At 42.4% G+C, this 246345-nt stretch overlaps 2 protein-coding genes and 1 long non-coding RNA gene across 4 annotated transcripts; 1 reads left to right on the top strand and 2 right to left on the bottom strand.

The window, feature by feature from the left end:
• Positions 1-65376: 65376 nt before the first annotated feature.
• On the bottom strand, positions 65377-103674 carry CENPH (centromere protein H). Its single transcript, XM_089658374.1, has 9 exons — positions 103494-103674; positions 99506-99561; positions 90417-90471; positions 87176-87247; positions 84638-84694; positions 83887-83950; positions 77640-77691; positions 74543-74700; positions 65377-68794 (listed from the first exon to the last, which is right to left on the bottom strand). Exons 1-9 carry the CDS (start codon positions 103514-103516, stop codon positions 68702-68704), a joined length of 630 nt encoding a protein of 209 aa, XP_089514500.1. The 5' UTR covers positions 103517-103674; the 3' UTR covers positions 65377-68701.
• A 127-nt stretch (positions 103675-103801) lies between these two features.
• On the top strand, positions 103802-110096 carry LOC149440634 (uncharacterized). Its single transcript, XR_016307550.1, has 3 exons — positions 103802-103973; positions 107090-107226; positions 107435-110096. It is a non-coding gene; the product is annotated as an uncharacterized LOC149440634 (long non-coding RNA).
• Positions 110097-111730: 1634 nt separating this feature from the next.
• On the bottom strand, positions 111731-221745 carry CMYA5 (cardiomyopathy associated 5). 2 transcript variants are annotated; one of them, XM_089658373.1, is made up of 14 exons: positions 221666-221745; positions 204590-205185; positions 196990-198845; positions 187395-187490; positions 186084-186317; positions 184634-184656; positions 173950-174071; positions 162669-162818; positions 158989-159135; positions 133317-133464; positions 129399-129532; positions 123819-123918; positions 118159-118335; positions 111731-116269 (listed from the first exon to the last, which is right to left on the bottom strand). In XM_089658373.1, the coding sequence occupies exons 2-14, from the start codon at positions 205131-205133 to the stop codon at positions 116017-116019; spliced, it is 3984 nt and encodes a 1327-aa protein (XP_089514499.1). In that variant the 5' UTR covers positions 205134-205185; positions 221666-221745; the 3' UTR covers positions 111731-116016. The 2 variants fall into 2 exon arrangements, with proteins under 2 accessions (XP_089514499.1, XP_089514498.1); XM_089658372.1 differs by lacking the exon at positions 221666-221745 and adding an exon at positions 208574-208813.
• Between the last annotated feature and the right edge of the window lie 24600 nt (positions 221746-246345).

The raw sequence follows: 246345 nt of genomic DNA, 5'->3' as shown, positions 1-246345 counted from the left end.
AACATGAAGAAAAATATATCAAATTTGTGTTGTTCCTCTAAAACAAAATTGAAGAAAAGTGATTATTAGACTGTTCAAAAAAATAGCAGTGTTTGTATTCTTCTTTACAAACTCAAACATTCACTATATAAACTGAAAAATGTTTGAAGATTTTGCTTTCCTTTGAATCACTTAATGAATATTTAGTTGTATAAGCACTGTTTCTGAGAACTGCTGTACATCTGTGTTGCATGGAGTCAACCAACTTCTGGCACCTGTGAACAGGTATTCCAGCCCAGGATGATTGGACTACATTCCACAGTTCTTCTCTATTTCTTGGTTTTGCCTCAGAAACTGCATTTTTGATGTCACCCCACAAGGTTTCTGTTGGATTAAGATCCGGGGATTGGGCTGGCCACTCCATAACGTCAATCTTGTTGGTCTGGAACCAAGATGTTGCACGTTTACTGGTGTGTTTGGGGTTGTTGTCTTGTTGGAACACCCATTTCAAGGGCATTTCCTCTTCAGCATAAGGCAGCATGACCTCTTCACGTATTCTGATGTATTCAAACTGATCCATGATCCCTGGTATGCGATAAATAGGCCCAACACCGTAGTATGAGAAACATCCCCATATCATGATGCTTGCGCAACCATGCTTCACTGTCTTCACAGTGTACTGTGGCTTGAATTCAGTGTTTGGGGGTCGTCTGAAACTGTCTCCGGCCACTAGACCCAAAAAGAACAATTTTACTTTCATCAGTCCACAAAATGTTGCGCCATTTCTCTTTAGGCCAGTCAATGTGCTCTTTGGCAAATTGTAACCTCTTCAGCACGTCTTTTTTTCAACAGTGGGACTTTGCGGGGGCTTCTTGCAAATAGCTTGGCTTCACATAGACGTCTTCTAATTGTAACAGTACTCACAGGTAACTTTAGACCTTCTTTGATCTTCCTGGAGCTGATTGTTGGCTGAGTCCTTGCCATTTTGGCTATTCTTCTATCCATTCGAATGGTAGTTTTTCGCTCTCTTCCACGTTTTTCAGGTTTTGGTTGCCATGTTAAAGCATTTACGATCATTTTAGCTGAGCAGCCTATCATTTTCCCCTCTCCAACTTTTTAATCAAGGCACGCTGTTCTTCTGAACAATGTCTGGAACCACCCATTTTCCTCAGAATTTCAGAGAGAAATGCACTGTAACCAGCATGTACAACATTTGCTGCCTTCCTTCCTTAAATAAGGGCAATAATTGCCACCTGTTTTTCAAAGAATAAATGACCTCACTAATAGAACTCCACACTGCTATTATTTTGAACATGCCCCTTTCAATTAGTGATTCAATTACAGAGAATCAGCAGCATGCATGTCATGACTGTTGGGTCTGTTGGATTTCTATTACTCTACTACACCTGCTAGTAAATTATTTGCCATGTAGAAATATCATTTCTACCAAAAGCAGTGATTGATCAGTGATGTCTGACTGCTATTATTTTGAACACAACTGTATGTCCATTGGCAAGGTGAATTGAGGTGCCATTCAGAATGAATTGTACTGCATTGTAGTTACTGCAACACCATTGTTTGATCGACCATTGTTTCCCCAATAAGAAGAATGGTATTTCATCTTAGATAGTTGAAATACAGATGATACTACTTTGTCACACATATGAGGATCCTATGCAGCCAGATCTACAGTCCCTGATCACTTCCTAGAAGCACAACTCTTTAGAAAACACTTCAGTGTTTTGAAATGTTCCTCTCACCTTTTTGCCATATATAAATGGAAGGGGAATTGCAGCCTACCTCTCATAATCTTCATCCAGCCTGCAAAAACTCCTGTTAGGATACTGTATCCAGTAGGACAATTCTGACATCAGAGTAGTAAGAGAGCTCTGGCCACCCTCGTGTGTTGCACTTTGCCTGCACTGATCGGAGGACGCTACTGCCTATGGTGAAGCTTATTTAAAGATAACCTGTGCACCATTTCAATGTTACTTGGGATACTTTACATAGATTTACCCTTGTGATTTGCAATACTTGCTTTTATCTCTCCCTTGGGGCAATACTTCATCCTCTTACACCATAATTCCCTCCCACTGACACGAATGAAGGGGCACAATTCCTCCAACATTGGGGCATAGTTCCTCCCAGTAACACCAACAATTGGGCACAATACCTCTCACTGATGCCAAAGGTGGGGCATTGTTTACTCCCACTGATGCCAGGACATTTTCTACTTACAATGGCAACAGTTTGGCCCCCCTAAAGTCTGAAGGACCGTAAACTGGCTCTTTGGAGACCCCTGCTTTATACCATTGTTCTCTATGCGCCTAGTACTTCTGAGGCAAGGCCTCTCTCAGGTTGCAAAGAGAAAGAACCTCCATTGTGCTCTGTTCATCTTGTGGATATACTGTATTTCTATTGTATTGCTACAATTATTTATTCTGCTTTTGCTTTGATAAAATTTCATTTATCTGTAGCAGCTGTTCCACTGTTAAAAAAATATATTTGCCATTGTTGTGTCGGTGTAAAGGGGAGGGGTGCATCACTGTAAAGCTCTGGAGTCCATTAGGCTGCATTCACACTTGAGCAATTTGTAGCTTGAAGCTCAAAACTCCAAAAACACTCAAACGTAAACAATCAATTGTTCTCTATGGTGTCTGATCACACTTGAACAGGCACCATAGAGAACAACTGATTTTTTACAATTGAGCGTTTTTGGAGCTTTGAGCTACAAATTGCTTAAGTGTGAATGCAGCCTTAAAATCCAGCAGCTTCTTCAGGGCCCATTGCTACACATATCAAATTATCTTGTTTGAAAACTATCTTGCTCCTAACAGCTAATCAGGTTGTTCCATTCATTCTCCCATACTGCCATGGCTGCTGTAAGGGGGTATCTCCGGGCCTCCTGTCGGGGGCCCGAGCCCCATCACCTAGCAGGGGGGCTTGGCTGGCAGCTTCAGACTTCAGGTAGGATCTGTCATGCCACTGTGTATTCAGTTATATTAAACATAACATATTGTTCCCCGCTGCCGCCAGAGTCTTGGGCAATCATTCCCCCTGCTGGGCTGAGGGGGGGATCCCATCTGTTCATTTCTGGACACAGTGGAGCCAGCCAGTCACTGCAGATCGCGGCAGACTCACACACACACTATCCTGCGCTGGGATAAGTAAGTCCCCTGCTGCTAGCCTGACAAAGTGGTAGGACTTGCCTTTCACACTGCCTGACTCCTTCAGCATGTAAGTCTGCCTGTCTGGTAACTCTGAACTGGTAACTTGTAAAGGCTTTTAAAGCGTCACCTATGGACAATTTAACAGATGTGCGCAATTTTTAATCTTGACATGTTTGGCATCCATTTACTCAACACAACGTTATATGCTGTAGTATTGCTGGGAAGACTACAAATGCTAAAAGGTCTGTGACGACGCCTTGTGGGAGGGCAAAACGCGCTGACGCAACTTCCAGGTCAAACCCTGTACATGTGACGTCACTTCCGGTGCGGTGTTTCGTGGCATTCTTTAGTGTGGGCGAAGAGGTCTGATTTTACAATTTTGACAGCTCTTCATTGCCAAAGCTGATCAATCGTGTCTGCCTAGCTGGAATTGTCAGAGGAGCTATTGGAACAAGTTTGATGAGTCCTGATTTATATACAAAAAGGTTTTTTATTCAGTTTGAAAGTGTGAGTGCATTTGGACCATCACATGAGTATTAAATAGTTTTTAACAGTATTACGCTATTTTGGTATTTTTTATTTTGCATTTTTCTCATTCATCCATCCATGAGAATGCATTCGGGGTAAATTAAGGAGGAATCATGTGTGATGGACGTGGCGTCAGACCCCAGACCTTCTCACCAAACTCGTGACAGAAGGATTAGCCAATCTAAACCGCGTAACAATGCCACACCCAGCTGCACCCTGCACAAAGATTTTCCAGCTAATGGACTACAATCTGTGTACCTGCAGCCTGGATGCGATTGTTACTGGGTCAGGTTAATTACGCAATTAACCCTTCACACTGCCACCACCTCCTTTTTGTACAGAGAGGAAACTCGGCAATATCAGCAATACACTAGGATGATTGGTTAATCGTTGGTATCCCGCTATCTTCACAGACAGGTTATACAGAGGGTTAAACACTCATAGTAGTGCTCTTCAGCGGCAGGGATTCATAAGTTACATTCAAGAGCTATAAAAACAGTTCAACACTTTCAGAAAGTAAAATTTATTACTAAAAGGTCAAAAGGGTGCAGTAGAAATATTTACAGAAAAAAGATGTAACCAATATATATATATATGTATATATATATATATATATATATATTTATATATATAAATATACAGAGCACAACAGCACAGCAAACAGATAACAGACAGAAGTTTAGGTAAATAAGTACTTGCCCACAAAGATGCCCGGGGTTAAGCAGTTTCAAGTCTGATGAGCTTAAAAGGGATTTCTGGTCTCGACTGCTAGTTTCGTTGGTTCATCGCAGGAGACTTAGCTTTTTCTCGGTCTGCTAGATGTTAAAACGCAGACGGTCCTCACTTCTCTGACCACACACAAAGCATAACAGCTTCTTTTTCTACACAAAATCAACTGGTATCTTCTTACAACAGATCCCAGTTACCTTGTTTGGCAAGAGGATTGTATAGACAGCCCCTTAACAAGGTACGCTGAACGCATTCCTGAGGGAGGGGGGAAATCGGAGAAGGGAGACTGATTTCTTTTGGGGAGAGATACCAAAATGTAGATGTTTGGAGCAGAATGGATGACCGCGCCCATCTCTGTGTTCATGATTGTTACACCATGAGCGAAGGCTTGAGAGTAACTAGCTGGTCAAAAATACCCCTATCCATCCATGCGTCCGTCCAGGAGTGAGAGTTTGGAGAAAGATAAGGGTGGATCACCATCTGTGATGTGGGAGATCAAATTACCCTATAGAAAATGGGGCTTACTTTATGTGAGTGTAAGGAAGGTTTTTTTTGCATTTTTTATAAAATATATTTTTTTATTGGTATATAGCAATATATTGTTGGCATCTTTTTCTTGTATGTTTTTCGCTATATGAGGAAATATCTAGGAAGGAGAGTCAATGTGAAATCGCATAAAGAGTTATATCATCTCTGAGGACACCACACCCCACCTGCAGGCTTGCCTTTTTTGCATCTTAAAGCCATACCTGTTTGGGAATTCACAGCATTTGGTGAGTGTGGATCTACAAAATGCTTTTCACAGAAGATGTGAGCAAGCTGGAAAATTTATAAAGTTTGAGTAAATAATAATTTTGTTTACATTTTTGGGACATTGGACTTTAATTTGGGACTTTTTCTTTGGACTTTCACATATAATTTTTCACAGTTTTGATTATTTGCATTAATTGCGCTGTATTATTTTTATTATTAATATATATAATACTTGAAACCAAGACATTGCCAAAAAAGAAAAAAATATTCTGCTACTCAAGGGGATTTAGGGAGAAAAGGCCTGGGGGTTTAAGTGGTTAAAGAAGCACCTCACCATTCTCCTCTTCCTCCTCATGGACATTTTTTAGAACCCCCCCCCCCATTACTTTGCTGACTTAGCCACAATTACCATAGATGCCCAGCAATTCCAGCATTGTTCTGACTGACTACTCCACTGCCACATGCTGGGTCCTGCATTGCCATCTTCTCTTCTATGTCATCAATAGCCAGCTGTCTCCTTCTGTTTTTATAACAATTTATAACAGGCTGGAGAAAGATAACTATCCCCTGAAGACAAACCTGCATTTTTTTTAGGCAGGTGCGTAGTCAGGCGTGGGCTTTTGGGGGCCCCATCATGTAGGCTGTATGGGGCCCCATGATTTCCAATAGCGGCCCTGCATACTGCCTGGAAAATGTGAAACGAAGGAAAGTTCTTCCTCCAGACTGTGTTATGCACGTGGCCCATTGCAACATTCTCAAAGCATATCTGACGAGAGGGTGCCCAAGTCCAGGTGCCTTAAACAAAAAATGTTCATCTTAATTTGCTGTCGAGACTAAACTGCAGAGATGAAAACCATGTTTGCTATCATTATTTTGTTCTTGTTGCTAAGATCTGCCGTGTGGATTTCAGATCATATGGCTTTTAAACCGGTGGACAGGAATTCTAAAGTTTCCAGGATCACATCAGAACTAATTAGTTTACCATTGTGACTGTGCTATTGCATGCCAGCACTAAAACTTCAGAACAGAGAACAGTGTACTGGGTCTGGACTTCTTCGGCAAGGCTCAGCCTGTATATTTTGTGGCAGGTTTTCTTCTCAGCAAACCTGGAAGAGATAAACTGTTGTGTCAGCTTTCAATAGACAAACACGCCATCATTTTGCTGCAACCGCTAAGTAATTGCATGAACAGGTGTCAAGGCTTCAGAAGATTGTTTGGAATGAATGCTAAACATACTGTCTGTCTGGTTATGTCATCAAGGTTCTGGAACAAAAATGGTCCTGTGATCTCCTAATTGGTTTGTTCACTGAAAATCAAGGCAACCTAATGTACTAAGTGAACATTTAAACCAAGGAATATAATGACCCGATGAATTGTGAAAGAAGAACTTTAAAGTAATACTAAACCCAGGACCCTGCATTTACTATATCTGGTCTCCCACAGTACACACAGCATGGAAGTGCAATTATTTTAGTAAATATAAACTGCTAAATACCTTTTCTCATCAGCAGGTAGAGCAGTCTTGTGGCTTCTATCAGTGTTCAGCAGAGCACTGGTTAAAGCTTGTAGGAGGAGTTTTATTTCTGCTCTAGGAGGATGCAGAACCCCTGACCTCTGTCTGGACAGTGCTGACTGGCCCTGTGCTGATCACATGCACTCTCCCAAGGAAAAAAAAACTCTCTAGCAATACACACTAAACTGAGCATGTGCAGAATGGCTACGATTTGGTCTTATCAGGAGTTAAGACATGGACATGAACAAGAGGAAGAGCAGAGAAGTCACTCAGGATCAAACAGCCTTTTTACACAGTGCTCTAACTATGGCAGATGGATTGGGGACAGGATCAGAGAGGGGAAGTTCAAACAGCCTTTTTGCACAATGCAGGGGATTAACCCCTTAGTATTCACAGTGAGTATAACAAGCATGCATTACTGCATATACAGACTGATTTTACTGTTGTGGGTTTAGTAACACTTTAAGTACCCCTGTCACATGAGATATATATGGGGCTACCACAGCTGACATCTCTTTCTAAAAAATTGAGTCATTGACCTGCAACAAGATTGCAGATAAAAAGGTGCTACTTTTTCTTTTATTTGGAAGAAATAGCAGATCTTTTTTTTCTCTCTTAACAATGATGTTCAATGCACTTTCTAGGAGCCCAGGCTGATAAGAACCCCCCACTGGTGGCATGTCATCAGGCTACCCAGCATTTAGGTCCTTCCTACTGCTTAAAGCAGTAATAAACCCTAACAAAAACAAAAAATGTAATATATTGCAGATTATCAACCATTAGATGTTGTGGCTGCATTAGTTTTCCTTTTTTTAGGCTTTTTTTCCCCTCTGTTTATCCCTGGTGGTCTGGCCAGTAGCACACCTCCTATATTAGAGTGCCTCCATTCTGGATGAAGGAGCACAGGGGACACATTTAGATAGCATCATTGTCAGTCTGGGGGGAGGTTTAGATGTACTAGCAGATTTAAATACACTAACAAATAAAACCAAGCTCAAGCTAATACTTTAGAAGTAGTTACAGCAAACATTGTTTTCCTTTTGGGATAAAGGTTTTACATATATAAATAAAAGCTTATCATTATAAGCATCTGTCTTTTGAAAAAGAACAGACTCACTGGCCAGATCACCAGGTGAAAATAGAAGAAAGAAAACCTAAAAAAAGAAAACTAATGCAGCCACCACATCTAAGAATTGGTAAGTTGTCATATAATAAATGCTTGCTTTTGAGTTTAATACAGCTTTAACAAAGACGATGGGAAAGAGGACCCATTATGTCAAATAATCAGACTAAAAGACCCTTATAAAAAAGATCTATAAACAGTTTATCATATATAATATTCAATTCATTCAGTACCCAACACTTTCACCCCCTTCCTGCCCAGACCAATTTTCAGCTTTCAGCGCTGTCGAACTTTGAATGACAATTACTCATGCAACAGTGTGCTCAAATTACATTTTAATAATTTTTTTGCGATAGATAGAGCTTTCTTTTTGTGGTATTTAACCACCAATGGGTTGTTTCATTTTTTTAGTATATAAACAAATATATACCGAAATTGTTGAAAAAAACACTTTTTCTTAATTTCTGTTATAATATTTTGTAAATATTAATATATTTTGTAAATATTTGTAAACCTACATAAATTTAGGCCAAAATGTATTCTGCTACATTTCTTTGGTAAAAATAACCCGAATCAGTGTATATTATTCAGTCTATGTGAAAGTTGTAGAGTCTACAAGCTATGGTATATATATTTGAACACTGATTACTCCTGGTCTGCTGAGAGCCTTCTCATTTCTTGAGTCCCTAAAATGCCAGGACAGTACAAATACCCCCCAAATGACCCCTTTTTGTAAAGTAGACAGTCAACGGTATTTAATAAGAGGCATGGAAAGTGTTTTGAAGTAATTTGTTGTCACAATTTTTAGGAAAATTAAGAAATTAAAATGTCACTAAACCCAGGACCCTGCATTCACTATATCCGGTCTCCCACAGAACATGGAAGTGCAATTATTTTAGTAAATACAAAAAGCTAAATACCTTTTCTCATCAGCAGTTAGAGCAGTCTTGTGACTTCTATCAGTGTCTAGCAGTGCACTAGCTAAAGCTTGTAGGAGGAGTTTTCTTTCTGCTCTAGGAGGATGGAAATCCCCTGACCAGTGCTGATTGGCCCTGTGCTGATCACATACACTTTCCCAAGAAAAAAAAAACCTGCCTAGCAATACACACCAAACTGAGCATGTGCAAATGCCTATGGTTCAGTCTGTCTTATTAGAAGATAAGAGATGGTCGCTTGAAAAATGGAAGGAACAGAGAAGAAAGGATCAAACAGTCTTTTTATACAATACAGAGGATTAACCCCTTAGGTTCCATGGTGACTATAACAAGCATGCTTTACTGCACATACAGACTGATTTTACTGTTGTGGGTTTAGTAACACTTTAAATAAAATTTGCTAGTTTTTCACAATTTTTTTAATGTAAAAAGTACAGTACAACATCATCATATGGTGAAGTGATGATCAGGGATACTGACTGGTGACAGTATGTAAAAAAATAAATAGATAAATAATAATAAAATTCATTTTTTCAACATTTTGTTAACCTTTTCTTTTCCATTGGTTTTTTCCATTTTATTTTACATACTGTGACCAGAGCAGTGCAGTTTTACCATAGTTACACTCTACTACTTTAGGGAAGTTTTTTTACACTATAATTGCTTATACCAGTGTTGATCATTATTATAAGCAATTATATTTATATCCATTCATTACGCAACCATTCTTTCACAGCCATTTATTGAGAAGTATTGCGATTGCCTTTGATTGGCCACAGCTATCACATGGCACTGATGGGCTGCAATTGGCCCTTTCTTTTCCCAGGTGATCATTGTGACCAATCCCAAAGTTCATCACAAAAGTATACAGTGAATGACTATGAATTAAATGTCATGTGACTACTGTGATTGGTCACAGCAGTCACATGGTACCGAGACCTGCCCGGTATACTGATCTGTCATCCACTATGTCCTGTGGACACAGCTTGTGACAGATCACCATGCAGCGTGGCCGCATGACTGGGAGGACGTCAGGATGGGAGAGCTCCTGCTTGGCTGCCAATTGAGACAATTTAACTAGTTTTTTTTACTATGGTATGACAAATAGACATGAGGGCAAAAAATGCATTTTTGATGAATTTAGAAAAATTTCACACTCCTATTTCACATCTGCAACAATTGATTATCATTCTCATGACACAGCAAGCTGAGAGTGTTAATCTACATATTGCAGTCAAGTGGTTAAATAAATTTGGCCTGCCATGATTTCTAGTGCAAATGTTATTGACAGAATGAAAGTATATATAACACCTTCGCTTGTGCAAAATAAATAAACAAATAAATTAAAAACAACAATGTGTTTACAAACTGAATAAAAAAAACATTGCTTACACCTTAAATCAAGTCAAGTCAAATAAAATACATATATAAAATGTCCAAATAAATGCAAAATTAAACAGGAAATTAAATGTAATGTTCACTGTTCAGTGGTCCCCAGATGCTCAAAAAATCCTCTCCACCGTGTCCCAGAAGGAAACACTCCGCGCTCACCAGACTCAATTGACTTCTTGTGCTAACAAGAAAGTCAAATAGCACTTGTTGACAGTGGTGTCACTATGGGGGTGCGGACTGCACCCAAGTGACACCCGCCTGAGGGGTGACACCCGTCAGCAGGGACACTGATCTGGATCCCTGTCCCTGGCTGTCTCATTGCCACACAGCAGAACAGAGTCCAGACTGAAGCCGTCTTCCCCTCCTATGCAGTTTACATGTACACAGAAGGCGGGACACCCCTGTACATGTCCCGCACTGATCTGAGGTCTGTACTAATTTTTTCTCTATTCCTCAACAAACGAGGTGGACAAGTTAAAAAAGATGGAGGAGTGATTGTGTGTGTGTGTGTGCTTGGGGGGGGGGTTAAGAAATATGTGCTCTATGCTAGAAGTGGATGTTAGACTTGAAATCCGACCCCTTATAAGAGCACAATCCCTCTCCCTACCCAAAGCACCCCCCCCAGCACATATTTGACCCCCCGACCTCCCTACTAGCACAAGTGTAGAGGGTGTCTGTACTGAGGGAAGAGGTCTATACTGATGGAAGGGGATCTGTACTTAATAGGAGGGTCTATACATAGTGAAGAAAGGGGTCTTTACTAAGGGAGGACTGTACTTGGTGGATGGGGGTCTGTGCTGAGGGAGGGGGGTCTATACTTAGTACAGACCCTCCTCCCTCAGTACAAATGCCCTCTCCACTATATATAGACCCCCTCCCTTTCTAAAGACCCCCCTCTCCACTAAGTACTGTACTACTGAGGGAGCAGGGTCTATACTTAGGGAGGGGGGTCTATACTTAGTGGAGAGGAGGGTCTGTACTGAGGGAGGGGGGTCTATACTTAGTGGAGAGGGGGTATATACTTAGGTAGGGGGTCTGTACTTAGGGAGGAGGGTCCGTACTGAGGAATGGGTTCTATACTTAGTGGTAATTAGGAATCTGCTTGCGCTCCTATGTAAAATACAATTGGTAAACGTGTGAAGCTGCTAACATCTGATCCAATACCCCAAGATCAAAACAATGCAGAAGAAATACAAATGATGTAGCGCTAAAACACCCAGTAAAAGCGTCAGTGCCTTAGGACATGCAGCATGATGTTAAAATCCTATATGAACATAATACATATATGTGCGTGATGATACTGACAAAAATGGAAAACAGATGTGTAACCCCTACACACAGTGCACATATATGAATATAAAGTCCAGTGATCCTGTATCAATATTTGCACTCAAACAGAGTCCTTGGACTGTATGTGGGCCCGCACACCACCACGTGCAATCCAAAATCAGCTGAAGTGGCCTCTCACCTCCTCCCTGCGACCCTGCAGGGCCACAGAGCTTTATCAGATCCCCACTGAGTCAAGGTATGCTTCTTCTTGAGTGGATGGTTGGTATATCCCCAGTATACAGCTTCCACCTCTCCTGTGGTATCCTTCGAGGTGAGCTGAGCAGGATGCACCCCAGCTCAAGCCCCCATGGGATAAAGGAAGCAAAAGACATCCTCCATAGTGTAAAACCATTTTAATAAATGCCGGAAAATAAATGTATAATACACTCACATTTGCCAAATAACATACAGCTTGTATGTTATTTGGCAAATGTGAGTGTATTATACATTTATTTTCCGGCATTTATTAAAACGGTTTTACACTATGGAGGATGTCTTTTGCTTCCTTTATCCCATGGGGGCTTGAGCTGGGGTGCATCCTGCTCAGCTCACCTCGGAGGATACCACAGGAGAGGTGGAAGCTGTATACTGGGGATATACCAGCCATCCACTCAAGAAGAAGCATACCTTGACTCAGTGGGGATCTGATAAAGCTCTGTGGCCCTGCAGGGTCGCAGGGAGGAGGTGAGAGGCCACTTCAGCTGATTTCGGATTGCACGTGGTGGTGTGCGGGCCCACATACAGTCCAAGGACTCTGTTTGAGTGCAAATATTGATACAGGATCACTGGACTTTATATTCATATATGTGCACTGTGTGTAGGGGTTACACATCTGTTTTCCATTTTTGTCAGTATCATCACGCACATATATGTATTATGTTCATATAGGATTTTAACATCATGCTGCATGTCCTAAGGCACTGACGCTTTTACTGGGTGTTTTAGCGCTACATCATTTGTATTTCTTCTATACTTAGTGGAGAGAGGGGTCTGTACTGAGGGGGGACTATACTTGGTAGAGGGAGAGGTGACATCATGTTTTATGGCACCGGGTGACACCAACCCTAGTGACGCCACTGCTTGTTGATGTAAGGTGCACCACTGGACCAAGAATGGAAGTGTGCATTCCAACAAAGAAGGAAGCAAAGTAACAGGAAGGTTTAATCATGTTTAATTTTGGACTTATTTGGACATTTGTTATATGTATTTTATTTGACTTGACTTGATTTAAGGTGCAAGCAATGTTTTTTTTTTTGTCTATTAGCAGAATGATGGTGAGATGTAGGAGAGACCTTCTATAAAGTCATCATAACAAGTGACAAAATGCTGCTGCTACAACTGTACGGGGTTATTCAAAAAGATGGAGTAGGTTTCAACGTTTTATTTCAAACAATCTGTAAGGCATAGAAGTATATTCTGCATACCACTGGACAGAGGAAGGTTCGAAGTTAAAAGACTGCCTAAAAGTTCCATTCAATGCCAACAGCGGCACTGTTTCTTGTTTATAGGAAAATGGCAACACCACAGGATAGTCATTTTGTGTGCTGCAGTTGGCAAAGTGTGAATCCATTATTCAAGTGCAACGTGAATTCTGCCATCGGTTCAACAAACAACCAACTTATCAAAACTTCAAGAAGATTTGAATGACTTAATTTTCATGCAAGATGGTGCCCTGCCTCAATTCCACTTGGAGGTCCGGCATTACCTGAACGACACCATTCCAGGATGATAATTTGGAAGAGGTGGGCAAAAAGATCTTATTCTTTGTCTGTGGCCTCCCAGGTCACCAGACCTTATCCACTCTGATTTTTATCTGTGGGGGAACATAAAAGAAAGGGTGTTTGTCCCACCTATGCCTGCTACTCTTCAAGATCTGAGACATCAAATTGTTGAAGCTGTGAATTCAATAACTAGCAACGAGTTGATTTGTGTGTGCCAAGAATTGGTCTACTGTCTTGATGTTTGTCATGCAACACATGGTGCTCATGTTGAGTGCATACAGCCTCAAGGACCATAAAACTTTGAACCTTTTTCTATCCAGTGATGTGCGGAATGTGCTTCTATTTCATACAGTTTGTTTGAAATAAAAAGTTGAAATCTGCTCCATCTTTTTGAATAACCCTGTAATACAAGTGACCTTCCATGTGTCATTCTGAAGGGTACTAAAAGGCAACCTATCAGGATAGAATATGGGGGCTGCCCAGAACACATTGAAGAGCGGGCAGATAAGCCAGTGTTGCCATAGTTCACCCAAAAACAAAATAATCAGTTTTGGTTGGTCCTGGAATCTGGACAAACTAGGAGCAGATGGCATTCTGATAAACTACATTCATCTTTCCAAATAAAGGACACAGCATTTGGTATATATTAGTGATGGCAAAATACAGCTTTACAATTACAATATACAATGCGTGCAATACTCTATACCATATGGAAAGTACTACTGCCATCCCATCAAGATTGGCTTTGCTGGAAAGAATTCATGTTGTAAAATACAATACTTGTGTAAACTTGTGAATCAATGAAATTTAACATTCTAGGATTTGCTGTCCCATCTTCAAAGGAACATACTGCGTGAAGCATGCAGATTACATTACACAGAATACATGAAATGGAAGTGAGAACATGAATGAACCATTGCCAAGCCATTCACTGTTTGCTATCCAGGATGTATACCATACGTGTTAATCAGTCAGATTAAAGGACCACTATTAGAAAAAAAATAATGTATTAAAATAGCTGCATGTGGGTAATACATATAATGACAATATTTAGTATGTTTTTTTTTCCAAATTTATATTTTTTCCACAATTGCATGTAGGCCGAGTCATCCAGCAAAAGTGAGAATGGCGGAGGTTGGGACAAACTTTACCACAGCCAAAGGTACTTACAATGATCCCTTTTTCTTCACATGATATAAATCGAGAAATGTGTTCCCTAAGTGTTGTGTATAACAGTTTTGTCTCTTAGAATGTGTTTTGCCTTTCTCAGCCTGCTGTGCTCAGGAGTTCCTTGTGTTGCATTATCCAGCAAGCAACTGTTGAGTAGGCTTCAGAGTGCTGGGTCACAGGTGTGACATTGAGAGTTCTGGCTGTTTGTTGGCTAGTTACAATCTCTGGTGAGTTTGCTATCACTGTGCTGGCCCAAGCTTTAACAAACTGGCTGACCACAGTTTCTGACTTGCAGGCTGTGGGCCTGGTTGGAAGCCACTGGGCTGAAGCCCAGGCCTAAAGAACTTGTCATCTTGTAGGTTGTGTACCTAGAGAAACAGTTGCTTCTGAAGCTTCTGAGGCTTCAGAGACCTGGAATTGAGTTTCTTCAGCCTGTTGTGCGCTCCTGAAGTTGAACCCCACTCAGAGACTGCCAGCCTCCTGAGAAGCTTTTTTTGGTATTCCACTTTCTCCACTTGATTTCTAATGAAGCCTTTAAAGACATTTTAGGTACGGAACCTGTATTAAAAAATGTGTGGCTGCCCAGGCATCAAGTGTTCTCATAGGGGTGTCATACTTGCAACCCGAAGGTCCTTCTGAGTGAAGCTCTGTGCTCTGTGAGAAGAATCAGAATTCCTCACTTATGCACAGGCTCAGTCTCCTAAATTAATCACCTTCATCCTCAATCACGTGATTTTACTGTGTAGCCCAGTTGGGCACCTCTCAGACTTGCTTTTGAAAATGTCCTCACCTTGCCGAAATTGTTGTATTATTTTCGCACACTCCCGGTGCGGGTTCCCCCTCATTTTCTTCGGTTGCTTCAGGCGAAGTTAATGCGTTTTATCTGGGCCGATAAGCACCCCAGAGTATCCAAAAGTACGCTTTTTGCCCATAGACTTCAGGGTGGTCTTGGGGTGCCTAATGTGACTAAGTATTATCAAGCGAGCCAGATTGCCCCGCTGTCTATGTTGCACGTCTCTTCCGACGTCCCCCTCTGGATCCTGTTGGAACTACCTAATTGTGCCCCTATCGCACTGTCGACGCTTCTATGGCTTCCCCCTGCCCTGCGCCCTATGGCACTGAGTCCGATGTTACTTCATGGCCTACAAGTTTGGGACTCGGTACGTTATTCTGGTGGTCTGATGTCACCTTTTCTGCCTTTGCTACCTATTATTAACAACCCTCTTTTCCCGCCGGGTTTGGATCACCCAGGGGCGTTTTCTTGGTGGGTGACTAATGGTTTTTCGCAGGTGCGACACTTTTTGATTTTTCAGTCCTTTCCCACCTGGGACTCTCTTCGGGAATCCCGGAATATCCCCCCAGCGGAATTTTTTCGATATCTTCAATTGCGACACTGGCTGCTCTCGCTGCGGGGTACTTCTGCGTTCCCGTACCAGAAATCTGCCTTTGAACAGCTTTGCCAACAGCGTCCGGGCGCTCCGGGCCTTATATCCCTTCTTTATGCAGCTCTGAACAGACGCTCATCGCATACTTCTCTTTCATATGTTGTTCAGTGGGAGCGCGACCTGGGAGTGGCTGTGGATCCGGAGGACTGGAATAAGGCCTGGTCACTCATAGCTAAATGCTCATTTATACGACCACACTGGAGGCAGCCTATAAGGTTTTGTTTCGTTGGTACTGGGTTCCGGCTCGGTTGGCCTGGGCTAACCCTGCCTGTAGTGATCGATGTTTTCGGGGTTGTGGTCATCGTGGTGATGTATTGCATATCTGGTGGTCATGCCCGAGACTGTTTCGTTTTTGGTCTCGTGTATTTGGCCTCCTTTTCACTTTGTTCCATCTCTCCATACGCCGGGATGTTCGGTATGCTTTGCTTCATTGCCCCATACCGGGCCTCTTGGCTCACCAGCAGAAGTTGGCTTTCTATCTGTTTTTATCCGCCACTAGAACAATTGCTCAGGCCTGGAAGAGTCCGTTTGTCCCTCTTCAGGGGGTGCGGGATCGTATGACCACTATGATGCTCAACGAACAGATGTCGAGTATCCACAATGACTCCCAACGTAAATTTTTGAAAATATGGGAGCCGTGGTTGCAATATGCCCTTCCCTCACTCTCCCCGGCTAGTCTGGGGATGTAATGGCGTTCGGTGTTGGCGCTCTTGAATCCCTGCTCTTTGCCCCCCCCCCCTTTTTTTTTTTTTTTTTTTCTTTCTTTTCCTTTTTCTCTCTCTCTCTGTTTTTGGTGTGACTAGGACAGCTGCATTTAGTTGTTATAATCAGTTACATTAATGTTTTGTAACTTATGTGCCTTTGATAGCCCCTGCGTGGGCGTACCTTTTGCCCTGTTGGCATTAGAGCATTGTTTTTCCCCTTTTTTTTTATTTGGCATTTTGTTTATCTGTGCAATTGATAGCCCCTGCGTGGGCATGTTTTACTGCCTCTGTTTATACTGTTTAAAAATTTAATAAAAACCATTGAAATAGAAAATGTCCTCACCAGGTTTCTCTTCAGCCTGCAAATGCACATTGTTGCTCAATTCCTTTGGGGGGATATGTGCACTGCAGGACTGCAGGGGGCCACCATAAGTATGGCTCCCAATAGGAGTGAATAGGGCTGTGGCATGCATACAATAGGTGAAGAGAACCCTGTAAGGATGTTTTGGGGTTTTTTTAAAGCAAGGCTTTAAGGCTCCCAACGCATTGGCACAGTGAAGATCACTGGATTGAGGACCAAGGTGAGGATCAGACCAGGTGGGCTGCACTCGCATTGGGGTGAAGGGGGGGCTGCATGCATTAAAGAGCAACATACAGGATCTAATATTAGGGTGCTGCTGCTTCTTCATTGTATAACCTCAGAGGGTGATGGATCTTGGTTCAGTTTGTATTCCTGAAGGAACAATTGTCCTTTAATAACAATAGCAAGCCTGTGTTGATAAGGTAGTGGGGAATGAAACATGTATGTTAAGCTGCAGCTGACTTAAAAATGTTTTTTATATTTACGTGGATGTCAACCTTAAAGTGTTACTAAACCCACAACAGTAAAATCAGTCTGTATATGCAGTAAAGCATGCTTGTTATACTCACTGTGGAACCTAAGGGGTTAATCTTCTGCATTGTGTAAAAACGCTGTTTGAGCCTCTCTTTTCTGATACTTCCCTTCTTCCAGTGTCCCCCTCTTATCCTGGTAAGACATATCATGTGGAGTCACTCTGCACATGCTCAGTTTGGTGTGTATTGCTAGAGAGGTTTTTTTTTTTTTTGTCTTGGGAGAGTGCATGTCCACCTGGAGGTCAGGGAGTTCTGCATCCTCCTAGAGCAAAATGAAAACTCCTCCTACAAGCTTTAACATGTGGTCTGCTGGACACTCATAGAAGTCACAAGACTGCTTTAACTGCTGAAGAGAAAAGGTATTTAGCAGTTTATAATTACTACAATAATTGCATTTCCATGTTGTATGTACTGTGGGAGACCAGATAGAGTGAATGCAGGGTCCTGGGTTTAGTAACACTTTAACTGTCATCAAAACCTTTCTAGTAAAATATATTTTATCATTTAAACAGTTGTAATCACTTATAACCTGCACTTGGATACTACTGATAAGTGACAAACTGTGTAAAACAATGCAAAATAATATACAAAAAATTGGTTGAGCTGCTGCTTCTACAAAGATACTGACCTTTAGGAAAAAATGTTAAAGCAATAAAGCGCTGCCCTATATTATTATTATTATACAGGATTTATATAGCGCCAACAGTTTGCTCATCACTTTACAATATAACGGGAGACAATACAGCAACAATACAGTTCAATACAAGAGGAATAGGAGGGCCCTGCTCCTTGGAGCTTACAATCTAGGATACATGCAAAATACCTCAGAATATACATATAAATTCATGGAATGTGCTTCCTCTACAATTAATGTAATATAAACAAATATAATAAATAAACAATTTATAAATCATAGTCCTTAATGAACAAACGTGCAGTGATTCTTTAAAGTGCAAACGTGCGATAATTCTTCATATAGTGCAATGAATCCTTAGCGCTCCCCTCCGGTGATCCCACTTACTCACCAGCTCCCATGGACTCTTATACTCTATATATGTCTCGGATATTGGGATTTTTTAAAAATACAAAATCAAAAATATTGCAGTGGTTTGGCATAGCTATCCTGCATCCCAGGTTTTTGTAAGCTTGGATGATTGTGCAAATTTGGAATCCATCCCACATGTATAGTATGATCCATGTGGTTCTCTATCTGGATGCTGTATGGGTGTACACATCTTTAAACATCATATTACATTTTAGTAAATTCACTCCAAATGTATCCACAACACTAAATACCCCCTCCCCCAAAAAGAAAAAAAAAACACTTGATTCAACCCTCTCCCTCCTCCTCATTAAACCCTTCATTTTACTTCATTCTACTTTTTTCAACGGTAGCCATATCCACGCAATACACATACTATGTCCCAATCCTAAGCCATTCTTAATTTCCTATGCCCAACATGTCCATATACTTCCTTGATTTCTTAAACGTCACCCATTTCCTCTAGATAGTGCTATATTTCTCTAGAGCAGTGGTTCTCAACCTGTGGGTCGCGACCCCTTTGGGGGTCGAATGACCCTTTCACAGGGGTCGCCTAAGATTATCGGGAAAACACATATTTCCGATGTGTAAAGAGCAGCTACTGTGTAGAAAGCAGCTACTGTGTTGAAAGCAGCAGTATTGGAGGTAAAACGACACTTCATGAATTATAATTACTGGGTAAATAATTTTATGGTTGGGGGTCACCACAACATGAGGAACTGTATTAAAGGGTTGTGGCATTAGGAAGGTTGAGAACCACTGCTCTAGAGAATCTTCTCCTATGTACATCGTCTCTTCAATAGAACATACCTGATCAATTTTTCCAAGCCATTCTTTTAAACTCTGTATTTTTTGTGTTCACCAGTACCTGGGAATCAAGCTTTTAGCTGTGTTTAATAAATGTGGGACTAAGGATAACCTATATTGTGCTGTCGACTTTTCTGTATTATGAAACAGGCATTTCCAGGGCTCAACCTCTATATGCTCCCCTACTATTTCATAAATTGCTTTAATGATCTCCTCCCAGAAAGCCTGTATCTTTATACATTCCCACCACAGGTGCACGAAGGTTCCTGGCAAGTCGCAGCTCCTCCAACACAGGAGGGGACACATCTGCCCCAAACCCTTGCACCCTCAGCGTGGTCACATACCACCTCACAAAGATCTGAAAGCACATTTCTGCCATCTTGGCATCAATTGATGAAAAGCATGAGAATTTTAAAACCTTCCTTCTCTGATGTTCATTTAATTCAATCCCCAGGTCTTGCTCCCGTCTCCCAAGGTATTGTGGAAGCCCAGGTTCCGTTTCTTTCACCAATACCTTATAAACTTTTGAAATACTGTGCTTGACACTAGAAGGAGAACCAAACAGCCTCTCTATGGACCTGAGGCTGTTTTTTTCCCGAAGTGGCCGTGTTTGTGCAAAGTGCTGTATTTGTGAATATCTCCATTTATCTAATGACATACTACCCCATTTTTGCTTTAATTCAAAGAAAGTGCATAATTTATCTCCTTTCACTATTTATAGCCACAGTTTTGTCTATGGAAAACCTGTTTGAACGGAGTTCTTTTTTTTGTGTTCAGTTAATGTGGAGAGTCAGCTTTTACCAAACACATTTGTAGACATCCATCAAATTTCTATACAAGTACTTCATTATGTCTTTGCAGCACATTTGTACTTGTTTTATCTGGTATGGACCTTGTCTTTGAAAACTGTAGATGTTCATGGCAGTCCACATTGTATAAGGCATAGGTTAGCCAATGTCTAGAAAAGGAGGGTAAGAACAGGGAATGCGAACAACAAATGTCATATGGCTTACATTTGTCTGTGAAGATTTAAATTTTTCCAGGTCAAGTTAGTTAGTCACATACATCTGCACTTGTTTTGTAATGTTGAAAATGTTTTGCTGCTTATCCTGGCTGCTTATTTGTTTCTAATGAGTGTCAGGAACATACTATAGGGGGCTCCAGAATGCAAAAAGGCTGTCAATCTGGGTGCACTAGTGCGCTGGATAATGAGCTTCTACTGACGTCCTAATGCAGGGGTGTCAAACTCCATTTCATCTCGGGCCGTATCAGCATTATGGTTACCCTGAAAGGGCCGGTTGTATCTGGACTAGATGTCCAGAGCACCCCCACCGCCCACTACATCAGATGTCAAGAATCTCACACCCTCTATAACCTCACAATGCACCTCCTTTGGGGGCAAAGCTGGAAAGCAGAAAGTGCAGGGTCTGGAGGAGGACCAGAGGAGGAGTAGAGTCAGTTACCAGAGTCTACTGAATGCTGGGACCAGGGGGGGCAGAGATGAGGGGGTGCTGCAAGTGCACTGAGAGGTGCAGGATTTGGCAGAGGAGATCTATTCTCCTCTCTGCTGAGACAAGGTGGAGGCAGAGACAAGGGGGTACCTGCAGGTGAGGTGAAAGGGCCACATGAAATGGTCTGGAGGGCCGGATTCGTCCCACGGGCCTTGTGTTTGACACCTGTGTCCTAATGGGTGAGATTACAAAATGTTTGCTTTAACCAAGACTTTTAGTTTGTCCAGTTATAGAGCAGAATGCGGATGCATAATAGAACAAAATTAATAAAAGCAGCTCAGAGTGCATTCACTGATACAGAACTATTATACCATGTCCCTGTTGCCTGACCATAATTCCTATATGAGCTTGCTGGACATCCGATTCCCAAACCATGTACATTAATATGGAATTGGTAGCCTCCTTATCCACTATCCTGTGAACAAAGACGTCCCTAGGGAAGGTGATACCCTGTGCGATAACACTTGGTGACACCCCTTCCGACTATCCCCGCAGAATGAATTGGATCTGCAGATTGAGCATAATGGATCCGACTCCGATCCATTATACTCAATCCGCAGATCCGATGCATCCTGAGGGGATCGTCTGCTTTCTTTACAACTTACCTTTTCTTGGAGCGGGTCCGGTGTCACCCCGTATAGGTTGCATGCCGACGAGGATCGTCGGCTTGCTTTACAACTTACCTTTTTGTGGAGCTGGTCCGGTGTCACCCCATGCGGTCGGAGTCACCCGGTGCGGACTGCACCCCCTGCACCTGTCTCATGACCACACTGCCTGTGAAGGCTTTTCAGAAAATTTTAGAAGGTGTCTGTTGGAAATTTGTGAGGTCCAGTACTGATGTTATATGAGAAGACCTGGCTTGCATTTGGTGTTGCAAGGTGTTCAGTAGTGTTGAGGTCGGGACTGTATGCAAACTACTCAAGATCTTCCTCCCAACACATTATACCATATCTTCTGGAGTTGGCTTTGCATATGGGCACAGTCCTGATAGAACCGAAAAGGGTATTGTGCCTCAAACTCTTGCTTCAAAGTTGAATTTGCACAATTGTCTAAAATGACTTGTAAGCTGTAGGATAACAGTAACCTTCACTGCAAACACCTGAATTCAATAATGTGGAGATGTGTCCACATAATTTGTCCAAACAGTTTACATGCCCATACAGCAATCATACACTCAAACACCTCATGAACAGGTTTAGTCCATGTGTTTTTGGTTGTGGTAAAAATCTTGTGTATCCAGAGGAGATGTGTAAATGTAGAAAGAACATTAAATAATCAATGCAATCAAGGAAATGTATCTAGGACCTCTTAACCATTTAGCCACCATCTTAAACAAAACCCACAATTCCAATAATAAATCAAGTCCCAAAAAAATTTCAAAATTTCAATTTTTTTCCAACAATAATAAAATCCCAACACAATAAAGTGTCCAAAACTTAAAATTGTGTCCAAAAGTGATAACCAGATCTTGATAAATAGATGCTTCCTACTCCACTGAAGAAGATGATGATCAATCACAGGCGTTGATCCTTCTTGACAAAGTCCAGAAGCGACGAAACGCGTCCAGGGCACGTGACGTATTGACGTTCCCGGAAGTGCCGCGGCAGCCATTTTGGATTCTGGAACCCTTGTGTGTCGGCGTTCCTGAAAGTAACGGTATACTCCGGGTGTCCCCCCAGAGCAGAAGTGACAGTGTTGGACAGGAGTGGGAAGGGGGAATTTCCTGGGAATCGGGAGACCTTCTATACATGGAAAGGGGGTCTTATACTGGTCGCTAGGAGCAGGATGCTGATTTTATCGATTTTATATGTAAGTGGCTACAATAAATTTTATATATTATTGTGATTCACATACTGATTCCTGGTCTGTTTATGAGGTCCAAAGGAACAAGAGGATACCAATCTAAGGACACTCTATACACATTGGTTGATTAAAAGCTGAAATTATCTGATTTAGGGTAATTATGCACTTCGTATAAGGCTTGCAGTGATATTTATTTGAATATTTTTCACATGAGTGCTGTGACACTAGAGTGTTTTTCTGCATGTTACACGTGTGGCACTTTAGTTTTGGTACTTAAGGTAATACACTATGTTTAGATTTAGTTTTTTTATGGTATTTGAAGCGCGCCTGTGATTGATCATCATCTTCTTCAGTGGAGTAGGAAGCATCTATTTATCAAGATCTGGTTTTCACTTTTGGACACAATTTTAAGTTTTGGACACTTTATTGTGTTGGGATTTTATTATTGTTGGAAAAAAAAATTTTTTTTGTATTTTTTTGAATTTTTTTTGGGACTTGATTTATTATTGGAATTGTGGGTTTTGTTTAAGTCGATGAACATATTAGTTATTGGTACTTCAGGGGAAGGATATTGATACGACTTTAAGGGTTTTTTGAGGGTTATTTGTTTGTGTGTGCTGATTTATTCTTATTCCATTTAGCCACCATATTGCATGGATATGGGTCTCCTAAGAAGCTCAGGTTTTCCCATTGCTAGCCACTTAACTCTGCTAGCAAATGCCATTTCCATTTTGCCAATGAATATCCACTGTATCAAAGCAAAAGCAGTGTTTAGTACTTTTTTGGATTCACTGACTTTAAAAAAGCATGTAAACTAGAAACTCAGAGTAAAGTCAGAACTCCTAATCTGCACCATTGTTTCAGGTTAATTCCCCAGAAAGCACTGAAGCCATTGGATCTGAATAAGGGTTAGGCAATAAGCATTTTCAGGATGGGAGATCAGAATCTACAGCCATTATTTTTTCTCATTGCAGTATTCCTTTAATAGGTGATCAGAAAGCATTAGAGTGTTAATAAGGATCTTTATCCTTTTCTTATTTGCCCTATATTTGCTTTATACAAAGGTCATTCCGCCACCTTCCACATGGCTAGAATGGCTGTGCCCTGCCAAATCACTTCCTACTGACTCACTGTGCTGCCAGCTGCTCGATTAAATACACGCTAATAAAATGTCTGAATTTCCTAAGCATTTCAGTAACACTCCAAGATGGACCATGGCCATGTGTTATATAGGCAGTTATCTATCCAGATGGAAAGCCTGTAATTTGTAAATGAAATTTTACTTGTCACACAATTTCCAGTTAATGGCAGGCTGTTCATGTGTGTCAGATTAAATTTATGAATAAATGAATGCTGTACAGTTATTTTACACTTTATTGGGAACCATTATAAAGTGCAAACTAAAGGCTTGGTGAATGAAAATGGGTAAACAATGGTGCTTTGTTCATAAAGGAGTGCTGGAACAAGGCCATACTGAGATCAAAGAGCAGGTCTAGCGTATAATGCACCACCACATTTATATAAACAATTGAAGGGAACTAATATACTAACATAGTTACATAATTTGGCAGCTCACACATGCATTTTTTGGACTAGAGAAAATGCCTTGATTCCCCTATTCACACATTCAATATGGATGGGGGGAGTCCCTCCCGCTTTGGTATTGTATTTTGAAGGTGTCTTCCCCACTGTGAGAATACAATAATCAGTGTTTCTGACTATAGCTGGCGGGACTTATTGTTCGGGAAAAAACCTGACAGGCAGGTTGTTCACAAGTTGATTGACTTGTGTTCAACCAGCCTGCCCATACATGGATTGAAATTTGGCTGCTCCCTGCTGAACCAAATTAGTTCCATGTATGGCTGGCTCTAGTCAGGTTCATAAAGACAAAAAATCCATCTAGTTCAACCAATAGAAAAATAGAATTAAATAGAATGAATAAATAAATAGAAAACCTCCGTTTACACAATCATTTACCCACATTTGATCCAGAGGAAGGCAAAATACCCTATAAAGTGCCCAAGTTTGCTAAAATTGGGACAATTGTTGTGGTGCCTCAGTGCTGATCTAATCACTTGCTGCTGAAGGAACTGTATTAGGAAAAGCTTTGACTAAGTGAAGAATGTCATCGTGTTACTACATTGTACTTTTGGAGTATCCCACAGCAATCTGCACCCTTTCCAAGTTCAACTTTCAATAAAGCATTAAAAAGGTACCCCTAAACCGGGGGGTCAGCAACCAGTAAATCATGATCTACCAGTAGATCTTGGCCAGGTGACATGTAGATCACAGTCAGGGCTTGCTAATCCACCACCCAGAGCATCAAGAGTGCAGAGGGACTACTTGTAAAGTTGGAGCTGTAGTAGGGAGCAAGAGCCGCTTAAGTTGATGTCTCCTCTGTAGTGCTGCTCCTACGCCCTGTCATAGTTGGTGGGTGTAGCACCTGCCAAGCATGAGCCATTCAAGTGAATGAGGCCGCTCTGCAAGTGCCCTGCAACCTTGTGCAGTACAATAAACAAGGGGTTAAACAGGCAGTGATGTGTTGTTTCTCACCACCTGCTTTACCCCTTGGACCCAGCAAAAGCATGCCATTGTGGGGAACTTGTAAAGTGGCCCCATTTACTTGAATGGGTCTCGATTGACAGGCGGTAACACCCACCAAAATCAACAGGGGATTTAATTCCTGCATAGGCATGTGTACACCTTGGCTGTTGACTGAGCAGCTAAAGGGGGTAAGGATTGGGGGTGGTAAGACTGTGACTCAACCGCAGGGTTTTACCACCCCCTAACTTTACATGTGAACGAACCCTGCCACTGCCGAATGCAACTATGGCCTCATTCTCAAGTGCAGCAGGCACTGCTGCTCCTCATAAAAGGGATCCAAGTGTGTTTGACAGGTGGCGAGGAGGTGATATATTACCTCCTCCCCACCTGATTTAAACCCATGATTGCTGTGCAATGCATGCGATTGTGACAAAAACAATAAAAGGAAACGAGGACCATTAATTTACTGAAAAATCTTTATGGCTGATACTGTAACAATTAGCCTTGAGCCTTTGTCATTTGCTAGTCACTACTGAGGACTGCAGCTCTGGTCTACGCAGTGCACACCTGTCCTAAACAGGGAAGCGTTTAAAGGATAAGTTCACCCATGTTCAGGGTGCAACATGTAGCATGTTACGATCATAACAGCCCCCACTCCCCCCTGATTCCCGCTTTGACAGTTAGCGGGGAATCTTCTTCCCCCCTTCCTAATTTTTGGCGCTTTAAAAAACACTGACAATCTTGAGAAAAAAAAATTTTTTTTACTTTTTGCTATTAAACATGTCCGGTAAAAAAATAAAAAAATCAAATTTCGTCAGGCCATTAGGCCAAAATGTATTCTGCTACATGTCTTTGCTAAAAAAAAATCCCAATACCTGTAAATTAATTGATCTATATGAAAGTTATAGTGTTTACAAATGGCGGTATAGATACTGGATTTTTTTTTCTTTTACTAGTAATGGCGGTGATTAGCGACTTATAGCCGGACTGCTGTGGGCATTCTGACACTGGGGGGAACTGACTTGGTGTCACTGACATCCCCAGTGACACCAATACAGTGATCAGCACTAATAAAAAGCACTGATATTGTACTAATGGCACTGGGCAGGAAGGGGATAACATCTGGGGTGATCAAAGGGTTAACTGTGTGCTACGTGCTGTTTCACTATATTGGCTGTGTGTGTGCTTCACTGTAAGCACACTGCTTTGTATGGCTCTGCTATGCAGAGCCATACAAGCAGTGTGCAGAAGCTGACAGGGGAGAGATCTGTGTTGTTTATAAACAGGTCTCTCCCCCATTGGAGATACTTGGCGATCACCAGCTGCCGGCGAGTAATCACCAGCCGGGACCTGGTGATTGACAGCCGAGGCCGCGAATGGTGGCATGGTTTGGACGCGCACGCACCCCCTAACCGGATCTGCAAAATCACGCATATATATGTGTGATTTTGCGCACCTGTGCCGCCCCGTAGCAGTATTACTTCTATAGGGTGGCGTGGAACTGGTTAAAGTAGAATCACAGTCAAATCTAAACTTTGATAAGAGTAACTCCACTTTTGCTAAGAAAAAAACGTTCCCCTCTGGGTTATCTATCTACATTGCAAATATTTTAAGAAACTTTGTGGCAGCGTCCTACCTTTTGTTATTCTGAAGAAAGAGCTGTTTGTTCTGTTCATGTGCTGAGTGAATCTAACAGGAGTGGTTTTCTAATTATAAATCAGCTGCTGCACCTGTAGGGCTCTAATGAGGAAAACTGTAGGGTCTGCATCTCTTTAGATGTGATTTCCTATTGGGAGTACCTCACTAAAAATGTTGCAGGGGATTTCTAAATAAAATCTGACTTCTATCTTAGTGCAAACTTCTGGGAAAATCAGTGAGCCAATCACATACACAGGAAATTATGTTTTGGGGGGGGGGGGGTTCCGTACACATTCATATTGCATTGCATTTTATAGAAAATGACAGCGCTGCAGATTGAAAAGGAAAGGTAATTTTTAATAATATTCATTTACAACATGACTTGTGTTACAACTGTATATGATATATTTTTTTTGCTATTTTTTTCCCTCACGAAAGTGGAGTTACCCTTTAAACCTACTCCCACCTTCATTCCAAACTCTATACTAACTACCCAGTGGAGGAAAGATGCTTATACATACCTATTACCTGGGCACTTGTGTTTGGTTACATGATCTCCCCAGAGGCCGGCTTCAGTGAAGAGGAGAGATCACCAACAACAGTTGCAGAGCCTGGGCAATGATGTCACCTGTAGACTTACTATAGGGCAGTGATGGCGAACCTATGGCACGCGTGCCAGAGCTGGCACGCAGAGCCATCTCAGTGGGCACGCCAGGAGGAAGAGAGAAAGAGAACGCACTCTCCTGCGCACCGGGCGATCTCCATGATCGCTGTGTCCTACGGACACAGCTGATCACGTGACGTGGTAAAAGGCCAATCACAGCGGCCTTTTACCACGTGATCAGCCATGTCCAATGACACGCTGATCACCGGGAAATGCAAATGCCGGTTCTCGGCTGCACTTTCCTCACGCTGTCAGATCGTGAGGAAAGTACTGCCGAAAACCGGCAGTTGTCAGAGCAGGGAACGGCACCGATCATCAGGGTCACTGATCATCAGTGCCCTGATGATCGGTACCCAGCAGTGCCACACACAAGTTCCGCCCACCTGTGCCCAGCAGTGCGCCCACCTGTGCCCAGCAGTGCGCCCACCTGTGCCCAGCAATGCACCCACCTGTGCCCAGCAGTGCGCCCACCTGTGCCCAGCAATGCACCCACCTGTGCCCACCAGTGCCGTCCATCAGTGCAGTGCTGCCAGTCAGTGCCACCAGTCAGTGGCCAGCGGTTGTGCCAGTCAGTGCCCAGCAGTGATGTCAGTCAGTGCCACCTATCAGTGTTGTCTATCAGTACCCATTATTAGTGCCGCCTATCAGTGCCACCTATCTGTGACACCTCATTAGTGCTGCCCATCAGTGCCACCCATCAGTGATGCCCAGCAGTGCCGCTGGTCAGTGCCGTCTGTCAGTGCCTCCAGTTGGTGCTATCAGTCAGTGCCGCTTATCAGTGCCCATCATTTCCTGCATATCAGTGCCCATCATTTCCTGCATATCAGTGCATCATCAGTGCCTCCTCATCAATGCTCACCAGTGCCGCCTCATCAGTGCTACCTATCTGTGCCGCCTCATCAATGCCCATCAGTGCTGCCTATCAGTGCAGCCTCACCAACGCACATCAAAGAAGAAATATTACCTGTTTGCTAAATTTTAGAATAGAAGCAAAGGAAACCTTTTATGTTTTATTTTTTGCACTATAAATGAAAAAAGAGCAAAAAATTTAAAACACCCAGTGGTGATTAAATACCACCAAAAAAAGCTCTATTTGTGTGAAAAAATGATAAAAATTGCATATGGTTACAGTGTTGCATGACCGCACAATTGTCATTGTTAAGTGCAACAGCACTGAAAGCTGAAAATTGTCCTGGGCAGGAAGGGGGTAGAAGTGCCCGGTAGGCAAGTGATTAATTCCAGTGTTGGCACTTTGAAATAAAAAAGTTGGTTTTGTGTTGCAGTTTGGGCACTCGGGCTCAAAAAGGTTCGCCATCACTGCTATAGGGCATCCATTGTTGGCTATCCCTCTTCTACACTGAAGCCGGTGCTGGGAGCCAATCATGTGACTGGACCAGAGCACCCTGAGAATAGGTAAGAATAGACAACTTTCTTCTACAGGATAGTTAGGATAGGGCTTAGAATGGGGGTGGGAGCAGGTTTTAAGTTTAGATTAGATTTGACTGAACTTCTACTTTAAATTGTTGAGTCCTGATAAAGAGGTGGTACCCCTAAATGCAGTCTCAGAAGTAAAGGCGTTCTCTCTTCTAAGGGAAATTCCAAGTGACCAAGAAGCCACTTGTTATTATCAGGTGCCCACCACTCCAGTATCTCTATTCCTGTAAGCTGGCTGTCACTTCTTATCACTCATATGGTCCATGGAATTCAATGATAGATACAAAATGACAAGTTCGCACTACACATAACATCTGACAGCCATAAATTAATCATCATCGTCATTACTCAGAACAGCTTGCTAATACATTATGAAATCATCTGTCACTAGGTATTAGCAGACATAATAATATACAATGTCCATCCATTAAAAGTTAATGCTTAAGGAATAAGTCAGCCAGGCAAGTTCAATCATTTTTCTGGCTATTCTACAATATGCTCCAGTTTGGACAAAGTGCTTGGAGCTTCGCCCAGAATTTTATTAACCAAAGTTGATCCAATTAGGTGAGCTGCTATTTTTTTCCAAAAGTGTCTGGAACTGAAAGCATCCATCCAAAGTTCACCATCTTCAGACTTACCATATTGCACAGTAAAGCCGTAAGTGAGTTATAAATATTAGGTTTTAGAACTATATTACACATCCACTCATCAGAAAGATATTGTACTAAACCCTTACGTTATTGCACTAAGTATGGTGGGTCACTGGTCCAGTTTGTTGATAGGAACTTCTAAATTTGGAGATTTGGAGAAGGCTGAGAACAAAAGCAGGTGCTTTATTTTTGATTTAAGAATAAATACTTTTTAAACCAGAGTTTAGCGTTACTTAAATTTTTACGTTCCACAACCTTTATTGTTAGTATTTTTTTAGAATGTCAGTTTTCACCATTCTCCTTTAAGGTTGAATTCCAGTTACAATCTAACTAAGGCTAAACCTTCCATTCTAAACCTATTCTAAAAAGATCCCTCCACTTTCCTTTTCTAAAGTCACTCCGGTACGGTCCCCAGCAAGTGGCTTCCGTGTGCAGAGAGAAAGCTGTCAACGTCTGGAAATGCCTAGGAGATGATGTCACCAATAGAATTACTATGGGGCATCTGCTGTCAGTGGTCCCTCCTCTACACAGAAGCAACTGCTAACAGCTGACAAGTCATTCTGGGACTGGACCGAAGTGGTTTCAGAATAGGTAAGTATTGGGTACCTTATGGGTAGGGTTAGATAGAATAAGCTTTGAACTGAAGTGGGACCTAATTCACTTTATGTTCCTGACAGCCAAAATAGCAATTGCTACCGCCTTGAAGAAGCAAGTGGGGGAGTTGGCAGTGATGAAGCACAAGCTTACATGGATAATGATTAATGAGAAGTTAGTATACTCCGTGACACTACACCAAGGTTTGAGAGGGTTGGGAATCTTTGGATACAATACTTACAAACTCCTGCATTAAGAGTGATTCGACGATGATTTGAGGGGTGGACAACCTATCTCTTGCTTTGCTCTTCTTTTTCTCTTTTTTCCTTTTCTTTCCTCCCTTCCTTCAATCTCTTCCTTTTTCTTTCTCTTTTCTCTCTCCTTCTAGAAGCATGGCCTCTACTACTACTACTTGCAGCTAATTAATTTGCAGAGCCCTATCCTGGAAGATAGCTGCAGTTCACCATAGGACCCAGAGGAGGGAGTTTCCATCCCATGCTGCAAACACCCATCCATCCTTAAAGGGGACCTCTGGCAGGATTAGTTCCTTGATCATCCAGGAGATATCCGTTGAGCTGTATACCATCCAGAGGGAGGATATTCCGTTCCCTGCTTACCTCATCTATCCTTAAAGGGAACCTCTGATTATACATATTACATGCATATTTACAATACGCAAATACGCATCTCGTGAGTGCGTATTCTTACCATACCTTTGAGCACATCACTGAGTATTGAAGTTACTTACAGCTGTGATTGACACCTTAGCACGGACTGTCACTTTATGAACATTTTATCTTTATTTATGTACATCTACTTTAACGGACATAATTTAGTTTTAGCGTTGCACCTTGATTTTATATGTTTATGGAGGTTTTATCTGGTTACCTTATTGTGCAATTAGCAGCTTAATTTGAGCGATCACTGATCCCCACATTTTTCTACTAGAGGTCCAGCTTGCAGTTTTAGTTTACTCATTTTTTGTAATTGTTTTGCCTTGGGGATTTCTTCTTCCCCTTGGCTTGGTCCAATTGTATAATTCATTTGACATAAATTGTAGGCCAGGGGAGGAGGAGCTCCGGTTAGCAAGAGGTGGGCTATACTGTTTATACCTCTGCCCCTCAATGCGAAGCTCTATCGCTTTATGACAATTTAGCCAATTTTATGATATCATTACCATTGACAATATTACTTAGTACTTTATGACCTTCAACCGGTTGGTTGTCATTTTAGTTTCTATGTACTTACTGTATGCAGCCTGTGTGGCATTACCACCTTCCCATTTGTGGTTGACCACCTCCAACTGGGCCATGTGTTAGCTGAAGGCCTTTCTACTGTCTTCAGTTTTTTATATTGTATGTAAAACTTGAATAAACATTATTGAAACAGAACTGAGGTGGGAGTACATTTAGCCTTATTAAGATTGTGACTGGAACGCCTCCTAAAAGAGTATGTAAATCCACAGTCCAATTTTTGGTATGTTTGGCATCTTGTCCCAATGTATACAGTTTTCTTAAAATAGTTCTGAACATACTATGTAATAGGCCAGTGGTTCTCAACCTTCCTAATGCCGCGACCCTTTAATACAGTTCCTCATGTTGTGGTGAAACCCAACCATAAAATTATTTACCCAGTAATTATAATTCATGAAGTGTTGTTTTACCTCCAATACTGCTGCTTTCAACACAGTAGCTGCTTTCAACACAGTAGCTGCTTTCAACACAGTAGCTGCTCTTTACACATTGGAAATATGTGTTTTCCGATGGTCTTAGGTGACCCCTGTGAAAGGGTCGTTCGACCCCCAAAGGGGTCGCGACCCACTGGTTGAGAACCACTGTAGTAGGCACTTTCTAATTCAGATATAACTATGCAGGCACCAAAACTGCTTTTGCTAGTTTCTGAAATTATCTTTCTTACTGTTTTTTACAAGGTGTAAATATTTCTGCCATGTGACCATCTCTTCTTCCTGATAGCAGGGAGGAGGAGATACAGGAGACTATACAGATACACAGAGTGCCTGTATTCCATAGCCTGTTCAGCCTAAGGAAAGATGCAGGAGGCGTGTACAAGAGGCAGGTTGTGCTTGGGGGGGGGGGGGGTGTTGAAGAAGAAGGCTGTGATTGAGAAGGGGGTATATGCCAGAGGCAGGCTGTGATTGGTTGGGGGTGTAGTGGCTGAAGAAACTACCTAATACAGGCATGCTGTGTGTCTGTGTGTCTGCACATTGTCCTGTAGCCAAAAGATGAAAACTGACCATGCTAACACAGGTCAGCTTCTGTGCTTTGTGTGGTCAGTTTAGGACCAGGTACTTCAGATGGAAAAAGTACATGAAAATGATAGAGACTATGATTTAAAACACACACACAGATAAAAAAATATTTAGGGTAACATACAGTATACTTTAAGCAACCTAGTACAACTAGAGATCTGCTAGTAATACCAATTTTTGTTGCAAACTGAGCCACTGGCTCACAGCAGCAGCGTTGTCAGCCTGCCATGCGCACTCTTTTAGTTGAACAAAATATGCTTGGTATTATTATACATCTCTGTTCTTTGCCCTATATTATTAAATGAAAGCCAAGTCATTCCATTACTGTTGCATTGCATTGCTTGTCTCTGCTGTATGCTTGTGCAAAATAAAGGGTTAATCTGCAAGATGTTTTTCAAAATGAACACAATTGTTTCCCATAGAAAAAATGTACTTTGTCCATATGTTTTGTACTTTTTTTTTCTTTTATATAAATATTATTATTGACTTTTTTTAACAGTACAGTATTGTAGCACTACTCCCGTAGAAGCTGCTTGTATTTTTGCCCAAAGAGTCATGGAAAGAAGGCACCTCTAAGTGAAGTATTGGAAGTTTATTAACATACAAAGATAAAATGCCACTTACATGAAGTCAAAACAAGACAGGCTCATTATATTAAATGGACTAATGTTTTTTTTCTTATATATAAATATTATTATTGACTTTTTTTAACAGTACAGTATTGTAGCACTACCCCCGTAGAAGCTGCTTGTATTTTTGCCCAAAGAGTCATGGAAAGAAGGCACCTCCTAAGTGTAGTATTGGCAGTTTATTAACATACAAAGATAAAATGCCACTTACATGAAGTCAAAACATGACAGGCTCATCATATTAAATGGACCAATGTTCCTGATGGTATGGGTTTAAGGGCCATCCAGCGGCAGTGTGACCCAAGGACAGAATTGTTGCCTCCTTCCAACCTTCTAAGCAGCACCCTCCAGTACCAGACAAATCTTTGGCAGACAGCTTCCCTCAGTCAGCTTTCTGAAGAACCACGGTTACTTTCTCTCTGTTACTTCAAGCCCTCAAGTCGCCCACCTGAGGCCACACAGCAGCAGGTGCCAGGGAAGGCAGCATGCGTTCACCTGGCTTTGTGCAGTCCTCTCCAGGAAAGACCCTGAGCCCATGTGCTGCCAGAATATAAATACCACACCTAGCATGCAATGGGGCCACCCTCCCCTGTAATTGGCCAGGGTTGTATCCATAGATTGTAAGCTCCAAGGAGCAGGGCCCTCCTAGCCCTCTTGTATTGAACTGTATTATTGCTGTATTGTCTCCCTTTATATTGTAAAGCGCTGAGCAAACAGGCGCTATATAAATCCTGTATAATAATAATAATAATAGTATTTATACTGTTCATTTGCCTAGCTCCTCCCTATGTTCTGGAAGACCCTGCTAGCTTCCAGAAGGCAGGTGGAGCTCAAGTCAAATTCAAACAGCATCAGAGCATCATGAGCAGACCTGACTAATCAATTGCAGCACTGTTAAGCAGAATATCAAACTGAATTTGCCTAACAGTCTCCCTGTTAGGCAGCACCTACAAAATCCTAGCACCTATCTAGGAGGGTGCTACAGTATGTTTCTTACTTTTTTACATTTGCAGCCATTGGGATCAGAAGCTTAGCACACATCTAGAGGCCGTAACAACTTCCATTCTTTGAAATCAGGACCATTCTGAAAAATTTTAGATTTGGGATTCTATTCTACATGTATAGGTGAAATGCTCTGGCAGTTATTTTTCCAAGGTAGATTTCAACTATATACACAATATACTGTATATTCTAGTCTTCTTGAGTACGTTCTCCCCAGAGAGATTCATCACCATCCATGACAATCTCTGTTAATGCTGCTACTATTTTCTGATTGCATTGCCCATTCTAACCCATATTTTAACATACACTCACTCAGATTATTGCATATAATATTTTGCTAAGTCCCTATAGGCAGTCAAATTTGATTCACTGCTTGGTGACAGGACTAAATTGATTGTCCAAGACATCTAGGGTTACCTGAAGACAAATATGGAGATGACAGCTGCTGGTATTCTACTAAAAATGCTAGTTGTCCAGCTATCATACTGATTCTGAGACGTCAGTAATTTTGGAGTCACTGTCTCCGTACAAGTATGCATAAGTGGAGGGTGAAAGCATTTAAACTTCTGACCTGGGTACTTATTCTTACTCAGTTTCATATAAGCTATGGAAGTCATCAACCTTAAGAGAACTTTATTAAAATATTCGATGGCTACTTAGCAACCAACAGTTGTTGAGGAATACAGTTGCAAGAAAAAGTATGTGAACCCCTTGGGATTACGTGGAGTTTTGCATGAATTGGGCATAAAATGTGCTCTGAACGTCATCTAAGTCACAACAATAGAAGAACACAGTCTGCTGAACATAATACTACACAAACATTAGATGTTGCCATGGTTTAATTGCACATAACATGTAAACATTCACAGTGCAGGGAGGAAAAAGTATGTGAGACCCTAGCTTAATGACTTCTCCCAGAGCTAATTGGAGCCAGGAGTGAGCCAACCTTGACTCCAATCAGTGTGATGATATTGGATGTGTTGCTGACAGCTGTCCTGCCCTTAAAAAACACACACCTGTTTTGGGTTTACTGGTTTCAAGAAGCACTGTCTGATGTGAACCATGCCTCGCAGAAAAGAGCTCTTAGAAGACCTACGATCAAGAATTGTTGACTTGCATGAAGCTGGAAAGGGTTACATAAGTATCTCCAAAAGCCCTGATGTTCATGTGTCCATGGTAAGACAGACTATCTACAAATGGAGAAAGTTTATCACTGTTACTACTCTCCCTAGGCGTGGTCGTCCTGTAAAAATGACTGCAAGAGCACAGCGCAGAATGCTGCATGAGGTAAAGAAGAATCCCAGAGTGTCAGCTAAAGACCTACAGAAATCTCTGGCACATGCTAACATTTTTGTTGACACCTCTACAATAAGGAAAACATTAAACAAGAATGGAGTACATGGGAGGACACCACGGAGGAAGCCATTGCTGTCCAAAAAAAATATTGCAGCACGTTTGAAGTTTGCAAAAGAGCACCTGGATGTTCCACAGCACTACTGGCAAAATATACTGTGGACAGATGAAACCAAGATTGAGTTGTTTGGGAAGAACACACAACACTATGTGTGGAGAAAAAAAGGCACAGCGCACCAACATCAAAACCTCATCCCCACTTTAAAACATGGTGGAGGGAGCATCATGGTTTGGGGCTGCTTTGCTGCCTCAGGGCCTGGACGGGTTGTTGTCATCGATGGGAAAATGAATTCCAGAGTTTATCAAGACATTTTGCAGGAAAACGTACGACCATCTGTCCGCCAACTGAAGCTCCACAGAGGATGGGTGATGCAACAGGACAATGACCCAAAGCATACAAGTAATTCAACAAAACAATGGCTGCAACAGCACAGAATACGCCTTCTGGAGTGGCCCAGTCAGAGTCCTGACCTCAACCCGATTGAAATGCTGTGGCATGACCTTGAGAGAGCGATTCACACCAGACATCCCAAGAATATTGCTACACTGAAACAGTTTTGTGAAGAGGAGTGGTCCAAAATTACTCCAGATCGTTGTGCAGGTCTGATCTGCAACTACAGGAAACGTTTGGTTGAGGTTATTGCTGCCAAAGAAGGGTCAACCAGTTATTAAGTCCAAAGGTTCACATACTTTTTCCTCCCTGCACTGTGAATGTTTACAAGTTATGTGCAATTAAACCATGGCAACTTCTAATGTTTGTGTAGTATTATGTTCAGCAGACTGTGTTCTTCTATTGTTGTGACTTAGATGACGTTCAGAGCACATTTTATGCCCAATTCATGCAAAACTCCACGTAATCCCAAGGGGTTCACATACTTTTTCTTGCAACTGTACTTTGGTCAGGAGTATTTACCATATAACATAATATATAAACTGAATGTGTCAGAACTATGCAACACACATCTTAGCAGGGACTGTGGAACACGCAACATCATTTATACAGTGGTAAGGGCTATGTAATGTAATGTACAACATGGCGCATGGACTGCAGTCATCAGCATAGAGGATGTAAGTCAGGACTATGGAACATGCAACATAGCCTATAGAGTGCAGTCTTCAGGACTATGTAATGTACAACACTGTGTATAGAGTGCAGCAGTCAAGACTGTGTAATGTACAGCCCAGAATATAGAGTGCAGGAGTTAGGAGTAACTGCCCCCTTACAATGTTGGCACGTGGTGGTCAGTGATGAGTGCGCCCTTAAATGTTGGGAGTCTGTGGTAAGTGCTCTATAACACTGATGTTTAGTGATGAGTGTCCCTTTGTATATTGGTTTTTAGAGGTGGACACCCTTCTTAAATATTGGTGGTCATTGGTGAATGCCCCAATAACATTCATGTTCTGTGACCAGTCTCCCCTTTTGTTGGAGATCAGAGGGAGTTTTAGTTTTTACTTACAGTATTTGAGATAAGCTGCATAGGTCCCATGCTGCTGCTTTTTGGGTATCTGCAGAGGGACGATACGCTAGAACTATGCAGGCACTGTTGGGAGGGATATCACCCTGCTTGGCATACAAGAATGTATCACTGACAATCAGAATTACATACTCTACCAGAAGTCTATTTAGATCCAGGTTATTGGGCAGGAGATCTGAGGCACGTCCTAAATGCACAGGTCCAGCAATGCCTATGGACAGAATAAAGGTAGTAGTCCTTCTTACTGGATCAGCACAACAGGCAGAAAAATATAATTTTTGGAAGGATGGTTCATTATGGTTTTCTCATGACAAATTTCCTTAGTTTCCCATAAAACAACTGATCTTGGTAACCGGTGGCAGGTTTGAAGATGGACTATGCATGTCTCAGTAGGATACTTTCTGTGTAACTTTAGAAACAACCACTCTTAGCTGACATCAAATGCTCACGTAAAATACTAACAAAACAGCTTGACAACTGCTATAGAGGCCAATTCTCATGTTTCAAGAGCAGCTGAAATGTATTATTTTCAACAAGTGTGCAGGTCTTGTAACATAGAATCCTCTTTCATGTTAATGCCAATGCTATTCATTAGAGGTGACCTGGCAGGAGATGTCACTTACAGAGACATTCTCTGTTAAAACTTTTACTAAGCAATGGCATGTATATCAAGTAAGAATGGCCATACATGGTCATTTCAGCAAAACACCCAAATGATCTGTCTGCACAAGTACCCCAGCTTTTTTCCTCTTAAAGTCTGTGCAAACCCTAATAATAAGCCTCTCTTAGTTTCTTCAACTACTTAAGCTCTGGAAGGTTTTACCCCCATCATGAGCAGGACATTTTTTGCTATTTGGCACTGCACTAGCAATTGCTCAGCCATGCAACACTGTACCCAAATAATATTTATATAGTATTTTAACATAAATAGAGCTTTCTTTTGGTGGTATTTGATCACCACTGGGTTTTTCATTTATTATATAAATGAAAAAAGACAGAAAATTTTGGAAAAAAAACAATATTTTCTACTTTCTGTTATAAAACAATTAAAAAAAAATCTAATTTCTTCATAAATTTAGGCCAAAGTGTATTCTGTCTATGGTAGAAAAAAAAATCCGGATAAGTGAATATTAATTGGTTTGTGTGAAAGTTATAGTGTCTACAAACTTTGGTATATACCATAACGCTATACTGCTAATGGTAGTGATCAGCAACTTACAGGGACCTGCTGACCAATTTGTGCTGTACCGAATGACAGCACAGAATGGGCAGGGGCGTGCACGGTCATGCGCTCTTTACCCGGAAATGTGGATCACGTACATGTACGTGATCCAGCGCAATGGAGCCACCTACCTCCTACAGCAGATATACTGTGGATGGTCTTTAAGCGGTGAAAGGCAAACTTGTTTTTTTCTTCAACTTGCATATGGTAAGAGAGGGTTATTTCCAACTGTGTCCCATTGGGGAACTTTCCCTTCACTTCCTGTCTTATAACAAAAACAGGAAGTGAGAGGAAATCCCCAAGAGTGAGGGAATCCCTGGTTGTCACCAGGGTCACCAGTGTCCCCACTGGAAGCTTTCCCCTTCATTATTGTTTTGGGGACAACTCAAAATTTTGGATTTTCTTTTGCTTTCAGTGATAAAAATAAACATGACAAATAGAGAGGATGAATCTCCCTAACGGGCAGAGGTAGCAATAAAAATCTCACAGGTCTAATTCCGCTCCACTCCATCCAAAACTAATAAAACATTTTGCCTTTAGTTATATTTCAAATATACCATTGAAATAATTTGATTATATCTGTCCGTTTCACAAGTGCAAAAACAATTATTGTTTCCAGGAATCCAGTGAGCTTGTAGGTCCCTGTGCACTCTTCAAGCTGATCCAAAGCAGTCTTAACAGCCCTGCCCAGTTCTCTTCTGTGTACTTCAGAACACCTCCTCCCTATGTTATTTAGATGAAGAGTGGGAGAGGTGTCCTGTAGAACTAATACCCTTCCAAATGTAACCAGAATGGCTGTTACTAGACTATAGTTCTTAAAATTGTCTAGTTACGGTTACTTTTTTTTTCTCGTCACAAGATGGAGTTTCTATGGACTTTGAGCTCCTGATTTTTCAAGCATAAAACGCTGAAAGCTGGGTGTAGTTTAGGCTATGATTGGTGCCATTACCATTGCAGGCAAGGAGGCCACAGGATCCAGTGTGCCTGAAGGCAGGAGGAGCCTAAAAGAATAGCACAGGAAAGAGTGGGGGCAGTTGGGCACTATTGTCGCCAGTGAGTGTAAAAGGGAAGGACCTACTGGAGAGAAAAAACTAAGGAGACCAGTTAGTGACTGTATGCTGTTATGGTGGTGGGGCCTGTTGTTTCCAGAGAGCTGTTCACTCAGCTGCAGATTGCTGAACTGAGACAGAGAAAGTGTGAAGCTGGCTGCTGTTAGCAAGTCCCGCAGATAAGCCTGTCCTTCTGGCCACCAGGGATTCGAACCATAGAATACAGATTTATTTTTATTTATTACAGGTAGTTATATAGTGCCCTCAATTTACACATTGCTTTACATATATATTGTACATTCACATCAGTCCCTAACCCTCAAGGGGCATACAATCTAAGGTCCCTAACTTACATTCTACATACACATACTAGGGACAATTTAGACAAGATCCAATTAACCTAGCAGCATGTGTTTGGAGCGTAGCAGGAAACTGGAGCACCCGGAGGAAACCCATGCAGGCACAAGGAGAACATGCAAACTCCAGGCAGGTGGTGCAGTGGTTGGGATTTGAACCAAAGACCCTAGTGCTGCTTGGTGGAAGTGCTAACCATTTAACCACTGTGCTGCCCACAGATTAGTTACTTGATATTGCTGCTGTGCAGGACCGAAATAGAGGCTGCTTTTGTGCTGCAGGGTTCATCATTCATCTGCTCACCACTGGAAGCCTCCGTGATATCAACACCACCTTAAAGGGGGCCCCCTCTATTGGAAGAAGCCTGCTAAAACAGACCCAGAGGAGCTGCTGAGCAAGTCGTTGACCCATTAGTGACCTCTTTTTAATTCTGTGCAAACCCCTTGGGAAGACTTACCCCCCCCCTTCGCCTTTACAATTGTCCACTAGTGAGCACTGTTAGTCCTGTTTGCCCAGAACCTATTTCACAGAACCCTAACCTCCCTTTCTGGCCCCCCTTTTGCAGGAGTGTAGAAATACCTTGCATCTTCAAGTGCACCAACATCTTCAGGGGTCCCACCGTTGCCAGCAGAAGACTAAATTTAAAAACTGTACATAGCTCACTAAACTGTTAAGCACACTTTTCAGTAGATTGCCAACCCTCTTTTACCAAGGCCTAGGCTTAGTTCTTGCATTCCAAGACCCCAGCCAACCTTAGCTGTGTTGATATCTATTTGGTTGCCTCTCTTGACTCACATAGTGAGTTTTTGCTTGTCTGGTTTGAGTTTGCCATGGTGTTTTAAAGTGAATCCTCAGTGTATTGTTCATTCTGCTAAATTTCCCACTGTCATACCTTGTCAAGGTAAACATAGCATGGGTGGGTATACTAAGCACCACATACCTAAATTATAGACCAAAGTAAAAACAAAATGTGAGATTTAAATAAAAAAGTATTGTGAAAGTCCCACACTTTGTTTTAAATATTTCCACTGTCATACCATGTTTACCTGATAATTACTTGACAATATGCTTTGTTATTTACTACAAGGTCTCGAGTCTCATTTCAGAGTGGCCCTAAGGTATTTTTAAAAATTATTAATTTATCTCTACTATCGTGTATACCCGAGGTGTCAGTGGTTTTTAGACACTTGCCAAGGTCAAGGTAAGAACAGAGGACCCAACATAATCAGTGGCTCCTGCGGGGACGGCACTACACTATTTTTGGGTGACAACGATGCTCCTAAATACAAGCAGTAGGTTAAATAAAGGTTGATACCCTAGGGCAGGATAACCAGGTGACACTAAAGGAAAAAATGTATGTCAATTAACTATTTAGTTCTGTTGACTAGGTTACGTGTATTTGTGAACACTCCCCAATCCTTGTAGCAGTATTTACATATATCCAGCTAGATCTGAGAGTTCCTACACAAAAGAGGTAGTTCCATCTGCAATATACATTTATTGATAGAGGTACATAATATATACAAATTACACGCTAAGCAGTATTTACAACACAATGTACAGTTTAACCACTTGAGCCCCAGAGGAATTACCCCCTTAATGACCAGGCCTTTTTTTGCTGTTTGGCGCTGCACTAATTCAAATGATAATTGCGCGGTCATGCAATGCTGTACCCAAACAAAATTTATGTCCTTTTTTTCACACAAATAGAGCTTTCTTTTGGTGGTATTTTATCACCTTTTTATTTTTTGCGCTATAAACAAAAAAACCACGAAAATTTTGAAAAAAAACAATATTTTCTACTTTCAGCTATAAAAAATATATCGTAAACTCAAAGTTAGTCATAAATTTAAGCCAAAATGTATTCTGCTACATGTTTTTGGTAAAAAAAATCCCAATAAGTGTATATTGATTGCTTTGTGTGGAAGTTATAGCGTCTAGAAACTATGGTATAGATACTATAATGTATGCCTTTTTTTGCTATACAGCGCTGCACTAATTCAAATGATAATTGCGTGGTCATGCAATGCTGCACCCAAACGAAAATTACGTCATTTTTTTCACACAAATAGAGCTTTCTTTTGGTGGTATTTGATCACCTGTGCGCTTTTTATTTTTTGCGCTATAAACAAAAAAACCACGAAAATTTTGAAAAAAAACAATATTTTCTACTTTCAGCTATAAAAAATGTATTGTAAACTCAAAGTTAGTCATAAATATAAGCCAAAATGTATTCTGCTACATGTTTTTGGTAAAAAAAATCCCGTGCATTAGCGGGCAAACTGGCGCTATCTAGGAGGGGCGCTAACACTATCGGAAGTCACCAGTGACACTAATACAGTGATCAGTAAAAATCTATTCACTGTAATCAATGACACTGGTGACAGGGCAGTGAAGGGGTTAACTGGGGGGGGGGGGGGGGGGGGAGGGGGGCGATCAAGGGGTTAAATGGGATTTCTGGTGCACTAGCGGGCAAACTGGCGCTATCTGGGAGGGGCGCTAACACTATCGGAAGTCGCCAGCGACACTGATACAGTGATCAGTAAAAATCTGTTCACTGATCAATGACACTGGTGACAGGGCAGTGAAGGGGTCAACTCAGGGGGGGGGGCGATCAAGGGGTTAGACAGGATAATTGGTGTATTAGCGGGCAATCTGGTGCTATCTGGGAGGGGCGCTAACATTATCGGAAGTCGCCAGCGACACTGATACAGTGATGAGTAAAAATTGGTTCACTGATCAGTGACACTGGTGACAGGGCAGTGAAGGGGTTAACTGGGGGGGGAGATTAAGGGGTTAAATGGGATTACTGGTGTACTAGCGGGCAATCTGGCGCTATCTGGGAGGGGCGCTAACACTATCGGAAGTCGCCAGCAACACTGATACAGTGATCAGTAAAAATTGGTTCACTGATCAGTGACACTGGTGACAGGGCAGTGAAGGGGTTAACTGGGGGGGGGGGGCGATCAAGGGGTTAAACGGGATTACTGGTGTACTGGCGGGAAATCTGGCGCTATCTGGGAGGGGCGCTAACACTATCGGAAGTCGCCAGCGACACTGATACAGTGTTCAGTAAAAATTGGTTCACTGATCAGTGACACTGGTGACAGGGCAGTGAAGGAGTTAACTGGGGGGGGCGATCAAGGGGTTAAACGGGATTACTGGTGTACTGGCGGGCAAACTGGCGCTATCTGGGAGGGGCGCTAACTCTATCGGAAGTTGCCAGCGACACTGATACAGTGATCAGTAAAAATTGGTTCACTGATCAGTGACACTGGTGACAGGGCAGTGAAGGGGTTAACTGGGGGGGGCGATCAAGGGGTTAAACGGGATTACTGGTGTACTGGCGGGCAGTCTGGCGCTATCTGGGAGGGGCGCTAACACTATCGGAAGTCGCCAGCGAAACTGATACAGTGATCAGTAAAAATTGGTTCACTGATCAGGGACACTGGTGACAGGGCAGTGAAGGGGTTAACGGGGGGGGGGGCGATGCGATCAAGGGGTTAAACGGGATTACTGGTGTACTGGCGGGCAAACTGGCGCTATCTGGGAGGGGCGCTAACACTATCGGAAGTCGCCAGTGACACTGATACAGTGATCAGTAAAAATTGGTTCACTGATCAGTGACACTGGTGACAGGGCAGTGAAGGGGTTAACTGGGGGGGAGCGATCAAGGGGTTAAACGGGATTACTGGTGTACTGGGGGGCAAACTGGCGCTATCTGGGAGGGGCGCTAACTCTATCGGAAGTCGCCAGCGACACTGATACAGTGATCAGTAAAAATTGGTTCACTGATCAGTGACACTGGTGACAGGGCAGTGAAGGGGTTAACTGGGGGGGGGGCGATCAAGGGGTTAAACGGGATTACTGGTGTACTGGCGGGCAAACTGGCGCTATCTGGGGGGGGCGCTAACTCTATCGGAAGTCGCCAGCGACACTGATCAGTAAAAATCGCTTCACTGATCAGTGACACTGGTGACAGGGCAGTGAAGGGGTTAACTGGGGGGGGGGGGGCGATCAGGGGGTTAAATGTGTCCTAGGTGTGTTCTAACTGTAGTGTAGTGCTTGTGTACTCACTTTTACTGTGTCTTCTTCTCTGTCTGGAACGGAATGTGTCCAGGCAGAGAAGAATGACATCATATCCTGCCCTGTGTATATATCAACACAGGACAGGATAGGACAGGGACCGATCATGTGATTTCAGCCAGAAATCACTGGCTGAAATCTAATGATTGATCCCTCCTGGATCAAATCATGTCACCCGAGGGTCGGCGGGAGCGCGCGCGCCCCCTGCCGGTGAAAGTGTCGGGAGCGCGGAACCCGTTTTAAAACGTGGTTTTGCGCTCCACTGCCGCCCTGCACACGTATATACACAGTGGCAGGGCAGCAAGCGGTTAAGTCTCTTGACTTTTACAATTTACCCACAAAACCATGTTTAAAATACAATGTACAATACAGGTATGAAGTTAGTTACCTCTCAACTTCAGGTCTACTCATGCTGCCTGCTGTGCGTCCCAGCACAAAGAGACCTCCAGCTGGGTGACCAGGTCTTATATCCCCCCCCTCCTGTCTGTACAGTGGCTAATATAATGCTCACTATTTGGACACTGTACCTAGCCCATGTATATTAGGCACAGCCTGATTGGAAGTTCACAGAAGGCTGCTGTTTACCACTCATGTGAGACATGCTAAGGGGACAACAAAAGGCCAGAACTTGTATAGTGGAAACTCTATATATATTTTCACCAGTATGGAAGCTAGAAAGTTTTGATGCTGCAAAACACTCAATGGTTTAAATACTGTATATTTCCATCTAACTAAAGTATACTTGTAATTCTTACATTATTTACATCCATTAATGGAGATTTTACATAAACTCATTATCTAACAGTTCACAGTTTTCAAAATCTGGTACCTATATGGGAGGGGAGATTTGTAGATTAGGCATTAGGTTATCATGTAAGATGGCCATACACGTAAAGATTGCTCTTGGCCAGCCCAGCAGTCTGAACAAGAGAAATCCATAGATTTGCCCATTGATGCTAAATATTGTGTGGATGGACAAATTCATGTCTGCTGGCTATTGTATTTGAATAGCCAGCACCCGTGGCTGTCAGAATACCCAAACAGTGATTGGCTGCAATCACTATTCAGCTGAATTTTTTTCCACCCGGCTCCTTTTATTTGTCAGATAAAGTCTATAAAGCCAGGTGGTGTTGACAGGACTGCCCAAGGGACAAAATTATAAGAGATATCATGGGGAATGCATTGTTTTCAATGAATTGGCAACCTAATATATATACAGTATGTGAGAGAGGGCAGTAAAGTATAAACAGCGCTGTTATAAGAAATGAGTGTTGGCAAGGTAAATATCTTGTAGTTGTGCCCATCATCACCTTCCTCTGATATTAGACTTATGTTACTACATAGGTGAAATTTGAAAAGAAAGGTCCCACTGCACCAATTACAGTAATGGAGTGTAGGTCTCTAGGACTTTTGGTTGCTCTGGTGGTTGTTGGTGGGCTTGAAGCATCTGCCCCATTTTTATAATCATTAAAGTGGCCTGGAGTACCACCACTGTGTAATACTGTAAATCAGAAAGTAGAATCTATGTATGTAATGAGCCCTGGTGTACACAAATAACAGTGGCTTAGTACCGGGCACTCTTGCATAGCAACAATTGGGATATTGGTTCAAATCCCAACCATGACACTACCTGCATGAAGTTTGCATGTTCTTCCTGTGCTTGTGTAGATTTCCTTCAGGTACTCCAGTTTCCCCCCACATACCAAAGACATGCTGGTAGGTTAATGGTTTCCTATTCACACTGGCCTTATTACATGTATGTAAGATAGGGACCTTAGATCGTAAGCTCCTTGGGGGTAGGAACTGATATTAATGTCCAAGCAAAGCACTGTGTAAATTGCTGACACTGAACAAATACCTGTAATAAATAAAATCATTTTTAGAACACTAATACACACTGATAATATTATTTGCATTAAACTGATCTATTTTACACATTCCGTTCAATATTGGGACAGTCAAACCGAGACTTTTAATTTTACACCTATAAAAAGGGACTACTACTGTACGCGCAGTAGTAAGTGGCAAGTGTGGCCAGTCCAGAGACTGGTAATCAAGATGGCAGACAACAGTGTTAGCGTGTGCATGGAACATTGTGTAGTGATGAAGTTTCATGTGAACGAAGGTGAAAAACCCATGGATATCTACAGAAGACATCAAGCACAGTGTGGTGATCAGCCGCAGTATGATATTTGAATGGTGTAAATGTTTCAAAGATGGCCGCATGTCTGTCAGAAACAATCCTGGCTGTGGTAGTTCCCAGCCCATAGCAGATATTCCTGTGAACATTCAGTGTGTGGAACACCTGATCCTGGATAATCAACGCATAACCTGTTGTGAAATTGCACAAGAGACAAATCTATCTGTGGGAACGATGAACACAATGGTGACGAAGTAAAGCAGGCTGTCCTAGGATGGTTCAGCCATACTGTCAAATCTTTCTATGCCGAAGCTTTCCAGGCATTAGTTAAATGCTGAAATAAGAGTATAAATGTAGCAGGGGAGCATATAAAAACTAGAAAAGCTACAATTTCTGGGGAAATTGTGTGACGTGTTCTTGCCTCCACCAGTTGTATTGCCCTTCAAATTTGAGGTGGCTAGAGTGCAGTTTCAATGAATGTCAATGGGCGGCGTGAGTTGCAAACAAATGGTCATATTGTGAAAACTATCAGGACTATGGCTCAGCCGTTGACATTTTTAGTGGCAGTAGGGTTAGCTGAACGTTTTGATATACGATTTGTGTAGGTGGGCTTGAAAATGAGGGAGTGATGGCAGTTTAGAAATCATGTCCTGATTTTTCAGCTCACACTCTAGCTTTAGTCAGCTCCCACTCTAGTTTTGAGCATTCTGCCATTCATTCCTATGGGACCAATTTCACCACAAAAATGCTGATATTTGGTGAACCATTCGGCAAAACGTTCCACAAAGTAATAGCACACCAATCGGGAACAATCCGCACATTTGTATATTACTGTCTATGTAGTGTAAAAACTGTGGGAGGAGTTAGGGTGGTAAATTTGGCTATAATAATAAGAATATATATGTGAGATAACAGAAAGTGGTCTTGCCATGCAAGAACACTTAAATAAATGCAGTTTCCACTCCTTGAAATTTGTTTTTTTATTATATAAAGTCAAAAGTCCTGGTTTGACATGAACTCCCCTCGTAGTTATGTAAGTAATGTGAGTAAGGAGTCGGTTATGTAAGTAAACATTAAGATTTATGTGACTTTTGTCAGGTCCCAATAATACTGGCAAACAAGGTTGTTTGTGATTATCGAAAAGAAGCCCAAACTCTTGGTGAGGACAAATCTTCCTCAGAGGAGGCCGATAAATGGTTTAGCAGACTTTGTTTTGAATGAAGCTATCATAACAGCCACCACTCCGAGTGATCTTTATCACATATGGAGAAGTTGCTCTAAAGTCTAGCATATTCAGTTTCAAATCATAAAGAATGTGTGAAAACAAGATGTCTCTTCTGTCAACATGTGGCAAGTGAAAAAGTCTGAGTTCAAACAGAAGGGTATAGAGGAAGCACAGGGCCCTGTGTAAGGTCCCCCCATAGCACATACAAAATGTTTGCAGGTCATGTCCAGCTATTTACTGAATAAAGTGCAAGGCAAAATGCCCTGTTTAAGTTTCAGACCAGTCTAGGTTGGAGCTTAAATGGCACTAACAATCCTCCTTTGGCCCCAACAGACTAAACCTCCCAATTTTCTGAAATGATAAAATGGAAAATTGTATCACATACTGTACTTACCATCATTTTCCTTTCCAGGTGCCAATCCATGGCAGCATACATGTGTTGGAGCCAGGAAAGAGGGACATCTTTTAGTGCACAGTATGTAGGCAAAGGACATGTTCCTGCCATGGACCTGGTTACACGGACCACAAAGATCTTTTATGTATAAAATGATTGGCTAAACCACACAGGTGCTTTTCTGACCTCTATTTTTCCTATGTATTAGCTGAAAATGCTAAATGCAGTAATATAGGATAGGATATACAGTAATATAGGATATAACTTAGATTACAAAATCTTCAGTTTTACTCAAATTAGTTCATGCAAAAATGTATACACCCAACAAAAAAAACTACTCCATCTAGTATTTTGTATGACTTCCAATGATTTGGAAGCACAGTTGGCGCTTGTTGTGTCTTCTAGGCATAGAATGAACAAGTTGGCGACATATTGCAACATCTATCTTTTTCCATTCTTCTAGAACGACCTATTTACAGCCTGGATGCTGAATGGAGAGTAATGCTTGACTTGTCTCTTCAGAATTCCCCATAGGTGTTCGATTGGGTTCAGATCAGGAGACATACTTAGCCACTGAATCACTTTCACCCTGTTCTTCTTCAGAAATTCAACAGTGGCCTTGGGTGTGTGTTTTGGATCGTTGTCATGTTGGAAAAGTGCACGATGACCGAGGGCACGGAGTGATGGTAGCATCTTCTCTTTCAATATAGAGCAGTACATCTGTGAATTCATGATACCAGTAGCTCTCATGCAGCCCCACAGAAGGACACTGCCACCACCATGTTTCACTGTAGGCTCCATGCATTTTTCTTTATACTCCTCACCTTTTTGATGCTATACAGTTTTGAAGCCATCAGTTCCAAAAACATTTATCTTGGTCTCATCACTCCAGAGTACAAAGTCCCAGTAGTCTTCTTCTTTATTAGCATGGGCCCTGGCAAATTCTAGGCTGGCTTTTTTATGCATGGGCTTTAGGAGAAGCTTCCTTCGTGGATGACACCCATGCACGCCATTCCTCTGCAGTGTATGCCGTATTGTGTCACATAAAACAATCACCCCAGTTTGGCTTTCTACTTCTTTACCCAACTGCAGTGAACTTGAATGGCAATTTTATTCAACCCTTCTCATCAGAAGACGCTCCTGTCAAGGTGTTACCTTTGTAGACAGCTTAGGTGTCTTCTTTGAGATAGTTGCAGTTCCATGTTTGTTAAATTTTTGTATCACTTTTGCTACAGTATTGTGATGGATAAGTAAAGCTTTGCTGATCTTCTTGTAGCCTTCATCTTTCTTGTGTAAAGAAATAATTTTCTTTCTCTTCCATGTGGTGCCATTGCTGACAGCACAAAGTGGGAAGGGGTTTTCTTTGTTAAGTAACGCACTGTTATAATCAGCGGTCTGCTGGTTTAATCGCTTCCCCATCACTCTATAGCAGATATGCTGCGACAGGGCAACAGGGGTGTGCAAAATCACGTATACATACTGTACATGATTTTGCGATTCCAGGTAGGGGGCGCACGCGCACGCCCTACCCCCGCCGCCATTCGCGGCTGTCAATCACTGGGTCCCAGCCGGTAATTACCTGCCGGCGCCTGGTGATTACCAAGCATCTCCGATGGGGAGGAAGACTGTTTTTTTTTACTAACAGTCTTCCTCCCTGTCAGCTGGGGCACACTGCTCTGGATGGCTGTTCTTACAGTGAAGCACACAGCCCCTGCCCCCTAGTAAAATGCATAGTTAACCCTTTGATCACTCCTCATATTAACCCCTGCCTGCCCAGTGCCATAAGTACAGTGTCAGTGCTTTTTTTTTTTTTAGCACTGATCACTGTATTGGTGTCACTGAGGATGTCAGTAACACCAAGTCAGTTCTTCTGCAGTGTCAGAATGTCTGCCACATGGTCCCCCAGTTGTGAGTTGTGGTTCTTCCATCTGGCCTCTTTGTCACTACTATGGCTAGGTATGGTCAAAGGGATTGTTGAGAGGAACCACAACACGCAGAGGTGGGCGCATTGTTAGATAAACCTCAAAATGTCAGCAGCACTGGCATTTCCTTTGTAAGGGCTCATTTAGACTTGGGGGAGAGGGGCATAAAAATATGCAGTTGATCTTCATTTTTGCCGCCTTCCCCTTTAAGCTGCAACGAAAGCATACTGAGGCGTTCACATGCCGTCGCTGCAAGGATTTGCTTCATCACCACGGCAAAAATTGTCCATCCAGTAGCACTTCCAGATGCAACCTATGCAAGCGAATGGGGCTGTGCCAGAAATGTCCAACTATGCCCCTGGTTGCAGTGCAGTGGTTTGGAATTTACAGGGTTAAAATAGGTGATGAGAAGGCAGCATATTGCCTCCTCACAGCCTGTTAAACATCTTTGAGACAATCTTGCCACATGTCCAAGCTTAGCTTAGCTTAGTCTAACAGAGAGAAAATTGAACCCATGTCCCGCCATAAAGGTAAGTATTTACCAGATTCTTTTAAAGGTACTGATGGTCCAACTACTAATAACTAGAAACAGGGCACTGTAGGATTCCTTGTGACATCAGCGGCCTTCCTTATTGGATGCTATCCTAATTATGAAGTGTAGGGATTCTTTTTTAGAGCTGGTGGTGCCCAATGCCACTCTAATTCAAGATGCTCTCATAGCTCAAATTTTGTCAGATTTCTGCTTTGGCAGCCTAAATTTGGCCATGGGTGCGTTTGCAAGCACAAATCAGCTGAACAGTGATTGCATACTGTCAGATTCATTCACTCTCCCACAGCTCCCTTGTCAGCGGCGTGTGCTGCAACTGCCTGAATACAACAATCATCAGTGGAAATTCTTCCCTCTGCGCTGTTAGCATGGATAGGTGAACAGATTGATTTTCTCTCATTCTGTCTACATATGACAGCCTTTAGCAAACTTGTGAATGGCCCACAACCAGGATGAATAATAGGGTCAGCTCCATCAATAATTCCATTATCCAATTTCCTATAATTTACTTATTGGCTGTAGAGTTATATAGGTACCCACTGGCCAACAACAGATAGGGAAATGTCAATCAAGTAGGGTCAAAAACATTATTTAATGGCTATTGTTCTCCTCTGAGATGAGCCGCTGTTTGTACCGCTCTCCTGCTTCTCAGCATGCTAGCTTATGGAGCGCTCTGCAATGCTCTGAAGCAGGGGCGGACTGACCATTTGGGAACTCAGGCACTGTCCGAGGGCCCGGGGTCAGTAGGGGGCCCCATGAGATGCCCCTGGTACCTTTTTCATAGGCTTTTTTGAGTTTGGGCAAGGACACAGGGGCCCCATGATCCCCTATTGCCCGGGGGCCCCATGAGTTGTCAGTCCGTCCCTACTCTGAAGATTTGCTTGCACATCTGAAGGGCCTCCAAAGATTCAGGCAGCTTTAAAGGAAAACTTTCTGATGTTTAAATCAAACTAGCAGCACAATTACTACCCAGACATAGTGTATATACTGACATCTAGAGGTCAAAGAGTAAAAACACAACTATTTGCCTTAATTAGAACTAGACTTCTCTGCCCTCACTCCCTTGCCAGTGTTGACATCTATACTGGTTGCTTTTCCACATTTGTGATTCTCAGCCATCTTACTTGGTAACTACCACACATGTGCAGGGGAATGTATTCATTTCAGCACTGAGGTGTGGTGAGAATGTACACTGAGCTGTGAATGTGCAGCTCACTGAGCATTCTAAAGAAGAGTGGAAATCCCCCTAAAGGGAACACAGTCAGCATTTAAAATTTAACAGATATTCTAACCTGGGGGGGGGGGGCAACTGTGGCCCGCAACAGCTATGAATGCAGCCCAACACAGAATCCAAAATGTACTTGAAAATATGACCTTTTTTTGTAAAAAATCCTGTAACATTTAACGAACACATGCCATCAAAGAAAAACGTGACCGTGTCTCTTTACTGGAGTTTTATAATGTTTTATCTTCCCAAAGAAAAATCTCCCACTCTTCTCCATCACCACTATTCACGTCATCAGTTTTCAGCAGCATCTGTATTTGTGAGCAACTATTTTCAAGGATGAAGCAGATGAAGGGCTAAATTACAACCAAAATATTTGATGAGCACCTTGAGATTGCATTGAGAATTACTGCTACATACTGTATATCAAACCAGATATTGATGTGTTAGTTTATAAAAAAAAGTGTCAAATATTGCACTAGTTTTAAGTTGCCCTCTTTTATTTTTATAATAAAAAATATTACAAAAAATGAAGTTTTTTTACTCAGGTACATTATCTATACAGGCCGTCCCCAAGTTACAAACATCCAAGTTACAAATGACTCCTACTTACGAATATAGGTAGAAACAAGAAGTGAGAGGAAATCTACCCCTAGGAAGGGAAATTCACTCTTGTAAGAGTTATCATGGAAAAAAGGTTTCTCCACTGAAGGTTTATCACCAATCATGGTTTCCACAACAACCCAAAATTTTCAAAATCTAAATGTCACAGAGACAGGTGAGGTGAAATCTTCCGAACAGAAGCACAGACAGAAAAACAAACATTACAGGGGTGTTAACCCTTCCCTATGCTATCCAAAAGACTTAAAAATAATTTATTTTGGCTGGAGCTACACTTAATAAATGTACGTGTTACACCTTACATACAGGTTCAACTCGAACAAACCTACAGACCTTTTTGTGTTCAAACCTGTGGACTGCCTGTATCACTGCCTTGTTATACTTTATGGCTATAAGTGCTGGTACACATACAGTCATGGCCGAAATTGTTGGCACCCTTGATATTTTTCCTGAAAATCAAGTATTTCACACAAAAAAGGTATTGCATTAACACATGTTTTGCTATACACATGTTTATTCCCTTTGTATGTATTGGAACAAATATAAAACAGAGGCAGAAAAGCAAATATGACATAATGTCACACAAAACCCCAAAAATGGGCTGGACAAAAGTATTGGCACCCTTAACTTAATATTTGGTTGCACACCCTTTGGAAAACATAACTGAAATCAGTCGCTTCCTATAACCATCAATAAGCTTCTGACACCTCTCACCCGGAATTTTGGACCACTCTTCCTTTGCAAACAGCTCCAGGTCTCTCTTATTGGAAGGACACCTTTTCCCAACAGCAATTTTAAGATCTCTCCACAGGTGTTCAATGGGATTTAGATCTGGGCTCATTGCTGGCCACTTCAGAACTCTCCAGCGCTTCTTTGCCATCCATTTCTGAGTGCTTTTTGACGTATGTTTGGGGTCATTGTCCTGCTGGAAGACCCAGGATCTTGGACGCAAACCCAGCTTTCTGACACTGGGCCCTACAGTGCGACCCAAAATCCTTTGGTAATCCTCAGATTTCATGATGCCTTGCACACAGTCAAGGCACCCAGTGCCAGAGGCAGCAAAACAACCCCAAAACATCATTGAACTCCACCATATTTTACCGTAGGTACTGTGTTTTGTTCTTTGTAGGCCTCATTCCGTTTTCGGTAAACAGTAGAATGATGTGCTTTACCGAAAAGCTCTATCTTGGTCTCATCTGTCCACAAGACGTTTTCCCAGAAGGCTTTTGGCTTACTCAAGTACATTTTGGCAAACTGTAGTCTTGCTTTTTTATGTCTCTGTGTCAGCAGTGGGGTCCTCCTGGGTCTCCTGCCATAGCGTTTCATTTCATTTAAATGTCGACGGATAGTTCGCGCTGACACTGATGCTCCCTGAGCCTGCAGGACAGCTTGAATGTCTTTGGAACATGTTTGGGGCTGCTTATCCACCATCCGGACTATTCTGCGTTGCAATCTTTCATCAATTTTCCTCATCCGTCCACGACCAGGGAGATTAGCTACAGTGCCATGGTTGCAAACTTCTTGATAATGTTGCGCACTGTGGACAAAGGCAAATCTAGTTCTCTGGAGATGGACTTGTAACCTTGAGATTGTTGATATTTTGCCACAATTTTGGTTCTCAGGTCCTCAGACAGTTCTCGTCTCCTCTTTCTGTTGTCCATGCTTAGTGTGGCACAGACAGACACACAATGCAAAGGTTAAGTGAATGTCTCTCCTTTTTATCTGCTTTCAGGTGTGATTTCTATATTGCCCACACCTGTTACTTGCCCCAGGTGAGTTTACAGGAGCATCACATGCTTGTAACATTCTTATTTATCCGCAGTTGTGAAAGGGTGCCAATACTTTTGTCCAGCCCATTTTTGGAGGTTTGTGTGACATTATGTCGAATTTGCTTTCTTTCCTCCCTTTTTTTGTTTTGTCCCAATACACACAAAGGGAATAAACATGTGTATAGCAAAACATGTGTTAATGCAATACGTTTCGTGAGAAATACATGATTTCCTGGAGAAATATCAAGGGTGCCAACAATTTCGGCCATGACTGTATATGCAGATTCAATGCAGTTTGAACAGCATCCAATCCACATGACATATGAAATAACATTGCCTCCTATGGTGCCTGCTCACATACTGTATGTCTGGTGCACTGGCGGTGCGGATTGAAAAAGAGTGCTGTCCGATTACTGAGAAGTGCAGTCCGGTTCAGGTGCGGATTACAGGCTATTGCCTTCTATGGGAACCATTTCTTTTTCTTTTAAATCCAAACAACTTTTATTGTCAAGATAATAAAGAAAATGGAACAGTACTTACAGAATCCACAATGACATTACTGCATCAACAGGATTACACATAAATTGAACAATGTGGATACGCAGATCCCATAATGGACAGAATAGCAGAAATAGTAATCAAATAAAACAGAGACCACAAGGATCCAAAGCCTTCTTGACAATATCTTACTTTTGTGATCTGCCCGACTTTTTCTGCTCAACAGTTATCTTTACTCAATGTATTTTATGTGTGGCTCAAGACAATTCCTCTTCTTCCAATGTAACCCAGGAAAGTCAAAAGGTTGGACACCCCTTTATCCAAAATTAAAACTCGTATTGGTCCATGGTGTACCCTTACAGTGGGGAGGTGGTGAAGAAGGTTAGGACAGTGAATATACAGTATCTCATAGAAGTGAGTACACCCCTGTTAAACATTGCACCTGCCAACAGCAGATCATGGATACAATGCCAGGATCCAGGATCAGCCGTCTGCCTGTACTATCAGTACGAGCCGACAGTTACTGATGAGCAGAAAGAATCAAAGAACTACGAGCGCACTCACCAGCGACTCAGCTTGGGTTGCAGGAGAGAAAATCGCTCCGTCTATGGCTGGCCTAACTATGGTTTAGCGCTCATTACCTTATCTACATTGGGGTTAGCACTGGAATTTGCATTCCTTTGTGTTTCCTTTTTAACAACAGTTTTATACCACATAGATGTTCACTGTAATATATTGATCGCAGAACAGAGTTTATCCTGTATGAACATTGGTAATACGTATCAGTATTATTTAAAAATAGAAATAAAGAAAGATACTTTGGTACATTTACAGTATGTGTGTGTGTGTGTACAGCAGTTTATTGATATAGTACTCAGGTAAGTATTTATCAAGGGGGGGAGGAGCTGCTGAAAGGTTGTTTTGTTTAACCTTAATGCTTGAATGCATTAAGGTAAAAAAAACTATTTGAGTTTAGGACTTTAGGTCTGCAGCTTCTGCTTCCTTCTCTATTGAGGTAGCCACCACTAGACTCTTCCTATTTGCCCACAAAGCTCAGAAACAATTAGTTTCATTGTGAAGACTAGCTTTAGGTACACCATGTAGTTCTTTGTAGTTTAACCTCAAACCGTACAAGTTCCACCTACATTAATGGAATTTTCCCTGATTGCTGCCAGTTCATCTCTCTCCATGCCAATATGATCATTATACATGCCATAATGGATTTTCAGCTTGTCTGAAGGAAATTATATCTATCAAAAGGCTTGTTTTATTCTTTTAAAGTGTGAGTGCAATATGGAAAAATGTTTTTTCATATTAAAGGCTTTATACAGTATTATGCTATTAGGCTCTCCCCCTTTTTTTTCTTTGCATCCACCATCCGTCCATGAGCGAGAGTTTGCAGATTACCAGGGAAGGATTGCTGGGGGTTGTTTGAGAGGGTTTTATGTCCATCTGAGCTTGCAATTGATTTTTTAAATGTGAGTGTAATAGTGAATATTAGCTATATTTTTTAGTTTATGCAGTATTACACGATTTGCTTTTTCTTTTTTCTCTCTTTCATCCACTCATGAGGCATTGTTTAGGAAAATAATGAAGTAATTTGGAGATTCATTCAGTGTTATACAATTGAAAAGATCTCATCTCACCTCCAAAATGTGTGACTGATTCCTGCAGTCATTTCCCACTTGGTAATAACCTGATTGGGTGAGTGTGGGTGAATATTTGCACTATTACAGATGATTTGAACACGTTGGGTACAATTTTTTTGAAACACGAGACTTTCTTTATTTGGGATTTATTTGGACTTTTGTTTTTTGTCTCTTTTCTTTTAATTGGTTTGCGCTGCTTTCATTCTTTGTTTGTACTTGGATGTTTTTTTTTCATCTTTTGAGTAGCAGCATTGTTTGATTGTGTGTTATTTCTTTGTTGCAGGTTATTTCACAAAAAAATGAATGGACTTCTACTTGAAGGCAACCTCCTTGTACAAATTCTATCTGCCTGGGTGTCACTGGCTTCAATACTTCTAACTCACTGTCCCTTATGAACTTGCAACCAGTAAAGACAGAACTCCAGATCTACATACTTGTTTTTGGAAGGAAGTCACAAATTGCAGCCTACATGTTTTTTTTAATTCTTTATTTGCATTTTACAAGAAAACATACAGGAGATGAGATTGTCCAAAAATCAATTAGCAGGGTACAGTCCATAAGTTGTCAAACCAATATTTTGCACCTGACAAAGCCATCTACCACTACTGAAATTGGCACTTCTCAGATAGCAATCGAATGGGTCAAAAGTGAAGCATAGAGTCTACAGTATACAAAATTGGTTTAAGAGGGAAATCTCCAAGGATACTCCAAAGCCAGTTAGGCATCAGGACCAGGTCGAGAACCCTCCTGCTTATGAAGACAAAAACACCCCAAAAAACTAACAAAACAAAAAAAGAGGGGGGAGAGGAGAGGCAATGGGGAGTGTGCTACATCTGGGCGCCTGTAAGAAGAAAGCGTCTTTCTGAGGCCCCAGAACAACTTGACACCTGTGAACCTATGGTGCCTCGATATTCAGAAGAACGAATAAACTCAGTCCAGTAGAACCTTGTTTTACAGCAGTGGTTTTCCAGTTCGCTAATGCTATAAGCGATGCCATTTGGTGGACTTTATTCACTTTAGTGCACCGCAGACTGATGGGTAGCCCTGCATCCAATAAAGAGGGATGTAAGCTTTTGCCACCTTTAGTAGATGTAGAAATAAGGAGCATCGGCGTTAAATGTAAAAGAAAAGGTTGTGCCTCTGATGGCAGCTGTATGTTAGTCAGTTTGAGGATCCAATGTCGGACCTGCGCCCAGAAATCAGAAGCCATGGAGCATTGTTCCCTCCTCCTCACCACACCTCCAACACAATGGAGAGCTCTGAGGGAACAAACTGGTTAAAAGTTTATATACTGTCTACTGAATCTTACATGAAATCGAGGCCTTATGGTTCATTTGGATAATTTGTTCGCTCTGTTGGTCAGTAAAGGTTGTGTGCAGCTCTTGTTCCTATATAGCTAGATATTTTGGGGGAGGAAGATTGGCCGGATGAGTCAAAATATGGTATGGTCGTGACAAGCCATGTGGCATGGTCACTTCAGATTAGTTTCTTAAATTCAGTAGAGTCTGTAAGAGACTGGACTTTTCCCCAGTTATGTGTCATAAAGAGGTTGATTTACTAAAGCCAGAAAGTGCAAAATCAGGCTCACTTCTGCAAAGAAACAAATCCACTTTTTTCTTTGCAAATTCTTTATTTTAGTAACAGCTCACAGCAACAGTACAAAAATACCCCACCAACGATAAACATGAAATTGTACATTTCCAGAGATACATACATGTGTAAAAAATAGATAAAGAGAAGATAGAGAAAAGGAGAGGGAAGATGAAGAGAAAGAAAGAAAGAAAAGAAAAAAAGAAAGGGGGGGGAAAGAGAAGGAACCCATTCAACACCCTTCCCCCATAGGCCACCACAGAGCTATACGAGGTCATAGGACAAGACCGTCTAGCGGGCTACACCAACAGAGAAGCGTATTCCTCAGTAGATAAATTTGTGCCACTAGTGCCATTTCCTAAGGAATTTTGTGCGGTCGCCTCTTTCCGTTGCCACCATGTCTTCCATCTCGTTAATGTCCATAACTTTCCTCAACCAGATGGAAATGGTCGGTGCTTGTTTCTTTTTCCAAAAGAGGGGGATACGGCTGTTCGCTGCCTATAGGACTTGTCAGGATAGTGATGATGATGCAGTAGGTAGAACGTAGGTTCTCGAGGTAGCACATGGTCCAAGAATTTCTGAGATATTTGATGCACACTGTTCCAGAAAGCCTGCAGCCGGTTGCAAGACCAGAAAATGTGAAGTAGGGACCCAGTTTTCTCTCCACAACGCCAATACAAATTAGCACATTGAGGGAACATCTTGTGCAACTTGGTGGGTGTGTAATACCAGCATGTAAACAATTTAAAACCAGATTCCTGGTATTTAGAACAAACTGAAGCCTTACATATGAATGTGAGGATCCTCTCCACCATATCAGTGAAACAACCCCAAATTTTGTTCCCGTTTGACAATGTATGTCAGTATGTAGGATGAGGGAGGGGCGAACAATAGTTGGTAGGACCACGAAATCACATGGCAGATCAGGGATTCTTTCGAACACAAGTTTTCAAATGGGGTGAGGTCACGATGAAAGGCCTCCGCTTCAGGTAGAGCGCAAAGGAAATGTGACAGTTGAACCTTGAGCCAAAAGGACAACTCTGCAAAGGGTCGGTGTTTCCATAATTTGTCTTCTGGAAAGCCAACAGCCCTGTTATATAAAATGTTGAGCCTGAAAAAAAAAAAACCCAAGAGATTTTAGTTTGGAATCTCGGGTCCTGTAGACCCAGGCTCAAGGTCAGATTCCCCACTATTCAGAGGGTCAGATATTGGTGGTATTAACTAGGTCTGAAAAAGTTTGTGGCAGGCCTGCCACGTCTCCCCCACAGTGGAATGTGCCAGGGCTGTGATAGGCAGATCTGCCTGACACCAAGGCAATGAACTCAATGGTACCCCCGATACCGGTTGTTCCAACTGTACCCATTGCTTCAAAGTGCCATGCTGACACCAATCCAACACTCTGGTCAAGTGACGAGCACTGTGGTATAAAGTCACATCAGGTAGGGCCATGCCCCTCTGCAGTTTTGGGAGCCTGAATAGTTTCAAGTACAGCCTAGGAGGTCTCTGTGCCCAGATAAAATTGGCAATACTTCGATTTACTGCTTGAAGGAAGGAACTCGGTACACGGATCAGCAGAACCTGAAGAGGATAGAGTAGTCTAGGCAAGATACTCATTTTGACTATACTGCAACGTCCGAATCAGGAAACCGGTCCATTCTGCCAGGTCAAAAGGTCCTTTCGGATAGCTGTCAAGAGTGGCAGGAAATTCAACTGAAAAACGTCTTCCAATCGTCCTGAGAAATAAACACCTAAGTATTTGATGTGAGAAGTAGCCCATTTAAAAAGGAAAATCAGCTTTAAGCAAGGTGGACTGAGAAGCTCACATTGATACCCCCAACACCTCCAACTTCTGATAATTGTACTAAAGTTTCTCATAAACCCTCAGTTCTGACAATAAATTCGGGAGAGATACCAGGGGATTAGAAAACAATAAGTCATCGGTGTATGTGGAAACCTTTGGTGTCAACATGGGATTGACAGGGACGCCCTGAATATTAGTTTCTTCTCACCATGCCTATAAACGGCTCAAGAGTTAACATGAATATCAATGGAGAGAGAGGGCATCCCTGTCGAGTCCCATTGGTGATCACAAAAGGAGAAGATAGGTAGCCATTCACCTTCACCTGAGTGGAGGGCTTCAAGTAGATAGCTTGCAACCACTGCATCATCCGCTGCCCCAGACCAGTGTCACAAAGTCTCCCTCAGAAAAATCCAGTTAAACCAATCAAATGCCTTTTCGGCATCAGTGGATAGAAGTAACATATCTTCCAGGTTTTGGCAACATGGATTAAATTTATGGCCTTGGTTGTGTTATCCCTAGCCTCCCTTGTGGGGACAAAGCCCACTTGGTCAATATGTACCAAAGCTGGGATGGAATCTATCAGTTGTATAGCTAGAATTTAAGATCAATGTTCAGGAGGGAAATGGATCGGTAGTTTTGACAAAAAAAACGTGTCCTTGCCCTCCTTCAGCATCACCGAAATATGTACCCGGAGTGGGTCTCTCAGGAAGACTGCCTCTGTACCCACCACATTGTAGGCCACCAGAAAATGTGGCGAAAAAGGGGACTTTACATTTTATAATAAAAGCAAGGTATATCCATCAGGACCTGGATCCTTCCCAGTTTTCATATGAGACATGGCAACCGCCAGTTCCTCTGCAGACAGAGGGGCTTCAAAGGAAGCCGCAACTTCATTCGGGATGCTTGGAAGGCCCGATTCGTTCAGATACCGTTAGACGGTCTCAGTCTCACCAGAGCCCTCAGATATCATACCTGCCGACAGGTTATAGAGTGATTCATAGTAGCGTTGGAATACACCAGCAATCTCTTCTGATGTGTGGACCTTCCACTATGTCTCATCCATGAGTTCTGGAACAAATGTGCGTGCCCTCTGAGCCCTCAGGGCACGGGCCAAAATCTTGCCACACTTGTTTCCATATTCATAAAATGAACGGTGACATCTAGCAAGCATCACCTTGGCTTTATCCATGGCGAGAAAACGCAATTGGTCCCTCAAGACTGTGAGCTCTGATAGGACCACGCCCATAAGATTTTTTATGGACGGTTTTCAATGTCCAAATCTTTGTCAGTAATGTGTTGAATTCTTTCTTTAACCGGGCACCCAGCTTGATTAGGATCCCCTTTGCATAGACTTTGCGAGTTTCCCAGATTGTCATCGGGGCACAATCTGGGTCAACATAAGTAGTAAAGAAAAAAACGTAATTCCTTAGAAAGTTCTTCCACCACTTCTAGCTTCTGTAGAAGAGAGTCATTCAGTTTCCACTGCCATGGCCAAGAACAACAAATCTATGTCCACCCAGACTGGGGCATGATCTGAGAAAGTAATCGAGCCAATGCATGCTGCACCGACCCTCGACAAAAAAAGATTGGGGAATCAAAAAAAGATCTATATAAGAATCGTGGGGATGCGAGTAAAATGTATAGTCTTGGTGGGTTGGATGAAGCACTCTCCAAACATCCACCAAACAGAAGGCATGAATAGAACTTTTAAAAGTTTTAACGCCACATACGACATATGTGAAACAGATCTAGATGCATCTAGCAGCTAATCCAAGTCACCACCCACTAGAAGCGGCCTTTCTGCAAATTCCTCCAGTTTTGAAAGGACCTGTTCTAAAAATGTAATCTGGTTCGAGTTGGGAAGGTTGGAAAGAGGCAATCCCTAAGTCTTGGTTTTTTTATTTGCACGAAAGTATTTCTTGAAGAAAACAGATATGAGCTTTTAGGTGGGTAAATTGGAAAGCACCGAGCGCTTCTCTGGGTGTATTCAGCCCCTTGATGTTGATGGATACCAGACAGGTAAGCTCCAACCCACCTGGCTTCCCGGGAAGATACCCAGGAGGCATGAGCAATAAAAGGGGGGAGGGGGGGGGAAGAAGAGGGAAGGGAGAGATAAGGTAAGAGAGAAAAGAACAAGGATATCTTAAAGCAGCAAAGTCGAGAAGCAAGGAGGAAAAAAAAAAGAGAAAGGAAGACGAGAAAAGAAAACTAAGGGTCTGCAGAGATCCCCTATGAGCAGAACTTATGTCGCCGAAGCGATGGGAGAAATTTTCACGCACATTTATCAGGCAAAGCCCATTGGGTGCAACCCTATGTGGAGGAGAGGTTGGAAGCAGCGGGTTCCAGAGACTCCCCCCTCCCATAAATAATACAACCTGGAAAACAGGTGGATATAATACAAAAGCCAGGTGTCGTCAAAACCGTCAGCTACTATATGCAAGCAGCATGATATAAAAGGCATGACCCTTATCTCGTACATAACTTAGCATGTGCAAACATGACTATAAACTTTGGCACAAAAAAAAACCCAAAACCCTTCATGGCAATTTCAATCCTCCCAATTCCCTGGAATGGAGAGCCAAGTCTCCGCCACCAGCTATCCGGCGGGGAGTACCCCCATCAACCTATATAAAAAGAAAAGATACTCGAGAAGGGCCAAGGGGCCCGGAGACAGGAACAGAAAGAGGGACGAGGGGAAGGAATGGGAGTCAATGAAAAAAGTCAAGAGAGAAAGGAGGAAAAGGTCAAAAGGGGTGGTCCCCTGGAGGCATCAAACATGTCAGCTACTCATATCTAAGAGTCCCCCCGGCATAATATCTCTAGCATATTGAACTAGATGGTACAACATTAACAACAGTAAAGCCCATCAGCCGCCCTCACCAATAAACCTCCGCACCGACCCCTGGTCCCCTGACCTGCGCTTGTAACAGATACTGACATTCAAGTCCGTAGGCATATTGTTCCACAGGGATCACACCGCCCGCTGTTCTGTAAAGAGTGCGAGTCTCCAACCCCTACAACTATAGCTACTATATGCTACATCGGATGGAAGTGGGTAGGGAAAGATGTTTTCTCCCATGAGGACAAAAACAATCATCACCCCAGGGATTACACTCGCCTGTTGTCTAATGCAAAAAGTCCCTCATGAGGTTAACATATATGTCCCTGTAGAGTGAGAAGTCCCAGTACTATGAGACACATATAAATTAAGTCTCTGGGGAGTCCATCAGTGCTGGCATCCTGTCTCTTCTCCCGAGGCCTGGGCGCACAGCGTGGCAGACCCAATCTGACTGAGGTAGTGAAGAAGCGGGTATCTCTGCTAGATAGAGGACGCAGTCAATCCGGTAAGGGCATCGGTTCTATGTCAAGAAAAATTAAAAGAACTGGTAAATCCACCGGGCATCTCAGCAAAAAAGTTTCCCCTTTCCAGTAAGCTGACCCCATTGATAAGAAAGGTCCATTTGACACAGCTTCTCCAGCAGGGGTTTTAGGAGGGCTCTCTGTTGTAGTGTAACTCTAGAGACGACTGGCAGGATAGAGACCCATGCTCCATCAAAATCTACTGGACCTACCAACCAAGCCTTGTGAAGGACAAACTCATGTGTAAACCTGTGCACTCGACAAATGTCTCTTGGTCGATTACGGTCAGTTGGCTTTGGACCCAGCACCCTGTGTAGCTTATCAGACTCCAAGGCCGACAGAGGGGGTTCATCTAGGACTTTATGCACAACCGTGGTCAGAGTATTCTGCAGGTTTTCCAGCCCAGTAGCCTCCGTACTGCCGCAAAGCCTTATATTGTTGCGGCAACTCCTATTTTCTAAGTCTTCCACATGGAGCTGCAGCTCTACTAGATGTTCCCCTTGGGTCACATGACTCTGCTCGAGTTGAGTGACTCTTTACTGACACCAATGACGGAGCATGATTCCTCACTCTGCCATCAATGACGGGGCACTATTCCTCCCACTGACACCAAATGATGGGACACTATTCCTCCCACTGACACCAATGATGGTGCCCCATCATTAGTGTCAGTGGGAGGAATAGTGCCCCGTCATTGGTGTCAGTGGGGGGGGGGGGAATAGTACCCCATCGTTGGTGTCAGTGGGGGGGGGGGGGAGGAATAGTGCCCCATCGTTGGTGTCAGTGGGGGGGGGGGGGGGAGGAATAGTGCCCCATCGTTGGTGTCAGTGGGGGGGGGGGAGGAATAGTGCCCCATCGTTGGTGTCAGTGGGGGGGGGAGGAATAGTGCCCCATCGTTGGTGTCAGTGGGGGGGGAGGAATAGTGCCCCATCGTTGGTGTCAGTGGGGGGGGGGGGGGAATAGTGCCCCATCGTTGGTGTCAGTGGGGGGGGGGGAGGAATAGTGCCCCATCGTTGGTGTCAGTGGGGGGGGGGGGGAGGAATAGTGCCCCAACGTTGGTGTCAGTGGGTGGGGAGGAATAGTGCCCCATCGTTGGTGTCAGTGGGGGGGGGGGGGAGGAATAGTGCCTCATCGTTGGTGTCAGTGGGGGGGGGGAATAGTGCCTCATCGTTGGTGTCAGTGGGGGGGTGGGGGAGGAATAGTGCCCCATCGTTGGTGTCAGTGGGGGGGGGAGGAATAGTGCCCCATCGTTGGTGTCAGTGGGGGGGGGGGGGGGGAGGAATAGTGCCCCAACGTTGGTGTCAGTGGGGGGGGGGAGGAATAGTGCCCCATCGTTGGTGTCAGTGGGGGGGGGGGGGGAATAGTGCCCCATCGTTGGTGTCAGTGGGGGGGGGGAGGAATAGTGCCCCATCGTTGGTGTCAGTGGGGGGGGGGGGAGGAATAGTGCCCCATCGTTGGTGTCAGTGGGGGGGGGGGGAATAGTGCCCCATCGTTGGTGTCAGTGGGGGGGGGGGGAATAGTGCCCCATCGTTGGTGTCAGTGGGGGGGGGGGAGGAATAGTGCCCCATCGTTGGTGTCAGTGGGGGGGGAGGAATAGTGCCCCATCGTTGGTGTCAGTGGGGGGGGGGGGAATAGTGCCCCATCGTTGGTGTCAGTGGGGGGAAGAATAGTGCCCCATCGTTGGTGTCAGTGGGGGGGGAAGATAGTGCCCCATCGTTGGTGTCAGTGGGGGGGGGGAATAGTGCCCCATCATTGGTGTCAGTGGGGGGGAGGAATAGTGCCCCAACGTTGGTGTCAGTGGGGGGGGAGGAATAGTGCCCCAATGTTGGTGTCAGTGACACCAACGATGGGGCACTATTTCTCCCACTGACACTTGCTGACCCGTTCCAGCATGGTGCTGCTGCATCCAGCATACGTGGTTGCAGCAGCACCATCTGCACGGCACACTTAACGGCCACTCCCTCACTTGGCGCCCAATCACCGGTGAGGAGGCGGAGCTGAGCGGCCGCACGAACATCGAGTGAGGGAGCGGCCGAACAGAATGAAGGAGCAGCCGCGCTTCCTGGACTGGATCGCCGTGGGACTGGAGCCAGGTAAGAAACAGCAGCCTCCTGCTCGCCCCTGTACTTAGTGTCCCTTCCGTTGAAAGGGGGGGGGGCAGTGGCACTCTAAAAAGTTCCGCCCTAGGCAAATATGCCCCTGGCTACACCGGCTCGTAAGGGTCAGCACGCTGTATACCGGCATATATGATGACCCCTGACTTTTGAGAAGATTTTCATGGGTTAAAAAGTCATCTTATACGCTGGAAAATACGGTAGTTGGTGAACCTCAGTGTGAAGCTGTTGGAAATCTTGCCGGTGTTGCTCCTCCAGCCCAGGGGTGGGCAACTGTGGCCCTCCAGCTGTTGGTGAACTACAAGTCCCATCATGCCTCTGCCTTTGGAAGTCATGCTTGTAACTGTCAGTTTTGCAATGCCTCATGGGACCTGTAGTTGTACAACAGCTGGAGGGCCACAGTTTCCCACCCCTGCTCCAGCCTGATCAGCATAGTCTCAATGTCCGCTTTGGTGGGGAGGGCCCGGATTAGCGCCAGTAGGTCCGCCTCATCCCTCGTAGGGTGTGTGGAAGGGCTCGCGCTACTCTATGCCTGGGAGGAGGAGGCAAAGTTCACAGGTACTCCTGACATGGAGCCAGACCTTGTCTGCTGTGCAGTGGCCATGGACAATGAGGCCTGTGGAGAGTCGGACCATGAGGCACATGTACAACTGAATATCTTGGGTAGAATAGAGAAGAATGCAAAACCTTGAATGTCTATAGGCTGAGCACTAACCAAAAAAATGTGTAAACACTCCCACATGCTCGATACCTTCAGATTAGGTTTGTTGCCTGAAAAGAATTTATCCCTAATGACCAAGGATTCCTGTAAATGCAAATCCCCCTCCCCATTTAACAGTCTGAGGTCTGTGTTCACTACATCAGTTCAGAGACTCCACTTTCTCCCAAACTTTACTGAGTGGTATTAAAACATGAAGCAAACAATGAGAAAAAAAACACAAATAAATGTGTCCTTTTAGGATTGCAAGTTCTTTGACATTTTATTTTTCTTAGCTCTTTGAATACAATATATACAGCAGTGCATGATGTTACCATTCACAGTTGAACTACTACGTTACTAAGTGATATTCTTTTAAAAATTGATCCTCTTACTAAGAGCTGTAAAACCAACCAGTTTTGCTGCTTATTAACCCCTTCCCGCCGGCACCTCCCGGCCCTTTAAGAGTTTCAGACGCCGGGAGGCGGGGTGGGTGGGGCGTGGTTTAGGGATCATGTGACCGCCGTGACTGTCATCACGGTGGTCACATGATCGGAAAAGGTCCCGATCGAAAGAGCGGACTTGGACCTTTCCGTGAGTACTGCACATGTACGAGTACCGCGCGCGCTCTCAGCACATATGTTTTTTGTTACATGAACGCAAATGTGCGGCCGCTTGGCGTCTAGGCCCAGACGCCAGGAGGCCGCACATTTGTGTGCGGCTGGCGTAAAGGGGTTAAAATCAACACAAATAGTTAAAAACTTATTTTAACCATCTTTTTAAAAAATAAATAAAATGTATTTCTGGAATTATATTACAACAAGCTTCTGTGTTCTGCTAGATCACAATGTTCCATGTTAACAGGACAAAGGTAGCCAGACTTCTCAATATTATAGGAAAGGAGGACAATATTGCTGTGCTTGAGCGGTTTCCTAAAGTGGGCCTGTTCATTCATGTGTGTATTACATCAGGAGTCCAGTGATTTGTTGTGACGTGCCTGATCACATCACTGCACATCTCCCCAAAACGCATCACATTTTATATCATTTCCACCAAGTTCTAACTCTTCTCTTTGTGTTGTGGCTAGTGCAGAAAGCTGGAGCTCAACTTCCCACACACGAGAAGGAATGCAATTGGTCACTTCTCCCAGCAGAAGACAGAGAAGGCTGCGTGGACTTGCATCTGCAACACTCATAAGGCTGGGTATTTGCTCTAGTATTATTATATCGCATCTTAGCATGCCTTAACCACTTGCCCTCCAGAGGATTTACTCCCCTTCTTGACCAGGCCATTTTTTGCGATATGGCGCTGCGTTACTTTAACCGCTTACCTGCCACTGTATAGCAGATATACTGCTACACGGAGGCACGGGTGTGCAAAATCACGTGTATATATACGCAATTTTGCATTTCCGGGACAGGACGCACGCAAGCCGCACGCGCGCCCTAACCTCGCCACCATTTGCGGCCGTGGATGTCAATCAACAGGTCCCGGCCGGTGATTACCCGTCGGCACCCAGTGATTACAGACAATCACCGACGGGGAGGAAGACTATTGTGTTTACAAAACAGTCTTCCTGTCAGCTCGGGCACACTGCTCAGGATGGCTGTGCACAGCACAGCCATCCCGATCAGTGTGCTTACAGTAAAGCACACCCCCCCCCCCCCCCCTAGTAAAAAAAAAAAACTCCCTACACACAGTTAACCCTTAGATCGCCCCTCACATTAACCCCTTTCTGCCCAGTGTCATTAGTACAGTGTCAGTGCTGTTCTTTAGCACTGACCACTGTATTGGTGTCACTGGGGATGTCAGTGACACCAAGTTAGTTCCCCCCCTAGTGTCAGAATGCCCGCAGCAGTCCCACTAAAAGTCGCTGATCACCACCATTACTAGTAGGGAAAAAAAAAATCCCAGTATCCATACGCCATTTGCAAACGCTATAACTTTCACGTAAACCAATTAATTTACACATATTGGGATTTATTTTTTTTAGCAAAGATATGCAGCAGAATACATTTTGACCTAAATTGATGACAAAATTTGATTTTTTAAAATTTACTGGACATGTTTAACCACTTCAAGTCAGGACACTTTTACCCCCTTCCTGTCCAGGCCAATTTTTAGCTTTCAATGCTATCACACTTTGAATGACAATTTCGCGGTCATACAACACTGTACCCATATGAATGTTTTAGCATTTTTGAGACAGATAAAGCTTTATTTTGGTGGTATTTATTCACCACTGGGACTTTTATTTTTTTTTTTTGCTATGTAAATGAAAAAGTCCAAAAATTTTGAAAAAAGTGTTTTTCTTATAAAATTTTGCAAATAAATAATATTTCAACAAATCGTGGCCAAAATTCATTATCTTTTTAGTAAAAAAAAAATATAACCCAAAATTAATTTATAACCAAAAATTATAATTTTTAAACTTTTTTTAACATTTTTATTTTTTTTATACTATTTTTTATTATTTTTTTACATAGTCACCATGGTGACACTGTACTACTTGTGGGGGGTAATGAAGATTTTGGTTTTTTTTACACTGATTGCTTTTACACCCATAAAAGGCTGTAAAAGCAATCATTACTCCTCCTCTCTGGCTGCATTCTTGCAAATAGCAAAAAGTCAAAAATGTTTTTTATTCTCAAAATTGTCAGTTTATTTTTTGAATTATAGAGCAAAAAAAAACAAAAAAAAAAAAAACACACAGGTGATCAAATACCACCAAACGAAAGCTCAATTCGAGGGGAAAAAAGGACGTAAATTTCATCTGGGTGCGGCGTTGCATGACTGCGCAATTGTCAGTTAAAGTAACGCAGCGCTGTAACGCAAAAAAATGACTTGGTCAGGAAGGGGGGTAAATCCTCTGGAGGGCAAGTGGTTAACAATTGCGCGGTCATGCAATGCTGTACATAGATGAAATTTATGTAATTTTTTTCCCTGCAAATTGTTTTTTTCGGTGGTGTTTGATGACCTCTGCAATTATTTTTGCGCTATAAACAAACAAAAAAAATCAGTTTGAAAAAAAAATATTCATATATTTTTTATGCATAAAACATTCAATAAAATAAAAAAAAAATCAAATTTCGTCATAGTTTAGGGCACAATGTATTCTGCTATGTGTCTTTGCTAAACCCCCCCCCCCCAAAAAAAAAAAAACAACCCCCCCCATTTAAATAATTGGTTTACGTGAAAGTTAGAGCGTCTACAAATGGACATATACACTGGAATTTTTTTTTCTATACCACTATTGGCAGCGATCAGCGACTTGTAGCTAGAGATATATAAATATATATATTTTTTTTTTCTCCCCCATTCCTAGAATCTTGCAAAATACATGTTACCTCATTTGATGGCTCCATTAACAATTTCACTGGATGGGGAAATACAGGCTGTAAAAAATGCACTTATTCTGTAACACAATTATTTCATTACATATTTATACATGGCAAAACAAACAATTATTTGATATGCACAAAATGTTTGATTTTAAATAAAATTTACGTTTCAATAAAAATAAATGTTAATAAAAACAAAAAAATGTTGATTTAAAAAAAAAAAAAGTGGATAAAATACTAAAAACTGTGTAAATCTTTTCCCGCTTTGATGACAGCTTCTCTTAGTTTTGGATCGTCTACCCAATTTACACGACTGGCATGAACGAGCCTCTGGAAAAGATGAAAAAACAATAACCAGAAATAGTAAATTATAGTCAAATTATTTGTCATAAATATTAGAATACCACTTCTTTGATAAATAATGAAATTAAAGCACAAGAGATTTTATATAAAAGTGTGCCAGTATTCCTAAAGCCCCACTCTGGGCAAAAATTCATTTTTAATCATGCTGCCCATTCCAATCATTAGCAATCAATCCTTTTTAAGCTTTTTTTTTTTCTCCCTTACCATGTGAAACCAGATATATTTACCAACATCCCTGCATCCAGGTCCCTTGCTGGTTCCAGGTGGGGGACCGCTAATCCGGTGCTTTCCAGTCCCTCGATGTTCCCCTGTGATGACATCATCCTTTTTCCACTTCTAAGAGAACCCTGCTGCCCATCTGATAGGAAGTGTGCATGCCAGGCAACCACTGATGTGGACAACCGAGAAGTGGCTGTAATGTGCAGGCACAGGCAGAATGTAAAAAAACCACTGGAGGTTGCAACCATTGGATTGTGGTAAGCAAGCATGCAAATGTGGAGTGGGAGGGTGGGTTGATTTAGGTAAAAAAAACAAAGTAAAAGTGCATTTTCTCTGATTTCTGATTTCATGGTAAAGAGCCAACATCATTGGCTCTTTACCATGATTGGTGATGCACTGTGTCCGAGGAATACAGCTTGCCACCAGTCATATATGACGTCCATCCAAAAGGAGAGTCCCACCCAGCAGTCAATATGCTATAGGCTGGGTGAGAACTGGTTAAAGTGCACTTTTCCTTTAACCCTTTCACTGCCAGACCAATTTTTTTTCCCCATTTGCACACTTTAAAATCCATATTCTTGGCTTAAAGGATAAGTTCACTTTTAAAAAATAAAACACATGCACATCTTTTTGCAGCTTAAAAATTTTTTTTTTTAATTAGGAGCCTGTAAAACATTGCACCCACGCTGATCAGCAGATTGCAGGTGCAATCTCAGGCTCCTGTAGGACAGGCAGTTACTGAAGGAAAAAAAATAAAAAACTACCTAGAGCACTCATCAGCGCCTTGGTAGTTTGAGAACTACAAGCTGTCAGCTGCAATGACTGACAGTAGTTGTAGCCGGATTGCGGGGGATACTCAGTCATTAACATGTTACATCCTAAATATGGATGTAACATGTTACTAAAAGGTGAACTCGCCCTTTAAAAAAAAAAAAAAAAACTACTAAATATCTCAAAACATTATAGATTTTCTAAAAAAAAAAGAAAACAAAAAAACAAACAAAAAACACCAAGAAACAAAAAAAACTAAAAAACAAAAACATTTCATACTTATCTGCTCTGTGCAATGTCTCTAGTGCACATCACAGTTTTAAGATTGGGCTCATGTAAGTATTAGATGGGCTGAGGGAGGAACACATTGAAAGTTTTTCACCTTCAAGCATAAAATGCATGAAGGTAAAAAAACCTTCAGCCTGTAGAACCACTTTTAAAATTGCTGCACACAAATGTAGTAACTGTGGGGAAATATGTTTTGTTGTATCCCTGAGGATCGAATCATAGTGGGAACAGTCAGGTATCCACTGCCTGCAATACACTATTGACCCAAGGAAGGACATCATTGCAGCCTTGGTTGTTGGTAGTGTGAGGGACATTAGGGCTTTTACCCTGGCTGGGGAGACAGACCTGTCTCCTCCTGAAATCAGGCAACCCAGGTATTCCACCTGTTCCTGTACCCATTGTATCTTCTTTCTTGAGACCAAATGGCCCTTTCCGGCTAGGTAATCTAGCAAGTGTCTTGAGTCTACCTCACAGTCTTCATGGCTGACCATTAGGTCGTCTGCATATTGGAGTAAGGTGGATCCCCTCTTTGGCTCCCAACTGTCTAAAGATGCTTTCAATACCATTGAGAAAGCAGCAGGACTATCCCCTTAGCCTTGAGGAAGACGAGACCAGGTCAACTGACCACCGTCCCATTGGAAAGCAAACATGTTCTGGACATTTACTTCAACCGGAATGCTAAAGAAAGCATTGGACAGCTCTATTACAGTGTAGAATCGCGAGCTGCTGGGAATAGCCCCAAAAATTGCCGTAATATCTGCTACCAATGGAGGTAGGGGAATAATGGTCTTGTTTACCTTTCTGAGATCCTGGACTAGCCTCAATGAACCATCTGCTTTCCTTACTGGATTAATAGGTGTGTTCCAGGGACTTATTGGCGGTCTGGGAACACCCATTTTCAAATAAATTTGTATGGCTGGTCTTATACCCTCTATCTTTTCTTCAGACAGAGGATACTGTTTTTGAAAACAAGGGACCGTGTCTTGTTTTAAGTTTGGCTTGTAAGGGGTGCAATTTACAAAGCCTACTGCAGTTTTGTCCTCCGCCCAAATTGGGTGGGAGGTCAGGTCATTTGGTAGAAGTATGTAAAGTCCTATATGGTCCCTTCTCTTTGGGTTAGTCAGTTCACACATATTAGACTTAGCTGTCAGTCTTCCTTGATTGTCAAATGTTATGCTGATCATGAGCTCAGACATTAATTCTCTACCCATCAACGCAACTGGGCACATGGGCAGGACTGCAAAGGTCAATTTTGCAATGAGTATGTCATCTGGGGTTAGGACACAAGAATTTAAGATCCTTAATCCCACTGGTAAGGGTACCTGTACCTTTGTGTCCCCTACTGTAATCAGTGGAAGTGTTATGTTTGATTTCTGGTCTTTTTTTTTTGTTTTCTGTTTAACCACTACAAGTTTGTCATCTTTATCTTCTGTTTGTTCCCTCTCCTTCTTCTCTCTCCACCTTTTATACTCTTCCTCATCCACCTTTCTCTGTCCGTCTTTCTCTACTGCTGGCCCAATAACCACTGCAGTTGTCAGTGAACCCAGATCCGGATAAATAGTCAACGGATCATTTGTTTTAGGCTTCTCATGGTCTGTCTCCTTCTCCGCTGAGTATAATACGTAGGGCGGGGGTGCAGTCGGAGTAGGTGGAGGTAGCAGGTCAGGTATGAGGACATTATTGTCATAGGCTGGAGGTACCGTCTTTTTCACATATATGTGGGAAGTCGGAGGAAATCTAGTTCTATATTCCTTCAGTGCTTTTCCACATTAAACATTAAAACGTTTTTCATATAATTTTCATCCCAGACACCGGGGGGGGGTAATTATGTTTTGGATGTACCCCACAAATTTTCTTTACCTCCTCCCACTGTTGCTCTGAGCCAGGACCCGCCGGGGCCAAACAACTTATTTCAAGTTGGCTTGCTCTTTTCCTCACCGATTCCCAAAATGGGTCTACATAATATTCCCCACAGGTGTCCGCAATATACATGTAAGGACATGGTTTAGTCTGCTCACCTTCAGACTCATCCTTGCCCAACTTATTTCCCATATCTACTTATCAATTAGAAAACAATTCGATAGAAAATGAATACAATAGATCAGATCATCAATATACACATACACAATGAAATCAACAAGTATCACAATTCATTTGCATTATTCAATAACACGGGGTAATTATATAGATCCTATATACAATATATGAGTAAAAACATGAGGATGCAGACAAGGATATGGACACCAGTCACGCGTTACTCTTGCAATACGCCTAATTCTTACTTCAAACATTTAACAAATAATTATCCACAATACAACGTTGCTTTTATATACAATTAGCACCGGCACACCACAGACATTTCCCTAAAAACGGAACTTAGCTCCGTTTTAAATTTCCCTGCCTCTTTTATTTCTTTTCCTTTATTGAGCGAGAACAGAACCCCTCAAATATTTCCTGTACAGTCTGTACAGTTTAAACTGTCACAGATCTGATAAACCTGCAGAGAACGGGTCTGACCCTACCCGCAGTTAAAAATAAAAACCTCTATTTACGGCGCGAGACAGAACCCCGCCTTTATGTAACTCTAAACTCATAAAACAAAAACCAAGCTACTCTAGTTACAGAGCGAGACGGAACCCCTCCTTTACAATACACTAAACTACTCTAACTCGTGGGACATCACCGTATCCAGAGAAAGCAATATCATAATATATCAAAGGTATATTGAAACGATATTACTCACCCGGATTAGCGGGAGCCCACTTCTGGTACCAGCTGTAAGGAATTCCCCCTTTCCTGGAATCCTTATATTCTCATTTCTTATATTTTCTTTGTGCTGCGCAGCGTCTGGGTGTGGCACGGGCTCAATCGCGATCGGGCAATCAACATAACCAACACTCAAGTAGGATACAGGAAGATTGCAAAGTTTATTACGTACACAACAGTTTATAAAGGTAAAAACCACAGCGCGTGGGTAGGGCGCGTGCCCCCTATCAGCAAATGCAAAAACATGTATACATATGTGATTTTGTGAACCCGTGCCACCCTGTAGCGGTATTACTGCTATTGGGGGGGAAGGGAAGCCGATAACCAACTCGGAATGGGGCTCACTTTACCTGAATCATTTTTTAATGCAGTGTTGAAATAAATGAGGCTTGTCCTCCTCAATGGCAAACTTTTTTGTTTGTCGTTTTACTTATCCAATTTGTTTGTGCTTTGGTAAATGATTGTCAGAGCTTTACATAAGAAACACCTAGGTTTTAGAGGAGGAAAAGAAAAAAAAAAAATATTCTGAACCAATGGACTGCAGACACAGTACAGGAGATGAGCAGAGACTGCGGACACAGTACAGGAGATGAGCAGAGACTGCGGACACAGTACAGGAGATGAGCAGAGACTGCGGACACAGTACAGGAGATGAGCAGAGACTGCGGACACAGTACAGGAGATGAGCAGAGACTGCGGACACAGTACAGGAGATGAGCAGAGACTGCGGACAAAGTACAGGAGATGAGCAGAGACTGCGGACACAGTACAGGAGATGAGCAGAGACTGCGGACACAGTACAGGAGATTAGCAGAGACTGCGGACACAGTACAGGAGATTAGCAGAGACTGCGGACACAGTACAGGAGATGAGCAGAGACTGCGGACACAGTACAGGAGATGAGCAGAGACTGCGGACACAGTACAGGAGATGAGCAGAGACTGCGGACACAGTACAGGAGATGAGCAGAGACTGCGGACACAGTACAGGAGATGAGCAGAGACTGCGGACACAGTACAGGAGATGAGCAGAGACTGCGGACACAGTACAGGAGATGAGCAGAGACTGCGGACACAGTACAGGAGATGAGCAGAGACTGCGGACACAGTACAGGAGATGAGCAGAGACTGCGGACACAGTACAGGAGATGAGCAGAGACTGCGGACACAGTACAGGAGATGAGCAGAGACTGCGGACACAGTACAGGAGATGAGCAGAGACTGCGGACACAGTACAGGAGATGAGCAGAGACTGCGGACACAGTACAGGGGTTGACCCAGAAACTGCAGACAGTACAGGGGATGACCAAAAGACTGCAGACAGTACAGGGGATGACCAAGAGACTGCGGACCTTTGGGTACCCACACTAAAGTTGCTGGCGCCAGAAGACTGTACAGCACTGGACCGAGGAACAGGTAAGGTTCTGCTGCAGAGATGAGCCAAGCGGCCAGCCCAGTGTTCTGACACGGCAGCAGGAATACCACACCGGTCGCTCCATAAGACACACTGACATTTCCCCCCCTTTTTTTTGGGAAAAAAAAGGCATCTTATGGAGGGAAAAATATGGTACTTCTCGTTACACTTGTTAGTGGAGAGATCGCCCCACCTTTCACTAACCCATGGTTATATTTGTCACAGGAAATACCAACAGCATGCAGGAAGCTTTCATACCTGAAATATATTCTGCAACATGAAGGCAGCATCTGTTTCCCTTTTTACATGCTTGAATATTGTTTTTAATTTCTGTTCTTTTGGTTCTTTCTGGAATTGTAGCTTATCTACGACGGATAGAAGCTCTGCCATCAAAGCAGTTCCCTTTTCTTTCAGGGCTGACAAAAACAAAACACCACAAATACAGTTGTAAATACAAACTATGCATTTAATATTTATTGAAAGAGAAATTGCTTGTATTTATTTTTTTGCAGTAGGTCCATTCCCTAAAAGGGTTTTTTTTTTTTCCCCAAAAAAAGTTTTTTAAAAAAAGGTGAACACGCTACACCTTTCACCTGGGAATTGACAAATAAGTCTTGGACGTTGGATAACAAAATCAGATACCACTCTTCATGCAAAAACCATTGTAGTTCTCGCAGGGATGCCAGAGGCAGAAAACAAGCTCGAAAATTGACTAGTGGCTCTATGATATTGAGGTCTGGCAACTGCAGCACCTGGAGATGGTGGGAGCCTTTATCTGCATGCTCATCAAACCAAGATCTGACAACACCAGCTGTGTGAATGAGATCATTGTCTTGGTAAATGGTGAGGTCTTTAGGAAAGAAATTGTACATAGTCACTGGCAGTGACTCTACCTTTCAAGGTGATCACCTGTTCAACCTACCACTGAGTTTTTTTTTCTCCTTGTGAATGAAGAAAAAGGTACATTGTATTTTTTTCTCCTTGCTAGAAGAGAAAGGGTAAACAAAGCAGTGTGTTAAAGGATAATTTCACCATTGGGAACATGTTTACTTGTTCCAACTGTTTTTAGGGGGGAACATGTAACATATTCCCACAGCTGCAGCCGCTGCCCACCCCCCCCCCCATGACAGCAGTATGGGCAGAAATTCCCCATACTAGCTGTCAGTTTTCCAAATCTGCGCGAAAGAACTACAAGTCCCAACATCCTTTGTGGATGTCGGCTTATAGCTCTCAATGAACGACCACGACGCTGTGGAGTGACATAGTAGTTCATTCAGTCTTCCAGTCAGTGTTAACTGTCTGATTAAACTGACAATCTGATGGAGACCTGCATGGCACCTGTGATCTGCTGACTGCTTTACAGGCTTCAAAAATATATAAATAAATGCACATTTTATTTTACATGCAAAAAAAAAAAAAAAAGAAAAAAGATAAACACAAATTTTTTGAAACTTACGGTTAGTGGTAGGTAGAATAAAAAGCAAAATGTGCACTATTGTTTCTGGGCCGTACTACGGGTACAAACATCAAATAATACACATATGTGGTATCGTTGAAATTTTCAGGAGCAGAAGAATTTATTTTGGGTTGTTCTTTGGCAGTAGGTTATGGTAACAGCAAGAAAAACACAGCTAAATTAAAAACCACTTGCCCTCCGCCCTATATAAAGGGCAGCAGGGCTGCGCAAAATCACGTTTATGTTTACACGTGATTCGCATTTCCGGGTAAGGGGTGCACATGCTCCCCTACCCGTGCTGCTATTGGCGGCTAGAGATGTCAATCACCGGGTCCTGGCCAGCACTTGGCAATCACTCGGGAAAGCTGATAGCAGAGTGACACGTGTGTAAACAACACAGGTCTCTCTCCTGTCAACTTGCCGTTTTGTATCTCTTTGCAGTGTGTTCATTTGATGATGATTTTTATTTTTTTTTTACGCGCTAGGTTGATATAACTGAAAGCTCATCCCTTGATTTGCAGGTGATTGAAACAGAATACAGTACATGCAAATATAACCATGTTACTTTGTTATCGCTAAACACAAAATCTCAGCATAATCGCTGGAACATAATATTAAAACCTTGAACCCCTAACATGTTTCGAGCTCCAAGCTCGTTATCAGCTCAAAACATGTTAGGGGATCCACCCAGCAGATGCCACTAATCACCAGGGAACCACTGACCACCAGGGATCCTTGAATATGTTTGGAGAATACCTGAAACTCTAATGTGAGTTGTATACTGATTTTAAGTTGATATATCAGAATAAAGACGTGCTTCACCATTAGTACCTTTTGCCTTTTGGCTCGTTATTTGCGAGCCCTGTAAGGTGGAACATCTCAAGAGAAGGACCACCAGGAGGCTGAACGTCGTTGGACCCACCGGTGAACCAGATGTGATCCCCGAGTGTTTGCTGAGGCCCCTGGGTGTCTATTGTGGATGACCGGTCATTGTTCTCATTGCTGTCCAGGCCTTTTCCAGTTGCTGATGGTATACCTGATGACATCCATACAATGCTCAGTTTGTATGTTCCTGTGGTAAGCGCATTACTGTACTAGATTCTTCAGGATTTTAGATCAAGTGAACATCTGAATCTCCTGCTATTTGTGTACATCTCACATGTGTTCAATCCACAGGAACTTTTTTACTGTGTTTATTCATCACATACCAGACTTTTTATATTCAAGGTTTTGATATTATGTTCCAGCGATTATGCTGAGATTTTGTGTTTAACATTACATCATCTATTTATGGCGCTGCATATTCCAATTATTTTTATTTTGATCTGAGGTGCTGAGGATTGCCTTATTTGCTAGCTGCCGATATTTTGTGCTTTGTGCTCACTTGCCTTATCTTTACTTTGTTATCTCTATCACACTCTGAGCCAGTGTTTATAAACGCTGTGCCAGAAAGTACATTTTTGACAGCAGTATCTTCTGCAACGGTTTTATTTATACAACTCCTCCCAGCTATCATTTTTACAGTTGAGATTTCCGGCAAATGCAAGGAATGCGCTGCAGAAGATAAATAGGACTATTGATTAATTTTTTTCTGGGACTGTGTAGTGTATCCAGTATCCACAACTGGTTAACATATTGTTAGCATCAAGCTTGAGATAACTGGGTGAGGTGTCTACAGTAAAAAAACCCACTCAAGGTGGAGAGAAAAAACAAAAAATACAAAACTCACACATCAATGGTATGAGATATTATGCATATGAATTGAATATTTTGATGTTTTTACAAATTCGTTAAGGAAATAAACAGTTTAGTAAATGGACTCAATGTATCTCAGCTGATCTGCCAGCTTCAGAAAGTGCAGCTTAACAGAAAGGTAACTTAAGGCTGGTTACAACTTACCCATTCTTTTCTCCCTTATTTCAATAAGTTGCTTCTCCATAGCCTGAGATTCCTGTAAAAATACATCATTTTAAGAAATCATATCCAGTCTGTTAATTTTTTTTTCAAATATTGCGAGCACCAGAGTCTGACCTATTACATTCAGCAGAGTTCTTCCTAGGGTTTTTTTTTTGCCAGAACACACCCTGGCTGTTTTTGCTAAACACTCAAAAAAATCAAAGTTACACTTACGGTAACGCCTTTTCCAGTAGTCTTTCAGGACAGCACCTTGAGAGACCTCGGCTCCTCCCCACCTGAGGAAACACCTCCACCCTAAACAAAAACACTGTCACTCCCCTCCGACCTCAGTTCTTGGACCTGTACCTCCGTTCACCTGGGGAGACATAATAGGAGACACCAAAATATACCATAAGACATCTCTCACAACAATTATGCAACAGAGGGTGGGTAACCGGTGCTGTCCTGAAAGACTACTGGAAAAGGCGTTACCGTAAGTGTAACTTTGATTTTCCCCTCTCGTCTTTCAGCACAGCACCTTGAGAGGATAAGCGAGTACTTACCCCTCGGGCGGGCTCACTGCTTGCAGTACCTTACGCCCGAAGGCCTGCTCTTGCACCGTGACCAGGTCAAGTCCGTAACTGGACCATGTTGCGGCCCTACAAATGTGTCCCGGGGAGGCTCCTGCCTGTTCCGCTTGCGTTGCCGCCATGACCCGTGTAGAATGAGCCCCGATTTCCTCTTGGACCTCTAGACCCTCGGCTCGGTATGCCTGTTGAATTGCTAGCTTTAGCCATCTAGCCACTGTGCGCCTGGAGGCTTTTTGCCCTTTCCTGGCCCCCGCAAAAGAAATAAAAAATGAATCTGTGCTTCGCAATTCCTTAGTCTTATCTAGGTAAAAAAGGAGCACACACCTTCTTACATCTAACAAATGAAATTTCTCTTCTCTATCCCCCGAGGGATTAGGGTAAAACGAAGGCAAAACTATATCCTGTTCCCTATGAAAATCTAGGGCCACTTTGGGAACAAAGGATGGGTTCGTCCTGAACACCACCCTATCCGAAAAAATTTGCAAATAAGCCTCCCTGATTGACAGAGCTTCCAGCTCACACACCCTTCTTGCTGTGGTGATTGCCACCAAGAATACTGTTTTAAACGTGAGGGCCCTTAGGGAGCAGGAACCTAGGGGATCAAACGGTGATTCCATCAACACCTTGAGTACTTTTGCCAAGTCCCATTTTAGAAAAGGTCTATTTCCAGGAGGTCTCTGTCTTGCCAGAGCCCTAAAGAACCTAATTACTAATGCCTCCTTAGCTAAAGGGGATTCCAGAAACACACTTAGAGCCGAAATCTGGCTCTTGAGTGTGCTGGCTGCTAGCCCTTTATCGGCCCCCGCCTGCAAGAATTCCAGCACCAATACTAGGCTATGGGTATCCGCTGAGGCCCTGTAGCACCAATCTTTAAAGCGCCTCCAGACCTTCCTATAGATGGCTTGGGTTTCCCTCTTCCTGCTAGCTAAGAGCGTGGCCACCACCCTGGCTGAGAGTCCCTTTGCCAACAGGAGCTGCTCCTCAGAAACCAAGCTGTCAGTTTCCACCTCTCCACCCTGGGACATAGGACCGGGCCCTGCGACAGCAAATCCTTCCGCGGGGGTAATACCCAAGGTGGCCGCGTAGCTAAGGCCTTCAACGTTGAGAACCACGCTCGACGGGGCCAGTACGGAGCTAACAGGATTAGAGATGTTCTCTCGGACCTGAACTTCCTCAACACAGCTGACAGTAAAGCGCCCAGGGGAAAGGCATAGCACAGATGGAAATCCCACTTCTGTCCTAACGCATCCCCCTGCCCCGAGCCCTGTCCCACCGGTTTAGTGAAAAAAATCTCGGAACTTTGTTGTTCTGACCTGACGCGAAAAGGTCTATGTCTGGGGTTCCCCTTTCCTTACAATGGACTGGTAAACCTCCCCGTTTAGAACCCACTCCGATTCTCTCAGTCGCCATCTGCTGAAAAATCGGCCACCCAATTTAAATCCCCTTTTAGGTGGACGGCCGATAAGGAGGCGAGATTGCCCTCCGCCCAAGACAGAAGCACCGCTGACAGGGCCCAGAGAGACCTGCTTTTTGTCCCTCCCTGTCTGTTCACATAGGCCACCGCTGTTGCATTGTCCAAAAGGACGTGGACATGATGGCCCAAAATCAAGCTCTGGAAGGAACGAAGTGCCAATACAGCCCTTAGCTTCCTCCAGTTTGAGGATTCCCCCCTTTCTACTGGAGACCACTCGCCCTGTACTACCGATTCTCCTAGGTGCGCCCCCCATCCCTGGGCGCTGGCGTCTGTTGTGATCTCCCTGATCGCCAGAAAACTCCATAGCAGCCCCCGAGTTACATTGGCTGTCTTCCTCCACCACCACAGGGATCTCTTTACTTTGGAGGGAATCTGTACCCGGGCATCCAACGACTGCAGCTGTCGGTCCCAGACGCTCAAAATGAAAAGTTGAAGGGGACGAAGATGCAACCCTGCCCACTGTACCGCCGAGATGGACGAAGTTAACAGTCCTAATACCGACATGGCCTGCCTCAACGATACTTTGCGGCTTCCCAGTAATCGCCTGATCCCCCCGTCTAATTTGGTGAGCTTCTCCGGGGTTAACATGGTCTTCTGACAGGCGGAGTCCAGAACATACCCTAGATAGGTCATCCTTTGGGATGGGACCAGACAGGACTTGTCCAAGTTCAGCAGCCATCCCAAACTCTCCAGATGGCTACGCACTACTGCCAAGTCCAGTGCGAGCTGATCTGCTGAGCCTGCAAATAAGAGATCGTCCAGATAGGCTACCACTGAAATTCCCTTCAGCCGAAGAGGGACCAACGCCTCGGACAAAACATTGGTGAAGATCCTTTGCGAGAAGGAGAGCCCGAAAGGCAAGGCCCGGAACTGTAGGTGATACGTCCCCGCTGGACACTGAACCGCCAGCCTGAGAAATTTCTGAAATGCCTCTGCGATGGGCACATGCAGATAGGCATCTTTCAGATCGATGGAGGCCAAGAAGGCCCCTGGTGGAAGGAGGGCTCTGACTGTGAAAATCGAGTTCATCCGAAACCTTTTGTACCGAATGGTCTCGTTCAGGGGTTTCAGATTTAAGATCAATCTGTACGCCCCTGAGGGTTTCTGGATCACAAACACGTGGGAATAGAACCCATCCCCTATCTCTGCCTCGGGGACTCTTACTACAACTTTCTGTACCTCCAATTCCCGAAGAGAGGCTAGTAAGGCTGAGGCCCTTTGAGGACACCTGGGCAGGTTTATTATCAGTAATCTTTGCAGCGGTGGTCTCGAGAACTCCAGGCGGTACCCCCTTCTTATGATGTCCAGTATAAAGGGGCTGGAGACCTCCGCTTCCCACCGTGGGAGGAAGGCTGCCAATCTTCCTCCCACCGGGGGAATCGAGTCACCGCGGTTTCTGGGGCTGGTCAGGAGGACAGAATATCGCTCCTCCCTTGTCCCTCCCTCTCTGACCCCATGTCCTCCACTGTCATTCTGACCTAGGGCCCTGTCTCTTTGGGGGCCGAAATTTCCTACCCTCTAGATCCTGCATTTTTTGCTTCAGGGGAAAAGACTTCTTCCTGCCCGCCGTGCGGTCCAACAACGTCTCTAACCCTGGCCCAAACAGGAGATCACCTAAAAAGGGGAGAACACATAACTTTACCTTAGACGTGACATCCCCCTGCCAAGTCTTAAGCCACAAGGCCCTATGGGCTGACTTGGTCAGGGCCGTCGACCTAGCTGCCAACCTCACAGACTCTGCGGTTGCATCCGCAATGTATCCCACACCCTGCAATAACACTTCAAATGACGCTAGGATCTTATCCTTGGGGGAATCGGCCACTATATGCGCCTGTAACTGAGTGAGCCAGTACTCCATATTCCTGGCTACTACAGTGGTGGCCATGGCCGGCTTCAAATTGGACAGGGTCGAATCCCACGATTTTTTAAGGAGGGATTCAGCTCTCCTATCCATCAGGTCTGGTAAAACTCCCATGTCTTCCAAGGCTAAATCCATTTATCTGGCAATCTGGGAAAAAGCTGCGTCCAGCTTCGTATTTTTGTTCCACAAGGCGGACGGGTCCTCACTGAACGGAAATCTACGCTTGAGGGACTTGGAAAAAAAGGGCTTCTTCTCTGGATCCTGCCATTCCTTTCTTATTGTGTCCACCAAAACCTCATGTATGGAGAACACTCTCCGCTTCTGTTCCTCCATACCCTGGTACATCTGATCGTGTAGAGATAGAGGTTTTTTATCTTCCTTGGTGTCAAGCGTATCACAGATTGCCCCCAACAAATCGTCCACTTCCTCAAGGGACAATTTGTACCTAGAGGGACCTCTGGGATCATCTGAGGGGCCCTTCCCTGCAGAGTCCTCCTCGGACTAGAAATCTAGGGATGGCTCACCTTCTCCAGCCTCCTGGTCCTCCCTGCCCCGGCCAGTTGAAGGAGTTGCCTGCTGGGGGGGACAGGGCGTCGCCTGGGGAATGGCTAGACTCTCCATCAGATTTTTGAAGGAGTCAAAAGGTGTTGGTCAGTTCCCTTACCGACTTAACCAAATCACCCTGAACTGGACTCTCTTCCCTCACTAACCCCTCAATACAGGGCCCACATAACACCTTCTTCCATGACTCCTTGAAGGTCACCTTGCAAGACGGGCATTTCCGCCTAGGCTCCTGGTGTTTAAGTTTTTCACGGGCTTTACTGTAGGAAGACAAGAGGGAGGGAGAAAGAGAGCCAGGAAACCTATTACCCCAGGCTACCTGCCCCCCCCCCCCCGTCCTCCCCCCTACTCCCTGACAGGGATCAAGGGCCCGACCCTGAAAAGACCGACCCCCCCCCCCCCGCCCTAGACCCTCTGACCACAAGAGGGCCGGGAATACCCCTGGAGCTTGGGGCCCACAGGTAGGGGAGGACTCCACTGAGTCACCTTACCTGAGTCTGGCTGGTGCAGGCCTCACCTGGTCCCGGTGCCTCTGCTCCGGACATCTGACAGGAGGGTGGTCGCCTCCTCTGCGGTCTGCCTGACCTTACAGGCTCTGGTACCGCACCGCCACATGCCGCTGACCCTCGGTGTATAGAGCCGCAGCCGGAAGCGGAAACCGCGACCCTAGAAGCCCCGCCCCCTCCACCGGAAATTACGTCTCCCGCCATCCGGCCCAGTGTGCTCCTGAGCCAGCACGCATGGGAGGAGAGGGACTCCTCCCCAATCCTCACCAGACCCCACCAAGGACGCCCCGACACCCGCAGCTCTCCGGAGGTGGCCGGGGACAGCAGACAGGTTAGTGCCGCTCATCTGTCCCCCAGAGATCACAGCCCTGCCACCGCAGCCTTCCCTAGAGGATAGCAGTCAGCTCTCCGGCCTTCACTCCATGCTGCTCCACCTCAGGCTCCGCTGTCCCCTGACAGCACCTGAGAGGCTTCCTCAAGATGTCTCCCCACTGGAGGAAACACCAAAACGAAGGTCGGAGGGGAGTGACGGTGTTTTTGTTTAGGGTGGAGGTGTTTCCTCAGGTGGGGAGGAGCCGAGGTCTCTCAAGGTGCTGTCCTGAAAGACGAGAGGGGAAAATAGGTCCTAAACAACCTGCTCTCCTCCATAGGCGCCCCATGCCTGGATACAGCTAGTATGTAATCTTTCACGGTATTCAAGGCTGCAAAAACACTAAATGTCCATTTAGTTGCCCTCTGTTAGTAATCCTGAGGACAACTGCAGATTAGTATTATTATACAGAATTTATATAGCGCCAACAGTTTGCTCAGTGCTTTACAATATAAATTCTAAATAGGTTTTATATGTTCATTAAGACTCAATCACTCCTGACAGCAACAGTTTGCTCAGTGCTTTACAATATAAATTCTAAATAGGTTTTATATGTTCATTAAGACTCAATCACTCCTGACAGCAAGGACAAATATCCATAGTTTCCAAATTCACAGGACCAGCGTGTTCACAATTATGCCATTGGTGTACATGACTAGTAAATTAACAAATCAAGAAGCTAATCAGTGAACCTAATATTTTTTTCTATCACATGTACACTTATCATGCAGTTCATGTGTCACTGGTGTGGTTTTCCACAGGCTAGATCTGCATGCAACTATTCAGCTCAACAAACTGGCAATATTGATTTGATTGTCACTACATATGACTGGAGGAAGTTAAAGTCCACTTCCTGAGCCTCATGTAGACCAAACTGGAATAACTTACCCTCTGTTTCTTAAGTATCAGAGACGCAATAGCCAAACTGTGATTCATGATTTTTGTTATTGCCCTGAAATAAAATCAAACATCCACTCACTGACATTAAGAATGTTTAACACAGAAAATCCTTTGTCACTTATACTAATTATCTTCAACTATTGCTTGTCAAGAATATCAGCTCTGGCCTAACCTCATTCCCATTTATAGGTGGTCAAATTATTTAACAGATGGTACTGATGTCCCGACTCACATTATCCCTAGTACATGAAGATCAGGAATGTGCCCTTCCATTTCTAGCACTAGGCCTCAACCTTGTCATTCAGCTATGAAATAGGCTTCTCCTGCTCAGAGATATTTTGGCATTTGAATGTGAGATGTGAAGGCTTAAACCCACTTTTATTAACTTGGGTGATAGAGGTATTTTATAAGCCTCCACCACTAAACATAAATGCCAGGTAAAAGCTCTGTCAAGTGTTAAAGCCTTTGACAATTTCAGGAAGTGAAGTTTTCCACTTATGTGCAGATATGTGAAGGCACCTCTAGGTACATGTGTGTTATATCTGATAGCAGTTTGCCTTCTGTTTTCTTGATATGGTTGCTTTATAGCAGGCTGCAGGTTTTAAAGAACCATGCTGAAAAGTTCATTGTTTTGAATTCACAAAACCATAATCATAAATTTAATAAAATGTGTGAATTTATTAAGACACTGCAGTATGTGCACAAAACTAATACCCGGGAAGTCACAATGAAAACTTACTCAGAATCTGCATTTTTCTCCAGTAACTTGTGCTGAATGCTGTAGAATACCTGCATTCTTGTATGCATGCAAGACAAAGAAAAATAAATCAATGCTGTTCTACGTGAAATTATTTTAAATTCGATGTACAAGAATACAGAATATTATAAAATATAACAATCTTCAAAAGTATTTGTAACCCGCCATATATTGTATATCAGCATTTCTCAACCAGAGTGCCGCGGCACCCTGGGGTGTTGTGAGGAGTCCCCAGGGGTGCCGCAGGAAAATTGCCAAAATATCCCCCAATCTATGCAAAATAGATTTTTCTCATCACCAGGAATGTTTTTTCTTTACAGCGGTTCCAGTCCACAAAGTAAAAAGCGTATGCAGATGTAACCGGCACTCAGGAAGCTCTGCGGGCAACCTGCCCACGTCCTGGCAACCGATGACATCATCACGTCCCACGTGGCTTTCTGGGAGTGCGGTAAGAGGCCTGCTCTAGCTGCGGTGGACAAGCACTTCTGTTAGCAGGTTAGGCTGAGACAGCACATGCTGGCGTGTGAGAGGGCAGAAAAAGACAGCTTTTCATTGGTACACTGCATTTGAGCTCTGGGAGGTACACACTATGATGGTGATTCATTACGGAGTTTGTGGTTTTCATTACTTTCTAATGTTGTGCTACACTTTAGTTTGTTTGCTTCATGCACACTGCCCTGCTGCAGTTTGGCCAAAGTGTGGGTGCAGCGCAGGGTACACGTTTTTCGTGCGTGTTACCTGTGGCTTCCTATAGAGTCTATATAGGAAACTGCAGGTAATGTTCCCAAAATACATACCCTGCGCTCCACCCACACTGTGGCCAAACTTCAGCAGGGCCATGTGCATGAAGCATACAAAATAAAAAGTGCAGCACAACATTTAGAAAGTAATCAAAACCACATAGCAAACAAAAAAAAATATTTTTTATTATTTTTTATTTTTGCAATGTGGATTTCATTACTTTCTAAAATTTTATACTGCACTTTTTATTTTGTATTCTTCTTACATGTTGCCCTGCTGCAGTTTGGCAACAGTGTGGGTGCAGCACATAGTCTTTTGTGCGCATTACCTGCAGTTTCCACAACACCACAACTGTGTGCAATGCGCACACAGTTGTGGTGTGGTTGTAGTTCAACCCCATTCACCTGGAGGTATACTTCCAGCTGCGGCAACAGCATGTGTATTCCCCCAGCTGCTGTTTCTGCAGCTAAAGGGGGAGCTGTTGGGGGTGGTAAAAGCAGCTCAATTGTGTGGTTTTACTGCCCCTTAACCTCCCAGGTGAACAGGCCCTTGGTTCACATCTGTGTGGCTGTGCGTAGGGCAGCCCATTCATTTCAATGGGCTGCCTTACCCACAGAAATGCAGGGAAAGTTGTTCCTGACCTTAGTGTTAAAATTGCATCACACCAAAACACCCCGTATTTGCCAATGTATGGGGGTACCCCTAAAGAGCACAGAATTTGTCTGAGTGTCAGGAATTCCGCGACACACAGTAACGTGAACCAAACCCTGGACAGGGGTGCCTCGTGACTGATAAAACTTTTCAAGGGAGCCCCGACTGGAAAAAGTTTTGAGAAACACTGCTGTATACACACACATATACTGGTCGCTAGTTAACACCTGGCAACACCATGTTGTTCTATACATTTTAATGGTTTCGCAAGTTTGGTACACAAAAGTGTCAGTATGCCGTATACCGGAGTATAAGACGACCCCCGACTTTTGAGAAGATTTTCAAAGGGTAAAAAGTCGTCTTATACGCCGGCAAATACGGTACCTAGGTGGATGCAGCATCAGTCCCCCGCAGGCTCGAAGTGTGAGACCTCAACGATCACATGACCGCCGAGTTCTCACAGTCACTCTGAGCAGAGAGCAGTGACTGTCAGTCACCACTGTCTGCTCTGCCCCCACCCCCTCAATGTAGCGCTGGGCAGTGGAGGGAGCGGCTAACTCAGGCTCTCAGTGGCTCGCTGAGAAGCTGAGCCAGCTGCTGCTCCAGAGTCTGGGGTGGATCCCAACTTTAAAGTCGGGATCTTTCCCCAGCCTGAAACGGCTGAGTGACGACAGCCCACTGTCAGCTGAAAAAGGGGTCACAGGAGTGCAGAACGAACTGCACTCCTGTGATTCACAGAAGTACAGCCAAAAGAGCTTTGACTGTACTTCTCCTTTAATGTTTCAATTCAACCAACCAATACAGGTCAAAGTAGTAACTGCCCATGTCAACTATGGGGTTTTACTGCCCCCCCAAACCACAAACGTGAACAAGCCCTTATTGTCTCGAGCCCCCACTACAGCTACTTTCATACTGATGCGCTGCAATGCACCTGCAGATTAGCTGAACTTTGCCATAGACTTCTGTTATATCTTGAGAGTGGTGCACTTTCTGAAAGCACATCAAAGCTCCTGCATTCAGTTTGAGGGTGAGGGCTACATGTGCCCCGTGGGCCTTGGGCTGAGCACCCCTGCTTTAAGATGTTTAAAGAAGAAAAGCAGTCAACATGAAGAGAGCAGCTGGTCTTACCTTTGCAATAACAGCGACTTATTGTAATATGAAACTTTGACATTTTCAATTCCCAGAACCAGTTGTCTAACGCTGTCAAAGAAACGTTAATGATTAGATTCTTTGGAAAACATACTTCCCACCATCGCAAAAGCCTGGAATATACCACAACAGATGGCTTGTAGTTCTCAATGGACAAGTAGGCTGATCAGTGTACATGTACTCCACTGAATCTGCCTCCAACTTTCTAACTGAAAGCCTGTATGGAGGAAAGGGCAAAAATCTGGAGAGGGAGTTTGCAGAAGCCTGACATGGCATCAGCAATCCACTGATCATGGGTGTAATACTTTACAGGCTCCTGTGTAAGAAAAAATAAATGCACATTTTTTAATCTGCAATGTATGCATGTGTGTATAAATGCATCTGTGCATTTATCATTTTTTACTTAAAGATGAACAAAGCCTTTAAAGTGTTACTAAACCCATTACCCTGCATTTACTATTACACAGAACATGGAAGTGCATTTATTTTAGTAAATATAAATGCTAAATACCTTTTCTGATTAGCAGGTAGAGCTGTCATGTGACTTCTATCAGTGTCCAGCAGAGCACATGTGAAAGCCAATAGTTTAGCGAATAAGAATTTTCATTTTGCTCTAGGTGGATGCAGAACCCCTGACATCTGTCTGGACAGTGCTCATTGGCCCTGTGCTGATCACATGCACAAAAAAAAAAAAAAAAAAACAACCTCTGTAGCGATACACAACAAACTGAGCATGTGCAGAGTGACCTGCTGCAATTGCTAACCTACCTCTGAAAAGGTCTCTTGCCTGGTGGTAGCTTTAATTCCAATTTTTTTGTTTCACAAGTTTTACAGTTGAAAGTGTGCCCATGTGGGGCAGTTGTGAGTGGCATTATGCACAACAGAAGTGCATAGAGTATGACAGTAGGCAGTATGTGCAGGAGAGGGGTGCATAGGGTATGACAGTAGGCAGTATGTGCAGGAGAGGGATGCATAGGGTAGGACAGTAGGCAGTATGTGCTGGAGAGGAGTGCAAAGGGTATGACAGCAGGCAGTATGTACAGGAGAGGGGTGCATAGGGTATGACAGTAAGCAGTATGTGCAGGGAGGAGTGCAAAGGGTATGACAGCAGGCAGTATGTGCAGGAGAGGGATGCATAGGGTATGACAGTAAGCAGTATGTGCAGGGAGGAGTGCAAAGGGTATGACAGCAGGCAGTGTGTACAGGCATGCACAGCAGGGAGTATGAAGGTGGGCAGCAGGAGTGCAAAGGCTGGCACAGCAGGCAATATTTTCAGGAAAAAAGTGCAGAGGTCATGACAGAAGGCAGTATGTGCAGGAGAGGAAGGTATTAAGGCGGGTAGTGTGGGCAAGGAGGTATGACAACATTCACAATGTTAAATCGGAGTTCCAGTTGAAGAAAAAATAAATAAAAGTCAGCAGCTACAAAAACTGTAGCTGCTGGCCTTTAACATACAGACACTTACCTGTTCATCAGTCCAGCGATGTCCTCACCACGGCTGGTTTGCCCGGCCATCTTCTCTCCCCGGCATCTTTAGTGTGGGCACCCGGCTGTGACAGCTTGCGGCTTCCACTCCCCAAAAGGTGCCAATCCTTAATGGGGAGCAGGGGAATAAGGCTTAAAGCAGAACTTCCCCTTTTGGGTGGCGCTCCGCTTTAAGACAGGTTGTGTAAGAAAGCAGAGGAAAAGATTGAAAGTTGGGACAGGAAATATTTGTAATAGGACAGGCTCTTTTTATACAGAGGTCTGTTAAGACACCTGATGTCTCCTCTGTCTACTGGAGGGGTCATATAACTCCTGCCATGGATAATGGGAAGTACAGTTTGTGCTGAGGGTAAGATATAGCAGAAAGACAAAAGGGCTGTGCTCTGGGTGGAATGGCAATATACTTGAAGCAAAAATGAAAGTGGCTCCTAGCTGTAATACTATATAGGATCCTTGTCCTACCATATACTGCATAAAAAAACAAAAAAAACTTTCATAAAGGCTTCCTTAAACACCTTTTCAAAGTCTATTTCTTCAGCTACGTCACACACTGTTGCATTTTCCCTGCTGTACATGGCCAAAGCATTAAACGGGTCTAACGCAGCAGCAGTGGTGTCACTGATTGATGGCCCCTTCCACGCCATGCCTTCAGCAGTGTGAAGTGCAGAGGTGCTTTGAGATGATGTCTACAGCATCCCTGAGCCGCCATCAATGAACTTGCCAGGGCAACACATAAAGCATGTGTAACACTAACTGGCAGCATGCTGCAGGTCTACAGGCTTACTGTGCGTCATCTCTATTAGCAGGCACAGCAAAAGGACAACCGGTCAAATAAAGAAAACAAATTAGACTAGGCAAAAAAAATGTTGCTCAAAATACATTATGTATGGTTTTGGAGTTTACAAACACTTTAATCTTCATTTTTTGTCTGGTGGGTACCTTTAAAGTGGTTTTAAATACATATACCCACTGAAGTGACTGACCTCAGATGATACAGAGCTGAAACAAATCCTCCAACATAAGTTGTACCTGTATATCTGCAGTCTACTCTTCTCTGCATCCCTTCAAAGTGCTGAATTTATAAAGCTTGTCTGAGAGTTCAGAAAAAAGGGGGCGGAGAGTTGAAATTACACATTCCAGAGCTCAGTGAGGAGGGCTTTAAAAGCCGATTGGAAGGTAGCGCCCCCCCTTCGTACAGCACAAAAGAAATAGAGCTGAGGCTGTCAATCTGTTGGAAGCACCTCCCGTCAACACTTTTCTCTTGGTGTCAGAAAAACTTGTCAGACATGATTCATGTAGACAGCAGAAAAACGTAGCAGCAGACAGAAATGAAACTTAGTGCTACTAATTGAGACAAGTACACACTATAGAGGGATATGTTTTGTTCATATCTGAGGTTTGTAACTACTTTAACATATATTTGAATTTGTTTTTTAACTGGCATAAAATGTATAAATGAACAGTGCCCAAAGCAAGTAATTTCTCCTCATTTTGCACATGGAAGACTGAAAGGAAAACTGAATTGTTAAGGATAACAACTCTTGCCTCAGAACCTTGAACAAATGTCCAATGTATCTAGCAGTAGACAACACTGAAATAGGCACACATAGGGAAACATGGTGTAAGTAAATACGTCTTCCCCATTTCAGACTTTACAATGATGGCAAGTTGTCTCTACATAAAGTTAGACAAGGATGTATGATGCAGATGCTTGGATGGGCAAAAACACACTTACGCCTCCTGCAGATTCTCCTCAGTGATATATTCAACTTCGTCGACAGATATTTCACCTGCAATGAATGTTAAAAAAAGGAAACGGGGAGTTTATAGGTCATTTTTAAATTAAACTGACAAATGGCAATAACTACAGAAAGAAATGGCAAAAACCTTCAGCAATTGGTTATACTTAAGCAGAAGATACAGAGATGTTTGATTCCCATTTCCTGGGACATGTAGTTCCGGGCACCGTGTAGGTAGTGTTTCTCTTCCTTTAGCCCTGCTGCGGGCAAGCAGCGGGCTCACCTGTCAGGTGAAGCAATCAGCGGCAGCCGAAACCTCCACAACCTGAACCCTGCCCCCCTCCACTCTGCAACTGCCTATAACAACTCAATGTCAACCGCCCTTGACTCATCAAGACCCTCTCCTCCACCTTTAACTCTCTGCTCTCTCCGCCCCCACCTCCACCCAGCACCTCACTCACCACTCTTGAGATTGCCAATCACTTCAAAAACAAGATTGACAAAATTCGCAGGGACATCGCCGCTGCTCAAACTCCCTCCAAACCCGTCCCCTCTCACACAGCTACCCCCTCATCACCCCTCTCCCTCGCCACTGCTCTGACCTCCACCCCACCTAACATTCCTCACACTGAAGCTCCCTCAACACTCCACACCTTCGACCTTACTACCATCGAGGAGGTCACCAAGGTCTTCTCTGATGCCCGCCTCACCACCTGCCCCCTCAACCCTATCCCCTCACAACTCCTACGACCTGCCTGCCTCCCCCTCCATCCTACGCTCCCTCACCCACAGCTTTAATCTCTCCCTCTCTTCCGGCGCATTCCCCTCCCCTCTGAAGCACGCACACATCACTCCCTTACTTAAAAAGCCCTCCCTGAACCCCAATGACCCGAACAACCTCAGACCCATCTCCCTGCTCCCATTCACATCCAAACTCGAGCGCTTAGTCTACAATCGCCTAAGCTCTCACCTCAATGACAACAACCTCCTCGATCCCCTACAGTCTGGCTTCCGTCCCTTACACTCCACCGAAACTGCCTTACTCAAACTATACAACGACCTGCTAACCGCCAAAGCTAATGGCCACTATTCAGTGCTCCTACTCCTTGACTTCTCCGCGGCCTTCGACACAGTCGACCACCCCTTCTTCCTCAAAAAACTACACTCCCTCGGCCTCAGAGATTCCGCTCTCTCCTGGCTCTCGTCCTACCCATCACAACGCTCCTTCAGCGTTTCCTATAACGCTACCACCTCCCCCTCACTCCCCCTCTGTTGGGATCCCTCAAGGCTCCGTCCTCAGGCCCCTTCTCTTCTCCATCTACACCTCCTCAATTGGCCAGCTCATGCACTCTCACAGCTTCAACTACCACCTCTATGCTGACGACACACAAATCTCTCAACTCCTCGCCTCACCCCCTCAGTCTCCGCCCGAATCACAAACCTACTAAATGACATGTCAGACTGGATGTCACTCCACTTCCTTAAACTGAACCTCTCCAAAACCGAGCTCCTAGTCTTCCCCCCAGCCCGCACACCACCCCCCATTGACTTCTCCATCACGTCCAACAATGCCACTATCAGGCCCGCCCCGCAGGCCAGAGTACTTGGTGTCATTCTGGACTCCAACCTATCCTTCCAGCCCAAAGTCCAATCACTAACAAACTCATGCAGACTCCACCTCTGCAACATCGCCAAAATCCGCACGTTCCTAACCCCAGAAACCACTAAACAGCTCATCCACTCCCTCATCATATCACGACTGGACTACTGCAACTCCCTCCTCACTGGCCTGCCTCGCCACAGGCTATCCCCGCTTCAGTCGATCCTGAATACGGCTGCCAGACTCATTCATCTTACCAACCGCTCCGTTTCTGCCACCCCCCTCTGCCAATCCCTCCACTGGCTTCCGATTGCACAACGGATCAAATTCAAAATCCTAACACTGAGGTACAAAGCTGTCCATCATACTGCCCCAAATTACATCACCGACCTAATATCCAAGTACCACCCAACACGCACACTCCGCTCCTCACAAGGCCTCCTCTCTAGTTCCCTGGTCTCCTCCTCCCATGCACGCCTCCAGGATTTCTCCAGGGCGTCACCCATCCTCTCGAACTCCCTACCCCAATCCATCAGACTATCACCTACTCTCCTTTAGGCACACCCTGAAAACCCACCTCTTCAGGGAAGCCTTCCCCACCCCCTGCTAATTGCCCACCTCCTCCACAGCTATCTCCTCCTGTACCACTATCCCCTCCCTCCTAGATTGTAAGCTCGAAAGAGCAGGGCCCTCGATCCCCTGGTGTATCGTATTGTATTGTTATTGTACTATGAATCACTCTTCAGTGCTCCTACTCAAACCACCACTGTGACACTTCTAAATTGCAGTAAGGAATGCATACCCTTACCAATATTCCAAAAACAGACGCTTTCAATATCATACAATAACTGGTGGAAGACGGCCTTCCTGTAGATCTCAACCAGGTTTACTTCATCTTCATGGCACTATCTGGGTCCATTAGCCATGATATTCCATATATTCCCATATACCATGCTCCATATAAATGTAAACATATGAGGGACAGAATAGTGTGATACCGCCAAGATATAATAGTATAAATGAACTTTAATCAGAATGCTCACACTTTATAAACTTCAAAACCACTTATAATACCATGCAGTAGCCTTGCTGCCATCCAGGAAACTCCCAGGGATAGATGATCTTTCCCGTTTCCAAAATGGCCGCCGGTCAACTTCCGGTTCCCGTGTGCGTCATGACATCACTTCCCTTGACACGTTTCGTCATTGACTTAATCATAAGGGATAAGGACGTCAAGCAGTTCTATTTATAGCCCTCCTCCAAACAGCTCCGTAATACGTGCCGCCATATTGGAGAGGGGAATAATATCCTCACTTTCCGTTCATATTAAGAGGGATACCGCAACAGAGGATTCTCGTAACAGTACCGCATATGGTACTACATAACTACTAATGGTACATAGATAACATATACATTTTTAAAAAAGAATATAAGTAACAAATAGATAAAACCTTATATATATATATATATATATATATATATATATATATATATATATATATATATATACACACACACACACACACACACACACACACATATATCATCAGTTATTATATCAGAAATAGATAACATATATATAAAATCTCATATATACATACATATATCAGCAGTTATTATATCAAAAATTAATCAATGAGACTATACACAATACCTACCTAAAAGTAATACTATAATATGGCTGTCTTGCATATATTTTTTTAAAAAGGACAGTATTTAAGGAGGAGCTCTACCCATCTATATAAAGTTATGGCCAATAAATTACGAAAAAATATAATATAATACAAAGAAATAAAATATAAATTTTTAAAATAAGTTATAGGTATAGTATCATACTACATTACCCCAATATTCTATTTCACACAATTTAAAATAGAATATATAATATTACTCTTATTTAATACATAATTATATTTAATATATTATTTTCAAATAGATTATTTAAAATATTAAATTATATTTTATAATTAATATGAATCCCCATATACTCCAAGATGTGATCCTACCTATAACTTTAACCCCCATTAAAAATTGGAAATAAAACAGTTCAAATCTAGATCTACATTTAAATCCCTTGGTCTTAGGGTCTGTAGCTAATATATCCAAAAAGTTTAATTTTTCGAAATAGCCTTAATTTTGTCACCCCCCCCCCTCCAATGTGTATCAACCCTATCTATTCCACTAAATTTTAGACCACTCGGGTCACAATTGTGACAGTCCCTAAAATGTCTCGAAAGACAATGGTCTTTTTTAATGTTGGTAACATGTTCACTCAATCTTTTGTATAGTGGTCTCTTAGTCCTGCCTACTTACTGAAGATGACATGGGCATTCTAACAAATAGGTGACAAAGGGGGTGGTGCAGGTAATAAGATTCTTAATATTAAAATTAGTACCCGTACTGCATGAAGTAAAACCCGAAACCACCCTTGTTTTGGTATTGGTAACTTTGCACATAATACATTTTTTACAAGGATAAAAACCAATAAAATCAAACATATGTTTTTTCTTTTGTTTGGGAGGAGATATAATATTTTTAACTAAGACATCCCTAGGTTTTTTTGTTTTCCTATAAATAAATGTAGGTTTTACCGGAATATTAGGTCCTACAACGTAATCTTTTCTAAACAAAGGCTAATATTTATAAAAAATAGATTCAATTTCCTTGTATTGGTTACTGTACCCTGAAAAAAATGCATATTCCACCTTATTATTTTTCTTTCTAGGTACAGGTTTACATTTCTTATTTCCTATATAATTTTTGCTTACTTCAAATCTTATCTTTTCCAGCACCTCTGGGTTATACCCTTTTGCCATAAATCTATTCTTAATAATTTCTGTCTGTTCAATATATTCTTTCAAGCGTGTACAATTTCTCAGAATTCTCAAAAATTGCCCTTTTGGAATCCCATTAATCCAGGTAGGATAGTGACAACTATGGGTAGGTATGTAACCATTCCTGTTTCTTTAAAATAGGTTTTTGTTAAAATGACATCTTCTATAAAAATATTTAAATCCAGGAAATTCACAGAGCAATTATCCATATTAACCGTAAAACCCAAATCGTGTTCATTATTTTCTATTACCGTAATAAAAGCCTTTAACGAATCCATAGGACCATCCCAGATAAGCAGGATGTCATCAATATATCTTTTCCATAAAACTAGCCCCTCCCATTTCTTATTAAAAATTACATTCTCCTCCCATTTACTTAAAGAAATATTGGCTAGGCTGGGCGCAAATTGTGCGCCCATTGTCACTCCCTTCTTTTGCTCATAAAAACTACCTCCATATCAAAAATAATTCTTATTCATGCAGAATTCTAGTAATTTAATAATGAATTTTCCTTGTTTTGTATGCAAATCTGTAAATTTTTTTAAACCCCATTTAACCGCTTTGATTCCATCTTCATGTTTTATATTAGTATACAGGGAGTTTACGTCAATGGTTACCAATATAGTATCACTAGAGACTTTTCTAAATTCAACCAAGTCAATAACATCTTGGGCATCTCTGAGATAAGATGGCATTTGTTTAATTATAGGCTGAAGGAAAAAAATCAATGTACTCTCCAGTCCTAGAGTGTATACCTCCAAAACCATTAATAAATCGGTATACCTGGGGGATTGGTTAGACTTTTGTGTATCTTAGGTAGGTAATATATAATAGGCATAATGGGACTAAATATATCGCCTCTTTCTCATTTACAATTCCATCTTTCTTTGCTTTATTAATCAATTCTTGGAGTGTTTTTTTTATATTTATTTAGGGGATTACTTTTAATTTCGATATAAGTATCTGTATCTTTTAAAATATTTCCCATAACTTCCTCATATGCCGATCTAACACAACTACCCCCCCTCCCTTGTCTGCCGGCCTAATCACAACATTATTCCGCTCCTTCAACGAATCCAACCCTTCCTGGAAGTTTGCTTCCTCCTTATATCTCTTAGCTTCAATATTCCTAATTTCTTCTGTTACCATATGTTTGAAAACTTCTACAAATTGATTCCTGTTATTAACCGGATTAAATACAGAATTGTTCCTTAATCCACGGTGTGTGTACAAGTTAAAATTAGAAGGACCTAGTTTGTTCTCCAAAGAATTAGGTCCAGGTAAGGACGAAAAATATTTTTTAATGTTTAATTTCTTTATAGATTTGTTCACATTGATGTACACCCCAAACCTACTAATATTCGATTTCGGGGCAAATTTAAGTCCCTTATCAAGGACATATACCTCATTCTGTGTCAAGGGAATAGAGCTGAGATTATATATCCCTTTCCCTAAACATCTTTCCTTTTTCTTTTGTTGTCCATTTTTGGTTCCATACCTTGTGTTTCTGAATTTTCTATCACATACTCTATTTGGTCTTCCCCCCTTACTTGGGGAAATCCCTCCATCTCCCCTCTGTGAAAAGTTTGGTGGGGATAAGGTGGGTCCCTTGGTGTTCCTCTTCCCCATCCTTGCTGATAAGGGGTTCTTGGTGGGGGTCCCGGTGGTCTCCCTCTAATTCCGTTGAAAAAAATTCCTATATCCTCTTGGATTTCCATTGAATCCGCGGGGATTTCTCCATCCCTCCAGAGGTTGGAATCTATTATGGACTGGGACATTATAGTTGGTCCTATAAAGGTTCCCATAATTTCCTTCATTAGACTTCCACGGAGATTTGGGTTGAACCAATTGTGTATATTTAACGTTATCTCTCTTTATCTTCCATTTTGTCAATGGGAACCGTACTTTTTGTTTGCATCTTTCCTTTAATAGGTGAATTTTCTGGCGTAGTATTAGTAGAATGGCAGTTATTAGCAATAACACTCTGCCATTTATAAATGTTGTTGCTCTGATAATCTCCCATATCTCTCATATATTTCCTATGTTTTTTCTTTTTAATCTCAGTATCTTTTTTATTTAATTGGTCATGCAATTTCTTGAATGTTTGGATTTACAGTTTTTCACTTTGTTCACTTTTTACACCGATTACCAGTTTGATTGGTTATTCATTTGAGTGATGTCACTATATTTTATGTTATTTAAAAGATAATACACTATGTGATATTTCTTTTTTTTGAGGGAATATTATCATGGAAAACATTGGAAGGATTATATACTTTTTGGACATTTATTTGTCACCGCTATCACATAAGAAGAATTTGATTTATTTTGTGGACTTTTAGGGTCTGGACTTCACTTATAAAGTCATTGCTGGGGGTTCAAATTTTATATAGCATTTTCTGTTTATTAATAATTATACATCTTCAGAGGTGAAGGTGTTGATAGTGCTGCGGGGAGTTGAATTTATATAATTTTATTATTCATTAATTTATCTAGGAAGTGGTTTTATTTTATATAATTGTTATTGTACTGTCGCATGTTCTGTCTCCCTTTGTAATGTACAGCACTGAGCGAACTGTTGGCACTTTATAAATACTGTATAATAATGTTTGAGGGTTTTGTGTAATCTTCAGGCCTAAAATGATTTTTTATAACGTGAAAAAAAAACACAAAAACAGCTCTGGCAGCGAAAGGGATAAAGTATAAGCCCTGACCCACCCTTTCCTGATGAGCAGCCAATCGGTGTTCATACACATTTAAGTCGCCATAAAGCCTCTTTTGTTTTTAAAAGCCCCCCCCCCCCCGACATTCCTAAAATCACTTCTAATTTAAATACGGTTTTGGTTAAAAAAACATGTTTTTTGTTTTTTATCAGGACAAGTAGATTGTCATGAGCGACAAGTAGATTTGGGTGATTTAGTCCCTGAACAAGTAGTTTTTTTAAAAAAATCTCCACACCCGTGGTATATCTTCAGTAAAAAACAAAACTAAATAATACTGCGAATCTAGAGATATAGGCTGGTCATATCTATGCAAATATAAAACATTGCCTGTGAAAAGTCAAGCTTAGCCCTCATCTCTTGAACCTTCAAACTGGTTCCTAAATAAGATAGGAGGCTTAATATGATCAGATAAACTCAACTTTTACAGCAAAAGCTTTGCATATACAGCTTCAGTTACCAAGTCTACCGATTGTGTTGAGATTTTTTTTTTTTTTATAGCACCCAACCTCCACCTATGTATTGTTTCAGCATATGTTTGCGACAGCTCAACCTTAAAGTTGAAATCTACTATTTTTTCTTTTATTTTTTTTAGTTTTAAAGAATGTTAAACTAAACATGTTTGAGTCATATGGGAAACATCAACAAATAAATATATTATGCAGTATGGAGTTAGCAAGTCTCCTGAATTAGTATCTCATCTCTCTCAGCATGGAAAAGCCACTCCTCATAGATATGCTCGGTAGCTCGACGTTAAAGCCCACCCACCACCTATATGCAAACGGCCAGTGGAACAGGTACAAGCCAAATTATACTCACTTGCCCTCCAGCAACACAATATCTGCAAGCTCCCAAGCCAGTGCCAACATCTTCACCTGGTCATAATCCGGTTCAGGATGTTGGGACATTTTCAGTGGCTGGTATGGGATGATGTGACTCCTGAGCATGCAGATTGACCTCCCCCAAGTGAGCCAAATACTCTTTCAATTGTGCCTTACATGCTCCCCCTAGAATGCACTGCAAGGGTTTGAGCAGCAGAGGAAGTGCTATAAATCCATAAAACGATGGGGAGGGCTAGGTGCGGCCAGCTGCCGATTCACAAACCACATGCTTGTGAATCATTAGTGACAACGCTGGTAGTTAATGCCCCTCACAATGGGCTTAATCCACAAATCTTTACACAAGGATAAAAATCTTTATTTAATGATTTTAAATGATTTTATTTAATGCCACGAGCAATTTTTAAATCTTACTGGTTGCAAAGAACAATCACCTTTTTAATGGGAATCCCTATGTGGTCTGTCAGCTTTATGAATTGAGCCTACTTGCAGCCAGTTCTACTGCAGTGCAAGCACTGCATACTTGAGGGTGAAAACTCTGCTCTGAATGCAAGAGCAGTGCAGCAGTGTTGTCAGAACACTGCAGGGGCCAATCTATCAAAAAAAAAAAAAAGAAAAAAAGGGAGCTTACTACTGCTTTAAACAGGGTTATCAGAAAGTGTTTTTAGACTACAGAGCACCTACTCAACTGTGGTATGAAGAGTGGGGGAGATGTTTTGTAATCCTAAAACTTTCTGTTCTAGGGCGACAATGCTGCACTTCCTGTTTAAGATGACAACACTCACATACTGTATTTATGGAAGTGTGCTACAGGCCGGATCACAGATGAAAATAAAAGGGAGAAATCAAAGAAAAACTAATGCAGCCACCACATCTAAGTACCAGTAAACTGCAGTATGTTAAATTTCTGTTCTTGGGTTTAGATACACTACTTTTTCTATCACCAAGATATGACTCACATTAAAAATGACATGGTAGGGCTGCAAACTAAAGAAAAATCAACCCTGTGTATGTGTGAAAGAATCACAAACGGTGTTCTACTACGGAGTAGATATAGAAATAGGGACTAAAATAATAAAAGTTAAGATATACCTGCACTCAGTCTGTTCTGGAGATCAAACTTATGCTGCTTCAGTTGTTCCCGAAGCCTGTGAAAGCACAAAATTAAGTGGAATAGAAAACAGAAAAAGGAAATAAACATACAAAAACAAAATGTGCATAGAGCGAATTTGCGGGAAAATAGAAAACACGTGTTATGAACACTTCAGCCTTAACCCCATAGCATCTCTGATCTGTAGGTTATTGTTCCCCCTACTGAGGGATGTTAAACTATGGTCTCCCTTTGACAGCTAGCAGCCGACACTGAACAGCTCCTATCAGGCCTATCACTGACAGCCTCAGACCCCACTAATTATCAGAAACTAATCAGTGGTTCCTGATCTTGTGATCACTATATCAGCTACAGTCATGGCCACAAATACTGGCACCCCTGCATTTCTGTCAGACAAGGCACCACTTCGCCCAGAAAATTCTTGTAATTACAAATGTTTAGGCATTCTCATGTTTATTTCTTTTGTTTGTACTGATATGACACACAAAAAAGTGAAGAAACAAAAAGCCAAATCTGACACATTCCACGCAAAAACCCCAAAAATGGACTGGACAAAATGACTGGCACCCTCAATTTATTATTTGTTAGCACACACCTTGGAAATAACTGAAATCAATCGCTTCCTGTAACCAGCAATGAGTTTCTTACACCGCTCTACTGGAATTTTGGACCACTCTTCTTTCACCAACTGCTCCGTGTGTCTCAGTGCTTTTGGTCATTGTCCTGGTAAGTTTTGGTAATCTCCAATCTGGCTTTTTTATGTTTGTGTCAGCAGTGGGGTCCTCCTGGGTCTCCTACCATAGCGTCCCTTTTCATTCAGATGGCGACGTATAATGTGAGCTAACACAGTTGTACCCTGTGCCTGAAGGTCAGCTTGAATTTGTTTGGAAGTTGATCGAGGTTCTTTATCCACCAAACAATCCTTCGTTGCAATCTTTGATCAATGTTTCTTTTTTGTCCACGTTCAGGGAGATTAGCTACAGTGCCATGGGCTGTAAACTTCTTGACAATGTTGCGCACAGTGGACACAGGAACATTAAGAACTCTGGAGCTGGAGTTGTAACCTTGAGACGGTCCATGCTTTTCCACAATTTTTGTTCTCAAATCCTCAGACAATTCTTTGCTGCTCTCTCTTCTGCATGCAGTACACAGAGACACACAACAGAAAGGTTGAGTCAATTTTTCACCATTTTAACTGGTTGCCGGTGTGATTTCTATTTTGTCAGCACCAATTAATACAGGTGAGTTGAATTACAAATTACAGGAGCATCACAAACTTGGAATGCAATTATTTCTTACAAGGCGCCAACAATTTTGTCCAGTCCATTTTGGGGGTTTTGTGTGGAATTTGGCTTTTTGTTTCTCCACATTTTTGTGTCATACCAATATAAACAAAATAAATAAACATGAGAATGCCTAAACATTTGTAATTTCAACAATTTTCTGGGTGAAGTGGCACATTATATGACAGAAATGCAGGGGTGCCAATATTTTTGGCCATGACTGTAGGACACCGTACACACACACCACCGCAGCCTAAAGATGGCGGGGTGCCTCTGTTTAATACTGTAACTGTCACATACAATTACAGCAATAAAGTATATCCAAAGCTAAAACCTCTTTTTCCCCATTTTGGACAGAGTAGGGGAGGATTAAAACCATTATCAGTGAATTTTCCCACCTGTGTATCATTAAGGAGATTCCCCTTCACTCCTTGTCTTGTAGAATCAACAGGTAAAAGATAAGGCATATGCCATCTAAGGGCCTGTTCACAATAGAATGCAGTGCAGGAGAACCGCGGGCCCATGCGGCTTCCCGCACCAAATTTCAATCACAATGCTCCTGCGATCTGCTGTGGGGGTCAGTTCAAAGTTGCCAACACCTCAAATGCAGGTTGCAAATGCACTGCGTTTGCCCACACCAGATCACATGGTACAAAACTATAATGCAATGTGGTTGCCATGTGTTTCAAAAAGTAGTGCATGCACTACTTTTAGTGCAGTTCAATTCCAGCACATTCAAAATGAATAGGGCTGAAATCGCATTGCACAGACATGCATGTGAATCGCACATAAACCACACAACGTTCCTGTGCGATTCACATGCAGCTCCTAATGTGAACGGACCCTTAAGACAGTTGTCATTGGAACAAGTACTCCTGTTCTAGCGCTGACACTGTACTAATGGCACTGGGCAGGAAGGGGTTAAAATGAGGGGCGACCAAAGGGTTAACTGTGTGTAGAGTGTTTTACTAGGGGGCGGGGGTGTGTGCTTCACTGTATTTACACTGCTTTGGGTGGCTGTCCACTGCAGTGTGCCCGAGCTGACAGAGAGGAGGACTGTTAGTAAACTATACAGGGATCGGTGAATGAATAAAGTCCAAGTCCGGACTGCCATCACAGGCGAGTAATTGTCAATGGACTATGAGTGGGGTAATCAGCACAATTGTAGTCCTTTGCCATTTCCTCCAGTTTTCTAACTGAAAGCCAATAATAGGAGCAGACAGAAAGCTGGAGGAAGAGTGTCCAGGAGGCTGACATAGCACCACCGTCCACTGATCACAGGTCACAGACTTTGCAGGCTCCTGTGGGGAACAAAGATAATTCAGGCACTATTCCTGCAAAAATATGTGCATAGATTAGATTTTCCTGGAGGGACGGTTCACAACACAAAAACACACGCAGATGCATTTCTGCATGTGCATTTTTTTATGTAATCCGATGCATTTTTCCCCTTTTGTACCAAAGTGATTTGGGTTTTGGCTGTTAGGAGCCTAACAACCAATGACTCGTCCCCGCTCTCAGCGCCTGCCGGCTTTCCACCCATGAGGAGTCTTACCTGCAGATTACCTGCTGACAGTGAAATGTAAACATTGGGCCTGGTATTATTATTATTATTATTACTACGAGTTTATATAGCGCCAAAGGGTTTGCTCAGCGCTGTACAATAGGGGGGACAATACATGGTATGGATTTTAGTCCACAACAGGCCCTTTGGTCTGCTATGATTTTGAGGCGAACCCCGTGCCCCCCCAAATAAAATGGTGTGGACTCCCCAAAATTCATACCAGACCCTTATCCAAGCATGCAGGCCAGTAAAGGAGGAGGGGGGGTGGACAAGTGAATGCCCTGAACCATACCAGGTCACATGCACATGAGGGGGGGCAGCTCAGCAGAATATCTCCCCCATGTGAATGAGTATGGGGTGCATTTTTGGTGTGGGGACATTTTTATTCTATGAAGGCCTTGTCAAAACTGTGACATCAGGGACCGCAGCAGTACTTGTGGATGGCCCTCATTGGCCCTAGGGAAGGGGGGGGGGGCAGAGTTGGCCCACATTGGCCTTTGCAGACTGCAGCACCCCTCACGGATTACAAGGGCCTTCACATAGAGCTCGGAACCCTTCATGGCCCTTGTATACAACAAGCAGCCCTCACGGACGGCCCTCTGTTGATCATCACAGCCCGCATGGGCGGCAGCAGCACTTGTGGAAGACCCTCAGAGCTCCTCACAGTCCTCGGGGGCAAGAACTGGTCTTTACGTAACAGAACTCAGAAGCCCCCCTAAGGATCAGAATGGTCCTCACATACCACAGCGCTCCTCATGGGCCAGAAGGGCCCTCCTGGGCTGCACCAGCTGTCACCAACGGCCCTCTGCAGCACCCGTCACGGATTAGAACGGCATTTACGTACCAGAGTGCAGCACCCCTCGTGGGCCGCAGCAGCCCTCACGGACCAGAATACAGTGGCCCTCCGGGGCCAGACCAGTCCTGCATGGACCGCAACGGTTCTCACGGACTAGAACGGCCCTCACAGGCTGCAGCGGCCCTTGTGGTTTACAATCCAGCCGCATGAAGGTAGGTCGGTACCTCTGTATGGCCTGGGGGAGCCGGGGCATTGATAACGGGTGTAATAACACCGCCCTCCCCCACCCGGCGGGACCCGGACAGCTGTCCCCGGTATGTAGTCACCTCCGCATAATGTCCGCCTCCATCCTAAGAGAGGCCGTCTGATCGCCGCTACCGGACACCGCCACCCTGTACAGCCCGGCGCTCCGCTCCCGGAGTTTGTTCAGCACCGACCCCTCTCCCGGAGCCTCTCTCCGCCATCACACTGAATCACCCGCCCGGCCGCAGCCCAGCCAATCCACACCTTCCCCGCCCGCATGGGGGTGTGACCTAAAAATCCTCCCTTCACTGCCGCGATCATGTGACAAATACAGAGTCCTGTGATCCAATCATTTTTGATTATTGACAGGAAAACTTTATTGGAGCGTCCAGACACGGACATGACAGGAAGAGGGGTAGACGGCGATGAGGAGAGCAGTTAGTGTAACCGAACGATTGAGACACTGCGTTGTGTGGGGGGAGGAGGGGCCGCCACGGGCTGCACCCGACCCCTCTATGGGGTGTCCATATACAGCCAAGTGGAGGGTTATAAGGATCCGAACGGTGAGTGAGGAGGATAGAAGAATCATGGCGATGGGATCTGAGGTGACGATTGATCAGGGGCGGACTGAAAACTTGAAAACTCATGGGGCCCCCGGGCAATAGGGGATCATGGTGCCCCTGTGTCCTCGCCCACACCCGAAAAAGCCAATGAAAGGTACCAGGGGCATCTCATGGGGCCCTCTACTGACCCTGGGCCCTCGGGCAGTGCCCGAATGGTCAGTCTGCCCCTGCGACTGACAGAAGTCTGGGGGAGTTGCCGCTAGGTTCCCGCCTCAGACCCTCATCATAAACTCACCTGGACCCTCAGCAGTCACCCCCCCCCCCTTTCCTGGACAATTGTCACTCATCCCCAGCACCCCCCCCAGGACCCTTGTCACTGATCCCTTGTTACCCGCCCTTCAGACCATCATCACTGATCCCCCCCCCCCCCCCGGGCGCTCGTCACTCATCCCCCCCCCGGGCGCTCGTCACTCATCCCCCCCCCCCGACCATCGTCACTCACCCCCCCCCCCCCCGACCATCGTCACTCATCCATCACCCCCCGACCATCGTCACTCATCCATCACCCCCCGACCATCGTCACTCATCCATCACCCCCCCGACCATCGTCACTCATCCATCACCCCCCCCCGACCATCGTCACTCATCCATCACCCCCCCCCGACCATCGTCACTCATCCATCACCCCCCCCCGACCATCGTCACTCATCCATCACCCCCCCCGACCATCGTCACTCATCCATTCCCCCCCGACCATCGTCACTCATCCATCCCCCCCCCGACCATCGTCACTCATCCATCCCCCCCCCGACCATCGTCACTCATCCATCCCCCCCCCCGACCATCGTCACTCATCCACCCCCCCCCCCGACCATCGTCACTCATCCATCCCCCCCCCCCGACCATCGTCACTCATCCATCCCCCCCCCCGACCATCGTCACTCATCCATCCCCCCCCCCGACCATCGTCACTCATCCATCCCCCCCCCCGACCATCGTCACTCATCCATCCCCCCCCCCCAACCATCGTCACTCATCCATCCCCCCCCCCAACCATCGTCACTCATCCATCCCCCCCCCCAACCATCATCACTCATCCATCCCCCCCCCCAACCATCATCACTCATCAATTTCCCCCCCCCCCCGACCATCGTCACTCATCTCCCCCCCCCCAGACCATCGTCACTCATATCCCCCCCCCCCATCCTCGACCCTTGTCATTCATGTGTGGTAACTACCACACATGTGCAGGGGAATGTATTCATTTCAGCACTGAGGTGTGATGAGAATGTACACTGAGCTGTGAATGTGCAGCTCACTGTGCATTCTAAAGAAGAGTGGAAATCCCCCTAAAGGGAACACAGACAGCATTTAAAGTATAACATATTCTAACCCAGGGGGGGCCAACCTGTGGATTGCTACTACATCCATCGAACCTGATATTGATGCGTTAGTTTGTAAAAAAAACCAGTGTCAAATATTGCACTAGGTTTAAGTTACACTCTTTTATAATAAAAAATATTACAAAACATTAAGTTTTATTACTCAGGTTCACTATCTTTACAGGCAGTCCCCCAAGTTACAAACATCTGAGTTACGAGCTCCTACTTCCAAACGGAGGTAGAAACAAGAAGTGAGAGGAAATCTACTCCTAGTAAGAGAAATTCACTTCTGTAAAAGTTATCATGGAAAAAAGGTTTCTCCACTGAAGGTTTATCACCAATCATGGTTCCACGACAACCCAAAATTTTCAAAATCCAAATGTCAGAGACAGAAGGTGAGGTGAAATCTCTGAACAGAAGCACAGACAGCAAACCGAACATTGCAGGGGTGTTAACCCTTCCCTATGCTATCCAAAGACTTAAAAAGATTTTTTTGGCTTTTTTTACACTTAAAAAATGTACGTGTTACAACTTACATACAGATTCAGCTTAAGAACAATGGGTGGATTTGATTTAAATCTCTAGTGAAAGAGGTTCGCTTTCAATCATTTTTAAAGAGCAACTGTCATCTCTGTTCCGCAGCGGCTCCTCCTCTGACCCGCTGTTGACTCACTGACAGTCCCATTCACGTTAATGGGATGGCTGGTGATGCGGCAGTGACACAACAAGGTGAGGGAACGTGGTGGATGCCCGCTAGCAGGCACTGCCATGATGGATCTAAAATGACAGGTGCTCTTTAAATGTAAGGAATCCAACTCATTTTTGCTTGTAGTTAGAATCTTTAATATTTGCAAACCAAATGAAGGTTTCCTTTTTAGAATCACAGGCTGTCAGGTTAGTAAAACAGCGATATCAGAACAGGTTAATAGGTTAATCACACACAGTTGGAGGACTACTCAAATTCTTTTATGTCATGTTTTTTCTTATGGTTACTGTGAAATTATGTGAATGCATCAGTGCAGTGCATTCATTGAATGAGTTTTACCAAAAAATGTAAATATTGCAGAATATACAGCCTCATGCTACATAGCTAAGCTCCATTTCATGCTGAATAAACTGAATTATTAAAACAAATGTGATAAAATAAAAAATGTAAATGAAAGAAAAACAGATTTTTATTTATTTTTTTTAAATCATCGATTTTTAATCCACCCTGAGAGCAAACCTCCCGGCCCTATCGTGGTCAAACTTGGGGACTGCCTGTATCAGTAATTGTTATCACTTGTGATCTGCCCAACTTTTTCTGCTCATCAGTTATCCTTACTTTTAGTATATTTTATGTGTGGCCCAAGACAATTCCTCTTCTTCTAATGTAACCCAGGAAAGTTAAAAAGTTATACACCCCTTTTTCTAACCCCCTTTTCCATTTTATCCATAATTTAAAAATCGTTTTGGTCCATGGTGTACCCCTACAGTGGGGAGGTGGTGAAGGAAGTTAGGTCAGTGAATATACCTTGCTGGGGGAGGCTGTATGATGAAGGGCCTGTTTTTGGGGTTAAGCATACTGTTAAGTGATTAGGGGGGTAATGTTAGGTTTTTAAGGTTACTATCATGTTACACATGCTTTGTTGTGTGTTTGCCTCTAAAGGATAAATTCACATTTTTAAAGCAAAGAAAACATATATGCACATTTGTTTGCAGGTAAAAAAAATGTGTTTATTTTTTACACGGCAGCCTGTAAAACATTACACCTGCCAACAGCAGATTGTGGATACAATGCCAGGGTCCTGCAGACCAGGATCCAGGGTCAGCCGACAGTTCCTGATGAGCAGGAAGAATTAAAGAACTAACCAGAACTCTCGTGCGAGCAGGTACTGTACTGTAACATGTTTTTCCTGTATTTAGGATGTAACATGTTACAAAGGTGAACTTATCCTAAATAAGTTTGTCCCTTCCTCCCAACGTAGCTAGGAGATTGCTTTGTATTCGCTAGTCTCACCCACTTTTCAGTGTTTCTTTAGTTTGTATTCTGAGATGTAATTGCTGGAGCTAAATCTTTTATGATCTTTTGACCTACAGTATCTGATGTTCATCTGTGAAGATCTACACAAGTTTTCGGTCTAAGCTTCTACGACTTGCAAGATGCCAATTGGATCGAGTCACTCTCTTCTATTTCTACTGAGACTGTATGTTACAGCTATCTTGCCACAACTGGATAAATTGTAGAGATCACACTTGCAGTGCTTAGATTTGAGAGATTATATTCACTAGCTGGTCACAGCGCCACTAGACCATTTGTGTTTATTTACAGTTCTTTTATTCAAGGTGGCAGCAGTGTTCAATATCTGTTTATTATCGCTTAAGTGAGCGAATTTATTCATATGTTATATTTGGGCATGCATTCAGCTCAAGTGTTTTATTATTGGTTGTGTCATTGTACAGAATGCTGGGCGGGAACCGGTTAAAGTGAGGCACCACACTTAAGTTTTGCAGTAGAGTTACCTTTTAGAATCATAGCAGATATTAATCCTGGATGAGGATTGGTATATTAAAAAGGAAACCCATTCGGCTTTTAATTTTTGACGTAATGTTCCCTTTAATAATTATAGCTGACCGTTCTCCTAGATGTGTGTCTGTTATGAATATTAATGGTGAAAAACCACACTTTAGTTTTGCAATGGGGTTACCCTTTATAATCAAAGTAGACACTAAAGTGATACTAAATTATTGTGTTTTTTTTCTTTTTTTATTAAAAATTACAAATATGTTATACTTACCTGCTCTGTGCAGTGATTTTGCACAGAGCAGCCTGCGTCCCTCCTTTTCTCGGGTCCCCTGCCGTTGCGCCTAGCCCCTCCCTCTTGTCGGGTGCCCCCATAGCAAGCTGTTTTGACCCAACATGCACGCTCCCGAGCCACGGCTCTGTGTGTTTATTCACACAGAGCTGTGGCTCAGCCCCATCCCCTCCCTCTGCTGATTGGCTCACTGCCTGTAATTGATAGTAGTGGGAGCCAATGACTACTTCTGCTGCCTCAATCAATCAGGAGTGAGAGTTCCCGGAGAACTGAGACTCTCGTGGACATCGCTGGATCAAGAGGGGACTCAGGCACCGGGCTGGGGGGCTACTACACACAAAAGGTTTTTTTCCTTCATGCATAGAATGCATGAATGTTAAAAACCTTGAGACTTTAGAACCATTTTCCTAGATGAGGGTCTAGTATGGATAGTTTAGTTTTCTCATGGAGTTATCCTATTCCTGCATGAGGGTCTGGTATGATATTAAAGGGGAACACTATACAGCTTTTAGTTTTTGCCACAGAGTTCTCTTTTGTAATCATATCACACTGTAATGCTGCATAAACGTCTAATATGAATATTAAAGGAGAACCCCACACTTTTCTGACGGAGTTACCCTTTTTTATTCATTTAATACCCTATTCCTGGTTGAGGGTCTGTTAAGATTTTAAAGGGGAAATCTGCATAGCTTTTAATTTTTGCCACAGAGTTCTGGTGTAGATATGAAAGGGGATTTTCCCTTTATAATCATAGCAGACATTATTCCTGGATGAGGGTCTGGTATGGAAATCAAAGGGGAACTACACAGTTTAGTTTTGAAGCGGAGTTCCTTTTTATATCAGACATTAATCCTGTATGAGGGTCTGTTATGATGTTAAAGGGGAACACTACAAGGTTTTAATTTTTGCAGCAGAGTTCCTTTTTAGAATTAGAGCTGTCCCTAATCCTGGATGAGTGTCTGGTATGAATATTAGGGAGAAAACCACACTTTTGTTATGTGACGTAGTTGCCCTTTGTAATCAAAGCAGATATTAATCCCAGATGAGGGCCTGGTAATGATAGTTTGTTTTGTGGTGGAGTTACCATTTATATTCATATGAGACCCTATTCCTGGATTAAGGTTTGTTATATTAACTGCTTCCCCGCCGCCCTATAGCAGAAATACTGGGCTGTGCAAAATCATGTATATATGCGTGATTTCGCATTTCTGGATATGGGGGCGTGTGCTGTACCTGCGGTGCCATTCGCGGCCGCTGCTGTCAATCAATAGGTCCCAGGCGATAATTACCCGCCTGGTGATTACCGAGCATCTCCGACAGGGAGGAAGACTGTTTTGTTTACTAACAGTCTTCCTCCCTGTCAGCTCAGGCACACTGCTCTGGATGGCTGTGCACAGCCCAGCCATCCAGAGCAGCGTGCTTACAGTAAAGCACCCACCCCCTAGTAAAACACTTCCTACACATAGTTAACCCTTTGATCACCCCTCATTTTAACCCCTCCCAGCCCAGTGCCATTAATACAGTGTCAGCGCTTTTTTTTAGCACTGATCACTGTATTGGTGTCACTGGGGATGCCAGTGACACTAAGTCAGCCCCCCAACCCCCCCCCCCCCTCCCCCAGTGTCAGAATGTCCGCCGCAGTCCTGCTATATTAAGGGTTAGGCCCAAAAAAACGTTAAATTCGGAAACTGTAATAGCTTTCCATGCGAATGGTCTGGCAATGTTTGAAATTGGGTTGGCGGCAATAAACTGTTGTGCATATAAAAGAGCAGGGTTTTTTTTTTTACATTACTAGTGCTGTGTGCAGGCAGTGTATATAAACAAATGGATACGCATCTACTGGACCTGTGCACTGCCACCAAACAGAGCCTGTACATCGGGGGGCTGTGCAACAGTCTCTGCCAACTGGCAAATGTATGCAATAAAAACTTATGTTTTTAACCTGAGGTTTGTTTTTTTTTTTGTGTGTGTGTGTGATGACTAGCTGCAGAGTGTGCTGGGGAACTGCTTTGTACATTGCCCTGCTTGTGTACACCTTTCCTTTTTCACAAGTTTTAAACTGATCAGAGGGGCATCCAGGTCACTGAAGAAAGGACAAGGACCAAGAATGTGCAACTTCAGAAAAAAGACAGCAATGCCAACTACCATATAATTTAGTCTTTACAGGGAATTTTTAAAATAAGTTCTAGCTACAATGTTAGGCTCAATTCACGCTACCTGAACATGGGATCCGACTTGTGAGACCCCAAGTCGTATGAGATGTGAAATCCCATGTTAGTCAATGAGAGCTGTCTTAATTAGAACTACTGAAGTTGCTCCGAACTTTAGAAAAGGTTCCTGTACTACTTCAAGCAACCTCTATCCAACTTGTGCCCCTAGACTTTAATGGAAGTTGACTCCAAGTCGGAAGCTCATCTATATTGATGTGATTTGGATCTGACATTACAGGAAGATTACCCAGGTAAAGTCACATTGCATGAAAGTCACGCATCAAGTTGCATCAAAGTTGTACTCAAGTCGCCAGGAAGTTGCCTGGCAAAGTTGCACTGTAAGTCGCACAACTTTCAGGTCACAGTAGTGTGAACTGAGCCTTACTGATTTCTTTAGTAAACACTGGGAGATTGATTAATTGACTAAAGGCAAACAGGCTGTTCATTCTGCATGGAAATTTGTACCTTACAAGAAAAATTTTCCAAAGCAAATTGAATGAGGTGGAACTCTACAGACTTTCATAATCAAATCATGCGCATGCCAAAAAAACATTTTTTTAAAAAAATTTTTTCTTGCATGTGATTGGATATTCTTTGCCAGTAAAATATAATGGAAAAGCGAGCGCTCTCTAATAAGCAGCTAGAGCACCAAAAGGCAACCAATATAAAACCTTCAGAGAAACATACTAAATATATAGGTGCAGCACTAAAAGCATTAATATGTCCGTAAATGTATTAAAAATTATATGCCAAACAAAGTGACAGTCTGTGCAGGTCTACGTACGAATATGCAGTAGAATCCAATGATGGTGCTCCAAAACGTGTGGTAAATTTACACATTCACCAGGTGCGTAAAGTAAATATGCATTAAATGACTCTGTAGAGGTCTCCTTTTGGAGTTGGATAAGATCCTAATCCTAGATAATCCTCCCTCTAGGAAAGGTGGTGCTATCAGGAGCTCACGGGCAGGTACAGGATCCAGCTAGCCAGAGATCCCTTTTAAGGGATGGGCGGGTTTAGAAGCCTGCTGTAAGGGACTCCCTTCTCTGGATGCTTAAGGATGGCTGGATCAGGTGGGCTCTACAATTAAATTGCTCCGCACAGATAGTGCTGTCAAGTCTGTAACCTGTCATTTAATTCCTTTATGAACGAGTGCTCCCCCTTGGATAGAAAAAGTGAACTAGAGATTGAACTCTTCATAGGATGTCATTGATTGTACATCACTAGGCAAACAAATAAATGTTTGTCAACTCCCAAAGGTTGGCTCCCTATTCACCTGATTCTTTCAGGACATTCACTAATTACTAAATTGTAACTTACTGTATATTAAACCATAAATATTTTTCCATGTGAAATACTGCAGACAAATATTTAATTTATTTAAAGTATAACTTTATTAACAATTTGTCTATAAATTAAGCCAACAGAACAATTTAAAAACAATATTAAAATGTAAAACCAGCCTATATTTTTTTTTCTTCGGGATAGCTTGGGGAAGAATTAGAACTACTAAGGGCCTCTTTTATTTAACTATTGCATTTCTATAACACACATTGCTTTCATATTGTACGTTCATTCAGAATGGCACCCCAATGCACCTCGCTGATGTACATGTGTTGCAGCTCAGCACATCTTACAGCAGTGCACTAATGTGCATTGTGGTGCACTGCCAAAAAAAAGGTGCCTGCACATTTTTTGGTGATTTCCAAAGTGTTAGACAGTCCATTCACAACTAATGGGCTGCCATAATGCAATACACATTAACACACTACAACAGTGTGAATTGGCCCTAATAGGTTTTTCTGTTCTCTGTGGCAACAAGAAGGATACCAAAAATATCAAAAATGTTTACTTTTTAGTAGAGTAATACTGGCCATACATGGAGCAAAGTTCATCTGGTTCTGGCAGGGACAGCTGTCAAAATACAATAGCCACAGGAGGAGATTCAGCCATCAGTGCTGTGTAGCCTGGATGGATTAATGCTTTTGATTTTTTTCTGTTCAGCCTGGAGGCTGATTGGAAAATAATCTATGAGTGCATTGCCAGTTTTAGGGAAGGCTAGAGCTCCCATCAATTTATTTAATATCAGTAGGAAGTAAGGAATTCAGGGATAATCCCAAATTGGAACACAGATAGCAAAAGAAAAAAAAAAAGCTGATGGGGCTCCAACCTTCCCTTACTCTACTAAAAATAAAATGTTTTTGTTTAAATGTCTGTATCCCTCTAGCCCTTTCCCATTTTATCCAAAACTAATAAAGCTGAAGATACACTTTTTTACAGTGCACATGGTACTCAGGAACTTCAGGGGCTGTCACAATGGACTTCTGATTAATCTTAGGGAAATACAATATTAAAATATACTTTTTATTCATAACACAAGCACTTACTGCATCCTTCTCCACAATGACACTATCCATAAACCTCACAAAGTCACTTTAAATTAAAAATCCAAACACAAAATTGTGCTGTAAATTTGCCACGTTAAAAGTGATCCACCTCTGTCTATGTTCTAAATCTAAAAAATAATATAAAATTATGTGCACGGTGGATGTGTTAGCTCTACATATAAAAATCTATTGCATTCATTGTCATTTCCTAAACCAGTACCCCCCCCCCCCAATAGTCACACACCCTATTAAAAGCATAATTTTACCCTTCAGAGTGTGTTATAAAAAAAGTCTCACTTAAATTTGTATCAATGTGTTCTGTTCAGGGAAGTAAGTACCAGGGGTGGACTGACAACTCATGGAGCCCCCGGGCAATAGGGGATCATGGGGCCCCTGTGTCCTTGCCCAAACTCAAAAAAGCCTATAAAAAAGGTACCAGGGGCATCTCATGGGGCTCCCTACTGACCCCGGGCCCTCAGGCAGTGCCCCAGTTTCCAAATGATCAGTCCGCCCCTGGTAAGTACACGTAGTGATTTGTCCCTTCTGCCTATGAGCATTCTTAGGCTAGCTGTGAGGTCATTCAGGTCCCTCCACAGCTGTCTGATAACACAGCTAGCAAGGAGATGGCTGTTTTGACAGATGGCACCTTTCTCCTTCTGGGAAGGAGGGTGGGGGGAGGGGTGTCAGCCTCCATGCTCCAGGCTAGCTGGAAAGTGCTTGGAGTTAGAAAAAAGAACCATTAGTCAAAGCAGCTGTCTCCTTGCTAGCTGTGTTGTTGGATGGCTGTGGAAGGAGGAGGGGTGCCTTGTTCACACATGCTCAAAATACTGTTAAATACTTAACAAATGTGCCTATAGCATTTATGTGAGTTGTTCGTTGAGTTTGACATGAGTTAAAGGTGTGTTAAAAATGCTCCCCAAACGCCCTATGTATGTTTTACATGCTTTTAGTACGTGTTAAAGTTGTATTAAAAACACACCCCAAATACCTGTTTTGTTTTTTTTTTTACTTAGGCTGTTGTGAACAAGGCCTAACTCACCGCAAACCACCACAAATGTCCTGCAGACACGTGCCAAAGTGATTATGGTGAGTTACCATAGACTTGAATGAAAAGAGTTGAAATGCTTCAACTTCTTCCAAATTCCACATGAAGCTTCATTTTTGAAGCGCAGCAATTCAAAGCAAATGCTTCATGATTTGATAATCACTGTATGCTGTCCATGGTATCGATTGCACACTGCTTTTCTAGGAGTTTGAGGAGCATTAAAAATGCACCTTAAACTCCTGCTTTAAGGGTTTGTTCATATTTGACTCAAATGCTGATTCTTAACAAACGCACATATAGTGTTAATGAGCATTCATAGGTGAGCTTGATTCACGTTTAATGAGTGTTAAAGGCATTTTAAAAACACTCCCCCAAGTGCCCTATGAGCAATTTTGGCGTGTTTGACGGACATTAAAGGCGCTTTAAAACCTCGCCACAAGCGCCTATTTTTTTGTATTTGTTTAATAAACTGTAATCTTATCAACGTGCCACAACTCCACCGCAAAAGCATGCCAGTACGTTTCCATAGACTTGAATGGAAGGAGTTGAAATGCTTCAACTCCTTCAAACTCAACATAAAGTTTCAATATGTTTTGATAATGTGAACAGCATGGTGTGCTGTCCATATTATCAATTGCATTGGAGTTTGACGAGTGTTAAAAACACACCTCAAACTCCTGCTTTCAGTGTCAGTGTGAACAGGACCTTAAACAGCACATAAAATAATAACATGGGACAAAGTACTACTGTATATGTACTTTGTTCCCTGAGGAACAAAACACATTATTAATAATACAAGTTAGACTTTTTATTTAAGCTGCAAAAGGACAGAAATTCAAAAAAGCTTACTTTTAATTTTGACTTTAAAATTGTTTAATATTCCCTAAAATCAAATGTGACAATAGGATTCATTTACTACCAACTGGATCAATGTTAAGAACTACTACAATGACAGTAATCAGGGCCATATTTAGATATAACAGTATAGAGAGGAGTACACAGGGATAGCCCTTCATACAGATACTTACGCTGAATGATTGTTATCTTGAAATGAAAGTTATTAGAGGAAACATACTGCCTGTTTTCAATGTAGTGCTCCAATTGAACTGTCCACTAGTTAGAATAGTAGGAGATAGATTCATATTAGCTGACCTTCAGAAAATCTTGTGGCCCTCCTATGCACACTCAGTTTCCTCTCTCAGTGTGATTTTGCTATAAAGTTGGAAGTGTCTGGAGGTGGTAGGTATGAGGGTTAGGTTACGTTTATGACCATGTTTACCTGGCAGGTGAGGTGTAAGAATGACTTTAAGTTTAACATTTATATGTATGGGTTATTTTTTGGCTTTGGAGTTGGGTCAGGTTAAGAGGTTAATGGCGAAAATTAAGGATTCATTTAGAGTTAGGGGTTAGGATCAGGGTAATATTAATGTACAAAGTTAGCATGGCCTTTCCAGTTGGACACAATGTTGGGTGTGGAATATTGTTAGTGACAGCACTATTTGTGTCCAAATGTACCAGCCAAAATGATCATGTCTACAGTGAATGTGCACTGAGCATGTCAGATGCACCATTCTTCCTGCCCCAGTGATGATGTCATGGTTCTCAAAAAGAATCTGCCTTTTGCATGAAAATGTTTGAAAGAACTGTGTGTTTTCTGTGGCAGCCAAATTAGTTTAATTGCCTAACCTTCACATGAAATGTGAAAAAGACCTTCACATGAAACAGCCAACACAGCTAGTTCTCATCTCAGTCACATGCATATGTGGGGCCTAAAGTGCAAAGACTCCCAGATTCTCTTCATAGCAAACCTTGGGTCGCAGGCTGGCTATATAACGCCGTTCTTCAGCAGTGGCCCTGGGGGACCTCTAGCAGGACATGTTTTCATACCGATCGGTAAAAACAGAAATCCCTTCAAAACAGGCCCCTGGGAAACCACAAGAGGTGAAAAACATTAATTCCTAGCAGGCCACCAAGGACCAACATTAAGTAACACTGATCAAGTAGATCAGTTATTAGGGTGTGCTATGTGAGCAGATTAAAAACCAAAACAAAATAAATCCAAACCCTGAGAAACAACTTGACAAAAATAATCTGCACAGTGCTTTGTCTAATTGTACTCTTTCCCAAGTCCCCCCACACACAGTGGCTGCTACAAAGTACGGCCTAATAGTAAACACTTGAGTTATGGCTTCTCGGCATCCAGCACTTCGCTGGGAACAGGCTGTTAGCTGTGCTTGGCAAAGTGTGGCAGTTCAATTCCAGTATGGAGATGGATCTCTCCATGAGCCTCCAGGGCAAAGGTGGGGTGAGCTGCTTCTGTAAACCGATGCCTGAAGGTGAACAGCAACTGTCCTTTCTGGACGTTATAGAAAGAGAGTCTTCCTTTCCTGTAGTCTAAAAGAACACCAACCCGGACTGGAGGTTCTATCAGGTGGACTTCACTCCAAACTTCATTGTGGAGGAACTTATACGAGAAGCTGAAAGGAGACACAAACATAGCTGTATGAAATGAGAATGTGGAGGGCAGAAAAACAGAAATGCCAAAAATGTTGGTGAAGCAGTTAAAATATATGTAAGCCCCAGCAATGAACATTTACTATCTGTTAGGTATATGCAATTAAAAAAACAAAAAAAAAAACAATTTGTACTGTAAAATCTTTCTCATGGACACTATTGAGGAACACATGATGTATGGCTTCACCAGTTGCTGTGGGCATACTCATGGAGGGGTCATCTGGGTTTGGGATCCATAGAGATGGACCACAGCCCTGGACTTGTAAAGCACCCTGTTGAATTGCCAAGGTGAGCGCCCAAGCAAGATCCCGTACCCAAAGCAACATTACAGACTATTTTACCATCCTGTGTTCACCCAGTGGCTGATAAGGAAATACCTTTTGATCATGCCAAAAATCTTGTCCGTTAATAACTTCTTGTCATCTCTGTGGCTTCCTGAGGAAACATACATGGCCTCCCACTGCACATTTGCAAGCACTTTGTGGTGAATGGACATGGGACATGACATGACATGGAATGGAGGGGACAAGGGACAAAGTCCCCTCCTAGGCGAGGATTGTGGAAGTGGGATCGGGTACCAATAAAAATTGGCACTTGCTCCCCCCCACCCTCAAAAAGACCCCCTGGAACTCAGTTACAGGCTGGGGGAAGGGATCGATCCAGCAGGACTTCAATTTTTTAGTGAAGTTTTGCTTTAAAAAGTATGAAGCAATTTATTAGGGCTAATTATGGTGCACTAGGGCTTAATTATAGAAACATTTTTGTTTATAGCGCCAAACATAAAAAGTGCACAGGTGATCAAATACCACCAAAAGAAAGCTCTATTTGTGTGAAATAAAGGATGTAAATTTCATTTATGTACCATATTGTATGACCGCGTAATTGTCGGTTAAACTAGTGCAGCGCTATGTCTAACTTTGAGTTCACTATATATTTTTTATAGCCGAAAGTAAAAAAATATAGTTTTTCTTCAAAATGTTCGGTCTTTTTTTGTTTAGAGTGCGAAAAATAAAAAACGCACAGGTGATCAAATACCAATGAAAAAAGCTCTATTTGTGTGAAATAAAAGACGAAATTTTGTTTGGGTGCAGCATTGCATGACCACGCAATTATCAGTTGAAATAGTGCCGCGCCGAATAGCAAAAAGAGGTCTGGTCATTAAGGGGGGTAAATCCTCAGGATGGCAAGTGGTTAAAGTTAATCTGTTGCTTTGCCATGAGGTTCACTATAAGGCCAGCCCACTGTAACATACCATCTGTTTGGGACTGTTTTACATGGCATTATTAATGGGTCCTCCCAGCATTCAGCATCTTTTTCTTTTAGGACGAAAAGCTGAAATTACTTCACTGTTAACACCCTCTGATGATTTTAGTATTGCAATGCATTAAAAAACTGCATATGGTAACCATTCCTTTGTGCTTGGGGGGTCCGAGTTATGTCATATACACAGGGAGAAGGTGCTTACGATGAAAGTGTGGACATTTTGCTCTGTGTAGCTACCCACGTGCACTCTAAATTGATTATGTTTGATCCCAGCCCACGGCACCACCTGCCTGGAGTTTTCATGTTCTCCCTGTGCCTGCATGGGTTTCCTCTGGGTACTCCAGTTTCCTCCCAAACTCCAAAGACATGCTGGTAGGTGAATTGGATCCTGTCTAAATTGTCCCTAGTATGTGTATGTATGAATGTGACTTAGGGACCTTAGATTGTACGCCCCTTGAGGGTTAGGGACTGATGTGAATGTACAATATATACAGTATGTAAAGAGCTGCGTAAATTGACGGCGCTATATAAGTACCCAAAATAAATAATTAATGAATAAATAAATTACGTAGGTTTTGCTGGTTATTACCTTGTAGAAGAACAAGAGCACTGCATACACCATGATGTGCTGTCTTGTGCAGAGGCATCTTCCTCAGGAGAGGGGTGAAAGGTTGCACCAACACTGTATGCATTGCACTCAGTTACCATCATCTCCCAGTAATGTCTCCCACTGGCTGGCAGCAGCTCTCCCAGAACTAATGGAATTCTATACCAAAAAAAAAAATCAAATAGTTTTTTGGACTCATATCATTTATATACAGTTGCAAGAAAAAGTATGTGAACCCCTTGGGATTACATGCAGATTTGCATGAATTGGGCATAAAATGTGCTCTGAATGTCATCTAAGTCACAACAATAGAAGAACACAGTCTGCTGAACATAATACTACACAAACATTAGATGTTGCCATGGTTTAATTGCACATAACATGTAAACATTCACAGTGCAGGGAGGAAAAAGTATGTGAGGCCCTAGCTTAATGACTTCCCCCAGAAGCTAATTGGAGCCAGGAGTGAGCCAACCTTGACTCCAATCAGTGTGATGATATTGGATGTGTTGCTGACAGCTGTCCTGCCCTTAAAAAACACACACCTGTTTTGGGTTTACCGGTTTCAAGAAGCACTGTCTGATGTGAACCATGCCTCGCAGAAAAGAGCTCTCAGAAGACCTATGATCAAGAATTGTTGACTTGCATGAAGCTGGAAAGGGTTACAAAAGTATCTCCAAAAGCCTTGATGTTCATGTGTCCACGGTAAGACAGACTGTCTACAAATGGAGAAAGTTTAGCACTGTTGCTACTCTCCCTAGGCGTGGTCGTCCTGTAAAAATGACTGCAAGAGCACAGCGCAGAATGCTGCATGAGGTAAAGAAGAATCCCAGAGTGTCAGCTAAAGACCTACAGAAATCTCTGGCACATGCTAACATTTTTGTTGACACATCTACAATAAGGAAAACATTAAACAAGAATGGAGTACATGGGAGGACACCACGGAGGAAGCCATTGCTGTCCAAAAAGAATATTGAAGCACGTTTGAAGTTTGCAAAAGAGCACCTGGATGTTCCACAGCACTACTGGCAGAATATACTGTGGACAGATGAAACCAAGATTGAGTGGTTTGGGAAGAACACACAACACTATGTGTGGAGAAAAAAAGGCGCAGCACACCAACATCAAAACCTCATCCCCACTGTAAAACATGGCGGAGGGAGCATCATGGTTTGGGGCTGCTTTGCTGCCTCGGGGCCTGGACGGATTGTTGCCATTGATGGGAAAATGAATTCCAGAGTTTATCAAGACATTTTGCAGGAAAACGTACGACCATCTGTCCGCCAACTGAAGCTCCGCAGAGGATGGGTGATGCAACAGGACAATGACCCAAAGCATACAAGTCATTCAACAAAACAATGGCTGCAACAGCACAGAATACGCCTTCTGGAGTGGCCCAGTCAGAGTCCTGACCTCAACCCGATTGAAATGCTGTGGCATGACCTTAAGAGAGCGATTCACACCAGACATCCCAAGAATATTGCTACACTGAAACAGTTTTGTGAAGAGGAGTGGTCCAAAATTACTCCAGATCGTTGTACAGGTCTGATCTGCAACTACAGGAAACGTTTGGTTGAGGTTATTGCTGCCAAAGGAGGGTCAACCGGTTATTAAGTTCAAAGGTTCACATACTTTTTCCTCCCTGCACTGTGAATGTTTACATGTTATGTGCAATTAAACCATGGCAACATCTAATGTTTGTGTAGTATTATGTTCAGCAGACTGTGTTCTTCTATTGTTGTGACTTAGATGACGTTCAGAGCACATTTTATGCCCAATTCATGCAAAACTCCACGTAATCCCAAGGGGGTCACATACTTTTTCTTGCAACTGTATGTAGTCGATCAACAAAGGTCAACTGTTGGCATGTTTTGTTTAATAAAAGCAAACTAATGATCTCTGATTACTGAGATTTGTGTAGAAATCCTATTTCCAAGCTGCAGAACTTGAGTAGAATGTTGAGTTGTATTTTAATACAATACCTTTATTCAGCTATCCATAATTGTGTAGTCAGTCCACATAAGGTCCACTTCACGTGGGGAATCCTCTGCCTTACATTGAGAGAATCCTCCCATCAACACCCTGTTGCTATGACAAGGTCTACAAAAACCATGCCTAAATGCGCTCTATACCTTACCACTTGGCCTTATTAATAAAATGTAAAAGCTTCAAGACATCAGAACAGAAGATACTGAAGAAAATAAAGCAGAATTTTTTAAACACAGCTAAATTTCCATCCAGTACTTCCACTGCAGAAAAGCACCATCTTTAAGTGGCTCATATGGAGGCTCATATCGGGCTACATAGCAAACTATATTAATGTCAAATATTTCAGTTTCTGTGGTGGTGTGGATGCTATCCTCAGTCTAGATTTAGATTGTGGAGACCTTCACAAGATAAAGGATGGGTTTCCTAACTTCAAATTGATATTTTCCCACGTTTGGGTTTCTGTATATCTACAACTTTCCTATTGTCAGGGAATTCTGGTAAAACGCAAGGGAATTCCAGAACGGCGACTGGTGCATAGATATGTGCACATCACTGCTCATAGAAATGAGCACAGGCACATCGCTAATAAGAATGAGCATAGGCTCATGCATGTGCACAAGAAGGCGCACACGTGTGCATGCACGCAGGAACGCGCCCACAGTTTCTGGCATCAGATGGGCTATTTAAAGGATGCTGTTGCCCACTGTCAATGCTGATTGGTCTTCAGCTGTTCCCTGTGTCCTGCGTTCTTCCAGTGTGCTCCCTTGTTACTGACCCGACCTGCTCCTGACCTGATTTCGGATTCTGATCTTGACTTGTCACCTGTTCCTGACCTGGCTTCTTCCGGATTTCGGCTCTGCTTATGATTTGATACCTCGCTGCCCATCTGTTGAGGACCCCGGCTTATCCTGACGTCACGCCGCTGCTGCCTATGGTCGGAGCTATTTATATATCTCAGATTTTATATTGCAACATCATTTACTACTGCACTTTACTTCATGGATCACCATGGACATTACTGTATATAGATTCTGCCCGTGATACACTTTACTGTTTGGAATTTGCTTTTTGAGCTGTTTAGCTGATATTTTCATGCTTTTACTTGATGCACTTTACTGTTTCACTCAGATCATTACACTCATTATGCACTTTACCATATTGTTTGATTTTTAGATTTCGCATTTACTAATTTTTTTGTGCACTTTTATGTGTTGCACTTGACCATTCCGCAATAATTTGTATTTTTTTTTTTTTTTTTTTTTTTTTTAAGCGTTGCACTTTCTTACATTACTAGTGTAGGGAATTGTTACCTTCACCTTGTGTGCTAGCTGCTCCCCAGATATCGCTAGCGCTCACCTTTATATTAGATTCTGGGACTACTAAGCATGGCTACTGTTCCTGACCTGATGGTTCACCAGTCTCCTTGAGACCGCATCATCTGCTGGCACTCATGTTCCTGCTGTTCCTCAGCACCCTCTATTCCACTCTCAGTGGGGTCTGGGCTGGAGATGCAAGAGAGGTCAACCTCGTCATTTCAGTCTCTTCTCAGGTACGTGACACCTGTGGAACTGTACCTTCTGTTCTGTATGTCTAAAAATGCTTAATAAAAAAGACTGAAACAAAGGTGTGGCTGCTTAAAAAACATACCTGTATATTATAATCAGAATCAGGCTTATTCTATAATGTAGGGCCAACTACAATGACTAATCAAGCAGAAGCAATCTGAGCACTTGAGACTACACTATTAGTTTAATATACTCAGATTGGTTAAGAGAGAACTCTGACTGGTGTAATGGGTTGTTGAATTGTGTACCACTTTGTTAATTTTTAATACTCTATTAAAGTGAACTTGTCAATCATTATATACTTTTAAAAGTAGAAAGTCTGGAGTTTAAATGGTGCCCTTTTTTGGCCAACGTAAGAGGTATAGCCAATGCTTTTCTGGCTGTACTCCTATGGATCACAGGAGTGCAGTTAGTTCTGCACTCCTATGACCTGCTGAAGTTGTCGGCTGACGTCACAGAGCAGGTCCAAGCACTAAAAAGATCCCCACCGTATGGTCGGGAACCACCACGAAGCCTGTACCGGTGCTAGAAATGCAGAGCAGAGAACCAGGGACTGACAGTCATGGCTCTCTGCTCACAGTGATGTGGGAGAACTGAGCTATCACTTTGTTTGATTGCTTAGTTCTCAGTGCAGTGGATACTGTATTCATCTAGGTGAGTATAACAGGGTTTTTTTTTTTTTCAAAAGCCCATACTTCTCTTTTAAGGATGCAAGATTTTGGGACCCCTGACGAAGAAACAATGGTTTTCCAAAGCTTGGATCTTTGGGAAATTCAGTTAGCCAATAGAGGGTACCACTTAAAGTGGTTTTAAAGGCTCAAGGTTTTTTACCTTCATGCATTCTATGCATGAAAATTAATAAACCTTCTCTGTGCAGCATCCTCCCCAGCCCCCCTAATACTTACCTAAGCCCCCCTCCCGATCCAGCTATGTGCACTGGAGTCTCTGCTATCCTGGGACTCCCTCTGCTCATTTGCTGAGATAGATGCGGGAGCCATTGGCTCCCACTGCTGTCAATCACAGGCAGTGAGCCAATGAGATAGGAGAGGGGGTGAGTCACAGCTTCATATGTGAATAGATACAAGGACCAGCGAGTGCCCCCATAGCAATCTGCTTGCTGTGGGGGCACCCGACAGGAGGCAGGGGTCAGGAGCGTCGGTGGGAGATCCGAGAAGAGGAGGATCCGGGCTACTCTGTGCAAATCTCACTGCACACAGCAAGTAAGTATAGACATGTTTGTTATTAAAATAAAAAGCCTATAGAATAATTTTAAACACCTAACTTTCCACATTAATCTATGGCTAACACTATTCAAGGTTCTACTAGACTTTTTAAAGCAAAAGTCCATTCTAAGTATACCAAACATGATGCCTATCTTTACCTATATAAACCATTCTGATTTACTTTTACTTTATTACTGCCTTGTGGGTGATCAGGAAGGAATTTATTTTTCCCCCGCTGGAGCATATTGGACCGTGCTTTATAGGGTTTTTTGCCTTCTTCTGGATCAACTGTGGGTACAGAATGCGTATATAGGGTTTTCTATTCATTTTCTAAATGTGTATTCTATTTATTTATTTTTTCTGTTGCTTGAACTAAATGGACTTGAGTGGCTAGTAAAGACACTTTAATTGACAGTATAGAATGGCAGTTGGTTGAGATTAGCCAGGAAATCAAGGAATGCCAGGTGGCAGTAACAAGGTAAAATGAAATTGGCAGGTGGCAGAGGAGGCCTTTCTAGTGTATGAATAATAGTATTAGTAGACACCTCATGGTGTCTGCTTTTCAGCAGGACTTTTAAAAATCTAAAATGGATAAGTTCACTATAAATAAGACCACCCAATATACTTCAAGTAGCAGTGATGAAACTGAACCTCTCCTTATGCTGCTTCACAGTTTGGGTTTCAGCTGAAGCTAACAAGATCCCACCTATGATGCCTACGAACTGTTATACAATGCTCTGAAGTCATTTAGATATTTTTAAGTAATGTGGATGGCTTTCCGCCAAACCTTGCAAGCTCTACAAATGATGCTGTTATCACTTCATTTACTTCAAATATATTTACTGCCTGGAAAGTGGATACAAACCCTGCGATTTCTCGCTCTTCTGCAATGCTGATCACAGTTCCATCTGGTGACAAGTCCAGGGCAGGGTGTGCAGTATCCCGTAGTAAGTGAAATCTAGTGCCTGCAAAGAATAAAGACTTTAGTATTCTGGACTGAATGTTCTTCACACTTTTCTTATTTTACCAAGAATGGAAGCAGTGGAAATTAGTATCTAAGATATAGAAACTGAGCATGGCAATCATCTTCAAACGACTCAGTCCTCACCTATATGATCATAATATTGCAGGACTATCCACAGAGCCATAAAAGCAGAAAATGTACAAGGTTATGTACATTCCATGACAAAATATGGAAAAGCAAACCTCTAAGTTGAGAGATCTGAGATCCCGCACTGTCATAATAGAGGCACTAGGAGTAAGAATGCTCCATGAGGCACCTATTAAGGTGGAAAGCCCTTTCTAGTGGCATCCCATTATAGAAGGCTTGTCCAGTATGTATGGATATGAAGAAACAGAAGAGATGTAAAGAAAGAGAAATGGGAAGAAGGGAGAAGGACGGAAGAAAAAAAAAACTTGCTTGGGAAAGGAGGTAGGGAATTAGGGAGGAGCGGATGGGGAAAAATGGGTGGGAGGGAAAATGGAGGGGACAAGAAATGGAGCCCAAAACCATCCCCAGCATGACCTCCCCCTTAATAGTGCTGCCCCTCCCCCTCCCCAGGCTCATACACACATGTGGTACAGTGACACTTGCCAGCCACCCGGCAATGACAGGACTGGCATCTGTTCTGGAACCCCTGTTCCGTGACTTGCTTTGAAGGCTGAGTCCAGCTGCCCCCCCATGCTACACCACTTAAGCTGACAAGAGCCCAGGCGCCAGGCTGTAGTATCTAATCTCCATGGCGACCTAGTATCTGGGATTTGACGAGTCCTGGTCTACATAGCACCTCCCGTGGTTGTAAAATATGCAGAGAATGACCTAACTAGGAATATTCTATCCAGGTTGTTGTTGGGTTATGTGACGGGAGTGACTTTTGGGGGTGGGGGGACCCCTGTATCATCTCCTAATGCTCCTTTTATGTGTAAGCCACCCTGTGCCTGTTAGGGGTACAGGGTGGAATGTTCATTGTTCACGGCCAGGTGCTGCATCCCATTGTTCTATTGTGTCTTGCTGGCCAGCAAACTATTATGGGATGTATGTGTTCCTGTATTGTGTACTGTCATGTGGTTATCCCTTTGTTCTATTGGGTGTCTTGGTTTGGTGGGGGGGGGTGTTACCAGCAGCCCTTCTCCCTGATGGGATGGCCTGCTGATGTGTTTCCTGTTCCTGGTTGCATTTCCCCGCCTTGTTTATATATCTTGTGTTTGTGTTAAAATAAAGCAGTTCTACTTCCTGTCTTAAGAAGCCTGGTGCTGTCTATTTCCTGTATGGTCAGCGGTGGTGTCCATGGATAATGTTCGGACAGGGAAGCGGGAGTCTAATGGAAATACCCTAGCGCAATCGGGGTCCGGTTCCATTACAGGTTATGACACTGTGGCACTAGGCTTGATAACGGCCTCAGAGACCCTTTCATCAAAGTGTGAGAGAGAAACAGGCAAGGAACTTTAGTCCAAGGAAGAAAACGAGAGGTACGTAATGTCAGGGCACACATTTTCTTATCATCATATACAAAATACATTAAGCCAGCATTTTGAAAATCCTTAAAAAAGGATAGAGATAAACAAGGTAGAGCATGAATAGCAAAACAAGGAACGATTTGTCAAGAATTTACAGGTCCCCTTTTTTCCACATTGGCCTTTTTTTCTTTGCCATGATCTACCTGCAGTTAAAGCATAAATGCTGTTTAATTCATTTTTAATACTCAAAGCAAACTCTCCATCCGTCCATGTATCCATGCCTAATTTTCCTGAGAAATCACTTTGAAAAATACCCCCCTAGCATTTCTGGCTGTGGCCATGTTGAGTAAGGACAGATGATTTATGTAGCATTGACTTCCTGGAATCTATCTGTCCTTAGTTCAGGCATACAAGCAGGGGGGTGTGCTTAGCTGAAAAAACCCTCCTCCCCTCGAGAAGACTCCTGGGATGTATGAAACCAGGAAGGAACCAAAGAAATATAAAAACAATTGCTACCTATATAATTTCTAATGCTAGCAGCATAAGGATTACAAATAGTCAATGTTGATTGGGAGATTGAAGTTCTACTTTAAGGAGCTTCATGGATTTAATATTGTTCTGAAGAATTGTGGTGCCACCACTTGCCAAGCATCTGATTACCATTATGGCTTTGGAGGTACAGTTGCAAGAAAAAGTATGTGAACCCCTTGGGATTACGTGGAGTTTTGCATGAATTGGGCATAAAATGTGCTCTGAATGTCATCTAAGTCACAACAATAGAAGAACACAGTCTGCTGAACATAATACTACACAAAAATTAGATGTTGCCATGGTTTAATTGCACATAACATGTAAACATTCACAGTGCAGGGAGGAAAAAGTATGTGAAGCCCTAGCTTAATGACTTCTCCCAGAGCTAATTGGAGCCAGGAGTGAGCCAACCTTGACTGCAATCAGTTTGATGATATTGGATGTGTTGCTGACAGCTGTCCTGCCCTTAAAAAACACACACCTGTTTTGGGTTTACTGGTTTCAAGAAGCACTGTCTGATGTGAACCATGCCTTGCAGAAAAGAGCTCTCAGAAGACCTACGATCAAGAATTGTTGACTTGCATGAAGCTGGAAAGGGTTACAAAAGTATCTCCAAAAGCCTTGATGTTCATGTGTCCACGGTAAGACAGACTGTCTACAAATGGAGAAAGTTTAGCAGTGTTGCTACTTTCCCTAGGCGTGGTCGTCCTGTAAAAATGACTGCAAGAGCACAGTGCAGAATGCTGCATGAGGTAAAGAAGAATCCCAGAGTGTCAGCTAAAGACCTACAGAAATCTCTGGCACATGCTAACATTTTTGTTGACACATCTACAATAAGGAAAACATTAAACAAGAATGGAGTACATGGGAGGACACCACGGAGGAAGCCATTGCTGTCCAAAAAGAATATTGCAGCACGTTTGAAGTTTGCAAAAGAGCACCTGGATGTTCCACAGCACTACTGGCAAAATATACTGTGGACAGATGAAACCAAGATTGAGTTGTTTGGGAAGAACACACAACACTATGTGTGGAGAAAAAAAGGCACACCACACCAACATCAAACCTCATCCCCACTGTAAAACATGGCGGAGGGAGCATCATGGTTTGGGGCTGCTTTGCTGCCTCAGGGCCTGGACGGATTGTTGTCATTGATGGGAAAATGAATTCCAGAGTTTATCAAGACATTTTGCAGGAAAACGTACGACCATCTGTCCGCCAACTGAAGCTCCGCAGAGGATGGGTGATGCAACAGGACAATGACCCAAAGCATACAAGTAATTCAACAAAACAATGGCTGCAACAGCAGAGAATACGCCTTCTGGAGTGGCCCAGTCAGAGTCCTGACCTCAACCCGATTGAAATGCTGTGGCATTACCTTAAGAGAGTGATTCACACCAGACATCCCAAGAATATTGCTACACTGAAACAGTTTTGTGAAGAGGAGTGGTCCAAAATGACTCCAGATCATTGTGCCGGTCTGATCTGCAACTACAGGAAACGTTTGGTTGAGGTTATTGCTGCCAAAGGAGGGTCAACCAGTTATTAAGTCCAAAGGTTCACATACTTTTTCCTCCCTGCACTGTGAATGTTTACATGTTATGTGCAATTAAACCATGGCAACATCTAATGTTTGTGTAGTATTATGTTCAGCAGACTGTGTTCTTCTATTGTTGTGACTTAGATGACGTTCAGAGCACATTTTATGCCCAATTCATGCAAAACTCCACGTAATCCCAAAGGGTTCACATACTTTTTCTTGCAACTGTATATGTGTGGGAAAGACTTTGTGATTTCCTGCTCTTCTTGATTTAGAATTACAAGCCACTCCCAGGCAAATTAGGGGCAACTTAATTTCCTTACTTTCCATTTGGGACTGTTCTCATCTTTATTTTGGCCTTATGGTACAAGGGGCATATGGCATAAGGTATATATGGATGGGATATGATCATATGAGAAGTTTAGTAACATGTAGAGGTGGCTTAGGGGATCCTCTTTTCAGCTTCTGTTTTTAATAACTGGCCAATTTATATGTGTTTGCTTTATGTGATTTTGATTTTTTTTTTTGGTAATAAATAAATAATATATGTTTTGACTAGTATATGGGGTATGTGTACGTAGCTGTCTACTGGGGGTCCTTTTTTTATCACTTTTCATAATATGTAATTTAGTAGTAGATGAGTAGAGCATTAGCCAGATTTTTATTTTTGAATTTTGACTTACTTTCCATTTACAATACCAGATATTGTTGATAATTGCACACGTCATGACATACTCCCTCTTTCCCGTGCAACAGTGTTACATTCTAGCCAATGGCTGCTCAGGCCTCAATCATACGATTGTGAAGGCATGTGGGCATACCCTATGTTCCTCCATATCTGGAATTATTTTGATTTTTAGAGCGTATTGGTACAGATCAGAGTGGAGTGAGGGTAGTGCTAAATGTAAGTATAGGAATCAGAGGCAAGAATGTTTTACTTTTGGTTAAAAAATCCAATAAATCTCTCCAGTGATCCTTCTTGATTTCTGAAATCTCAGATCAATCTTCCCAACCAAAAATTGGCCCAATAAGCTTGTCAATAATTTGCCCTCGCAAAAGGCAATGTTATTTCATTCCACCAGAGGGAACACTGTAGTCAAAGTCAAGGTCAAGGTATACACTTTGGCTGGACTATAATTATGGCTGGTAGTTCACTACAGTTTAATCACAATACCGGCAATAAATAAATGAGAAGTGTATTGCATAAATGTTGCATTATCTCCGTAACACATGTGGGCATGTACACACATCCTGATTCTGTGTGTATCTTTATCTCAAGTGACAAGCACTATTTTTCATATGTTCTGTGAATATTTTTTAAAGTTTGTGAACACACAAAAGCTTGTAATGCCTTTTACTGTACACTAATGGGTATTGAAACCATTAGGTACACAACATGGGAGATTTTTGGCAAAACATTGTCATTTTGCAAAAAGTGGTTTAAGCCACTTGGGAGAGTAAAATTCAGGTGGTTTCCGGTGGTTTTTAAGGGTGCAATGAACATTAAATGGCTCCTGGGGGTTAGGAAAGCTTCTTTCAACTATCCTGGACTAACTCTTGTGCAAAAAACAACTTTTAGCTGTATCATGTTCATCTATGTTTTTTTCACAATATGACAAAAACAGCTAAAGAAATAGTAACAAAAAAAAAAAAAATATATATATATATATATATATATATATATATATATATATATAAAATAACAGTACATAACTTATGATCCACTGCATAACATAAAGTAAAACTAGAACATTTTGAATTTCAAAAAAAAAATTCACTTATAAAGCTCAGCAAGTAAAGTTGAGAATTTCTGCTTTGGTGAAATTTCACTGAAAGCAGTTTACTGGGACTGACTAAAAGCATATAACAGCTGAGAAGTCATTGTTCCAGGGACCCGAGTGTAGCTGAAGTACTTACCTTTGGTGGATATGAGAGCTGCCTCACTCTGCTCGCTGGATCCAAATGTATTGGCAGCTTTTACGTAGAAGAAATAGTTCTCTCGTGGTTGCAGTGAAACTCTCAACTGCTGATCCTTAATAGCAGATACAGACCTAAAAAGTATGACCAAACCAGAAAGTGGCATGTTTACTAGAGAGAACATCTGTGCAGGCCCCTAACTCATCATGACTTAGAAAAACTTAAAAAAAAACTTATCAGGAAACATACTGTTACAGTTGTGTTCAAATAATAGCAGTGTGTTGAAAAAAGTGAATAAAGCTCAAAATCCTTCTAATCGCTTATATTTCCATACACAGATCTATTCCAAATCAAAACATGAAGAAAAATATATCAAATTTGTGTTGTTCCTCTAAACAAATTGAAGAAAAGTGAATATTGGACTGTTCAAAAAAATAGCAGTGTTTGTATTCTTCTTTACAAACTCAAACATTCACTATATAAACTGAAAAATGTTTGACGATTTTGCTTTCCTTTGAATCACTTAATATTTAGATGTATAAGCACTGTTTCTGAGAACTGCTGTACATCTGTGTTGCATGGAGTCAACCAACTTCTGGCACCTGTGAACAGGTATTCCAGCCCAGGATGATTGGACTACATTCCACAGTTCTTCTCTATTCTTGGTTTTGCCTCAGAAACCTCATTTTTGATGTCACCCCACAAGTTTTCTATTGGATTAAGATCCGGGGATTGGGCTGGCCACACCATAACGTCAATCTTGTTGGTCTGGAACCAAGATGTTGCACGTTTACTGGTGTGTTTGGGGTCGTTGTCTTGTTGGAACACCCATTTCAAGGGGATTTCCTCTTCAGCATAAGGCAGCATGACCTCTTCAAGTATTATAATGTATTCAAACTGATCCATGATCCCTGGTATGCGATAAATAGGCCCAATACCATAGTGTGAGAAACATCCCCATATCATGATGCTTGCACAACCATGCTTCACTGTCTTCACAGTGTACTGTGGCTTGAATTCAGTATTTGGGGGTCATCTGACAAACTGTCTCCGCCCACTAGACCCAAAAAGAACAATCTTACTTTCATCAGTCCACAAAATGTTGCACCATTTCTCTTTAGGCCAGTCAATGTGCTCTTTGGCAAATTGTAACCTCTTCAGCACGTCTTTTTTTCAACAGTGGGACTTTGCGGGGGCTTCTTGCAGATAGCTTGGCTTCACATAGGCGTCTTCTAATTGTAACAGTACTCACAGGGAACTTTACACCTTCTTTGATCTTCCTGGAGCTGATTGTTGGCTGAGTCCTTGTCATTTTGGCTATTCTTCTATCCATTCGAATGGTAGTTTTTCGCTTTCTTCCACGTCTTTCAGGTTTTGGTTGCCATTTTAAAGTATTTGCGATCATTTTAGCTGAGCAGCCTATCATTTTCTGCATTTCTTTATATGTTTTCCCCTCTCCAATCAACTTTTTAATCAAGGTACGCTGTTCTTCTGAACAATGTCTGGAACGACCCATTTTCTTCAGAATTTCAGAGAGAAATGCACTGTAACCAGCATGTACAACATTTGCTGCCTTCCTTCCTTAAATAAGGGCAATACTTGCCACCTGTTTTTCAAAGAATGAATGACCTCACTAATAGAACTCCACACTGCTATTATTTTGAACATGCCCCTTTCAATTAGTGATTCAATTACACAGAATCAGCAGCATGCATGTCATGACTGTTGGGTCTGTTGGATTTCTAGCTCTCTGCCTCCTTTTTCCTGAATGCTCAGTCAAGCTGTATAAATTCTGCACTTTGAATGGATGTAGAGAAGAGAAAATTGCACATAAACAGGTACAACTTATACAGAGATTAAACAAATTCTCCTACATATCACCTGCAACCAGTCACTATACTGGGTATATAGTAGGTAAGGGTTTACAACCACTTTAAAGTATAACTTTTACTTTTGTAGTTATTCTTTACTTTAGCACCATCCACCCCCACCCAGCACTGCAACACTCATACGGACTTACGCTACTGGGTGCATACTATCTGAAACCACAATTGTTCATCTGTACATGTGTACATACTTAACAAACACCCTATGTATTCACATACAGCCGCATCCTATAATTGTTATTTTATGATATGCTCTAGGCAGCAGCTCTGGTATCCAGGGGATGGGGGCAGGGATACACCCAAATATTATACCATATGGCCAAGGATACCCAAGTCTATGAGGCCTTATACTCACCCTTACATGTCTTGACAGATCAACCCTATGGAACATGAGAAGTCACACAGCCACCACTGTGCACTCTCCTAGTTGGTCCCTTAATACCGCTACCTGCTTTTGCAGCAGCTGTGCAGCTTCCTGGTGGGTAGCACATTGGGGATCTTACAACAGTGTAGACAGGTGAAGGAACAACTCCCCCTCTCTGTTGGGGTACCTCAAGGCTCTGTCCTCGGGACCCTTCTCTTCTCCATCTACACCTCCTCCCTTGGCCAACTCATACACTCTCACGGCTTCAACTACCACCTCTATGCCGACGACACACAAATCTATCTCTCAACCCCCCACCTCACCCCCTTGGTCTCCGCCCGAATCACACACCTACTGAGCGACATATCAGACTGGATGTCGCTCCACTTCCTTAAACTGAACCTCTCCAAAACCGAGTTTCTTGTCTTCCCCCCAGCCCGACACCACCCCCCATTGACTTCTCCGTCACATCCAACAACGCCACCATCAAACCCGCCCCGCAGGCCAGAGTACTTGGTGTCATTCTGGACTCCAACCTATCCTTCCAGCCCCAAGTCCAATCTTTAACAAACTCGTGCAGACTCCACCTCCGCAACATCGCCAAAATACGCACGTTCCTAATTCCAGAAACCACTAAACAGCTCATCCACTCCCTCATCATATCAAGACTCGACTACTGCAACTCCCTCCTCACTGGCCTGCCTCGCCGCTGGCTATCCCCGCTTCAGTCGATCCTGAATACGGCTGCCAGACTCATTCATCTTTCCAACCACTCCATCTCCGCCACCCCCCCTTTGCCAATCCCTCCACTGGCTTCCGATTGGGCAACGGATCAAATTCAAAATCCTAACACTGACGTACAAAGCTGTCCACCATACTGCCCCGAACTACATCACCGACCTAATATCCAAGTACCGCCCAGCACGCACACTCCGCTCCTCACAAGACCTCCTTCTCTCTAGTTCCCTGGTCTCCTCCTCCCATGCCCGCCTCCAGGACTTCTCCAGGGTGTCACCCATCTTCTGGAACTCCCTGCCCCAACCCATCAGATTATCACCTACTCTCCTCTCCTTTAGGCGCACCCTGAAAACCCATCTCTTCAGGGAAGCCTACCCCACCCCCTGCTAACCTGCCGACCTCCTTCACTCTTCCTACCACTCTATCCCCCACAGTTATCTCCTCCTGTACCACTATCCCCTCCCTCCTAGATTGTAAGCTCGAAAGAGCAGGGCCCTCGATCCCCTCATGTTTTGCATTGTATTGGTATTGTTCTGTCACATGTTCTGTCCCCCTTTGTAATGTACAGCGCTGAGCGAACCATTGGCGCTTTATAAATACTGTATAATAATATGACTTTGGGGTGATGTTGCTGGGGAAGGGAGTAAATTAGAGGAAACATAAGTAAAGTTAACCTTTAGACCTTACATTTTGGATCATGCTATATAAACTTCGAATATCCAAAGACATGCCCATCAGAAAAAGAAATAGCCAGCTTTTTTGATTGATTTTTGCTGACTTCTATTTTCTCCAAGATAGGGCCAATGCCGAAGCTGTTTGGCTGCTCTCTCTCCTCACTAAGAAGGTTGATTGGTTTTATTATTGGATATTTATTTATTACTGGATATTTGAAGCCTATGACCAGGCTTCAAGACGAGCAGAAAATCTTACCTGAGCCCCTCTCCCTCTGAGGAGTACTGCTTGCACCACTCCAAAGTGAAGGTGTCTGTGTATTCTGGATGAGCGGGGCTCCATCTGATTACGGCAGTGTTCCAGCACACTGTGCACTCCTCCGCTTTAAGCACCGGGATGGAAGGAGCTGTCAAACAAAAGAAGAGCTGTTCAGAAACTTGGTCTATGATTCCTGCACAAAAACTCAATTTACATCCATATAAAAATCAGTGGACAACTAAACCAAAACTAGCTATTCCCATAAATAACTACATGATATTCCAAAAATCTGCAAAAGAAAGTCGTGCCCATGCATGGCTTTCCGGATTTGCCTTTGTTATAAGCGCACACATTATGGCAATAGTTGAAACAGAAGCTAAAAGCTGTTCAATAGGCTGGTTTCATATATGTGCTACCATGCAGCCAACCAGCAGTTTGCATGTCCTAGGTTGGCAATGCTGCTCCTGCAGAGGAGCAGGCTCTGTTAGTATTGTCACCCTAGGAAAGGAGGTAATTTACCTTAACGGAAAAAACACTGACCCTTCACACAATAGAGGGTAAGCTACCAGGCATTTTTTTGGTGTTTTATGCACACTGATACTCTGCTAAATACACAGAAAAGCAGTATATATCGGTGTTGTGAATTCTTCCAATAAATACATACATAAATCATTCCAGAGTTGAGCAATAGGAAACTCACCTTGCTACAGTGTTTACGGTGTCACTGGGACAGGAAGTGAGGAGAAATCTCTCCAACAGCAACAAAAATCCAGCAGAAGATCTAACTTTTCTTCCCATTTCCAAAGCCCAAAATGGAAATATAGGAGCTGTGTTTTTATTCTGGACATGCTGAGCTCTTGTTCTGATCACCTGCAAATCTGTCTTATATAGTAACATAGTTAGTGTAGCAGCATCCTGGATAGCTAGGGGGAGCTAGCTAAGGTTTTTTCTAGCTAGGTAGGCTTAGTAGCAGCCTGGGCTGAGCCAGGAGGGGTTATTTCAGGTCAGGGCTGAGAGGCTCAGCAGGTCAATTCCCTGATACCTCCCACTGCTCTAGAATCTTGGAGAATATTCTAGAAGCAGTGTACAGAGGTGAGGAGGGGCTGGCCTGCACACTTAGGGGACCCTGGCCAATTCTCAACCAAGATGCTTGGTATGGGGTCAGGACAGCCCTTAAGAGTGACCGAGCCTGCTCAGCATTGGGAGAGTTTGGCTGGAAGATGGAGTGAGAAGGCTTAGGTACAGGAGCCTGGGAGGGGGGCCAGTTGGGAAAGGGCCTACCTCCAGGCAGTGGTGCTGCAGAGGAGGAAAGCTCAGACCTCATTGGCCCCCAGAGTGAGAACCACCTGTGCAGCAGGGAAGGAGCTAGCCCAGCAGAAGGCCAGAAAGCAGCTACTAACCCAACAGCTTATAGGACCAGGGCTGAATGAGTAATCCTACATCCCCTGGACAGTTTAGGGAAAAGGAAACACACTGGTAGAGAACTTGATTAGCTCCTTACCCAGGACTATTTATCTTAACGAGGCAGGTACTGGATGCCCTTGCCCATTCCTTCAGACAGCTGGATAGAGGGGGATTCTCTGGGGTCAGGGGGGGGTACACCAGGAGAGGTTGGAGTGCTCTCCAAGAAGAGAAGTTATCTTTGTAAAGACTTGTGCATAGTTCCAGTAAGCGGTCTTCAGTTGCAGTTCCCTTGGGCATCCCATACACCCCTTACCCCATCCAGGTTTAATACCCCTTAATAAAACAGAAAAAAAAACAAGCTCAAGGACTGTTTACTGTCTCCTGGATGCAAGTCTGTGAGGAATGCATGTTCCCTGGCTGTGCAGGACTATAGAGGGACCCAAATCTCTAGCGGCTCCTAAGGGGGTAATGCTACATTAGTATGGTTGAAAAAGAGAAAACTGAAGAATCTATCCACAGAGAAAAAACATACACACACAAATACAACACCTTCATGTATACAATTCTATACCTGCAGTTGACCCAGGAAGGCAAAAAACCCCAATAAACAGGATTCAATTTGCTCCAGTGGGATAGAAAAACCTTTCTGATTTCCCAATAGGCAATCAGATATTCCCTAGCTCAACCTACCTATAATATCAGTATCCAGTTAAATCTTGGCACTATAGTCTTGTGTCCAGTTCCTATTGTCTTCTCCCCTCCCCGTCATCTCTGCTTTTGTCCCACATGCTGCATTCAACATGGCCTACCTATAGCCTGTGTCCATGAGGGAACTAATAATTGTGACACTATCCTTAGAGGACTCTATGATTTTAGAACAAAGAGAAAGAGAGCTCTACTTCTCCACCAATACAGTTCATGGATTATCGGTTCAACAGCTGGGGTCTTGTCCAAACAAGGCTGCAAAGCTGAAACGCATTAGTGTCTTGTAACTATTAGATGCTGCTGATTTTTAACCACTAAATTTGAAGAAGATTGTAAGCGGACCACAAAATTTTTTTGTTGCTTTGACTATATGATATTATCACAATGGCAATGTTTGCTGGGTATCATTAGTACTTGAGTCTGTTGCCCAGAGTTTCTCTTTACTACATCAACAATCAACTAAACAGTTACAGAAACAAGAGTATAAAAGTAACATCATGTGTTATGCTATAGACACCGTCACCAAAGGCCCCGAATCACTCCAAGGAATAGGATAACACAAAAGCTTTTGAAAATGAGGAAAGACCCCGGGACAGATAATGTTGCAGCTTGAAGTTTGAAATTTATCTTGCTGTAAATGCTCAGTGGAATTTGTGTCTGCTGGCCAAATAGAGGTGTTAAGCTTTCAACTCCCCATTGCAGTATCTGATAAACAAAAGTATCAGATGTTTGCCAACAATCAGGGAGACTTTTGTTTTTTCATAGTCCTGACAAAAGTTCCTGTTAGACATTATGTATTCCATGAAATAGAATAAAAAATAATAGAGCCTGTCTGCTTTATTATCAAACCTCCAATTGTGTTGTCATTTTGAATGGCAAGCCAAACACACTCAAAGGTTTGTGCTTTGCTGAACACCACAGAGCACAGAGGCACTATCTGTGTGTTGTGCTTTGTTAGAAAAAATGGTCCTTGTCCACTTTCAGGTGCATTATGCTACATTGGCAGCCTATGCAAAACGAATGGACCACCTTAGGAAAAATCATGATTACACACAGCATACCACATTAACATGCACGTAGGTCACTGCAGTGGTGAGAAAGGGTTCTTAAAAGGGATACAACCACTTTAGTATTAACAAAAAAAAGAAAAAAAATAGTGATCTTCAAATAGAAAACTATATTTATTTCAATCTAGATTTGGTTGTGAAGGAGTTGTACAGTTTTTTAGGGGAAACTATAATGTTTTGGGTCACTTGTAGCTAAAGTTAAAAAAAAAATTTAATTTTTGTTTACTATTTCTGTAAATTATTCATTATATAAAAATGTAATAATGGGTATACACATGACACTGGTGTCAGATGCATTGTGAGTATTCCTAATAGAAAGCACAGCATGGATACCTACAGAGCAGAAAGTTGAAGAGGAATCACTCTTCTGACTCAGTTAACTGTGTGTTAATTGTAAGCTTTAGCTGTCCAGCTCTTTACTTCTTGCTAACCGCATAACGGATATTTTTGATGGCAAGAAAAGTGGGCTTTAACATCGAGGCACTGCACATATGTGTTCATGGTGGCCTAAAGAGAGCACGCTAACTGCATGCTGCTAGCACACTGTTCAAGCTGTCACTGACAGCTCTCAGTCATGGCTTCTGATTGGGAACCAGCGGAATGGGCTCATGAATATGTGACCACTGTAAGAGCCCATTACAATGGCCACAAGATAGAGAAGCCTCTTCCCCTCCCAGGCATTAAAGACTGCTTAAAGGGCTACCAGGAGGCATGAAGGTATTTTTTTTAAACATGTAAAAGGTGCATCTATACATTTAGCCTCACTAGACTGTTTCAGTTATATGACGGCTTTGCTTTAAAACTGGATTTGCCCAAACTGCACTTTTTGCTCTGCTCCACCTTATTACAAATTATGCCATTCTGATTAGCAGAGTCAGCTTAGTGATATCTACTAAGTCTCTGATATCTAGAGTATATGTATTCATACTTTCAGGCTACTTATTGTATGATGATCAGTGAACAGCCCACTTATGATCTTCAGAGATAGGTTCAATGTCTGAAGAGCAAAGGTCCTCTATTTTGGAGGAAATGGCTAGTGTGTTGCAAAACACCTCCAGATACTTGCCCAACTGGTTTACTCTCCAGTGCTGAATGTCCTAAATGTCGCCCTGATACTGATGATTTTATTCATATGGTATATCGTTGCCCCAACAATATTGGGAAGAGGTTGTGCAGGAGATATCGAGTTTGTTTCTCACCAATTTTCACAATTTTCATTTTGGTTTGTTTTGCATGTATTTGTTCATTGAAGAATTTCTTTTCGTCATATTCATTATGTTGAAGTGATTTATTTTTGGGATTAATTTTGTTATATTTTGTTATATTCAGCATTTGTTTTGTATATTTGTTGGTCCAGGTAGATTCTTAAAATGTAGCATTTTTTTTCAGAAGATCGCTATATATTTTGGATGGATAAGATATTCATAGATCAAAACTATTTGGAAGGATTCATTATTTTTGGACACAATGGAATAAATAATGCGGAATTCAGTAGCCCCACATTCAAACCTAATAATTGCGTTAGACTATGGAACTGAACTGACTGACTGTGACCATTACAAATGAAATTTAAATCACAAATTTACTACACTGCTCAAAAAAATTAAAGGAACGCTTTTTAATCAGAGTATAGCATCAAATTAAACTCCTGGGATATTGATCTGGTCAGTTAAGTAGCAGAGAGGGTTGTTAATCAGATTAATCTGCTTTGGTGTTAATGAAATTAACAAGTGCACTAGATGGGCAACTAGATGGGCAACAATGAGATGATCCCCAAAACAGGAATGGTTTTATAGGTGGAGGCCACTGACATTTTTTTCCCTACTCATCTTTTCTGACTGTTTTTCACTAGTTTTGCATTTGGCTAGGGTCAGTGTCGCTACTTGTAGCATGAGGTGATACCTGGACTCTATAGAGGTTGCACAGGCAGTCCAAGTCCTCCAGGATGACACATCAATATCAATCCCAGCACAGTCTCAAGAGCATAGAGGAGATTCCAGGAGACAGGCAGTTACTCTATGAGAGATGGACATGGCCGTAGAAGGTCCTTAACCCATCAGCAGGACTGGTATCTGCTCCTTTGTGCAAGGAGGAACAGGATGAGTACTGCCAGAGACTTAGAAAATGACCTCCAGCAGGCCACTGGTGTGAATGTCTCTGACCAAACAATCAGAAATAGACTTCATGAGGGTGGCCTGAGGTCCCTACGTCCTCTAATGGGCCCTGTGCTCATGCCCAGCACCATAGAGCTCAAATGGCATTTGCCATTGAACACCAGAATTGTCAGGTCCGCCACTGGCGCCCTGTACTTTTCACAGATGAGAGCAGGTTCACCCTGAGCACATGTAACAGACATGAAAGGTTCTGGAGAAGCCATGGAGAATGTTATGGTGCCTGTAACATCGTTCAGCATGACTGTTTTGGTGGTGGGTCAGTGATGGTCTGGGGAGGCATATCCATGGAGGGATGCACAGACCTTTACAGGGTAGACAATGGCACCCTGACTGCCATTAGGGCCATTAGGTATTGGGATGAAATCCTTGGACCCATTGTCAGACCCTATGCTGGTGCAGTGGGTCCTGGGTTCCTCCTGGTGCATGATAATACCCGTCCTCATGTGGCAAGAGTATGCAGGCAGTTCCTGGAAGATGAAGGAATTGATACCACTGATTAGCCCCCACGCTCGCTTGACCTAAATCCAATAGAACCCCTCTGGGATATGTTTTGGTCCATCCGAAGATGCCAGGCTGCACCTCAGACTGTCCAGGAGCTCAGTGATGTCCTGGTCCAGATCTGGGAGGAATTACCCCAAGACACCATCGGTCGTCCGTCTCATTAGGAGCATGCCCCGAATGTTGTCATGCATGCCTACAAGCATGTGGGGGCCATGCAAACTACTGAGTAGCATTTTGAGTTGCTGCAATACAACTTCAACAAAATGGACTAGCCTGTTGCATCATTTTTTCACTTTGATTTTTGGGGTGTCTTTGAATTCAGTTCTCTGTAGGTTGATAATTTTCATTTCCATCAAGCGATTGGGCATCCTTGCGTTCCTAACACATTACCCAGTCCATATCAGTATAGATATCCAGCATGAGATTTTTCCCAATTGAGATCTGATGTGTTTTCAAAGTGTTCCTTTAATGTTTTTGAGCAGTGTATATCTGAAAAACTGAACTAATTCAAAAATGTAATTCATTTCCCTATGGGCCTGAACTACTATCAAATCATGTGATGTCATCCAAATGAGACAAACACATTCATTCATTGAATTGTAACTTTTTTCAGATTTGTTTATATTCGATATGATGCCCATTCCGAGATTTACATTTATACGAATCTCCGCAAATCACATTTTCTGATGAAAATTGAATTGTGATGAAATGGAAACATGTCTAGCGCTGAGAAAACTGTTGTTGTATAAATCCTGTATAATAATGGTATATTTTAATCACTACATGTTTCCTTAAGAATGAAAAAGGTCAATGCAGTGTTGTGGTGTGAATAGGACACATTGGAAATTAATGTTAGATAGTTACATAGTTAGTCTGGCTGAAAAAAGACAAAAATCCATCCATTTCAACCATTAAAAAAAAAAGAAAAAGTAATAATCCTATACTCACAATTGATCCAGGGGAAGGCAAAAAAACCCAGCAAAGCATGTCCAATTTGCTCCTGCAGGGAAAAAAAATCCTTCTTGATCCCTCAAGAGGCAATTGGATATTCCCTGGATCAACTTTTCCTATAAATGTTAGTATCCAGTTATATTCTGTGTATCTAAGAAAGAATTCAGGCCTTTTTTAAAGCAATCCACTGGGCTGGCAAGAACCAACTCTATTCTACATTTTCACAGCTCTCACTGTGAAGAAACCTTTCCGTGTTTAGAGATTAAATATCTTTTCCAGACGTAGAGAGCGCCCCCTTGTCCTCTGTGATGACCTCAGGGTGAATAGCTCTACACCGAGTTCACTATATGAACCACTGATGTATTTATACATGTTGATCATATTCCCCCCTAATCTCTTCTCAAGAGAGAATAAATTCAGTTCCTCTAATCTTTCCTCATAGCTGAGCTCCTCCATGCCTCTTATCAGTTTGGTTGCCCTTCTCTGTACTTTCTCCAGTTCCCCAATGTTCTTGTTGTGAATTGGTGCCCAAAACTGAACTGCATATTCCAGATGAGTTATTACTAATGATTTGTACAGGGGTAATATGATATCTCTCTCTCTCTCTGGAGTCTATACCTCTTTTAATACAAGAGAGGATTTTGCTCGCTTTAGAACCCACAGCTTGGCATTGCATGCCATTATTAAGCTTGTGATCTACCAGAACCCCCAGATCCTTCTCCACCATTGATTCCCCCAGTTGTACCCCCCCTAGTATGTATGATGCATGCATATTCTTAGCTCCCTAGTGCAGAACCTTACATTTATCAACATTAGACCTCATTTGCCACATAGTTGCCCAGTTACACTGTGCATTGAGGTCAGCTTGTAAGTTGAAGACATCCTGTAAGGACGTTATTCCACTGCACAGCTTGGTGTCATCTGCAAAGACTGAAATGGTATTTTTAATCCCAGACCCTATATTGTTTATATGTATATTAAAAAGTAGTGGTATGCCGAAATGAAAATTCTGGTACCGAAACCGAAAATTCAACATGCACTTGGCCGAAAACCAAAATGCGCAGTTTTTTTGGGAAACAAAATACACTTTGATTTAAAAAAAAAAAAAAATACCCCATTTTTTCTACAATATGAAAGAGGATGTTACAGTGAATAAATAGATACCCAACATGTCATGCTTTAAAATTGTGCATGCTCGTGGAATGGCGTGAAACTGCGGTACTTAAAAATCTCCATGGGTGATGCTTTAAAAATTCTACAGGTTAGCATTGTAAAGTTACACAGGCGGTCTAGAGAATTAGTGCTCTTGCTCCGACGTTCGTGGCGATACCGCATGTGTGTGGTTTGAACACCATTTACATATGTGGGCATGGCCTAAGTATGCGTTTTTTTTTCACTGTCCCTTTAAAAAAAAATTTAATCACTTTTATTCTTATCACAAGAAATGCATTCATCCCTTGTGATAGAAATAATTAGTGACAGGTCCTCTTTATGGAGAGATATGAGGTCAATAAGACCCCACATCTCTCCTCTGCAATGTACTGCATTGGATAAAAAAAAAGCATTGATCTAGTGCTTTAAAAAAAAAAATATATATATATAATGGCCGGAACCAGAAGTGACATCGCTCTGGTCCTCCAAGGGCATAGAGATGAGTGGAGGCCATCTTTCCTTCACTAATCTCTATGCCCAGCGCCGGGATCGTTCGATGGTTTCTCAATTAAGGATGAGAACTACCGAGCGGCGGCGAGGGGTGACGGCAGATGGCAGCGAGGGGTGGGATTTTTTCGGCACCTGTATCGGTGCTTTTTTTCATATCAGCCGACAGCAGAAAGGGGTGTTTTCTGCCAAGACTTTCGGCCACCGAAATTTTGGTACATCCCTAATAAAAAGTATGGGATATGTGTCTGATTAATGAGAACCAGAATGAAAATAGTACAACCATGCTCCTCTGTACCAAAGGGGCTATATGCTCTGTGGGTCAAATGGTCTGAGGGTCAGTATTCAGGGCTTTACTTCATATTTCAGACCATTTTCCCTCCTTACTGTGTATTAGCAATCTTGGTCATTAAAGACCATTGCAGAGGGCATCACCTAAGAGGGCGTCACCTAAAGGACAACCATACAACTGTCCTTTAATCAATTGTCCCCACCCTCCTATGTGTCACTCATCTGGACAAATACTTACCCTTCGTCTTCATCTAGCACAGGTCCACCTACATTTAGGGCCAATTCACAATGACTTGTGCTAAAATGTATGGAAAATGGATGTACATTTCCATCCAGTTTAGTCACGCACTGATTTCCATTGACATACATTGCTGCATTGCATGCTGCATTTTAGCACAACGCAGTGTTATGATGTTAATAGGACACATTGGAAATGAATGTGACTTTGATTAATGAGAACCAGAATGAAAAAAGTACAGCCATGCTCCTCTCTTTTACAGGGGCTATGCTTTGCGGGTCAATATTATTATACAGTATTTATATAGCGCCAAAAAGTTTGCTCAGCGCTGTACAATATAGTGGGGGACAGTACATGAGACAATACAGTAACAAACAATACATGAGGGGTTCGAGGGCCCTGCTCTTTCGAGCTTACTATTCAGATCTTTCCTTCCTATTTCAGACCATTTTCCCTCCTTACTGTGTATTAGCAATCTTGGTCATTAAAGACCATTGCATCATGCCAGTCTCTCAGTCCATATTAGCCCATCTCAGCTCTCGGTCAGTAATCGTAGGACATTACAAAACCTTCTAATAATAAAGTGCTTGTGAGCCACTAGGATTACCTGTGATTAAAATATAACTTTTTATATTACTATGATTCAATGGAACTGATACACACACTCATATAAATGTGTAATATGAAAAATTATTAAAGTGCAATTATGCCGCGCTCCTAAAAAACTACTAAATGTGCTTAGAAAGTTATATTTACCCGAATTTGTGTTATAACTCAACCAGACATAAATCAATCAAAGTAAATGAAATATATATGAAAATATAAATATATGAAAAATATATAATCAATTCATATAGTGATAGTCCCAAAAATCAATTCATAAATTCCAACAAAGTGCTTTTCTTGAACAAAAAAAGCACTTTGTTGGAATTTATGAATTGACTTTAGGACTATCACTATATGAATTGATTATATATTTTTTTATATATATTTTTTCATATATATTTCATTTACTTCGATTGATTTATGTCTGGTTGAGTTATAGCACAAATTTTAGGTATTTATAATTTTCTAAGCACATTTAGTAGTTTTTTTAGGAGCGCTGCATAATTGCACTTTAATAATTACAAAACCTTCTGTCTATATTCACTGCCAATATGATCTAGACTGTCTTGCTGATATTTCTCTAAAACCAGTTTGTTACCAGCCATAGTTCATGTGACTCTGGCACCAGGAGCACCCAGAATGTCTGACTGCACAGTTTAAAAGGTGATTTTCAAGTGTTTAATAATTGGACTGTGTATGAAGTGTAGGGTGCAGGAATAGTACCCCAGCAGAGGACACATAAAGGGCATGGAAGAATCTATCTTTGAAATCAATCTTTGATGAATGGTAAATTGAGAGGCCTAAGCTGCATATCTAGCAGCCTATTCACATTCACGCATATCATGAAACTGAAGGAACCACTGATTTATTGGCCCCCATGAGGAGGTACAGTCTAAACATAAAAATGACATCATAGTATCAGACTTAGAAACTAAAATGAAGCTATGCTCTGCCCTGCAGAGAAAAGCTACTAGTTCACTTAACTTCTGCCTCCCCAGCTGCTCACCCTCTCTTTGGTCCCTCTATTCAGCCAATGGGAGAGAAGAGAAATACTCAAGGTATGGTGAGCATGCGACTCACTCTCACTCCTCCCACATGTCCATGCTGGTGCTTGGTGATTGGCCCAGTGCTTTGAGGCAGGGAGAGAGCACTCAGCACTATGTAAGCTCAATATGTCAGTTTAGGACTCAGGGTTGGTTCACACCATAAAACCACAGTCCGGATGCGTTTCTGTATGTGCGTTTTTGAAGCATTCCATTATGTTTTTGAAGTGTTCTGGTTCATTTTTTCCCCCTCTCTTTTTCTTCAACTTAAAGTGTTACTAAACCCACAACAGTAAAATCAGTCTGTATATGCAGTAAAACATGCTTGTTACTGTATACTCACTGTGGAACCTAAGGGGTTAATCCTCTGCATTGTCTAAAAATGCGGTTTGATCATGACTCCTCTGATATTCCCCTTCTTCCAGTGTTCCCTTCTTATCTCCTGATAAAACATATCGTGTGGAGACACTCTGCACATGCTCAGTTTGGTGTGTATTGCTAGGGAGTTTTTTTGTATTCTTCGTGGAGTGCATGTGATCTGCACAGGGCCAATGAGCACTGCCCAGACAGAGGTCAGGGGTTCTACATCCTCCTAGAGCAGAATGAAAACTCCTCCTACAAGCTTTAACCAGTGCTCTGCTGGACACTGATAAAAGTCACAAGAATGCTCTACCTGCTCATGAGAAAAGGTATGTAACAGTTTTTATATTTACGTTGGGAGACCAAATATAGTGAATGCAGGGTCATGGGTTTGAACTATGCCATTGGAAACCATGTAGCCTACTATCAGTGCGTTTTTGATGCAGAGAAAAAAATGCACTGGACTGCATTTGGTGTGAACTGGCCCTTACACAGAGCTTCCTCTTTTCATTCTCGGCGGCCAAGTGGTATGAGGGAAAGAGAAACGATTGTATGTAACTGAAGAGGGCATCACCTAAAGGACAATCATACAATTGTCCTTTTACTCAATTGTCCCCACCCTCCTGAGTGCCCCCATCTGTACAAATACTTACCCTTCTCCTTCACCTAGCACAGGTCCACCTACATTTAGGGTCCATTCACACTGACTTGAGCTAAAATCTATGGAAAATGGATGTACATTTCCATCTATTTTAGTTGCACACATACGTCTGTTGACATACATTTTAACATCCACTGACATACATTTTGACTTCAGTTGATGTGCATTTTAGTACACGGTAAAGCGCTCTGCATTTTCACAGGATATCCTGTGCAATGCATTGACATGTGCTGACATCCATTGCATTGCTCTAAAATTCATACATGTTGCATTTTAGCGAAAAACAGGTCAACGCAGTGCTATAGTGTGACTAGGACACATTGGAAATTAATGTTTTCAGATGTCCTTCTGTTGATCTGCAATTTACAGCTGCACTAAAATGCTGATCAACGCACCGGTGTGAATTAGCCATTAATACTAAATATAAATGTATAATTCAAAATGTTTTGTTAAAGCTCAGGCATAAGGCCGCAAGTTGGCCATCACGGATGAGCACCCAAAACCTTTGTAAAAACCTACCTGGGACCCACAGTTGCTGTATATAGCTGCCCATTGACAGCAATTACATGGTGACTTTATGGTGATATGCATATGCCCCTTGTGCTGTCAGTTTGCATTTGGGCTTATGTCTGTGGTCATACTTTACTCAAGTGTCAACGCATACCTGTGTATAGCTGCAACTTCTAATTGATGTCAGGCAGCATCTGTAGGACCTAGAAATTCTTTATGGAGGTTTCTGTATGGCCCCATTGCAGCCGATGCATGAGACCCCTTAAAGCGGAACTACACTGCATCTGAACACCACAAACCAAAAACGCTATTTAATTCATTTTTATTATTCAAAGCAAACTATCCATCCATCAATTTCTCCATGCTTTATTTTGCTGGAGAAATCACTTTGATAAACACCCCAGGGCATTTCTGGCCACATCCATCTTGAGTAAGGGCAGATGATTCATGTGGCATTTACTTCCCGGAATGCATCTGTCCATAGCTCTGTCTTCCAGGCAGGAGGGTATGCTTAGCTGAGAAAGCACTTTCTTCCCTCCAGAAGACCCCTGGAATGTATGACAATTTGCCTAGGAAGTAACTAAATAAATGTAAAAAAAAAAAAGGGGTAAAAACAAGTGAATATTATATACCTTCCTATCTATTTACTAATGCCAGCAACATAAGGATTAAAATAGTGTGGATTCAGAGAGTAGAGTTCCACTTTAAAGAATACATTCTGTGGCATAATTTTAAGATTCTGTGTCATACTGTATCTTTAAATACTTTTCCCACAGACAGGCACTGAGCAGCTGAACTCTCAGCATTTTCAAATGAATTCACATAGGCTCACCTGCTGTTAGTCCTGTAAGCATGTTTTTTGTAAGCTCATGAGCACTGCAACATACCTGATCAGCTCCTCGAAACCGCAAAGAACAAGAGCTGCTTGTCCTTTACCAGCCAGAACTCTGATGTACAGGTGATTATAAGAGGTGGGTACCAAGGCAAATACAGATACTCTGTTTTCATTTAGAAAAAAAGATATACATGGGTGCCTGGGGCTGTAAAAGTAATTTGTATTTCCCTTCTTGGGAGCCACAGTTGCTGCATGCAGATGACCACAGAAAGCAATGGTTGTAGGTGGGTACTTGGGTAAACAAATACCTGTGTACTGACATACAATCCTGAATGAGTATATCTAAAGCCTGATTTTTTTTTTGGGATAATGTAGGGAAGAGTTAAAACTCTGGTCAGATTTTTCAGCTGTAGGGATCTGCTCTTCTCTACTGTTAGCTGTTTTAGTAAACATTGTCTCTTATGCTCTGGGATTCTGTAGCTAGTTTTAGCTTAAGGCTCAATAACCGGCATGGGCTAGAGCTAGGTTAGGATTCTGATGGCCACTTCTGGTAGTTTTAGGTCTGGTTGCATGTCAGATTAGAAACTACTAGGGAGGGACTAATGCACAGAGTAGAAAGGCTGACTCTGAGTTTCAGAGCCAAGCCACAGTTCACAGCAGTGAGAAGCTCTGTTCCAGGCTGGTTGGACAACAGTTGAAGGATCTCCCTGTGATCGCTGATCTTGTTCTCAGGTCTGACACAAAGACTGGTACCTCACAATCCACAGGGGTGCCTGTAAATGGACTTTGCTGCAACTTTTATCTGGTGTTATCTCTATCAATAACTATACTTTATATACCTGAGTATATGTGCACAATTACACTCCTATCGGCCCCTTTGCTGATAATACCTGTTTGTACATTGGATGTGTGTACTTTTATTAATCTTTTCTAATATAAAGCTTGGGTTATTTCTATACTGGTGTGCATCTATATGCTTGTAGTCAATGTTATAAGCTGGTTGCAGTAGTTCTTTTGTTCACAGTTACTTTGATTATTGATTAATTTCTCAGGAAGGGAATCCCCTCTGTTCAAAGAGGACCTGTCCTGAGTGGAGGCACTGACAACTTTCTTATCAAACCCATCTTTTCACTTTGTGAAGGTTCTGATTCTCTTAGAATCTTAGTTCTTCTATGGTCCTACAGATGAGCTGTGAAGCACCCTCAAGCTATACTCGCGGCAAAGAGACTTTGATTGTTCACCTGGAGCGGCACTAATCTTGTTCTGGTTTTCTTATTTACCTACAGGTTTAGCACAATATCATGTTTGGGAAGGGCCATTTCTCATAACCCTCAAAAGAGGGCTACACTGCATTCAGTGTCCCAATGAGAATATTCTCCTTCATTTCCTGTGCTGTAGACACAACAGGAAGTGAGAGTAAATCTTTCCAAAGTGAGGCAAATCCATTCTTTGATAGTTGTCATCACAAGTGTCTGGATTAGAAGATGTCCCCTTTAACCCCTGTTCTAATGAAAACTCAAAATGGTGGATTTGCCATTACATTCTGTTCCAGTGACAATGACCCCAGGATAAACGGTGAATCTCCCCAGTGGGAATACATACAGCAACAAAAACCTAACCGGGGTTCTAACCCTTCCCTGCTCCATGTGACACTAAAAATAAATTGGCATTAGGTATACGGCAGATCTACATTTACTTTTGTCTTTTATATCTGGCTGGAGTCAGTTTTATCCACATAAAGGTAAAACTGAACTCCGAGATTTTTCCTGGTGATATGAACTGTAATAATTGTCTCCATTACTGGACAGCACACATGGCTCAATTCACTAACCTACATTGATCTTTATTTGTTATCATGAACATAATTTGTAGCAATGACACCAAACAGAGCTAAACATAGCAATCAACAGCCTGAAAATAACAACTAACATAGATAATAACATATGTTATAGCTTAGTGAATTACGGGTCCTAGTGCCATTTGTCAGCTTTGCTGGTGTAGGGGGACAGGAACCATTAAGGGGGACATTTGCATTTGGCACAATTAACTGTAGCAAAGATGAAGAGTAGATGCCCAGCCAAATACACACTGTGTCCGCAATGTCCTGTCACTCAGCACCTCGCTGGGATTAGCACTGCAGCCAGCCTCCCACACTGTCTTGTTTGACCCTGCTCTGCTTGTATTACTCGCAGCATATTGCTATTAATTTGATACTATACACTTGTAAGTCACTGGAGAAAATAAACAAAAATACATAGCTTAATCCTGTGTTTGTGAAGAACATATTTTATATCAACAAGTGAAAGGCCTTGAACAGGGGCAGACTGACAACTCATGGGGATCATGGGGCCCCTGTGTCCTTGCCCAAACTCAAAAAAAGCCTATGAAAAGGGTACCAGGGGCATCTCGTGGGGCCCCCTACTGACCCCGGGCCCTCGAGTTTCCAAATGGTCAGTCCGCCCCTGGCCTTGAAACATCTGGTACATGTCTTTTTTGTCTACTACGTCCTCACTTCTCCTACATTCAACCTCTGCACTGGTAAAAACATACTGCATAGGTGATATACATACAGTATGATGAAATAATAGAGATAAATGCAACAGGGTCACTAGAATTTTTCTTGCTTGTAGTCTCCAAACCCCAAATCATAAAATGTAATATGCAGTATACAGTCAGGTCCATAAATATTGGGACATCAACACAATTCTAACATTTTTGGCTCTATACACCACCACAATGGATTTGAAATTAAACGAACAAGATGTGCTTTAACTGCAGACTGTCAGCTTTAATTTGAGGGTATTTACATCCAAATCAGGTGAACGGTGTAGGAATTACAACAGTTTGCATATGTGCCTCCCACTTGTTAAGGGACCAAAAGTAATGGGACAGAATAACAATCATAAATCAAACTTTCACTTTTTAATACTTGGTTGCAAATCCTTTGCAGTCAATTACAGCCTGAAGTCTGGAACATATAGACATCACCAGACGCTAGGTTTCATCCCTGGTGATGCTCTGCCAGGCCTCTACTGCAACTGTCTTCAGTTCCTGCTTGTTCTTGGGACATTTTCCCTTCAGTTTTGTCTTCAGCAAGTGAAATGCCGCTCAATCGGATTCAGGTCAGGTGATTGACTTGGCCATTGCATCACATTCCACTTCTTTCCCTTAAAAAACTCTTTGGTTGCTTTTGCAGTATGCTTTGGGTCATTCTCCATCTGCACTGTGAAGCGGTGTCCAATGAGTTCTGAAGCATTTGGCTGAATATGAGCAGATAATATTGCCCGAAACACTTCAGAATTCATCCTGCTGCTTTTGTCAGCAGTCACATCATCAATAAATACAAGAGAACCAGTTCCATTGGCAGCCATACATGCCCACGCCATGACACTACCACCACCATGCTTCACTGATGAGGTGGTATGCTTAGGATCATGAGCAGTTCCTTTCCTTCTCCATACTCTTCTCTTCCCATCACTCTGGTACAAGTTGATCTCGGTCTCATCTGTCCATAGGATGTTGTTCCAGAACTGTGAAGGCTTTTTTAGATGTCGTTTGGCAAACTCTAATCTGGCCTTCCTGTTTTTGAGGCTCACCAATGGTTTACATCTTGTGGTGAACCCTCTGTATTCACTCTGGTGAAGTCTTCTCTTGATTGTTGACTTTGACACACATACACCCACCTCCTGGAGAGTGTTCTTGATCTGGCCAACTGTAGTGAAGGGTGTTTTCTTCACCAGGGAAAGAATTCTTCGGTCATCCACCACAGTTGTTTTCCATGGTCTTCCGGGTCTTTTGGTGTTGCTGAGCTCACCGGTGCGTTCCTTCTTTTTAAGAATGTTCCAAACAGTTGTTTTGGTCACGCCTAATGTTTTTGCTATCTCTCTGATGGGTTTGTTTTGTTTTTTCAGCCTATTGCTGGCTTGCTTCACTGATAGTGACAGCTCTTTGGATCTCATCTTGAGAGTTGACAGCAACAGATTCCAAATGCAAATAGCACACTTGAAATGAACTCTGGATCTTTTATCTGCTCATTGTAATTGGGATAATGAGGGAATAACACACACCTGGCCATGGAACAGCTGAGAAGCCAATTGTCCCATTACTTTTGGTCCCTTAACAAGTGGGAGGCACATATGCAAACTGTTGTAATTCCTACACCGTTCACCTGATTTGGATGTAAATACCCTCAAATTAAAGCTGACAGTCTGCAGTTAAAGAACATCTTGCTTGTTTCATTTCAAATCCATTGTGGTGGTGTATAGAGACAAAAATGTTAGAATTGTGTCGAAGTCCCAATATTTATGGACCTGACTGTAGCAACTTACCATTCCTTAGATGTAGCTGCATTCATTTTTTTTAGGCTTTTTTAATTTTATTTTTACCTGCTCATCTTGTCAGTAAGGCTAGGTGCACATCTGTGCAGGTGGTGCCTCTGCGAATCCGCATAAAGATCTGTGCAGCCGCACCACACGCACAGTAGAATACTAACCCGCGGGCGGTTGCCATTAGTTCTAATGGCACGCCGCCTGCACTGGAAAACGCAACTGTACTGGGAACCGAGGTTCCTGCGCGGGCTGCGTTTTCGAAAGAAGTGCAGGGACTTTTTCCCTGCGTGTCACGGGTATGGGAGTCTATTTAAGTGAATAGGTTCTCATGCCCGTGCAAAACGCGGCCCTCACGGTCGCATATATTTGAACCGGGGCTAAGGGCTCATTCACACTATGTGCAGTGACTGGCTTTTTTCTGCACTTGATCAATGCCAGTCACCGCAAAGGCACATAGAAAACAATTGATTTCTATGTGCCCTGTTCACACAGGCTGCATTTTACCGTAATGCACCAGAGCTCACCTGAAATCACTGTCCATGTTAGGAATGAATGAAAGTGTAACTTTGACATTTCAATAAAAGGTAAAAAAAAAAGAAAAGAAAGAGTGCTTGGAATAGTAACAAGTTGTTGCAAAGTACCACCCACCACAGCAGGCACACAAGGGATATTAGCACACGCATTAAACTTGATCATTTTAGAAAGTGGCAAGTGTGAATGGGCCCTAAGTGTGTTATTTTTCAATTTCCTTTAACTAACCAGACTTTATTGTCATCGCAAAATACAAGGGGGCAGTCTTTATGCCTGGAGGAAAACCGATATCACCTCCACATACGAAAAGGCTTCTTCACTCCCTCAAGAACGAATTTTGGTCAGCTCAGTAGATTTGGTCTGGATGCATTCCCAAATGCACAAAATATAACTGGATATAACATTTCTAGGTAACACCAGAGATTGTTGATCCATGGAATATCAGATTGCCTTATAGGAGATGAGGATTTTTTTTTCCTTTGCTGGAGCAAATTGGATCATGCTTCCTATAGGGTTGGATCAGCTGTGGGTATAGGTGTATGGAGGTTTTCTGTTTTTTTTACTGTGTATTTTTTTTTCTATTGGTTGAATTAGATGAACATGTTTTTTTCAACCTGACTATGTAACTAAAGTGCTCAAAAAAATTAAAGGAACACATATGGACTTGGTAATGTGTTAGGAATGTAAAGATGCCCCATCGTTTGATGGAAATGAAACCTCAAGAGGGCTGAATTCAAAGACACCCCGAAAATCAAAGTGAAAAAAATATGCAGCAGGCTAGTCCATTTTGCTGAAATTTGATTGCAGTTTGTATAGCCCTCACATGCTTGTATGCATGCCTGACAATGTCGGGGCATGCTCCTAATGAGACAACGGATGGTGTCCTGGGGTATTTCTTCCCAGATCTCGACCAGGACATCACTGAGCTCCTGGACAGTCTGATGTGAAACCTGGCATCGTTGGATGGAATGAAACATGATATCCCAGAAGTGTTTTATTGGATTTAGGTCAGGCGAGCGTGGGGACTATTCAATGGTATCAATTCCTTCTTCCTCCAGGAACTGCCTGCATACTCATGCCACATGAGGCTGAGCATTGTCATGCACCTGAAGGAATCCAGGACCCACTGCACCAGCGTAGGGCCTGACAATGGGTCCAAGGATTTCATCCCGATACCTAATGGCAGTCAGGGTGCCATTGTCTAGCCCAGGGGTGGGCAAACCTTTTGACTTGAGAGCCGCAATGGGTTCATATATTGGACCCAGGGGCCGGACCAAGAGTAGATGAATGATGTGTATGTGTCATCCATAGTAAGTATAGTAATATTCCCCCATAGTAAGCATAGTAATTAATCCCCCATATAGTAATTCATCCCCCATAGTAATTCATCCCCCATATAGTAATTCATCCCCCATATAGTAATTCCCCCCATATAGTAATTCATCCCCCATATAGTAATTAATCCCCCATATAGTAATTCATCCCCCATAGTAATTCATCCCCCATATAGTAATTCATCCCCCCTACAGTAATTCATCCCCCATATAGTAATTCACCCCCCCATATAGTAATTCCTCCCCCATAGTAATTCATCCCCCATATAGTAATTCATCCCCCATAGTAATTTATCCCCCCTATAGTAATTCATCCCCCCTATAGTAATTCATCCCCCCTATAGTAATTCATTCCCCATATTAATTCATCCCCCATATTAAGTCCCCAAGTCCCCCCCTGTGTCAATTCACTTACCTTTGCTCCGCGCGTTCCTCTCGCCGTGTCCCGCGCCGTTCCGGTGTAGCATGAAAATCTCTCTCCTATGAGGATCTGTCCCCCTCGACGTATCTGCGCATGTGCCAGTTTCAGGCATTAGCAGCCAATCGGCGATCTCCGGCACATGCGCAGATACGTCGAGGGGGACAGACACCGGTCTTCAGGGCGGACTGTGAGAGGAGCCTAGCTCCGCGGGCCGGATTAAAAGGTCCGCCGGGCCGTATACGGCCCGCGGGTCGTAGTTTGCCCATTGCTGGTCTAGCCTGTAGAGGTCTGTGCGTCCCTCCATGGATATGGCTCCCCAGACCATCACTGACCCACCACCAAAACTGTCATGCTGAACGATGTTACAGGCAGCATAACATTCTCCATGGCTTCTCCAGACCTTTTCACGTCTGTCACATGTGCTCAGGGTGAACCTGCTCTCATCTGTGAAAAGCACAGGGCGCCAGTGGTGGACCTGCCAATTCTGGTGTTCAATGGCAAATGCCAATTGAGCTCTATGGTGTCGGGCAGTGAGCACAGGGCCCACTAGAGGATGTTGGGCCCTCATGCCAAATGCATAACTAATGAAAAAAAGTCAGAAAAGATGAGTAGGGAAAAAAATGTCAGTGGCCTCCACCTGTAAAACCATTCCTGTTTTGGGGGTTATCTACTGTTGCCGTCTAGTGCAACTGTTGTTAATTTAATTACCACCGAAGCAGCTGAAACTGATTAACAAACCCTTCTGCTACTTACCTGACCAGATCAATATCCCAGGAGTTTAATAGATTTAAATCTATACTCTGATAAAAAAAAAAAGTGTTCCTTTAATTTTTTTGAGCAGTGTACATAACTATATAACCAGGGTGTATAGCAAATGTGTCAGAGAGTTGAGATAAATCATTTAACACTAATTTACCGTGATTAGCTGTTATTCATGTTGTGAAAACCTTTATCCTAAAAGGTTAAAAACTGTTTCTGTAACAGATCAGAGTGAGTGCCATTGAAAACAATGGGCTGTGATTTGTCATGTGACTTTATGTATCCAAAGTTGCATGACATGTCACACAAGTGTGAATGAAGCCTAAATCTACTAGTCCATCTAACATCACAGGTTGATGTCTAAGGGTGGCTATGGTGCTCCTCCATAGATATGGTGGAGGAGTGATTGTAGCCAGAATACTGTCAGGATCACCAGGTGAAAATAAAAGGCAAAGGTTTTTAAAGGAAAACTAATGCAGCCACCATATTTAAGGACCTGCAATATATCATATTTTTGCTTCTGAGTTTAGATACGCGTTAAGTGCTTGAATTCTGTTGGATCACAGTATCTTTTTTTACAGAATGCTGCATGTCTGATAAGCAGTATATTCCTTTCCAGAGTCAAATCTGCATTACAGATCTTTCAATGATAAAAAAAAACAAATCTGAATATCATTGTTTGTGTCCATACCCTATCTATACCTAAGAATCACCAATTTTAACTTCTATTCTCATGCAATTAACTCTTCCTAACCTCTTCCTAATTTTAAAACCCATCTATGGGGAAGCATAAACCCTCCACCCATTCATTAACCATTTTCCTTAAAAATTAAACTTTAAAACTTATTTTTTTTACTCACCTAAGTCTGTCATATTGTGACCCACTGCAGCACGTTTTGCAGGACTGAAGGCCAGTGATCCAACCCTGCAGTACATGCCCGCCGCTGACCAGTGCCCTCATCATGAGCCTATGAATACCATGCTGATGGACAACCACTGAACAGTATAATGTCTATATCACCCAGGAAGCAATGTGGGCAACCAAAAAAGGACCATCCCACTTTGCAGTCCATAAGAAAGAAGACTTGGACCAGACATGTAATGTGAACAGCAGAGCAGAGGACAAGGGTCACCGCTGGCAGGGCAGAGGACAGGGATTCACCGCTGAAAGGACAGAAGACAGGGGTCACCACTGGCAAGAGAAAGGACAGGGGTCACAGCTGGCAAGGGAGAGGGCAGGAGTCCCTGTTGGCAGGGCAGAGGACAGGGGTCACCGCTGAAGGAAAAAGGAGAGGGGTCCCCGCTGGCAGGAGAGAGGGCAGGGGTCACTGTTGGTAATTGAGAGGACAGGGGTTACCATTGGCAGGAGAGAGGGCAGTGGTCACCGCTGGAAGAAAAGAGGGCAGTGGTCACCGCTGTAAGAAAAGAGGACAGGGGTCAACGCTGGAAGGAGAGAGGACAGGGGTCAACGCTGGAAAGATAAGAGGGCAAGGATCAACTCTGGCACGGCAGAGGACAGAGGTCACCACTGGCAGTGCAGAGGACAGATGTCACCACTGGTAGGAGAGAGGACAGGGGTCACCGCTGGAAGGCGAGAGGACAGGTGTCACCGCTGGAAGGGTTGAAGACAAGGATCAACTCTGGCAAGGCAGAGGACAGCTGTCACCACTAGAAGGGCAGAGGAGAGGGGACACACCTGACAGTGCAGAGGACAGATGTCACCGCTGAAGGATAGAGCCCAGGGGTCACCACTGGAAGGATAGAAGACAGGGGTCACCACTGAAAGGATAGAGCCCAGGCACCACCTGGAAGGAGAGAGCGCAGGGGTTACCGCTGGAAGGATAGAAGACAGGGGTCACCACTGGAAGGATAGAAGACAGGGGTCACTGCTGGAAGGATAGAGGATGGAGGTCATTGCTGGAAGGAGAGAGGACAGGGGTCACGACTGGAAGGATAGAAGACGGGGGTCACCGCTGGAAGGATAGAGAACAGGGGTCACTGCTGGAAAGAGAGAGGACAGGGGTCACTGCTAGCAGGACACTCAGCATAGCTCCCATCCCTGCATTGTACATGCACAGCCTACGTACAGGCAGCAAGATCTCCTTTGTGGTTCCTTCCCACACAATACAGCTTACACACGGATACAATCTGCACAGTGTCTAGCTGTTAATATGTTGCACTTCTGACCTGTGAAATTCCCTGGTCAGCGTGGCTTCAGTAACCAGCCTACACACTGTGCAGATCGTAGCTGTGTGTAAGGGAATGTGTTGTGTGTGAAGGAACCGAGATCTTGCTGCCTGTGCTAAGGCTGTATATGTACAGTGCAGAGACAGCTGGGTACAGCGTCAGGTGTGAAGGAGGGTTGTGGGTAGGAAACTTTGAGGGAGGCAACTGAAATATTGGGGGGGGGCACAGTCCACCCCAGCACCCCCTAGATCTGGCCATGGCTTCGGGAGGTATGGGGTGACCTACCCCTATAGCAAGGGCATTATCCAACTGTACGGCTACCCTCATGAGGGCCGCTATGTTGTGGGTATCTCCAAGCCTCTCTCACAGCCAGGCAAAAGGTATTTCTTACACCAACTTCGATCCAGAGACAATGACCAGTCCATGATCTTGGTTTTGTTATTCTATTAGGGGAAATCAACTTGGATGGGGAATATGGATTATGGGTTGCCCAATTTGGCTTGAAACAATGGAAGAGAGACACTTCCCTCCTATGTACAAAGGCAGATTTTGGACTGTTATTTTCCTAAAAGCCATCAGTCGTTATGGATCAATAGCAGCTGCCCTTTACGAGCGAGGAACTAGCAGCTCCACAGCCTGCAAGCACTACCAGCCCTCCTGGCTTCTCTGAAGATCTCCTGGGACAAGGATTAATGATTAAGCCCAGTTCTGTCCTTAGCTTGCTATATGTGGCAGTCTTTCCCCTTTTAGATTGCAGAGTGTGTTGCTGTACTCAAACTGTCCTCTTTGCTCCCTGCTGCTCCAGGCCTTGATCCCATTCATGCCTCTCTGCTGAATGTATCCTCCCAAGCCCAGCCTCCCCTCCAGGGGACCCCTCTTAGGTACCGACAGTCTCCTCAGCACGCCATCTTCACCTGACTCCTCTGTCAGCCTCACTCTCCCATATTTATGGGGCAGTCCACCACTCTATCAGGGTCTCCAAACCTGGGACTGGCCAGACTCCCATGAATATGCAGATTAGGCCTCCACCCCTTCTTACTTACCGACTTCTGGAAGGTTCTACGGTCCTCCAGAGGCAGGCGGAGGCAATAGAGCCACAACCTGTTGACTCATTCAGCTGACCTGCAATAATCCGACCTTAATCACGAGACTCGCATAACTACCATGAATCATACAGAATGATTTTGCCTATAATACACTACACTATTCTAGTAGCACACTAGAGGGTGCTACACAACTTTACTCAAAGATGCTCAGTTTGCCTTTATCGACAAGCGCCCCTTACCTGCTTAGGCAGTTTGTTTTTTACTAAAGGTGTTTTTTTTTTTTTTAAAGTAAAGTTGAACTACCCCTTTAATCGACTGAGAGTGAAATACAGGGCAGTACAACAAAAATGTGGGTCTCTTTCCCATATCTCCAACTGTCCCTTATTTAAAAGCAAATTCCTCTGTTCCCCTTACCTTCTTGGTTGTCCCTTGTTTTGATCTGGTATGTAGGCTTCCATAAAAAATGTACCTTTTAACTAGAAGAAGTAATATACTACACTCAGCAATCCCCTCCACCTGAGCGTTTTGAAGTGCATTGTTAGAGGAGCTTTAACACTTGTCACTCAGATTATCCTATTGTGTCCATTTACATCTGAACAATGCACTGTAGATCAACACAAAAAAGTGCAGGAGCTCCTTTGTGGTATGATTGTATGTCTTTGGCTCCAATAGACTTCAACAGCAGAGCTTGAAAAATGCATGGAGCATATATTTTTTTAATTATTTCGCACCTAACAACTATCTTATCTTCCTAGTTACTAGCTTTCCATTGGCTAAAACATCTTAAAAGAAAAAATGCATAGTTTCAAAGATTGCCACAAGCAGAAATAAATCTCTGAACTATTTTGGGCTTAAATTTTCAGTTTATATTTCTGGTTTGTGGAAACAGTATGCATTTTTTCTTTTGAATTGTTTTAAAACTTTTTTTTACTAGAGACTCCAGATGGAGAGTGATGGGCTAGTAAGGCCAATTTTTCAGGCTCTGTGTTTAAAACACTCAGGTTCAAGCCCGAAAATGAAAAGCACAAAAACGACAGAAAATGCCAATGCTCAAGTGTGAATGTAGTCTAAAGCTTACATCAGACCTCTAAATTGAATTGAAAAGCCAATATAATGAAACACGCACTTGTGAGTTTAACCAACCAGTTTTTTCATACTAAAGCAGAGCTCCACCCAAAAGGGGACGTTCCGCTTTAAGGCTTTGTCCCCTGCTCCCCGTTAAGGATTGGCACCTTTGGGGAGTGGGGTGGAGCAGGTACCCGCTCCCACTTCCGGTGCAATCACCTAAGGCGATTGGAAGTGGAATTTGTCCTCCCCCCGCCCTCCCCGTAGTCTTCTGGGACACATGACAAGTTCCAGAATACTATGGGATCATTCACAAAGCGCAGCACTACTCGCGCATTCACAGTGGGTACCCGGCTGTGAAGCCACAAGCTGTCACAGCCAGGTGCCCACACTGAAGATACCGGCTCTGGGGACAGAAGAAGACCGGTGAAACCAGCCGTGGTGAGGACACTGCTGGACCGAGGGACAGGTAAGTGTCTGTATTTTAAAAATCAGCAGCTGCAGTTTTTGGAGCTGCTGACTTTTATTTTTTTTTTAATACAACTGGAACTCCTCTTTAATGCTTCATGGCCCTCTTAAGTTGCGGGCACAACAGGGGTGTGCCCTTTGCCTACATATACAATACTTTGTGCTATAATATTTCCCTTTTTTCCAATCTCACATGCTGGTCGGTATGTCATTCTCAATCAAGAGAATTGGTCCTACTGGAAACATTGTTGTTTTACCTGTGTTAGAAAATACAGCATGACAATGCAGCCAGACATTTACAGAAATGTCTATGTAGTCAGAGAACTGCTGTGTGCCCAAGCACTATCCACTCCCCCATCCCCAACATAGCAAAGAAATAATACTGATTTTCAGGGCACATTTCCACAGATAAAATCTTGTATTTCTGTGGCATTTGTCAGCTTAAAAGTGTATCTCCATGTAATTTACTGGCATTTCATTCCTTTGAGGAATCTTTACAAGCGTTATTAAGAAGAGTGTGGCACATACCAGTCCTGAATATTGACTTGTCACTGGGTAAGCTGCAGCCTGTGTTATTTACGGCCATAACCCAGACACTGTAATATTTATCCGGCTCAAGGTCCTCCAAGATGCAGAAACTTTCTTTCACCGTGACCCTGTATTCCTCCAGCAGCCCTGCAGTGAGAAAATATCCCAAAAGACACTATAAGCTTCATTGCTAGTAATATGGAGTCATACATCATGGGTGACATAACTGCAAACCTGAGACAATATAAAGAACGGTACAGACACAGCCTTGGATGTTACTTCAGTATTAAATTGAATTTATAATGACTTGTGTGGACACAATCAATCTTGCTTTTCTGATCTCTGAATCCTAATCTTATGTTTGGAGGATCCTGGAGGACGGCGTTCCTCCCAACATGGAAATGCAGTAGGCTTGGGGCCCATCATAGCCAGAAAGGTGACTCATGTTCATTGAGTACAACAGAGGTCATGCATTAACGCCATTCATCATGGCAGTAAATGTTAGGGAGCTGCTACAGAGGTGGTCTACTTTTTATTAAGTATAATGGTTGAAGGAGTGTTCAGTGGTGTGGTGTCTAAAATCATGTAGCACAGTGCTCAGGTTCTGGCAGTTGGCACAAGGGGGAACCTATTTTATCATTTACTGTATGTATTTAAAGTAAATCTGTCATGAAGGAATTATGTAGGCTGACATTGCTGACACAGATTTAAAGTATGAGTGTCCTGGGTCGGTAATTCAAAGTGTTGAAGCCAGGTACAGTCAGGAAACTAGTATTTTCATATGGAGTCCAGTAATGGAACCCCCCCTACTTTTCTCAAGGTGTGTACTTTAAGGAAACATAAGGGTCTTGATATTGGGAAGCTATTATTTAATTACAAATCCATTTTAAATTGGCCTTAGAATCAATGATTTGGCATGTAAATATGAAGATACCTAGATCAGCCTTTGGTCCACATAATGATGCAGAATATACATACCTGTGACAAGCAGAAGAAACAAAATGTAATTTAAAAAGGCAGTTTAGGCCTAAAAACAACATGTGAGCATGGGTCCTGTGTATGAAAGTAAAACGATCATTGTCTATGTTGCTCCTCAGCAACCACTCAGGTTCTCCCTTTCTCTTTCTAATCTCCCCCAAGTATCAGGAAAATATAAAGTTGACTGGTTGCTAGGAGGAAACACAAACAGTTCTTTAGATGCTTTCAGACATGAGGCCAAATGGCATTACGTTGTCAAGGCACTAAACTCATGAGCGTTGTTTAAAGTACATATGAACTTTTACTAAAAAGTACACCAACCTGCCACCCTAGACAAGGCCAGTTTTCCATTACTGCAGCCTGTAGGCCCGCAATCTTTGGCATTCACAGTAACTCTTATATTAGGATCACCTCAATATGTTCTTGTTTTTGTGGTCCTTACCCAGCTTGCAGAGGCGTAGCTTGAAACTTGTTGGCCTAGATGCAAACGTTGACTTGGGGAACTCATGTATTGTGTCTGGCGGCAAGGTAAAGAAGTGTCTGGATGACAGGCAAAGTGCCCAGGGGCTGGGCAAGGAGCCTGGAGGATAGGTAAGGAGCCCAGGGGCTGCTGGGACCCACACTAACTTTCCAGAAGAACTTTGAAAGCCCGATAGATGCCTCATAACATGATTCACTCTTTAATCTTCACTCACTTTACTGTAGCATCACATGCTCCATCTCCAGTTGGAGAGCATGTACCCCCAGTTGGGCCCCTGCCATAACTGAATGCAGATCGGGAAGGTGAGGAGAGCTCAGCAGGGACTCGCTCACAGACTGGCAGAGACAGGGAAGACACAGGGCTGGGAGGCAATGGGGAGAAGTTGGGGATGAGACAGTCTACTTACTACTGTGCACTGTGCATTTATCATTCCCTTCAGCACGTAACCCACCTCCTCCACTCAGCTGCCCTATCCTGTCACATTCCTAACATACGATCTTCTCAGGTGACTCTGTAGTCCTCACATAGTCACACTCTGCTCTATGGTTACACAGTGACATGTAAAAAAATGGAAGCTGCAGGGCCCCCCTGGAGTATGGGTGGGGCCACAGTTGTAACCCCTGAGACCCCTGATGCTACACCCATGCAGCTTAGCATATTTTGATAGTTTATATGAGATGTCTTTATTATTAATGATAACAAGAAAGATTTGTGTGGTCAATAATAATTCAGGAAAAAATGCTGGCTCTTCTCTGCTTCCTATAGGCATGGGCCCACTATAAATCTGTTCCTGTCTCCATCCCTCCTGAAGTAAATTATATTAGAAACCCCCTATCCAAGCTTACTACCGTGGTCGGTTGTGTATTGATCCAACCACAATTCTCTTTAACAGTGGGCACATCTGTACAATGAGCACTCATGGACTTGTTTAGAGTCATCTGTGACAGTAGATGTTTGGGTGACAGTTTTGGCTATTCCAGTAGAATATAGTTGACTGAAGTTGAAAAGGCTGGGAAGGGTGAGTCAATGTCCTTTTTAATAAACACACACTTGTCCTTTAACTGTTCATTGTAAATACTAGCTTTAACTGGATATGCTGTAACAAGCTTTTACAAACCATTTAAAATGCCTGAAGCAGCTTTCTCAAAGCCCTTAAAACATTCAGCTCTAGCTCATAACTTTTTATGAAACAAAATGGGGAAGCATTAAAACTTCTGTCAGTTTTTTTATTGCAGTTTGTGTCCCCATTGGGGAGTTTTTTCCTCATTTCCCATTGAAAAACATTTTTTCTGTAAAATGGAAAAGGTTTAGAACTTCTATAAAGAAGGTTATTAATCCTGTCTGTGTCTTTCCATCCCAGTGATTTCTGCCCCCATTATTGCTTTCCTGCTGTCACAGGCTGTCAGAAGAACAGGAATTGTGGTGAAATCTTAACCATAAAAGTTGGACGGAAGTATTTACCTTTTCCAAGTCTGTCCAAAATGAAAAAAAAAACAAAAACATTTTTGTCTGGATTTGGGCTTTAAGGGTGAAAATTCAAACGTCTGTTCCTGACTTGTCATCTTTAAAGGTTTTAATAAAAATACCATTATTGATTTGCAAATGATTGCTGATGCATTGTCAAGCATAGAATAAACAGTGCCCAAATGCTTAAAGTGTTACTAAACCCACAACAGTAAAATCAGTCTGTATATACAGTAAAGCATGCTTGTTATATTCACTGTGGAACCTAAGGGGTTAATCCTCTGCATTGTCTAAAAACGCTGTTTGATCCTGACTTCTCTGATCCTCCCCTTCTTCCAGTGTCCCGCTCTTATCTCCTGATAAGACATATTGTGTGGAGTCACTCTGCACATGCACAGTTTGATGTGTATTGCTAGAGAGGTTTTTTTTTTTTTTTTCTTGGGAGAATGCATGTGATCAGCACAGGGCCAATCAGCACTGCCCAGACAGAGAGTCAGGGGTTCTGCATTCTCCTAAAGCAAAATGAAAACTCCTCCTATAAGCTATAACCAGTGCTCTGCTGAACATGATAGAAGTCACAAGACTGCTCTAACTGCTGATGAGAAAAGGTATTTAGCAGTTTATATTTACTAAAATAATTGCATTTCCATGTTCTGTGTACTGTGGGAGACTGGATATAGTGAATGCAGGGTCCGGGGTTAAGTAACACTTTAAGATCAACAGAAACAAATATATTTTTACAAACAATTCTACTCACCATTTTCATCGCGATTTCCTTGAGGCTCCTCCATGCAGTACACCTGGAAATAATCAATGATATCTTCCTCACTCATTGTCCAGTAAACTGTGATGGAAGTGCTGGTGGCAGAATTGGCTTCCTGTGTTTTTAACTTCGGTGTCTGTGGAACTGCAAAATTATTGAACACTGTTACTGAATGTTCAAAAAGACAACTCCAGCCAACCAGCTAAATAAACTGATGAAAAGGATGTTTTCCCTGGGCTTAAAGGACCTTTGGGTACATGTTACATATTCCACCCGTTTTAGTTCCCACTCCTGCAGCCGCTGCCTGCTCCTCTGCATCTAGTGACAAGTAGTGGGGGATCTTCTCCTCCAAGCAGCTGTAACTGTTTTTTTTTTTAAAGTGGCTGGAGGGGGGGCTCCGCCAACCCAGCCGCTTCATTCATTCTCAGAGTTCTATGAATGGGAAGCTACAAGTATCAACAGACTTTGTGGCTATTAGCTTGTAGTTCTCAGTGAACTACCATGGCGGTGCTGAGCGCTCTGGTAATTCTTTATCTCTTCCTGTCATTGTGCATCTGCCTGCCCATACAAGGTACGAGCAGGCAGATACACTGACAAGTCTGCATGGCACCCATGATCTGCTGACAGCGGGTGAAATGCTTTACAGGCTCTAAGCAAAATAAATAAATAAATAATTTCCCCCCCCCCTGCAAAAAGACGTGCATTTATTTATTTATTTTCAAGGAAAAGAAAGGGGGGGGGGGTCTGAGGTCCTAAAACACCTGTTCTAAGGTGACAACACTGCTGCTCAACAGATACAATACAGTGAGTAAATATTGTCACCCTAGGACAAGCAATGAGTTACTAGCAGGATTACCCGGGAACATAAAGGATGAAGAGCCTGAAAAATGGAAACTAAGCCAAGATGTCTAAGGGTTGGTAAACCACAATATATTATTTAGTTATATAGTTTGTTATTGGGTTAATATGCTCTTTAATAATGACACTGTTTACAAATTCTAGGTGTCCTTTTATGATGGTTGTAAAGTGGGAATGTACATTGGTAATCCAGAAGTAGAAAACATTATTGCTTAATAAGGTCGTAAAATCTTCTGCCAAGCTGCTCCTCTTGGGAACTTAATACTCAGCTCAGTCTGAGAGGCCTTATCCCTGGATGTGTTTAGATGCAGACTAAAAATTCACCTTCTCAATAACGCTTCCCTTGTTGAGAATTTTCAGATAACAATAAAACCAATCAGTTTCACATACTGCAGGTATGCAAAACCTAGAAAATTCACTCAATTGACTTTTGTCTGAGTTCTCTATAATCCACTTGCATCTACAGTAGGACACAGAGGACCTCATGGGTCAGTAGAAGAGCAGTATAAGCCTGTGTTGAGGGGCTATTATTCATATTAGACGGGTTTCACATTCCTATACAGGTCTATGGGAATGCAAAACCCATTTGAAGCAGGTCCAATGCACCTGACAATGCATTCTGAATGATCTTAGAAGCATCTCAAACTGATGAAATTGACACAAGCCCAAAGTCCATTTGCACAGACCCTAGAGTGTATGACCTAGAGCATTTGCAGCATAACTACCTCACCTTCTTCTTCCCGAATCACCAATCACATTAAAACTTACAAGACATATTGGAATCCGATTATTGGGAAACATCATAATACAGTCATTTTAGGATTTCTATGTGGGAGAGGAAGGATGTGGGTGTTCTGGCATCACACACTGCTATATTCCAGGATGACCAGATCCCTGAGAAAAGGGAGTGAAGTAGTCCACTACAGCAATGTAGCAATATCTGGATGAAGTACTCAGCAGGTATCAGTTGCTCTCTAGGTATATCTTAAAGCCCAACTCCAGGAAAATGATCTCTTGCTGCAAGAGTTATTTGCTTGTTTAGGTCTAGGGGACGTGTTAAAGAAGATTTTCTTACCGGCTCCTTGCTGCTGCTAGACCCGTCCCCATAGTATCTTCTCCCCTATGCTCCAGCAGTCTAAGGTCCTGATGTCACCAAAAGCAATGCAAGGCCCATAGTCCTCTACTAGATATGAGGATACCGAGGCACAGTCCAACAGCGGAGCTATGGAGGGCACCATCTGCCAGGGGGGGCAGAGGATCAGGCAAGTTAAAGACTAAACGAGCAGTTAACCTTTGCAGTATAGGCACAGCCCCACTGCAAGAGATAATTTTCAAATATCCCAGAGGTGGGATATTTATATGTGAACCTTAAATCTATTTTCAGTATATTTGACATCCAGCCTTACTGTATAAGCACATTTTTTGGGAGAATCTGTTCCTAGATTTATTTTGTTGGAGATCCTGCCAGTAGCAGCACTTCCTGTCACAGGCTGACAACGCTAAGCCACTGCCTTTCAATTAGCAGAAATGTTGTCAGCCCGCTGTGCAAGCTCCTTCACTTGGCTGTTTGATTGCTTATCTTACAGATCTGATAAGCAGTATAAGGGCAAACTGAAAGAATGTGGCAGACTGACAACACTGCTACTAAATTGTGAGGAAGCGGCTTAATGTTGTCAACCTGTAATTGGAAGTGCTATTATTGGCAGGATCTTCTTTGCAACAGAAAAAAAAAAGTTGTTTTAGAAACTGTATTGTATGAGTTACAATACTAAACAGGGAAAAGGAGATTTTTTTGGGGGGGTTTCATATACTTTAAAGCGCAGCTCCACCCAAAAGAGAAAGTAATGACTCTTCCCCTGTGCTTCGTTAAGGATTGGCACCTTTGGGGAGTGAAGAGGGAGCAGGTACCCAATTTTTACATATACCCGCTCACACTTCCACTGTGAACACTTAGGCAATCAGAAGCAGAAGTTCTCCTCCCTTTCTCCCTCCCTTCCCCACCCTGTAGTCTTCTGGGACATGTGACAGGTCTCAAAAGATTGCAGGACCATTCACAGCGCTGCTTGCGCATGTGCAGTGGGCACCTGGCTGTGAAGCCTGAAAACTGTCACAGCGAGGTGACTACACTTAAGGTGCCGGCACCGGGGACAGGAGACAGCCAGTGAACCTGGATGGGGTGAGGACACCGCTGGATTGCAGGACAGGTAAGGGTCTGTTTTTTAAAAATCAGCAGCTACAGGTTTTGTAGCTGCTGACTTTTATTTTTTTTTTTTAACAGGAGACTGGAGCTTCACTTTAGTTTTATATCTTAGCTGGAGTGTACCCAAGAGTCTGTGATACTGTGGTAGCTGCATCGAAAAGTCCAGAAAGGGATCAAGGCCTGGACACCAGCCTTGGCTGTGGGTTCCCTGCAGGCGATCTCATTCCAGGGCAGAATGAGAATCTGTGTTGATGGGCTTTTATTTGCTTCTGGCAGGTTTTCCCAATCCCATGCAACTGTATGGGAATGTAATACCTGCTGGGTGCAGGTCAAATGCAGGTTAGAAGAAGGTCCACTGCAATTCAAATGCACCTACAGTGCCATGAAAAAGTATTCATACCCCGTGACATTTTCCACATTTTATCATGTTACAACCAAAAATGTAAATGTATTTTATTGGGATTTTATGTGATAGACCAACACAAAGTGGCACATAATTGTGAAGTGGAAGGAAAATGATAAAATGGTTTTCAAAATTATTTACAAATAAATTTCTGAAAAGCGTATTTATCCCTGCTGAATCAATACTTTGTAGAACCACCTTTTGCTGCAATTACAGCAGTACGTATTTTTGGGTATGTCCAGGGGTGGACTGACAACTCATGGGGCCCCCGGGAAATAGGGGATCATGGGGCCCCTGCGTCCTCACCCACACTCAAACCACACCCAAAAAAAGTCTATGAAAAGGTACCAGGGGCATCTCATGGGGCCCCCTACTGACCCCGGGCCCTCGGGCAGTGGTCCCTCTGCCCCTGGGTATGTCTCTACCAGATTTGCACATCTAGAGAATGAAATTTTTGCCCATTCTTTGCAAAATAGCTCAAGCTCTGTCAGATTGGATGGAGAGTGTCTGTGAACAGTAATTTTAAAGTGTTGCCACAGGTTCTCAATTGGATTTAGGTCTGAACTTTGACTGGGCCATTCTAACACATGAATATGCTTTGATCTAAACCATTCCAGTGTAGCTCTGGCTGTATGTTTAGGGTTGTTGTCCTGCTGGAAGGTGAACCTCTGCCCCAGTCTCAAGTCTCCTAAAGACTCTAACGGGTTTTCTTCTGAGATTGCCCTATACTTGGCAATATTTTGCATCTATCTTCCCATCAACTCTGACCAGCTTCCTTGTCCCTGCTGAAGTAAAGCATCCCCACAACATGATGCTGCCACCACCATGTTTCATGGTGGGGATGGTGTGTTCATGGTGATATGCAGTGTTAGTTTTCCGCCACACATAAAGTTTTGGTTTTAGGCCAAAAAGTTAAATTTTGGTCTCATCTGACCAGAGCATCTTCTTCCATGTTTTCTGTGTCCTCCACATGGGTTCTCGCAAACTGCAAACAGGACTTCTTTTGGCTTTCTTGTAACAATGGCTTTCTTCTTGCCACTCTTCCAGATTTGTGGAGTGTACGACTAATAGTTGTCCTGTGGACAGATTCTCCCACCTGAGCTGTGGATCTCTGCAGCTCCTCCAGAGTTACCATGGGCCTCTTGGCTGCTTCTCTGATTAATGCTCTTATTGCCCGGCCTGTCAGTTTTGGTGGATGGCCATGTCTTGGTAGGTTTGCAGTTGTGCCATACTCTTTCCATTTTCGGATGATAAATTGAACAGTGCTCCGTGAGATGTTCAAACCTTGGGATATTTTTTTATAACCTAACCCTGCTTTAACCATTTGCCGCCTGCCCTATGGCCGAATGGCTGGCGGCAAATGTCATCAGCGTTCCGGGTGGACGCCATATTGCGTCCTCCCGCACATGCGCAGATTGCACTCCTGCAGAGCAGCGCAGCAGCGCAATCTGTCACCGGCCGTGACCAATCACAGCAGTTCACATGACAGTTGTATACAATGGATGGCTTCATACATGCCATCCATTGTATACTAGTGTCTAGCTGTGCATGGTCACAGCTAATCACATGCACATGTCATGTGATTAGCTGTGGCCAAATCACAGCTAAGCACAAAAAAAAAAAAACCCTGAATGAATCGATGTCATTCAGGTAAATGCTTGCTTATAGCAAAGTAATTCTTTGCTATAAGCAAATTGTGTAAAAAAAAAAAAAATACTGATCACTTCCCCAAAGTAGTACAATGTTACTATGGTAATATTGTACTACTTTGGTCATAGTGAAATATGAAAAAAAAATCTTAAAAAAAATGTAATAAAAAATAAACAAAATTTAAAAAAAAAAAAATATATATATATATATATTTTTCATACTGTCACCAGTCAGTGTCCCTGATCACCGCCATGCCAGTTATATGATGACGCTGTACTGCACTGGTGACAATATGTAAAAAAAAAAATAGTGAAACTAATTTTTTCATTTTCCGAAAAATTATGACAAAAAAAATACAACTTCAAAAAACTCGCCATGCCTCTTATGAAGTACATCGGACTGTCTACTTTGCAAAAAGTGGTCATTTGAGGATATCTGTAATGTTCTGACATTCTTGGACCTCAAGAAATTAGATTGGCTGTCAGTACATCAGGATTGATCAATATTCAGATATATCCCATAGTTTGTGAACTCTATAACTTTTCTACAAACTAAAAAATACATCCTAATTTGGGTTATTTTCACCAAAGACATGTAGCAGAATACATCTCGGTCTAAATTTATGAAGAACATTTATTTGCAAACTTTTATAACAGAAACAAAGAAAAACTTTTTTTTTTTTTCAAAATTTTTGGTCTTTTTTTGTTAATTTAGCAAAAAATAAATACCCCAGTGGTGATTAAATACCACCAAAAGAAAGCACTAGTTGTGTGAAGAAAATGATAAAATTTTAGTTTGGGTACAATGTTGTATGACCGTGCAATTGTCATTCAAAGTGTGAGAGCGCTGAAACTTGAAAACTGGCCTGGGCAGGAAGGTGTAAAATTGCACGGTATTGAAACGGTTAAACTTCTCCACTACGTTATCCCTGACCTGTCTGGTGTGTTCCTTGGCCTTCATGATGCTCTTCCTTCACTAATGTTCTCTAATAAACCTCTGAGGGCTTCACAAAACAGCTGTATTTATATGGAGAATAAATTACACACAGGTGGACTCTATTTACTAATTAGGTGGTATCTGAAGGCAATTGGTTCCACTAGTTTAGTTTAGATTTAGTTAGGGGTATCAGACTAAAGGCTGAATGCAAATGCACGCCACACTTTTCAGATATTTATATGTAAAAAATTTTGAAAATCATTTGCCATTTTCCTTCCACTTCACAATTATGTGACACTTTGTATTGGTCTATCACATAAATTCCCAATAAAATACATTTACGTTTTTGGTTGTAAGATGACAAAATGTGGAAAATTTAAAGGGGTATGAATACTTTTTCAAGGCATTGTATCAATGAGTTCTGAATGATCTCAGTTGTGTCTCAAACTGATTGCACACAAGGCAAAGTTCATCAACTCATAGGCTCCTGGACCTGAGTATGAGGGGGGATGAATTTCAACGTATACCCACCCCCTACTGATACCCTAACCAAACTATGGCCCTCTGTTCTCCCTCCTTGAGCTTCCTTTTATTTGGAGTTTCTACAATTCCTTTATTTCATTAGCTAGCTCCATAATTCCTGCATCAACCTGCTGTTCTTTTTCAGGACCCATGGACCCAAAGGTCTGGGCGTCTTTGGTATTTTCTTCTGAAATCCAATAGAAATGATTGAAATGAAAACAAATTACCCTTGCCAGGTATCCAATAAAAGGGGGAAACCTGTCACTTGTACAGGAGGTCCACATTAAGACGAGCTGCTACCTAATCATATAATTTAACTGACCCCCTACTGATATATACTGTCATCATCCATGAACTGCACCTAACATCCTGTTTACGAAAAAATGCCATATAAATGTTTGTTGTTGCTGTAAAACACCAGGTCATGAAAACAACATCAAATAGACCACACACAGTGCAGACTTTATTGCAGGTAGCAGCTGCCATAATGCATCAAGGTTCAAATAACAAAAATATTTTGGACAAAGTGGAAGTGACTCCTTAAGTGAGAGCTTTAAGAAAAGGTATCTCCTGTCCTCGGGTATTTATCATGTTCCACATAACTGAGTGAAACATACTGAACACAACACACTCTGAAAAACAGTGGTACGACTGCATAGGCCAATGCCTTGTGACTCTGGACAGGTTATCTTACATATCAGTCTCCCAGAATTAGCCTGTGTCGTCTTCTGAGAAGCTCTGAATTTCACAGTGACAAGATACCCTGGACCTTATGTCACGACTGACAGATCTCTCCTCTTATGTGACACACAGCTGTTAGAGTACAATTTCCTGGACTCCATTGCAAATTCTTCTATTTCTAAAGGCAAATCCAAAATGTCTTCATTGCAATGATGTAAGTGTGAAATTCAGTGTGCATGTCATAGATCAGACGACAATTACTGTCACACCCAATGCAGCAAGAGAGAAAACGCAGGTTACTGTTAAGTAGTATATGAAATCTTGTTATGTTGGCTAGGATACCCATGTTACTTTCAGTATCAACCATACTCAGTACACTCTAAGGATCCGAATAACGTCACCTATTGTAATTTTTCAACATAAATGAATTTGTTAATGGGTCTATAACTCCCTATAGAATTTAACCACTTCAGTACTGGACACTTTCGACCTATTACTGACCAGGCCAATTTTCAGCTTTCAGAGCTGTTGCACTTTGAATGACAAATGCGCAGTCATGCAACACTACCCATGTGAAATTTTTATAATTTTTTTTTTCACACAGTTGGATATTTCTTTTGGTGATATTAAATCACCACTGGATTTTTAATTTTTTTGCTAAATAAACAAAAACATTTTTTGAAAAAAAAAAACCACATTTTCTTAATTTCTGTTATAAAATGTTGAAAATAAATAATCTTTCTTTACAAATATAGGCCAAACTGTATTCTGCTACATTTCTTTGGTTAAAAAAAAAACTTAGATCAGAGTATATTATTTAGTCTGTGGGAAAGTTAAAAAGACCACAAATTATTGTATAGATATCTGAAAATCAATCAGTCCTGATGTACTGATGGCCTATCTCATTTCTTTAGGCCTGAAAATGCCAGGACAGTACAAATATCCCCCAAATTACACCTTTCTGCGAAGTAGGCAGTCCTAGGTATTTAGTAAGAGGCATAGTGAGTTTTTTGAAGTTGCAATTTTTGTCACAATTTTTTTGAAAATGAAGAAATTTAAAAGAAATATTTTATTCCCAATTTTTTTTACATACGGTCACCAGTGCAGTACAGTGTCATACTTTCACTTTTTCTTTTTACAATTTTATAGAACACACTGTGACCAGAGCAATATAATGTCACCCTAATAACATTGTACATTTTTTCTCTGTTTATAAGCAACCATTTTTACTGAATGAAATTGATTCATTCAGCGTTTACTATTGTGGTTAGCTGTGATTGGCCACAGTTAGTTACATGTTACAGATGGGCTGTGATTGGCCCTGTCTGTACCATGCTATCACTGTGACGAATCACAGAGATCAATACACAATGGATGGCATGAATGAAAGCAATCCATTGTGTACAATTGTCATGTGGTCTGCTGTGTTTGGTTATAGCGATCACATGGTCCTGGCAGCAGTCAGTACACTGATCTGTCAACTTCTGTGTCTGTTGGACACAGCAGGTGATAGATTGCACCACAGCATGGACTGGGGGGGGCTGCAACAGTCAGCTTTTTCCAAAAGAAAGAAAAAAACTGCCACAGTAAGTTTGAAACCAGTTACAGTATCTCACAGAAGTGAGTACACCCCTCACATTTTTATAAATATTTTATTCTATCTTTTCATGTGACAACACTGAAGAAATGACACCTTGCTACAATGTAAAGTATACAGCTTGTATAACAGTGTAAATTTGCTGTCCCCTCAAAACAACTCAACACACAGCCATTAATGTCTAAACCACTGGCAACAAAAGTGAGTACACCCCTAAGTGAAACTGTCCAATTTGGGCCCAATTAGCCATTTTTCCTCCTCGGTGTCATGTGACTCGTTAGTGTTACAAGGTCTCAGGTGTGAATGGGGAGCAGGTGTGTTAAATTTGGTGTTATTGCTCTCACTCATACTGGTCACTGGAAGTTCAGCATGGCACCTCATGACAAAGAACTCTCTGAGGATCCGAAAAAAAAGAATTGTTGCTATACATAAAGATGGCCTAGGCTATAAGAAGATTGTCAAGACCCTGAAACTGAGCTGCCAAGACCATACATCGGTTTAACAGGACAGGTTCCACTCAGAACAAGCCTCGCCATGGTCACACACTGCATCAAATTGGTCTGGCTGTCATCCCAGAAGGAAGCCCCTTCTAAAGGTGATGCACAAGAAAGCCTGCAAATAGTTTGCTGAAGACAAGCAGACTAAGGACATGGATTACTGGAACCATGTCCTGTGGTATGATGAGACCAAGATAAACTTATTTGGTTCAGATGGTGTCAAGCGTGTGTGGCGGCAACCAGGTGAGGAGTACAAAGACAAGTGTGTCTTGCCTACAGTCAAGCATGGTGGTGGGAGTGTCATGGTCTGGGGCTGCATGAGTGCTGCTGGCACTGGCGAGATACAGTTCATTGAGGGAACCTTGAATGCCAACATGTACTGTGACATACTGAAGCAGAGCATGATCCCCTCCCATCGGAGACTGGGCCGCAGGGCAGTATTCCAACATGTTAACGACCCCAAACACACCTCCAAGACTGCCTTGCTAAAGAAGCTGAGGGTAAAGGTGATGGACTGGCCAAGCATGTCTCCAGACCTAAGCCCTATTGAGCATCTGTGGGACATCCTCAAATGGAAGGTGGAGGAGAGCAAGGTCTCTAACATCCACCAGCTCTGTGATGTCATCATGAAGGAGTGGAAGAGGACTACTGTGGCAATCTGTGAAGCTCTGGTGAACTCCATACCCAAGAGGGTTAAGGCAGTGCTGGAAAATAATGGTGACCACACAAAATATTGACACTTTGCGCCCAATTTGGACATTTTCACTTAGGGGTGTACTCACTTTTGCTGCCAGAGGTTTAGGCATTAATGGCTGTGTTTTGAGTTATTTTGAGGGGACAGCAAATTTACACGGTTATACAAGTTGTACACTGACTACTTTACATTGTAGCAAAGGGTCATTTCTTCAATGTTGTCACATGAAAAGATAGAATCAAATATTTACAAAAATATGAGGGGTGTACTCACTTCTATGAGATACTGTACATTCCTGGCATGTGCCCGGGAATGTAACTATCACATTTGCTTGTGTTCTCAGCAATACTGTCAGAACATCAATTGGTTGGTGCTATAACTGATCACATGTGCAGCTCCAGGGCAGTTAAAGATCAAACAGATGCTAGGATGGCAGCTTATGTGGCTGAAAATGATAGGAGGGTTTGGTTCCACATAAAAGCTAAACTCCATGGATAAAAATCCTTACCCTTGCAGTAGGTCCCCCTCCCCACTGCAAGGGTTAACTATCTATTTTGCCTAGGGAATGCTAAATAAGGTGATATACAAGCCCTTTTCCTTGCTCCCTTGGCAGCTTTTCTCTGCTGTCCAATGCTCCAGAATGTGAGCAAGTCCTCAGCATCCCCCTCTGTACAATGCAGAACTGATGGTTCTGCATTGCATGGGGTGATATCAGAGATGTGACCAGTCGAACATCAAGAAGGGAAGAGCCTTTGGGGGATTGCTTGTACAAAGTTTATCACCCTATTCATCTTCCCTTAGGCAAAACGAGCCATTAATCCTTGCAGTGGCAAGGTAGGTGAACCCACTGCAAGGGTAAAGATTCATCCCTGGAGGTTAGCTTTGAATCAGCATCAGATATTAAAAGGCATTATATTGTATATAAAATACAGATCCTGACATCAAGGTTGGTATTATGTAACTAGGACAGCATGGTTTTATAACTGCACAGATCTCATCTGGTTCGTGGAAATCAACAATCTGGACATTCCATGATGACTGGTTAAGGTGCCAGTGTTACCTGAGTGAATATAAATGCTAAGGTATCTTCCTGACACTCAAAAAGTCTTCAACATTACAGAACAAGTCCAGTTGAATGTGACCAACTACTGCTAAATATACCATTATTATTATTATACAGTGTTTATATAGCGTCAAAGGGTTAGCGATGGATATACGAGAACTTTCACAGACATACCTGAGACATGTTTCACTTCCTTCTGGCCTCCTTCAGAAGCATTTGCAGATAGATGATCAAAAAGTGAGAAAGCACTGGGCATCTTTTCTAGGGATAAGGTGTTTTCTATTGTTGTGATTAACCTAGATTTAATAAGAAACAAAAAACATGAAACCAGTATTATTCACACACATTACAAGCAGGTGAGTCAGGTATTGGACTTTGTGCACCATGCAATCTAATAGGAATTATTTTGTAATAATTGTATTGGTTGTTTTTTATTTTGCTTTAGCTGCCATGTTTTACAAAGAATAACAGTATTTATAAATTCAGTGGACCTCATAAGTGGGGTAGTGCGGGTTGTGTGCAATCAATATGCAGCTGTATGCTAGACCAGCACTCTAAGCCAAGCAGCGTTCTATTGCTGTGTACTGTGTTGTGGGTCTAAACACTGTGAAAATGCTTACAAGAGGGATGCAAAGGGATGCCCTTATGAGTTTGCTGTTGCCCCTTTACTGTCCAGGCATTGGCTGTGGCACTTTCTGGATAAGTCTGTATTGCTTAGCTGGAATATAGACTGCAGGGAAATCCAGGGTCTAATTTGCTATCTGAGGAAGGGTTGTAACAGCGCAAACACTGCAAAGTCCTGGGAAATGGTAGTATGGGGTGATCGTGGTATTAGTGGCTACTGTATGAAGAGCGAAGGATTCCGTGTGGCACTGAGGGCAAGGCTTCCAAATAAGCTGTAGCAACTTCTGTAGATAAGAAAAGGAGAGAAGCGCCTCTAAGTGCAATAAGTCTTTTATTCAAGTCTAAATGTAGAAACACTCACATGTGTGAAGTAATCATAAGCCTAAAAACCGTGGTTAACAATAGTTAACCCGGGTGAAGAGCCGTCATCTCTCTGCGATGTGGGGAGGTCAGCTCTCGGCTGGAACAGCGTGGTGGCTGGAGGGGAACTGCTTGAAAAAGGAGCGCACTTCCGCCTTCCACGGCCAGTGCATGTTCCGAAACGCGTCGCAGTGCACCCTGGGATCTGACGTCATCACGGCCACGCCTCCGCTACGTTCCAGCGTGCGTTCCATCCGGCTCTGAGGGAGGACGTGCACGCCGGCCGGCCTCACCGCTGTTCCAGCCGAGAGCTGACCTCCCCACATTGCAGTAAGATGACGGCTCTTCACCCAAGTTACCACCCCACCGTTAACTATTGTTAACCACGGTTTTTATGCTTATGATTACTTCACACATGTGAGTGTTTCTACATTTAGACTTGAATAAAAAGACTTATTGCACTTAGAGGCGCTTCTCTCCTTTTCTCATCTAATTTGCTATCTGACAGAGATTAGCTCATAAATCTATTTGGAACTAGAACCAGATAGAAGATAAAACTTTTGGCAGAGGAACACCGCCCATATATGTACTGCCATGGCATATACCTTTTTTAGGGAAGCCTTGGAGAAATGCCTAAAAATTACCACAAATTGCCAAAATATTGTTAACAATGCAGAAAGTGGATCAAGCCACAGGTTTTTATTGTGCAGCATTACAACCTTGGGCACTGTGCGGGCCAGCCACTGGCATCCAAACAACCAATGACGTCATTGGTTGATAAGGAGGACGTTGATGCTTGCACAGCATACTTGTTTGCCCCTCCCCCGCCCCTTTCTGTCACCGCTGGGGAGAAAGGGAGCAAAACTGAGAGAGAAGAAAAATGCAAGAATTCTAGTTAGTATCGGTTTGGAAAAGTGGAGGAATAAATCACATATAATGTTAGGTAACCAGTGTGTGTGGATGTGCTGAGATATGTAGAACCATTAGTTTTGGTTTTTACACTTTAGAATAGGGTGCCGCAAAATTGTGCAGAATTTTAAAGGGTGCCTAGACTGAAAAAAAGTTGAGAAACACTGAGCTAAATACCTGAAGACTGGCTATGTACTGTATTTCTTCAAATTTTATATGTTTTTTAACAAACAAGAAGAAATATACCAGTTTCTTCCTTTCTTTTATACTGATATATCCCACTTAAAGCTGAATAGGAAAATAAAAAAAATGACCCTTTCAGTAGGGTACCCCCAACTGCAAGGGGTAAATATTTGTTTTGTCTAGGGGAGAACAGCCACTATACTTACAACATACCTTTTTCCGCTTTCCAACAGGCTTCCCAACTGCATGACCTAAACCCCAAAGCCATTTCACATTACCACTTTGTCAATCACATGCACTCCAACACCATCATGTACAGGGTGTCCCTAAAGCCTGGACACATGGGCAAAATGCATATTTTCAATAAATTTCAATACATTTTTCGACAACATTTTATTTAATTGAAATATTGATCAATAATATCTTCAATGTGATTTCCACCATTTGTGATGCAAAGTTCCATGCGCTTTGCAAGATTCACATGAACTTGATGCAGTATCTCCACATTTACGTCAATTTGCGCACATACGTTAATGATGTCTTCCTTCAGGTTATTCATATCTGTGATATTCATTAAGTACACCTTCTCCTTTAGCATACCCCAAAAAAAGAAGTCGGGGGGTTAAGGTCTGGTGAGCTTATGTAGTGATATATTATACACATATATACACACATATAGTGATATTTCCTATGCATCCAGACTTTAGGGTCACCCTATACAATAGAGGACCAGCATTGGAAAGAAGAGCCTACATTTCATTGCAAGAAGCCATATTATGGCCACCATGGATATTATATTATCACTTTACAGCTTAATCCCCAACATGAACTGGACTAAGGCAGCAAGATATTAAAAAAACCCCCAAAACAAACAAACAAAAAAAAAACATTGTGGCTATGCCAACAGAATTCTTATTAATTGGTTTGGACCTCAGACCTGAGAACAAATATTTTATTTTGAATATACTCCTTACAAACAAACACAAGGGACAGTGACCGTTAGGTCAGCAGTCCAGTCTTTTGCTAATCTGTTTATGAGGTATCTTGGTATGAAAAACCATATCTTCCTCTCAGTTCCCTATTGTAATACCGTGTTTCCCCGAAAATAAGACATCCTCCAAAAATAAGACCTACTTACAGGTTTCCTTCTGGGTGAAATATAAGGCATCCCCCCGAAAATAAGGCCCCCCTAGGCTCTGTCTCGTAATGAAAATTAATTTACCGTAAACTGGTTGCTAGGGCCGCCCCGACTGGCGTCTAGCAACCAGTGACGTCACTGCTGTGTGGAGGCGGAGCGGAGGTCAGAGTGAGCGGGAGAGAGATGCGTGTAGAAGAACAGGAGGATCAGAGCGGACGGGACGCGGCGAAGGTGGTGAGTGCTGGTCTGTCTCTGGTGACACCGCCCTCATGATGACTGAAGGTTCTCAGTCAGTGGCAGACCCTGCTCCAGCCCAGGTCCAGGCCCCAGCCAGCCCAGTGACAGTCCTCAGGCAGTCCCCAGGGGGGAAATGTCTGATAAAGGGGTGGGGGGGATGTCTGGTGAAGGTGTTCAGTGGTACAGGGGTGGGGGGAGGGGGATCACTTAAAATGACACAGGAGGATCAGAGGGGGCAATCAAAATGACACAGGAGGATCAGAGGGGACAATCAAAATGACACAGGAGGATCGGAGGGGGCAATCAAAATGACAGGAGGATCAGAGGGGGCAATCAAAATGACACAGGAGGATCAGAGGGAGCAATCAAAATGACACAGGAGGATCAGAGGGGACAATCAAAATGACACAGGAGGATCAGAGGGGACAATCAAAATGACACAGGAGGATCAAAAGGGGTTACTAAAATGGTAATTTCCTTTATTTTCATTTAACAATAAATGTGTACCGTATTCTTCTTCATGGAAAAATAAGACATCCCATGAAAATAAGACCTAGGGCATCTTTGGGAGCAAAAATTAATATAAGACACGGTCTTATTTTCAGGGAAACAGGGTAGTCGTTTGTAAGGGAAAAATTTGCTAAATTGGAAATTTCTATGGAAATTGCCCCTAAGGGTATCAGACTTGGTACCCAAAGAGCTGGCGAGTTAGAGTTTGACTTGAATTTGAGTTAGAGTACGACTGAAGAGATATCACACACGAGTTCTCTGAATTTGTTCTAAAAATGATAATCAAAAATCTCAGAAATGTTAGAGAAATTTCATAAAAAGATTATCTGACACAGAAGATAATTACAAGGGGAATCCAACATCCATCAAAAAATGCTCAAAAAGAGCCAGAAAGGTCAAATCAATCAAAAATGCAACACAGAAGGATTTTTTTTTTCCTGCCTCAAAATGCTGAGTTTAAAATATGCCTCTAAACATCCAAATGTGCATGGCCACATAGTGTAACATTGAGCAACTTCTATAGGCAAAATACAAAACTCCTGTAGAAGCAGTGGTTTTTACGCCAGTGTGCATGGAGCCTTAATGTTGGTTTGTTAGGCTGTTTCCCCCTCTATTGCCACTTTGTGGTTCAGGAGTCAATTCACTAAGAGATAAATACCGCATGAATTTTTGAGTTATTATTATTATACAGTATTTATATAGCGCCAACAGTTTGCTCAGCGCTTTACAATATAACGGGAGACAATACAGCAACAATACAGTTCAATACAAGAGGGATAGGAGGGCCCTGCTCCTTGGAGCTTACAATCTAGGAGTTAAAATAAGTCATGTGTTATTTATCTCAAAAGTAGTCAATTCACTAAAAAAATACGCTATTTACTGAATGCATTAAATATTTATGCTTTGCAATATTTATCATTTAAATTTAGCATTATTTTTGGTGGGGTTTTTTTAAATTTTTTTTTTCTACATGCTTAGGCCCTTTTCACATGAGCGGACCAATTGGGTCCACCTGTCCGTTTTTCAAGCGGACTCGATCGGATGCTCCATTGCTCTCTATGGAGGTGTAAACGGACAAGTATTGGTTTGGATCCGCCTGCATCCAATCTGATCCTGTCCGCTAAAAATGGATGAGGATCTGTTCCCCATCTGTCTGGTGGATCAGATGACAATCAGATGGGAACGGGCAGGCTGTCCGTTTCCATCCAACAGCCCATAAAGGACAGTGGGCTGTGTCCATGTCCTCTTTGCATAAGCGGAGCGGACACAGACCTGTCATGTGCTTGCTCAGCAGGGATCAGCGGGCAGATCCCCTGCTGGGCAAATGGATTGCTAAAGGGTCCGCCCGGTGTGAAAGGGCAATAACACTGTACCAGAAGAAGATAGTTCTGTAAATAAATGCACATAGAAATATTATGAAACTGTGAAAACATTGTAGTGTGCTTTCATTCACAGAACGATCTCCCTCTCGTGAAATGTTACAAGTTTCATTCCTGAGCTCAGGGCAGAACATTTCCATACTGATACATGGTAAACTTTTAACACACTGGCCAGTGCAGAGTTCCCCTCATTGTTATTTTGTACATTTCTAAGGCTCCATTCACAATTGTGCAACTTGTCATGCAACTTTGGACATCCCAGCCTATTCTTTTCAATGGCATCCATTCAAATACCGACTGTCTACTGGCAGGTGATAGTAAATTGACTTGATGTATCTCTTTTTTTGAATATTTTACTTTGATGAATTGACTCTTTTATTATCTCGTGATATTTCAGAATAATGGGTCACATTACCTTCATATCGTATGCAAAATCCTGTAGTGAATTTACTTCTTAGTATTGGACATTACTCAGGTCTTATTTGTTATAGCCTTTTAGGTCCATCTAAAATGTTTTATATATATAATGGTACCTGGTAGTGTATATTTTAAAAAGCGTATCATCCCCTGTTATGTTTGGCCTATATTGTTTACTGGTTAATATTCTGTATATATTTGGGTTTTTTAAAGTTGATTTTCAGTTGTATCCCATTGCCCAGAAGTTTTCTTTTTTTTGCAGGATCAGAGCCCCTTTGGTTGTGAAGTTGCGTAGTTATTTGACTGATAAATTGCTCATGCTTGAGCATATGATGTGCTTCTGATTCCTATGATTCCTGGAGAGAAGAGAAGAGTGCTAGATGTTCGAATATGGAATTATAAGGTAAGTAAACACTCACTGGCCATTTTATTGGGTACATCTTGCTAGTGCCAGGTTGGACCCCCTTTGCCTTCAGAACTGCCTTAATTCTTCATGACATAGGTTCAACAAGGTGTTGGAAACATTCCTCACAGACTTTGGTCCATATTGACATGAGTTACTGTTGCCTTTCTATCATCTCAAACCAGTCTGCCCATTCTCTGACCTCTAACATCAACAAGGCATTTTGGTCCACACAACTGTTGCTCACTGGATATTTTATCTTTTTTGGACCATTCTGTGTAAATATCAAAGATGGTTGTGCATGAAAATCCCAGTAGATCAGCAGTTTTTGAAATACTCAGATCAGCCTGTCTGGCACCAACAACCATGCCATGTTCAAAGTCACTTAAATCCCCTTTCTTCCCCATCCTGATGCTCGGTTTGATCTTCAGCAAGTCGCCTATGCTAATGATACACACATCTATCTTTCTACTCCTCCCCTCGCCCCTTCAATCTCCTCTTGCATTACTAACCTACTAAGTGACATAGCATGGATGTCACTCCACTTCCTCAAACTCAATCTTTCTAAAACAGAGGTCATACTATTCCCTCCAGCCCGTGCCCCCTCCCCTGACTTCTCCATCAAGATCAATAATACAACCATCAGTCCCACCCCTCATGCCAGGGTACTAGGTGTAATCCTAGACTCCCATCTGTCCTTTCAGCCCCCAATCACTGTCCAAATCTTGTAGACTTCACCTCTGCAACATCTCCAAGATACGCCCGTTTTTAACCTCGGAAACCACTAAGCAACTTATTCACTCCCTTGTTATATCTCGCCTTGACTATTGTAACTCCCTCCTCATTGTCCTACCTAATCGCAGGCCATCCCCTCTTCAATCTATCATGAATGCTGCTGCCAGACTCATCCACCTTACCAACCATTCCATGTCTGCCATCCCTCTCTACCAATCCCTCCACTGACTTCCCATTGCCCAATGAATAAAATCAAAACATTAACAATAACATATAAAGACATTTATAACTGCCCCAAATTACATCACCAATCTTGTCTCCAAATATCACTTAAACCGGGTGTCGGCAACCCGCGGCTCCATAGCCGCATGCGGCTCTTTTTCACCTTGGCTGCGGCTCCGGAGCACACTGCCCACCAGGTGACAGGCAATAGGGCAGCAATGGGCAAACTACGGGACCTTTTAATCCGGCCCGCGGAGCTAGGCTCCCGCTAGGCTCCTCTCACAGTCCGCCCTGAAGACCGGTGTAGCATGAAAATCTGTCTCCTATGAGGATCTGTCCCCCTCGACATATCTGCGCATGTGCCGGAGATCGCCGATTGGCTGCTAATGCCTGAAACTGGCACATGCGCAGATACGTCGAGGGGGAGAGATCCTCATAGGAGACAGATTTTCATGCTACACCGGAACGGCGCGGGAACACGGCGAGAGGAACGCGCGGAGCAAAGGTAAGTGAATTGACACAGGGGGGACTTGGAGACTTAATATGGGGGATGAATTAATATGGGGGATGAATTACTATGGGGGATGAATTACTATATGGGGGATGAATTACTATGGGGGATGCATTACTATATGGGGGATTAATTACTATGGGGGATGAATTACTATGTGGGGGATGAATTACTATGGGGGATGAATTACTATGTGGGGGATGAATTACTATATGGGGGATGAATTACTATATGGGGGATGTATTTTCAGTTTAAAAATGTGGCTCTCAAAATAAATTTCAATCGTGGTTTTGGCGAGATTTGGCTCAGTTGAAAAAAAAGGTTGCCCACCACTGGCCTAAGGCTATGATTGTGATTATGACGATACACTGTGGCCCTGATTAACCCTTTGCTTACTGGGCCCTTAAACCCCCTTCATGACCAGAGCGCTTTTTGCAATATATGCAGTGTCGGATTTATTTTAAATGTTGCAATGGTTTTGCGGCTCCCAGTCTTTTTTTCCCTCTCGGAAACGGGTCCAAGTGGCTCTTTATGTCTTAAAGGTTGCAGACCCCTGACCTAAACTGTCCTCTATGCTCCTTCCACAACGACCTCCTGCTCTCTAGCTCCCTTGTCTCCTCCTCCCATGCTTGTCTCCAGGACTTCTCCAGAGTCTCACCGATCTTCTGGAACTCTCTACCCCAATCTATCCGACTATCGCCTACTCTGCCCACTTTTAGACGATCTCTGAAAACCTATCTCTTCAGGGAAGCCTATCCTGCCTTCAGCTAATAACCAAATCTACTATTTCTCCTATCAGTTCATCCCCCACAGTTATTACCTTTTGTACCACCAGCCCCTCCCTCTTAGACTGTAAGCTCCAAGGAGCAGGGCCCTCCTAACCCTCTTGTATTGACCTGTATTGTTGCTGTATTGTCTCCCGTTATATTGTAAAGCGCTGAGCAAACTGTTGGCGCTATATAAATCCTGTATAATAATAATAATATTAAGTCATCTTCACCACATCTAGATGCCTAAATGCATTAAGTTGCTGCCATGTGATTGGCTGATTAGCAATATGTGTTACCAAGCAATTGAACAGGTGTACCTAATAAAGTGGCCAGTCAATGTAATTGCCTTTTCTGTTCCCCCTAAATGCAACATTCATTTAACCCTTGCAGTGCAGGGGGAGCCCCTACCACAAGGCTCATTTTTAAATTTTCCAGAGCTTATCTTTAAGGGAAATTAAATTATACACAAAAAAGTATAAAACACAGTCTGGAAACAAAAAGAAAAGCATATAAGTTTACTTTTATTGTATATACAGCAATTCTATATAAAGGAAATACTTTGGATGGCTTTAGGGTGGAATAAATCCCTCTAATTATAAAAGTGTTTTTATATGCAGAGAGAGCATTAAAAACATTGCCAGAGGTTCTTCATCACTCTAAATGTGTGTGTGTGTTTTTTTTCTCTCTCCTGACAGGAAGTGAAGGAAAATCTCCTCAATATGGCAATAAAGACCTGACAGAGGCTCCAATCCTTTATCCAAAACAAAATACAAGCGTTTAACTGGAGTTGATTATTAAAGGTATTACCCTTAGTTACTTGTTTTGTATAATTCCTTTAAAAACCAACTCCAGCTACACTTAGTAGGATTCAGGACTGCTCATTTTAATAATAGCAACTCATAAAATTTATTTTAAAAATGTAACAATACTGAGGAATGTTATGTAAAATTGTTCATACCACCTTCCAGTAACAATGACTTTAAAACTATGTTGTTACAAGAGAATATGTCTGTGGTGCAGCATCATTACATAGTGTGCATTACTTTGTGACCTCACTTCAGAGAAGAATCAGCGAACCAGATAGATGGCACAAATACATTGACCGCTTGCCCACTGCCCTATGGCCGTTGTACTGCTACAAGGTAGCTGCACTGTGCAAACTCATGTAAATACACGTGATTTTGCATTTCCAGGTAGGGGGCGTGTGCACCTCCCTAACCACGCTGCTATTGGCTTCTGGGGATGTCAATCACCGAGTCCCGGCTGCCGATTCCCAGCTGGGATTCGGTGATAGAGAAGCTGAGAGGGGAGGGAGGTTTCTCTCCTGTCATCATGGACATGCTGCTTTCTATCTCTCTGCACAGCAGAGAGATAGAAAGCAGCAGGTCTCCTTAGTAAAAGAGCACACAGTACACAGTCTAACTACTCCCTAACACACTTCCTGTCACTCCCTAACATACAGTTAACCCTCTGATCGCCCCAGATGTTAACCCCTTCCTGCCCAGTGTAATAATTATAGTGTCAGTGCTTTATTAGCACTGATCACGGTATTAATGTCACTGGAGATGTCAGTGGATGTTAGTCAGTTCCCACCCAGTGTCACAATGCCAGCCGCAGTCCCACTATAAGTCACTGTGATCGCCGCCATTACTAGTATATAAGAAAAAATAAATAAAAATTCCAGTATATATACTGCCATTTGTAGATGCTATACCTTTCACTTAAACCAATCAATATACACCTATTGGGATTATTTTTGGCAAAGACATGTAGCAGAATAACTTTTTGGCCTGAATTTTTGAAGAAATTTAATATTTTTTTTATTAGATATGTTTTAGAGCAAAAAATATTGTTGTTTTTAAAAAAATTTCAGTCTTTTTTTTTTATACCATTTATACCGCAAAAAAAAACAAAAAAGCAGAGGTGATGAAATACCACCAAAAGAAAGTTCTATTTATGGGGAAAAAAACAACATAAATTTTAGTTATGTACAGCGTTGCATACCAGCGCAATTATAAGTTAAATTAACGCAGTGCCGTATTGCAAAAATGGCCTGGTCAGGAAGGGGGTAAATCTTCCAGAGGGTAGGTGGTTAAAATGTTAGGATATATTTATTCTTCTGTATTGTGGTATGTAGTTCTGTACACAACAATTGTCTTAAATGTGCACTCAAATACACAATAATTTACTTAATTCTTCCCCAGTTTAGTCTCATTATTCAACAGCAGGACAACATGCTGACTCAGAAGTCAACTAAGGGACACCAACATGGCCAAAATGTCTAGTTGGGGGAAAAAAGCAGACAGGCACACAGCAATCCACAGCACAACTGTATTTTTGGGTAAAAAGTTCTTATGCATCATATTATATTGAAATTGGTCTTAAACACTTCAGTAAAGAGGTTACTCTGCATTCCTGAACAAACAAGATCCATGCTGTACAAAACAGAAGATGTTGTACCTGCCATTGATGTCATTATGAGTCTAGAAAATAGAAAACAAATGTCTATTATAAGTAACATGTCTGGAAGCGCATTGTAGAGCAAAATGATAAAATAATGTCTTGCGAATACAAAGTCATACATTAGTGTGTGGGATGCTCTAATGTTTACAAAACTATGCAAGTGCATCCACGGTATCTGTGTTAGGCCAGAGGGTCCCACTGTTCAGTGTACAGCAGGTACATTCTTGCCACTTTGGAAAACAGTTTAGAAAACTCTGATAAATAAAAACAGCAATAAAAAGGTATTTTAAAGATAAATTCCTTGCCATAAAGGAAATATGGGAGATGTCAATGTTGACCGTTTTTAAAAAGTTAATCATGTTAGTATTTCGTGTTTAATACATTCAGAGTCATTTAAAAAAAAAGTGCATAGATCAAGAAAGTTAGAGAGAAGTTAGGGGTCCTTATTTGAGAACCTGTCTTGGGTCAGTTACTCAAGGTACTGAAGCCAGAGTTAGTCAGGTGTCAGGGAACTAGCATTTTTAGAAATTAGGGTCAGGATTGGCAGTCTCCATGTTCATTCATGACAGGTTTACTTTAGAGTGATTTTGTAGCTATTTTTTAAAGGTGAAATCAAGAGCTCAAGCAACAATATCCAAAGAGAAAAGCACTAACATTTCTCTTGTACCATAACAGAACAAAACAATTTTCGTTTAATCAAAACAGTATTAGTTCGGAAAAAAAAAATCAAGAGACCAAGACCACTCATGCTCAAATGCAAAAGAATACATTGCAATACAATGCAATACATTACATCACTTACAAAGTTGTATTCTGTTGTTCGAGACTTTTTGTAACTTTAGAAACCTCCTCATTTTCAAAATGAGACTAGCATGCAAAAAAACAAAACAAAAACCGAACGCCCATTCGTCGCCAATTTTCTCATCATGTGTATTGGGCATAAGACATTTTCAAATGTATGTTTTACTACACCATCAATTGTATTTTACATGTAAATTCAATTAGAATTTAAGCCCATGTTTATGATGAATTTTCATTCATTTTCCAAAATTACAAGACATGGGAAGATGGAGTAGCAAATAGTGGTGTAGTCGATATATTGGCAGGTAAAACAATTCACATGTGTGTTTCTAAACTACGTATTTAGTTTCTTGGCTGTAGTTCTCTTTGATGTTGAAAACAACTGATTTTTACAGCAAAGTCTAGAAGACAAACATTCTAAAATTTTAGCCCTATGGGGGCCAAGTAAATGTTTTTTTGCTGTCTTCTGTTCTCTGTGATTGGAATACAATGTACCATTACTGGTAGCAAGGATAACGATGTATGTGACTAGTGATTGACAGGTATGGATAAAGGAGTACAAAGGGGTGGAACACTGTTAAGTATGGTTATGTTTTCATTTACACAAGCCTTTTATTAAGGAAAACCACACATTTGTAAGACTTACCGCCAGAAAAGCAATAGCATCCAGTTGATCCAGGTCCTTGGCTGCTTTCTCCAGGATTTCTTTTGCTGTATCCACATTTTGTTGGAAACTGACCATCTGGTCATATAAATAATCCATCTTCATCTTCTTCACTTCCTGAAAGCTCTCCCTCTTTTCCTTGTGCTGGGCAATCACTTTTTCTACCATCTTTTCATTCTGTTCTGCCAAACTCTTCTCAGCTTCTGTACAGTTTTTCTAAAGATAGTATAAAATGTCACTGATGACACTCATAGTCCCCTAATCCCCCAGAAACATAAGAGTCTTTCTTCACTGTAGACCGGCATTCTCCAAAAGGTAACCAAAGACATAAATTAACATCATTAGAAAAATTTGATAAGCAACAAGTTCCTGTTTGTGGGTACCTGCCTTCACCGCTGGCCAAGAGATCTCAGAATAAACAACAGTTAGAATAGCTGTTTTGATTGCTTTTCTTTCCATTATGATAAACTGGTGCCAGAGTTGTCTGCTCTAGACTCTACAAATTGAACTAACTGAAAATCATAGCATATCTAGGCATTTATTGACATCACCAAAATTGCATCTCTTTGACTTTTGTTTCTTCAAACTTTTTCACTACCTCGGTTTTACTGGATTTGTAGCCCCCCCCCCCCCCCCGAGGAAATGGATATTTTTTGGCTCCTAAAGCACGTTGACTTCTTTTATTCCATCTCCATTAGCAGAATTTACTTTGGAGTTCTGTCACTTTCATTATACTCAACTGGTGTTTCGTGGCCTCGTTCTATAGATCCTTGAGAGGGACTTTTTAATGTGAGCAGACTGATGTGCTCCTAATTCTCCTAATGTCTCCAGCATCAACAAAATAAGAGGACCTATTGCACTATTATCCATCCCAAACCAGTGCCATCGTACATGTCCATTTATTAATCATGAAAAGGACAGCTTAAAAAAACGAATAAAATACTATCTAAAAATGTTTAAACCAGAAACCATTTGTGACGGTCATTTTGCGGTCACTAGGCTCCCATACTGTCAATAAAATTAGCAGACTGAATATAGGAGTGATTGGAACAGCTTGAGACCTAAGATCTATAGATCCAGCAATATATGGCACTGTAGTTGAAAGCTATTCACCCAGCCATTGTGAATAAAAAGAGAAAAGATAAATCTGTTATCTGGTCTGTTCTCCTTCTCTTTCGTATTTCCATCAGTTCAGGATAATAGCCAAACCTACTTTTGCAGATACAGCTGTATAGATCACAGCTACATTTGTTCCAATAAAAATATGTCAGATGATCACAGTCAGAAACTTACTTCAACTTCATTAAACAACGCCTCCACCCTGGGAACAAATTCTTCAGTTTTCAAGGAGCTTGCTTGCAGCTTCTCTAGCAATTCCTCCAAATTACTCTGAAAACATAAAACATGTTCATTTTTCATATGCATCTTTTTAATCACCACTCTTGGAAAATGTTCATTCAATGATTTAATTGTGTAGAAAAAAAAACAATCACAGACATGCCTCAAACCTATTTCCATTTAACATTCCAACCTTCTGGCTTTAGGAAACACTTAAAAAATAAAAAAGAAAGAAAACTGTAGTCAATTGCAACTGTTTTTGCAGATCAAGCAAAGAAACAAAATATGGAATCACTCAATTCTGAGGGAAAGATTATGGAATCAGCATGTACTTTGCAGTTCTAAAACAAACATCTACATCAGATTACATCTGCTAATTAGTCTGCAGGTAAAAAAGAGTGCTTGCACACCTTGGTGAGCTGTTGCACCAAGCTGATTGACATGAATCATGACTCCAAGATGTCAGTTGAAACAAAGCAGAGGATTATAAAACTTCTTCAAGGAGGTGAATCGGAATGTTGCAAAAGATGTTGGTTGTTCCCACTCAGATGTGTCTAAAATCTGGACCAAGTACAAATCAAATGGGAAGGTTGTTAAAGGGAAGTGTACTGCTAAACCAAGGAAGACATTAAAGTGTCAAGATAGAAAACATAAAGCAATATGCCTTGAAAACATAAAATGCACAAAAAAACAAATGAGGAACTAATGGACAGAAATTGGAGTCAATGTCTGTGACTGAACTGTAAGACATCATACGAAATGTGAGTTACATACATAAAAGACAAACAAAAGCCATCATTAACACCTAAAAAGAAAAAAACAAGGTTACAGTGAGCTAAAGAAAAGCAGTCATGGACTGTGGATGACTGGATGAAAGTGATATTCAGTGATGAACCACAAATCTGCATTGGACAGGGTGATGATGCTGGAACTTTTGTTTGGAGCCATTCCAATGAAATGTATAAAGACGATGGCCTGAAGAAATCATGCAAATTTCCACAGTCATTGATGATATGGGGTCGCATGTCAGATAAAGGTATGGGGGAGATGACAGTCATTAAATTTCCAATAAATGCACAAATTTATATTGAGATTTTGGACACTTTCCTTATTCCATCAATCGAAAGGATGTTTGGTGTTGACATAATTTTTTAGGGCGATAATACATCTTGCCATAGAGCAAAAGCCATGAAAACTTTCCTTGAAGAAAGACATATATTGTCAATGGCATGGCCTGCAAATAGTCCGGACCTCGATCCAACTGAAAATCTATGGTGGAAATGAAAGAAAATGTTCCATGACAAGGCTTCAACCTGCAAAGCTGCTCTGGTAACTGCAATAAGAGAAAGTTAGAGTCAGATTGATGAAGAATACTTTTTGTCGATAGTTAAATCCATGCCTCAGATAATTCAAGCTGTTATAAAAGCCAGAGGTGATGCAGCAAAGTACTAGTGGTGTACTGTAGTATTTTTTTCATGATTCCATAATATTTTCCTCAGAATTGAGTGATTTCACATTTTTTTCCTTTGCTTGTTCTGCAAAAACATTTACAACTGACTACAGGTTTCTTTCTTTTTTATTTTTTAAGTGTTTCTTAAAGCCAGAAGGTTGGAATGTTAAAATAAAAATAGTTTTGAGGCATGCCTGTGATTAGCTTTTTTCCTGCACAATTAAACAATTGAATGAACATTTTCCAAGAGTGGTGATTCCACACTTTTTGCCAGGGGTTGTATGATGAAGTACTGCTTGGTTCAGTTTGTGACATTATGGGGTTGATTTACTGAAGGGGCAGAGCACATTCTCTTTGCAAATTTGTAAATTTCCCCCTAGCTCTGTGAATGGAGTTAAAAGTTTACTTTGCAAAGAATACCCATTCATATGCAAGGACATTCTTAACAGATTTTTTTCCTGCACTGAATGGATGATTGAAGCAGCTCAGCTTCACCCCACTCACTAAGCTAAGTAAAAATACACTTTGCTAAGTGAACAGCCTATATATAGTATAGTTAATCAACCCCAGTGTTTGGACTGTGCGGTCACTTGAGTTTTCTTTGGGCAGTGTTCATTGTCATTCCGTCTGTAGGTTTGCACAGTCCATCATGGGAAAAAGTGATGGACCTGGGAACTCAACACTAGTAAGGTGGTCATATTGGAGCAGCATAGAACAGACATGTTATAGCTGCTGGGTTGGAGGCTAAGCTGAGAGCATCAACCATTCCTCTGACCTAAATATCACTGCTGCTCACACTGCCAGGTATTAAAGTCACAAATTACTGCAGCAATGTAATCATTAATACATCATTAAATGTATTTTTTAAATACAAGCAGAGTAAGTACCTGAATTTGACCTAGCATCAGCCTCTTGCAGTCCATGTACTGCAGGGCTGAGTGGTGAGAAGAAGAAGCAGTACAAGGAGCCAATGTCCTATCATGTCCTGACAAGATGTATGCTTACAGTCGAAGAAAGCCGAATGACAGAAAGATGACTTCATCACTGTGCTGCTTCTCCTTTCACTGTTCATTCACAGTCTAGGGTGAGTCCAGGAGAATCTGGGCTCAGAGGAAGTTGGTTGAATAATTCTGTCCATCAGAAAAAAGTACTGTGGGGAAATCTCTGGACTAAAGCTGGCTATTACTCTTGGTAAAAGCTGGTTTTGGTATTTTATCTTTGCATGTGCTACTCATTTGTATCTTTTTTTTAATTTTCTGCTGAAAACATTGTTTTTGCCCATGTAGAGCAAAGACACAAGTTAACTTTAATGGCAACTCCACCAGCAGCTTAGGGTGATCTGACGCTGAAGTGGTTTTCTCGCAGCGCACGTGCAGCGCAGAGTACCAGTGGGTTACCTGCACTTTATCATAGACTTCTATTTAATTGGATGGTTTTGGTGTGTTTTCCAAAAGGGCACCAACATTCTTGCATACAAATGCTCTTTTAGAAAACACACCAAAACTAGAAGTCTATGCAGGTAACCTGCATAAAATCCGCGGTCACACTGTATCACACCTGCTCAGCAAGAAAACTGTGCTGCATCAGTGTGAAAGCGACATAATATTTCCCTTCCCTTCAGTCCCCATGGGAGTATAAAGAAATACCCATTACACACACTGAACACACTCCTGTCAGTGCTGTTGCTTGGCACGTGGGGTGAGTGGATCTGTTTCCTGAATTTGTGATGTGTAATGCTGACTATACACCATACAATATGTAGTAGTTTTGGCAATTCTAATGGAGATTGTCCAGTCAGATTGTATAGTGTATGGACAGCTTAAGTTCCTCTCCTTTTGAGTGATGAAATATTTGAACCTGCCTGGTGGCTGCGATTAAACAGTTCTCTTGAAATTAAAGTGATTGTAAAGATTTTTTATTAAAATAACAAACATGGTATACTTCTCTGCTATGTGCAATGGTTCTGCAAAGAGCAGCCCCAATTCTCCTTTTCTGGGGTCCCCTGCCAATGCTTCTGGCTCATCCTGCCTTCTGAGTGCCCCCATAGCAAGCTGCTTGTTTTGAGGGCACTCGTGCAGGCTTTATCCTTAGCCGCACTGTGCGCATCTATTGACATATACACAGTGTGCCTGCCCCCCCAATACATTCTTACTGAATTTGATTGGCAGCAATGGCCCAATGAGGAGGGGGAGAGAGAGCAGGACCACTGCTCTCTGGCACAGAACTGGATTGAGTTCAGGCTCAGGTAAGTATTTAGGTGGGGGCAGGGGGGGGGGGGAGCTGTACCTTAAAAGTTTTCACCTTAATGCAGAGAATACATGAAGGTAAAAAACCTTTAGCCTTTACAACCACTTTAATGCATATGTAAATGAAAACCTTTTTTTTATTGCTTTGAATAGAATGGGTTGCAACCCCTTTAAGTTGAATTGCAATAGAGAGGGAATCTTCTAGTGGGAAAGCTTGTTCTGTTGACTGATGTCCAGAAGGGGATTTACCTCACTTTGGAGAGCATTTGGAAGTGAAGGAAAACTTCTCAAATGGGACACAAATGGCAAATAAAAAACCTGACAAGGGTTTTACATTTACCCAATCTATTCAAAATGAATAAAAGGTAGGGCTTTGGATACAGTACCATACTGAGAGAATAATTAATCGGTCTGCTATATGTGAGAGACAGCAAAACGGTTCTGCTGGATGTGTTCTGGGAATGTCTTTTCTGCATGACAAAATAGGAAACCAACAAAACTCCTGCCTGATCTAACCTAATAGATTGGTTTGTGTATGCTGATTTGACTCAATGTGCTATGATTCCTAGATTCTGCTGCACTACAGTAATGTCTACAAGTAGCTAAAATCTAAACATGTTTTTCCCTTTTCTTTGTGGGTGTCTTAACCTCTTCCCATCTACCCATAAATGATAGATGGTGGATGGGAAGCTTTGCCAATATGGGCTAACATACCTGTACATCACCCGCATCGGCGGCTGCTGCGCATCCCACAGAGCGTGCACCCGGTGATCACATGGTGTTTTAGTATATGACTGCTGTGTTCAATCACAGCAATCACATAGTATACAATGCAAAGTGAAACTAAATATCACTTCTATCTGCTCTCATTGTGAGAGCAGAGATAAGTGATGCTGCAACCTGTGAGTGTACAGCAGCCTGCCAGGCTGCTTGTACACTCAAGACTGCAATGGCAGCCCCACAAGTGTCTCTGATCATTGCCCCAGTGTTCCTGATCACTGCCCCAGTGTAGGGACAATAAACAATGCAGCCAGCCCTGTCACCTGTCCCAGTGCGAACAAAACCACCACCATACACCATAACAGCACCCTGATCACTGCCATGCCCCACACCAGTGCCCTGATCACCGCCATACCCCATACCAGCACCGTGATCACCGCATACGCCATACCAGTACCCTGATCAGCACCCTGATCGCCGCCATACACCATACCAGCACCCTGATCACCGCCATACCCCATACCAGCATCCTGATCACCCCATATGCCATACCAGTGTCCTGTTCACCGCCATATCCCTGACCAGCGCCTTGATCCCCACCATACCCCATACCAGCACTCTTATCACCGTCATACACCATACCAGTAGCCTGATCAGCACCCTGATCACCGCCATACACCATACCAGCATGCTGATTACCGCCATACCCCATACCAGCATCCCGATCACCGCCATACCCCATACCAGCAACCTTGATCACTGCCATACCAGCGTCCTGATCACCCCCATACCAGCATCCTGATCACTGACATACCTCATGCTAACATACTGATTACGGCCATATGTCATACCATTTTTGGGCCACAACTGATCCATTTTCATATATATATCCCTTAGTTTACAGCTTTCACACAGACTAAATAATATACATTGTTTTTGGTTATCTTTACCCCAACAATGTAGCAGAATACATTTTGGCCTAAATTTATGAAGAAAAATTATTTATTTGCAAAAACTATGCAAAAATTATTTTTCTTTCAAATTTTTTTCATTTGTATAGCAAAAAATAAAAAAAACAGTGGTGATCAAATACCACCAAAAGAAAGCTTTATCTGTCTCAAAGAAATTAAAAAATTTCATATGGGTACGGCGTTGCATCATTGAGTAATTGTCACTCAAATTGTGATAGTGCTGAAAGCTGAACATGTGCCTAGACTGGAAGGGGGTGAAAGTGTCCGGACGTGAAGTGGTTAAATTACTACTTTGTAAAATAATTTATGCTTTCTAAACAGCCATGGTGAGGCAAGAATACTGTGGATACATGTGCCTGGGATCCAAGGTGTTCTGATCAGTAGCAGTTGCTCAGTTGGTACAACTCAATGACAGGCAGAAAGGGGCTCTCTGCAGCTGTAAACATGAATCTGCATGTATGAGCATATCCAGTGATTATCTGCGGTTAGGGCCAGATGTCTTACCATGAACACAGTCAAATTGTGCCCAGGCCAAACATTTGTCCCTAACCGCAGGTAGCTGCTGGATGTGAGGGTCATGCTTAAAAAGCTGCAGACAGCACTGGCTCCTTCCAGTCTAACATTGAATTGAACAAGCTGTGTACACTGCTAATCAGAATACCCGGAATCCCTGCCACAGGTATCAGTACCTTATCGTACCATGGCCAATTAAAGACATGTGACTGAGGCCTTAGGAATCCTGTAGGGACATGGCCCCCTATCCATCTGGATTAACAACATCTTTTGCTTGGCTTTAAACCATATTGTTGTACAATATACTTGTTTGCTCCATAGAAATAGCAAGCAGAGACAGAAAACATCAGTGCATAAAGTTAAATTGGAGCTCCACCCAAAAGTGGAAGTTCCACTTTAAGGACTGGTCCCCCACTCCCCGTTAAGGATTGACACCTTTGGGGAGTGGGTTGAGTGCGTACCAGAAATTGACGGATACCTGTTCCCACATCTGCTGCGATCGCCTGGGGTAATTAGAAGCAGAAGTTGTCCTCCCCCCCTCCATGTGACAGGTCCCAGAAGACTACGGAACCATTCAGAAAGTGCTGCGCTACTCCTGCATGCTAAGTCACGCGCTGTCACAGCCGGGTGCCCACACTGAAGATGCCGGTGCCAGGAACACAAGATGGATGGTAAAATGAGCTGTAGGGAGGACACCATGGGACAGGTAAGAGGCTGTTTCTTTAAAGTCAGCAGCTACAGTTTTTGTAGCTGCTGGCTTTTATTTTTTTTTACACTTTGGCTGGAACTCTACCCTATGGGACTGCTTGAAAGTTTTAGAAAAGCCAGCAAATGGCTTAGCCTAATACACTGCCTATAATACATTGCCTAAAACTGAAAAAAAAATTTTTAGTGGAAGAAATGAACATGGCATACCTTAAAGGCATTATGGCCTGCTGCTTCAGTGGTACATTGTTCCCACTAGGCTGGCAGGTGTCTCTGTCAGTTCTTCTACACAATGTGGTTGCCCTGATAAATGGCTCCTTTCTACATATCTGGTGGACCTGCCCAGTGGACCAGCACTTTGGCAGCAGGTGTACCAGCTCCTATGCCGACCCTATCTGAGACTTTGCTTAACCGCAAACTCCAGGGGATTTCCAAATCTCATTTTGTCCTTATGACCCACATCCTCATCGCTGCAAAACAAGTTATAACCAAGGCCTGGCTATCACAACACATTCCTAATTCGGAGGTTAAATGTCAGGTCCACTGTACCATGACCAATATAAAACCAACAGCACGACTCCATAATACCCAAAATCTATCGAATTTGGGACCCTTGAATTACAGCAATCCTCCCAAAGAACTTTGACCATCACCTGCAGGACCTGTGAAGGTATGTTTCATAACACCTAAAACCCCCTTGGCTGACTCTTGCCCCCCACCCTGCCCCCATTCCGTGCAAACTATATTCCTTCTCCTGCCCCAACATACCCCCCCCCCCCCCCCCACACACACACACATACTTCTGCTACCTCTTCCCCACTCTCTTTTTGTTTTACTTGTCTCCTTCTTCAGATACATGGGATCCATATGCAACTATATTGATCATCTGATAATAAAACATATAGTAAGCGCTCATCAACAGTTACAGCAGCTGAACATTAAAGGAAAACGCATAAAAAGTCCCAAAATTCATATATATACAAAATGCAGCGCTCTTAGAAAATGATGACAAATATTGGTGAAACACAGTCCGGTGAAAAAAGTGCTCCATGATTCCCAGTGCAAATGGTAGAAATTCACACTAACCAGAAAGCGTATAAGTAATACGCATATGTATATATATCCTGAAGACTCCCCTCTCCTCTCAGGTCTGGTCAGAGAAATAGCTGGGAAAGATGGAAATCCTACACCCTCATGTGGTGAAAGAATGGTCCAGCAGGTCAGAGAAGTATCAATCTGGATAAGCCTCCCCCTTCACAGGAGCTGACACAGGGATCACTTAGGGCTGCAAGGATTGAAGAAGCTCCTGAGTGACAAGGGGCAATGACTGCCAAGAAGAACAGACACAAGTTTTTCTGATAGTAGACAAAATTAATACTATTATGGGATCACAGTATACTATTCATATAGTGTGTTAGGAGTCCCAGCATGGGTGTCCTTGTGTCTGTGGAACTCTCACCGATGTAAGGAACCAGAAGGGCGGCTTCACTGAGTGGCAGTCTTGGCAGTCATTGCCCCTTGTCACTCAGGAGCTTCTTCAATCCTTGCAGCCCTAAGTGATCCCTGTGTCAGCTCCTGTGAAGGGGGAGGCTTATCCAGATTGATACTTCTCTGACCTGCTGGACCATTCTTTCACCACATGCGGGCGTAGGATTTCCATCTTTCCCAGCTATTTCTCTGACCAGACCTGAGAGGAGAGGGAAGTCTTCAGGATATATATACACATGCGTATTACTTATACGCTTTCTGGTTAGTGTGAATTTCTACCATTTGCACTGGGAATCATGGAGCACTTTTTTCACCGGACTGTGTTTCACCAATATTTTTCATCATTTTCTAAGAGTGCTGCATTTTGTATATATATATTGATCATCTGGTACTGAGACTAAGTATCCTTACATGTCTTTAATAAGAAACCAGTACTGCCAATCATATATATGTTGATAATTAGATAAAAGGTCTCAAAACCTTGTCTTTTTATAAAACCTACTGTATACATTTTTTGTTGTGATGAAGCTTGAATGAACACTATGTCCTGTTCTTCTTGATACTTATTACAAGTATTGAACAAGAAAAAAGTATTATGGTGTGGTTATTTTTATGGTTAGCAGGTTTTTTCTTTTTTTTTTTGCTATATAAAACAAATATTGGGACTGGGATTTCTGACTTGGTACATTCTTGTTCTGGGTGAGTTGCTCAAAAAGTATTAAATCCAGAGGATGTCAGGCAACTAGCATTTTAGAAGGCGGTTAGAAAAGGCGGTATACATATTCATCTCTACACAGATTGTATTTAATGTTGATAAGCAAGCGAATGAGCTTAGAAAACAAGTGTACAAATTAGGCCTCATGGGTTACAGCATCTGGCAGAGTAGTAGCAAAGCCTTAAACTATGTTAGTCATCAATGAAAACAGAAAGTTTGATATTTATGTGACACCCTTTTTATTGCCTTAGGCCCCTTATAGATGGGGCGGACTCCATCCTAATCAGCAGGGGATCCACTCACAGATCCCCTGCTGATCAGAGCTGAGTGGGCGGATGACACATCCACGGGCCGCTCAGTTTATGCAGACAAAGCTCACTTTGCTCTATAAGTAGCTGGGTGTAATCAGACTCCGCTGTCTGTTTACACCTGCCTACCCTCCGATCCACTTAAACAGAAAAGGACAGATTCCCTTCTATTTTTTTTTTTTTTAGTGGACCGGATCGGACCCGGAGGTAGGCGGATGTAAATGGAAAGTCTGTTTACACCCGTCTGTTCTTAGGGGTAAATGGACCATCTGATTAGGTACGCCTGAAAAACTGACAGGTAGACCTTATCGGACCTGCCTCGTGAAAGGGGCCTTAATCAAACAAATAGACTTGTTCAGATTCTCAGAGACAGTTCATCTTTCAAACTTTTTCAACATTATGTGCACTTGTTTTCTTAAGGAGTAAAGACTTACCGTCATTGAATTCACTGCATTTTCTACAGTTGTAACATCATGGTTTTTGTGATCACCAAAAACTTTATCAATAGCCATTATGGGAATCTTACAAGTGTTGCAGAAAGTGTCAATCTGAGCCTTTTTATCTTCTTCTTGAGAAGTTTCTGATACCTGCTTGGATATATCAGCCTGTGGCTTCTCCTGCTCAATAATCTCAAAGCCAGAGTTTTCCTTTTCTTCTGTGGGTTCTTGCACAGAATCCAGATATAAGTCACTCCCACGTTCTAAAGATTCTTGATCTTCAAATGTGATTTCTTTCAAAGAAACGTCGTCTTCCTCAAGGTCATCTGGAGAAACAATGACATAGTCCAGGGTCTCATCAATTACTTCCTCATCTGCAATACATTTCTGTTTTGTAATGTGAGGTTTTGGTGATTCTGTTTTTATAATGTCCACATTGTGCCTGTTATTAACACTTTCCTGCAAACTTGTAGAATCTATTTCATGTTGTAGTGAAACAGGAAGCTCTCTTGTTGGTGTCTCCCTTGTAGGTATTTTTGAAAAAGCAGATGGTGTGTCTTCTTTATCTTTTCTAGTTTCAGATTCCAGACTTTCTTTAGGCAAAACTTCATAGCTTAAATATTGTTCTTCTTCACTGCCCTCATCACTGTAAAACTCTTCTTCATCAGATTTGTCAGCACCAGCTGGGATCTCATCTTTGAGATTAAATTTTTCAAAATAAATTCCAGTGCCATCATCATCTGAAATTCTGCTATGAAATGTTTTTGCAGAACTGGTACTTTCTGCATCTGACCGATCATGCTCTTCTTTTGGTTTACATCCTCTTGCTTCTTCATAAAGATCTGTATAAAGGAAAGCCAAAGCAGGAGGCTCCTCTAAAAGTTCTGGGTTTATTGGGTAAGAAGTGGGGAAAAGGAAAGATTTGGTCAGTACACCTTCATCTGGATTAAATAAGGTTGCTCCATTTATTTTCTTCACCTCTTGATTGCGTGTATCTTCATCCAGGCCGGATGGTGGACCAGCTTCATGGCGTGACAAGTTATCAAAGGACACACCATAGAAAGATTCATCCAGATTATGCAGCACATAGTAGTCCTCCTCAGGGGATAGTTTTCTTTCAACAGAAAGACCATTTTCTTTTCCTGTATCATGGCAAATGTCAAATTCTTCGCTTAATTTTTTAAATTCAGTAGTAATAGGTATTTTGGTATCAATCAAAGTAAACTTTTCAAAATAATCTATGTCATGAGCAGGTTTATCGGGAGTTCCATTTTCTGAAGCTGTTTTCACATCTTCTACTGTTTTGTTATCTTTCTGATTGAGCTCTTCAGGTATGGCATCCAGTTGTGTATCATCTTCATCTAAAAGCTGTTTTCGGCAAAGCAAAGGGTTTTCCTCAAGGTATTCCAATTTGTCTTGCATCTCCTCGCTTGCATCTTCGTCAACTGTTGATATAAGATCTGGAGCTAGGATGTTTAAAATCTCTGAGCCATCTGAAACAATACTGAACACATTTGATTGTGTACTAGGTGGCTCATTTACTTGGCAAAGCTCAACTTTTGGTGGATTGCATAGTTTAGCTATGTTTTCTAAGACAGTGCTCAACTCTTCAAGAACATATGGTGGATATTTTTCAATGTCATGCTGACTTGACACTGTTTCAGCTTTTTTTTCAACTAACGATTGTGGAATACGCCCTTTATATTTTTTGGCATTTGTAACATTGGCATTTGTAACTTGTGGTTGCTTCACTGTCTCCTTGATTTTCTTGTCCTGCACATCTTTTACTGGGCAAGATGCTGAAGTTGCACTGTCATGCTTCAATTCAGGGTCCTTTTCTATATTTTCAGGCTCTAAAAGATAAGAATATATAATATATCTGATATTTTCACAGAGTTGTTGTAAAGCATATGCTAAACATACTATTTGCATTCCTTAATTGACCCATGAGGTTATTATTACTGACACTACCACTGACACCAGTGAAGGAAGGATTATTATTGGTGACACTGACACCATCGCTGAGGATATTATTGCTGATACTTACACTGATGAAGTGTTATATTAAAGGTTTATTATTGCTGCCCCATTACCAGATTTCTTTGCAAGGCCATGTCTGTGGCAGCATTTTGCTTCATCACAGGCTGGCGTAAAAAAGGGATATAGAGGTAGTATGCATGTGAGCAAAGGTGTCCCTGAGGATGGAACTTACTGGAAGGGAATTATTCCTATTATTCCTGTTATACGCATGTCTTTTCATAGCCTGATCTTTTTGAATTAGAAAATGTAAAATAAAAATGGTAGATTTAGATGTGGCCCACCACTTGACACGTATTTGCATTTAAAGTGGTTGTAAACCCTTAGATATACCCATTGAAGTGACTGGTCTCAGGAGATACACAGAAATGAAATAAATCCTCCTACATAAGTTGTACCTGTTTATCTGCTATATTTTTTTCTCTACATTGGTTCAAATTGCTGAATTTATAAAGCATGTCTGAGAGTTTAGAAAAAGGGGGACAGGGAGATGAAAAGTACACACTGCAGAACTCAGTGAGGAGAGCTCTGAGAGCTGATTGGAGGGAAGGGACACACTGCACTCCACACAGCTCACAGAACCGGAGCTGAGGCTGTCAATGTGCCGGAGCCCCCGCCCCGTCACACTTTTTCTCTTGGTGTCAGGAACACATATCAGAGGTGACTCATGCAGATAGCATAGGAATGAGGCAGCAGACAGAAATTACACTTAGGGGTTGATTAACTAAAACTGGAGAGTGCAAAATCTGGTACAGCTCTGCATAGAAACCAAATACTCCTGATATAACCAACTGTGATCCTGTAACCTGCTGCTAGGGGTGTTATTTTTATTGTTTTTATTTTTAGAGAACTTGGATAGGTTTGAGGGAATTAGGTGGGATACTCCAAAAACAAGAACTGCATACAGCTGAAGACTTTAGGTATTCTTTTGGATAAGCTATGACGAAGTCAGTGCTTGAAACAAACATTTCACTTCAGCTTTAAGGCGGCAGTAGTAGTAGTAGCAGTAGTAGAAAACTAGAGCAGAGTCCATTTAGGCAGGAGATTAAGTGGACAAAGCTCTTTGGAACACCAGCCAGTGTCCCCTTTAGCTAGACCTGCAGATGACTCAGCCAGTGGATCGACTGCTCTCAAACAGAAGTGGCCATAGATGGATCAAAATTTGTCTGGTCCCTGCTGAAGCAGCTGAATTTCAATCCATCTATGGCCTGCTTAAAGAAAAATAATTTTCTCATAGAGTACATTTGAGGTACAGTGTTGATCAGAACTACAGTAGTGGGTGTGCTTATTTCAAATGATTTCAAAATGAGCAAAAACTGCAACCAAGCAGCGGGGAAAGTGAATAGAATTCTGGGGAGCTATCATTGGAGGAAACACAAGCAGAAGGAAGTTCCTCTATAGATGTCTTTAGCAAGAACTCATTTTAGATACTGTGACCAGTTTTAGAGACCTCACTTACAAAAAGATATTGATAGGAAAGAACAACTGCAGAGACAGGGAACAAAAATGGTGAAAGGTCTCAGGAATAAAACCATATCAAGAGAGACTACAAGAACTTATAGCAGTCCTTCACCTCAAACCACCAAAAAGTCCAACTGACTTCTGTACAACCTCCCTGCTGGAAAATTTCTGCTCGATCAGCGCTGCAGCAGTGTTCTGGTGGTGGGGAAGTCTCCCCGCTGTGAGAATACAATAACTTAGCAGGAAGGATTCCCCCATTCACCTCAAATGTGTGGTTGTGGAAAATGGGTCATCTTCTTTTCGCTCAACTTGCTGGCTGAAAAAAACAAAACTCACCCATCTATAACCAGCTGAAAGTGGTTGTAAAGACTGAAGGTTTTTTACCTTCATGCATTCCCCCACAGCCCTCTTATACTCACTGAGCCCCCTCTTGATCCAGCAATGTGCAACGGAGCCTCAACTATCCTGGGCCTCTCTTACTTCACTGGCTGAGACCAAGCAGCAAGAGCCATTGGCTGCCCCTGCTGTCAATCACAGCCAGTGAGCCAATGAGGAGAGAGAGCAGGGTTGAGCAGAGCCACAGCTCTGTGTGTCTTATGGAGCAAAAAGCGGGGCTTGGGAGCGAGCATACACCAGTGTCCCCATAGCAAGTGGCTTGCTACTGGGGGCACTGGTCAAGGGGGAGGAGCCAGGAGCACCAGAGTTAGACCCAAGAAGAAGAGCATCGGGGCTGCTTTGTAGACAGCGCAGGTAAGTATAACATGTTTGTTATTATAAAAAAACAAAACAAAAAAACTTTATCATCACTTTAAGTAAGGCACAATCAAGAAGCACAGCCTACATATGCAGTGAAAAAAATAGTCCCCCACGTACATGTATAATTAATTACAGTCTATACAAGGGTTTTTGGGGTTTTTTTCAAACAACGAACAATGCTGATAAAGTGGCACTAGATGCAAAATAAAAAGTGACATATTATGCAGTCTGTTGTCTGGAGGGCATTCTCCACACATTCCTATGAAAGTCCCACAAGGACAGTGTTTCTTAAATTATGAGTCAGGACCCAAATTGGGTCACAGACAAGTTTAGGGTGGTTTGCACTTGACTAACAGATCAATGGAGAGTCATATCAAACTGACTCTGAATGACAGCACAGACACGTATAGGGCTTAAAGCACATGGGAGGTGGAGGGGAAAGAAGAATTTACCCAGACCCAAAACTAGTTGGAAATGCCTATTACTAAAAAAAAAAAAGTAAAACTAAGATTGTTTAAGTCTTGGCTTTATTACAAGCTTGCAGAAATGGGGAGAGCTCACAATGTGTTCTGTGTGGGGAAGTTCTTACAGTGAAGGAAATAAGTATTTTATCCCCTGCTGATTTTGAATGTTTGACCACTCCCAAAGAAATGATCAGTCTAAAAATCGAATGGTAGGTGCATTGTGACACTGAGCAACAGAATAGCAACACAAATTCAAAAGAAATGCATGTCTAACAAATTATGGACGGATTTGCATGTTCGTGAGGGAAATAAGTAGTAGAAGCAGTCTCTTAAAAGGAATGCTGCTAATCTCATTTTGTTACCTGTATAAAAGACACCTGTCCACAGGAGTAATCAAACAATCAGATTCCAAACTCTCCACCATGGCTAAGACCAAAGAGTTGTCCAGGGATGCCAGGGACAAGATTGTAGACCTACACAAGGCTGGACTGGGCTACCAAACTATTGCCAAGCAGCTTGGTGAGAAGGTGACAACAGTGGTGCAATCATTCGCAAACGGAAGAAACACAAAACAACTGTCAATCTCCCTAGGTCTGGTGCACCATGCAAGATCTCATCTCGTGGAGTGTCAATGATCATGAGAACAGTGGGGAATCATCCCAGAACTACACGTGAGGATCTTGTCAATGATCTCCAGGCAGCTGGGACCACAGTCACCAAGAAAACAATTGGTAACACTCTATGCCGTCAAGGATTAAAATCCTGCAGTGCCTGCAAGGTCCCTCAGTTCAAGAAAGCACATGTCCAGGCCCGTCTGAAGTTTGCCACTGAACATCTGAATGATGCAGAGGAGGACTGGTTGAAAGTGTTGTGGTCAGATGAGACCAAAATCGAGCTCTTTGGCATCAACTCGCCGTGTTTGGAGGAGGAGGAATGCTGCCTATGACCCCAAGAACACCATCCCAACTGTCAACAAATATTTTGCTGCTATTATGTCTCAGTGTTACAATACACCTACCATTCGATTTTTAGACTGATCATTTCTTTATGAGTGGGCAAACATTCAAAATTAGCAGGGGATCAAATACTTATTTCCTTCACAGTATTAATGAAAGCCTTAGATTGTAACAAGCTTAAAAAGGCATTTTATTTAGCAATTAACCACAGCATGAAAGCAATCCCAAGGAATTCTTCAATGACAATACAGAAAGCTTAGAAAAATCAGAATTCAACTGTGGAAGGGTAGGTCAACTTTCAAAACAAGGGTAGCTAGTTAGCGTCATACCACCAGTTTAGGCAATGTTCTGCAGTGGTTCTTGTATGCAGTTCTTGCTCCCCCATATGATGTAGAATGAATACATAACTGCATGAATTATTGCTCGAGTGTGTGTGTTGTTTTTGTATGGCTTTTATGACATTTGGGTAAGGCCTTACACTTGGGGGGGGTAAAAACAGCCAGTTGAGCCACATTTTTACAACATCCCCTAGCTGTAAAGGCAGCTATACAAGGGTATACACATACAACAACTACAATGCTTTGCATCATGTCACAAGACAAAAGCGATCCACCTGTTGCATTTGAGAGGCAGTGCCAGCTGACCAGCACGACCACTCAAGTGAATTGGGCCACGTCGCTGGTTGTGGCATGATGCTGCAACCTTTTAAGGGCTAAAATAGGTGGTGAGGAGGTGACATAACGCCTCCTTACTGACTGTCAAATGCTCTCTGAAGAGCAATCCACTGCAGATCACTCCTCAGCGGGCTAATGCAAATGTAAACAAGCCCTACAAATTCTCTTTTTGGGTCCCAGTATGATAATGATTTTCAAATTAAAAAGTTTAAAGGATAAGTTCACCTTTTGGACAAAAATAACAAATGCACATTTTTTCTCAGGTATGTGCATTTATTATTTGTTTCCAAAGGAGCCTGGAAAGCATTGTACCAGTGATCAGTAGATCGCTGATGCCATGCAGGTCTCCTGCAGACCTGTCAGAATATCAGTTTGCCGTACAGGATGTACGAGCTAGCATATATAGACAGGAAGCTTCAGTGAACTCCTCGGTGCTCCACAGCCCACAAAACTTTTTTTCTGAGTTTTGGGTGAAGTGGAGCAAGGGTTTATCCCCTGCCAGACTATTCACTGTTGCCTGTAACCTTATGGGGAGATTTCCTACTGGCACTACTGAGGTCGGGCGCCACCAATTTCCTAGTGTAGGGGTTGTTACGTTTATCATCTTGCGTCATTTGTTTGCAGTCAACAAACTAGCTAATACGCCAATGTAACCTTAAGGAAAAAAATAAAAACATTTTTACAGTTTACAATTAAACAAGAGAAATCAAATTCACATGACATTATTTACACACACTGGCAATGTTAATCTGGACTGCAATTCTCTTTTAATTCCAAAACCCTCCTACGCTAAGCAGTCCACCCACCCAGAATATACAAAGGAAGTACATTTTACCATCTCTGTGTCTTTAGATAAAGATATTAGACTCTTCTGATGACAATTACAAATGGATTATTTTGTAAAGATGTTTTATAAGTGTTCCCTGTCTGAAGTGATAAAATAGTAAGTGACCTATCGGTATTAGACATCTGGGTTATCCAAAAGAAACTGCCTATTAGCTTGTCATCTCAGATAAATATGATAAATTAGATCTAACCATGTCTGCCACCTAATTACTTGCCTGTGATAACAGACTCTGAACTGTCCAATCCTCATAGTGATTAACAGAAACTGACAAGATGGCAGATTACTGTTTTGACAGGCAATTTTCTACATTATTTAAAGGACGCCTAGTGTTCACCCCATTTGTTCTGTTAAATTGATCTAAATGAGCAGCACTTCTAAAATGAGGACAATAACCTTTCCTACCTGCATTAGTGCATTTTGCTTGCTCTTCTTGATTGTTTGGTGAGATAGCGGTGGCTTCAGCTTGGACTGGTTTCATTATCTCCTCTTGTGTTGTGTCCTCTGAGCTCACATCCAGCTTTGGCACTTCAGAATTCTGCACTGTATGTTCTTCAGGACATTTTGCAGAGCTGTCAGTAGCGCTGATCTCTTCTGTGTGAGTGGACAGGTGACGTTTAGCTTTCTCCAGGGCTTGCTTGAAAGATTCCCCCACGCTGTCAGCAGATGGTTTGGGATTATCCCCACTTTTCTTGTGATGTGATGATAGCCGTGAAAACTTTCCAGTGGATGAAGGCCTAACTTTTTTCCTGCGCAACTTGCCTTCATCCATGATGAAGATGACTTTACCAGGTAGTGTTCCAGCAGAAGAACTCTCCATGCTGTAAACATCAGAGGTGGTGCTGGCTTCTGATGCCCATGGAGTGGAACATCGGCTTGATGTAGTCTCCCAATGGATTCCGCTGTCTTCACATTGAACTGTTACCAGAGAGAAGTCCGGATTGGACATGAGACATTGGAGTTTTGGTTTCACATCTTCATCTTCTACTGCATCTTTCAAACTGAAGTGAAAGAAACCACAAAAAACTGTTTAATCAAAAAAAAAACAAAAAAACACTGGGATAGGGAGCATTTATAAAATACCAAAGAAACTATATTGTTACACTTTCAACTGGGTACCTAGAATGTTTAAATGTGTGCTTATATTGTAGATATTTTATCATAAAGTATTTTGTGTGCCTCTGCAGATTTTTGGCTTTACATCTGACTGAGAAAAAAGGGTTCATTTACAGCAATTTTGAAAAGTACCAAACCTTAGTACTATTACTTTTTGCAAACATTACCATATATCTAGATCCTAAGAGGACATTATTTAATTTTCTAAAGCACAGTGAAAGGACTATGTACCAATTTTTCTTTTCATAAAATACTTTTACAATTTGTTTTATTCTTTTTGAATCTTTTTGCTGCTGACCATTTCTAGCCTTTCTCAACAACTTCCAGACTACACTCATTGCTATGGACCAACATCCTGACAGTGAAAACCATGGACCATGCTTGTGCAATGTGCCATCCTGGCAGTCTCCAGGACTGCCTGTGACAGATCAGACAATGCAGGTGCATAATTGGAAGGCAGTAGTCACCCCAAATCAAGTACCTGAATAAGGACCTTCATGCCAGGAATACCAAAGGTATCATTTTAATAAAAGCTGCATATTTTAATAAATTGACCGTGCTTGAAATCAGATTATCATGTGAAAGCTTACATGATATTTTAGTGATTGGGTTTAAATTTACTTTAATAAGCCTAACAATATTCAAATTGTTATGGCCAGGACTTAAGAACCACAAGATGATTATTTTATGCATTTGTACAAATTATATTCTTATCTACTTTCTTTGGTATGGGAGCAAGCAGAGAGGTCTTTCTAATGCACTGTACACATTTTATAACTTGATTGTGATAGACAGATAGATCAATATATAGATAGACAGACAGACTGATAGATTAGATCACAAAAGTCAAACATGATCTCCTTTCATTTTTGGTGCTAAGAGCTGTATTTTTTGGCAACACATTTCCCCAACGTTTCTCTACCCCATGACCTAACCCTGACTAGCAGACAACAATACTTCACTCTACGGACCTGAACCCTCATACATAACCTATCCCTTCAAGTAAACCAGTGGTTCTCAACCTTCCTAATGCCGCGACCCTTTAATACAGTTCCTCATGTTGTGGTGACCCCCAACCATAAAATTGTTTTCGTATTCACATACTCACATCACATCAACCACAGCTGAATATAAAAAGACCGAACAGCATCCAGATTAAGTTCCCATGGTACAGATATTTTTTTTGCAGTAGTTGATGATTTTACATTTACCCAGTAATTATAATTCATGAAGTGTCGTTTTACCTCCAATACTGGTGCTTTCAACACAGTAGCTGCTTTTAACAGAGTAGCTGCTTTCAACACAGCAGCTGTTTTATACACAGTAGCTGCTCTTTACACATGTGCGACTGGTCCACATAAATACATTATGGCGCCAACCCTGTCACATACACCTGTATTTGTACAGGGTGTATGTGATGGGGTTGGCGCGATGATGTCATCACGCCGGGTACTCATATGTGGGTGTATCTGCATGTGGGCTTATCCGCCTGGAGATGGATAGAGGAGCGGTGTCTCGGTTCCTAAGACCATCGGAAATATATAACCCAAAGGGGTTGCGACCCACAGGTTGAGAACTGCTGAAGTAAACCCTTAACTCTTAAAGTGAACCTGCGTATGCAGGGATGAATAGAGTCAGGCTTTTGTAATCTTTAAAGGAGAAGTACAGCCAAAGCTCTTTTGTGGTTCACAGGAGTGCAGTTGGCTCTGAACTCTTGTGACCCATTTTCAGCTGATGTCACTCAGCCGGTCTAGGCTGGGGAAAGATCCCGACTTTAATGTCGAGATCCACCCAAGAGTCTGGAGCGGCACCTGGGTCAGCCTCTCAGCGATCTGCTGAGAGCCTGAGCCGACCGCTCCCTCCCCCTCCACAGTCCAGCACTCCAGTGAGCTCAGAGCGGCAGTGAGAATTCAGCAATCATGTGATTGCCGAGTTCTCACACTTAGAGCTGGCGGGAGACCGGTGCTGCATCCACCTAAGTAAGTATGATTTCAAAGAGGAATGTCACTCTTCCCCTGCCCCCCCCCCCCTATTCTCAGAAACATACTCGTGCCCAGCGAATCCAGCATTGTCTGGTGTAACCTGTGACATATTCTCTTCTTATGACATCAAGAGGCTTCTTATGTCATCAGGAGGCTGGCTGCCGGTTCCCTGTTTCTTGCAGCTTGCCCCTGCGGTACGCCCTGCGGCACTTGCACAGTGTTGTGTAGATTGCTCCAAAGCCTCCTGAGATGCATGTAGTTGGGTATCCCAGGAGGCTTCAGGCATGGGGAAGAAATCTTTCTTGCCACAGTGAAAAAGACGGAAGCATAGGCTTCATTCCATGAAAAAAAGGTATTTTTTAAAAAAAAATTGGTATCTATAATTTTATGAAAGGAGAAGTGGAAGGACCATTATTCTATAAAGATGAAAAAAGGAGTGAAGGTCCACTTTAACCCCCAAAAGCCTCACCTGAAACCCCAAACTCTTGACCCTACTACTGACCTATTCTAATCAATAACCTAATCCCTACCATTAATTTAACTTCTATAGCAGCATGCATACAAGCATCTGCCCCGAAACATGGCAGTTATTGTTGTACTCTGTTCTTACTTTTTACTAGATGCTGATGCTATATAAACCACTAATAACAACATATAAAAAGTGGACTAGAATCAAAGTTACCATAACTGTCTTTAGACATTTACACACACAGTCAAACACATCTGCATTTTGGCTGTAAGTTTACTTAGATGTTGGAATCATTCTATTTGGTTCATGTGCTGTTCATGGTTTAAGATTTTAGAGCTGGTGGAGTGAAAATTATAGACAGACAGAAAAATAGACAGTGTATGTATAGATAGATGACTGTTCCATTTACGGAAAATTGATTAAAAAAACAAACTTTTCCGGTGGATACACAAAGGTCAAACATGTAACATGGGCACACAGCTGGATATGTGCTGATTTAAGTTATGCCACCAGCAAAGTGAACAGTAGGCATTTCACAATGACACAACATGCTGGCAGCACTAGATCATTAGGAGACCAGCAGCTTCCAGAAAGCCAAGGGAGGGGCAAAGGCAGACAACCCAGCTGTCACTTGCAAGGCCTCTTTAAATAGAATAAACCTTTTCACAGGCAGAGCAGACTTTGAAATAATAACCATTTACACTGGAGGGAAAAGCAGATTGTAGTATGTTCAGAGGATTTTCAAGTTTCAGCTTTGGCTGGTCCCTCACCTCCGCAACTGCCCTATAACAGGTGGAGTGCCCCCCACTTCCCAAGGCATACCTCTGTGCCAGCTCTTCCACTTCTTCAGTGTTGAGGACAGCCTCAGGAAGGGTGTCATCCTCTAGGCAGATAGAGACTTCTGAAGCTTTGTCACACTCAGGAGGACACAAACTTTCCATTCTTCTCCTTTTTTTATTTTTTATTGGGTGTTGTGGTGTTCCCCTAGATCAGTCCTCCCCTGAGTTCCCTGGAGAAACTGGTGTCATTGCAGCAGCGGGTACAGCCAGTGGCTTCTATTCTCCTGACTAAGGGGAGTCTTAAAATAGCCCCAGAGAGCAAACAGCCTGAAACACACATGCTTTCTTTCAGCACCCAGAACTGCTGGGCCTGCCTCTTGTAAATCTCTGTGCTGGGTCCTAGGGCCAGATTTGTTTGAACCACTGCTCAACGCTGGTGTTTTATGCTACCATACATATACAGTAGTTAGCAGCGAGTCTAGGCACAAGAGTCATTTTTTGGCCCTCTGATGACACAATGAGATTGACTTGCTAAAACTGGAGAGAGCAAAATCTGGTGCAGCTGAACATGGTAGCTGATCATCTTCTAACTTCAGCTTGTTCAATTAGGCTTTGACAAAAATAAAACTGGAAGCTGATTGGTTTCTTTGCAGAGCTGCACCAGATTTTGCACTCTTCGGTTTTAGTAAATCATCCCCACTTTCTACGCACAAAACCTTTTGCATTTGTGGCTGGAAGCACAAATTCTAGAGAGTTGAGGAGATGGTAAGAAGAGTTACAATTCCCTTTATAGTTCAATTAACATGAACCCAACTCACTTTTCTCCTGCTTGGTGCTCCGTACAGTTGAAGTATTACTAAAGGCAAGACTTCTTTTTTAGTTTTGGACAGAGTGGAGAGGGATTAGAACACCTATCAGGTTTTTATTGCTGTCTGTGCCTCCATTAGGGAGATTCTCTTTATTTGTCATGTTTACTGTTATCACCAAAAGTGAAAGTCAGTAAAAATCCCAAATTTAGGGTTCTTCCCAGAACAGTAATAAAGGGGACATGATCCAATGGGAACACTAGTCAGCATGATATCTACATACACTCCAACATTTTAAAGAGAATACCTTGCCTAGGGACACCTTGCCATTTCCTCTTAACATTACTCTAAGTGTCTAAGTGTCCCTTTGTTCCTGGTACAAAGCTTGACAAACGTATTTACAAATGAAATAAAGGCTAATAAACATGCTATGTATTTTTTTAAGGAACAAAGAAAATTGACAATAACTAAACAGATAACATATTATCATTGTAAAAATTTAGGGGAGAAAGAAGTTGATATAAAATAAATTGGGTTAACTAGAGGTTAATAAGGAGTTGGGTGGCACTGTGGCTTAGTGGTTAGCATTTATGCCCTGCAGCACTTGGGCCCTTGAGTTTGCATTACTTTTCTTGCACATTCCAAACACATGCTTGTTGATGGGTAGAGGGCTGCTTTGTGTGTGGCCATAGCGAGCAGCGAAGCTGACCTCCGACGTACACCGACTTTCTGGGCAATGCAACTCTTTGCCCAATAACTCTTTCGGACGTGTGAGTGATGGGCAGAGACTGACCCCCTTTCCACCCTCCTGGCTGTGCAGCTTTACCCCCTCACCCCAGGAGTCCCAGAGGCTCCCTCATCTTTCTCAGGCCTGACAGCCAGGGTGCATCACTAGAACTCTCCTACTCTCTTCATAGAAGCGTTGTGACCAAATGAGGCACACCCAGGCTGGTTGTAGTTTAAAATGTGCATGAATTTATTAAAACAGCGCTAACTCACCCCCAAGTCAATTATTACTATAAATCACAACAATACATCAACTACAACACCCCCATTATATACCGTGTTATTTATACCCAACCCCCCCCCCCCCGAAAAAAAAACAAATGTATATATATATATATATATATATATAGGAGTATGCCAACCCAAATATATATATATTTATTTATGGTTGCAGTACTCTTTTATGTATTATATTGAATGGGGGAGAACAGGGAGTAAACAAAAAGAATATATAAAACAGTATACACATAGGACAAAATGGTAGTGTCCTTTACACTATATATGTTTTTTCTTTGAGAATAAGAAGAATTTAGGATACCCCTCTATGAAATAAGATTCTAGAATTTCTGTATAAAGATGATAGCAGGGAAAATAGTTTATGGGGGAGGTTTTTTTTTGTATTGGTATACTGGCTATTTAATCCCATGTATAGATTTCACTCCAAGGTATTTTTTCCCATTGTTTCTCATGGTAACACATGGCATAAATTTAGACATGTACAGTAGAATACCTTTTCAGTTGTGATAAAGGGAAATTAGAGTGTTGGATGTTCAGCTTTTTAATTATTTAATAACAAATTTATTTATTTATTTTTTATATATTATTATATTTTTTTGGGGGGATGGTAGAGTTCCTCTTTAATAGGTAGTGGCCCTTTAAGAATGGTTCGTACTTTTATGGATATGTTAAGGAGGTTGTTTGGGACCACCCATGGAGAATTAGATAGGCGTATGGTTACAGCCTGCCAGGGAGATTCAGAAATGTTTTTTGTTGATTTTCATGTAATTGTATATAAGATCGTAAGTGATGCAAATGATCACTATAAAAGAGCGTGGGAGGTAATGCACTTACTTCCTCCCCTAGAGAATGTCGAATGATGAAATGTGTAGGGCGGAGCTTGGATGTGACGTCACCACGCACGGTGGGTCGTAGATTGTGGCTGGAAGCAGCGGCCATAGACTGTCCTATTCCGAGATCTTTCCTTATATACTTGTGTCAGTGGTGACACTCAGAAATGTGAGTTTAAAAGAATGTTTTTTAATAAAGATTTTTTATGGTTTTACGCAATTTGAGCTTTTCCTCCTTTCTTCCTGATTCATGTGACCGTATGAGATACAAAGGAAGCGCTCAGCAGAAGGGTTTGAGAGAAGGAGTGATTTCTTGCTGTGAGTTTCTCAGAAGGGTGCCTGGGAGGAGAATTGATTTCCTGCTGCAGGTCCTTACTCCCAGAGTTCACAATATAATACAAATTATAATATTACCAGCCTGGAGCTCTGGTGAGTTTATCTAAATTATCTAGTGGTGGAAGAACACTTTTTGGTGGTGCATGATAAGAAGACACACAGAGTTTGTTTTTTGATATTTATGCTGGACTTTTTATATACAGTTAGGTGCATATATATTTGGACACAGAAACAATTTTCATACCTTTGGCTCTGTATGCCACCAGAATAAATTAACGAAACAATCCAAATGAGTTTGAAGTGCAAACTTTCAGCTTTAATTCAAGGGGTTGAACAGAAATATCAAGTAAAAATTTTAGGAACTGCAATCATTTTTATACAGTCGCTCCATTTTCAGGGGCTCAAATGTAACTGGACAAATGAATATAATCATAAATAAAATGTTCATTTTTAATATTTTGTTGAGAACCCTTTACTGGCAATGACTGCCTGAAGTCTGGAACCCATGGACATTACCGAAGACTGGGTTTCCTCCTTTCTGATGCTTTGTCAGGCTCTAACTGCAGCTGTCTTCTGTTGTTTTTTGTTTGTGAGTCTTTCTGCCTTTAGTTTTGCCTTCAGCAAGTGAAATGCATGCTCAATTGGGTTGAGATCAGGTGATTGACTTGGCCATTGCAGAATATTCCACTTCTTTTCCTTCAAATGTTCCTGGGTTGCTTTTTCAGTGTGTTTTGCATCATTGTCCATCTGTATTCATCCGGCTGCTAATGTCCTCTGTCACATCATCAATAAATACCAAAGACCCAGTGCCACTGGAAGCCATGAATGCCCATGCCACCACACTGCCTCCACCATGTTTTACAGATGACTTTGTGTGCTTTGGATCATGGGCTGTTCCAGGGGCGGACTGACAACTCATGGGGCCCCCGGGCAATAGGGGATCATGGGGCCCCTGTGTCCTTGCCGAAACTCAAAAAAGCCTATGAAAAAGGTACCAGAGGCATCTCATGGGGCCCCCTACTGACCCCGGGCCCTCGGGCAGTGCCCGAGTTTCCAAATGGTCAGTCGGCCCTGGGCTGTTCCAAGCCTTCGCCACACTTTTTTCTTCCTGTCATTCTGGTACAGACTAATCCTAGTTTCATCCGTCCAAAGAATGCTTTTCCAGAACTGGTCTGGCTTTTTTAGATGTTTTTTTGGCAAAACCTAATCTGGCTTTTCTATTATTCAGACTTATGAATGGTTTGCACCTTGTGGTGAACCCTCTGTATTTACTCTTGTGAAGTGTTCTCTTGATTGTAGACTTTGACAGTGATACGCCCACCTCCTGGAGAGTGTCCTTCACTTGCCTGGATGTTGTGAATGGGTTTTTCTTTACTATAGAGAGGATCCAACGGTCACCCACCACTGTTGTCTTCCGTGGACGCCCATGCCTTTTTATGTTGCTGAGCTCACCAGTGTGTTCTTCTTTCCTCAGAATGTATCAAACTGTTGATTCGGCCACTTCTAATGTTGCTGCTATCTCTCTGATGGATTTGTTTAGTTTTTGAAGCGTTACAATGGCCTGCTTCATTTGCATGGACAACTCGTTTGAACGCATAATGTAGGTTCACAGCAATAGATTCCAAATGCATATACCACACTTAGAATCAACTCCAGACCTTTTACCTGCTTAATCAATGAATAAATAATGAAGGAGTAGCCCACACCTGGCCATGAAACAGCTTTTGATTCAATTGTTCAATTACTTTTTGTCCCTTGAAAAAAGGGGGGATGGCTGCTCTTTAAAGCTGTAATTCCTAAACCCTGTACATACCCTCAAAGTAAACCTGAGAGTGTGCACTTTCAGACCATAGCCATTATAGAACTATAGCTTGAATATGTTTTGGTAAATACCTGAAAAAAACTAAAATTGTGCCTGTGTCCAAATATATATGGACCTAACTGTATGTTGGAGCATGCAATTTTTTGAGGCACTACCAAAAAGAAAATAGCTGCTTCCCTATTACAGCCAAAGATCCCCCGTGTTAATCTGTGTTGCAGTCTGATATTATTCTCCTTGGTTTGGTTGTAGTTTAAGTTCTTTTACTGGAAAGCAGCAATTAATAACATGGCTCTTCTCGGGTCACACACCCCAACACAGTTCCATGGCAACACATGAGGAACATCTGATCCTAGGCCCTACCGGAGGCTGCTCGTATCCACTGCAAAAGGGCACTCACTCCCTGTAGCTCTGCTACTCTTCTCTGCCTGGGCTTAGGAGGGGAGGAACTGAAGGGTAAACAAACTCCCAAGGTCTTCCTCAGGTCCTAAACTGTCCTGCTGGAGTTCTCCTTCTCTCTTGGGCCTATGGTAGGGAATCCTAGGGCACCCTGCCCTCCCCCCAGAGGGGGAATAGCAGGAACACAGCAACTAGATGTTGCTTTTTCTCCTCCCTCCCTGGTCCTGCCTAAATTACCAGATTTTTTACAGGGAGAGGAGGCACCTTAAAAGGGAACCTGCTCTACCACCTGCCTACATGCTGGTAGGTTAATTGTTTTCTAGTGGCCTAGTATGTGTGTAAAAATTAGGTATGCATATGTGTTATCACATCCTGCATGCAGATCCCAAGGTGACCAATTGGGTAGGGTTAAGAAAAGATCTGGTGACCTACCTTGTAAAAATATGTCAAATATATTTATGGAAAAGGGCTCTCAAGCACATCAGACAAGGTGCCCAGACAGTTGGCCCATAGAATCATCAAGAGTCAGAAACAAATGTATGGATGTATATACACTATACATACATACAATAAAGGGTTAAATAAAGACAACTTTCATCCAATATTTTTTTACACAGTTAAACCTTTCCTTCATACAGGAGGCAGGTTCTGCTCTGTGTACGATAGAAATAGTAACCTAGTATGGACTATATATAATATAGTCATTTTAGGAATGCCCCAGCCTTGGCACAAAAACACACATTTTCACTGATACAAAGTGGTATGCTACAAATAATGATAACCTACTTCAATAAATGTGGGTATGATCAGCTTGTCATGATCTGTAGTCCTTTTGTCTGTAACTAGTCTTAGAATGCCACTTCAGCAGTAACATGTCCTTCGAAATAATTTCTTATGTTGGTAAATACTAAGAACACCACTCAAAACAGGTTGAAAAACACGTTCTATAAGCATGACAATTTTATAAAAAAAAAAATCAATGCAATTATTAAAGCAAATGTTGCCATTCAACTTCTTGCACATATGAGAATTAGTGAAATGCCTTAAATGCACAGTATTCTACTTGTACATGGTGAGGTGTGGAGGAACTGGTATGTGGAGAATTGGCAAGTAGCAGCTGTCAGATCTTTGTATACATTTTACGGGCTGCTCTATAAAAATGACCACAGGAATCTTATTGGTTGCAGTACCTACGATTCCCTGTACCATAGTTTTAATCAATATATTCCTGTAGAACAAAATGAGTAAAACTGTTGTACATAGACTTGTAAAATTTCTTGGGCAAGGTGTATGAGAACTGGAGCAAAACTGCAATCTTCACTCATGATGTCCAGTCAGGTTACATCTTTTATTGCAGGAAAATTAAGCAAGATATTGGATTGACAGCTTCCTTTTTTATAAAAAAAGCCATAGAAAGCTCAAATTTCTGCTGAATAGTCAAAAAGTCCTACTCCCGTAGGAGCTGTCGTAATACTGTCCAGGTCTTCGCCAAACACTTTACCCCGCAACCAGGCACATAGGCTCATTTACACATTTCTTCAATGACCAGTCTAGGGGTGTTGTTTTTGTTGTTTTTATTTTTAGAGAATTTGGATAGGGATGAGGGAATTAGGTGGGATGCTCCAAAAACAGAAATAATGTACAGTTGAGGACTTTAGGTATTCTTTTGGATAAGCTATGGTGAAGTTCATGCTTAAAACAAAAAGTAAGCTTCAGCTTTAAGGCAGCAGCAGTAGCATAGTAGAGCAGAGTCCCTTTAGGTAGGACATTAAGTGGACTAAGCTCTTCAGAACACTAGCCGGAGTCCCCTTTAGCTAAACCTGCAGCTGACTCCCTAGAACCAGAGGAGTTAAGGTAACACGTCTCTAAGATCCTTTAGGGGTGTCTGTACACACAAGGCCCAAGAACAGCTGGCTGCCTTCCTCCATCATACCAGACCAGATCTTAAGTAGACGACCCCTCAGTCAGCTTTAGTATAACCTGGGTCTCAGCATTTAGGCTCTCAGATCACCTACCTGAGGCCTATGATCCAGCATCGCCTGGGAGGGGGCATGCCCTCTCCAGGCTGGAACAATCCTATACAGAAAAGACCCATAACTCAGTATGCTCACTGAATACAGGCCTGAAAATTTGCACTTGCCTGCTTGCATTTGGCGAGTGGAAATAAATGCAAGGCGAGTGTGTCCCATTGGAGGTGTAGACTTGGTGGAGATTGGCAGGGCGTGGGCTTAGCTGGTTTGCCATTGGCCGCAGCGCTCAGACGGGGGGGCGGGGATGGCCTCCTGCTCTCATCTGTTCAGCAGCGAAGCCATGGAAATGGACGGCCAGAAGTCGGTGCCAGGACCCCTGGGGAGAGAGGGGCGGAGCCCAGCCAGACCGGGGAGCCCATGCTGAAGGTGAGGACTGGTGAGGACCAGAGACCAGGCAGTGCGAGTCCAAGACACCTGGGATCAGCGTGGGTGGCCATGTGTGCCTACATATATATATATATATATATATATATATATATATATATATACATATATATATATAACAGATCCCAGTATACAGGAATATATATATATATATACACCTGTATACTGGGATCTATTTTAGATACACCTGTATACTGAGATCTATTCTATTTATACACCTGCAAGGCTGTGTTTAGGGGCAGAATTAAGGGTAGGGGTTGGGTGGAGCAACTGGTGGCAAGTAACTCTTAAGGCCTGGCTAGTAGCTCAGGACTTGAGATTTTAATATGAATATATATAGTTACTCAGCATGCCATCAAGCCCGTCTCTCTGGGATAGGCCAGGGTTGTATCAATATTCATTCTGCTATCTGCAAAGCTGCACACCTATCATCCAGAAGCTTCTTAAGGTTCTTGGAAGCAAAGGGAGCTATCAGGGTAGCTGCAGCAGAACACACCGAGCAGACTTAACGATGGATGGGGGGTTAGACTGATTTCTCAGCCATGTATGGCCAGTCTTAGCGCCAGCTTTCATTAAAGCATTTTATTCATTTCAAACAGATTTTACATTCCCATACCAGTCTAAAGGAGTGCAAAACCACATTGAAGCAGATCAAATGTAGGCAGAAGGAGGTCAACTGTGGTTAGATGCCAATAAATTCTGTATGATCTCAAAAAGTATCTTAAACTGCTGACAAACTGATACAGTCAGCACAAGCCCAGTGCCCATTGACAGAGGGCTTTACCTTCCTTCCCATGTCTAAATGTTTACAGTGCAGCTTAGGAAATGAAAGACAAAAGCAAGTAATGGGTAAGAAGGTAAGTTTCATAAATTTCTGAACGCAGAGACTGAAAGTTCATTCAGTGTTAGCCAATAGTTTATCAGGTGAAATTTTTTCCAGAGAACATTATAGTGGTTGTAAACCTCAGACATGAAATATGAACAAAGGATATCCCTCTATAGTGTGTACTTGTCTCAATTAAGAGCACTAAGTGTCATTTCTGTCTGCTGCTTCCTTCCTCATCATGAGTCACTTCTGACAAGTTTTCCTGACACCATGAGAAAAATGGTGACAGGGGAGGTACTTCCAGCAGATTGACAGCCTCAGTTCTGTTACTGTGTGAAGAGGGGTGTGTTCCTTCCCTCCAATCAGCTCTCCTCACTAGCTCTGCAGTGTATAATTTTAGCGCTCCACCCCCTGTTTTATGAACTCTCAAAGAAGCTTGATAAATTCAGCACTTTGAATGGATGGCCCTAGTATGTGTATGTATGAATGTAAGTTAGGGACCTTAGATTGTACACCCCTTGAGGGTTAGGGATAGATGTGAATGTACAATATATATGTAAATCACAGCGCTATATAAGTACCTGAAATAAAAAAATGTAGAGGAGAGAAGACTGCAGATAGACAGGTACAACTTATGTAGTAGGATTTCTTTAATCTCTGTGTATCATCTGAGACCAGTCACTTCACTGGATATATGTAAGCCACTTTAAGCAAAACAATGCTCATAGATGATGCTAGGAGTCCCTTTAATTCATTGGTTTCCCTGTTTTTCTTTATGGGATACCAGGGCAGCTGCCAGAGCTAAAGATAATCATAGACAAGCTGCTTTTAGAGGTATAGCATGACAATCTGTTACTGCCAGCTAGGGAAGACAAGCTATCTGACAGGTTAAAGAACCTGCCCTGAATGTTGTTGTCCATGCAGAGTCCTCTCTTTTACAAGATCTCATCCTCCCTTCCCTTTCATTAAAATAAACTTGTATGCTCAGAAAATGTGAGCGTGCTAATTTATGGAGTACTCTACAGCACCCAGAGATCAGTTGGATCACACCTACATGCTACACTAACAAGCTCAGAATACATTTTATGCTAGAATTGTAAGTGAATGCCAACATCTTTCTCTGTTTTTGAATAGAGCAAGGAAGCAATAGGACACCTGACAAAACTTTACAACTATTCGGGGGATCTCTTTCCTCTCATTTCCTGTCCTGCTGACAGCTGCTTCACAAGACAGTAATTGAGGGTTAGCCTAGCCCAGTGGTGGGCAACCTTTTCTTTCAACTGAGCCAAATCTCGCCAAAACCACGATTGAAATTTATTTTGAGAGCCACATTTTTAAAACTGAAAATACATCCCCCATATAGTAATTCATCCCCCATAGTAATTCATCCCCCATAGTAATTCATCCCCCATATAGTAATTCATCCCCCATATAGTAATTCATCCCCCATAGTAATTCATCCCCCATATAGTAATTCATCCCCCATATAGTAATTCATCCCCCATAGTAATTCATCCCCCATAGTAATTCATCCCCCATATAGTAATTCATCCCCCATAGTAATTCATCCCCCATATAGTAATTCATCCCCCATAGTAAGTCATCCCCCATAGTAATTCATCCCCCATAGTAATTCATCCCCCATAGTAATTAATCCCCCATATAGTAATTCCTCCCCCATAGTAATTCATCCCCCATATAGTAATTCATCCCCCATAGTAATTAATCCCCCATATAGTAATTCATCCCCTATATAGTAATTCATCCCCCATATAGTAATTCATCCCCCATATAGTAATTCATCCCCCATAGTAATTCATCCCCCATAGTAATTCATCCCCCATATAGTAATTCATCCCCCATATAGTAATTCATCCCCCATAGTAATTCATCCCCCATATAGTAATTCATCCCCCATAGTAATTCATCCCCCATATAGTAATTCATCCCCCATAGTAATTCATCCCCCATATAGTAATTCATCCCCCATAGTAATTCATCCCCCATATAGTAATTCATCCCCCATAGTAATTCATCCCCCCTATAGTAATTCATCCCCCCTATAGTAATTCATCCCCCATATAGTAATTCATCCCCCATAGTAATTCATCCCCCATATAGTAATTTATCCCCCATAGTAATTCATCCCCCATAGTAATTCATCCCCCATATAGTAATTCATCCCCCATAGTAATTCATCCCCCATAGTAATTCATCCCTCATATAGTAATTCATCCCCCATATAGTAATTCATCCCCCATAGTAATTCATCCCCCATATAGTAATTCATCCCCCATATAGTAATTCATCCCCCATAGTAATTCATCCCCCATATAGTAATTCATCCCCCATAGTAATTCATCCCCCATATAGTAATTCATCCCCCATATAGTAATTCATCCCCCACAGTAATTCATCCCCCATATAGTAATTCATCCCCCATATAGTAATTCATCCCCCATAGTAATTCATCCCCCATATAGTAATTCATCCCCCCTATAGTAATTCATTCCCCATATTGTGTCAATTCACTTACCTTTGCTCCGCACGTTCCTCTCGCCGTGTTCCCGCGACGTTCTGGTCTTCAGGGCGGACTGTGAGAGGAGAGGAGTTCGTCACGCTGCCCCGCCTACATCCTGGCTGCCCCGCCTACATCCTGACAGCTGCAGAGTCCTGACTTTTGGGGCGGCCGCCCGAGAGGAGGGAGGGGAGCGGGCGCCCGGCACACAGAAGAGCCGCATTTAAGTTTGTAAAGAGCCGCATATGGCTCGCGAGCCGCGGCTTGCCGACCACTGGCCTAGCCATACATGCTTCAATTCCTTTCGTTCAGCCCAGTACACAGCATGGATGAAGGCATCTCCTCTGCCAGCTATTGTATTCTGACACCAGTAGCTCTCAGAAAACCTTAAAGCGGAGTTCCACTCAAAAGTGGAAGCTCCACTTATTTGTCTTCTCCCCCCTCCACTGCCATATTTGGCACCTTTAGGGGGGAGCAGATACCTGTTTTGACAGGTACCCACTCTCACTTCCAGCTCAGTTCGCCGTGGCAAAGTGAGCTGGACGTTCGCCCCCTCCTTTCTCCCGCAGTCTCCTGGGAACTTTCATAGGTCCCAGAAGACTGCCGGACCAATGAGAATGCGCAGCCGCAAGATGTCACAGCCTAGTGCCCACAATTGTGATGCCGGGGAGAGAAGAAGCAGAGAAGGGATGGCGCAGGTGAGCACATCGCTGGACCCTGAGACAGGTGAGTGTATGTTTATTAAAAGTCAGCAGTTACAGGTTTTGTAGTTGCTGACTTTTAATAAACACATAACTGACTGCAACTCCGTTTTAACAGTGTCTGCATATGATAGCATGCAGTCACTGTTCAACCAATCCGACTACTTCAGTTTTTTAAATGAAGCTTGTTGAACTGGGTGGTGCCAACAGGGCCACCCACAGATTGAATTTCGGCCAATTCAGCAAGAATCTGCTGGTTTATATAAGGTATGGCTAGCATTAGTCTTGGACAGCAACACAGACAGAAGGTACACTAGCTAAGTGGTTAGCACTTCTGCCTAGAAATACTAGAGTTGCCGGTTTGAATCCCAACAACGACACTACCTGCCTGGAGTTTGCATGTTCTCCCTCTCTGTTCAAGCTCCTTGAGGGCAGGGACTGATGTGAATGTACCATATATATGTAACTAGATGGTGCTATATAAGTACCTGTAAATAAATACAAAGCTTTTTTTTTTTTTATAGAGTAGTGGAGACTAGAACCCACATCTACTTTGTGTTGCTGTGTGCCCATTTCCACTCCCTACCTGTTTGGTAAAAGTGATGTCATGGGGACAAGAGAGAAAACCTCTCCTAACAGTGCCCTGTAAAGTAGTTAAAACCCAACAGGGGTTCTTTTAACCCATCCTCACTTTAAATTACTCCAGTCACATGATTGCACAGCTCTGCTTCCCTTGTGTCAGTGAGCAGCTGCTGCAGGGGAGAAGAGGGAGCACCAACAACAGCTGAGCCACAGGAGCCCATGAGCCGCAGGAACATGTGAGCGGATTGGAGTAAATTCAAAATATGTTAAGTACGCAGATATTTTCCATATGGGTTCAGGCAGGATAGGTGGGTTTGGGGCGAGGGAATATTTTTAGGAATAGTGATCATTAGGGTTTTATTCCACTTTAAGAATCATGCATATCATTTTTGTTTTATTATTTTTTTGGCTAAACTGTTAAACGTATTGCTAACCTTTCAAACAAGTACTGTGCTTCTTTTAAAAAGAACCTAAACCTTTAATTAACCTTTAATTAATTAATTGAAACCTTTAATTAACTCCACCTCCCATGAACTCTTTAGTGGTAAGGGTACACAAAATACATACGGTAATAAAAGATTGATTAAGGCTATAGGTTTACAAAATACATAAAATAACTTAGGTAATACATAGAAATAAAAAGATAAATGTTACAGATTGGATGGATGGATAAGACAAAAAATATTGTATGTATACAGAGATAGGTAGAGGAAAAGAAATAAAGACAGATATAAAGAAAGAGAGATGGAGCACAGGATGGGGGAGAGGAATAAATGGATGGATCTACAGATAGATAGATAGATAGATAGATAGATAGATAGATAGATAGACAGATAGATATCAACTGAATAATTCTTAAACCACATAACATCTATACTCACTGGCATCCCGGCAATGGAAAGGCTCACTACCTATCTTTGCTCTTTTCTGCTCTCTTGCTAGCAATAGAATACAGCACTGAGCACTGGGAGTGTATAATGTTGTGTAGTCTGGTGTCAGACATGGGGATACCCCTAGTGGAGGAGGAGAGAGATAATCCTTTATAGGACCAGCACAGCTCACACTTGGAAGCAGCTGTACACCGTTGAAAACAATGTCAGACAATTTCTCAGAACACATGCCTGGTATTGAGTCTTTGTTATCCTTGGCTTTCACTGCAAGCAGGGTTTTCTCTTACAACCAAAGCGTTTCAGTTTATTATTTTTTAAATAATTTGATAGATAAAACATATTTTCCTACTTCAGAATTATGGACTATTCTGTGTAAATCATTGACATAAATGTCCATTGAAATACATTTTTGTATCATATCCTATAAAATATGAGCAACCATTTTAAAGTATAAATAAAGGATAGAGTGGAGAGGGATTACAATACCTGGCAGATTTTATTGCGGTCTATGTCCTTGTTAAGCTTCCCGCCGCCCTATAGTGGAAATACTGTGATTTGCATTTCCGGGTAGGGGGTGTGCGCACCGCCCTACCTACGCCGCCATTGGTGGCTAGCCATGTCACTCACTGGGTCTCAGCAGAGAAATACATAGCAGCATGCCTGCCTAGTAAAACAGCACACAGCATACAATGTAAAACACACACAGCGCACAAGTTTAAGTTACTGTATTGTGATTTTTTTTAGCAAAGACGTAGCATTTTGGCCAAAATTTATGATAAAATTAGATTTTTAAAATTTTATATTGGATATGTTTTATAGCAAAAAGTCAAAAATATTGTTTGTTTTGTTTTTCAAAATTGTCGGTCTTTTTATGTTTATAGCACAAAAAATAAAACCGCAGAGGTGATCATATACCACCAAAGAAAGCTTTATTTGTGGGGAAAAAAAGACAAATTTCATTTATGTACAGCATTGCATGACTGCGCAATTGCACACTAGGCCATATCGCAAAAAATGGCCTGCTCAGGAAGGGGGGTAAATCCTCTAGAGGGGAAGTGGTTAAGGAGATTCGCTGTTATTTGTCCTCTTTGTCATTATCATTAAAGAAAAGAAAGTAAAAGAAAACCCCAAATTTTGAGTTGTCCCCAGAAAAGTAATAGAGGGAAAATCTTCCAATGGAGACACTAGTCCTGGTCATCTGGGGTCCCCAAGGAATTCCTTTAATTTGCAGCAATTTTCTCTAACTTCCTGTTTGGCTATGGGATAGGAAGTGAAGGGAAATCTCCACGGGGGGGGGGGGACACAGATGGCGAAAAAAATGTGACAGGGGTTATAACCCTCCCTTACTCTATCCAAAATGAAAAAAAAAAAGTTTTGCCTATAGTTCTACTTTAAACAACAGTCTCTCCTGTGCAAACAATCAGTTGTGGATAAAGTACAATGGCAGTTTCTTGTGCATCGACAGTACAAAAAATTTCTAATAACACTGTTACTTGATTTTAAATCCCCAATAAACTGTTGGCCTGTGTAGGGGCACAAATGTAATCACCAGAATTTGTAAATATGGACCTTGTTTGAAAAAGGTATAACTGAAATCAAGACTTTTTTACATTTTGGATAGAGTAGAAGGAGATTAGAACACCTGTTGGGTTTTTATTGCTGTCTATTGTGTCCTCATTAAGGAAACAGGATCTATGAATGGAAGACAGGCATATGTCTGAAAAGTCTGCCCACTCCATTGATAAACCATGTTTCATTCGTAGTAACTGTAGCATCAGCTTTTATAAATGGAGCAGCTGGGTAGAAATCCTCCCACTCCAGCCGCCGTAATCTTCTTGTGCATCAGGGGTTAATACTACCAAGGGGTTGTCCCAGGGTCTCATTAAGAGACCTTGACTATGTCCTTGCTTTCCACCCAGCTGCTCCATTCATAAAAGCCATATCGGCTTTTAACATTTCTATGAATGAAACATGGTCTATGAATGGAGTGGGCAGACTTTTCAATCATATGCCTGTCCTCCATTTGTAGATCCTGTTTCATTCATAGAAGCTGTAGTATGACTTCTATGAATGGAGCAGCTGGGCAGATGGAGTATAGTTGAGCACTCTTGATGAGAGCTTGTGACAACCCATTATGCCTAGTACCCACGATGAGAAAATTGGATGAAAATAATGCATTTGGAGTGATCATCTGACAATTTGTTTATTAAGACACAGTTTTCAGGAGCCAATCATGAGAGTTCGTGCAAAAATATCCGAAGGGACAAGCACAAAATTTTTTCTTGCAAGATAACAGAATGAACGATTTTCATGTAATTAATATAGTATTTGTATGAAAAAAATCGAGACCAAGACCACGCATGCTTGAAAACGAACAAATACATTACAATGTAATACAACACATTACATCACTTAAGAAGTTGCATTCTGTCTTACAAGAATTTTTCTAACTTTAGGAACGTATTCATTTTCAATATGAGACTAGCATGCAAAAAAAAAGGACGATCGTTTGTCCTATATTCTCATCATGTGTACTAGGCATGTAAATATGCATTACTTATACCTGATGGGCTCCTGGGGAAACTGAAAATAATCATAGTAAGTTGACTACCACAGTGATAACAGCGATCTTCCGGATCTTGTTCGGGTTCTGTGAGCGGCTTCCCCTCTGCACACTGACCATAGAAGGAAGGGAGGAATGGTGACCTCACAACCTTCACCTCAACCAGTCAGTCATTTAAAAAATACAAGGCAGTTTATGAATGGAAGCAGTGCTGAGTTAGGGACTCTCTGTGGTCAGCGTGCTGAGGAGAAGCCACTTGCACAGAACCTAAGCAGGTCCTGGAAGATTGCAGCTTCTACTGTAGTAGCACCGACTACTACAGTGATTGTCAGCTTCCCCACAGCCATTCAGGTATGAGATATACATAGTTACATTGTGCCCAGCTGGACCAATGTAAGTATGCAATACAGATCATTCCTGAAGTTTAGCTTTAAATACACAAAACATTCCAGTACATATTTCTGTGTCTTGTACAAATAACTTGTATTTGCATTGGATAAATACCTAATATAATGGTTGTCCTAGAGCTGTACATGCTGTGTTATTAAGTCACTCACCTGTTATTTCTGGAATTTTGTAGAGCATAAATAATCAGTGTAGTTTAGAGAATGTACAGAAACAGGGGCGGACTGACCATTTGGAAACTCGGGCACTGCCCGAGGGCCCGGGGTCAGTAGGGGGCCCCATGAGATGCCCCTGGTACCTTTTTCATAGGCTTTTTTGAGTTTGGGCAAGGACACAGGGGCCCCATGATCCCCTATTGCCTGGGGGCCCATGAGTTGTCAGTCCGCCCCTGTACAGAAATACAAATTATGTTCCCATCTGTGTAATAATTTTTATCTCACAGAATCATTATTAAGAGGCTTAGAGAAGAGACAGCCACAAAATGTACACAAGCATATCTAATCTATAGATAGTGATGACCAACATGTAATAATGAAGACAACGCTTAAAGTGGTTATAAACCTCAGACATGAAATATGAACAAAGCATATCCCTTTGTAGTGTGTATGTCATGTACCTGGATAGTGAGCCTGATGTGAAGAGGCAGGCTTCCGTACAACTCCGGATCAAGGACCTCTGATGGTGAGACAGCAGTCACAGGGGCACGGTGGGGTATGATTGCCTGTAATCAGTCCAGTAACAGCTGATGACCTGTAGGCAGGGAGCAGGGTTCTGATGTAGCCGTGCAGGATGGATGGATACTCACGCGCAGCGTGCTGAGGATGCAGGGTCAGACGAGCCGGGTTCGGTATCAGTCGGGCAGATCAGGCTTACAGCGGCAGGAGGAAGAGTAGTCAGGTCACAGGCCAGGTCAGCAACGGAAAATCAATCAGACAGGAGCGGAGACAGAAGAATAATCCAAGACAAGCCAGAGGTCAGGGCAGGTAGCAGTCAAGCGGAGATCAGGAACAGGCTGGTTCAGTATCAGGAGTCAATCACAGGAATCAGGGAACACAAGCAGGGAAAAGACCATACGGCAATGGGACAACTACTGCAGCCAGTTTAAATAGCCCTTTTGGTGCCAGTATTAGTGACAGGCGCGTGCCCGTATGCGCATGCGCATACGTGCACACACATGTGCGCGCCTATGTCCAAGTGCCTGCACATCTGTTTGGCTAGTAAGAACTCTGCGCATGCGCATATTTGTGCGCCGTGGAACTTCACCTGCACTATGGGCAGGTCATTCCTGACAGTGTACGTGTCTCAATTACGAGCAGTAAGTGTTATTTCTGTCTGCTGCCCTGTTCCTTGATACTTCTGACAAGTTTTCCTGACACCAAGAGAAATATGGTGACAGAGGAGGGACCTCCAGCAAATTCACAGCCTCAGCTCTATTCCTGTGAGCTGTGTGGAGGGGTGGCTCTTCACAATCACTTCTCAGAGATCTCCTTACTGAGCTCTGCAGTGTGTTATTTCAGCTCCCTGTCCCCTGTTTTCTGAAAGCTCAACAAATTTTATAAGTTTGAACAAACATAGAGAAGAGAAGACTGCAGATAAACAGGTACAACCTGTTTAGGAAGATTTGTTTCATCTATGTGCATCAAATGCATCACTTCACTGGGTATATGTAAGGGTTTACAACGACTTTCATGTAACACCTATTGATAAAAAAAAAACAGGCTGCCCTGTGACAATATCAAAGAATAAAGCAGCAAGTTCTGAGCTCCTACACATGAATGCCAGTGGACCCTTTATGAGACTATCATCATGCGTATTGTGTTGACGCAGTTGTACCTTGGATTCATTCATAGTCTTCCATCCTTCTTTTTATAGCACAACACAGCTTTCAATGATACCTGTACTTCTTTGGAATTATTGTACTGTAAGGATGTCAGCAATGACGTATTTTTCCAGCACAGGTTTCCTTGGACTGTTGTAGCTTTGCCATTGATTATTACACTACATGTACACAATACAGTGACAACTGACAACTTGATTTACAAAAACAAAGCAGCAGATTACTGAGAGTAACCCTGGTGTACTACAGCTAGATTTGAATGAACAGTCATAGTACCCATCATCCCTTGTTCATGTTCCTTGAAAGATTTCAAAGGCACAAATGAATGCAGCTCTGAATGTATTGATAAATCATTAAGGGGTCTTGCTCACAGTTGTAAAGTACAGTGTTAAATACATCTGTCGTTGTCATGCCTGAAAGCCAAAACAGCAGTGTATTTTATGGCCATAGGAATGCATTGTAGGACACGTAGTGCACATGTATTTTTCAAAATGTCAAATTCTATGTTTTGAAATAAAAGCCCATATGCATGTGTAAGCATATGCTGGTACTGGAGGGTACGTGCACATGGCAGTTTATGTAATGCATCCTTATGGGCAAAAATACTCTGCAGCTGTGAAAATGTGTTTTACACTATACAGGCATACCTCGGTTTACGAATTTAATGCGTTCTCCAGGACATTTCGTATTGCAAAAAATTTGTAAACCGAAATGCGATTTCCCATAGGAATGCATTGAAAACCAATTAATCCATTCCGGAGGTCAGAAAAAAGTTTAAAAAAAGGTCTTTTATCTGTTCAAAACTCTATATAAAGTGCAGTTTAAAAGGCATAAATACTGTACAGGGACATGGTTAAAAAAAAAATAATTTGTAAATGCATTGAAAACCAATTACCGTACGTATATACTCGAGTATAAGCCGACCCGAATATAAGCCGAGGTACCTAATTTTACCACAAAAAACTGGGAAAAACTATTGACTCGAGTATAAGCCGAGGGTGGGAAATGAGGCACCTACTAGTCAATGTAAAAAATAAAGATAGAGACCCATCATTGGTGTCAGTGGGAGGAATAGTGCCCCATCATTGGTGTCAGTGGGAGGAATAGTGCCCCATCATTGGTATCACTGGGAGGAATAGTGCCCCATCATTGGTATCAGTGGGAGGAATAGTGCCCCATCATTGGTGTCAGTGGGAGGAATAGTGCCCCATCATTGGTGTCAGTGGGAGGAATAGTGCCCCATCATTGGTATCACTGGGAGGAATAGTGCCCCATCATTGGTATCACTGGGAGGAATAATACCCCATCATTAGTATCAGTGGGAGGAATAGTGCCCCATCATTAGTATCGGTGACACCAATGATGCGGCACTGTTCCTCCCACTGACACCAATGACACTTGCTGACCCCTGTTGCAGTATGGTGCTGCTGCAGCCAGCATATGTGGTTGCAGCAGCACCTCTGCACTGCACACTTACCGGCTTTTCCCTCACTCGATTTTCGCGGGTACGCTCGGCTTCGCCTCCTCACCCGTGATTGGCCACCTGTGTACCTTTCCTGAGCTACAGTTCTGGTGGCCAATCCCCGGTGAGGAGGCGGAGCCAAGCGGCAGGCGTGAGGGAGTTGCCGGAGTGACGGAAGGAGCAGCGCTTCCTGGATGGATCATCGTGGGAGCCAGGTAAGAGACAGCAGCCCTCTGCCCACCCCTGTACGCGCCCCCCTTGACGGAGCCTCGCGCCCCCCTTGCTAGACATCTGCAGACGTTGACTCGAGTATAAGCCGAGGGGGCCGTTTTTCAGCACAAAAAATGTGCTGAAAAACTCGGCTTATACTCGAGTATATACGGTAATCAGTTCTGGAGGTCAGAAAAAAGAAAAAAAAGTGTTCTGTTCAAAACTCTTTATATAGTGCACTTTAAAGGCACAAATACTGTACAGGGACATGATTAAAAAATATTCGTAAATGCATTGAAAACCAATTAGTTCGTTCTGGAGGTCAGAAAAAAGTAAAAAAAAAGTATTTTACCTGTTCAAAACTTTTTATAAAGTGCACTTTAAAGGCATAAATACTGTACAAGGACATGATTAAAAAAATGCATTGAAAACCAATTAATCCGTTTCGGAGGTCAGAAAAAAAGTCAAAGTCTTATCTGTTCAAAACTCTTTATAAAGTGCACTTTAACTGCTTGCCTACAGGGCACTTCTACCCCCCTCCTGCCCAGGACAATTACCAGCTTTCAGCGCTGTCACACTTTGAATGACAATTGCGCGGTCATGCAACACTGTACCCATATGAAATTTTTATAATTTTTTTTAGACAAATAGAGCTTTATTTTGGTGGTATTTAATCACCTCTGGGTTTTTTTTATTTTTTCTTAAACCAAAAACCACTGAAAATTTTGAGTAAAAGTTTTTTCTTAGTTTTTGTTATAAAATTTTGTAAATAAGTGATTTTTCTCCTTCACTGATGTGCACTAATGAGGCTGCAGTGATGGGCACTGATAGGCTGCACTGATGGACACTGATAGGTGGCACTGATGGGCACTGATGAGGAGGTACTGGTAGGTGGCACTGATGGGCATTGACAGGCATCACTGATGGACACTGAAAGGCAGCACTCATATATGGCACTGATAGGCGGCACTGACTGGCACTGATAGGCAGCACTGATAGGCAGCATTTACGGGCAGTGATAGGCAGCACTGACTGGCACTTATTGGTAGCACTGATAGGTGGCACTGACTGGCACTGATGGGTGACATTGAAAGGCAGCTCAGATGGGCACTGATATGTGGCATAGATGTGCACTGGTAGGCGCTGATATGTGGCATTGATGAGCACTGACAGGTAGCACTGCTGGGGCTACACAGATCATCAGGGCACACTGATCATCAGTGCCCTGATGATCAGTGTACCTGTCCCCTCCGCGGAAAGCCGATAACCGGCTCTCCTCTCGAGCTGTCAGCGTGACAGCTCGTGAGGAGAGAAATGCCGATAACCGGTATTTCCCTATTTACATGCGATCAGCTGTGATTGGACACAGCTGATCACATGACCGAGCTGATGTCTTCGGCTCTTTCTGTGGATCAGTGATCTGCTGTGTCCGAGGGACACAGCATATCGCCATGCTGTGCGCTCCTGGAGCCGCGCATGCGCGGTTAGAATGGGATGGCGTTATATGACGTCCTCCCAGAACAAGAGAACCGCCTTGCGCCTGTCATTACACTATATGGCAGGCGGGAGGCGGTTAAAGGCACGGGGATGACGCTATAAACCCCCCAGGCACAATGCATCCTGGGGAAACTTGCTTCCTATTGTGAAAAAAATTTGTAAAGCGAGGCATTATTTTGGATGGATTTTCATTCGTAAACTGAAAATTACATTAACTGAGGCGTTCGTAAACCGAGGTACGCCTGTATGTTCATATGCTGTATTTTATGGCCCTGTGCAGGAGGTTTATATGTATAAAATGCAAAAAAAAGAAAAAAAAAAAAGAAAAGAAAGTCTCTCCCTGTAAATCCAATCAATCATGATGCCTGCCAGTGTTGCCAACTCCTAAAGTGAAATTTACTGACAGGATGCCCAAAATTAAAAACCGCACAAATTTTGTTACTGACAAAAATCGTGACATTTACTGACAGAGCCAAATTTTTACTGACACTTCAAAAAAGTCCATAAAACTACCGTTTTACGTGCAAAACCTTGCAAATATCAACATTTACAATGTATATACAAACATGTAGCTAGTGCTATTAGCAATGCATTTAAAGTGTTACTAAACCCACAACAGTATCAGTCTGTATATGCAGTAAAGCATGCTTGTTATACTCACTGTAGAACCTAAGGGGTTAATCCTCTGCATTGTGTAAAAAGGCTGTTTGATCCTGTCTACTCTGATCGTTCCCTTCTTCCACATTCCCCAATCCATCTGCTGATAGTACAGAGCCCTAGGAGGCACTCTGCACATGCTCAGTTTGGTGTGTATTGCTAGAGAGGGTTTTTTTTTTTTTTTAGGAGGGGGCATGTGATCAGCACAGGATTTGGGGGTCATGCAGCCTCTTAGGACAGTCAGAAAAGAATTAAATCTCCTTCTACAAGCTTTAATTAGTGCTCAGCCAGACACTGATAGAATTCACAAGTTTGCAATATACAGCTGATGAGAAAAGGTATTTAGCAGTTTATACATTGCTCAAAAAAATTAAAGAAACACTTTAAATACACATCAGATCTCAATGGGGAAAATATCATGCTGGATATCTATACTGATGTGGAATGGATAATGTGTTAGGAACGTAAGGATGCCCCATCGTTTGATGGAAATGAAAATGATCAACCTACAGAGGACTGAATTCAAAATCAAAAATCAAAGTGAATAAATGATGCAGCAGGCTAGTCCATTTTCCTAAATGTCATTGCAGCAACTCAAAATAGTACTCAGTAGTTTGTATGGCCCCCACGTGCTTGTATGCATGCCTGACAACGTCGGGGCATGCTCCTAATGAGACGATGGATGGTGTCCTGGGGTATTTCCTCCCAGATCTGGATCTGGACAGTCTGAGGAGTAACCTGGTGACGTCGGATGGACCGAAACATGATATCCTAGAGGTGTTTTATTGGATTTAGGTCAGGCGAGCGTGGGGGCCATTCAATGGTATAAATTTCTTCATCCTCCAGGAACTGCCTGCATGCTCTCTCCACATGAGGCCGGGCATTATCGTGCACCAGGAGGAACCCAGAGCCCACTACACTCACGTAGGGTCTGACAATGGGTCCAAGGATTTCATCCCGATACCTAATGGCAGCCAGGGTGCCATTGTCTAGCCTGTAGAGGTCTGTGCGTCCCTCCATGGATATGCCTCCCCAGACCATCACTGACCCACCACCAAAACGGTCATGCTGAACGATGTTACAGGCAGCATAATGTTCACAGCTTCTCCAGACCCTTTCACGTCTTTCACAGTTGCTCAGGGTGAACCTGCTCTCATCTGTGAAAAGCACAGGGTGCCAGTGGCGGACCTGCCAATTCTGGCGTTCAATGGAAAATGCCAATCGAGCTCTATGGTGCCAGGCTGTGAGCACAGGGCCCACTAGAGGACGTCAGGCCCTCAGGCCACCCTCATGAAGTCTGTTTCTGATTGTTTGGTCAGAGAAATACACACCAGTGGCCTGCTGGAGGTCATTTTGTAGGGCTCTGGCAGTGCTCATCCTGTTCCTCCTTGCACAAAGGAGCAGATAGCGGTCCTGCTGATGGGTTAAGAGCCTTCTATGGCCCTGTCCAGCTCTCCTAGAGTAACTGCCTGTCTCCTGCAATCTCCTCCATCTCTTGAGACTGTGCTGGGAGACACAGCAATCCTTCTGGCAATGGCATGTATTGATGTGCCATCCTGGAGGAGTTGGACTGCCTCTGCAACCTCTGTAGGGCCCAGGTATCGCCTCATGCTACCAGTAGTGACACTGACCCTAGCCAAATGGAAAACTAGTGAAACACAGTCAGAAAAGAGGAGTAGGGAAATAAATGTCAGTGTCCTCCACCTGTAAAACCATTCCTGTTTGGGGGTCGTCTCATTGCTGCCCATCTAGTGCACATGTTGTTAATTTCATTAACACCAAAGCAGGTGAAACTGATTAATAACCCCCTCTGCTACTTAACTGACCAGATCAATATCCCAGGAGTTTAAGTGACTTGATGCTATACTCTGATTAAAATGTGTTTCTTTAAATTTTTGAGCAGTGTATTTACGAAAATAATTGCATTTCTATGTACTGTGTATTGTGGGAGACCAGATATAGTGAATGCAGGCTCCTGGGTTTACTAACTCTTTAAGGTATGAAAAAGGCAAAAACATGTTTCTCCATTTACCTAAAGGTCAGGTTAATAACCCAGCACAGAGTTTCCCCTTACATCAGAGTCTGCAGGGTCCCCCTTTTACAGTGCAAAGGGAAACTCTGCGGACTTTGATGTAAAAGGGAACACTGGACTCTGATGCAAAGGAAAACTCTGATGTAAGGGGGAATGCTGTGGACTCTGGTGTAAAGGGAAACGTTGATGTAAGGGGGTCTCTGGTCACTCGAACCCCCCTCTTACATAAGAATTCACAGAGTTCCCCTTTAAATCACAGTCCACAATATTTTTCCTCACATCAGAGTCCAGATTTCCCCTTTACATCAGAGTCAGTAGGGTTCCCCCTTATAGTGCACTGACAGTAAAGACAGTAAAGGGGAACTCTGAGGACACTGATTTAAAGGCTAACATCGGGTACTCAGGTTTGGGGGGGGGCAGGAGGGTCCTGGTGACTGCAGACCACCTTCAGCAGAGTGAATACTCTATGGTAAGGGGGTTATTGATATAAGCGGAAACTTTTATATCAGTGTCCCCCCTTATTTTAGTGTATTCACCCCCCCTTCTCCCCCCACAGAGTGTGTGACCTGACTGGCTGGGAGCTCTCACTGATCTGACCTCCAGGCTCCTCCATTGCTCGCTTGGGTGCAGCAGGCCTGTCCAGTCAGCTTGATCCTCTGCTTTGATTTTCTCACCACCTCTATCCTCCTCTTCTCCTCCACCAAGGAAGGACTGTTCCAAATGACAATGGAAATGAAAATGGTAATGTATTTATCATTTTTTGGAACTAGTAATACATCAAAATGGTGCGCTATAACAAGTATCCCCCATAACAGAAGAACTCCAAACTCCCATATAAACAACAGAATGCAGCTATAATGACTGGCTCACTACTAATAATGAAGGACACTAACCTAAGCTAAGTCCCACCTATACAAACACAATCTAACAACTCCCAGGCTAACCTGTCATTAAAAAGATTAAAAAATAGAAAAAAATAGAAAAAAACACATCCAAAGCTTACAGACAAAAACATTTTCCAAACAAAGCCAATGTGTTCCTCCAACCAGCTACTATAGCTTCACGCATCCACTTACAGACAAAGTTTAAAATACCTCCATTGAGCCCAGTTAGGTTTTAATAAAAAAATCCTTTGTGGTGACCCTGTCTCTACCGGGTCACTTGTACACAATAAGAACCCTTTAAAAGAAGAGGCAGCAATAACACTATAACATACAGTATTTACTCATGTGCTGGGATGAATGTTCATCCTCCTGTTCTGATAATCTGATGTATCCGGCTCAGCTGAGCTTCCACCTTCACCCATGCCCCACACCAAGTGGCGCCATGATGACACCAATGTGGCACCAGCCAGCCGCCTCCTGTCCAAGTCCAACTTTGACTCTGAGTTCCCCGATCCCCATGGCCTTATATTTTACGGGCAGTTACTGTCTGTAACTGGCTGATTTTACAAACTGTCCATAAAGTTCTGGACGGTTGGCAACCCTGATGCCTGCTGCCTGCCAAAATGGAAAACCTGATGGATCCAGTGCACACAACCGATCCCAGTGATACTCCTTGCTGAATGACAGTTCCCAGTGCTGTCATCAGTTATATAAATGAAGGGGCGGGAGCAGAGGCAAACTGACCATTTGGGAACTCGAGTACTGCCCGAGGGCTCGGGGTCAGTAGGGGGCCCCATGAGATGCCCCTGCTACCTTTCATAGGCTTTTTTGGGTGTGGTTTGAGTGTGGGCGAGGACACAGGGGCCCCATGATCCCCTATTGCCCGGGGGCCCCATGAGTTGTCAGTCCGCCCCTGGGTGGGAGATAGTGATGACATCGCTGTCCAGATATGGTCAGTGGCCATATTTATGCCACTGCTATCTTCGCCCCTTTGCTTACATGGCCAGGGTCAATGGTGCTGGTGATGTCAGTGTTTGCTATGGAGTTGGCGGGTGCCAGCACTCAATGATACCCTAATGCTGTCATATATACTGTAGAAGCAGTAGAAATACTGCTTCTATATATAAAGTTTGGCTCCTGGTGAACAGGCAAATGTTTTGCCTGGATTTGGGCTTTGGGTACAAAGCTCAAGTTTAATCTGCTTATATTTTGCCTTCCTTGGATCATCCATCCCATTTCATTAACATGCCTATAACATTTTTAAATAAAACCTGCTTTCATTACATTCTTTATTTTAGACCCAGTGATGTCATAACTAGGTCTCTGTTCTTCTTTCTGTATATCAGGCAGATCAGGGGTGGTCCATAACCTCCTGAATCCTACAGACCACACTAGGTAAAGCCCATGAGTGATGCTGAGCCTCCAAAATCCACAGAACTGAAATCCAGTGAATGAAAGTGGTTGGCCAGTAATAGTTCAGGAAATGAGGTTGGCTGTGTCCGCCTTGCTGTTATTTGTAATGCACACAGTGAAAAGCTCACAGTGTGCAGTGAAATTAGAGTAAGCAATTTTAGTGCAGGAGATGGATCTGTACAACTAGGGAAGGCTGGAGTTCAGCTTTAAATTTAAATGACAGAAGGTTTATAGAATGAAAGCGCAAAAGGAAAAGAAGTGTCAATTTGAAAACCTAATATGTATGTGTTGGGTATACTACAATTATGTTTCCTTGACGTATAACAAAACCGAACACCTCCTACAATATCTTGGCTCATTGACTCATCATATGACACATGCTATATATTATCACTAAAATGATCCGTAGTACTTCAGACTAAGTGTAGATTACTCAGATATACTGCATAATATGTCATTTTATGTGCAGTAGATGGATTCCTCTTGTAGTCGCAGTACCACACAAATGTTTATATCATGCACAAGGGTCACTATATCTGAGTCATATCATTTTCATAAGTATGTTTATAGTAGATTTAAATCACATTTAATGAAAATTGACATTTTTCTTCTAGTAAATACTGTTTATACCTTTTTTCATTATTTTTGTATCTCACTGCTGCTAATCTAATCCAACCTCTGTGCAGCAATGTCCTGTCTATGTGCACACTCTTCAGCATTGGCATTGCTCAGGAAGAATTACTAATTTCGATAATGGAGAAACATGTCTCCATGCTTTTAGCCTCTGCTGGAAGCTCATGTGACAGGTTGACAACACAAGAGAACAACTCGGCAGGGAAAGAGTTCTAACCACCCAAGGGGTGGGAAGTATCGATGATCATCTGACCACTGTAATCGGCTATGAAAGTGGTCACTTAATTAGGAGCCGGTCACACTGGCTACCAATCGTTAGTTGGGACTGAGAGCTGTCCTTGATTACTCACTCTGGTGAGTAGATGAGAATGCAAACTGTCAGGACAGGCATCTGAACCCACCTCTGCTGTGTTCGGCAAAAGCTCTTACTGAGCCACCTGGAATGCTGGACAGCACCTCTGCCACCCCCTTCTGCCTCTCCCTCCACTGGCTCCCGATTGTCCAACGCATCAAATTTAAACTTCTAATCCTGACCTACAAAGCCGTTCATAACACTGCCCCTGACTACCTCACCAACCTGATCCCCAAGTACCACCCTACCCGTACCCTTCGCTCCTCACAGGACCTCCTTCTATCCTGCTCCCTGGTCTCCTCCTCCCATGCAGGACTGCAGGACTTCTCCAGGTCCTCCCCTATCCTCTGGAACTCACTGCCCCAATCCATCCGACTGTCGCCTTCCCTCCCCACATTCAGGCGTTCCCTCAAAACCCATCTTTTCAGGGAAGCCTACCCCACCCTCACCTAACAGCCTTTCTCCCTCATTCCTCCCACCACTTCATCCCTCTCAGCCACTTCATTCCCCTCAGCCACTTCCTATTGTTCCACTACCCCCTCCCTCCTAGATTGTAAGCTTGAAAGAGTAGGGCCCTCTTACCCCTCGTACGCTGTCTGTCTTTGTTGAACTGTGCCATGTATTGTCCCCCCTATTGTACAGCGCTGAGCAAACCCTTTGGCGCTATATAAACTCGATGTAATAATAATAATATGCTTGATCCCTACCTGGTATTTCTCGTACTGGACCTCAGCTTGCTCACTTTCTGGTGGTATGATCCTGAGGACTGCAACCTGGTACTAACATGCAGAAAAACCTATCTCCACCATCAGGAGCTTTGGTGAATACTGGTTAGTGCTTAGACCCCACACCTCAGGTGAGCCTGTGTCATCTACCAGGGTGACCTGCTTGAGTACTTATCGAGCTGTTCTCTTTACTGCTATAGATACTGGTCTCTTAGCCTGACCCCTTACAGTGACACCGATAGACAACCCTCTATATTTACAAGTGGGGGCACCCCCTTTTTAGTAAGTTGACCTGGATCCAGATTTGGCCAGCCTGTCGGTCCACATCTTCCATCAGGCTTGTGCTCTAGGCTTGGACTTGAAGCTTGTCCAAGGAGATAAAGATGCTTCTTGTATGGGAATTCTGCCAAACCACATTTGAGCCAGGGGATTCTTCTCATGTGATAAGGAGGAGGCTCATCCTTGGCATCTAATGAAGCGTATTCACTAGGCCATCCACACAGTAGCATAAAGCCGCAGGTAAAAACTCTAGGGGGTGGTGAACAGTGGGATCCATTAAAATGGAGCTAGGGTCTTGGATTATACACTTAATCCAGACAGTAAGAATCTGGCAGACAGCCATAGATACAACCACAGGTTGCTTGGCTTAGCGGGAAATGCCAGAGAAAACAAGGTCTTAAAGAGGGTTTCTAACCTCTTGTCTACCAGATCCTTAAAAATGGGAAAATCTTCCACAGGAACTGCCACAGTCCTATTAAATTGGAAAAAATCTTAATGAAAAAAACATTTGAAAAGGCAGGCTCTATATTGCAATATAAAATAACCTTACCTTTCTGTTATTATTATACAGAATTTACTGCGGGTAAAATCAGTACTGTATTGAACACAGCACCATTTTTCTCAGTAAATATATTTCTAAAGGTACCATTGGCATGGATTTTGTTTAGCACACGTCGGTAAAACCCATGGAATCCATACATACAAAGAAACCAAAACAAATAAGTTCAGAAATTAAGTTGTGTAATAAAATGGAATGACACAGGGAAAAAAAATATTGAAAATGCTGACTGTAATTTATGTAATATTTGATACAAAATCCTTGTTGGTAATGACAGCTTCAAGATGCCTCCTGTATGGAGAAATTTGCTGCATGAATTGCTCAGGTGTGATTTTGTCCCATTCTTCCACACAGTCTTAGGCCCCTTTCACACTTGCGTACCGTTCGTTTCATCAGTTCAGTCACTTTTTTTCAAAGAAAAAAATGGATAGGTTTACATCAGTTTTTCACATCCACTAGCAATACAAAAACAGATAGTTTGTTTACATCAATTTACATCTATTTTTTGTAGGTTATGCTTTTTTAATAGATCAAAAATAGGCCTGTGATCCGTTTCAAAAAATGGATGTTGAAGTACAGAGTTCCAGAGGATGGCAGAGGCTTTGGAGAAGTGCTGGAGATGAGCATGGGAGGAGGAGACAAGGGAGCTTGAGAGCAGGAGGTCTTTAGAAGACAATTTGGGTGATATTTGGAGACAAGATTGGTGATGTAGCTTGGCAGAGTTGTGAATGGCTTTGTATGTTGCTGTTAGTATTTTGAATGTAATTCGCAATCAGAAGCCAGTGGAGGAATTGGCAGAAACTGAGCGGTTGGTAAGGTAGATAAGTCTGGTAGCAGCATTCATGATAGCCTGAAGAGGGGATAGCCTATGGAGAGGTACAGTTGTGTTCAAAATAATAGCAGTCAGACATCACTAACCTGATCAATCACTGTTTTTGGTAGAAATGATATTTCTACATGGCAAATAATTTACTAGCAGGTGTAGTAGAGTAATAGAAATCCAACAGACCCAACAGTCATGACATGCATGCTGCTGATTCTGTGTAATTGAATCACTAATTGAAAGGGGCATGTTCAAAATAATAGCAGTGTGGACCTCTATTAGTGAGGTCATTCATTCTTTGAAAAACAGGTGGCAATTATTGCCCTTATTTAAGGAAGGAAGGCAGCAAATGTTGTACATGCTGGTTACAGTGCATTTCTCTCTGAAATTCTGAGGAAAATGGGTTGTTCCAGACATTGTTCAGAAGAACAGCGTACCTTGATTAAAAAGTTGATTGGAGAGGGGAAAACATATAAAGAAGTGCAGAAAATGATAGGCTGCTCAGCTAAAATGATCGCAAATGCTTTAAAATGGCAACCAAAACCTGAAAGACGTGGAAGAAAGAGAAAAACTACCATTTGAATGGATAGAAGAATAGCCAAAATGGCAAGGACTCAGCCAACAATCAGCTCCAGGAAGATCAAAGAAGGTCTAAAGTTACCTGTGAGGACTGTTACAATTAGAAGACGCCTATGTGAAGCCAAGCTATCTGCAAGAAGCCCCTGCAAAATCCCACTGTTGAAAAAAAGACATGTGCTGAAGAGGTTACAATTTGCCAAAGAGCACATTGACTGGCCTAAAGAGAAATGGCGCAACATTTTGTGGACTGATGAAAGTAAGATTGTTCTTTTTGGGTCTAGTGGCCGGAGACAGTTTGTCAGACAACCCCCAAACACTGAATTCAAGCCACAGTACACTGTGAAGACAGTGAAGCATGGCTGCGCAAGCATCATGATATGGGGATGTTTCTCATACTACGGTGTTGGGCCTATTTATCGCATACCAGGGATCATGGATCAGTTTGAATACATCAGAATACTTGAAGAGGTCATGCTGCCTTATGCTGAAGAGGAAATGCCCTTGAAATGGGTGTTCCAACAAGACAACGACCCCAAACACACCAGTAAACGTGCAAAATCTTGGTTCCAGACCAACAAGATTGATGTTATGGAGTGGCCAGCCCAATCCCCAAATCTTAATCCAATAGAAAACTTGTGGGGTGACATCAAAAATGCAGTTTCTGAGGCAAAACCAAGAAATAGAGAACTGTGGAATGTAGTCCAATCATCCTGGGCTGGAATACCTGTTCACAGGTGCCAGAAGTTGGTTGACTCCATGCAACACAGATGTACAGCAGTTCTCAGAAACAGTGCTTATACAACCAAATATTCATTAAGTGATTCAAAGGAAAGCAAAATCTTCAAACATTTTTCAGTTTATATAGTGAATGTTTGAGTTTGTAAAGAAAAATACAAAACACTGCTTTTTTTTGAACAGTCTAATATTCACTTTTCTTCAATTTTTTTTTAGAGGAACACCACAAATTTGATATATTTTTTCCTTCATGTTTTGATTTGGAATAGAATGTGTAGTGTTCCCAATGCATTTGTGTGTATGGAAATAAAAGCTATTAGAAGGATTTTGAGCTTTATTCACTTTTTTCAACACACTGCTATTATTTTGAACACAACTGTAGGCCTATGAGAAGGGAGTTGCAATAATCAAGGCACAAGATAACATGGAATGAATAAATGCATGAGTAGCTTGGTGGCTTCATTAGCTAAAAAGGGGAAAATTTTAAAGATGTTATGGAGGTGAAGTCTACAAGCTTTAGACAGCGATTGAATTTGGGGCTGAAAAGACAGGTCAGAGTCTCGGTTTACACTTAGTACCCTAGTGTGAGGGGAGGGACTGATAGTTGCACTATTGATCTCTATGAAAAAGTCATAGAGGAGGGCACGAGCTGGGGGGGGGGATATTAGCAGCTCAGTTTAAGAGATATTTAGTGTAAGGAAGTGGTGCTGCATCTATGCTGATATGTACAGTATCTCACGGAAAGGAGTACACCCCTTACATTTTTTAAATATTTTATTATATCTTTTCATGTGACAACACTGAAGAAATGACACTTTGCTACAATGTAAAGTAGTGAGTGTACAGCTTGTATAACAGTGTAAATTTGAAGTTTCCTCAAAATAACAACACAGCCATCAATGTCTAAACTGCTGGCAACAAAAGTGAGTACATCCCTAAGTGAAAATGTCCAAATTGGGCCAAAAGTGTCAATATATTGTGTGGCCACCATTATTTTCCAGCACTGCCTTAACCCTCTTGGGTATGGAGCTCACAGATTGCCACTGGAGTCCTCTTCCACTCCTCCATGATGACATCACAGAGCTGGTGGATGTTAGAGACCTTGCATTCCTCCAACTTCCATTTGAGGATACCCCACAGATGCTCAATAGGGTTTAGGTCAGGAGACATGCTTGGCCAGTCCATCACCTTTACCCTCAGCTTCTTTAGCAAGGCAGTGGTCATCTTGGAGGTGTGTTTGGGGTCGTTATGTTGGAATACTGCCCTGCAGCCCAGTCTCCGAAGGGAGGGGATCATGCTCTGCTACAGTATGTCACAGTACATGTTCGCATTCATGGTTCCCTTAATGAGCTGTAGCTCCCCAATGCCTGCAGCACTCACCTGGTTGCCACCACACACGCTTGACACCATCTGAACCAAATAAGTTTTGGTAGCCTAATATAGTGGGAGGCAAACACGGGGGGGGGGGGGGGGGAAGGCATAACCAAGGGGGGACAATTGCCCGCTTGCAGCGACAGCACTGACCATAAGTATAGCAGTGTTAATTATCAGTCATACATGGCAAGGAGATTGTACATGTGGATATTGCAGCAGACATTTACCTGTAATAGAGCCGAGTAGAGATGATGAGAAAGTGGTAGGCGTGGTATTGAAACTGCTACAACACTCAAAAGAAACATGGTGTCCGCATCTGACTGTTGGCAGTTATCTGTAAAATGTACACTGAGCTGCGCATACATACCTCAGATTACATTTAGTCAGCATGACTGTTCTCCTTTGAATGCATGGGAGTAACATCATCTTGTGCTGGCCAATCAAGATGATGGAAGACCAGCACAAAGAAAAAGCCAAGAGAAGAAAATGCTGACACTGGGGAAGGACCTTGATCCGTTGAAACAGAGTTCTCCTTAAAGCCAAGAAAAGGCTTGGTCAAGGACAGGGACTATTAATTGAGTCTGAGCCAGCAAGGCTGTCTGAGTCCTTGTGCCTATGAGCTGCCTTGTGCAGCACTGTGTGTCCCCAACAGGGTACTCAGCTTTAAGTGCTGTGGAGAGGGGGAAAAAAAAAGAACTGTTCTTTGTTAGGTACTGATGGCGGCTGCAACCCAGGAAGCATCCCAGGACCATTGTGCTCTTGCCCAATTTTCCCTCTTGAGAGTGTGCCAAAAGGAAATAAAATAGTGCACACGTGCACAGCAGGGGCGGGAAAATCGAGGATGCACAGGCGCAATAACACTCCATGCAGCAGACTTGACAAGGATGAGGCTGAAAATGACACCAATTTTAAAAATGTGGGTGCTCTTGCTTCATTGCTGTAACACAACATTTAGAGGTTTTGCAGCTTGCACTCTGAAATAGCCATCAGGGATCGGCGCACAAGCACACTGGGGCCAGAAAAGTGCATGAAGTCCATGACATTACACAACAGATGTCTTCCACACCAGAACAAAATGTTGAACGCAAATCACCATCCAGGCTTCACCCTCCACGTTGAACATACACCCAAAGGAGTCTTCAGGAACAGGGCTGCACTACAGATGGACCATGGTCCTAGACCAGTATAGCACCCTGAGGCTACTGCAACAGTATGGATGGTGAGCACTCACACAGAATCCAATGCCTGAAGCAAACTTTCAAGTTGCAAAGATTCAAGCCAGCTCCGTATCTGCTTCCAAGAAGGCGCTCCCTCAAGTATCAGCTGAGGAGTCAACTGATCTGGAAACCTGCAGAGAGGGAGCAGCAGGGCGAGAGAATAACGAGGGGAAAAAAAAGGCTTTAACATAGTCAATCATATAGGGAAACTTGCAAAAAAGTGACTATCCAGGAGATTTTTTTTTTTTGTTTTGGGTCAAGTAGAATAGAATTAAAGTTGGCTATGTTTTCACTGCTGTCCAGGGTTCTGTTAGTTACTTCACTTTACTTACGGAGGAGATTACAGGCAAAATTTTACTACTACGGTTTTTGTTTTTTTTGATGGTTAAAGCTAGAACCAAAGCCAATGCCTGTGCCCAAGTTTCTGATGACCACACTTTGTCGCTGCACCAACTATGCTGTGCTATGGTATTCTGACTGCCCCCCCCCAACCAGAACACACCGATCAGCACTTGCTGCCATAGGCTGAACAGCTGCCGGTCTTCCAGCATGCTTGTTTGACAGAAGCCGGTCACAAAAATCAGCTTCTGTCGGACAAGCAGCTGTACACATGGGCCAAAAGATGGCCTAATTCTACTGTAACGGCTGATTCTGGCCAATAGTTGGTTCATGTGTATGGGGCTTTTGTCTGGTAAACCGGTTAGCAGCAGGCAAAGCTAGCAAGGGGAAATATCTATCAGAGCTCCAGATAGCAGCAAAACACAACAGGGGTTCTAATACTTCCTTGTTCTACCAAACATTTTGCTTGGGCCACATTTAACCTTTATTCATAAACAGTACAGACATTGCGCACCCTGGTACACTCAGAACATACATAAACAATGATTACACTACATGAACAGAAACCTGAAGCAAAGTGAAAAAGAGCATTGCTTACAGGAACCCAGTGAATCAGTGATGACTAGCATTCATACGTTACCAGGAAGTAGGCTTACTCACCAATACAGCTGGCAGGAATCTATTAAAAGTAATGTCTGCAGCGTCATATCAGTTCCAACAAAACAAATACTAACACATAATTGCTGTATGGGCATGCTGTAATTAAAGTGCAAGTAAACCTAAAACTTATCATTGGCTGGATTATGTAAAGCAGAACATATTGATGGGTGCGCTAAAGTTTGAATAAAGGAATAGAACAGTTCACACATAATAGCCCAAAACATTTTTTAAATCTTTTAAAATTTTGGAGCGTAGAAAGTTTTGAACCAGTCAGTTTTGTTTTTTTAAAATTGATGTTTGTGTTCCCATTAGAAACAGCTCCCATGCCTCGTGTGCTAGTGTCATAGACTGGAGGTGACTGGAAATCTCTTCAATAAGGACAGAGAGAGCAAGATAAACATTTTTAGGAATGTTACCTTATTTCTTATCCAGGTGATGTGAAATCTCCCTAGCCACAGAACAAAAAAAATTTCCCTGCTATACACAGAACCTGAACAGAGCAGGGAATGGTTAACCCACTGTCAGTTTTGTTTTTGCTTTCTGCATCCCAATCGGAAGGTTTTCTTTTACTTATGCAGGCCATAGACGGGTCTTTTTTCGTCCGCACAAGAAATTGGCCGATATTCACACCGCTAGTGGGGCCAGCCCGTTTTTCATGTATCTCCTCGTTTATTTTTATTGGTCATGCTGGAAAATCCGTGAAAACCAGCCATTATTCGTGGACATTGGTGGCATCGGCAATGGGGCCGACCGATTTTTCGTTTATCGGCCGACAATTCAGCCGATAAATGGCCAGTCTATGGCCTCCCTAACATTCACAGAGAAACAGGGGAAATTACCAGGCTGTGATTGGGAACAGGCATCCCCATTGGAAGGTTTGTACCTCCTGTTTTAATGACAGCTGTAACAATCTGCACCCCTTATAACTTTCTGCCAGTGACTTTGGTAATCAGTAGTAAGAGGTTATTATCAGAGTGGACATTAAAATAAAAACCTGACAGGTGTTCTAACCCTTCCATAATATGCAAAAACATGCCATGAAATAATATGTAGAAGAATCAGAAATTCAAAGCAATATATGACAGCCATGACTTGCCATTTCTTTGTGGATAGAAATATGTAGTGGGCTCTCAGGACTGCTTTCCTTCAAGACCTCTCTGTTTCACTTTGTTAGAGGCCTGCTGTCAGGACTAAGCTATGCCCAGCTGCCATTCAACTGTCTCCCAAGAGTCCTTCATTGGCCATTATAGCTACTCTATGAAGACCATATATACAGGTGGGCAGGGTTTAGCCCAGAAGTCAGGCTAGTAATACAAATTCTCAAAGTTAAGGTCCTTTTACATGGGTGTTCCATTTTTTTTCCATCAGTTCAATCATGTTTTTTCAAAGAAAAAAAACAGATCAGTTTTTCGTCATTGTGCATCCACTACCAATGCAAAAATGACAGTGTCCATTTATTTATTTTTTTTTAAACAGAACAAAATAGGGTTTTCATCCGCTCAAAAAAAACCTGGATGTTGACGATGGAGATATTTGTTTACATCTATTTTTCCATAGAGGTGCATTGATGTCTGTTTTTCATCTGTCAATGGATGGATGAAAAACAAATGGAACAAATGTGAAAGAGGCCTTCCACAGGAGAGTTTTTTTTTATTTAGGCCAATAAAAAGCAGAATCAGTTGCCAGCATGTACAGGATGGAAAAATCAGGTTGTAATGACCTCAGCTGCTGGTTAATGCAGTAAAGTTCACCTGCTTTAAACAATAATTTGGATATAATGAAACCTATATTTCTTCAGCAGCACAGAGATTAACCCCTTGATGCCGACATAACACAAATATGCGGCCTCACAGAACTGGGCTTTTCTCCATGGGGCCACATATTTTCGTACCTGTCTTTGTGCTGTGCGGCACGCTCCCAGCACAAAGACCGCAGTGTCACTGAGAGCCCCGGGTCCCGTTCTAACGATCGGGACCCAGGACTCCCGATTCTGGGTCACATGATCGCTGTGATAGCCTCTGATTAGCTATCACAGTGATCAGGCACTGTACAGCCCGGCACCCTTGTTTTTTTTTTTTTTTCCTCTCTATGAATGGAGTGAGAGAGATACATTGTATCTCTCTGACTCCTGGCATAGAGGGAAAAAAATGTTTGTTGGAAAAAAAAAAAAAAAAAAGGATAAATATTAAAAAATAAAATAAAAAATACCTAGATCAAGGTTTGATCTAGTTCAGTGCCAGGGTTAGTGTTTGGGTCAAGGTCAGGGTCAAAGGTCAGGATTTTGTTTTTTAAATTGGTGTTAGTGTCAATGTGTTTTAGGTAAAAAGACAAAATGTGCACTATTGTTTGTTTCTGGGCTGTACTACAGGTACAAAAAAATAACTTACACATATATGGTATAGCTGCGATCGACAAGAGCTGGAAAATTTATTTTGGGTTGTTCTTTGGTGATAGGTTATGGTAGTAACAAGAAACACACAGCTAAATAAAAAAAAAATATTTTTTTTTAACCACTTTGAGCCAGTTTTCCTCTGATTAAAAAAAAAAAATAAATAAATATCAGGAGATATCCATTACTATTTACCACCAAATGAAAGCCCAATTTGTCCTAAAAAAAACACAAGGTATAATTCACCTGGATGTACAACGTAGTTGTGATGATATGTACAGTTTTACTAACACATGTCAACATTGCAAAATTGTGCTTAGGCATTTAAGATTTGTTTTACCCTTAGGTGTGAAGGGGTTAAAACTACAGAATTTCACATGTTCCTCATTTTCCTTTTATTTCATATATTATTTTACAAAAACATCAAAAAGAACATACATTATTGTGAACAGGAACAAAATTAAATCTATATTACACAGAGATGAGCAGTAGCAGTTGTTGTACTACAATGTGTGCATCGTTGTCATGTATGTCACCTGTTTTCTGAAAAAATTATCACTATAGAGTGCAAACTGAACTACTTGGTACACTACAATGATACCTTAGCTGGAAACCCATTATTTTCTGGAAACTTCTGTGTATTAACAGCAAGAAACGTTTTCCTTAGCTCTATGGCCTCAGCTAAGTTCCAGGCTACAATTTCCATAGTTCACCTACAGCCAGGGAAGACCGATATAGGCCTTGTAATATAAAAGAAAATAAAAACACGATTCCCTACAGAATAGGTGGCCGGATTACACTCATGTGGGGCCAAGGTTCAGCCATATACAAATGGATTTTAGAAGAAAGAGGCTACCTTCTGTGTAACAATGAAAGGGGCCATCAGGCAAACAGAAGTCTTTTTTGGGGATTTACTGTATAAAGAGTAGTGTACACCTACAGTGAGAACTACACAGTACTGCAGACTTGTTGCTGAATTAAGACTCCTCTGCATATGAAGTGCTATAAGCATTCAACCAGTCTCATGATTCACTACAACGGCTGCCC

The sequence above is a fragment of the Staurois parvus genome, unplaced genomic scaffold (assembly GCF_062004578.1).
Source record: "Staurois parvus isolate SC_StPar_1 unplaced genomic scaffold, SC_StPar_1.0 ptg001065l, whole genome shotgun sequence".
In the NCBI taxonomy this organism is placed as follows: domain Eukaryota; kingdom Metazoa; phylum Chordata; class Amphibia; order Anura; family Ranidae; genus Staurois; species Staurois parvus.
This window is presented reverse-complemented; position numbering and strand designations above follow the sequence as displayed.

Coding starts and splice junctions, on each gene's coding strand:
- CENPH (XM_089658374.1), bottom strand. CDS start 103,516: ATGGAGGCGGACATTATGCGGAG. Junction 99,562..103,493: donor GAGGCGGACATTATGCGGAG/GTGACTACATAC, acceptor GTGCTTTCACAG/GCTTCGGGAACAACTGAAGC. Junction 77,692..83,886: donor TGATACTTAAGAAACAGAGG/GTAAGTTATTCC, acceptor GTATTTTTACAG/GAATCTCAGGCTATGGAGAA.
- CMYA5 (XM_089658372.1), bottom strand. CDS start 208,692: ATGGAAAGTTTGTGTCCTCCTGAGTGTGACAAAGCTTCAGAAGTCTCT. Junction 174,072..184,633: donor CATAATGACATCAATGGCAG/GTACAACATCTT, acceptor TATTAAATCTAG/GTTAATCACAACAATAGAAA. Junction 118,336..123,818: donor GAAGAGCGAGAAATCGCAGG/GTTTGTATCCAC, acceptor TTTTTGGTATAG/AATTCCATTAGTTCTGGGAG.